The sequence below is a fragment of the Acomys minous genome (genome assembly GCF_964271855.1).
Source record: "Acomys minous genome assembly, chromosome: 8".
In the NCBI taxonomy this organism is placed as follows: Eukaryota; Metazoa; Chordata; class Mammalia; order Rodentia; family Muridae; genus Acomys; species Acomys minous.
In genome coordinates, this window is record NC_140489.1 from 15625890 (window position 1) to 15870913 (window position 245024).

General features: G+C 47.1%; 8 protein-coding genes, 3 long non-coding RNA genes and 1 pseudogene across 14 annotated transcripts in view; 7 read left to right on the forward strand and 5 right to left on the reverse strand.

Annotated features, from left to right (window-relative positions):
- LOC311603732 (serine protease inhibitor A3C-like) overlaps positions 1 to 4213 on the reverse strand; it is a 7519-nt gene extending 3306 nt beyond the window's left edge. The window contains exons 1-2 of the mRNA XM_084792826.1: positions 4057 to 4213; positions 1541 to 2190 (exon numbers count right to left, since the gene is read on the reverse strand). Of these exons, the coding sequence (XP_084648952.1) occupies positions 1541 to 2190; positions 4057 to 4085 (679 nt within the window). The 5' untranslated portion in view covers positions 4086 to 4213. The remainder of the gene's footprint in view (positions 1 to 1540; positions 2191 to 4056) is intronic.
- A 25916-nt stretch (positions 4214 to 30129) lies between these two features.
- LOC311603736 lies at positions 30130 to 35290 on the reverse strand. Its single transcript, XR_014781228.1, has 3 exons — positions 35142 to 35290; positions 30877 to 30969; positions 30130 to 30558 (listed from the first exon to the last, which is right to left on the reverse strand). It is a non-coding gene; the product is annotated as an uncharacterized lncRNA (long non-coding RNA).
- Positions 35291 to 35812: 522 nt separating this feature from the next.
- LOC311603735 (serine protease inhibitor A3C-like) lies at positions 35813 to 38529 on the reverse strand (annotated as a pseudogene). The gene is made up of 3 exons (XR_014783651.1): positions 38225 to 38529; positions 36108 to 36381; positions 35813 to 35915 (listed from the first exon to the last, which is right to left on the reverse strand). The product of XR_014783651.1 is annotated as a serine protease inhibitor A3C-like (transcript).
- A 16577-nt stretch (positions 38530 to 55106) lies between these two features.
- On the reverse strand, positions 55107 to 63598 carry LOC311603731 (kallistatin-like). Its single transcript, XM_084792825.1, has 5 exons — positions 63478 to 63598; positions 60496 to 61148; positions 57948 to 58224; positions 56145 to 56304; positions 55107 to 55500 (listed from the first exon to the last, which is right to left on the reverse strand). The coding sequence occupies exons 1-5, from the start codon at positions 63555 to 63557 to the stop codon at positions 55303 to 55305; spliced, it is 1368 nt and encodes a 455-aa protein (XP_084648951.1). The 5' UTR covers positions 63558 to 63598; the 3' UTR covers positions 55107 to 55302.
- Positions 63599 to 86641: 23043 nt separating this feature from the next.
- Positions 86642 to 93847, forward strand: LOC311603971. The gene is made up of 3 exons (XR_014781349.1): positions 86642 to 86891; positions 92319 to 92418; positions 93239 to 93847. It is a non-coding gene; the product is annotated as an uncharacterized lncRNA (long non-coding RNA).
- Positions 93848 to 99119: 5272 nt separating this feature from the next.
- On the forward strand, positions 99120 to 111847 carry SERPINA12 (serpin family A member 12). Its single transcript, XM_084793334.1, has 5 exons — positions 99120 to 99316; positions 105937 to 106587; positions 108440 to 108710; positions 110053 to 110200; positions 111640 to 111847. Exons 2-5 carry the CDS (start codon positions 105954 to 105956, stop codon positions 111829 to 111831), a joined length of 1245 nt encoding a protein of 414 aa, XP_084649460.1. The 5' UTR covers positions 99120 to 99316; positions 105937 to 105953; the 3' UTR covers positions 111832 to 111847.
- A 13502-nt stretch (positions 111848 to 125349) lies between these two features.
- On the forward strand, positions 125350 to 144490 carry SERPINA9 (serpin family A member 9). Its single transcript, XM_084792469.1, has 5 exons — positions 125350 to 125773; positions 130827 to 131473; positions 138890 to 139163; positions 140764 to 140911; positions 142002 to 144490. Exons 2-5 carry the CDS (start codon positions 130843 to 130845, stop codon positions 142200 to 142202), a joined length of 1254 nt encoding a protein of 417 aa, XP_084648595.1. The 5' UTR covers positions 125350 to 125773; positions 130827 to 130842; the 3' UTR covers positions 142203 to 144490.
- Positions 144491 to 148090: 3600 nt separating this feature from the next.
- SERPINA11 (serpin family A member 11) lies at positions 148091 to 161724 on the forward strand. Of its 2 annotated transcripts, none has more exons than XM_084792467.1 (5): positions 148091 to 148163; positions 153956 to 154601; positions 155616 to 155889; positions 159256 to 159403; positions 161431 to 161724. In XM_084792467.1, exons 2-5 carry the CDS (start codon positions 153956 to 153958, stop codon positions 161632 to 161634), a joined length of 1272 nt encoding a protein of 423 aa, XP_084648593.1. In that variant the 5' UTR covers positions 148091 to 148163; the 3' UTR covers positions 161635 to 161724. The 2 variants fall into 2 exon arrangements, with proteins under 2 accessions (XP_084648593.1, XP_084648592.1); XM_084792466.1 differs by lacking the exon at positions 148091 to 148163 and adding an exon at positions 150147 to 150439.
- Positions 161725 to 170768: 9044 nt separating this feature from the next.
- Positions 170769 to 174147, reverse strand: LOC311603507. Its single transcript, XR_014781108.1, has 4 exons — positions 173958 to 174147; positions 173399 to 173447; positions 171523 to 171726; positions 170769 to 170929 (listed from the first exon to the last, which is right to left on the reverse strand). It is a non-coding gene; the product is annotated as an uncharacterized lncRNA (long non-coding RNA).
- A 6846-nt stretch (positions 174148 to 180993) lies between these two features.
- On the forward strand, positions 180994 to 190629 carry SERPINA1 (serpin family A member 1). Of its 2 annotated transcripts, none has more exons than XM_084792470.1 (5): positions 180994 to 181178; positions 185947 to 186563; positions 188019 to 188289; positions 189388 to 189535; positions 190342 to 190629. In XM_084792470.1, the coding sequence occupies exons 2-5, from the start codon at positions 185951 to 185953 to the stop codon at positions 190528 to 190530; spliced, it is 1221 nt and encodes a 406-aa protein (XP_084648596.1). In that variant the 5' UTR covers positions 180994 to 181178; positions 185947 to 185950; the 3' UTR covers positions 190531 to 190629. The 2 variants fall into 2 exon arrangements, with proteins under 2 accessions (XP_084648596.1, XP_084648597.1); XM_084792471.1 differs by lacking the exon at positions 180994 to 181178 and adding an exon at positions 182131 to 182285.
- Positions 190630 to 201612: 10983 nt separating this feature from the next.
- On the forward strand, positions 201613 to 208950 carry LOC311602776 (alpha-1-antitrypsin-related protein-like). The gene is made up of 5 exons (XM_084791300.1): positions 201613 to 201654; positions 203962 to 204611; positions 206046 to 206316; positions 207706 to 207853; positions 208682 to 208950. Exons 2-5 carry the CDS (start codon positions 203966 to 203968, stop codon positions 208874 to 208876), a joined length of 1260 nt encoding a protein of 419 aa, XP_084647426.1. The 5' UTR covers positions 201613 to 201654; positions 203962 to 203965; the 3' UTR covers positions 208877 to 208950.
- A 5126-nt stretch (positions 208951 to 214076) lies between these two features.
- On the forward strand, positions 214077 to 220555 carry LOC311603485 (alpha-1-antitrypsin 1-6-like). The gene is made up of 6 exons (XM_084792426.1): positions 214077 to 214248; positions 214895 to 214989; positions 215543 to 216159; positions 217471 to 217741; positions 218534 to 218651; positions 219451 to 220555. The coding sequence occupies exons 2-6, from the start codon at positions 214943 to 214945 to the stop codon at positions 219640 to 219642; spliced, it is 1245 nt and encodes a 414-aa protein (XP_084648552.1). The 5' UTR covers positions 214077 to 214248; positions 214895 to 214942; the 3' UTR covers positions 219643 to 220555.
- Positions 220556 to 245024: the final 24469 nt, after the last annotated feature.

Below are 245024 nucleotides of genomic sequence, written 5' to 3' on the forward strand. Positions count from 1 at the left end.
CCCCTTAATCCTAGGGAAACCATCTTTAGAAGGCAAAGGCATAGGGGACAGGTTTTAGGGGAAACAGGACAAGAAAAACTGAGTTCTCGGACAAGATGATCAGTCATAATGCTCTAGATGGCTGGCTAAGATGTGGGAAATGAGTCCTTATCTGTCTCACGGACTATCACCATTCCATCCAGATTCCTAGTTTATGTCCCCACTACCAACGCACACTATGGGAAATAAATAGTTGTGAACCAATGTCCTGGGCTCAGTATCCAGCATCCTAAAGATGCATCCTAACTCATAGTCAGGCAGCTCTGGACCTTGGGTCCTGGGGTGATTTGAAGGAGCTATGCCCAGCAATCTAGTCTTTCAGGCCGTCACACTGCTTCCGCCATTCCCAGCCCTAAGTGGCACTGGGGATTATCAGGTACTCTTCCTGTGTCCTACTGTCCTCATCTCTGTACATGAATACTTGCAATTTTTGCCTACAGTATCAGAACCTGCCCTCCCTTTGCCCTGAGATATCTTTTATACAGCTCCTGGGTCATCCCAAGACTTGTTACATCATGGCGTCTGTTACAAATCCATTTCTTGGCTATGCCTTGCTCCCTGGTCTCTACAAGGCAGGGTGTGTGAGTGCAGGACCTGTGGATTTTCCCCCAACACCCTTACCCATAACATCTCCAGCTTTGTCTCCAACAATCCTTCACCAAACACTCATTAAATTCTCTGATTCAGGAATGTATCTTGGGAATGCTGGCCTTTCTGGCTGTGTGCCTAAGAATTTTACAAAAGCAAAAGCCCACAAGGCCGCCAGACACTAAACACAGAGCACTGTCTGGCTGACACCTCTCTCTCACTAATGGCTTTCCCCCAGTCCCTGATTTTCCTTGCCCAGGACAAGCTCATTAGAGAAAAGGCTCAGCGTGGAATCCAGCATAGGAACTGCCATCAGGCTCTTCACTTGCTCTGGGCCGTGCTGTGTTTCCCCTTAAGACTAGTGTCCCAAGGCTCCTTAAGGACAAGCAGTGCCCAGCCCACTTGAGCCATCCTTGTGACAGAAGCTCTCCACCAGTAGTGGATACTTCCTACAGAGGTGTATTACAAATGCCTAAAGTCTGTCTACTGTCATACTACATTGAATATGCCTGATCTCCTCTGGTCTATAGAGTTAAGCTGGGTTGGGCATGGTTAGTCTTTGGATGGGAGAAATACTAGAGGGATCTCATCACTGGAGGAGGTAGCCATGGCTCCTGCCCAACAGAGAGGACTGGGCATAGGAGCTATGACATTCATCTAGCCAGTAAGTTTGAGTCACAGCCCATATCAGCTCTCTTAGACCAAGAGAACTGATTTTCTTTTGAGTATGTACCAAGAACCACAACTATTTTCCAGAAACAACCCAGAGGAGAAATAAAATTTGTGAGTAATAAGAGGTTGGGCATCCATGTCTCCAAGACTGTGATCGTCTGCTTTTTAGAAGTCAGCCTGTCAACACAGGTACTCAACCAACATCTTTTCTCTCCACTCCCCAACCAGAGCCCTTTCTCACCTATAAAGTAGATGTAATTCACCAGTACCATGGATATCCTGTCATCCAGATCTGAGATCATTTCTTTGATCTTCCCCTGGGTCTGTTTCCTCACGTAGTCATTGATGAGCTTTTTGGTCTCTTGAGGCTCCTGGAAGTTGGCCACGAAGGTTTCAGCCTGGTACAGAGCTCTTGCCTTCTCCTTGAACTCTGCCAGGATCTGCAGGTTCTTTTCAATAAACATGGCACTGCCTGTGCTGATCTGCACCTGGTCCCCTGGCTGGCTGAGCATGTGTTGGAGGTGCCCAAAGCCCTGGCGGATGTCTGCCTCAGGGGTATCTGTGGAACTGCGCTTTAAACTTTCTAGGATCTCTGTAAGGGTGTTGCCCTTTGCTCCCAGGGACAGGACACTCAATGCCTTTAAGATACTGTGTGGGGAGAAGATGATATTTTCACGTGGATTCTTGAGAACCAGCTCCCTAAAGATTTTGAAAATGAAGTCCGTATCATTGGGGGAAGATGTTAGACTGTCCACTAGTGTCCCATTGAGTTGCTCATCATGGAATACAGTGCTCCTCCTCAGTGTAGCATCTGGGTAGCAGAGTAGAGTAGGCAAGATCCCAGCTATCAAGATCCCCACAGTTACAAGGAGGGCCATCTTCTCTGTTGTCCTGTTTGACAGAAAAAATAGTTTGAGTCTGGGAGAATAAGGTTGTGCCCTTATCTCCTAGGTCTCTCACCTGACCTGTTTTGTGCTCCTGCCCTGCTGCTCCCTTTCTGATTGGTAACAATCCATGGAAGGTGCTCTGGGCACTCAGGTGGCAGTACCACATCATATATATAATCCTATCACCACTGTAGGGAGTGCTGTTGCAGTAGCCAATTCTTCTATTTGTCTGTTTTCCTAATAGAAAATCAGGATCCAGAGATGTGAAAAGGCATTCCAGGGTCACAGAATGATGAAGAAAAACACCTGGAGATGGGCACAAGCCTTGTGTGATCTTAATGGCCCCTCTCCTTTCCTGGCTTGGCATAAAGCCTCATTAGAAGACAAGGAATCCTCATCCTTTGTTCTTGGGCTCCAACTCCCCTTCACCAACCTCTAGTCAGGACTCAGGGAAGGAACCTTAGACCCATTTGGTCATCCACACTGCCCCTAATTCCTGATGACATGCCTAAGTACTCTCAGGGCCCTGGGCTGGGTCTAGAGCATGTTTCTGAGAGTGTAGAGGACAACTGTGTGGAACTAGAAACATCTGACTGAGTGCTGATGCACTGGCACCCCAGAGAACAGGAATTAGAAGGACCAATAGAAAGAGGTTCTTTCAACCGTGCCAGGATACCAGATGGCCTCAGGCTAGGAAGGTCACCTGATGGAAAGAAATTGAATGTGTCTGAGTCTCTGATATCTGAACCTGATTTAATTTTTGCAGTCAGGGTTGTGGTGTGGTGGCAAGCTAATATCTAGACCTCTCAGCAGCCTGTTGAGTGACCCAGGTAACATAATTTTTCAAATGTGTGTGGCTCATCACTGGTGTGAGAGTGGATGTGGGGATGTCTGGATCCATCACCTCCACACACTCAAGTGTTGGTGACCAGAATAGAAAACATGTAATGGAGGTAAACACAACCTCCCAGATTTAGCATCTGTCAACTCTGCAACGAAAGAAGACAGCAGAGAAATGGGAAGGCGAGGAAGAAGACCAGGAGGGAGAAAGGACAAGGTGGACAAAGAAGGAGTGGGAAATGGGAAGGAAAAGAGGCAGTTGGATAGGAGGGGAGAAGGATGGGACTAAGTACAATGAGGGGGCAAGGGGAAAAGGTGGGAGTGAGTGGGGAGAGGAGAGAAGACTAGAAGAATGCAGGAAGAGAATGGCGGGTCAGAGCATAGAGGGGCTGGAGCTGAACCACATGTCCCCAGGGCAGGGACATGCCTGCAGAGGAGCCACGAGCTTCAGCAACTATTTCTTTGGAAAACCATTGAGTAATATTGTGATTCAAAATGATTTACAGAGAAGGCAGGCTAGGCTGTTTGGGTAGGAGACCTAGCTCAGTGGCTGAGCTGTGGTCTTGTTCTCTTCCCTCGGAGAGACTGTATTCCTTTTTACTGGGCATGGAATTCACAAGGGAAGTGACATCCCAGTTCCCAAGTCATGTTGTCTCTGAGATGAGCATGGCATGCCTGCCACCTTCCTTAATCAGACACTGTACCACACCTGTGTCCTGCTGGCTCCTACAGCAGCACCCAGGCTAGGCAAGGGCTCAGTACTTCCTGCCTGTGGAGGATGAGAAGAATGAAGTTCCATTCATTCTCTAGGATCATTGTCCCTGGTACCTGCATCTTCCATAGGCATAAAGACCCAGACTGAAGAGTAGAAATTCATGCACTGCAGAAATGTCCCCTGATTCCAACTTAGTGTCCCAAGATCAACTCCTCATACTTCCCCAAACTATGACTTCATTTCCTAGCCATGACCACACAGTCCTGGGCAGGCTCCTTCCTCTGTCCCCAGAGAGAAAGTTATCAGGGACATTACCTGCACAGCAACATGTAAGCAGGCAGCATATGTGTTAGGTGAGTCCAGATATGTGGAGTTGCTCCCTCTCGGGTGTGTCCTTCTCCACAGTGCACACTGATGCCTATTTATCCCCCAGGGACTCCTCCTCCTTCTTAGGAAATGCTGGCCCACACCATCTGCACTGTGTTCAGATTGGAAATGTACAAAACTTGGGGACAAGGACTTAGAGGCTTTAGCTAGCAGAACCACTCCCTTACATGGGAACTCCTAACTGTTCTAAAAGAAGCCCACTGAATGTCACCTCCACTTCCCTCAATCCGCTCTGATGTGCGATTATTCTCTGGTTCATGGGCTGTAGAAAATTGATTGACTGGCAAATTAAGGTCTTGAAAGACCATGACTGGAAGTATTGGATGAGAAAGACATCTGAGGAAGGAGTATGTGGATAGATCTCTCCAAATGGGAAAAGGATGTGATGATGTTTGTGCCCCATATAAACACTCCTCAAACACTGATTTCAGATGAGGAGTTCAGCAGTTAAGTAAATTGGATGATCTGTTCTGTGGACAGTCGGTGTCTTTCCCTGGCCATCTCTGCCATTGCCCAGTGGATCTATGAACAAAGTGGCTGTGCAGACAGAGATGGAGGTTATCTATGGGCTCAGCAAGGTTGGTCTGGCTACAGCTGCCACATGAATGCCAGATATGCCAGCAGCAAAGACCAACTCTGACACCTAGACATGACACCCTTCTCTGGGGGAGACAAGGCAGCAATCTAGAGGCTGATTGACTACACTAAATTGACCACTTCGTCTCAATATGAAATTGCCTTTCCTGTACATAATGCTTCTGCCATAATCACCATCCCTGGATATACAGAATGTCTTGTCTATAGCCATGGAATTCCACATAGTATTGCTTCTGACTAAGGAAGTCACTTCGCAGCCATCAAAGTACAACAGTGGGCCTATGATCATAGAATTACCTAGTCTTACCATGTTCCCTACCATCCTGAAGCATCTGTCCTGATTAAACAATAGAACAGCCATTTAAAGAAACAATTACAGTGCCAAATAGGTGACAGCAGCCTAGAGGGCTTGGGCAGGGTTCTTCAGTATGTGCTTTGAATCAGCATCCACTATATTGTATTTTTCTCCCATAGCCAGAATATACAGGTCCTGGCATCAAGGTGTAAAAAGCAGATGGTTCCACTCACTATTACCCATAGTGACCCACTAGGAAAAAATTGCTTCCTGGTCCTGTGACCTTAACTTCTAATAGCCTAGAAATTTTGGTTCCAGAGCAGGGAGTGATTGTGCCAGGAGATAGAGCAAATATTCCTTGAACTGGAAGCTTTTAATTCTCCCTGGCCATCCTGGCCTCTTGATGCCCTCGAGCAAATAAGCAATGAAAGGAATAACAGTGTTAGCAGGAGTGATTGTTGCACATTACCAAAGGGGACCTTGGATTGCATTTCCACAATGGAAGTTATAAAGATTATATCGGGAGTACAAGAGATCCTTTAGGGTGCTACCATCTGGCGTGATTAAAGTCAAAGGGAAACTACAACAGCCTAACCCAGGCAGGATGACAAGGGCACAGACCCTTCAGGAATGAAAGTATGGGTCACTCCTCCAGGAAAAGAGCCAGGACCTGCTGAGAGGGGGCCAAGTGCAGCATGAGTAGTAGAGGAAGGGAGTGATAAATACCAGCTAAGACCACCTGACCAGCCACAGAAATGAGAATTCTAATAGACATGAGTGTTCTGTCATTTTTTGTTAAGGATGCATTTCTACAGGTATTCGTCATGTAAAGTAAAATCAGTTAAGAGAATACAGCGTTAATTCAGTAATGTTTGAGATACTAAAAGAATGTTCCTCAAGGATCATTGCCACCTATTCTACCATGTGTACTGTTTTTCATTGTAAAAGGAAAATGACATCACGTTAGGCATAATTATGACCTGCTTATATATGTTATGGGTTTATAATTGTATGTGGTATAGTTAGTTTTACTGTTTTAAGCATATGACCTGGGTGGGGGTTGTTTTCATTTGGAAATTAAGCATGAGTTAAGGAGAGATGATCATGTGCCAAACTGACACATGGTGGACCTTTGAGTGCTATTCTTGGTTGCCAACTTGACTACATCTGGAATTAGCAAAACCCCAAGCAGCTGAGTTTACACCCTCTTACTTAAGAAGTGGGATTCCTTCTTACTTAATTCGAAGTGAAATGACACACCACAGCTTCTGCTGGCAGTCTATATATAGGACACGGAAGAGAAAGGTTCCCTGTCTTTGATTACTGCTCTTGCTGACAAGTCCCTATTTTCATCAGAATTAGATCATAATTCTGGAATTCTGGAGACAACTGAAGCATCCAGCCTCATGAGCTCCACAACTACTACACTCTTGGACATGCAAGGAGTAGGTATCCATGCTTGGAATACTTGGACCATAGCCTGTAAGCTATTCTAATAGTTTCCCTTTCTCTATATAGATTCACTCTATAACTTTTGTCCCTCTACAGAACTCTAACAAATGAAGCTTAATAACCCATTGTTTAATAAATTCAGTGATGGATGGGTATTACTAGAATCTAAGTAATAGCCCAAGATGATCTAGATCTATAAAGCAATGTTCCAAATCTTCGTGGTCAGGAGGTCTTCACCAATGTGTTAGTAGACTCCTTGCTGTAGTGGGGGTCTTCTGTGAGAGCATCAGTGTCACTTTATCAGCACCACTTATCTGTTTCATCTCACTGAAGATGTAGGCAGCAAGTGTCACAGGCTTGAGTTATGAAAAGATGGTTGCATCTTTCCTTTGTACCTGCTTGGGTTTGGTCCAGTTTTCTTTCAGAAAATAGAATCTTGCTGCAGAGTGAAGTCTTAAGATTTGAATGTGAGATGACCCCCAGAGGTTCAGGGCATTGAATTTTTGCCCTCCAGCTGGGGACACTGCATTGGGAGCCCACTGACCAACTTTGACCCAAAGCTGTGAACTAGAGGGTGATAGTGGGATGGCATTCTTGCTAAGAACTCTGTTTCCATAGAACAAGCTGATCCCCCACAACCACCACAATTTATACTGGCCCTGTCAGCTTGCCTGTCCTGCCAAGAAACCAAGAGCCAACGTATAAACCCTCTACCATGAAGTATCCACTGTCTGGAATAGGGACCCAGTGACAAGGAAACAAGTAATATACCCAGGCTGCCCCACACTCCTGGTCTCTGTCTCAGCCTCCTGAGTGCTAGGATTACATGCGTGTCCAGCCTCAGTGGCTGCAGTTCTTTCACAGGCCTCACTTATCTTATCCTCATCTTCTTCCCCCCTCTCATCTCCCACTTCTCACCTCTTCTCTCTTTCCTTTCTCCCTTCCTCTCTTTCTCCCCCTCTTTGAAATTCTTGGCAGGCCAGACTGGTGTATGAGTTTGTGTCCTTGCTGCTGAATACAAACACCATGAAGAAAGAGCTTTTATTTTGAATCTTTGTTTCTTGGCAGGACAAGCAGGGCAGCAGGTCCACTCTATGTAGGATGGCAGGACCAGTTTTGACCTGTGCTACTGGTGAGGGATCTTCTGCTTAGCCCTTAACAGGCTAGAAAAAATTTTCTATCAAAAGCCATGAGAGGTCTGGGGGTTTGCCTTGGGGTAGGATACATGCACAGACAGCACAAGACCCTAGGTTCAGTTCCCACATCCCCAGGAGAAAAGAAACAAAAGTCATGAGAGTGAACTTGGACATGGAACCCCTAGCACTTGTCAAGTCTTTAGTCAAAAGTGTGACTCAGGAGAAGCCCTGAGCCAGAACCACCCAGCTTGGCTCCTCATGGGGGCCTGGCTCTGTCAGTTCATCCATGTTTGCACTACTCAAGCTGTGCTTTGGGGCAATTTATTCTTCACCAGCAGATGAGTGAGACTACCAGACTCCATCTTAGTCCTTAGGACAAGGGCGAGAATAAGGACAGGCATGTCAGAGATGACATGTAATCACACACCATGGAACTGCCACACTGTGGATTACCCTCCAGGTAGCTGTCCTCTTGGTCCCCTTCTTACTTTTAGGCCACCCTGACTACCATGGTTGCTCTGCTCTTCATGCCTAAGGCCATGTGGCTTCCTTACCAGTAACTCCTGATGTGGGCTGTTGATGGTATCCTACCACAGTAGGTGTCAAGTCCCAAGGCCACAAGCCATTTAGCCCTGAGCCAGAGCATCTGGATTGTGTCCCTCCTCTCCACCAACTCAGCCTTGTCCCTCATGACCCATAGCCAGCCTTGCCTTGAGGACACAGTATTATCAGAGCAGAGGGGCCACTGTTGATGTCACCTCACTCCAGCCCTGAGACTGCACTCGTGCTCTTGTGTCTCTTTAAGAACACTACAGGGTTCTGATGTTAGGGTTGGGGCCGCGCTGACTTTCAGCTCAATTATGATCCTTCCTACCACCTTATTCCCTGGATCATGCAGCTCCTGTGTGCTTCAGAAGCCTCTGTGACTAGTGCTTTGCTCTGAGAATTTGATAGTGTGGCCTACTGTGCATCTCTCTGTAATGACCCTTCATGCTGGGGATGTGATAAACAGAACCCCTTACCAGCTTTCTAGATAGTTCCCAATATCCATCCCCAAATGGTCTGGTGAACGTCTGTGAACCTGTGCCAAAGCACTCTAAAATTCCTTTGTTTTCTTTAATTGTAACAAATCTAGAATATACAATCATTTGGTTTCGAAAAAAAACCAATTTTGCTTCTGTAGAGTTTTGCTTTTCCTGCCATATCAACCCCCCAGTAATGGCTGGCCAAAAGAGATATGTATCTAGCCCCAACAATTTTTTTCATTCATTACTCCTTGGTTCCAGCAAAGAGGAAAAAGAGTCTTTTCAAACTGTTATCTTACTTCCTGAGAAACCTATAAGGGGCCAGCACTCTGCCATGATCTCTCCTCCTAAGTCATGCTGCTGATCATTATATTGTATTAATTGTGATGTCTTAATTCTTTGATAAACCTTTTACTCAAAAAAGCTGTCCATTTCAACATCCTCTAGAGCCCCAAATCCTAGTCCTTTCAGTCTCCATACCTTCCTATCCCCAGCGTGCTACAAAGCAGAATTGTCCCTGCAGAGCATGAGGTCCCAACCTGAGCTGAAGGAATGAAGGAAGGATGGTCCCTGGCAACCGCAGCACTCTAGGCCAACACAGGTTGGCTTCCTGGACTTTGCCATCCTCACTCCTTCACCTCTACTTGGGCTGGGAATGTTCTCTCTGTGCCCAGAATACCTCACTCCACTCCAGTGCTGATTCCCACAGTCCTCTTGACCCTTGTATGCTCCTGTGTCTATGACCTCTGAGCTGCCACCCTTTTGTCAACACTTGTCTCCACACTATCCCAAAGAATGGAGCTTTGTGGTCACAGGCCCATTAGACGTTCTCTACTGCTTCTAAGTGACCTGAAAACAGCCTGATCTCCACATCCCTAGGTGCTATGGCCCTAACTCTGTGCAGCTATTTCTCTCCCCAGCACTGCCTAGAGAAGAGATGTCCCTGTAGAGCCTGGGATCCCAACATGAATTAAAAGGAGAAATGCCCCTCTTTATGGGGAGGGTTGTAGAAGAGTCTTTGTTATAGTGAGTCCGCTCTCAACCATATACTCTAGTCCTGACTCTGTATAGCTTATGAGATCAACATGTTCAGGGTGAGAGGTCTCTGAGGCCTCAACTCCCTCATTAAATCCTCTGAGTTGCCAACACTTCAGGGGACCAGGCATGGCAGAGAAGATTCTGAGTCCACTTTGACTGGATGTACTCTCTGATGAGCAAGGAAGGCACTCTTTGTGTTTGGCAGTGCATCACATAGCAGGCTATCTCCTGGAGTCTTCCTCATAGAAGCAGCTCTCTTCTGACTCACCCAGGTCCATCCTCACCCCCAACACACTGAGCTGAGGTTCCATGGCTCACCCTCCTTTCTGTGAGGTATTATACGGCCAACCAAGTTGCTGCTTTTTGCTCATCCCTGCTTCTTCAGAATCAAAGAGCTTAGGTCTGGGCTATGGCTTATGCAGACTGTATAGCCTAGAAGGCTCTTCCTCTAACCCCTGCCTCTCTCCCCCCTGCATGACCCCTAATTCTCATGGCTTACTGCTGATCTAAAAAAACTGCTTCTGAGTTTTAAATTCTTTTTCCCAAAAGGGAAGTTAACCAGACACCCAGAAATTGGGAGCTACAGGTGACACAACTGGATATTCAGTCACTAAAGGAAGAGATGTCTTTCCCTCCTGTCTAGGGAACCACATTTTGGCTGCAGGACTGCTTCTCAACCCCATGGCATCTCCCCGTGCTCTCTGAAACCTGTAAGAGGAAGCTTTGTCCCTGGGCCTCAGCATTCCTTAAGACCCCATCACTATATCTGTGGCATAAATAAATAATTCTTCCAGTTTCAAACCCAATGGGCAAGAAGCCTCAGGGTTCCAACCTGACACCTCACAAAAGGCACCTCAAATGTCATGGCACATGCTCAAGATGAGCCATGCTCCCTGTGTCTGAAGTCCCTAGCTCTCTCCAGGTCCTGCATTTCATGAGATCACTGGCATGTAGGCAGAACACAGACTGACATGTGGCAGGGAGGCAGCTGATAACCTGGAGAGCAGGAGATGTCCATGGGCTGCAGCACAGAAGATTCACTTGGGCTTTGGTGTGTGGCATGCCAGGTGAACAGTTACAAGCTGGCTAGGCACATTTCCAATGGAGCAATTTTAGTAACCAAAGTCTCTCTGGGACTGAGTGCTCTGAGCCTAGGAGAGTCACCATGGGCACTGAGAGGGAAAACAGCACTGTAGGGATGTTTGAGTTGTGGTGTCCCCATGGCTATGAGTGGTGGGGTGGCAGGTGAGTTGATTGCATAGCTCTGCCTGTTAGGCACAGCAAATACCACATGTCCATCTAGATCTCAGGGAAAAACCTTAAGTCCCTTACCATCAATAACCTTTTGCTAGGCTTGAGCCTGGAAGGTGAGATTTGTTATTGACTTCCTTGTTTCATTTATTTATATTTGTGTAAATGCAGGCTGTGATTGGAGAGTATACATATGCAGGTGTGTGTGCATGCACATATTGGTGTCATGGCTGTCCCAGGAGGCTAAGAATGAGTGTCTTGGGGGAGCAGCTGCTATGTGTGCAGAAGCCCTGCACAACAATGCTTCCCCAGTGAGTAGAGACTGATGGAACCTTAGAGATGAAAGGTGAGCACCCCTCCCCTGCCAATAGCAAGTCGATGTCTCTGCTGATGTGCAGGCTATGAATGAAGGACAGCAAGAGGTTCAGGAGCATTGTCACACTGCAATGTCAGGTACTAGAGATATCAGAAAAAATCTGGCCCTTGTTCCCAAGTGGCCAGAACAGTCATTTCCTTATCCATATTTTCCTTCTTGTTCCCCACACAGATCCCCGATAGCCTCTGTACTTTCATTTTCACCACACCTTATCTGTTTCTATTCACCTACACCAAGTCCCTCTGTCTGGAAGTCCCCTATCTATTCCCAATTTGCTGTCTACTCAAGTGTCATTCCTTCTTCAAGACCAGTTCCATGCTGCCCTTTGGCAAAATCTTTAGTTTGTCTGTATGAGATGCTTTTCTGAACACTGCACAATCATGTGGCCACCAAATTCAATGTTGTCTAGGAAATTCTCAGAAAACACTGATGTGTCATGTGCAAAAGAGCTCCCACATGCTGCTCCCCCTGACACTAGAACCGGGCACAGTGGTGGCTTTGTCTCTGTTTGCTGAGTGAGCTTTCAGAAGCACTGAACCTTGGTCTCATACATGATCTTTAGACAGGAGTCCCCTCTGACCTCCAAAAGGCTTGGTCAATAGTGAGAGACACAATTTGCCAAGGAAGACTACACATTATGTAAGGGGAAGGCATGAGAGTGTGGGATGAGCCATAAATCTCTCTGATTACAGAAAGTCAAGCACAAGCACAGACAAGATGGCTGGATCTGGCCATAGCCATGTGCACACTTTTCCAACTCCCCTTTACCAACCTCTAGTCAGGACTCAGAGAAAGAACCTTGGATCCGTTCCATCGTCCATGACTCCGCCATTTCTTCCGGGCTGAATCTAGGATATGTGTCTGGGAGTGTGGATGTCAATTGGGTGGAAGCATTGGAGATACTTGCTGATGCTCTGAAATCCCTGAGAACAGGTATTAGAAAGACCAAGGGGGACAGGTTCTTTCACCTGCCAGGATACCACATGGAATCAGGTTACAAAGACCTCCTGATGGGAAGACATTGAATGTTGTCTTGAGTCTCTGATACCCAGACAAGAAATCATTTTGTCTTCAGGGTGCCTGTGTAGGAGTCAGCAAATAGGTACACCTCTGTGTGCAGACAGTTGAGTAGTCCTGTGTGCTTCAGAGGCCTCTGTGATTAGTGCTTTGCTCTGAGAATTTGACAGTGTGACCTACTGTGCATCTCTCTGTAATGACCCTTCATGCTGGGGATGTGATAAACAGAACCTTTTACCAGCTTTCTAGATAGTTCTCAATATCCATCCCCAAATGGTATGGTGAATGTCTGTGAACCTGAGCCAAAGCACTCTAAAGTTCCTTTGTTTTCTTTAATTGTAACAAATCTAGAACATACAGTCATTTGGTTTCTAGAAACAAATCAATTTTGTTTCTGTAGAATTTTGCTTTTCCTGCCGTATCAACCCCCCAATAATGGCTGGCCAAAAGAGATGTGTATCTAACCCTAACAATTCTTTTCATTCACTACTCCTTGTTTTAAGCAATGAGGAAAAACGAGTCTTTTCAATCTGTTATCTTTCTTCCTGAGAAACCTGTAAGGGGCCAGCACTCTGCCATGATCTCTCCTCCTAAGCCATGCTGCTGATTACTATATTATATTAATTGTAATGTCTTAATTCTTTCATAAATCTCATATTCAAAAAAGCTGTCCATTTCAACATCCTGTAGAGCCCCAAATCCTAGTCCTTTCAGTCTCCATACCTTCCTATCCCCAGCGTGCTACAAAGCAGAGTTGTGCCTGCAGAGCATGAGGTCCCAACCTGAGCTGAAGGAATGAAGGAAGGATGGTCCCTGGCAACCGCAGCACTCTAGGCCAACACAGGTTGGCTTCCTGGACTTTGCCATCCTCACTCCTTCACCTCTACCTGGGCTGGGAATGTTCTCTCTGTGCCCAGAATACCTCACTCCACTCAAGTACTGATTCCCACAGTCCCCTTGACCCTCATATGCTCCTGTGTCTATGACCTCTGAGCTGCCCCCATATGTCCACACTTGTCTCCACACTATCCCAAAGAATGGGGTTATGTGGTTACATGCCCATTAGAAGCTTTTTGCTGCTTCTAAGTGACCTAAAAACAGCCTGATCTCCACATCCCTAGGTGCTATGGCCCTAACTCTGTGCAGTTATTCCTCTTCCGAGCACTCCCTAGAGAAAAGATACCCTGTAGAGCCTGGGATCCCAATATGAACTGAAAGAAGCAATGTCCTTCTTTGTGTGTGTGTGTGTGTGTGTGTGTGTGTGTGTGTGTGTGTGTGTGTGTGTTGGGGGCTTTGTAGTAGAGTCTTTGTTGTGATGAGTCCGCTCCTATCCAAATACTCTGGTCCTGACTCTGTGTAGCTTCTGAGATCAGAATGTTCAGGGTGGTAGGTCCCCGTGGCCTCAACTCCCTCATTAAATCCTCTGAGGTGGCAACACTTCAGGGGAACAGGCATGGCAAAGAAGATTCTGACTCCACTTTGACTGGATGCAATCTCTGATGAGCAAGAAAGGCACTTTTTGTGTTTGGCTATGCATCACACAGCAGGGTATCTCCTGGAGTCTTCCTCATGGAAGCATCTCTTCTGACTCACCCAACTCCATCCTCATCCCCAGTACTCTGAGCTGAGGTTCCATGACTCACCCTCCTTTCTGTGAGGTATTATATGGCCAACCAAGTTGCTGTTTCTTGTTCATCCCTGCTTCCTCAGAATCAAAGAGCTTACGTCTGGCCTAGGACTTTTTCAGACTGTGTAACCTAGAAGTCTCTTCTTCTCATCCCGGCCTCTCTCCCTTTCCCCATGTACCCTAATTCTCATGGCTTACTGCTGATCTAGAAAAACTGCTTCTGAGTCTTAAATCCTTTTTCCCCAAAGAGAAATTGACCAGGTATCCAGCAATTGGGAGCTGCAGGTGACACATCTGGCTATTCAGTAACTAAAGGCAGAGACATATTTCCCTCCTGTCTGGGGAACCACATTTTGGCTACAGGACTGATCATCAATCCAATGGTCTCTCGCTATGCTCTCTGAAACCTGTAAGAGGAAGATTTGTCCCTGGGCCCCAACATTCTTCAAGACCCCATCACTATGTCTGTGGCATAAATAATTCTATCAGTTTCAAACTCAGTGGGCAAGCAGCCTCAGTTTCCAACCTGAGACTCACAAAAGACACCTCAAAAGTCATGGCATGTGCTCAAGATGTGCCATGCACCATGGGTCTGAAGTCCCTAGTTCTCTCAGGGTCTCACATTTTATCAGATCACTGGCAGACATGCAGATCACAGACTGGCATGTCTGTGGGGGTCCTGATGACCTGGAGAGCAGGAGATGTCCATGGGCTGCAGCACAGAAGATTCACTTGGGCTTTGGTGTGTGGCATGCCAGGTGAACAGTTACAAGCTGGCTAGGCACATTTCCAATGGAGCAATTTCAGTAACCAAAGTCTCTCTGGGACTGAGGGCTCTGATGCCTAGGAGAGTCACCATGGGTACAGAGAGGGAAGACAGTACTGCAGGGATGTTTGAGTTGTAGTGTCTCCATGGCTATGACTGGTGGGGTGTCATGTGAGTTGATTGCATAGCTCTGCCTGTTAGGCACAGCAAATACCACATGTCCATCTAGATCTCAGGGAAAAACCTTAAGTCCCTTACCATCACTACTCTTTTGGTAGGCTTGAGCCAGGAAGATGAGATTTGTTATTGACTTCCTTGTTTCATTTATTTATATTTGTGCAAATGCAGGTTGTGATTGGACAGAATACATATGCAGATGTGTGTGCATGTACATATTGGTGTCTTAGCTGTCCAGGAAGCTAAGAATGAGTGTCTTTGGGAAGCAGCTGCTATGTGTGCAGAAGCCCTGCACAACAATGCTTCCCCAGTGAATAGAGACTGATGGAACTTTAAAGATGAAAGGTGAGCACTCCCTCCCCTGCCAGTAGCAGGTCAATGTCTCTGCTGATGTGCAGGCTATGAATGAAGGACAGCAAGAGGTTCAGGAGCATTGTCACACTGCAATGTCAGGTACAAGAGACATCAGAAAAAAATCTGGTCCTGTGTCCAAGGCCCTTGTTCCCAACTGGCCAGGACAGACACTTCCTTTTCCACATTTTCCTTCTTGATCCTCACACAGGTCCTGGGCAATCTCTGTACTTTCCTCTTCACCACAACCTATCTGTTTCTATTTACCTACATTAGGTCCTTCTGTCTGGAAGTCCCCTATCTATTCCCAATGTGCTGTCTACTAAAGTGTCATTCCTTCTTCAAGGCCAGTTCCATGTCGCCCTTTGGCAAAACCTTTAGTTCTCCTTTCTGAGATGCTTTTCTGAACATTCTAGGATCATGTGGCCACTGAGTTCTATACCAACTAAGAAGTTCTAAGACAACACTGACATGTGATGTGCAATAGAGGTTCCACAAACTGCTCCCCCTGACACTAGAACTGTGTAGAGGGTGGCTTTGTCTCCGTTTGCTGAGTGAGCTTTCAGAAGCATTGAACCTTGGTCTCATACATGACCTTTAGACAGGAGTCCCCTCTGACCTCCAAAAGGCAAGAGACACAATTTGCCAAGGAAGGCTAGATATTGTGTAAGGGGAAGGCATGAGGGTGTGGGATGAGCCATAAATCTCTCTCATTACACATAGTCAAACTTATTCAGCACAGGCACAGACAAGATGTCTGGATCTGGCCATAGCCATGTGCATACTTTTCCAACTCCCCTTTACCAACCTCTAGTCAGGACTCAGAGAAAGAACCTTAGGTCAGTTCTATCATCCACGCCTCCCCTATCTCTCCGGGGCTGAATCTAGGACATGTTTCTGGGAGTGTGGATGTCAACTGAGTGGAAGCATTGGAGACATTTGCTGATACTCCCATACCCCTGAGAACAGGTACTAAAAGGGCCAACGGGGACAGGTTCTTTCAAACCTGCCAGGGTATCACATGGCCTCAGGTTAGAAGGACCTCCCAATAGGAAGACATTTAATGTTGTCTTGAGTCTCTAATACCCAGACAAGAAATCATTTTGGGGGGATCCAAGATGACGGCGAGCAGTGTGGACCATGTTTAGAAGCTCCAGTAAATGTTTCAGAGAATTGCACAGAATTCTTAACCAGGAACACCAAGCTCCCCACCCCACTACAGCAGGAATAATCCTCAATTCAAAAGAACCAAAATACAGAAGAAATGCATACACCTGCACACTGGAGGAGCCCGGATTCTCTTGGACCAGAGCAGCAGCTGTAGTGGCAGTGGCAGCAGTGGCAGTGGCAGCGGCTGAGGAAACAAATAAAATTCATAATCAAGTGCAGGAAGACACAGCCAAACAGGTGGAAGACATAAAAGAGACCTGTAGAGAGGCACTGGAAAAATTTCAGGAAAATACCAACAACCAGATGAAGGAAATCAATAAAACTCTTCAATTTCTGAAGGCCTATAAAGAGTCAATGGAAGAAACTCAGGAATATACAAACAATCAGATGAAAGAAATCAATAAAACAGTTCAAGATCTGAAGATGAAAATGGATTCAATTATAAACACACAGACAGAAGAAAAATGGGAATGTGAGAGCTCAGAGAGGAAGGTGAGCAACACAGAGGCGAGCCTTTCTCACAGAATCCAAGAGATAGAGGAATGAATCTCAGGTCTAGAAAACACAATTGTATCCTGCAGCAACCATTAAAGAAAATGCTAAAGCTGAAAAAACATTGATACAAAACATCCAAGAAATCAAGGACATCATGAAAAGAAGAAATCTGAGGATAATAGGCATTGAAGAAAGAGAAGATACCCGACTCCAAGGCCCAGAAAATATTCTCAACAAAATCATAGAAGAAACTTCTCTAATCTGAAGAAAGAGATGCCTATAAACATACAAGAGGCCTACAGAACACCAAATAGAATAGACCACAAAAGGAAAACTTCGCATCACATAATAATCAAAACACAAAATATAGAAAACAAAGAAAAATATTAAAAGCTGCAAGGGAAAAGGGACAAATAATATTTAATAGCAAATCTATCAGAATTATACCCTACTTCTCAGCAGAGACCATAAAAGCCAAAAGGGCCTGGACAGAGGTCCTGCAAACCCTAAGAGACCACAGATGCCAGGCCAGATTACTTTACCCAGCAAAACTATCAATAACCATTGATGGAGAAAACAAAATATTCCATGACAAAAACAAATTCAAACAGTACCTATCCACAAACCCAGCTTTACAGAAGGTACTAGAAGGAAAACTCCACCCCCAAAGGGACAAGCTACAACCAAAACTACACAGGAAATAGATAACAGCACCACTGCAAAAACATAACCACACAAGTGCTCTACTGGAACCAATGTCAAAATTAAGACTCTTAACAGTCACTGGTCATTAATATCTCTCAACATCAATAGTCTCAATTGTCCAATAAAAAGGGACAGACGAATTGAATGGATGCATAAACAAGAACCAACATTCTTCTGCACTCAAGAAACACATCTCACACATAAAGAGTAAAAGGCTGAAAAAAATATTCCAACCAAATGGTCACAAGAAGCAAGCAGGCATAGTCATTTTAATATCTAACTAAATACACTTTCAACCAAAATTAATCAAAAGGAATGAGGAAGGACACTTCATACTCATCAAAGGTAAAGTCAACCAAGATGACAACACAATTCTGAATATCTATGCTCCCAATACAAGGGCACCTACATTTGTAAAAGATCTATTAATGAAGCTTAAACCACATATTGATCCCCACACAATAATAGTGGGAGACTTCAACATCCCACTCTCACTGAAGGATAGGTCATTGAAACAGAAACTAAACTGAGGAATAACATCGTTAACTGATACCATCAGTCAAATGTGTCTAACAGATATCTACAGAACCTTTCACCCAAATAAAAAGGAATATACCTTCTTCTCTGCACCCCATAGAACCTTCTCCAAAATTGATCACATCATAGGTCCCAAGGCAAGCCTCAACAGATACAAGAGGATTGAAATCATACCTTGTATCCTATGAGATCACTATGGTCTTAGGCTGCACTTCAACAACAACAGAAATAACAAAGGCTTACACATACATGGATACTAAACAACTCTCTACATAATGACACCTGGGTCAGGGAAGAAATAAAGAAAGAAATTAAGGACTTCCTGAAATTCAATGAAAATGAAGAAACAACATGCCCAAATTTGTGGGATACATTGAAAGCAGTGCTAAGAGGAAAATTCATAGCCCTAAGTGCCTTTAAAAAGAAATTGGAAACATTGCACATAAGCAACTTGAAGACACAGCTGGAAGCCCTAGGGAAAAAAAGAAGCAGAGACACCTAAGAGGAGTAGACTACTGGAAATAATCAAACTCAGGGCTGAAATTAATAAATTAGAAACTATGAAAACAGTCCAAAGAATCAACAAAACCAAGAGCTGGTTCTTTGTGAAAATCAACAAGATAGACAAAACATTAACGAAACTAACTAAAATGCAGAGAGACAGTACCCAAATCAACAAAATCAGAAATGAAAAGGGAGACATAACAACAGACACTGAAGAAATACAAAGAATCATAAGATCCTACCTCAAAGGCATATATGCCACAAAATTGGAAAATCTAAGGGAAATGGATGATTTTTCTTGATCAATTCCTCTTGCCAAAATTGAGTGAAGAACAAATAAACAAGCTAAATAGTCCAATTTATTTGGACTAGAAGCAATCATTGATAGTCTCCCAACCAAAAAATGCCCAGGGCCAGATGGTTTCAGTGCAGAATTCTACCAGACCTTCAAGGATGTGCTAATACCAATACTCTACAAGCTACTCCAAAAGATAGAAATGGATGGAACATTACCAAATTCATCCTATGAGGCCATAGTCACATTGATACCTAAACTTCACAAAGACCCAACAAAAAAAGAGAATTTCAGACCAATTTCTCTTATGAACATTGATGCAAAAATACTAAATAAAACACTTGCAAAACAAATACAAGAACACATCAAAGATATCATTCACCATGACCAGGTAGGCTTCATTCCAGGCATGCAGGGATGGTTTAATATATGGAAATCTAACAATGTAACCCACCATATAAATAAACTGAAAATAAAAAAAAAACCACATGATCATCTCCTTAGATGCAGAAAAAGCATTTGATAAAATCCAACACCCATTCATGTGTAAAGTGTTGGAGAGATCAGGGATACAAGGCACTTTCCTCAACATAATAAATGCTATATGCAGTAAGCCAACAGCCAAAATCAAGTTAAATGGTGAGATACTTAAGGAAATTCCTCTAAAATCGGGAACAAGGCAAGGCTGCCCAATTTCTCCATATCTCTTCAATATAGTACTGGAAATTCTAGTGAGGGAAATAAGAAAACAAAAGGAGATCAAGGGGATCCAAGTGGGAAAGAAGGAAGTCAAATTATCCCTATTTGCAGATGATATGAGAGTGTACATAAGTGACCCCCAAAATTCCACCAGAGAACTCCTACAGCTGATAAACACCTTCAGCAAATTGGCTAGATACAAAATTAACTAAAAAAAAGTCAGTAGCCTTCCTATATACAAATGACAATCATGCAGAGGAAGAAATTAGGAAAACTACACCCTCCACATCAGTCACAAGCAATATAAAATTTTTCGGAGTTACTCTAACCAAGCAAGTGAAGACTTTGTTTGAAAAAAATTTCAAAACTCTTCAGAAAGAGATTGAAGATGACATCAGAAGATGGAATGATCTTCCTTGCTCGTGGATCAGGAGAATTAACAGAGTAAAAATGACTATCTTACCAAAAACAATTTACAGATTCAATGCAATCCCTATCAAAATACCTACACAATTTTTTAAAGACATTGAAAGTTCAATTCTGAACTTCATATGGAAAAACAAAAAACCCAGAATAGCTAAAAACAATCCTGTAAAATAAAAGATCCTCTGGAGGAATCTCTATACATGATCTCAAGCTGTACTATAAAGCAACAGTAATTAAAACAGCATGGTACTGGCACAGCAATAGGGTGGTTGATCAGTGGAATTGAATCAAAGACCCAGATATGAATCCACACACATATGGTCACTTGATTTTTGACAAAGAAGCCAAATCTATTCAATGGAAAAAAGATAGCATCTTCAACAAATGGTGCTGGTCTAACTGGATGTCTATGTGTAAAAAAAATGCAATTGGGCCCATATTTGTCACCATGCACAAAACTCAAATCCAAGTGGATCAAAGACCTCAACATAAAACCAGAAACACTATTTCAGTTACAAGAAAAAGTGAGGAAGAGCCTGGAACACATTGGCACAGGAGAAAACTTCCTGAACAGAACACCAACAGCACAGGCCTTAAGGTCAACAATTAATAAATGGGACCTCATGAGGATGAGAAGCTTCTGTAAGGCTGGAGACACTGTCAACAGAACAAAGCGACAGCCTAAAAGCTGGGAAAAGATCTTCACCAACCCTACATCTGACTAAGGTCTAATATCCAAAATATATAAAGAACTCAAGAAATTAAACACCACCAAACAAAATAACCCAATTGAGAAATGGGGCTAAGAACTAAACAGAATTCTCAACAACGGAATATCTAATGGCTGAGAAACACTTAAAGAATTGCTCAACCTCCTTAGTCATCAGGGATGTGCAAATCAAAACAATTCTGAGATTCCATCTTACACCTATCAGAATGGCAAAGATCAAAAATTCAAGTAACACCACATGCTGGTGAGGATGTGGAGAGAGAGAGGAACACTCCTTCACTGGTGATGGGAATGCAAACTAGTACAGCCACTTTGGAAATCTATCTGGCACTCTATCAGAAAACCGGGAATAGAGCTTCCTCAAGACCCAGCTTTTCCACTCCTTGGAATATACCCAGAAGGTGCCCTAGCACACAACTAGAAGATTTGCTCAACCATGTTCATAGCAGCCTTATTCATAATAACCAGAACATGGAAGCAGCCTAAGTATTCCTCAGTAGACGAATAGATAGAGAAACTGTGGTACATTTACACTATGAAACACTACTTAGCTATTAAAAGGAAGAAATCCCCGAAATTTGTGGACAAATGGATTGAACTAGAAATGATCATAATGAATGAGTTAACCCAGAAGCAGAAAGACTCAAATGGTGTATACTCACTTATTTTGAGACACTAGCCCAAGGGGCATGTCCCATGAATGTCTTCACTTATCAGAAAAGTGGGACAGAGGGGAGGACATCCTATTGGGACTCTAGGTGAGAGAAGCATGGGAGAATGGGGAAATAGAAGGATCGAGAGGGTCTTAGAAACGTACAAGAAGAACATTATGATGGGCAGATCTGGGCCAGCGGTCCTACTCAAATTATGGCACCAACCAAGGACAATACATGCAGTAAAGTATAAAACCCTACCCAGATCTACCCAATGGACAGGACATTCTTCACAACTGAGTAGAGTGGGGTCTGACTTTCACATGAACTCCGGTGCCCCATATTTGACCACATCCCCTGGATGGGGAGTCCTGGTGGCACTCAGAGGAAGGATAGCAGGCTACCAAGAAGAGACTTGATATACTATGAGCATATACAGGGGGAAGAGGTCCCCCTCAGTCACAGTCATAGGGGACGGGAGTAAGGGGAAAATGGGAGGGAGGGAGGAATGTGAGGATGCAAGGGATGGGATACCAATGAGATGTGATATGAATAAATTAATAAAATATATTTTAAAAAAGAAATCATTTTATCTTCAGGGTGCCTGTGTAGGCATCGGCAAATGGGTGCACCTCTCTGGGTAGACTGTTGAGTAGTCTTGTTTACATTATTAATAATTGTCTGGTTTAATAGTAGCATGTGGGTGTTGTCAGGGATAGTCCAGAGGACCATCTCTTCCCATACCCCTGGCATGTTGATCGCACTTGAACATGTGTGTTAGTGGCAAAGATGACCACCCAGCTTTAGCATCTGTGCTCTCTATAGAGGACATCATAGGAAACAGTAGATGCTAGAGGAATGGGAAGTGGAAGAAATATAAAGAGGTGTGCAGACAAGATGAGTAAAGGGTGAAGGTGGAGTGAAAAGGTGGAAGGGAGAGAGGGCAGAATAATAGCGAATGGGAGGGATGGGTTCAATGATGGAGCCGAGAAGATGTGGAGGGGAGAGAAGACTAGAAGAATGTAGGAGGAGACTAGACAGAGCAGGGGAGGGAGGTGTTGTGGTTGAGCCCCATGTCTCCAGGGCAGCGGCATGCCTGCAGAGGAGCCAAGAGCCTCAGCTGCCTTCACCCTCTCTCAGACTGATGGAGCCATTTCTTTGGAAAAACATTCAGCAAGATTTGAGTTCAAAGTGATTTACACAGAAGACAGGTGATACTGTTTGTTTAGAAGGCCTGACTCATAGGCTGGGATCTCCTTGTCTTTTTTTTTTTTTCATTACTAAAATAGGATGGAGCCCTTCATCTTGGACATAGGATTTATGACGAAAGTGGCATCCCACCCCTCAAGGCATATCCTCTCTGATGTGAGCCTGACAGCCATGCCATCTCTCCCAAGAGACTCTAGCCATCCTGTCTCCTGCTGGCTGCTACAGCAGCACCCAGGCTCAATACTTTCTGCCTGTGGGGGATGAGGAGAAGCAGGCTCCTTTCACTGTCCAGGAGCATCTCCCGTGCTCCCACATCTGACATACACATGAAGTACCAGATGAAGACAAGTTTTTTATTCACTCAGAAATGACCCTGTTTCCAACCTAGTACCCCAAAACAACTCTTCACCCATGCCCAAATCAAATCTTCAGAACATAGCCTTTGCCACCCAGTTCTGGGAAGTCTCCTTCTTCTGCCCACAGATATAAGTTATCAGGGAGCATCCCTTGCATAGCCAGTCCTAGCTGACAGTGATTGCAGAGGCTTGATGTTCATGGTTGCTGTCTTCCTGGTGTCTTGCTCTCCCCAGTGCACAATGGTGCCTGTGTATCCCAGGGGAACCACTCCATCATCTTAGGAAATGCTGGTCCAAACAATCTGTGCTCTCTGCCAAGACTTAGAATGGACAAACAGAGTGATGTGTGGTAACGGTGATTTAGAGGCTCTGGCTAGCAGAACCACTCCCTGATGGGAAAACCTCTAGCTGTGTTCTAAATGCCAAGCTCACTGGATGTTCTGGTTGTGGCTTCAGTTCACTGGGGAACAGGGTAGTAGTCTAGTGTCTCAAGCTCTCCAGTGGAGTTGGTGTGACAGATGTTGCTACAGAACCCAAGGCTGTGACCTCTACTCAAGGGAGGGCCTCCTGGAACTGGTCTGATACTTTTGTCTGGAGTAACTGATTTCAGTGCTCATTGTTTCGGAGCATCCTGACTGTTTTTTTTTTTTTTTAAGTTTTCTCTTTCTGTCTTTGTTTTTACTTTTTTTCATCAGTGAACATTGTAGATGTAAATGTGTTGCTAGGTGACTCTTAACTTGAAACTGCTGCTAAGGGTCATTCAGACAAGTTTACCACTAAGTTTTGTTTTACTTGTTACAAAAAACATGGCTAGGAATTAGTCACCAGTAAATAGTTTATATTATGACTTAGAAATAAAATGTTTCAGTATACTCCAGATAGGGACAGAAGAGCTAAGAAAAAAAACTGTCCTGACTCACAAGTGATTGACATCATGGGAGGACACTGACCTTTGATAAAGAGGGCACATGCACTGATACCAAACTAATGACTTATAAATGATTGTTCAAGATTGATCACAGCATCATTACACTGCATCCTGTATTTTGAATTGTATGGCAGAAAGTCTGTAAAATACACTCAGATTCAATCACTCCCCTGGGTTTGTCTCTGTTTGTCATCCACTTGTCTTCCTCCCCCCCACCACCTGATGTGGCGAGAAAACGCCTGACCCCAAAGACCTACACCAGAGTGAGATGGTTCATGGCAGTTGACGCCCAACTTGGGTCTCAAAGTAAAATAAGCTTTCTCTCCTCTTTTTAAAATATTTTTTCAGGCAAAGATAAGGACCTTGCCAAAGAGTACTGCAAACTCCTCAACAAAAGGAAAGGCTGAGCTAAGAGGTGAGCAGGTGAGAATCATGAGACAGTCACAGTCCAAAATCAGGAGTGTGTTCATGCCAGTATAGAGTCATATGTTAAAATACAGAGACATTAAAACCTCAAAAAAGGGTTTAACAAATCTTATGAGTTTTATTACTTAAAGAAACAGTAGATAAGATGCTTCCCCCTCTGAGAGATAAAACATGTTATTAAAACAACTTACATAAAAAATGCCAATACTCTCTGCGAAAAACTAACCAGACCAACTAAAATAATGAGGACTGTACAAAATTACATTAAAACATGTGTAGACGCTCCAGCTGGCATTAGGTCCAGGGTATAGCCTATGCTGTGACTTTATTTAAAACATTTTTCATGCTTTCAAAACTTAAAAAGAAGTGACAAATAAAAAAATTACATACTTCTCTTATAGTCAACAGGGTCACATTAGTCGTGACTGTGGCAAAAAAAAAAAAAAATCAGACATCCTATTAAAACAACAACATCAACAACAACAATCCTCTGCAGTTGTATCCTCAGTTTGAAAAAAAAACAAACATTAAAAACATAAGTGTAAATCAAAGTTTCACAAAGATGGGACTCCCTTACAGATAAACAGACAAAAAACAAAAGACAAACTCTCAGCCCCAAGGTAAAAAGAGGGCATAAAGAGAAAAAGCAAAGTAACTTAAATCCTCTTGATCCTAAATTAAACACCTTAGATCTTCCAAGAACAACACCAGAAAACACAGGGTTAGATATTACAGTAAACAAGAATTATCTACTTTCTTTTTATGAGAGAGTATGATTGGCAAAAGAATTATAATTAAACCTTAAAAAAACTGTACAATTACACACGTGGCTGACGTGTACAAGTCAGCACGTGGCTAAGATTTTGTTACTTCCATATGTTCAACCGCCTAATCCAATTTTAAAACAAGACAAAGACAAAGAGGTGTTTGGGTCTACTAAAGTAGTAGCATAGACTCAAAAAAAAAAAAAAATCAAGCAAAGATCCCTAATAACCATAAAGGTAAAAAAAAAATACGTGCAAAACATATTAAATTATATGCAGATAACATTTCATAGATAAATAAAGAGCCTGGTTTGATTAATCAGTGGCCCCTAACACACACACACACAAAAAAAATACAGACATTAAAACAACTTGTTAAAGAATAATCAGATAAAAGACATATAAAAAATCAAATCGTCTGTAAAATACTCCCGTATTTGTTATTTTTTTTTTAAGTAAAGGTTTTTTTTTTCAAGATTTAAGAGCTGTAAATAAAACTATACATGATATGGAAGCCCTTCAAGCTGGTTGCCCTCCTCCTGTAACTATTCCCAATGGTCATTATATTATTGTTGTAGAGCTAAAATATTGCTTATTCACTATTAAATCACATCCTAAAGAGTCTCATAAATTTACATTTAAGATACCTTCAGTTAACTTTCAGAGTTCTTATCAAAGATATCAATAAAAAGTTCTGCCTCAAAAAATTTGTCAAAAATTTGTGAACCAAACATTAAAATTGTTAAAAGTAAATATAAAAAGACTTTTATTTTACATTATGTAAATGATATTCTTATAACAAAAAAGACAAAAAAATTAACTAATTCCATTCTTAAAGATATGATTAAGTCTTTAATCAATGTAGATTGGTTATTACCCCTGACAAAATACAACATATTAGGCCAATCAGTTACTTAAGAAAACTATCTATGACAACTGTATTATCTCACAAAAGTTACAACTTATGATTGATAAGTTAAAAATGCTTAACGATTTTCAAAAATTATTTAAAAATATAGTTAGATTATACCCTGTACAAAAATCACTACTAAACAATTACATCATTTGTTTAAAACTCTAAAAGGAGATCCAGATCCAAGATCTCCCAGACAGTTAACTCAAAATGCCTCAACAACTAAAATTAATAAAACAAAAGATACAGGATGCCAAAGTAAAACTAATTAATTTTACTAAGCCTTGGTCTCTCATTATATTAAAAACTAGCTGTACGCCTACTGTCTGCCTCTGGTAGGATGAGATTTTAAAGTAGATTTATTTGACTTATACACAAATAAAAATGATTTCTTCCTATACATATATGTGTAGCTAATTAATTATGAAAAAGATTAAAATCTTGAGAGTTATTTTAAAAATACAAAAAATAATTATTCCTAAAAAAAACAGTTAGATACTCTTTTACAAACATAACAGTTAAAAAAAACTGCTCTATCATATTTTATGGGTCAAATAAAATTTCATGTCCCTCAAAATCCTATATTAAAATTTGTAAAAAAAGACAAACATTATTTTTCCTTCAAAAATAACAAAAGATCCTATAACAACAGCCCTTTTGGTTTTTACTGATAGACACTCAAATAAAACTTCAACAATAGATGTTAAAGATAGACAACTCGCCCCACTTATAAAAAGGTCTGACTCCCATACAAAAACACTGGGCACCTCCCCAATCTACTACTATCTTTTAACTGACACCTGGAAAGGGCTGGATATTTTAATCACCTCAAAAAAAGATATACTTGTGTGTTTCCACAAAATATAAAATCACCCATCTAGATCCCAAACTAGCTTGTCTGACTTTTCAATCAAAAGACCTTTGTCAAAAAATAAATCTCAAACAAACAAACAAACAAACAAAAACTTCAGACAACAATATTATATATAAAAAATAAAATCCTTCCATATACATTGTTCTAAATATATTCTTACTAAGTGTATAAATCCTTCTTTTGACATATTCCATTCTGTCACCATACTTTTTTAAAAAACCAAAGTATGTTGTGCTGCCAGTGGATCTTGCAAAAGATCCATGGTTTAGTAATGAAGCTCTACAAATTTTAAAAAGAGTCAATAAACTCATGAGGCCTAAAAGATTTGTTACAGTTCTTGTCTTAAAAAATTCGTTCCTTGATAGCTATTCTTACAACTTTTACAATGTCAACTGTTACATTAACTTCAAAAATACAAACTACTCATTCTGTCAATAACTTAAACAAAAATGTTTCCCAGGCCCTCACTAAACAACAAATTATAAATAAAAAGTTAAAAACAAAGATTAATACTCTAAAAGATATGGTATTGACACTCAAAATAAAAGTAAAAAATATCAAAGTTCGGTTATCTACCCGATGCCATACAAGGTTTAAATATTAAATCATTACAAACAGGACTTGCCAACTTAAATCTGGACAATTGACTATATCGGTTAATTTAACTGCTGTGGTGTTTTTACTTTTGTTTTGTCCATCTTACTGTATTCTTAAACTTATTTTCATGTCTATTTCCACAGCCAAACAAAAAATTTACAAACTACAATTAAAATAAACAACCCCTCCTTTGGAGTCTGTGCGACAAATGCTCCTATAGAACCCAAGGCTGTGACCCCTTCTCAAGGGAGATCTTCCTGGAAACAGGGCTGATGCTTCTGCCAGGAGTAACTGATTACAGCACTCCTTCTTTTGGGACATCTTGACTGCTTTTCTGAGTGTTTGCTTTTCTGCCTTTCTTTTTACTTTTCTTATCAAAGAACTTTTTAGATGTAACTGTGTTGCTAGGTGACCCTTAACTTGAAACTGCAGCCAAGGGTCATTCAGACAAGTTTATCAATAAGTTTCATTTTACTTGTTAATAAAAACATGGCTAGGAATTAGTCACCAGTGAATAGTTTATATTATGACTTACAAATAAAATGTTTCAGTAAACTCCAGATAGTTAGGGAAGAGCTAAGAAAAAAACCGGTCCTGATCACAAATGTTTGACATAATGAGAGAACATTGACCTTTGATAAAGAGGACACATGCACTGATACCAATCGAATGGCTTATAAGTCATTGTTCAAGACTGATGACAGTCTAGTCAAAAGACAGGGCACAGGTAGGGATTCAGGTGAGATTTGTTCTGGACTGTCTATGTCACTTCAATAAATATTACAACTCTCCGTCCATGTTCCTCGAGTACTTTATGGAAACTCCAGGAATAATCACGTGCCTCAATGCTGACAGGTCTTGGTCTGCAAGTATATAACTGACCTGTCTGGCAGGGGTGGGCATGTTCTAAACAGAGGCTTGCTCTCCATTCCTTGGCTTCACACCACCACAGGGGAAGCTGCCTGTGTCTGTCAGTAGAGGGAATCTGAATGGAGTCTGTGTGTGCAGAGACTGACTGGCTGATGGAATGTCCGTGCTGTAGAGAGACTGGAGCACAGCTGGTCCACCCAGAAGCTAGTTCCCTCATGAGGGACTAAGTCCTGTCTCTATTGAACACCTGTGTGTTGCCTCCCTCTGTCAGGACTAACATTGTGACAATAGCATCTATGAAGTCAACAGGCAACTAGCTTCAATCCAAACCCTAAGGTCGCCAGCAGATGGCATCTTGAGCCTGTGGAGAAGCTTCTCCCTCCTGAATGTACCTGCCTCCTCAATTTGAGATACTCTTCTTTTTGCAACGCTATAATAGTTTTGTGAAACTTCTTTCTCTTTGGACATTATATTTGGCACAGGGTGAGTGTTCAGAGCGAGGCCCACAACAGTCTCTTACTTGCTCTCAGCACTCTCTGGAGTCGGTTTCTCCTCCTGCCCTCCTTTCTGCTCCAGGATGCCATGAAGACTTCGTCTAGTGACTGACACATCCTGAGCCTCTAGGAAGCACAGACTGCTGTCCTCTCCTGCTGTTCCTATCTGCACTGCACGTGTGGACTCCTGCTGGCTGCTCATTCCTGAGACAGACATGACTGAGATCCTGCTCTTGTCATCAGGGAGACCCATGACTACTGAAAACATGTTATAATGGCTTATCCATGCTGGTTCTGGTGTCTTTAACACTATTGTGTGTGGTTAAATATCAACTTTATGACCGAAAATGACCATTGTATAGGACTCGGACTCAGATGCAGAAGAGCAGGCGTGTACTTTGATGTAGAGGATAAGCCTTAGGAATTGCATCCCTGGTCCTTCCCCAGCTGGCTTGGGGCCAGGGATAGAGGGAAAGTGATCTGGCAGACTAAGCGTAGAGAGCGGTCTGTGAGCCAGGTGTTCTTCTCCAGCTGTCTTGCTGACTTTCCTGCACCCTGTTATTCCTGTTTTTCCTGCCAGCAGCCCCCCACATAGTCAGCCTGAATTCCAGAAGGCTCAGTTCTTTCACCTGGGGACATGCAGATTTGCTATGAGAGTTCTATATTAAATTTTTTATTCACCTTCTGCTTTCTGCATCCTGAGGAGCTCGTGTTGAAGGCCTAGGGAAAGACCAAATGCCCTTTGAAAAAATCAGGCTAATACAAAACTGAAAGGAGCATTACCACCCTTACCCACCAGAAGATTAATCTATTTTTAACATATCACACCCACACACCCACACACCCACCCACACCCACACATGCACACTCTAATACACATATATACATTCACACATATTATATATATAACTATAAATATCACATCTATATGATATGTATACGTGTATAAATGTTGCCCGTCTCTCTCTCTCTGTATACATACATATACCTATGTATGTGTGTATATATATATATATACATATATACAGCAATATATATATACATATATATACACATGTGTGTGACTCTCTGTGTGTGTGTGTGTGTGTGTGTGTGTGTGTGTGTGTGTGTGTGTGTATCCTCTATCTCTTCATCCCTCTAAAATATATTGAAGAAATTTCTACATATCCTTGTTTTCAAAGAACTTGTCCAATCTGGGCAGTGATGGTGGATATCTTTAATAACCACAATTTGGTTGTATTTGGCACTTTTAGGATTAAGATTTTTGTTTGTTTGCTTTGTTTTCGGGGGTAATTTTTGTTCAAAGTTCTATAGAAAGTTCACGTTAGTCTCGTATGATCTCAGTTCTTTTAATGTCCTGAGCAGTCTGTCTTCTTAAGCTGATCTATGGCTGGTGTTTTGTCAGCCTAGGCTGAACATTACAGTCAGCATAAGGGTTTCCACTGTTTATGCAGAACTGGGCAGTGGAAGAAACACGGAACAGTTCTTTTTTTTTTTCCAATGTGTGTTGTTACACAATACAGTTGGATTTGTTTTTCTCCATGTCATCTTCTTGGAAATGATTTGACCAATTTACTCTTTTTCTTGTCGTATTTTCCTTTGACAATCCACCCTTTTCTTCAGATGTTTCATTTGTCCAGTGGTCTCCAGGTTCCTTAGTTAGAAGCTTTTATTCTCCTGGAAAGATAAAAACAAAACCCTGGCCCAACACTAACTTTGAGTGGTTCATTTTTGGTGGCTTATAACTTTCCTAGGGCATAGATGATTTTTGGCCAAAGAAAAACATTATTTCTCTATTGAAAAAATTTAAAAGTACTTTTGGCAATTTGAAATTAAAATGTCAAGTGGCTTTTAAAATTAAATCTCTGCAGCTGTAGTTTGCATGCGGATTCCATTCTAGAGTTTGGGGAGTGCGTTTTGCACCTCCGGGATGTTTGTCCCAGGGGGGGGGGATGGGCCCCCTGTTTGGACTGCAGCCTTTGGGGCCCCACTCACCTACAGTTCTCAAAGTCCAGCAATCTGTTTCTCTATTTATATCCCTGGTCTTCTCGGAGTAGATCAGATACGCGGCTTATTGGTCGGCGCCATCTTGGAAGAATGGGAGGAAACAGGGGAAGGGCTAACAATCAAGACGTAATATGAATAAATTAATTAAAAAATGGTAAAAAAAATTTAAAAAAGAAAATTAAGGACAGATAGGAACATATCTCAGTGTAATTGTGAAGGTCTGAGGAGGAGAAATGCCAAATTTTGTGAATAACTGAACTCTGAATGTCAGTAATGCATTCAGAGTGGTGAGTGTGTTGGGTTCACTATGACTTTTAGTGAAATACATATAATATTCCATGATTTTTCAAATGACAATTTACATCTAAGATGTAATAAGACATTGGAAGAACTATCTTGATGGCTTATATTTTCACCTTTAACAAAGTGCTTATAATTCAGCGAGGTTCCAGAAGTTATTATCAATCTTGATTATGTTTTAGCAATAATTGAGTTATTGCCAATTAAGAATTTTCTTTCATAATTGTAAACCATAAAACAGAAAAGGAACAGAATGCATTCTTGCTTAGCCCTTCCTTTACTGAATTCCATTTTACACAGCCCAAATTAAATTATTGCTAAAGCAAGCAAATACCACTCCTGGCACCTTCTACTTCATCTTTACTTACTGAAATAAAACATGTTAAGAAAAGATTTTCCTCAACATAAAAATACTCAATAAAATTGTAATGAAATAATGCACATAAAAAATTAAATCTCTGTAATTCCTACATGCCTGCCTGTCTCCCAAGTGTTGGGATCAAAGGCATGTGCCTTCCAAGTCTTAAAGGTGTGAGCCAAAACCTGGATCTAAGTTTTTCCCCTCCTGGAACTTGCTCTCAAATATCTGCATGCTTCTGTCTCCTGAGTGTTGGGATTAAAGGCGTATGTCACTCAAGTCCTAGGATTAAAGGTGTGAACCACCACTACCCTGTTATTTGTAACACTACAATTTAGAAAGCAACTACCTTATAGGGCTCTGTGTGTCTCTGCTAGGATTAGAGGCATGGACTATCACTGCCTTGCTCAAATGTTTTTATCTTAGTTCCAATTACTCCACCTCTTTGTGATTCAGAAAGCAGGTTTGATTTGTATTAACCCTTTAAAGTTACTTACGACATTTCAAATCTCTTAACTGTGCTTGTATTACCAAACAATAAAACTATTCCTTTTATTTAAGAAGACAAGTGTGCATTGAATGACTACACTGCCTGATGAACTATCACCTCTCTTCATTTAGGAGATCTCTCTGTTCGAATCTAATCTTTATCAATGTTGATGGTATCCATAGCTTTTCTTCTCCTGTGGAAACAAAGGCAAATCCCCTTCCCCAATGTAACACACATCCTGGTTTCCATTCTGAGGTCAACACATGTTTGAAATACATAAGCTGACTTAATCAATCTTTTTTTTCTATTTCCCAATGTCTCCCTGCAGCTACTGTTCCTTTTTCATTATCATTTATAAAATGTAATATTAGTAAGGCACTGCGTATTCTATCTTTGAGGGTCTTTACTACCCCTTTCTGTTTATTAAGCTTATCTTTTAAAGTTGGAATATATCTTTCTATAACTGCTTGTCTTGTAAGATTGTGTGGTATGATTGTAATATTGTATTATTATAATATTGTATATTGTAATGTTCTTTTTTGCTAGAGACATATGCTGAAACATTGTCAGTCTTAATTTGTAGAGGTATCCCCATAATAGCCATAATTTATAATAACTGTGCAATTATACTGCCCAGGAGGAAAAGACTAAAAAGCCCAGGGCCAAAAGCTTGTTAACTAGAATGCCTAAAATCCAAAGGACAAGGATCTGAGGAGCTCAAAAACTCAAGAGCTTAAGAGGTAAAGAGCTAAAAGCCAAAGTCCTCCTCCTACTCAGGCTATCTTAAATACATCTCAATTTAAAGTCCTTCCTACTCTTTAATCCTTGTCTGCTGTTTTCTTGCTCCACTTCTTAATCTAGGCACATCTTTCTTAAACTCTGTGTACAGAAAGCTCTTGGATTAAAAGTATATTCTAGAGCTAGCCAAACCACATTTTATTCACCCATTTACAATGAAGAGAAAGCTCCTGGATCAAAGGTGTGTGTGTTAGGGCTCAACCATGCTGAAGAAAAGACAGTATTTTACACTTCGCAATCCCAGGGATCACAATGGGATAAAAAAAAATCCTGCAACAGCACCTCACTCCTTTGTCCAGTATAATAACAGTGTCTGGCTAGAGCAAACTGTGCTCATCTATCCACCAGTTGATGGACACTTGACTTGCAAGACCTTAACTGACTATGAAGAGTCATGGTGGACACTGACTGCAGCTCCTGTCAAGTCCTTTGTTTCTGTTCCTCTGAGTACAAACCTCCAGTGGACTTGTGTATCACCTTTTCCATAGACACTGTGCCATTCTCCATTTCTCCTCCTGCATAAGAAGTCTTTCAATTCCAACCCTCCTAAGCTGTGCCAAGTATACATCTCCTGGAGCAACAAGAGCTCTTCATATGCTTGAGTTTTTAGAAGTGGGTGAAGGGAATCTCGGGAAATATGGTGGATGTGGCGCCCTGGACCTCAGTGGTTATTATAATTATCATCACTACTACTACCTATCCCATAATGTCACATAGTAGATGTTCTCTGATTATTGTATGTGGGAATGAGCGGTTGACACTTACCACTGGCAAGTAATTTGGCCAAAGTCAAAAGGTGATTATGTGTCCAACTAGGATTAGATCTGGGCTCCATATGGCAGAAGCAAGGAAGGACTAAACACATGGTGTTTTGAGGCACCGATAGCACTCTATTGCATAGCCACTACCCATTGTTAAATCTGTATAAAATGGACATTCAGCACATGGAAAGCCATGCAGAAAGTTCCCAGGCATTTAATCTCAGTTCACTGCAGTGTTTCCCGGCACCTACATTCTCCCTCTATAGCCTCTTACCTCTATTATTGTAAACTAGGTCTCTCCCTTTACTGGGTATATCAACAAGGAAACATTTGATGGACAAGAGGTGGAAGAATGTTCAACACCCAAGAAATAAGGAGAAGTAAGCCCTGATATCTGAGTTCTAGACTCCCAGAAGTGATGGTCTCAGACTTGACTACAAGTTCCAGACCCAGTCATAGACAGCAGGAACAGCAGGAATGTATGCAGGCTCTTTAGAGACCTAAGCTAGAAACCACAAGAGATGTAGGGACATATCTGGAGTGCATGTGATATCCAGCTCAGGCCATTGACTGACAGTTAGTCACGTTGAATTTGTTGGGAAACTTGGCTTCTTTCAATGATGAGCCAGCCCCTTCTCTCACTCCATGGTCCTCATGGGTTGGTAAATCAGTGCTAACTGGAGAAGGTGTGTGAAAATCTCTGCTGACCACAGGTCCTCATGTTTGCTCTTAGGAGCCTTGAGACTCAAGTATGCCTCAATCTCTACTTGCTGGCCTCAGTCTCTTCCTTTGTTTCCTCATTTATGAAAGGGACTGATCATAGTCTGTAGGTCAGAGGGCAAAACATAAGTCACAGGGAGTAATTGACAATCCCTCCTGCCCTGTTGTCATGGGATGCACGTATGCCAACAGGAGCTGAGCAAACATAGTCTGGCCACTTTCTGTGCAGGTTTACATTTAATGATCCCTTGTTCCTACCTCTGCATTTTGGGTGATGAAATCAGAGGTGTCCATCTGGCATATGATGTAGGTCAGCGGGAAACAAACATCAGGCACTCCCAGGCTGTGTACCTGGGAATGTAGTATGATGCTTTTAAGGCATCTTCTCTCCTATTCTTAGGCTTTTCATCAGAAATGCCATAGATCCCTTCATATTCCCTTTAGTGCTACTATTCTATGTGCTGGTCAAGATGTGCTGGCCCAGCTCTGTAGTGGAGAAGCTGAGGCTGGACAAGCTTTGTCCCTGCAGTGGATTGTGGGTGTCCCTGCAGTGCAGCAGAGGCTGGTACCCATGGTGGTCCAGACCCCATCACAGACACTTCCCCACCATGGCCTTCCGGGTGAGGTTCACTCCAGGTCAGAGAGGAGGGGCTGGCTGCATGCTGTCAGCAGGAGGATCTGGGCTATAATCTATCTCACCCAGGCATGAGGAATCTCAGAAAGACAGGAATTTCCCACCACATTTACCTTTCCTTATGTAGCCACATGGCTTCCATAATTCACACTCAGGTACCCAAGATTAACCAACCAGTGCTCTTTGGCTTACCTGAGAGAGGCTCAGGTTCTTGGCTCCTGTGATCCCAGACAGATCAGCCTTTGGGGAGAAGACTTCCCTGATGCCCAGGTCAGGAAGGATGTCTTCCAGTTTGCACTCTTTCGAGATGTAGAACTTGGGCAGGTAGAGCTCATCGAATCTCCTGAGAGTAAAAAAGAGAAATGAATCACTGCAATCTTCCCAACTTATGTCGGAGGGGCATGCTTTAACAGACAGCCATCTCACAGGACAGAAGCTCTCATTCCATTTGTATTCAAAACAAAGGGCTTTGCTCTTCCTAATGCACTAATTATCATTCTCCTGTCATGTCCACCCTCAGACATCAACTAATGTCCCCTCTATTTGAAATTGCACAGTGGATAATACTCCAGCTTTCCTCATCTGGACACTCCCCTTTGTAACCTCACCTCTTCCCATCTCCTCACTTTTTATAATGAGTCTTGTATTACCCTCCCCCTACCTCTCTCTTCTTCAATGTACAAGGAAGCCCATGAGGATAAGAAGGTTTCTGTTTTGATCTCGGATACACTTTGAGGGTCTATGTCAGAGCTTCCCACATAGTAGGTCCTCAAGTCACCATTCCATGAATGGTAAGCGACTACCTGATAAATGGCTGAGATGGCCACACAGCAGAGCTGACTCTCAACATTGATAGCTCACCACACTTCCCTCTGCCTTCCAAAGACGCATTCAAGATTTCTTGTAATTTATAGCCTTTTAGGGACAGGGGCAACCTTAGCTCCTGTTTTGAGCGGATCTCATTTTCTGAAAAACAAACAGAACAGTAAATTCAAGCACCAAAACATCCAAGACAGCAGAGGGAGATTGGATCCAATTCTTCCTGTCCCCTGCTGACTCCATTGGATACTTGTGAGATTCTGAACTACTAAAACAGTGGACCTCAGGTCCACAGCAGGACAGGAATCCAGGCCAGCTGTGGGTCCTGGAGACACACACCTGGGCTTCAGAGATCCTGTCCATTTCCTTAGGGTCTCTAGATTTAAGCTGGCTTCCACCTGCTGCATCTTGCCCTGGTCAGGGAGGATGAACACAGCCTTGGTATTGCCTCTGAAGTTCAGCTCCACCACAGAGCAGGACAGCTCCTCATTCTGGAAGTAGGGTGTGGTCAGGTCCTCAATTTTCATCATGGGCACAACCACAGATCTCTTCTTATCCAACTGGAATTCAGATATGATAGTGTCACGAGGGTCAAAGGCTCTCTTCCATTTGCCTGAAAATGAAGCAAATTATCAGGTTATAACAGCACTAGAAGGACTCAACCCCACCCCTTTTATGCTCAGCTTCTGAGTTGTCACAGTAATCAACCCAATTTAGTCACCAAGAGTGTCCCTTAGGGTAGCATATGCTGAATTGGAACTAAACCTTGGTAGTTTGTCAACCTGTTAGAGATGAAAAATGTCTCCTGGCTTGGTTTGAAAACAGAAATCTAAAAACTGCAGCCTGGCTACTTGAGCTCCTGATAGAGTCAGGGATCTGGGGGTTTTGTATGTCAGAAAGAGAAAAAGTGGAGCCTGGTGAGGGTTGGGGACCCCTTAATTCTTGGGAAACCATCTTTAGAAGACAAAGCCTTGTGAAACAGGTTTTAGAGGAAACAGGAAAAAAAAAAACCCTGAGTTCTCCCTTCCATGAACAGTTATAATGCCATAGATTGTTGGCTAAGATGTGGGAAATGAGTCCTCACCTGTCTCATGGACTGGCCATCTTCATCCCAGATTCTTTGTTTATGTCCCCACTACCAGCGCACATTAAGGCACATAGCTGTGAACCAATGTCTTAGGCTTCGGATCCAGTAACTTAAAATTCCATCCTAACTCACAGCCAGGCTGCTTTGGGCCTTGGGTCCTGGAGTGATTTAGGCCAGTCACGCCCTGTCTATTCCTTCTGGCCATCAGTCCTCTTCCACCATCCCCAGCCCTCAGCAGCACCGGGGATATCAGGTACTCTTTCTGTGTCCTACTGTCCTCATTTTCTGTCTATGGACACCTGCAATTTTTGCCTACAGCATCAGAACCTGCCCTCCCTCTGCTCTGAGATATCTTTTATACAGCTCCAGAGTCATCCCAAGACTTGTTACATCATGAATTCTGTTAGGAATTAATTTCTGGGATATTCCTTGCTCCCTGGTCTCTATCAGGCAGGGTGTTGTGGGCAGAGGATTTATGGATTTTCCCCCAAGCACCCTTACCCGTAACGTCTCAAGCTTGTCTCCACCCAACCTTCACCAAAGACTCATCAGATTCCCGGAATCAGGAATGGGTCTTGGGAATGCTGAACTTTCAGGCTGCGGGTCTCAGAATTTTACAAAAGCAAAATTCTACAAAGCAGCCAGACACTAAACACAGAGCACTGCCTGGCTGACACTTCTCTCTCACTAATGACTTTTCCTCAGTCCCTGATTTTCCTTGCACATTACACAAAGGGCTCAGCGCAGAATCCGGCATAGGAACTGGCATCAGGGCTCTTCACTTGCTCTGGGCCATGCTGTGTTTCCCCTTAAGATTAGTGTCCCAAGGCTCCTTAAGGACAAGCAGTGCCCAGTCCACTTGAACCATCCTTGTGACAGAAGCTCTCTACCAGTAGTGGATACTTCCTACAGGGATGTATTAGAAATGTCTGCAGTCTGTCTACTGCCATACCACCCTGAATGTGCCTGATCTCCTCTGATCTATGGAGCTAAGCTGGGTTGGGCCTGGTTAGTAATTGGATGGGAGAAATGCTGGAGGGACCCAGTCACTGCAGGGAGTTGCCATGGCTTCTGCCCAACAGAAAGGACTGGACATGTGAGGTATGACATTTAGCTAGCTGGTAATTTTGAGTAACAGCCCATATCAGCCATCTTAGACCGAGAGCACTGGTTTTCTTTTGAGTATGAACCAAGAACCACACTATTTTCTAGAAACAACCCAGAGGAGAAGTAAGACTTGTGAGTAATAAGAGGTTGGGCATCCATGTCTCCAAGACTGTGATCACCTGCTTTCTAGAAGTCAGCCTGTCAACACAGGTACCCAACCAACATCCTTTCTCTCCACTCCCCAACCAGTGCCCTTTCTCACCTTTAAAGTAGATGTAATTCACCAGCACCATGGATATCCTGTCATCCAGATCTGAGATCATTTCATTGATTTCTCCCCTGGGTCTGTTTCCTCACATAGTCATTGATGAGCTTTTTGGCCTCTTGAGGCTGCTGGAAGTCGGCCATGAAGGCTTCAGCCTGGTACAGAGCCCTTGCCTTCTCCTTGAACTCTACCATGATCTGCAGATGCTTTTCAATAAACATGGCACTGCCTGTGCTGATCTGCACCTGGTCCCCTGGCTGGCTGAGCATGTGTAGGAGGTGCCCCATGCCCTGATTGATGTCTACTTCTGCTGGCAGTCTATATAAAGGACATGGGAGAGAAAGGCTCCCTGTCTTTGATTCCTGCTCTTGCTGACAAGTCCCTATCTTTACTGGAAATAGATCATAATTCACACATCCAGCCTCATGAGTTACACAACTACTAAAGTCTTGGACCTGCTGTTAGTAGGTATCCATGCTTGAACTACCTGGACCATAGCTTGTAAGCCATTCTAGTAAGTTCCCTTTCTCTATGTAGATCGACTCTATAACTTTCATACCTCTACAGAACCCTAACAAATGAAGCTTAATAGCCTATTGATTTAATAAATTAAGTGATGAATGGGTATTTATAGGAACTAAGTAATGGCCCAAGATAATCTAGGTCTATAAAGCAATGTACCAAATCGACAAGGTCAGGAGGTCTTCATTAATGAGTTAGTACACTCTTCACTACAGTGAGGGTCTTCTGTGAGAACATCATTATCACTTCATCAGCACCACTTATCCATTTCATCTCACTGAGAAGATGTAGGCAACAAGTGTCACAAGCTTGAGTTATGAAAAGATGGTTGCATCTTTCCCTTGTCCCTGCTTGGGTTTGGTCCAGTTTTCTTTGAGAAAACAGAATCTTGCTGCAGAGTGAAGTGTTATAGTTTGAATGTGACATGACCCCCAGAGGTTCAAGGGGTTGAATTTTTGTCCTTTTAGTTGGGGACATTGCTTTGGGAGCTCAGTGGACAACCTTGAGCCAAATCCGTGAACTAGAGGGTGATAGCTGGATGGCATTCTTGCCAAGAGCTCTGTTTCCTGTTTCTTCACATAGAGCAAGCTGAACTCCCACTGCCACCACAATTTAAACTGGCCCCGTCAGCCTGCCTGTTCCTGCCATGAAACCAAGAGCCAAGGTATAAACACTCTACTATCAAGTGTCTTCTCTTTGGAATTGGGACCCAGTGACAAGGAGACAAGTAATATACCCAGGCTGCCCCACACTCCTGGTCTCTATCTCAGCCTCCTGAGTGCTAGGATTACATGCGTGTCCAGCCTCAGTGGCTGCAGTTCTTTCACAGGCCTCACCTATCTTATCTTCATCTTCTTCCCCCTCTGCTCTCCCCCTTCTCATCCTCTTCTCTCTTTCTCTCTGCCCTTTCCTGTCTTTCTCCTCCTCGTAGAAGTTCTTGACAGGGCAGCCTGTTGTATTAATCTGTTTCCTTACTACTGGGTAAAAACACCAAGGAAAAGTAACATGAAAAAAGAGGGTTTATTTTTGATCTTAGCTTCTTGGCAGGACAGGCAGGGCAGCAGATCCATTTCTCTGTAGGATGACAGGATGAGTTTTGACCTGTGGTGTTGGTGAGGGCTCCTCAGCTTAGTCTTTAATAGGCTAAGAGAGATTTCCTATCAAAAGCCATGAGAGGTCTGGGGGTTTAACTTAGTGGTAGGATGCATGCACAGACAGCACAAGACCCTGGGTTCAGTTCCCAGCACCCAAAGTGAAAAGAAGCAAAAGTCATGAAAGTGAACGTGGACATGGAACCTCCAGCACCTTTCAAGTCTTCAGTGGACTGTGTGACTCATGAAAGGCCCTGGGCTAGAACCACACAGCCTGGTTCCTCATGGGTGCCTGGCTCTGGGAGTTCATCCATGTTTTCCCTATTCAAGTTGTGATTTAAGGTAATTTATTCTTCATCAGCAGATGAGTGAGAAGATCAGTCTCCCTCTTAGTCCTTAGGACTAAGAGCGAGAATAAGGACAGGCATGTCAGAGATGAAGTGTAATCATACCGTGGAACTGCCACACTGTGGATTCTTCCCTAGGTAGTAGTCCCCTCACTGCCTTTCTTCCCTTCAGGCCACTCTGACTGGTTGCTCTGCTCTTCATGACTAAGGTCCTGTTGCATGCTGACCAGCAACTGCTGTTGTGGCCTCTGTTGATGACATTCTACTGTGTCAAGTCCCAAGGCCACATGCCAGTTAGCCCTGAGCCAGGCCATGTCTGAGCCAGAGGAAGTGGATGGTGTCCCTCCTCTCTACCAACACAGCCCTGTCCTGATGACCCATATCCAGCCTGGCCTTGAGGACACAGTATACTCAGAGCAGAGGGACCACTGTTGAGGTCACCTCACTCCAGCCCCAAGACATCACCCATGCTCTTGTGTCTCTTTAAGGACACCACAGGATTCTGACCTTAGGGGTGGATCCTTGTGCCCACTGAAAGTTCAGTTATGATCCTTCCTGCCACTTTATTGCCTGGATCTTGCAGCTCCTGTGTGCTTCAGAGGCCTCTGTGACTAGAGCTCTGCTCTGAGATTTTGACAGAGGAGCCTACTGTGCATCTCTCTGTAATGACCCTTCATGCTGGGTGTGTGATAAACAGAGCCCCTTACCAGCCCTCTAGCTAGTTCCCAATATCCATCCCCAAATGGTCTGACCCTGAGTCTCTGTTAGCCTGGGCTACACCACTCTAAAGCCCCCCATTTTTGTTCAATTCTAATAAATCTGGAAGAAATAATCATTTGGTTTTGAGAGCTAAAACAATTTTCTCTGGTAGATCTTGCTTTCCTGGCCCTATCAACTCTCCAAAAATGGCTGGCCAAAAAAGATGTGTATAGCCTCAACAAAATTTTTTTAACTCACTACTCCTTGGTTCTAGCAATGATGAAAAACAGTCTCTTCAATCTCCTTATTTCCTTACTTCCCAAGAAACCTATAGGGAGCAGGACTCTGCCATGATCTCTCCTCCTAAGCCATGCTGCTAATTACTAGTATATTAATTGTCATGTTTTAACTCTTTGATAAATCTCTTACTCAAAAGGGCCATCCATTTCAGCATCCCTCTTGGTACCACAACCTTTGATGCTCTGCACCCTCCCATCCCCAGAATGCTACAAAGCAGAATTTTTCCTGCAGAGCATGAAGTCCCAATATGAGCTGAAGGAATGAAGGAAGGACGGTCCCTGGAAACTGCAGTGCTCTAGGCCAGCCCAGGCTAGCCTCCCGGACTTTGCCATCCTCACTCCTTCACCTCTACATGGAGCAGGATTGTTCTACCTGTGTCCAGAATACCTCACTCCACTCCAGTGCTGATTCCCACAGTCCTCTGGACCCTCATATGCTCCTGTGTCTATGACCTCTGACCTGCCCCCATATGTCCACACGTGTCTCCACATTATCCCAAAGAATGGAATTATGGGGTCCCGGGCCCATTAGAAGCTCTACTGCCTTTCAAGTAACCTAAAACCACCCTGATATCCACATCCCCAAGTGATGTTACCTGAACTCTCTGCAACTGTCCCTCTCCCCAGCACTCCCTAGAGAGAAGATGCCCCTGTAGACCCTGGGATCCCAATATGAACTGATGGAAGAAATAGTCCCCTTTGTGGGGGCTTTGTAGACAAGTACTCTCCCATCCAAATACTAACCAGGCCCAATCCTATGTAGCTTCTGAGATCAGAGGAGATCAGCATGTTAAGGGTAGGGGTTCCCTGTGGCCTCAACCCTCTTATTAAACCTGCTGAGTTAGCAACTCTTCAGTGGAAGAGGCATGACAGAAAAGATTCTGTCTCCACTTTGACTGGATGCAATTTCTGATGAGCAAGGAAGGCACTCTTTGTGTTTGGCTGTGCATCACATAGCAGGGTATCTCCTGGAGTCTTCCTCATGGAAGCAGCTCTTTTCTTACTCACCCAAGCCCATCCCCACCCCAACTACACTGAACTTCTTTGCCTGAGGTTCCATGACTTACCCTCCATTCCTTAAGTTAATATATGGGCTCCTGGCCATCCAAGCTGCTGCTTCTTGCTCATCCTTGCTCCCTTAAAATGGAATCAGAAGGTTCAGAATCAAAGATCTTAGGTCTGGGCTAGGACTTTTTCAGAATGCGCTAACCTAGAAAGAGCTCTCTCCTCTCTCTCTCTCTCTCTCTCTCTCTCTCTCTCTCTCTCTCTCTCTCTCTCTTTCTCTCTCCTCATAGCTTACTAGAAAGTCTGCTTGTGAGTCTTAAATCCTTTTCCCCAAAGAGACATTTGGCACCAGGCACCATGCCACCAGGAGCTGCAGGCAGCACATCTGTTATACTGGATACACAGGAACTAATCCTAGGACTCCTTTCCCTCCTGTCTGGGGAACCACATTTTGGGTGCAGGGCTGCTCACCAACACCATGGCATCTCCCCATGCTCTCTGAAGCTTGTAAGAGGGGGTTTTGTCCCTGGGCCCGAACATTCTTCAGAGACTCAACCACTATGTCTGTGGCATAAATAATGAATCTTCCAGATTCAAACCCAAAGGGCAAACAGCCTCAGTTTCTAGCAGGAGACCTCACAAAAGGCACCTCAAAAAGTCATGACAGATGCTCAAGTTAGAATGTACCCCATGTCTGAAGTCCCTAGCTCACTCGGGGTCCTGTATGTTGTCAGATCACTGGCATGCTGGGACAGCACAGCACTGATATGTGGTGGGGCCTGATGACCTGCAGATATGGAGATGTTCATGTAGCTGCAGCACAGAAGATTCACTTGGGCTTTGGTGTGTGGCATGCCAGGTGAACAGTTACAAAGCTGGCTAGGCACATTTCCACAGCAAGGAGACATGTTTTGAAGTGACCAATGGAGCAATTTCAGGAACCAAAGTCTCTCTGGGACTGAGGGCTCTGATGCCTAGGAGAGTCATCATGGGCACTGAGAGGGAAGACAGCACTGCAGGGATGGTTGAGCTGTGGTGTCCCCATGGCTATGAGTGGTAGGGTGGCAGGTGAGCTGATTGCATAGCTCTGCCTGTTAGGTACAGTGAGAATCATGTGTCCATCTAGATCTCAGGGAAGAACCCTAGGGCCCTTACTATCAACACCCCATTCCTAGGCATGAGCCAGGAAGAGCTTTTTATTCTCTACCTTGTTTCATGTATTTATATTTGTGTAAATGCAGGTTGTGACTGGAGAGTATACATATGCTGGTGTGAGTGTGAGCACATATTGGTGTCATGGCTGTCCCAGGAGGCTAAAAATGAGTGTCTTGGGGGAGCAGCTGCTATGTGTGCAGAAGCCTTGCACATTTGCAGGCTATGAATGAAGGTCAGGAAGAGGTTCAGGAGCATTGTCACACTGTAATGTCAGATATGACAGTCCTGTGTCCAAAGCCTTTGTTCCCAAGTGGCCAGGACAGCCACTTCTTTTTCCACATTTTTCTTCATGCTCCCCACACAGGTCCCGGCTACCTGCTGTTCTTTCCCTTTCACCACACCGTGTCTGTTGCTGCTTGTCTCCAGCTGGCCCCTCAGTCTGGAAGTCCCCTATCTGTTCCCAATTTGTGTCTACTGAAGCGTCACTCCTTCAACACCAATTCCATGCTGTCCTTTGGCAAAACCTTCAATTCGTCTCTCTGAGATGCTTTTTTGAACATCCCAGAATCATGTGGCAACTGCGTTCAGTATCATCTAGGAAGTGCTAAGACAGCACTGACATGTGATGTGTGATATAGGTCTCACATAGTGCTCTGCCACTACTAGGCCCATGCACAGGGGTGGCTTTGTCTCTGTTTGCTGAGTGAGCTTTCAGAAGCACTGAACCTTGGTCTCACATATCACCTTTAGCTAGAACTCCTCTCTGATATATGACAGACTGGGCAAACAGGGAGAGACACAACTTGCCAAGGAAGACTAGACTACTTCTATATGTTGGTCATTGGTGGGTCAATACAAATGTCTCCCTCTCATCTGAGTGTCTCATGAGGCTATGGCTTTGTGGTCTGGAAAGTGATGGGATGTACAGTTGTTCAAATATCATCAACTCATTCATCATGTGACGTTTCCAGTCTATAATCACCCACAGGTTACCCTATTGTATGGGCATTTCCCATATACAATTGAAATCAGGTGCCCTGGCTTCAGAATGGAATTTCCTCTTGCATGGAATATATCACAGTTCTAAAGAATCTGTGCCTCTGCACACACACACACACACACACACACACACACACATATATATACACACATGTGTGTGTACTCATACAGCAGACTATTCCATCACAATTTAAAATGGAATTTTATGTCTCATAATAACATTAATGAACCTGAAAGTCATTGTGCTAAATGAAACTAGAGACACAAGAAGAGAAATTCTACAAGATCCTCTGTACATATAAAATTCATAGGAGTTATGACCATTCAAACAAAGTATATGATGGTGGTCCAAGCAAAAATTTCATGGGGTGTTGAGCAAAATGATGGTTTAAAAAAAAACACAAAAGCCCATTGACATGGTGGTTGCTTCCTGGAAATCTACTGTATCTTGATGATTATGAGCAATGATCATAGTGAGTTGCAAGCTTCAAAATTGCTGTGTGGCAATCACCAGTGTTCTTACAACAGATAAGTATGTGAGGTAAACATGTTTATTAGTTTAAGATATATATAATGTAATAAAATATATTATTATATATTATATAAATAAAACTATATGTTAATATATATTAATTATTATTATAAAATAAAATAACATAATGTGTAAAAAAAAAAAAAAGAATCTGTGCCTCTGAGTAAATGACCTGAGGTGCTGGTCCATTTGTCCTGGAGGTGTCATCCCAGTCTGGATAAAGATAACTTCCTAGTACCCCCTCATTGGCCACATCTTGTTATAACATCTCCAGAAAAAAAGACTCAACTAGACCTTTGGCTGTTAGCCACAGTCCTGGACAATGAGATCAGCTATGAGATTTTGAAAAAGATAAACAGCTATAACATCGACACCTTTGATGTTTGCACTCACTGCTTATGCCAACCTTCCCTACATGTCACTCGACTTGGAGCTCTTCTTCAAGAGAATATGGACATGTCTAAATTACTGTATCAACTCTCCCTTTCTAATTGTGGAGATCCCCCTTCTGAGCTGACCAGATTTGTTGCACAAAATGCAACCCCTTTACTTTTCTTCAACATTTATTCAGTATTATGATTGGGATACTTGTGTTGATGATCCATTTGATTATGCTAGGACACATTTCTCAGGTTAGGAAAAACAAGAGTCCCTTAGACTTTCTGAGTGTTAGGTCCAAAAACAAAAGAAAACAAAAACCTCTTAGGACAAGTGACTTAACATGTAGCTGTGGTGCCTATTAGTATACCAAAGTGCATCTTACTAAAAGAAATCTACAGAGTCAATGCAATTCCCATCAAGATTTCAATACAATTTTTTACAGACCTTGAGAAAATTCTCAACTTAATACAGAAAAACAAAAACCCTAGGATAGCTAAAATCAAGGGTGGAAAGATGGCTCAGAGGTTATGATTACTGTTTGCTCATCCAATGGTACGGAGTTCAATTCCCAGCAACCACATGGTGGTTCACAACCATCTACGCTGAGATCTGATGCCCTCTTCTGGCATGCAGGTGTACATGCAGATAGAGCACTCATATACATAAAACAAACAAACAAACAAGCTTCTGGAGAAATCATCATCCTTGATTTCAAGCTATACTACAGAACACCAGTAATAAAAACTACTGGTAGTGGCATAGAAACAGACAGGTTGATCAATAGAATCAAATAGAAGACATACCTACAGACGCTTGATTTTTGACAAAGAAGTTAAAACCATACAATGGAAAAAAAGATAGCATCTTGAACAAACAGTGCTGATCTAGCTGGAGGTCTGCATGCAGAAGAATGCAAATTGATCCAATATTTATTACCCAGCACAAAACTCAAATCAAAGGAATAAAAGACATCAATATAAAATAAGATACACTATAGCTAATAGAAGAGAAAAAGGAGGATAGCTTTCAACTCAGTGGCACAGGAAACAACTTCCTGAACAGAAAGTTCAGGCACCAAAATCAACAATTAAAATGTTTAGTCTACTACTTTCTTTCCCTGCCCTGGACTTTTCCAGATGCTCCTGGCTGTACTCTCCCTTAGACCTACAATAAACTCCTTCTTATCAACCATAGCTTGGAGAGGTCATGTCTTCATTTTATTCATCTAATGCTCAAAACCCAGGAGGGACATACATGAACTTCCTTCCAAAGGGCTTGGCCTTTCCTAACGGAACTGAGAGGCTGATTCAACTCTCCTTCAGCACCTATGGATTGTTTGTTTCTGCTGGCTTTGGCCACCTACAACATCTGACTCCAAATACAGCCAGTTCTTCCCTCCATCTGATCTATTTGTCTCTCCTCACATACTCAGTAAGTGTTATCTTTGTCTCTCTGCCTCTTGCAGCCTGCTATACTCTCCAGGATGCCCACCACATGGTCCTCTCTCTACTAAGACACTTACCCCCTTCTCTCTACTGGAACCTTTCCTTTCCCCAAAAGGCTCACCCAGCCTACCTCTTCAGCTATTTCTCCTCCACCTGCTCTAGCCACTTGCCTCTGCTCTTCCACTGGGTAAGTGTCACTGGAGCTGCCTGCTTTGTCTCTGTTAGATTACTACAAAAGCCCATTGCTGTGCCAGGATGCTCCTTTCTCCCTACTGAGCCTCTGCCATGTGGAAAGGGACACCTCTCCTCTGGGATGTGGGACACTTCTCTCTGACAAGTCTCTCAGTCCAGTTGCAGACACTCCAGATTCCTCACCTCCTCCTGGCCCTATACAACACTTTCTCCCTCCTCAGACTCAGAGATTTTATTAAAGCCTTGCCGTGCTACTGCAAACACCTTGGCTTCAGTACAGCTCAATGGCCAAAGAATGACACACTCAAATTCAAATTCATTCAAATGGTAACAACTTTTGCCACTGCATGAACAAATGATCCAAAATCTCTTATACCTAAACTTTCTCTGCGCTATGCTACCAAAAGTCTCTTAATTCTAGGTCTTTTCTACTGTCTACTCTTAAAAATCTTTTACTTTTATCATTTCTTTGTCCTCTGTTCTCAAAAAAAATTCTCTAAAAACTACTATGTAAACTCTGTCTCAGGATTTGTAAGTTTGTTGGGTATGATTAAAAATCTAAAACAAAATGTTGGTAGTTAAAATATATATACATGGCGGTTCAACTCTTGTTTAGGAAAGCAATTGTTTTAAACTAGCAACCATGTGGCTCCCACGACCTTGGATAATGACTGCATCAAGATGAAAGCAATCATGTGGTTGGTAGCCATTTTTACTAAAGTTAAAAAAAAGAGTACATGGCCTGGTGGTGCATACCAGTAATCCCAGCACTCAGAGAAGCAGAGACTGGCAGATCATTATGAATGTGAGGCCATCTTTGTCTACAAAGTGAGTCTAGGACAGCCAGGGCTGTCACACAGAGAAACCCTGCCTCAAAAAGCAAAAACAAACAAACAAAAACTACATGGCATGTAAGTTAACCACCACCTTGGTTAAGAAGACCACATGGGGCTGGAGAGATGGCTCAGAGGTTAAGAGCACTGTCTGTTCTTCCAAAGGTCCTGAGTTCAATTCCCAGCAACCACATGGTGGCTCACAACCATCTACAATGAGATTTGGTTCCCTCTTCTGGCAGACAGGCACTCATGCGAGCAGAATGTGTGTAAACAATATATAAATAAATATTAAAAAAAAAAAGAAGACCACATGGTTCAAGCCAATTAAGGCAACACTCACAAAGCTTAGTCTCATTGAGCCCTCTGCTTAGCATTGTATCTCCCTTCTAGACTAAGGAGGCAACAGCAGGTCTCCAGAGTGTTTTGCACAGGGATGAGTTATTGTAGAAAGATGAACTCCTAAGGTTATAAAGATATACTCAACTTAACAGAAACTGACCTAGGGATGTGTGTCTAACTACTTACATCTCTTCTAACTGCTCAATACCAAGATTCTAGAGAATTTTAGGTAAGAAACAACATGTTTGATAAGTAAGGCATGTCTGAGAAATGGGCTGATAAATTCCTAAGCTCTATTGTTCAGGTTAACAGAGGCTGACTTGACGATGTATGCCTGGCCTCTATGTCTTCGCTTTGTTAAACCTTAGCATTTGGATAAACTGAGTCATACAAGAAACTATAATGGCAAACTATGAAAGGATAAAAAGGTAAATTTCCAAGTACCTCTGTGGACTGTTTATGGCTTAAATTTTATTTTGACACTAAAGGATCTTCAATTGAATCTTCAACTCGAATCTCTAAGGCTCAAACTTAACAGGGATAAAAACCTTGATCTTATAAAAGCTACTGACTTGTTGTAAACTGTTAGAGATAGGCATCTGTGTCCAAACTCTCTCTAGATATCCAACCCTAAGAACAGAGGAAAAAAATATTAAATGCTTTTAACTCAGAAGCATTTTGGGGGTCCCCAGTTTTGCTGTTACTCAAAAGTATGAGTCTGTTGTATTTTTTACAGTGAAGGCCTCAGTGAAGCTTACAAACACTGGTAGTGTTAATATCTCTAAAATTTTTATTTCTTCTGTAAACTTAAGACATTCTTGCATGCTCAGAGAATCTTGACTTCGATCTGCCTGTCCCAGGTAGGATAAGCACACCTGTCAATCAGCAGCTGGAGCTTCCCCACTTCCTGCCTATTCCTGAGGGTGCGACCTCCCTCTCTCCCCTTTCCCCTTCAGCTGAGACTCCTCACTTCCCTGCCATTATCAGAAGCCTGGTCCTGCAAGTTGCAAGTGTAGAGCCAAGATAAAGACACTCGGAGGCCTGGATGAAAGGACAAAAGGACCTAGCTCTGTGTCTTTGCTCAGGAGTGGACATGTCAAGGCCAGTCTGGGGCTGAGGCCAGGGCCTGGAGATAGTTAAGGTGTTGGTTCCCAGGACATGTCTTTTTCCCCTCTCATTACTGTAATGTTCTTGAGATACCTTGTGTTCCCTTGTACAACATGATTCGGTTAGCTCTCCTCTGACTCAGCCCCGTTGTGTGATAGTTTTGCTGGCTCCATAGCCTTTGTCTCCTGAACATAGTGTATAAGATGCTGTGCTTCCTTTAAAAAAATAAGCTTACTTGACTGAAAGCAGAGCTTGTGCAAGACCCAGTTCCAATCTTTGCCTTCTCTCTCTTCTACCGTTTGATCCCCATGTTCCTCTCTCTCAGAACCCTGTCCCTGAAGAATGAGCTGCTGGTCCACGCCACTGCCCCAGCCTGCATTGTGTCATCCTGTATGGTTTCCAGACAACATTCCAGCCTCAGGCAAAGTGGCCCGGGACACAGGTTCTCATAAGGTTACCGAGTCACTGCTTTCTGAACCCACTTCAATCTCTGCTGTCTAGCCTTGTGAGCACTCCAGGAATCAGAGTGCCAGGTTACTCTAGACTGACACGACAGAGACAGGGAACAGGACACGGCAGAACACCATCCCTTTTCTAGACTCAACTCCATCATTTTCCTGCAGCCAGTTTCCCATGGACCCAGGGAAAAGGGCTTTGAACCACTTCCCTCAGGCCTGTGTGCTTGCTAGATAACAATCCCATCAGTCTGATAATGGCTACAACGGGAAAGTCCCACATCAGTGGAGACACAGAGGTCATTGTGTCCACCTTGTATGTCCTAAGAACCCAAATGGGGCCCAGCAGGCAGAAGGCGATGTCCCAGATAAGGCATCAGATTAGGCCCCAGTCTGGGGCTAGGGCCAAGGCATGACAGGAGCTAAGGTTTTGGGTCCCTGGACTTGGCTTTTCCCCTGAAGAGACTGGTGTTATCAGTCCAATTACTGAAATGTTCTTGAGATTGCCTGTGTTCCCTTGTGCAACATTATTTGGTAAGCCTCAGTGTCTCGGGAGCTGACAGTGTCCTTTACTCAAGACAGATTTGCATCCAGGACTTCAGTGGGTGTGTGGGGTTGTCTTTGTCTCACTTGATACCAGGGCTCGCTCGCTCGCTCGCTCACTCACTCACTCACTCACTCACTCACTCTTCCTAACATTGTAGATGGTTTCCAAGACCTGGTATAGAGTGCTGGCTCAGGCCTTATGACGTTTACAAGGTTCTCATGCCATGGGCTTTTAGTTGCTTGCAAAAGGTGGAGCTGGCAGATCCACATGTGGGTCATGTATGACGTACATAAACTGATCATGATAGACATTAGCCCAGGGAGCACCGGCCAGCCCTCAGGACACTCCCCTGTCCCTCTCCCTGACTTCCCAAGGTATATCCTCTTCTAGGTCAAATGTTGATGTATCAATCCCCAAGGGCATCAAGTAGCCTCATCTGCAAAGCAGGTCCTCACTGCAGATGTAATTAGTTAAAATAAATTCACTTTGGACCAGGGTGGTGCTTTAATCCAAAATGATTTCTCACTCCCCACCTCCCCACCTCTCTCTCTTTTTGTGGTGTGTGTGTGTGTGTGTTGATTAGTGTGTCTGTGTTTGGTGTGTGTGCTTGAATCTGTGCACATGCATGTGTATTTATTGTATGTGCTTGTGCATGAGTGCATGTGTGTGCTTTTCCATGTGTGTGTGTGTGCATGTGTGTGTGCATGTGTGTGTGTGTGTGTATGGATGTGTGTGTGCATGTATGTATGTGTGCAGCCACAGGATACCATCAAGAGCCACCTATTCTAGGAACACATCAAATAACTAAGCCTGGCTGAGCAGTGACTCTCTGTGACCCGCCTGTCTCTACCTCCCTAGTGCTTGCATTATATGTATGCATCAACATGGGCGGGACTCAGGCTTTGGGTCTCGGGTTTGTAACAAGCAGCTTAGCCTGCTAGATTCAATTGGGTCTTTGATATGATCAGCATTTTTCAATGCTCCAGAGCAAAGGGTGTTTTGAAACCTGAGTGACTGGACTCAGTATTTGTCCAATCCTAGGCCAAAGGACAGTGATGCAACCACAGCTGAGTCAGCTTCCATTCCTTACCTGCTCTAGTCATTCATTTCTTTTTACTGCCTGGGCCAACACCATACAGTTTACCTGAGGCCAGTGGAGCTGTGGGAATTTGGGGGTTACCAGGCTCTGCCTCTAAGATGTCCCATCTGATAGAGACTAGACTGACACGGGGACAGAAGTGATGCTCAGCCTAGCCATGCATGCTGACAGGATGACAGTCTGGCCTGTGGAGGGAGGTTATGGACAACCATGGTAGCATGTGGGTTCTCAGGTAAGTGCCTGCAAGGGAGAAGCTTAGAGATGAGAAGCTGTAGTAGGAGCGGACAATGAAAAGACCTGTCCTTAAAATCACACAGTACAGGCGAGGCAGCCAGCATCAGGTCAGACAGGCCGTGACTGTTCGTAGGGCACTTAGATTTTCATCGGGTTTGCAATAGGGAGTCACTGACTGTCTTAGAGAGAGGTGGACCTAAGCACAGCATCAGCTTAAGGAGGCATCAATCTCCTCGTGACTTGCTCCTTGCTGACTTGAGGGTGAGGTGCATTCATCTCCCCTCCATCACACCTTGCTTGTTGCCATAGCAAGCCTAAACTGCCCACAGCTTGCCTTCCACCACCCACCCACCTGCAGCCTGCCTCTTACCTACCCACCTGCAGCTTGCCTCCCACTCACCCACCTGCAGCTTGCCTTCCACTCACCCACCTGCAAGTTGCCTTCCACACACCCACCTGCAGCTTGCCTTCCACACACCCACCTGCAGCCTGCCTTCCACTCACCCACCTGAAGTTTGCCTCCTACCCACCCACCTGCAAGTTGTCTTCCACCCACCCACCTGCAGCCTGCCTTTCACCCATCCACCTGCAGCTTGCCTTTCACCCATCCACCTGCAGCTTGCCTTTCACCCATCCACCTGCAGCTTGCCTTTCACCCATCCACCTGCAGCTTGCCTTCCACCTACCCACATGCAGCTTGCCTTCCACCTACCCACCTGCAGCTTGCCTTCCACCCACCCACCCACATGTGTCTGTAGGGTTGAGAGGGGGCATGATCAGGCTCTGGCCTAAGTTTAGCTTTCAAAGAGATATTGAAAACCAGAATCCAACTTGTCACCTGGCAGAGCGGAAGTGGACCCAAGCTCAGCCATGCAGTTCTGTGATCTGTAGGGCCTTTGAGCACTTATGTGTCCTCGTGAATATAATGTAGAGCAGGGGCATTGAGCTCTGGAATGATCCCTCTTAGCAATGACCCCCGATTGACCCTCCTCTGCCAGTGTTCTCCTGAGGCTATCTTGGGTCCTATTCAAATCTGTGTTTTAGAGGCCTGAGTGGGGAACAGCCTCCTCCTTGGTTCTACCACTCTACTTTCCCAGGACTTCCTGTTGTGAGCTATTGGTGGCTCTCTATCTTGGTTTCCTGGCAACCAACCTGTTCCTGGGCTTGTGGCTTTGTCACATGTTCTAGGTGACATGTCTCTTTGTGGCCATGACTATGCCACATAGTCCCTGATATGCTCTCTTGAATAGGTGCTGTCTTGGTTAGGGTTTCTATTGCTTTGAAGAGATACCATGACCATAGCAACTCTTATACAGGAAAGCACTTAACTGGGGCTGGATTACAGTTCATAAGTTTGGTCCATTATTGTCATGATGGAAAGCATGGCAGTGTGCACGCAGACATGGTGCTGGAGGAGGTGAGAGTTCTACATCCAGACTGGCAGGCAGCAGGAAGAGAATCAGACACACTACAAATGGCTTTAGCTCTGAGACTTCAAAGCCCAACTCTAGTGACACACCTTCTCCTATAATGCCATGCCCACTTTAACAAGGCAATGCCTCCCAATAGTGACAGTCCCCACGAGCCTTTGGGACCATTTTCATTCAAACTACCACAAATATCAGCTGGACGGTACTCTCCAGCTTGGTATCCTGGGTCACCAGTGACCACTCTGTTTTTGTTACATGGAGATTGTTGTGTGCCAGAGAGAAGGGTTGGGCAGCCTGTGTCCTGCTCTCCAGCCATGGACAGAATTTTCAGAACCACCTCTATGTACTCTGGACACCGAGAGGCCCCTCAGAGTGGGTGTGGTCAGTTGCCTCCAGTTTGATGTCTAGGAAAACTTCATGAGTTGGCCACAACGTAGCAGCTCTCATTTCTAACCAGAAAAAAACTTCCTCAGCTTGGCCTACAGAGAGAAAGGAGAGAGTTGTAGAGTTGAGTGTTGGTCTAGAACCTTCTGGAAGCTCAGCCAAGAACTTCAATGACTGATAATAGAAAAAGAAGGGCCAAGAAAATGTCCCCAGATTTAGAACTTCCCTTATCCTGGGATCCTGTATCCATATATGAATGGCAGCATGTCCAAAAAGAAGGACATGGGGTTGGTCTGGGTGGGGACAAAACAAAGCTTGGGGGTGATGTGGGCAGTGCAGGGTATCTGGGCTGTGGATCTCATGGAAAGAGTAACAGGGCTGGCATGTGCATAGCCCCATATTAAGCATTCTCACATATAGTAAGTGTGAGTCCACAAGGCAGAGGCACTTATATTTGTCCCATCTCATAACTGAGGATACCAAAGTGCAGCGAAGTAAACCCAGAGCCCATGACTTATGGCGTTGCATGTGCAGCAAGTGGGAGCAAAATGAGCCATGTAGCTTGTAGATAAAAGGTGAGCAGCTGATAGCAAAGCATTATGGGAATTCTTGTCTGGCCACCAAAGTATAGAGTGATCTGAATCTAGAAAAGAATGAGAAAGAGTCCCTCCAGCTGCACAGTGCCCAGCACTCACTGTCCTGGAACCCCACATTGAAGTCAGAGGCCACACTGAAGCTCAGCCTGATGCTGACTCAGTAGCCCTTACAAGTCCCATGGTGTTGCCTTGACAAGGCATCAGTTGGAAACCAGAGGTTTGCTACAAAGCCAGCCTGCCTCCTCCATGGGTAGGGTTTTGTTCTCCCAGATGCTAGAATCCACGCTGTATCTGAAATCATCTGACCTAGGGCATGAGGGCATACATATTACTGGTGGAGAAACTGAGCCCCAAGAAGTGCAGGGACCCCTCTGAAATCTCAGATCACCTCAGCAGCAGGGACAATATATAAAAACCACTATTCTTGGCTCTGGTCCCATGTCCCTACAGCATGCTGTTGGCCACAGCTGTTTGTTCTGGGAGTGGCACTAGTCATATCTCAGGCCATGGGCAGCCTGCCCCTCTGAGCCTTCCTTACTAGATATTATGGTGTGAATCTGATACCTCTACAGCTGTGCTTTGAACACATTTCCCAGCTGCTGTTACTTTGTAGAAAGCTGTGAACTCTCTGAGAGTTGAGGCTTGTTTATTGAAATGAGTCTTTAGATGTGGACTTTGGAGGACTGGATCCCACCCTCAGTTCTGAGCTCACTGTCTGTTTTCTGGTCCACTGTGACATGAACAACCTCCTCCATCTATGACTGCCACCTCCACACCCACCACGAAGTGAGCTTGTTGCCAGGTCTTCCTGCTGTAAGGCACAGAAGCCCTCTGAGACAGTGAGCTAATGCAAATCTGTCCTTCCTTAAACCATTGCTGGCATGCATGTCACAATGAGGCAAAAGGGACAAAAACACCAGGCTAGTGTCCTGATGGCTCTGGCCGTTTCTCTTGGGAGTCTCCCTGTCAGAGCTTTTTCTGCCCCTCTTCTAGAACTAAAAAACACTAACTCTGCTGGGCAAACTGATTTCCATTCTCTACATACCTGGGGAACCATATGGGTCTTGAGCACCTCACACTCTCCTCTGGAACCAGGTTTGCTACAGAGTCAAGTCTGAAGGTACAGACAAAGGACGCGTTCGCAAATGTCTTCTTCGTGTGAGGCATAATGCACATACCAGAGACTCAGAGCTTTCATTTGGTTTAATCTGTGTGAACTTCCTCCCAACAAGGCCTCTCCCACTTTCCAGTCCATCTAGCCCGTCTCCTTCTTGTACCACTGGCTCCTTTTTAAGTCATGGACCCTTCCCTGTCCCCAGTCACGGGTTCAGAGCCTCAGCCACATCCTCCTGCTGCCAGCAGACCAGCTAGTGCTGGGCAGCTATGCTGTGGGGTTGACCACCTTCCCCATGAAGAGGATACTCTGCGTGCTCCTGGAATACATCACCACAAAGAAGGGCCGGTTGAATGAAACGAGAGGTATCTCTCGCTGGGCAGAAAAAAAGGTGGCAAAGGCAGCAGTGGATGCTGCAGCCTCTGTGCCAACTTCATTCACATCCAGGGTGGCCTTGTGGAAAACCTGAGAGAGAGAGAGAGAGAGAGAGAGAGAGAGAGAGAGAGAGAGAGAGAGAGAGAGAGAGAGAGATATCACAGAATTCACAGCCTCTCCAGATGTACAGTAATGATAGTTGCTCCTCCTCATCCCCAAAATTGGTCTATGTATTAGTGTCACCTCCTAGGTCAGTTGCATTGTGGCCATTTTAGGATAAGGGAAATTAAACCAAAGACCATGCAATATCACAAGGCAAGGAGCAAGACAGATGTTCATATTCCTCTCTTAGGACTACCCACGTATATGTACTCCCCACATTTATGTCATGGATCTCTGCCTCTCCCATATAAACACCCCATACAGGTTCCAGCCCACTCCCTTTGCTGCTTCTACAGTTCACTTTCTATGACTATGGTCCACTCAGGTGCCAGGATCCTTGCTGGACCTAGAGGTACCTGAGGGCATGGGTTGGTCACAGATATGTCATCTTGACACTGAGACTGTGTCCAGCGACTGGCAAGCCGGTGTGTAGATACTGATACCTGTGAAAGACTGAGCACACTCAGGCTCTAGAGACTGTGGTAGCGGGAAGACATCTATTGGCCACATCCTTAGCAGGGGCAGGAGTCTCCCACAGAGGTCTGTACAACCTATGACCCTTTATTGCTTACTTTGGATAATTGCAATTTCTCCTCTTTGTTGATATGCGAGAAATCAGCACGAGGTGTGAACAGGTCCTGGAAGCCCAGGTCAGGCAAAATCTCATCCAATGCATAGGAATTTGAAATGGAGAACTTGGGGAACTGCAACCTGATCTTTCTGTAAAAGTACCTGAAGAGGCACAGGGAGGAGACATATTAGTTTGTGTTTGTGTATGTGTGTGCACATATGCACAGGTTGAGTGTATGCATATGTGTGGTGCATGTGCACATGTGTGGCAATCTCAGGGCCGACTTCAGGTGACTGGGACAGGGTGTCTTATTGCTCTGGAACTTTGGAACTTTGCTGAGTGAGTTAGGCTGGCTGACATACCAACCCTAGCGATCCACCTGCCTCCTGAGAGGACAGGCCCCACCCCCACCCCCACCCCCACCCCCGGCTTTTTAATAATGTGAGCTCTGGGATACAGAGTCAGGTCCTAGTGCTTGCATAGTAAGTGCTATATTGTCTGAGCCATAGCCCTAGCTCACGACACTAGATTCTTGAAGCAGTTGTGCCCTGGTTAGTCTGAGACTTCCTTAGAAAAATTGCCTTTGTCCACTTCATGAATGTTTAGCTTCCAGAAACACACGTGAGTCAGACAACACCTCAGCTGGATGCCGATAGTGGTTACAGGCCCCAGATATCTGCTTAGCTATTGGAAAATTATTTGTATTGAAAAATGATCACTCTATTTCACCCCATTTTTTCCTTTCTCTACCTCCTGCACTTAGTGTCTCTTGTATGCATATAATTTTGGGGCCGACCACTTGGTATTGGACAACCAGTTAGGGGCCCCTCTTTAGGGGAGTTCTACTTCTTCTCCGAGCATCCCTGAGTTGCCTGTCATCCATCTGGAGGAGTACTTGGATGCTCCTCCTCTGCAGAGGCTGCATTCTGGAGCTGTACAGATACCCTGTGGGACAAGTGCCAGCCCCTCCATGTGGCCAGCTGCCTTTCCCTCCTCTGAGGCCTTATGAATCACATCTGCTCTTGATTAAATGACCTTAGTGGGTTGATTCCCTGTCTAAACTCATGTGAACTCCTGCCTGAATCAGGCCCCTGGCTGGTCTTCATCTTCTATATGACTGGAAACATTTCTACTCAGAGCTTGAAGCAGTTGATCTGAGCCTGCCTCAGAAGGAAACAGTTGCCTTTATTTCCCCTGAGTTCGGCTACCAGAAGCTCCTCTGTCAGAGTACGAGGTAAACCTCAGAGCCCAGACCTGGCAAAATCCCTTCCGATGCATAGGTATTTGAAATTGAGAATTTGGAAAAGTGCAACAAAACATTTCTGTAAAATTACCTGAGCAGGGAGTGGGGAAGGGCACATTAGATTCCCCTAGGCCCCACTCTCTCTGTATAGAACATTGTATTGGTGGATAGAATTTTCTTTGCCCTTCTCTGTTGGTTCAGACAGTCATATAGATGGAGAAGGGGTTCTCTATATTCCTTGCACAAGGGTTGACCCTCAGAGGCAAAGTCACTCTACCCAAGACCTGTACAAGAAAAGGACCTAAGAATCCTACCTCTACTCCTAACTCCAATGAGAATAGGACCCCGTACTCAGTCATCATCAAACCCCTATCCAGATCTAGCCAAGGGACGAAACACCAGAGGAGAACTCACTGTCTAAGAGGACTCATGGAAGTCTCAGAGCCATGGCCAGTGCCTTCACAGAGTATTGGTAACTCCAATCACTGACCCCTGGGTTTCATGAGAAGGGCCAGTTTGAAAGTGGTGCTGTAATTGGACACCATGTGCCCACCTTATTACCTATTCTGAAGCAACCGGTTCCACCTTATTAGCATGTCTGGGGACAGCACCTGCTCCACCTCCTGCATCTTGCCCCGGTGCGGAAGGATGAAAAATGCCACAGCATCATTGCCTTTGTAATCCATTCGCAGCACCACGCAGGGCACACGCCTGTCTTCAAGGTACCAGTGTTCCTGCAGGTTTTGCACCATCATGGGCACCTTCACAACTGTGCTGTCATCTACATAGAAGTCATGGTCAAAGGTTCTAGCGGAATGAAAGGGTTTCTTCCATAGACCTGAGAATAAGAGGAGACAGAGACGCCAAATATTACTGCAGGCATGGCACCTGCAGCCCAGAGCCATGGTAGAGCCACTGAAGTTCCTTCCTTGTTGTCATTGTGCCCCATTCAAGTCATCTAAGAGAAATGGTTGGTTTCATTTGGCACCTCGATCCAACTGAGAATAATCTAGGGCAGTGGTTCTCAAACCTGTGGGTCACGAACACTTTGGCAGACGTCTAGCTCCAAAAATATTTACATTATGATTCATAACAGAAGCAAAATTACAGTTAGCAACCAAATAATGTTATGACTGTGGGTCACCACAACATGAGGAACTGTATTAAAGGGTCACAGCACTGGGAAGGTGGAGAACTGCTGCTCCAAAAAGTCAGCACACCACAGGGCATGTTTGTAAGGGCGTTTTCAAACCAAAGGCATCATGAGGGCTCTGGCCTAATGAATGGTTTAGACATTAATGGATTCAAACCCCTTTGGGTCTCACTGTGAAGGAGAATAGATAAAGGACACTGGGGACATGTCCTCAGGGGATGCCTTGCTCTGGTCCCCATTTGTCCCTATTCTGCTCTGCTTTTTGACTGCTGTGAGAGGGAGCATCTCTGTCGTGCTCTCTATACCATGATGCTCCGAGACCATGACCAATGAAAACCTTGCCTCCGCCAAAGATGTTCATGACAAGCACTCTAGTCCAGCAACAAGATGTTGAGAGACAGAGAAGAACAAGTGTGGACCTCGGGAATGTCTTCACCTGTCCACGGTCTTATTGCTTGTGCAGACCTGCAGGGCAGCACGGGGCTCAGTCCACTCCCCAACCTCAGGTTATAACAGCATCCCTTGTCAGGGCAGAGCGGACGTCCCTCCTGTCATCAGGAAAGGAGGGGTTGGGGTTCATACCCCCAACGCAGAGACAAGAACCGATGGGGGTATGGTACAAAAAGACAATTTCATATGGCAGATTGTGCTTTCTCAGTGACTGGGAGGCAAGCTTACCAAGCCGACCTGGAGAATGAGGAGGCAGGTTGAGAAGGAGGTCACTAGTGCTATCAGAAGCGTGAAGTGCTATGTGAGGGGGTGTGACCATGGAGATGCACACACATGGCCAACACTTGGTCATTTCTTCCAGCCACATCCAGCTGCAGGAGCAGAGGTGGATTAACTGGGCCTCTGAGTGTAGAGAGGCGTGCAGCTTTGGCGGGTCATTTTACCAGGAAGTGTGAAATGCTAGTTATAAGTGTCTGCAAGCAAATGGTTGTTGCGACAGCCACTGAAATCTAAACTGTGGGAAGGAGGGGAGTGGGAGCATGGGGAAAGAGTGAGGAGGTGGTAGACGGGCAGACGGATTGAGATCTGCAGGGCAGTGCACAGGAGGAGCCTAAGGCAGTGGTTATCAACCTGTGGGTCATGGCACCACAGCACCACACATCAGACATCCTGTGTATCAGATATTTGCATTCTGATCCATAATAGTGGCAAAATTACAGTTACGTAGTAGCCATAGAATAATTTAAGATTGCAGTCAGCAAACTATGAAGAACTGTTATAAAGGCTCACAGCCTTTCATTCAGGAAGGTTGAAAACCACTCAGCTAGAGAGACGGCTCAGCAGTTAAGAACACCTGTTGCTTTACCAGAGGACTGGGGTTCAATTTCCAACACCCACTTGGTGGCTCCCAACCAGATGTAACTCCACCTCCAGATGTTCCGGTGCTTCTGGCTGTGGCCAGCATCTGCACTTACCTGCAGACACCCACACAGAGACGCACAACTGAACATCACAAAGTGAATCTTTAAAGTGAAGTTGTTTTGTTGTGCATGCTGCATGTGATCCACAGGTGTGATGGCTACTTTGCCAGGTCATTGTCTGGGGCGGTTTCCCCTTTGCCGTCTGTGAATCCTGAATCACAGCCAGTTCCAAGCTGAGATTTGGAGCTGTCAAGATGACCTATGGGGCAGAAACACTGCCGCCAAGTCTCATGACTGAGATTGATGAGGACACATCATGAGGACACACATGATGAAAGGAGAGAACCAACTCTCACACGGTGTCCTCTGAGCTCCACGTGTGTCCATGGCATGCACTCTGCTCCTCCAAACTAAACACTGAAAGCTGAGTTTGAAAAATGGACTGAGCTCCATTGAGCTCTGGAGCTTTTTAACAGAAGATGGGGCTGTGGAAAGAGCTAACGGTCCCTGTGTCCTCCAGCCCACCCTCGTCTACCTCCCTGCAGGAGTGTTTGCTCCTCAGTGGCCCAACACCTTTTTGGCTCACCTCGGAAGAAGATATAGTTCACCAGCACCATCCTTATGTCAGGGCTCAGGGCTCGGACCAAATCCCGGATCTTCCCATGAGTTTTCTCCTTGACGTAGTTGTTGATGAGCTGGATCGTAGCCTCTGTGTCTCCAAAGTTAGTGCGTAAGACTTTGCTGTTATAGGAGGCCTCAGTGGCATTGGCGAACTCAGGGAGGAGCTGCAGGTCTTGGCTTAGGATCAGCGCATTGCCGACATAGACGTGCAGCTCAGTGGCTGGGCGACCTATCATGTGCTGCACAAACCTGAAGCCCTCGTGGATTTGGGGCAATGACAGCGTCGTGAGGTTGAAGCCCAGGCCTTCAAGGATCTGAGTCTGTGTGTCCCCACCAGCCCCCATGGACAGCATGGCCAAGGCGATGGAGATGCTGAGGGGGGAGAATAAAACATTCTGCCCAGAGTTTGGGGCCGCTATCAGGTGGTAGAGGCGGAAGGCAAAGTCGGCATTGCTGGGGGCGATCGCGTAGCCTGAGATGTTCCACTGTGAGAACTCTCTAGAGGTTCCATTGGATGGGTTGTCAGGCTCCTGGGCTGGCTGGCTAGGAGGAAGCACCAAGAGTCCAGCCAGAAGAAAGAGCAGCCAGTGAGTGTGAGGCATGCTGGGTCTCTCAGATCTGTGGAGAAAATGACACTTCACCTGCAACCCAGCAGCAGATAGGAGCCCTGCTTACAGCAGTAGGCAAGGCCCAGAGGTGGGGACATCCAATCACTAGGTAGAGCGTTTTAGGCGCTACTATCTATGCTTGTGGGAGTGGCCCTCTAAATGACTGCTATAACAGTTGAGATTGTTTGCTTACTTGTTTATAGAACCATCCAGGGACTGGTTTATGCTAGTCAGAGCTGTCCATCCCCTCTTCTCCTGGTCTAGGCTTAGCCTCGAACTAAGTACTGAACCCAGAGGTTTTTCTGTCGGGTATCTTAGGACATGCGGCATATGATCCCTTGTACATGTGATACAAGTCTTTCCAATGAGAAAAGGTTAAATGTCTCCAGTGTGTTCAGGAACTAGCCCACTGCTCCTGTCACTTCCTATTAAAGACCCTCTGCCTTCCCCTGTCTCCTCATAGCATTTATTGGCTTTTCACACACTCGGGACATAGGCATGTGCTCAGTTCTGGCAGTGGAAAGCAGGCAAATGCCAGTACTGTCCATGGGTGTGGTGACAAGTTTACCATGTGGTGACACAGCTTTAGATTCATGAAGCACACCCCAGTTCCCACATCTCATTTTATTTGCCTCCTCCAGGAGCTTGCCTGGGTTCCATGTCTTTCGAGACAGAGAGATGAAAGGGAGGGTCCAAACCTGACTTGCAAAAGCTACCAACTAGCAAGAGTCCAGCAAGAGCAAGGCCTCCTCCTCTCTGCCAGGCACCGCTTTCTCCATGCCACCCTTTCCCCGTGCCTTTATCCCAGTCCTCTGTGGACAGGACAATGAAGGTGTGAGCACGGCCTTTGTCACACGTACCCCCATGCTGCCCAGTCTCTAGTGCGCTCTCCTCCACTTTCTTGTGCTTCTCCCCCAGGTGGAGGCAGGAAGAGCTGGTCTTTCGATCCTTGCTCCAGTGCAGAAGAGGAAAGCAGAGCCAATGAAGGACTTTGCCTACATTTACAATAGCGAGACTGATGCTCTTCTCACAATGGACGTGTGCTGCCCGAGACAGGCTGTTCAATGCTCTACACTGAATCTCCCCACCCTTCTTCCATCCCATAGCCCTACTAATTTTAGGCTCTTGGCCAAAAGCCCCGCCATCACCATGCACATCTCTCTGGACTTCTACGCCTCTCCCCTCTTCCCATCCCACATCCTGAGAGTTTCTCTTTGGACCACTCATCCCCTACACACAGGGATCCTTGTCTTCATGTTTCTCCCTCAGAGCGGGGATGAGAAACTTCCTACTGATGGCCACATGGTGCCATCCGTGCCTTCGCAAAGCAATCTCTTCTGCCTTGACTCTCTGCCCTGGACACTGGGAAGCAACTGTGGGCAAAGCAAGAATATTTGACAAAACTCTGTGCACGGGCTCTGCTGGGAGCTGAACCCATGTCCTCTGCAAGAGCAGTTAGTGCTCTTGACTCTCGAGCTGTCTCTCTAGCCCTTCTGCTTTTTCTTTAATGGTACATTTGTCAGTACAGTGTGAGGACACAGGGTGATGGGTGTAATAAAAGACTCACCTGAATTCCCACTTCTTATTTTCAGACACCACCTCACTAAACTGTCTAGGCCAGAACTAACTCCTTAACACCAGAAGCAATCAAAGACGGCTTCCTGCCTAAGTCTCCTGAGTAGCAGAGATTACAGTCTTGGGTCACCCCCCTCAGTGACATAGTTCAGAGATGTATAATTCTTACATTTTATATTCAACTTCTCTTTTCAAATGAGAACTTTGGTGCTGCCTTTCTACATCGTGGATTCTTCACTTAGAGACTGGGATCTAACTGACACTTGAACTGTTCTTTGCTGACCTTGGACACAACAGTAGCTCTGCCTGGTTTTTCCTCATGGGAGGGAAGATTTAATAACACAACTGGCTCCTACACTCTTCCTTCCCTACATAGCTTCCTAAACCCGGTACTACATACTTTCCTGTGGTTTTACGTGAATTACCCAGAACACCCTCTGTCATGTCAACAGCGCCTGGCTGGAGCATTGGAAGACCTAGAACTGGCAGACGCTGCCCCTGAGCTGTCTGAGTGGAGGCTTTATGGCCTTGAGTGACAGCAGCCCGGCAAAAGATCAGAGGCATTGAGGGCAAGTACACCAGGGCTTCTATCTAGTCTGAGCATTTCTACCAAGTAGGGAGGGTGACCGGATGTCCAGCTGTCCCCAGACTTGCCTGACTTTAGCTTTGACATTCAGTGACCCAGGCAGAGCTTTGGTCTTAGGCAAACAGTACAGCAAGTCACCCTCTTTTGACATCATTTCCCTTCTCCCTGAGTTACTCACGGTATAATCCGTCCTGGAGTGGCTCTGGGTGGCTGTCTGAGCTGCAGAGTGATTTGTAGGAGCTTAGGAAGCGAGAACATTCTGACCTCCTCCAGATCAACTAATGATTAACAACAAGACCCTGGAAAAGCACAGATTCCTCACTGGAAGTGAGCCAGTCACCGCTAGGACAACACCCATCTACCCTCCCAGAGGAATTTGCCATGGCTCGCCTCTTGTGTTTGCCTGATGTGTCGGGTTTGCCTAGGAAAGACATTGAGAGGGTCTGGTCTCCACCTGGCTTCCCCTGTGCTTTGTGAATCCCACCCCTTTTCCCAGGTTTAGCTGGTTGACCCCCATCTCAAAAATAAAGGGTCACACTGGACCAAGGGCAGTGAACATTCATTCCCTCAGGGCCCAAGTGAAAAGTCCTCAGAATGTCACTGTGAGAAATGGAGGGCATGCTCCACTGGAGAGAGCTGGTTCTCGTAGCATGGATGTATTGAATAAGGGTGACAGCCTTCCCAGGGCCTTCAGGCTCCAGCCGTAAACTGTCATTTCTGAGGCTAGAACTCCTGAGATGTGGGACCCCAATGACAGCACATCTAGTACAGGGGTTGAGTCAGCCGGGGTTGAGGGGGAACCTGCCTCCTGGTCCAGGAACCCAAATCTGTAATTCTGGCATTAGACTCCGTCTCTTCAGGATCTGGTGAACATCTGCATGAGGCAGAGCCTTCTGTGACAGCTGTTGCTCAGGCCATTTGGGGAACAGACATGAAGGAATGTCACCCTCAGCGTCTCCAGATGACCTTGGTCATTCACTCATGCTTCACACTTTCTGGATGTGCTCCCTCCCTCCCTCCCTCCCTCCCTCCTTACCTCCCTTCCTCTACACTCCATGTCCACACTGTCAGCGCACACTGGCTGCCCTTTGGTCCCTGGCACTTGCCCATGGTGTGCTAGGATAGGAAAGAGATTGGGGTTTGGATTCAGTTTCTGACACCTTTGAGTTATAGGACTTCATTTAAGCAAACCACTCTACCTGTCTTGATCCTCAGTTTCCTTGGTTGTAATTTAGGCACATTTAGCTCATTGGTAAATTGTCTTAAGGGCATGTAAGTGTTCCCATGTCCATGTCCTGGTCCAAATAGGTTCATGGGGTATCTTTTCCACCTGGCCCCAGTTTTGGAGAAGACCCAGGACAGAATCCCTCCCTACCACACACATACACACACACACACACACACACACACACACACACACACACACACATACATACACTGAGAATCCCGCCCCTCCCCCTCCTACCCCCACATACACACACTGGTTAAGTTACTATTTCACTTTGGTTTCCCCTGTGAGTAGCCATTGTTGGCAGATCTCTGGGATGTCATGAGGGCTCAGGAAACCCTCACTCTTCAAGTGCTGCCTAGCATTAAGTCTTTGAGAGCAGAGTGAGTGGGAGTCACACCATCATCTACTTACTCAAAGCAGATGATATTTTTTTTTTTACCCACAAATGTGCAAACATTGCCAATACAGCATCTCATATTCTTTGGGTGTGATCCCTTTAAGCAATTTCAAGAGACTTCTGGGCGTTTCTGATGCAGCCATTAGATCTGACTGCTTTGGGGACCTTTCTCGCTCTACTCCAACCCTCTTGGTTTTTTGAGATGGAATCTTGATAGGTAGTCCTCCTGTCTGGCATGAGACCATGTAGCCCAGGCTAGACTAGTACTCTTGGAAATCCTGTTTCAGCCTCCAGAGTATTGGTAGCATAGTCGTGTTCCACACTGCCTAGGTGAGGGGGATTCTTGAGCCCCAACCTCTTCCCTTTGTCCAGTTAGTTCAGGGTAAGCAGATGGGGATCAGGTTAAGAACTCAACCTTGGAGTGGGGTGCTTCTTGCACTCTCAGGTGACCCTAGAATTTGTCCTGGGGCTTGAGGTGAAAAGGAAGATTTGAAACTTGGAAAACTCACCTGGCCCTCGGCTCTTCTTAGTTTGAAATCTATTGATTGATTGATTGATTTGTGGGGGCGGAGGCGGTCAAAGGACAGCTCTGTGGAATCAGTTATCTCTCCACCTTTATGAGGGCTCCAGAGATCAAACTTAGGTTTCCAAACTTGCAGGACAAGCACCTCCACCTGGTGAGCTGTCCGTCAAGAGCATTTACTCTTCTGACAATGCCAAAGCCACCTTAACCAGACACCTCTTCTTAGAGAGGGATAGAAGCTGCCACGTCTGGGCTCAGTGAGAGACAGAGCCCTGGTCATGCTCATCCTCTGTAAGCAGAGCCTTCTCTTTAGGGCCAGGGAGGGAAAGCCTCTGCCACAGGCTGCTGCATTTCTGAGTATTGGGTGAAGTACTATGTTCTGCTTGGCAGGAACAGCGAGTTGAGCAAGTACTTTCCTGAAATGGAAGCCTGCCCATGCTGTGTAGAAGGCACACAACACGGGAGTTACAGACAGGCCTCTGGAGCAGGAAGGCTCTAGCAAGCAGCTCCCAAGGAAGAGCCCTGTGACCTTCAGAGGGGAAATGAGCAGCCAAATGCAAGGACTTGCCTGAAGTGGCCTCTTATAGCTGCTCTCCTTGAGACAAGGTCATGGCCTGCATGTCCCAACCCTGGAACCCCCGGGGCATACAGACATCACTGCATCCACCCTCAGCTCTGCTCTAATTCTGTTAGGATATTTGCACATACTCTTCCCTTCCCTGGAACTCTGGTCTCTATCCCAGGCTTCTTCTGCTTGGCAGTTCTCTCTCTTTTTGTCAGCAGAACGATGGTCAGGGATTCCCTGTTCTGGGGAGCAATTCAGAAGGAGGAGAAACAGTGACATTGAGTGATGAGTGGCAGCTGTGGCCAGCCCCAGAAAAGCCGTCCATAGCCTCCACAGCTGATCCTCAAGCTGTCTCCCCAGGGGTGCAGTTGTTTCCAGTCCCACAGGCTGCTCCTACAGGCTTAAGGCATTCTGGTCACTTGATCATCCCAGAGTGTCCCTAGGATTGTACAACCACAAGGAGTGCAACCAGCACACGTTCCAGCACCTTTTGCAGAGCACAAAACGACATCCTGTGTCAGGCTGAATTTGTCTTGTTTTGTCCTTAGCTCACATTTGTTGACCAAACCCACCCTCAAGTCAGTGGCACTGGATAAAACCTGCCCGCTCATGCCCTGAGCCCTGCTGGTGAGAGACCTGGAAAGAGGTCAGTCAGCTCCTGGACTGGGTGACGTTTGGTTACAAAGTATTAGCTGTCCTATCCACTAGTGAATAGGATTTTTCTCCCTAGGCATCCTTATAGCTTATCTGAGCAACATGAGGCAAACAGCTCATGTTGAGTGAACTTTCTGGCTCCTACATTCTATCATCTTCCTTCTTGGATGCCAATGGCTTTATTTTGAAAAGAAAGAAAAAGCAAGCAAGCCTGAGCTCCCTATGGCTCCGTGCCGTGAGGATGCCCAGGCTGTCCAAGAGGAAACAGAAGGTTACATAGAACTTTAGATTAAGCTCTTGAGGAGCATGAGATACAGGAGCGCAGCCCTCATGCTCCTGCTTGGTAAAGTGTGAGTGAGCTGAGTGCAAGGTAAAATGTGAGTGAGCTGAGTGCACGGTAAGGTGTGAGTGAGCTGAGTGCATGGTATATGCAGCCTTAGGTGAAGCAGAAGACCCACCCTGAGGAGCCCTCCTGTCACCCTGACCCACTGGCTCCTCTGTAGACGGGGTTGTTTCCAGCCACTAGGGTCTGGGGTGTTTTGTTCCATATCAACCAACTTTGCAAAGATCCAAGATGGTTTTGTTAGGCTGCTCTGCCCTTTTTATTTATTTAGGAACTGCAAATTTACCTGACAGATGCCACACAGTCCAACATCACACCTGGACAAATAATGGTCCCACTGACAAGGAAGGAGGTAATGGTACCCTAAGAGAGCAAGGGGCCAGATGCCTACACATTAGTCATCAGCTGATGCCCACATGCGGCAGGTGCTACCTGAGGCTCTGACCTGGTGTGCTGAGCAGGTGAAGACTCCTTCCCATCACAGGACTCGAATTCTCCTTGGGGTAGGAGAATGCAACCAAAACTTCAGAAAGCGGAGATAAAATGACTACAGCAGAAGTCACCAAAATCCACTATGAGGATGTGACATTCAAGGTCCTGCTTAAAGGACAAGTTCAAGGCATATAGCCAAGTGTAGCTAATGCTCCTCGCTGAAGGAAGAGCACAGCTGGGGCAGCCTGGCTGAGCATCTGAGGGAGGACAGAGAGACTAGAGAAGACACAGCACCACTTCACTAGGAGGCACAGCTCTCGTTGCCATGGAAACCATCTGACAAAGAAAACCACCTCTTCTCACACTGCAGCACTGTGAAAGACTGATGGGAGATAAGCCAGACTAGGAGAGGAGAAAGCAGGTGACCAGCCTCTCATGGGTGTGTAAGTGGGAAGCCAGGGAGCAGATAAGCTGGCTATTTGACATCATCTGCAATAATGGATGTCACTCCAGAGGTGACAGGGTCACCTGAAGTGCCTGAAGGTACTTTGATATGTTAGGTTTGAAAGGCAAGGAAGCATACCAAGGAATGGCAGTGTGGCTCATATGGCAAGCCCCATGTGCAGTGGCAAAGCCCTGTTGGCAGGCAGGGCTCACACACTCTTTGTGGAAGGCACAATGTTCTCTCAACCAAGCAGGATGGAGCCACCTGACAGCCTCGCTGACCTTGTCAGAGCAGCCCAGCATAAGGGGTCCTGGCAGCTCTGTGTATGGTCCTCACTAGGGAGACTCATCAGCACCAGGAAGCTGAACAGGATCCTGGCAGTGGGAAGGTGGATGCTCCACAGCCTCCCAGTCTGAGAACCAGGTTCTGATGATTCATGGGAAAGTGTCAGGGGCCTGGGTTACAAATTTGCCATAGATCTCTCTCTCTCTCTCTCTCTCTCTCTCTCTCTCTCTCTCTCTCTCTCTCTCTCATCTCTCTCTCTCTCTCATCTCTCTCTCTCTCCTCTCTCTCTCTCTCTCTCTCTCTCTCTCTCTCTCTCTCTCTCTGTGCCTCTCTCCTCTGCCCCTCTCTCACTGCCCCTGTCTCTCCCGCCCCCATCTCTCTGTCTCCCTTCCTTCCTCCATAAAATCAACTTTTGAAACCTTGAAAGAGACCTTCAAGATCAGGCCTGTTGATGTGACATCTTTCCTAGGAGGAGACAGCGGAAGGGTCACTGGCGCCTCCCCCGAGATTCTGGCCCCGCTTCCCTGCACTTCCAGCCAGATGTACGCATCTGCTCTTGCTTCATGGTCTCCTGTGGTGTTGGAGTTCATGGCCATAGAAAGCTAACTGAAGGGGACACTTCCTCTATGCAACTATGGGGAAATCATTATCCATGCACGTGGCTGCTTTGTGACTCCTCAGAGAGTGTCCCCACAAGGCCATTTCAGAACCAGGTTGTTACAAGGACAATAAGGCATCCACAGAAGCATGTGGAACACCCTATTGTATGCTCTCTGGGGCTGTGCTCATGTGATGCAAAGTGGGTCTTGAACGCTATTGCACTGGGTTGGACAGAAAGGCTTTTGGGCTGGTCTCTTCTTTGTTTGCTTGTTTGTTTAGAAACTACAAGATCACTGTCGTCGGGTCTCTTACACCAGCAGGTAGGGCTGGAATAGGAGGGGTCTCGGGCCCACTGTTTCCTCTCCCTGGGGGCTGTGGGATGGTGAGTGTTGGTGACCCAGCGTCCTCCTATGACACCCAGAGGAAAAATACACTGAGTCTGGAGACTCGTCAGAGCAACGTCTCAACTTTATTATGGCGGGTTTCTCTTATGTAGAGTAGAGGGAATGGGCAGGGCATAAGGTGTCAGGAAATATGATGTCTCCCAGGACATAAAGTGGCCTGATACTGTGGCACCAATTGGTTTGTGTTACGTGGCTGTTGGCAGCCAAGGCTCACACCAGAAAGTGCCCGGATGGGCCATGCTGAGTCATTCCTATGCGGAAGTATTTACCAGAGACTGTTCCTGAAACTCGAGCCAGGCTCAGTTCTGTCCCCAAGGCCTGAGAGGGCTGACAGATTCAGCCATGGGGCCCAACAGCTCACCTGACAGATGCCATATTAAACATCTCACCTGGACAATGTTTCCACTTCCAGAGGAGGAGGGAGAGGCACGGGACCCATACTTAAGCATCAGTTATCAGCAGTCACCTACGCACAGCAGGCGCTCCTGATCATGTATGCTGAGCAGGCAAAGGCCACAACCTGTCATGGAAACTGCATGCTCCTGGCCACCTTAGATGTGACCCTGCTCTTGCTGGAAGGTACAGATGCCAGTAAGTCCACTGTAGTGCACCCAATCCGGAGGTGACTCCAGAAGCAATCCCAATTTTAACCCAATGGTTAAAAGTTAGCCATACCAGTGTCTAATCTTGGGCCCCCAATTTCAATGGCTTGGCCACAATCTATGCCAGACAGCGCTGGTGTGGATGGCTTTGGCTAGAAGAACATCAAGTTCTTCTCTCCAAGGTCTGTACCCAGTGTCGGGGGAAGGACAAACGTAATCACGGCAGATTAAGTGATTATTAACAAAGGAGGTAGTCGGTGGACTTGCGCTATCTAAACCAAAGATTCACCCACTAACTAGCCACACCAGAAACCGCGGTGGGGAGGCCAAGCGCACCGAGGGCGTGTTTACAAGCTGCAATGGATATAGCAGTGTCAGGTGCTTCTGAGCCAGGTGCTTCCGGGAGACCATGGTCAAAAAAGCTCATCCGCACTATTCATGTGGGTAATGGAAGCTTCAAAGCTCCCTCCTCTCGCTGTGTGTAAGGAAGGCTACAACTTCCCACGCAGGACCACACAAGACCCCAAACCTCTGTTCTCCTCTGACTTGACTCTTCTACTAAGCACACAGATGAACTTCATCTTCTTAGTTCCCCATCCACTTGCAAGTCCATCTGTCCTCTGGACACCAATCTGCAGGAGAAGGATGGCAGAGCACAAGCCTGAAAGAGGACGGCGGCCAGCAGAGGGCAGCAGTGTGCTCCTGCGGTCTCTGCTCTCCCTTACCTTTCTGACAATTCTCAAAATTCTAGGAAGCTGCTGGGGCTGAGTGGGGCCTCAGAGCCATGAGCAGGCAACAGAGGTGACCTTCATCCCCTGGGGACTTTCCTGGCTTCTAAAACTGTGGGGCGACCTTCCTGGCATCTCATAAGGAAACACCAGTGATGCTTTGGAATGTTCTGGAATGCTGAAGATAGTTACCTCTTAAGGCAAAAATGGTTCAGTTCAGATGTTGTCAAAGCCCAGGTTGAGGGATCTGTGTTCATGATGGGTAAACTGAGGGCACAGAGGGCAGCTTTATTGGGTGCTGTTTCCCAGTATGGCCTCAGGGGTGGCTGCAGGGGGGAGAGCAGTGCTTTATGGGTTATCTGCACACCCTACTGTAAGCAGGAAGCCTTGTTCAGGAGCTGAGCTTAGCTTCCTGCCATGGGCTGCCTTTTGTTGCAGTCCTACTGTGTGGCCGCCACAGGATCTGAGAAAAGGAGGGCTGTGGAATACCCTGGGCTGAAAGAGAAACAGGAAATTTGGCCAAATAGATGAAACAAAGTAGGATGGATACAACACGCCTATTCCCAGGAGATGTGACTTCTCTAACCACCATCCACCCCTCATCCTACAGGAGACTCTGAGGAGCCAGGATACAAGGTCTGTGGGCTTGGGGTAGATACATCCACAAATGTTCACATACATCCAGTGTCCAGATGTAGCTGGCAGCAGCCTAGAACTGGTTGTATCATAAAGGTTTAAATAAGTTAGGAGTAAACCCAGGAAAGAGCCTGTGGCTGGGAAGCCAAGGGCTTGAGGGGAGCCTGCTACCATTGCTTTGCTTAAGGGCCATGTGGTCAAACTTCCCTCCAGACAGCATGTTTGTGGCCACAGATAGCACAGGGCAGTCTTCATCAGAGAGCCTTCTTACTGCAGCAGAAGCAGCTGATGTGGAAACACCGCCGACGGTGATTATGGGCAGTAACTAGGGTCCATCACCCACTCCCAGCCTCAGGGGATATTGAGGAAGAGAAGGGGTAAAGAATGCAGGAGCACGAGGATGAAGGGACAGGCAGGAAAAAGTGTGTCCTCCTGATACAGCACAGCCATCGCGTTCCTAAGTCACATGGTTGCCTGCCCAAGAGAAGCCTCTATAAGATCGGCCCCTTTAACCCTTTCCTGAGGGACGATTGGCAATGACCCTTCTTAGGAGAAGGGGTGCTATTTTGTCCAGAGATGTAGCCACTGATAAGTTGCCCTTGGTTCCAGAAAAAAAAAACTTCTCACCCTTGCTCAGCAAGAAACTCTAATTAAGCCAGGCAAGGTGGCACACACATTTAATCCCAGCACTTGGGAGATAAAGGGATCTCTGAGTTTGAGGTAAGCTTGGTCTACAAAGCAAGTTACAGAACAGCCAGGACCACACACAGAAACCCTGTTTGGAAATAGACAGACAGACAAACAAACTCTGTTTAACCTCAGAAGGTCATCAATCACAGAAGAAACTAGGAAAGCACAGGTGAGGGACTAACTGAGAAGAGAGCCATCCAGAGAGGGGAACAGGGAGGGATAAAACTACAACTCCTGCCGGGCGTGGTGTCGCATGCCTTTAATCCCAGCACTCGGGAGGCAGAGGCAGGCAGATTGAGCCATCCAGAGAGGGGAACAGGGAGGGATAAAACTACAACTCCTGCCGGGCGTGGTGTCGCATGCCTTTAATCCCAGCACTCGGGAGGCAGAGGCAGGCAGATTGCTGTGAGTTCGAGGCCAGCCTGGTCTACAGAGCAAATCCAGGACAGCCAAGGCTACACAGAGAAACCCTGTCTCGAAAAACCAAAAAAAAAAAAAAAAAAAAAAAAAAAACCTACAACTCCTTGTGTAAATGTATGAAACCATCAAACAACTGAAAACACACACAGCTGTCAATGGCACTGCTAATTTGATGAATGGCTCCTGCTCCCTGGGCATTATTTCTAGTCCTATCAAAATTATATGTTGATGCTCAAAGGCTGAGTTACCTTTGTATTGGCAAAGAAAGAGGTGAAGGACAGTAGCAGGGACCCTTAGCTGGCAGGCGGTGACACTGGAGGCATGTGGCCTGTTTCCCCCACAAAGCCTGAGCTCTGAATCTTAGCACCCACTTTCCCGGGGAGGGAGTGGGGTGCCATAGACTGCCGTCTGAATGGAACAAAGCTCTTGGGTGACAGCAGCACATTCATCTCCTCAGATAGCGCCCAGGGTCACCCATTCCTTCACTTTCATTCCCAGAGGTATTGAAAAAATTGACAGGAGGAAATACTGGCCCACACCATGGTCTTGCCTAGATTGACTCCGTGACTGCCCCATCTAACCCTACTCCCAGTCTCAGAGATCTAGACCAGGTTAGCCCTTTTCTGTGGTCCCATTTTTAGCTTTACTGTGTGTCCCAGCCCTATCTCTTACTTGTCTTGGACCACACGCTTGTAGAGAGTGCAGGCTCTGAAGCTTCTGAGTATGTGTACATGCATGGATGTACACACACACAAACACACACACACACACACACACACACACATATATACACATGTGTACATGAGCATGTATGTATAACTGGGTCTTTCCTTCAGTCTACGGGACTGCTTGGGACAGGCTGGCTGGAGAAGAATGGATCAACTCTCGCTCACCTGAAGACCACTGTGGTGGTGTTTACTCTTCTGAGCAGCTGCTTGGATGGCTGTCGGGGCTCTGACTGCTCCAGGGTTGACTAGTAATGCTTGCCATAGCTTCAGAACTGAGGGTGGGAAACCCAGCTGCTTTTCAGCTCCTGGAAGGGATGGTCAGAATACTGGAAGGAAAAGACTGGAGAGGGGGCATCCTTCTAATACACCACAAGTCTCTAAATTGTTTTGTTGTCAAAACCAGGCCAGGGTGCTTTGGGAGTGTCAGAAAACAGTAAAGTGTGTGTCAGAAAGCCTGGCTGGGAGAGCAGCTTCTGGGTTTAGTCTCCTTGTGCAATATGTTGCCAAGTAACAAGAAAGAACTGTGTGGAGGAGGCAGCGCTCCAGTCCATCTGAGTCATTTGAAGCTACACTGCTGGATTCTGACTTGGGCCTCTGTCACTCTCAGCTTGGCTGCATCCCAGCACCGATTCTGGCTTTGGGATGCTCAGCTGTGATGTGAGAGTGCCAGTCCAGCACTGTGGATGTGTGTCCTGAGTGGAGATGCCTCTGTGTGTGTGTGTGTGTGTGTGTGTGTGTGTGTGTGTGTATGCTGTGTGTGTATATGTGTGTATGCTGTGTGTGTGTATGTGTGTATATGCAAATGATACATAGAAGAGGACCACCCAGGATAGAGAAGGAGAGCTGTCAGACCTGGGAATGGAGAGAGAAAGCACAAAACCTGAGCATGTTTTCAGTCATCCCATAGGCCTGGTTTAATGTGACTACGGGCTATAGCCCGTCACAGCTACGGCCAGGAAACTGATTTCTCTCACACCCAGGCTTCTCAGACCCAGATGCTTCAAGGTTCAAGAGGTCAGAGAAATGCTGAGAACCCTTCTGCATCTGCTGGCTAGGATGGCCATGGTGGGAACTAGGGTGGGGGATGGTAAGGGTTGGCGGACTTCTCTCAGCCTGTCACAAAGACCAGCATCACTGAGTTTCCGTTTGCTCTCTGGGTCTCTGATGCTGAGAGACCACTGGGGTTGTCAGCCTCAGCTGGGGCTGCCCCTGTTACTGGGTCTGTTACATTCTTCACTAGATAAAGACTGGCTGTGTTTGGGTTTAACTTTTCTAGAGAAAAACACTGCAATAGAGTTTCTGTGACTTTACAGCCTCAAACCAGTAGCTTGTATTTCCAGACAGAAGGGGCCCTCATGTCAGAGGGCCAGTTCTCTGGACCAGGGTGTTAGTGGTCCATGCCCAAGCAGGTAGCCCTACAGCCCTGAGCTTTGCATGTCAGGATTATTGTGCCCTTAACTAACCCTTGGTGGCTCTCACAACTTCACCTCCTTACAACTTCTTGGTCACAGCTGCACAGGTTCTGCCCTCAGCTGCTCTACTGGACTCTTCAGCTGCCTTCCCGCTGCTGCTGGGTGGGTGGAGGGCTAAACCCCCCCCAGAATCCCTTGCTGTCTATGCAGCAGCTCAGATCATTGCAGCAGTGATAAGTACTGCAAGCAGACAATAAAAGATGCCTAGAGAAGCCTTTATATGGGACCCGATGCTACTACACTGGGCAACAGCCACAGAAGAGAAACTTCTCATATTGACCCTAAAGTATTGAAACCAGTCTGCACATTTAGTGAGAAAAGGGGTGGGACTGGCTGGAGCATAACTTTCAGTTCAATGACACCCTGCTTTTTGTAGGGTGCCAACCTCAGTCTTCTCATTTGCACCAATCACAGGCTTTTTGTCTAGTCAGTGGGAGGGGAAGCACAACTTCCCCCATCCCCAATGAGAGCAGCTGCAGGATGGGAAGGGTCTGTCAGCTGTCAATCAAATGGCTGACTGGCTTACTTTCGATATTTTTGCTCCTTTAAAACATCAAAGGAGTGCTTATAATATACATCGAACCAAAATTATCGTTCTCAACAGTGCTTAGCAATAATGGGAAGTGGGCATGGGAGTGCTCACGGGCAGTCTCACCACTACAAAGCCAAGACAGAGAATACAGAGTTCCGGGACAGCCTGGGCTAGATAACAAAACCCTGCCTCAAAGAACAACAGCTACAAAATAGTCCTTGATTCCTGGCAAGATCCTAGCCCTCAGCCCTTGGGAAACTGAATCTCCTGCATTCTTCCTGGGCCGAATTCCCATCTTCTGCTCCACATGAATCATCAAGTCTGACTAGATCAGCAGAAGTTCCTGTGTTGGGTCTTCAGGGGCCCTTATGAGCTGTTTCCATCCACCTAGATCTCATGGAAAGCTCTTAGCCCTCCCCATATACTCCAGAGAGCCACTCACACAGCAAATGAGCAGCTGACTGAGTCCAGCTCTGTGGGGATCTTTGTTTTGCCATCTGCTGCTTCTCTCTCCCTGCTACTTGTTGCAATATTTAGTTTTAGGGGACCTAAGATGGTTGTTCATCCTAGAAGAATGGAAGTGGTAGACAAGAGGAGACAGCGGACAGGGTGAAAAAGAAGTGGCTGGCCGACTCCATCTAAGATCTGGCAGGGAAGGGAGAGAGAAACGGAGGAAGGAACGAGAGAGAGAGGGAGAGAGAGACAGAAACAGAGAGAAAGAAAGGACAGAGACAGAGAGACAGAAGAAGAAAGAGAGAGAGACAGACACAAAGAGAGACACACAGAGAAGCAAAGACCTATAAAGCAATGGTCACCTAGAGAAAAAGTACAGAAACAATCAACTTAATTTGGAGAGAGAAAAAGCTCACAGTGGGCATCAGGGGGGAGGGGCCCCAGACCTGGAAATCCACTCCCATAGGCTTCAGGCCTTCTCCTTTCCTCCCCCTCCTTTTTTCTGGTCTCATCTAACACTCAGAGGACAGGGAAACAATCCAGGGAGGAAGGAACAGCGCCTCCTGGGGGCCGTTCTTATGCCCCAGGTCTGCACAAGGTCCACTGCGCCCCACCCCCACCCCCACCCCCACCCCCTCTTCAATCTTTGGTGTGTGCTTGGCAAACTCACTCCTTGGAACCCCTAAGCAGGGCTTCCCTGGCTCATCTCCAGCGCACAGACATTTTTCTGTAACTATTAGAAACAAAGTAAAGCTGCCCATCTCTCCAGCAAGTACCTATTGAGCATCCACTCCTGCCAGGCACTGGGTTGGGGCTTGGAAGACAAGGAGAGTCTGTCCTTGCAGGGGTGATGCTAATGTGTGTGGGAGCCAGACAGCAGGCAGCTGCTAGGTGACAAGAGCTAGGGAGGCACCTAGCAGGACTAGGGTGGGGAAAGGATTAGTGATTGTTACAAGGTCATAGAGGGAGGTCCCTGGAGCTGGCATTTGGGTTGAGGCAGAGGTGCAGAGGTGGGAGCCTCCGGGCAGTTGTTAGTCAAGGGTTTGTGGTCCAGGCAGGGTTCCTCCACAGTGGGTGCAGCTCCCAGTCTTCCTTAGAGACCAGCTAGTGAACTCACCAGAGCTGGAATGTGCATATGGATTCCACTTTCCCCACCATATTCCCCCTTAACCACAGACAGCTCCACGTTGCTTCACTGGGCTCCATGCAGACTTAGGCTTGAACGAAGAGCTGTGCTGTAAAAGCAAAGAAGACTGAACGCCGGCAATTAAGGTGTAGGACAGTGTCACGTGACTTCTCCTGGGGAGATGTGAACAGATGTATAGTCACCTCAGATAGAGCACTAGCAACAGACCAAAGAAAGGATCCTATTTAAATCCCTGAGTCTTATGAGATAAGCCCCTCCTCTCTAAGGAGGGATGTTTTAACTCTGAGTAAGTGATTACACAAGAGATGAGGATGGAGAGGAGATGGCTCCTTGGAAAGAATAGAATACTGAAATGTGATTAAAGTGAGGGCAAGGACTTGACAGATCTTAGGGATGAGGTGTGTGCCACTCCCCAGAATGGATATGTTGAAGTCTCAAACCCCCAGCCCCTTAGGATGGGATCCTATTTGAAAATAGGGTCTTTGCAGGTGGTAAAAATATTATGACTGGTGTCAGTGCAGAAAAGAGACTTTGACCCAGAGAAGACAGGTGGAGGAGGGGTTGGAGTGACGAGAGATGACAAGCTACCAGCAGTAGCTGAGTAAAGACAAGAAGGAACCTCCCCAGAATCTCAGGGGAGAGCAGCCATGGCAATGGCCTGATGGTCACTTCCACCAGCCAGAACAATGAGAGGTTGATGACTCGCTGCAGCCCCTACCTCTGTGCTTTTTGGGGGTGCCTTGCAGCCTCACAGCACAGGTAAAAGGAGTTTGGGATAGGTGAACTTGGTATTAACAGAGGGCTTAGACAGGAGAGTCACTCGATCTGGCAAAGCCTACTTATTGGGTGAGTGTGGAGGGCCTGGCCCAAACAAGCCCAGTAATGGGCTGGCCCAGAAAGTTGGTGACATCAGGCCCTTCTGGGATTGTTAGGATGACTGTCAAGGATCTAGGTGGAGTGTCCCAGGAACAGTCAAAGCATCACTGAAATCATGAGCACAGGCAGAGTGGCCCATAAGGAATGGAAGCTAGGAAAGACACTTTGGGCTACCTGGGACTTGGAGCTATCTGTGTGGAAGCTAGGCAAGCAGTTCCCACATGACTGCCTTCCTCTCAACCATCAGCACTCAGATCATATCTCTCCTCAGACTCAGAAACACTTTGCCATACACCCCTGTGGAGGGTGGCTTCCCTAAGTGTCCCCTGTCCCTTTGCCCTGTTATTAGGGTGTTGATGTAAGAATATCCCCAACAGGTTCATGAGTCTGAACACTCAGTCACCATCTGGTGGCTCTGTTTTGGAACATTCTGGAATCCTTGGGAATTGGTGCTTGGTTAAAGGAAGTGGATCTCTTGGGGTGGCAGTGGGGGCCAAATCCTTGAGCTGAGTGTTCCAGTCCTGCTTCCTGGCTCTCTGAGATGTAAGAGGCCTTGCTTTGCTCCTGCCATAGCCATGGACCACTCCTGCCAACAAGCCTTCCTCACCACGATGGGCCGTACCCAGAGTAAACACTTTCTCCCTTAAGTTGCTTCTTGTCAAGTATTTGGTGGCAGTGTTGAGAAAAGTGCCTGCTATGCCTGTCTTTTCTCTGAGTATTTCCCACCGTGTTACCCATGTGCTTACTGGCTCCTTGTTGGTCTGTTGCTATAGGTCCATGGAACCCTTATTGCTCGCTGCTGAACCTCAGGACACAGAATGCTATCATGTAGATGGTGCACAGTGTTTGCTGGATAAGGAGCAGTAATGATAGCTGTGTGAGATGTAAAGTTATGAACCACACTAAGACTGGCTCCTCAAGATATCCCCATTGGTGCAGTAGTGGCACCTTAATCGTGGGGGTAACCAACAGTTGTCTAGTCAGACCTAAGGTCTGCTCAGTAGGAAGGAATTCACAGAAGGTAATGTGAATTATCCAACTATCTACACTGGAGAAGCCATAGACCCTCGAGGAGAACCTACCGCTGCCATTATTTTAAAGCAGTCTGATTTCTAGCTGTATTTAAATGCTTATCTACAAACCCAGAGAAGTGTAACTCTCACCTCATAGCAAAGATGCTTTTTCCCCAGCAGCAGTAGATGTGGACTCTTACAGAGATCCAAAACTGTTCAAAACACAGAGAACAGGATCTTGGGGTCCCCAATCCCAGGTGGTACATACACACACAATTCCACCCTTATACCTAAGGCCCCAAGAACACTGTGGAGAGAGTGATAAGGATTGTGAGGTCCAGAGGATGAGGATGTCTGCTGTGACACAGTCTTCTACACAGGACAGGGATGCTGCATCCACGAAGCCCAATGATATGAAGTACACCAACACAGATGGGAAGTCTCACAAGATCTCCATCCCTAAAGGGAGAGCTACAGACAACCAATAGCTGCCAAGAGGGAGAGTAAGTGTTACCAGGGACAATCTTATAGGTTGCCCAATCTAAAGTTGTGTGTGTGTGTGTGTGTGTGTGTGTGTGTGTGTGTGTGTGTATGAATAATATTTAAAAAGAGATCATGAATTTCAAAGGGAGTAGGGAGTGGGGGGCATGAAGGAGTTAAAGGGGTGTGAAGGGATTGGAAACCATGTGAATATAGTACTAAGGCATATAAAAATATAAAAATTAAATAATGTTTATTAAAAATATAATTTATGTTATTAATTTTAATTATAAATTACATATTTATATTAATAAAATTAATTTCATTTATTTATGAAAATAAACATTTTAATGAAAAGGTCAGCAGATGTCCCCGCTGGATTCTAAGGAAGCAGATGCAGAGATGGAGTTTGGGGTGCATGAATCTCTTCAGAGAAGCATGTGCCTGTGAAAGGAAGTGAGCGGATGAGGGTGCAGCAGCTGGGAAAATTGTCACACACCCACAAAGTGTCACCTTTCCCTGAGAAAGAGGCTATTGCCAGGCAACATCCTTTGTTGGAATGAAATGGACTGATCATTAATCTATGTCTCATGCAGTCACAAGATACCTAGGGACATCCCTAGGGAGCCAAGGGCTGGAAGCTGTCGCCTGGCTTCTCTCCATGACTGAGGGAGCATCCATTTTCCAACCAGAGATTCCTAGGGCCACTGTAGTGAGAATTTTGGTTTCATTAAAAAGATAGAAATGTTATGCGATTATGTTTTTGTTTTAATCCCAGGTGTTTCAGAATGTCCACAGCAGCTGACTGTAATTTGTCTTGTGCTCTGGCACAGGCACGACTTTTCCAGCTGTAGATGGTTTATATTTGGGATTCTGAGGACTCTGCAGAGCATACATCAATACGAGAGCCCCAAGAGGGACTGTGGCTACTGCTTCTCCTGCTGCTATGGTCCCTGCTGCTGTTGCTGCTGTTGCTCTTGCTGGTTGTTGGCTGCTGTTTGATGATTGCTGGTTGCTGGTCAGAAATATCCTGGTTATATGTCCATATTTGCCCCAAGAAACTCAGGGCCCCTAACCAGCAGGAAGTAGTCTAACTATATTGATGCCCCCTTTCCCCTTTAACCATCTTTCCCCCTACCTACTGTTGGGATGAGGGTTGGAAGGGGCAGGAATGGTGTGAGGAGGTAGGAAAAAGAACCCAATAAAGCAGCCAAAAATACAGCTACAGGTTATGGGGCTGGTGGCATTGAAATCAGGAAGGTCAGCAAATACAAACAGCATGTGATGTGTGTCCAAGGAAGCTTGCAGGTGTGTAGGGGAGGAAGGCACAGTCTCCTACCCCCAAAGAAACAGGGGACATTCTGGGTGGGGTGCAACTGTAGTAAAGAATTCCATTCATGGGGAATTGGGAGGAGGGAACGTGCAAGAGCCAGGATGTGCAGCCTAGTGATGAGAGAGGAGGGTCAGAGTTAAGTGGTGGCCCAGATGTTTAGGGGGGGGTGGGGGGGGGATGAGGGGGTGGGGGGGTGGGGGTGGGGAAGGGTGGGGGTGCCCAGATCTACACGAGAAGAGGCCCCTGATGAAGGCTTGGAGCAGCTCACCTGCAGACAGGTCCAGGGCAGTCACTGCAGACAGAGCTGAGTATCTGCCCATCCGCACATAGGGTGGGGCTATCCACCTACCTGCAGGTGGGGTTAGTGGCAGTCCATCAGCAGACAGGGCCCAGAGCAGCTCCAGAAGAAATGGGGACAGAGGTGGGTCATCTGCAGGCTGACTTTGATGAGAAAACAAGCCTTCCCCCAGCAGGTCTGGACATTATCATTTGGATTCAGCAGGGGGTCAAGTAACGCAGGGGCTGCCTAGGGAGCTGGGCTGAGGGTGGGGCTGCTGCAGGTGTCGGCTTATGCAAGCGCTCCATGTTTAAAGTCCCATGTAAAGAGAGGAAAGGCAGAGTTCAAGAGAGTGAGCGTGGGAGGCATCTCTTTAGAAACCACTGAAAGGACAGAAAGAAAGGAAACAAGATCAAACCTGCCCAAGAGGGGACACAAAAATCCGCCTTCTAATGCAACCCTGCAGAGGGAAACAGGAGTTTCACCTTCAGAAGCAGCTCCTGCTGGCTGTCACTGTCCCCCTCCAGGTGGAAGGCAGAGTGGTGGCACATTTTGCTCCTAAGGTTAGAGATGGAGGCAGCGCTCCTCATCCTGGAGTTCACACAGCCAGGGATCCATCTGTCCCTGGTGACATGCCTCTGCTGAGCTGCAGGGCTCCCTCTAGTGCCTGGTGACATTCCAGGCCCCAGAAGGACTTCTGCCCTGCAGTTCTCCATGGTCACTCTGGACAGTTTTTCTCCACCCTCCTGCCTCCCTTAGGGTCCAAGGCTAAAACATCTAAGTCCCTCATGACTCCCAGTGTCTTAGAACCTTGTTGTGATTTCTTCACTTCAGCAAGAGTTCACTTGAAAAGCCAGCCTGGCGTATCTTGTAGTTCCCTCACTCAGTCTGAGGCAAGAGAATGAAGATTCCAGGCCAGCCTGAGCTGTAGAATTAGACCCCATCAATTAAAAGTACGTGTACTTAAGGAGCTATTATTTTCTTTTTTCGATTTGTTGAATTTCTAGGGTTAGAGGACCTACGTATTAAGCCAGCACACTAGAGAGCATAAGTAGTTCTGTCACTGGATCTCAGATACAAGAAGGCCATTGTACTTCCTCTGGAGAGATGTGCATTGAATTGCCTTGGTTAGTTAGTACAGTGTCTACAGTGCCAGGCACAGGGGAATTAGTCAGCAAAAACTTGGAAGTGTTTGGGTGGTTGAATGAATGGATGGATGGATGGATTGTAGTGAAGGGTTAGAAAATAAACATTTTATGTACCTGAGCGCCCATTTAATGTGCTGTCCTCCTCTGGGATGCTCTACTGTTTCTCCTCATCCAACTGTCAAAGGTGACCCTCAAACCCTTTGTTGTTAGTCAGGGATAGATGACCAAGAATAGGCCAAAGCTACAGTCTCTAAAGATTGAAAAATGTTCAAAATTTAGAATGTGGAAAGGATGTAGAGTGTAGTACTTAATCTTTTGACCACATGATAATGAGATTAAATAATTATTTGGGTAAAAATTTGTTTAGTTGTTACCATCAGTATCATCATCACAAGCATTGCAGCTATGCCCACCATCATGACTACTATTATACCACTACTAGGAGTAATATAATTGTCCAATCATCATCATCATCATCATCATCATCATCATCATCATCATCAAAACCGTCATCACTATTTCTATTATCAATACAGTGATCATCACCATCACCACATCACTAGCATCCTCACCTCCATATCTTCATTATCATGACTGTAACCATCACCATCATGACCACTTTTATCACCATAACTACCATCGTAGCCATCACTGCCATCACCACCACACTCTTCATCCTCACCAATACTATAATCTTCTCCACCACTGCCATCAAATCATTTCCATCTCTGTCAGATTAATATTCCAATTATGACCATTATCACCACCATCACCACTGTCACTATCACCACCATCTCCTCCTTCACTACTATTTTTGCTACCATAACTATCAACACGTCAGCTATCATTATCATCATCACTGTCACCATCAACACCAATATCTTCATTACTCACTATAACTACTGTATCCTTTGTTACTACCTTTGTCACCACCATAGCCATCATCAACCGTTTCTACTATCATAGCCACCATCATCACCTCTATTATCCTTAATGCCACCTAGAGGAGGCTAAAAAGTAATTTCTCCGGTGGAAAAGAAACAAATACTACAAACTCAAAGCCCAATGCTTGTTGGCGATGAAGAGCAAGGACACGTCCCTTCCAGGGTGGAAAGACAGAAAAGGCTGAGCAAGAGAGTACCTCAAAGAACCAGAATCAGAATGGTGACATGGCCATTCAATGTTTATTATTGTTGCTATTGAACACATTTGTATTTTTCTTCATATGAGGCACGATAGTTTTATGAAAGCAATAACAATTACTTATTAATTTATTTAATGGGTATGTATTAAGTGCCTCTTTGTGTAAGGTTCAAGGGTTGCAAGCAAGAAAAAAACAATAAAAAAAACAAGAAAAAAACCTCCGAAATGTTCACAAAAATTTCTAGGAGTTTACAAGCAAATGTCATTTTGCTATTATCAGTAAAAGCAAAAATACTTCAAGCTCTCTTTCTATGGATGGTGTAAGTATATATGTGTATTGCCTGTGTGTGCATGCATGAACAGGGTGTAAGTGTATGTGAGTGTGCATGTGTGTGGAGGCTGGCACTTGGAGTTGTGTCTTCCACTACCAAATTCCTCTCTTACCCTTTGAGGTAGGATCTCTTACCGCACCAGAAACTCACTACCTGGCTGCCCAGTAGCTCCAGGGACCTATGTGCCTCTTTGCCCTGCCCCCACCCCACTGCCAGAGGTACAGCTGTGGCCACCACACAGAGCATTTGCTGGGATCTGAACTCTGGTTCTCATACTAGTGCTGCATTGCCATCTCTTCAGCTCCTGGACTCTATACATTAGACCTGGCATTTGCACAGTTATTCCCAACGATGCCCATGTGGATGAGTTAAGTCTGTTTTTAGAGATGATGGAAGTCTGGAGAGGCTAAACATTCCTTCTAGCCCCTCGGGGCTCTGCAGGCATTTGAGCAGCTGGTCCTGATCTTCACTCTGCTGCACTGTCTGAGATGAAAGCACAGTGGGTGGGGAACACTGACCTCCATGTACTTCCTCCAGAGCAACGCTTTCAGACTTCCTTCCTCCCATGATTAAGTGGAATGACAGTGCTGCTTCTTGCCAGCGTCCTCTGGTCTCTGATGAGAACACCACAGGCTTCCCAGAAGCAGGCTGAGTTCTGGTGGCCCTGGGTCTTTTCCACCAGAACCATGGCAACCTCAAATGTCCTTGCAGGGCCCCAACCCTGCCTGTCTTCAGGCCTTCTTTCTTTTTGGCCTGTTCCTGGAGGGCACCATGGGGAGGGGTCATAGATGAGACACTCTCTGGGTATCAGTGAAGCCCCAAGTGCTTGATAGGACAGTCCTGGCCATCCTCCTGCCTGATGCAGGAGGGTAGCCAGTGAGGTAAAGAGTTAGCTCTCTATAGGCAGCAAAGGGGGGGAAAGGCTCCCAATAAAACTACAAGCTGCCTATTTAACATGAGCACAAATATGGTGTAACACAATTAACAGTAGACAAGACAGCAGCCAAGGTTGGAGCTCAGTAACACCTGCAAGGCTGTCCACTAGGGAAGCCAGAGCCACAACAGCTAATGGACAGCAGAGGAACCAAGGTCAATCCTAGCAAAGCAACTGACAGATGCACAGAGGAGGCTTCCTCCATGATTCCCTCCCATGCCCACCTGTGTTTTTGTCTTGAAGAAGAAGGAGGAGGAGGAAGAAGAGGAGGAGGAGGAGGAGAAGCAGCTTGATAGCCACCATCTTAGGTTGACTTTTGGTGACCAGTGATTGGCTATGAGTGATCCCACCACTCCCAAAGCTCTGCAGGGCTAGAAGCCAGCTGGCATCACATCACTGGGAACAGCTCCTGCCGCTGAATCAGCAGTTTCACACTGGAGCAGGAAGCCTGGGGGAGGTTTTCTTCTAAGGTCTGCAGAGCGTTCATCCCCAGGAGGAGAAGCAGAAGTTTCCATTGCTTGGGAGAGCTTGGAGAGGTTGGAAAGATAACTCAATATGCAGAAGGTACAAGGAAAAAGTAGACTCAGCGTAGAGGTGGGAAGGCGCTCCTGATGGTCATGTAGCTACACCAGATTGGTGGTAACTCATGTGACCTGCCCAGACTCCAGTATTAGCTCCTTGAGACCGTAGACTGTGGAATGAACACAGAGAGTGACAGTTAAAGAGGGATGTAACCACAAAAGGAGCTACAGGCACATACTTTCAGAGACACACAGGTGAAGCTTGGAGCCGCTTGAGAAACAGTGATAAGTTCATAGTGTGCTTCCTGTTGGGACAACCACCCCCAGGACACAAAACTATGGTAGTCTTGTCCCAGAACCCAGGTGCCCATAGTGGCATGAGGAAGTGGCATACACTCACATTTGTATTGCAAGCTCCTGGCAGTTATGTCCCCAAAGGGCGAGCTCATTGCTCCTTCTGTCTGCAGAAGTGTGGCTTTTCTCTCTTATTCCCCCTTCCCTCCCACATTTCAGCTTATGGTTTCTGTTTGTTTGCTTTCAGGGGGAGGTTGAGACTGGAGCCCTGGCTGTCCTCGAACTTGCTGGGCAGAACAGGCTGGCTTTGAACTCATTATGATCTGCCGGCCTCTGCCTCCTGAGTCCTAGGATTAAAGATATGGGCCAACATGCCTGGCTTCCCATTACATTTGGGGTGTGTGTGTGTGTGTGTGTGTGTGTGTGTGTGTGTGTGTGTGTGTATGTGTGTGTGTGTGTGCGCGCGCGCGCGCGTGTGTGTGCGTGCGTGCATGTATGTAATATCTGGCCTGTCATAGTTTCATTCTTGTTGTCCCTATCTATCTATCTATCTATCTATCTATCTATCTATGTTTTTTGAGACCTAGTCTCACTATGTAGCCCAGGCTGGCCTGCAGCTTGATTTATAGACCAATCTGGCAGGGTGCTCACAGAAGTCCTGCCTCCACCTCCATGCCCAGCCTCATGGTCCTTTTTATCTGTCCTCGAATGGTAAGTTGAGGACAGTAAAGTTAAAGATATGGAGTAAAAACCATAAGACATGCCCCATGGAGGATGGTAGATGGGAGATGACACTTGCAGGTGTCTTTGGAACCCTTTGTCGTGCACTTCCAAGTCACATGCTTTGAGGTTGGTACGGAGTGTCAGGTGCCATTGTCCTGCCTTGCCTGCTGGCACACCTTCTTGTTGTGATGCAGTGTCCATGCCAAGCAAGCTCCTCAGATCTAACCAGTGGCTCCTCGCTGGGATTTTCCACATCCTGGACCAGGAGAAAAGCTATGCCCTTCTGCTGGCTTACCAGGCTGGAGAAAGATGCCACCTATGCCCTCTGGAACGGTTCTTGTATCACACTGGCTTTGCTGCCCTGGTGGAAGGCCAGCTGTGGGTAGAGGAAGCCAGTTTTATAAGGAAAGACTAATGCTAGACACCCTCTTGAGGCTGGCTGTGGAGGATGGAGGGTTCCAGAAGCATCACATCCCAGTTCTGAGGCCCCTCTGAAGTCTCCCATTACTACATGTAATATGCAGCCTCGCTACTGCCTGCTGGCATCTAGGGGACTTTCTCTCATCTTCCCAGTTTTGACTAAAACATCATCTGCATATCAAAGACGAAGGAAGCAGTAACTTTCCAGGGCTGTGCTAGCTAATGGGAGCAGAGCTGCTGTTCCAACTAGTTCTATCTGACGTCACATTTTCCTGGCACTGAGCTCATGTCAGAACATCAGTCTATGACCAAGGATGAAGATCCCCAGTGCTGAAAGGATGAGCACTTCAGAAGTGATGTGGGCAGAGGTGAGACTGAGATGCCATCTCTCTGAGCTGACACGGGGACCTGTAGATGAAGAAAAAACATCTAGAAGCCTCCAGAGAACATGTCGGGAGAGCATTGGAGACAAGCCCCAGCCTGTAGCATGTAGAGCCCTCCCACCCTGCTTAGCAAGGAGTCAGAATTACAGACATATATCCAGCACAGAACATGGTGTGGTATGGGAGGGGATATTTCTGTCCTGACTGAGCTTGGAGCACCCTTGATGTGAGCATGGTTTCCTAGGGAGCAGAGCCACCAAGCTCCTCAGAAGAGCCAGAGCTGACTCAATGCAGCCATAGTTACAGAACAGGAGAGAAGTCGAAATCTAGAGCGGCTGAGACCACACGACACCTTCCTTGAAGCTCATTCATGGGCGATATGGAGTCAGTGATGGCTTTGGAGCAGAAGAATAACTTCAAGGATAGAGGTGAGAATGCATGGGAACACCTGGTGGACCCTTCCCAAGCGAGGTCATGTGGAAAGTCGGCCTCCTCCACAGGCTTTGCTTGGCTCTTCAGGAAGCCTCCCTAGCACTCTTCGAAAGCCGGGGCTTCGACACATGCTGTTCGCAGCCTTCCTTCCATAAATGAGAACTGAGTCTAGCAAAAAGGTGGTGACAGCCCTTTCTCTAGCCACCATATCTCTCTCTGTCTCTCTGTCTCTCTCTCTGTCTCTCTCTGTCTCTCTCTGTGTCTCTCTCTCTGTCTCTCTCTCTGTCTCTCTCTCTGTCTCTCTCTGTCTCTCTCTGTCTCTCTCTCTCTCTCTCTCTCTCTCTCTCTCTCTCTCTCTCTCACATACACACACACACACACACACACACACACACACACACACACACACCACCACCACCACCACCACCACCACCAGGATTTCCTCACTCCTGTGTTAACCCATTAGTCTCCAGATATATTTATCCTGGGAACAGACAGACTCTGAGAATGTCTGGCCCTACCTACAGTCCCCAAGCCTGGACACCTGCAGAGACTCAAGTTGTAGGGACCCCACTCAGGCCTCCAATGCCCAGATCATGCTAACTTTCAGGAATCCAAGCCCACTGGACCTTGCCAGCCTGCTCTTTTCCCATGGATTCCAAACACTACACCCCCTCCCTTTCTGTCATCTCTGACATGTGAGTCACTGCTGGCAGGACCTGGCTGAGGCTACCCACCTCTTGCTCTGGCATCCAGATCTCCCCACGTGCCTGGGCCAAGCTACCTCCCAGTCCTGGCATGCTGCAGGCTGCCATAGTGTGTTGGGCGGAGGCAGCCATGAATGGGTGGTGTGGAGGATTGGGATGGTGATATAGTCACATGTGTGTGAACACTCAGCTTTCCAGACTCCAGCCTTTTGGAGTTGCTGCCCCGAAACAAGCCACTCCACCATCAGAGTTCTCCTGAAACGGTCGTTAAAAGTCTATGTGACAATGGTTATGACAAAAAACAACAACAACAACAAAAACAAACAAACAAACAAAAAACCAAGCAGCCGGCTCAGTGCCTGTGAAGCACTTCAGTCTAGGCCTGTAACCCCAGCATTCTCTAATTCCAGTACTCTGGGCAGCAGAAGTTCAGGGTTATCCTGGGCATTCTTAGCTGTAGGCTAGCCTGGGCTACCTGAGACCCTGCCTCCTCAACAGTCCTGCACTTTGACAGCCACACAGTTGAGCAGAACACTGTTAGTTTCCTAATATCTTTGCTGTAGAGAGCACCTGTGACATAAGGGTATTAGAGCTGCCTAGTTCACTCTGCAGGGACTTGAATGTCGTGCTAGCTGAAGACACACACTTTCATGGGAGTCTTCAGATATCTACCCATGGTGACAAAATAGGGACAAGGGTTGGCCTCCATCTTCCTGCCACCTGTCCCTTTTTCTGTCTGACTCTACTTGGTCCTGCACGCACTCATGTTGTTTGTTTAAAGTATTTTTGGGGAGAATGTCATACAAAGTGAATTGGCCTGATACCCACTTGGGGCTATCCTGTGCTGCTCCTCCCTCTCCTGTGTGCTTTCTCAGCAGCCTCCTCGTTAGTCTCGAGCAAACAGACAAGGATGTTCATGTTAGACTGTGACTTAAGCTACAGTGCCAGGACTGAGTTAACTACACCTCAAAACCAGGATGCTGTGAAAGGAAACATCTTAAACCCATCCATAGAAAGTGAAAAGCCCCATGTGTTAGCCTCGGCAAGCTAACAAACATCTCCCTCTGTGTGTGGCCAAGAGCAGCCTGGTCCTCTCTGTCAGTATCCTCTTCCTCTGCTTGTGAGCTGAAGCCCCAGTTAAAAGCTTTTGCTGTTCTGTTTATAAATTTAGACCTGCTCTCACTTCTTTTTTTTTTCCTGGTCCACCTGGAGGATGCTGGCTTTAGTTAGAGTGCCACAGACTGCACTGAGCACCCATCATGTCATGTCATGGGCTCCACTGAGCACTTGGTGCTTCTTTGTCTTCCCTGGAGAATAGACCCAGCTTCAGGCAGTTCAGAACCATCTGGAACTCCTGCTCCAGGGAATCAGATGCCCCACTCTGACCTCCAATGGCACTGCACACATGCATGAACACAAACCTACACAAAAATAAAAATAAACCAAGTATTTTTTTAAAGCCCTGGTGGGAACAAATGCAAGTGATTGTACCTAGCCTTTCAGACCGTGTGTGTGTGTGTGTCTGTGTGTGTGTGTGTGTGTGTGTGTGCGCGCGCATGTATGTGTGTGTGTTTGTGTGAGACTGTGTCTGTGTGTTTGTCTGTGTGGGTGTGTCTGTGTGTGTGTGTGTCTGTGTATATGTCTATGTGTATCTGTGTATATGCAATCTGTGTGTCTGTGTGTCTGTGTGTGTGCATCTGTGTGTATGTGAGTGTGTGTGCCTGTGTGTATGTGTCTGTGTGTAGGGGTGCGTGTGTGTGTGTGTGTGTGTGTGTGTGTGTGTCTGTGTGTGGGTGTGTGTACATATGTGTGTGTGGAGGTGGTGGTGGTAGTCATTCACACTGTCCCTTGCAAAGCCACTAGCTTCATAGCTGGGATTTCTCAAGGCTTTCCTCAGTTTTCTCAGTGAAGAAATCAAGATCCAGAGGGATGCAATCCCTAGGAGAGGAGTGTACAGCTGGAACAGCAATGGCAGGGCACGTGCAACACTCTGTCCCCCACCCCCACCCCCGTCCCTCCCTGCTCCCTGTGTTCTTCCTCCATGCCTCTAATCCATGGTGCCTTGGGTTTTCTTTCTGATGTTATTCATTTGCATTTAGTTTGCAAGGCATATGGTTTCTCTCCAAGAGTTCCCTCCACTTTCTCTTGGACTCTCACGGCAGCCAGTCCCCTGCAGAAGGACTGTCTGGTATCAGTAAGCAGACAGAGGCAGCTCCCAGCACATCTGCACAGAGGTGACCTACTTTTCAGTGCCAGCTTGGCTTGCTCCGGCCTGCTACCCCTGCCTCGGGGAGAAAGCATGGAGGGAGGGATAAAGTCTTCTTCTCCACCCGTGTAGAGTTGTTCTTCTTTTGTGCTATTCTTTACTTTTTCTTTTTTCTTTTTGGACTAGGGTGGGTGGCTGGGAGATTTTGATAAAGAATCCCAATATATAGCCCAGGTTGGACTCACGCTCACTATGTAGTCCAGGATAGCCTTGAATTCATAATCCTCCTGCCTCTGCCTCCAGGGTACTGGGGGGGGAGGGGCTACAGGACTGTGCCACCACACCCTACTTAAGAGTCCTTCCTGTATAGTGACTGGCCCTGGTTTCAGGGTTTCTTACTGGGGGCGTGGAGCATCCCCGTGGAATGTGTATCTCTGATGCTTCTTCCTCTAGCCAGAGGTCCACAGAGATAAGGTTTTCCGTCCATCCCTTCCCTGTAGCGCAGAAGGTCAGGGGTCACTGAGCTAGAAGATAGTGCTACTCAAATTATATGCAGACCTCAGCCTGCCTTCTTGCTGTTTCCAGCACACATGCCATTGGGTAGAATGTGATCTACCCTCTCTGTGTCTACTAAATAGATACACGTACTCTAGCTGCAGGAGTGTGTGGACAGGGTGAAGTTTGCCACTTGGGTGAGTAGAGCTAGCTCTCTACCTTGATCTCATCATTACTATTGTAATTAATTATCACTATTACTGTGATTATTACTAATTATTTTTAATTTGCTTCCTTCAGATGAGTCATGACCTTTGACAGGATTGCTAACTATTTGTTGAAGGGGACAATAAAGTTACTTCAATTATATATCCCATGAAAAAAATGGAAACAGTGAGACACTAGCGAGGTGTGGTAACCTGGGGGAGGCAGCTCAACACAATCAGCATAGGAGTCAACCTGCTTTGACTGTGGGACTTCAAGCCACCTCAATGTCACAAGACATCCCTGAGAAGAGTGCCTGAGTGGCTGGCAGGGAAGCCCTAAGCCCACTGTTTGTACTTATGAGCATCATGGATTCCCCTATGTAGGAACCTGGCCTGGTTCTGCTCCTCTTGCCTTCTCCTGCAGGCTCTTTCCCGGCCTTGCTCCCATCCCTATGTACCCTAGTTTGCAGGTACATAGAATGCTTTTTGAGGCCTCTGGGGTACCTTCCTTCCTGTGGATTGACAAGGACACTACTTTCATCAGTCATCTTGCTGGGACTGCCACAGCACAGTGGGAACATTTCAGACTTCATAGTGAAGCAGGTGCCACCTCCTCTGCTTGCCTAAATGACTGCAGCATCACCCCCTGGAGGGCCTGAGGGGATCTGACTTGAATTCAGGTGTGACAGCAGCCATGGCGCCTTCTTTTGCTAGGTCTATGGCCTCCCAGAGGAGGTGGCCTTGGTTCTTTTCCTCTGCCCGACACATGTCTGGTTGACCAGAACATTAAATCTTGAATACACATGTAAGCTCTCATTCTGCCGCTTTGGAAGGAAAGGAGAGATTAGGAACACGGACAGCTACTGCAGAGAGTGGCATGTGGTGCCTGCCTGCTGCCCCTGCCAGGCTGTGCACCCACCCAGACAAGGCTGTAGATGGGCCTGGTGCCTGGGGCTTAACAGCAATGGCTTTACGTGGATGTATGAGGGCAGTCAGGACTTACTCAGCATCTCTCAAACTTTCTCTTCTAATACTTAAAAAATTATTTATTTTTTTTAAAAAACGTTTTCTTGGTTCTTAGAGAATTTTGCATCATGCACCCAAATCGCACTCATCTCCCCTCCCCTCGTACCCACCCTCCACCCTTGCAAACACACACACACACACACACACACACACACACACACACACACACACACACAGCACCGCCATTTCTTTTTTATGTGTATGCGCTCTTTGTCTATCCATGCACCCTATATGTGCCTGGTGCTTACAGAGGCCAGAAGAGGGTGGGTGTTAGATCCATGGAATTTGAGTTCCTGACAAGTGTTGGTGCTGGGGACCAAACTCAGGTCCTTTGCATGAACAGCAGGTTCTCAACCACTGAGCCATCTCTCTATCCCCACCCCACATTTACTTACTAAATTTTATATTCTGGTAGTCCTAGAAGAATACCCCTCAGTAGCCACACAAAAGGCAAAACTATTAAACAGATTTCTCTCTAAGTAACCTCAAATTTCTAATCTATATAATGAAGCAAGAGCCAAACCCTCATGGAGTACTAAGGATTAAGTGTGTGTGTGTGGGTGTGTGTGTGTGTGTGTGTGTGTGTGTGTGTGTGTGTGTGTGTGTGTGTGTGTACATGCACAAGTGGATTAATAATGCTGAACTCCAACTGGTGGTCTTATCTCAAAGATTGGTAAGTAAGACATTAAATTAGTTATTTTTTTACTTTAATTTTAACCTTTTTTGTATGCTGTTATTTCCCAGAATTTTGTTCTTACATGCTCTCCTTTTCTCTTATCCCAGAATCTTGTCCTTGCTAGAGCACCAGTAGCACAGGCTTGGATTGTATTATTCTAAGTGAAAATGGTTGACACCATGACCTCCCAGAGATGGGCTGTTAAAGGTAAGTTAATGCAGGTGCCTTTTGCGCATTGTAAAGGTCAGTAAACCAGAGTTAGGGGTAGTTTTCTCAATCACGTGCCACGTATGGCCTTCAATGCTTGGTCCCTAGATTCCAGGGCCAGGACCTCCCAGAGTTTGGGTGTGGGGCCAGCCAAGCTGCAGACTCTCAGCCTGCACCTGGGAGATGGGGCTTGGGCCAGGTAAATATCTGTGTAAACACCCACTCCTGTTCTCAGAAAGGAATGTGGGGTGATGATTCAGCTCAAAGACATCACATGGATGGAGTCATGGAACTTGCGCTGGTTCCTGGACAGCATGCTCGTGTCTTTCTCTGTGAGGCTTACTGAGTACCAAGTACTTGGACTAGCATGCCAGACCCCTTTAATCGCCCTACAGAGTGTGGGGCTCCACAAGCTTGGTGGATGGAAGAGAAAAGCTGGCCTGAGCTTCTTTGAAGAGTGAGGAACTCTCAGCCTTGTTGCTAAAGGAAGCAGCACCCATAGGGCCACCCAGCCAGGCTGACCATGGGAGGGTGGGCCATGGGCAGGTTGGACAATTGGGCAGAATTTTAAAGTACCAAGGAGCTCACTAGAAACTAGAGGCCCTTGGACCAAAACAGAAATGAGAAATGCTAAGGGCCATGGGGAATGGTGTGGCCTATGGGGAAGTTGAAGGAAAGGAGAGCCTGGAGCTCATGGTGTGTGTGTGTGTGTGTGTGTGTGTGTGTGTGTGTGTGTGTGTGTGTGTGTGTGTGTTTCTAGCAGGAGTCTGAGCTGCTTCTCAAAATGCTGTGGCCCAACCTTCTCTTCATGGTCCTTCAGAGCCCGTGAACCATTAAGGGTTCAGAAGCAGACCTGCCTTGGAGTCCTGAGTCGGCCAAAGACTGGGTTAGGAAACGTTTCTGCTCATGGGTCCCCTGCACAGAACTCACAATCAAGGTGAAACTGGAGCACGTGCATCAGCAAGCATGTCTACTGACAGCGCACCGGAGACTGTCTTGTTCTGCGGAGGCCGGGCGAAGGGCAACAAGAGAGCAATGTTCTCTAGGGCAGCAATATCCAGAGTGGCCCCTGGCAACCCTTCACTGCATGCTGCCTACATTCTTCCCAGACAGGCTGTGTGGACGCTGGGGCTTCTCGCTGCTGATGCGAGAATGTGGCGTTCTGTCTCGTGTGCCCCTTTCAGTTGGTTACTTGCTGTTGCTTGTGTTTGAAACGCCACAGAAGCATAGTCCATCTGCCCTCTCCACAGTGTCTGGCCTCTGTGGCCTCCTTACAGTTCTTTCCCACTCTTAACATTAGAAAAAGATTTCCTTCTCCTCCCCTTTTTAAACAAAATCTCCAGGCCTTTATTTGTGAAATGATTTATTTACTCCCCAGTGATGTTTGTCTTTTCTCCATGGCTTTGAAATGCATCTGGATGTGACTTTTTGTTTTGTTTTGTTTTAATGCTGCTAGGGATCAAACTCAGGGTCTCATGCCACGTTGTCAAGTACTTGACCACTGAACTGTAGGCTCACTCCTCATAGATGGCTTCTAAGTAACTACTGCTTTGCTACTGAGCCACAGCCCTGACCCGACAACTGAGCCACAGCCCTGACCTGACCACTGAGCCCTGACCCAATGTGATTTGCTTTCCTACTAAGAAAGAAAGAAAGAATGAAAGAAAGAAAGAAAGGACAGATTTATATTTCACTCCTTTTTTTCTATCTACTTATATTTTATTTAGAAAGATTTTCAACATTTTTACTAAAACCTCAGGATAATCCAGAGTCTTGTTGGAAATTGCTTTTTGAAAAAGATTTATTTGAAACTCTGTGTATGTGTTCATGTCACACACACACACACACACACACACACACACACACACACACACACGAGTGCCAGTGCCTGAGGGGCCAGAAGAGAGGGTGAACCCCACCCCACCTCCAGAACTGGTGTTACAGGAAGTTACGAGCTAAGCAATATGGATGCAGGGAATTGAATTTGGGTTCTCTGCAGGAGCAGTGCATGTCTTAATTCTTGAGCCATTCTTTAGCTCTGAAGATTTCTTTTAAACTTTTCTTTGGGAAAAAATATTCATTTGAATCACTAGATTTAAGTCATTAACTGACTCAGCTCAGTTGGAGCCTAAATACATGAATCAAGTGAACACCTTTATTAAGTTGATTCTAACCCAGGCGGCTTTGTTTGTTCTCCTGCGGCTTGCTGTCGACAGTGTCATCTACATCATGGTTTCGTGGTCACTGGCGCCATGACTGCCCATCTTCAGTGTCAGCTGGGGGGTCCTGTGGGCAACAAGGATTGGGGTCACCCTAGAAAGCGGAACCTTTGATCTGGGTCAGTGGCTGAGAGTCTCTCTCCCCGCAGTCCCATTACTAGACATCTGAGTCATGTCTATGTTGGGGTTAATACAGGAACTTGGGGTGGCTGCTGTACGTGTTCTTATGAACCCCACGCCCTCCTTGCATGTGCCTGAGGGAACAGTGTATGGGTCAGAGGGGGCAAGGCCTTGGCTTGAATGGCTTCTACCTAGCAATTTCACAAATGCTAGTGATGCCCCCACCACGCCCGGGTGTCCCCTGTGCCCACGCCTGCTGTATTAATTCTGAGCTCAGTGTGTGATGGTTCTGCATTTCATTTTGCACCTCATTGATAACTGGCTCGGTGGTCTGTTGGTCATCTGACTATCTTCTGCCATTCAGTAGTTACTTGTTGTCTGCTTCTGCCATCCTCTTCTTCTTATAGTTTACATGAAGGATGAGACCTTTCTCATAGGCTGCAGTGTAAGTTCACCTCCCCTGCCTGGCTCACCTCTGACCTCTCTCAGGTGGTTTTGAACAGAGTTGTTTATGTATGTGTTTGTGTAGTGTACGCACAAGTGTGCACGTGTGTGGTTTTTGAGTCAGGATCTCTCAGCCAACCTGAAGCTCGCTGATTGCCTAGACTGGCTGGCTAGAACTCTGAGAGGATCCACCTGTGTTGTCTCATTAGTAGGATTATAGACACATGCTGACACACCTAGTTCTGGCGTGATGCTGGGGATCTGAACACGTCCTCACATTTACACTGCATTTAACTCATAGGGCCATTTTCCTGTCCCAGAACAATGGTTTTCAGGTCAAGGCAGGTCCACTTAGGAGGTCACCGTGTGCTGTCTGGAAGATTCTGCTTAGCTCAAGACCATAAATACAGTCTCCTATGTCTTCTGATAGAAGCCTGAGTGTCTTGACGTTGCAAGGGTTTGGGTGACACTGCTGGCTGCCATCAGCCTCGTGAGGGTCCATGTGATGGGACCTGGAATTCTTCCTTTGGTTTCTGTTTATAAAGAGGACCAGGGTCATGCTCACCCTTCCCCATGTGGATACTGAGTCCCCAGCACTGTCACTGCAGGGACCCACCCTTCCTCACATCAAGGTACATGGTGTCTTAGCTGAGATGCAGTTGGCTTCTTCTGTGTTTGCTCCCATGTTCTCTAGTCTTTTCTGTTGGCTGGTCTGGGTCTTTCTGTCTTGTTTCAACAGCTATATAGTTTGCTGCTGCTGCTGCTGCTGCTGCATGTGTGTGTGTGTGTGTGTGTGTGTGTGTGTGTGTGTGTGTGTGCGCGTGCGCGCGTGTCTGTCTGTGGAGTTCACATATATGTAAGCATGCAAATGGAGGCAAGAAGGCAACCTCAGCTGTGCCATCCACTTTGTGATTCATAGACAGGATCCCATGTAGCCCAGGTTGGCTATAAACTCCCTGTGAAGCTGAGGATGATATAGCTTCCTGTATCTACTTGCTTCTGCCTCCATTTCCTGAGTGCTCAGATCATAAGGCACGCCACCACACTTAGCTCATGCAGTCTTGAGGATTGTACGCAGGGATTAATGTCTGCGAGGCAAGAACTCTACCTCCTGAATCACACCCCTTGCTCTGTCTTGTTTTTATGAGACATGGTCTCCCATTGGCCTGGCACTTTTTGAGTGGCTAGGTTGGCTGTTCCCACATGCTCCAATGATCTGCCAATCTCTACATCCTCAACTCTCGGATTACAAGCATGTGCTACTATCCCTAACATTTTTTTAAAGACATGAATTCCAGGGCTTGAACTCAGGTCCTGAAGTTTGTACAGCAAACACTTTGCCAACTCTGCCATCTACTCCAGACCTGGGATTTTTAATAATGTCCTAGATGGCTCCAGGAGCATCAGAAGGAGCTTCCTTACAGAGAGAAAAGAGTGTCTACACTGCCTGTGTATGTGTTATGGCCTCCAAGAGAATGTCAGGCTTATGCCATCCCTGCTCACTCCAGATCTCCAGAGGGATGTTTGGAAAACAACTTCACCTAAAGTTCTAAGGGCATCACGTGACCAGATAAGAGTGGGGCCTCTGCATGGTTACAGATATGTCTGGCCACAACCAGAGCTCATGACCCCACCCTTGTAGGGGCTGCAGAGTGCTCCCTGCACGCAACTAAGAAACCACAAGGTCAAAAATGCATTTTCAAGTTCCGTAATCCTCAGGTCGTCCCCTCATTTTTCTGTAGGCTGCAAGACTTCCGATGAGCTGGCTACCCTGGCTCCAAGTTTTCACCCAGAGAACTCCTAGTGATCCTTCAGAACCCAGCTAAAGAGTGCCCCAGCTTTGAAGTAGACCTGGGCACTCCAGGTGGGATCGGGCACCTCCTCCACACTCCAGTCTCTCAGAGTATCTTCATCTTGGCCCTTACAAACCCAGCATGCACCCCTGTGTTTGTGTTCTCCTCTGCTCTCTTCAGATCAGAGTTTTGAATCCAGGACTAGAATGTTAAGCGTTCTGAGATCCCTAGGTGTCTACCTAGGAGGAGGGGAGAGACGGAGGATTCTTTGTGATCCCCTCACCCCTGCACAAAACAGTCCTGTAAGGCCAGTGATTCTGAGCTATCCATCAGTTTATAGCAATATCCCCAGATGAATCATTCCCATCTTCCTAGCCACCGATGGACATCAAGTCTAAACCTTGGGCCATGCTATAGACATTGGTGGTGGCAGCCTAATTCCAGGTCATGGTCTCCTGATGGAAGAGGTAGTTTTTTTCCACTGCTGAGGCCTCTGAGAACTTCCTGACTTTAGCCATCCCCAATGCAGGCCAAACCTCAGCGGGCCTTCCCACCCGAGACTCTTCCTGTGTGTCTTCTGTGGGAGTTTGGCCTAGAGCATAGAGAGTGTCTGGAGAAGACGGGCAGGTGTGGCCATGGGACTCACACAGGCCTCACCCTATCATTAGTGGGCAGGGTTCTTCCCTCCCAAAGCCATAATACATGCATATGCAGCTTCTGGGTCAGCCCCATTTCAGTAGCACTCAGTGTTCACCTCTGTAGCCCCTGATAAGATGGGACCACCAGCCCCTGCCACATCTGCAGCATGAACACTTTACATGCACATATTCCAGAAAATATCCCAGGCGGGCCTAGCCTCCCAGGGGTGGGGCTTGGGGTAGCTCAGGAATCCTTCTGATGCTGAGGGTTCAGGGACCCACACTCCCACAGCCTCAATGACCAGAGTCATGACTACATCATGATCGAAGATGAGCAGCTGCTCCATAAATCCTTCCCTGGGTTACCGACTGCTCAGCCCCACTTTGGAGATGACGCTCACATCTTCCAGGATCACAGAAGCTACTGTGGGAAAGGAATACCCAGGTGAGTCTGTTGTGTATGGCAGCTCATCAGCAGAATTGGAAACTGACCTGTGGGCCCATTGCTCTTCCAAACCAGGACCATTGGTTTTAGAAGGTGCTGACATCATCCTCCTGACTTTGTGGAAGTGAGAAAAGTAGAAAGAAGACTTTATTTTCTTAATTTTATATATTGGTTTGACTTTATATTAAATGTTTGGGATTTAACTCCCAAGGAATATCCAATCTGGGAAATGCAGACAAGCAAATGAGGGAGCAAAATCCAAGCATATTCACAACAAATATGGGACAGAGACACACAGAGTCATTCTCTTAAATGGCTCCAGACTTTGGCACATGTGCTTGTGTCAGACGTTTGTGTCGCTGCTGTGACAGGACACCTAACAGAACCAACTGAAGGAAGGGAGTGTTTGGTTTTGGTTCACAGCCCGAGGGGACAGTCCATGGTGTGGCGCCCTCATGACAACACGACGCAGCCCGCTCTCAAGGAAACAGAAAGATGAATGCTGGTGCTCAACTCAATTTCTCCTTTTTATTCAGTCTAAAGAATCGAGCCCACTAAAGCCTATTGCCCACATTTAGGCTGTGTCTTCTCACCTGTATTAACCTAATGCAAGTACGTTGCACAGATATATGTCCACGATGATTGTAAGTCCCATGAAGTCAGTGGCTAAGGCTACCATTGAGGGGTTTGGTTTCTCTTACCCCAACAGGAATGGTTACATCTGGTTATTTGCTCACCCATACTCAGACCATTCCTCCTGAGGAGCTTCACAGGCACCACAGAATCTGAGTTGACTACTAGCATGAAAAAATAGCAAAATAAAACAAGAGTGGAGGCAAAGGAATGACTCCCCCCCACCAACCACACAGCTCTCAACCTTTGCAAAGGTTGAGACTCTTCAAGGTCAATACCAAAGGCGAGTCTGCCTGTTGACTCTCTCAAATCTCCAAGCAGTGATTGGGAAACTAAAACGTTGCAAAAGCCATGAGGGGCCAGTGTTAAGGCAGCTCCTGCCCACTGGGCGTGGTCTGCACATATCACACTGTGTCTAGGCTCCAGGGATGAGGAGGATCCTTCAAGTGAAGTGGTGTGGCCACTGCTCCTGGAAGCTCATTGACTGCCCCTCAGCCGGCTGCTTCAATTGGCTACACTCTGCCTCTTCAGGGGGCCCTGGAGGTATAAATAACAGAGCAAGCCAGGCAGGTCCGTTTGGCCCTGTGGACGGAGCCTGGATGCACTGTAAGTATGCAACTCTTTCTGGAAAGATTTGGAGTTTCTAGTGTGTTCCTTTGGGGCCTACTCCAGAGCTGCAAGGTTGAAGGGTATCGTACCTTCCAGCCCACATGCACTGGAAGAAGATGCCAGAGGGTTGCTACTGTGTGGAGGGGAGGAGTGCAGGGCAGACACAGTGCAAGCTTGGTTCATTTCCAGGAATACCTACTTCTGAGAAAATTTTAGAAGAAAACTGGGGCCAAGGGGGCCTGGGGATATCAGGGAGATCTTCTTCAGAGGCAAGGTAGTCCTCCTACCCAGAGTCCACCCTGACCTCTGACTGGCTCCACTTAGCTTTGGTGGCTCTGTTTGCCTCCAGCTGAGCCAGCTGAGCTAGGAAGCTTCCATCAACTTACAAGTTCATGGAGAAAAAGAGACGCACTGCCCCCTCGCCTGCTTAGTGTCTCTCTCTCTCTCTCTCTCTCTCTCTCTCTCTCTCTCTCTCTCTCTCTCTCTCTGTGTGTGTGTGTGTGTGTGTGTGTGTGTGTGTGTGTGTGTGTGTGTGTGTGTGTGTGTTTTAATATGTAGCCCAAGCTGGCCTAGAACTGTCTACCCTTCTGCCTTGGCCTCCTGAGTGTTGGGATTACAGGGTATATCTTTCCACTCAGCACTCAAAAACTAGGTCTTAAAAGAATGAGAAGAAAATTCTACAGGTCAAATTAACACTTGGGGTCATTCCAGCCCTGCTCTCCAGGAAAGACTAAGTGCATTACAGAGAGCATTGAAACGGACTCTTGTGGGGCTTCTCTCCAGCAGCTGGAAAAGATACTTTTCTTTTAATTCTAAACTTGCATGGGAAAATAACAATGCCATCTTGATTGCCTCTAGTTTTATCTTAAAACAATATCAGTCCCTTAAATTGGGTGAACCTAAAGCATGTCCAAGATGTCTTACTGGTCCTCTTTTGAGTTACTTTGGTGCATCTTTGGGAGGGATCTTTCAAATCTCTCAGCTCCAGGTAGAGCACTGGACAGATCCAAGTGTTGCATACTGAGAAACTCCAGGAAAGATCTCAGGAAAGCTGAGGCCTCAGAGGGTGCAGGCTCCTGTGGGCAGGGGAAGAAAGGTGTTTGGTGTCGGCAGCCAACCTGGGATGCCCCCACAGAGCAGGAACTCTGTGATTGCTTAAAGCTCACGATGAGTGAGAACTTATCAGAAGTAGCCATGTGAGTTGCTCTCACTGATTGGAGAAGGGCTAGCTGGTCAGCAGCTTCAACAGGGAGGAAAGAGGCACAGCCTTAGGAGAGAGTTGGGTGAGGTGGGGGTCCCTATTCCAAAATGAGTGGTTCCAAAGTCTAGGTTGTCTGTTGCTCACATGTTCTGCTTATGACCGGCTTCTCCAGACAGCTGCTACTAACCAGAGAAGTGAATTGCAAACCCACCAGTACCATAGTTGATCTCTGTGCCCACAGGCACCACACACATAGATCTGACCTTCCATGGGCCAGCTAATCTTTGAAGACAACACTTACACCAGCAGTCAATGCACAGACTATTTTTTCTCCTTGTATTGCTTAAACCAGCCAGGGTGATGATGGCTGCCAGAGAATATGCATATTATGTAGGAATTGTCTGCAATGTAGAGATGATTTGAAGTAGACCATATCATTTTACGCACAAGAACTGAAACCCACCAGGATACTAAAAGAAGGGTTATATATTCTTTTATACATTCATTACATATGCACACACACACACACACACACACACACACACACACACACACATTCGCATGCATGCACACACACTTACTTAGATAAGCTCTCCCCCAATGTAGCTCGGCCTGGCCTCGAGTTTGCAGTTCCTTGCCTCTCAGCCTTCCAAGAGTTAGGATTGAAAGTATACATCAGCAGGAGAAAATCTGTATATCTGCCATCGCACTTCTTTGTGGCTTTGTCAATAGAGAAGGAAGCAGTGCCCATGGCCCAGCTTGAGAGCCTTTCAGCAAGGCCTGGCATCATGTACAGGCTTGAAGCTAGCAATGTAACTTGTCCCAGTAGATTCTCCCCAGCTAGGGATAAATGGGGGGAGGAGTGAATTTATGGATTTCTCAAATAATGTGGGATGCAAATGATCAGCAAGTCTAAATATTGTTGTTGGCTTTCCCTTGTGTGTCCCACACGTTTCTTCAGTGTCAATCTTCTTTTTCTTGTTTTTATTTTTATATATGTGATTTTTTTTTTTGAGTAATGAACACACTCTTAAATACACACAGCCACAGAAAGGAGAACCACATACAGATTCCAGCATACAACCCAGTAAACTGTTACTCAATTCAAGAGAGCTAGCCCATCTATTTATTGGGAAATAACCAGTTGCCCTACTATTTTAATTGCCAGAATTAGAAAAGAAATAGCCTGCTTAGGTATCTCACCCATCTGACAAATTGGGGTCAGTTTAGGGCCTGTGGAGATGAGTGGAAAACATGGGACTAGCATGGGCTGCTTGGAAGAAAAAGGTCAAGGGCAGGGCTGGGCAGGAAACCTGAAGGGATCATAGTGGCAGTGTCACGGGCTTGTAGAGGTGGGAGGTGTGGTCAGTGTGTAGCTATGTCCTGAGGGGTGGGGCACCTGCTGGGCAGTAGCATCTTGTGGGGAAGAAACCAAATTCTGACCCCGCCTCCAGCACTGTTTAGCACATGAAGATGCTGATGCCCCAAGGGTTATCACAGCGTATGAAGAGAGAAGCTCAGCACCCAGGCGTGCGATTCCCTAGCCAGTCCTCACTGCTGTAACCTGGCACTGTAGAGAGCCCCCATTGGGGCTGGAAGTGGAGCTCCACAAAGAGCTAGCCTGGGAGTGGGAATAGCAGAGAGTGTTTCTGGAGCCGAGTCAACAATTGCCTTCCCCCGGCTGGCCCAGGCTCTGGCCTGCCTGCAGTGACTTGCACCTGGCTCCTGCAGGCTTGTGTGTGGCCCTGACTCCCATTGCTGAGAACGTTCTGTCGGTTGTATGAGTGTCTTGGCTTATCTTTTCCACTCCTCAGCATTGGGAAATGACACAGGGTGGCAGTCCACTTTGAGCAACACAAGCTTCTATTTTAATCCAGGGTGCCTGTGTCAGCAGCCCAGCCCACAGAACACTGAGCTCCAGTCCCATTTGCTCCCTTCCTTCTTTTTTTTCTGATTTTTTTTGAGACAGAGGTTTTTCTGTGTAGCCTTGGCTGTCCTGGAATTCATTCTATAGACCAAGCTAGCCTCAAACTCAGAGATCTGTCTGCCTCCGGAGTGCTGGGATTAAGGGTGTGCGCCACCGTCACCCAGCTGAGTCTTATTTTCTTTAATTTATCCAAAGCATCTTTACAGACTAAATTGTTTCTCTTCGATAATCTATTTCTGCCCAGACCCTCACAATAGCAAATTAGTTTTTAATCATAACCAAATGGGATTCCTGAGAATGTAAATTGTCTTAAAAACCTGGACCCAGGGGAAACAGGATAGTACCAACACATGCCAACACACAGCTCTGAGGTTCACCTGCAGTGGACCGCTGGAGTCACGGGCCCCTCTCTGTGCTTGCCCTCACTGAGTCAGGACTCCCAAGGCACACAGTAGGGGAGATGAGATTGCTTCCTTCTGATTCTCCCTTAGAGACTGGACAGAAATCTAGTCCCTGAGATCCATGTAAGTCCTCCATAGAGGGTGGGCAAGTAAAGTAAGAATGGATGCTTGGATAACTCATAATTGTGCTTCTTGCTGTTATCACAACATACCTGCACCAAGGAAAGGGATATTCTGACTCACAGTTGCAGTCCACCATGGCAGGAAAGGTATGGGGAGTGTATGGTTGGTGGAGCCTTCTAAGATCTTATGGGATAAGAAAGCAGAGAACAAGTGGATGTGGTGGTGCACACCTTAATGCCAGCACTCAGGAGGCAGAGGCAGGTGGATCTCTGAGTTCTATACAAGCCTGGTTTACAGGGTGACTTCCAGGACAGCCAGAAATACACAGAGAAATCCTGTCTCCAGAGAGAGAGAGAGAGAGAGAGAGAGAGAGAGAGAGAGAGAGAGAGAGAGAGAGAGAGAAGAAGAAGAAGAAGAAGAAGAAGAAGAAGAAGAAGAAGAAGAAGAGGAGGAGGAGGAGGAGGAGGAGGAGGAGGAGGAGGAGGAGGAGGAGGAGGGAAGAAGGAAGAAAAAGAAAGGAAGAAGGAAGGAAAGAAGGAAGGAAGGATGGATGGAAGGAAGCATAGAGTTGTATCAGGGGCAGAGATGGCCGTGAAGTCCACCCATTAGTAGCAACATCAAGTCCAGGGTTTCACAATCTTCCCAAATACGGAACCAACTAAGGACCAGGTACTCAAAACAGGAGCTCAAGGGGAGCAGTCCAGATTTAAGACATAACAATCGGTGCCCATAGAATTTCCCAATACTGTGTGTGCCACAAACTCTTCAAAGACCTCTCTGATGGGCTGCAGGCCATCAAATCCACAGTACTACATCCACAGACTACAGGAAGACCTGGGGGCTATGACACTCTGCATCCATGTGCTGTGCCAGCATCTGGTCATTTGCTCAGTCACCTGGACCCATACCTGGTACCAGATCCTAGGACCTAGTTGCTTCAGACCCTATTGACCAGTTGGCACTATCAGACACTGTGGCACTAGCAGATCCTATTGATGCCCAGTGTTACTAGCAGATGTGCAGTGACACTAGCAGATCCTGTGGATGACCAGTGGCACTAGCAAACACTGTTGATGGCCAGTGGCACTAGCAGACACTGTTGATGGCCAGTGGCACTAGCAAATACTGTTGATGACCAGTGGCATTGTGCAGGTCCTGGTTCCTCTCCCTGACTATAAAAATCTCTGCTGGTTGACAGGAGCCAATTGTCTCAGGAAGTTGTAAGTCACATCCTGAATCCCAGGGACAGACCACAGCCACTCACTCTCTAATTATGCCCAAAGGGTCAGAACCTCTTAAGATCCTGCTTTGGGACCAGATCAAGGCTGGCTGGCACCTGGTTGACATCCTTTTTCTGTCCCCTCCCCTTTTGTAGTGGTCCCTTGCTTACCCATAGGCTTTCTCTAAGACAGCTATCAGCTGAGTCCTGAGAGTGTTTACTGTTAAGTGGTTTACCTTTTCCCATGGGCCATGGACTCCGGAAAATGGATATTAATGGGAAAGCATTGTGGCAAGTCAGACATCTACACAGAGGCCTGCTTTTGTTTACATATGAAGAGCCCAAAAAAATCACTGCTGAAGACTGAGGTTTTTCTCTGGACGGTACTCATTTCATGCAGGCCAGAGGGTCCTCTACAGAGAGCTTGATCTCTAAGAATTCTCCAGAAAACCAAAGTGAGCTCAAGCCAGCCAACCCCAACATGGAAATCTATTGTCTTGGTTTGGGAAATGGTGGCATGTGGGTACCAGGTAAAGATTGATTCAGGATCTCAAGATGTCATTAAATGTGACTCTCCACTTATCTCTCCATCCCTGTGTCTGTTCTCTCAATCTACCTGTGGGAGACATGGCTAGGTTCAGGTTTGGGGCCTTGTCATTAGAGCATTCATTCTTTGTGGGACTCTGTGTCTCCCCAGGAAAGTCACTGACTGTCCTGAGTCAAGTCCCACTCTCACTCATGAAATAGTTGTAGCAAAAGCATGAAGTATTGTTCTGGCCTGTTCCCAGTCACGTGCCACACTGCAATATATTGTTACTGTGGAGAGTAGAGTGTCTTCAAAGACAATGAGACACTTCTATCTTAAGATAAAGAGGGCCTGAGTGGATGGGTCCATGGGTAAAGCACTTGCCATGGTAGCATTGAATCCTCAGAACCCACATAAAGCCAGGAACTATAGCAAATGTCTTTAATCTCCATGTCCTATGGCAAAATGCCAGGCAGAGATGGGAGAAGGCCCAGAAGCTCCTGAGACAGTGAGTCTGGCCTGTGCAACAATGAAGAGCAAGAGGTCTCAGACAAGGTAGACAGCAAAAACTGACACCCCAGGTTGTACTCTCCTAGCCGCATGTGTGGGTACACACACACACACACACACACACACACACACACACACACACACACATGTGCACATGTTCATGCCCATCATATATACATTTATACACACACAGATAAGAGAGAAGGGCTCAAAAGCAAGAGCAGAGGGCTAGCAAGGTGGCTTAGGCAACAAAGGCACTTGCCATGAGGCTTGATCGGAGTATAAGCCCCAGGACCACATGATGGGAGAAGGGAACTAACTCCTTCAAAATGTCCTTTGATCTTCGCATGTGTGCTGTGTGGTGTGTGTGCTGTGTGTGTGTGTGTGTGTGTGTGTGTGTGTGTGTGTGTGTGTGTGTGTGTGTGTGTTCTCATGTGCATGTGTGCTCAGAACAGTAAAGAAAGACATGTAAAAAAAATTTAAAGCAAGGTGTTCTATGTTCAGTCCTCTCACTTAGGGAACAGGTGCAATGCTTTCTAGTCTCCGAGGAGATGACAAAGATTAGACGCCATCAAGAATCTTAAAGCACTCAGCAATGGCTTTCAGCACCCCACAGCCACTGTCTTCTCCCACGCTCTCCCTGGTGGCTAAGGCAGGAGCCAATGGGCTTCTCTTCTCCTCACAGTAACCTCAAACCTTCTGCTCAACAGGATAATCTACAAGGACAATGAACCTCATGCTGGGCCTGGGCCTGTTCCTGGCAGGTCTCCTCACTGTGAAAGGCCTCCTGCAGGTTAGAGATGACCTAGAAATGTATGACTCCCCAAGCAAGGTCCAAAAGTGGAGGGGCAAGAAGGAAGCCCGAGAGCTGGCTCGACACAACATGCAGTTTGGCTTCAAGCTGCTCCAGAAGTTGGCCAGAAACACTCCTCGGCAGAACATCTTCTTGTCTCCACTGAGCATCTCTACTGCCTTCTCCATGCTGTCTCTGGGGGCCCAGGACTCCACACTGGAAGAAATCAAGGAAGGTTTCAACTTCAAGGAGATGGAGGACAGGGACCTGCACATGGGCTTCCACTACATCCTTCAAAAGTTCAAACAGAAGACGCAGGACGTAGAGATGGACCTAGGCAACGCCTTGTTTATGGACCAGAAGCTGAGGCCCCAGCAGAGGTTCCTGCAACTGACTAAGAGTGTGTATGATGCGGACCTGGTGAAGACCAACTTCCAGGACTTTGAAAACGCTCAGAGGGATATCAACAGATACATCAGTCAGAAAACCCACAACAGAATCAACAACCTGGTCAAAAACATCGACCCAGGCACGGTGATGCTTCTTGCAAACTATGTTTACTTTCGAGGTAAGGCCAGGGGCACACTGGTATGGGGACAGTAGAGGGACTTCCCTTGCTCTGTGAGTCTAAACCCCCATGTCACAAACAGGCCAGGACTCTGCCCTCTCCATCAAAGGGTTTCGGTGACTCAGACTGGAAATGATGGGGAAGTAGGCACTGCAAAGTCTAGATTATTCCACAAGTGTGCTCTCTTTGTGCCTGATTGCCCTCATTTGCTTTGATTTAGAATTTGGAGTTTCTGCTTCTGAGAGAGAGAGGGAGGGGAGGGAGGGAGGTGGGGAGGGAGGGAGAGGGGAGAGAGAGAGATGAAAATTGGAGAAAGAGAGAGAGATTATTTACTCCAAGTTCCAAAGCTAGTAATTAAGAACGGGAAGCCACTTCTCCAGGGCCTACTGCTATGCACCCTGCTTCATGAGGAGTCACCCTGGTTGGGGGAGGGTAGAGTAGTGATGATGGTGGTGGTGGTGGACATTTCGGTTGGTACCCTCATTCCTTTATCAGTCTTCAGAATTCGCTAAGGGCAAAGGAAAGATTTAGAATGAATATAGATGAATGCTTTCCAACATCTGTTCTCACGCAGCACATACATACACAGGGTTTGGAAATGTGAACAAAAGGAAGAAAAAGAGAAAGGAAAAGCCAAGGTTAACATCCTTCATCTCCAGCAAAGGCATCACTTGCCTCACCAACATGGTCCCAAATAGGGACTCCACATTCCATGGGAAGACTGGTGACTACTGAGAGCAAGGAAAGTGATGACCTTGGTAGCCTGAAAGCACAGTCTTCCCAAACCAGAGAGGGATAAGGAAGCATCTGGGATAGCCAAGAGTCTACATTAGGGGCAGCAGTCACCACAGTGCTGATGTGACCCTGACGAGCATTCATTCAACACACACTCTAGGCACAACTGACTAGCTCTGCAGCCTCATCCTGCTAAGTGAGCAGGCAGCCCCTTGACTCACCTGCTAATATCCCCACTCTACCAACTAAGGACTGAGATCCAGGGAGATTAAGATACTTGTTCAAGGCCATCCTTTCAGACAAGTGCTGCCAGGATGTGGACTTAGGGAGCTGGCCCTCAAAGCGCTGAGAACAGAGGGTTAGAAATGATGCAGCTGTAAGTTTGTATGCAATGTCATGGCACTCTCTTAGTAAATACAGAGGGATCCTGAGGGCGAGGAGACAGCTCCGGTGGCGAAATGCCCTGTTTTGCAAGCACGAGGACCTGAGTTCAGATTCCCAGCGTATATACTAAGATCCAGGCGAGCTGATACACACCTATAACCCTAACCCTAGCCCTCAGGGTTAGGGGACAAAGACAGGAGCTCTCTGGACAGTCAGTCTAGCCTGTCAGTGAGAGTCTGCAACACACACACACACACACACACACACACACACACACACACACACACACAAATAGACAGACAGACAGACAGACAGACAGGAAGATACAGACAGAGCTCTGCAGCAGGGTCCCACAGCACACTGTCCCTAAGGTTTTGTCACAGCAACCTGAGAGTGGCTTCAGAATACTGAATTAAGCATTTTCACTCTCACAAAATCAAACAGCCTCAGGAACTGCAATCCAGCCCTCGGTTGAAATATAAACCATCTCAGCTTCAGGGGCAGCTGGCCCTAGGGTAATGTATCGTGCCACTCCAGGCCTGCGACATTAGTCCCAGGGTCTTCTTAACCGGGTCCCAGGGCCTGTGTCCATTCCACAGAGGTGGTCTAGGCATAGAGGAGATCTCTTCCCTCTGAAGCTGTGTGGATGATGGCGGCCAGGGATCAGCTGGGTACGGGCCTCCCTCCTTTGCCTCCAGACACTTGTGCCATTTTGTCCGTCTTTACTCCTAAGGCAGGTGGCAGCATGAATTTGATCCGAAACAAACCAAAGAGGAAGATTTCTTCGTAGCGGAAGGCAAGACTGTGAAGGTGCCCATGATGTTCAAAGGGGGCATGTATGACATGGCCTATGACAAGGAGCTCTCCTGCACCATCCTGGAAATGCCCTACCGAGGAAACATCACAGCCACCTTCGTCCTTCCTGACAAGGGCAAACTGGAGCAAGTAGAGCAGGGCTTGCAGGCAGACATCTTTGCCAAATGGAAAAGCATGCTCTCAAAAAGGTGATGTCAGAGCCTGGTCCACAGAGATTCTTGCTCCTTCCCCTCTTGCTCACACTCTCTTTGTTTCTTCTAGCCTTAGTACATGGCCCGGCCCTCTTTGGGGCTCTGTAAATGTGGGCAGGAAACTGGGAACAAATCAAGGAGTTGGTGAGACACTGGCTCTTTGAGGTTGATACACTGGAGCTATGGGAGGGTTGAGGATGGAGTCTTGCTGGATGGTGGTACCCAAGGAGAGCATCACAGAGGAGGTGGCATTTAAGGAACAGCTTCGAGGCTATAGGAAAGGAAACTTTAAGAATGGACACTTGGGTATCAAAGGGACAAGTGGATTCCCTCAGCTGAGATGTGTCTTGTCACCCAGCCCCTTCTGGGCCTGAAGTAGCATCCATCTCTTTTATAGAAGAGCCCCCCCCCCCAGCTCTCCTCAGGGTAGTGGACTTGTCCACAACTGCTAATGGGAACTTTTCCTTTTATCAGAACACACACAAAGAGCTGATATCCCTACTTGCCAAACTCACTTTGGCTGACAGGTAGATGTGATGTCATTTTGAAGTGCAGATGGGAGTCGAGCCTAAACATCGTCAGCTTCCTTTATTGGCCAATAGAGAGGCAGAGGAGGAAGAGGAGGAGATGAGATGGAAGGCCTAGGAGAGGCTGAAGGGCCACCCTCTCTTCCAAGAGAAGGGAGCACATAAACAGATGCATGCCCAGCCCCGCCCACCTACACGCCTGATTTCCCAGCCTGTAGAACATACCAGAATTCAGGCTCCAGGGGCCTCCATCCTGGCTTGTATACTCAGGGCAGGGCCTTCACACAGTTTGAAGCGTGGTGCCCAGAGTTCCAGAGCGAAAGCTCAGGTTTTCCTTGGCAGAAACAGAAAGCTTCCTCTTGGGGAGGCACACAGCTGCTGGGGTTTTGGAATAGCTACCTTTCCATCAACAAGCTCCGAGGCTCCATGGCTACCCTCGCTGTATGAGTGGACTGGAGACCATCCATCGTGGGGCAGCCTGAGGCTTTTTTTTTTAAGTTTAAAATTATTACTCATAAATTCTATATAGAGAGTGAATGATGTTGAAACATTTTTTAAAATTTGGTCTAAATAGTGCCTCTTCATGTTCCCAGTGGATGAGTTCTCTGGGGGTAGGCTGAGCAGGAAACAGGGTGTAGCCAGATAGTATGAGGCGTCTTAAATCCCACAGTTGAGCCTTCCTCATTCCAAGGACAGAAAGACCCATGAGCCTCAATGCTGAGAGGGTAAAGGTCTCATTCGCCATATTTCCAGGAACCCACCCTGGATGATCAGTGTCTTTCTCTTCACCACTGTCCCTCTCTATTCCACAGAGTGGTAGATGTGTGGGTGCCCCGGTTCCACATCTCTGGTACTTACAACATGAAGAAGGTTCTTTCCCACCTCGGCATCAGCAAAATCTTTGAGGAGCATGGTGACCTCAAGAGAATCTCATCTCATCGCAGCCTGAAAGTGGGAGAGGTAAGCTCACCTGGCTGGACCACTGTCCCCTCCTACTAGGGAGTCCTTAGCCAGAGCCACTATCAGAGCAGCCAGCCCTGTGATCTCAGGCAAACCACCACTGAGCCTCTGGTTCCAGTCCTTATAGCTAGAATTGCCACTCACGTAGTTTTTTACTGAAAGATGGCTCAATGCATTGCATATTGATCAAGTGCTGGTACATTTATCAGACCCATAACCAGTCTGGATCTATCCTGAGCCTTCTCTCTAGGTCTCACAGCCTTCTAGAAGGAAGGAGTAAAGTACACCATGGAGACAGGCAGAGAGAGGCTGTGTGGTCTGTAGAAAGGTAGCAACCTGCTTTTTAGGGTAGGAAAAGAGAACCAGGTGGACAGCGTCTTCAGACTTAGCAGGCACAGTTTAAGACTCTCAGTTAAATTTAAAATTCAAAGACATAATGTACAATTGTTTTGTAGCATAATTATGTCCATTGTGTCCAGAATATTGCATAGGGCCTATTCAAAAGTAAACACAATCATAGCTTATCATGAATGAAAATTTAACTATATATTTTATAGTTAGCAACCCAGCTTTGGAGTTAAAGAGGCATAGAAGGGCAAGATTCCAGAAACAGAAACAAAAGGTGTGTATTAGGTTCTGTTCTGCTGCTGCAATAAAGCACTATGGCCAAAACCAACATACAGAAGCATTTACTATGGTCTGTGGTTCCAGAGAGACAGTCCTTAAAAGGAAAGGCATGGCAACAGGCTGCTAGAGCAGTGGCTGGCTTGTTGCATTTTATCTACAGACAGAAAGTACGGAGTGAAGACATGAAATGGGGTGAGAGGTTAAACTCTCAAAGCCCACCCATGGTGGCGTGTTTCTTCCAGCAAGGCTGCACCTCCTAAACCTCTCCAAAGAGCGCCACGAGCTGGGGAAGAAGTGCTCAAACACATGAGCCTATGAGGACATTTCTTATTCAAACCTCTACTTAAGGGGAGTGTCCATCTGAGGGAGGAGTGTGGCCAATGTGGGAGGTGAGGGAATTGGCTGGTGTTACATGTAGTAAAGGGAGGGGGTTTAGAGAGGGAACTGTGGTGGGGGATTGTGGGAGGGATCCTGTCCTCTGAGCAGGAGAGGCAGGTGCTCACTACCTGCCAGTCTGAGCTAAGTAAGACTTCACAGCCCCTTTCTGCCTTCTCACTGTTGGGGGAGCCCCTGAAATTCAGGGAAGATCGCCAGCCTCAGAGAGCTTCCCCATTTGGTCTCACTTCCACTGTAGCATCATCCTCACGACTAAGCTGAGCAACCCTGGCCAAATTGTCTCCCTGTCTGGACTTCCCAACCTCGGCCCTGCATAGCCAGCCCCACCCCACACCCCGCACCCCACACCCTGCACCCTGCACCCCAACCCCCCCACCCCTGGCTCGGCAGCCACTGATTGTGTCTTGGTTCTGCAGGCTGTACACAAGGCTGAGCTGAAGATGGATGAGAAGGGCTCAGAAGGGGCTGCAGGCTCTGGAGCCCAGACGCTGCCCATGGAGACCCCACGGAAGATGAAGATAGACAGGCCCTTCCTGATGATGATTTATGAGCGTTTTCTGCCTTCCATGATGTTCTTGGCAAGGATTTATGATCCCAGTGGGAAATAAAGGGGAATTTCCGTCAGCTTCAGACTTTACCCATTTCGTAGGGCTGGAGGCATTTCACCTGCTTGACATGGAGGAGAAGCCTCCGGGTGCATTGGAACCTAATCCCCCAGAGTCACAATGGCCCACTGCTACCTGAACCATCAGCCCAGCTGGCTCTCGGGGGTTTGCACGCTGTATCCACCTGTACTCCCTTCCCTAGCGATGTGCTTTCCTGGACTAAATGCTGACCACTGCCCCTAGTATGCCCTCACCTCCATCACCCCAACAGACAGATGTGTTTGTGATTTGATAAAAGCTGCCTCCCCTCACTTCTTTGGTAGCTCTCATGTGCACACTCTGTGGAAGATGTGAGGCCCAGGAGGCGTTACTAGGAAAGTCACATGTCTTGTCGGGGAGCCCCTGCTCCCCTTTCTGCAGTGAGGATTACACTATTCTTTGGTGAAGCTTTGACAAAATCAGCACCAATCCCCAGCAGAATGTGTTCTCCCTTGTAAATCCAAGGCTGGGAACTCAGGCATATGTGCTAAATGGCTTTCCTTCCAGAGTGTGTAGGTGGGGGTTTCCAGCCCAGCCAGCCCTCCAGGAGCACAGGGGAAGTGGCCCAGCATTAGAAGAGTCTGTGACCCACTACCAGCGTTGTTGATTTATTTCAGGCAGAAGAGGAAGATTCTGAGGTTCCTAAGGCAGGTTCTACTATTGAATCTTTGGGAAATGAGGGTCTCTACCTGCCTCAGAAAACTGGCCCTACGGAGTCGGCTTGTGACCACTAGGGGGCACCAAGGGCCAGGCCAATGGTGTGGGGCTGGACAGAGATGCTATTCTCCCTCCGGCCTTAACCTGCTGTGTTGGGAGAGGGGCATTCAGATTGGATGGGTACCTTTAAAGCCGCAGTTGCCACTTCTCACATAGCAGTTTTCTGAACACTGTGCCCTTCGTGTTTTGGTCACTAAAGCTCAATGGGCGTCAAAATGAGGACATGAGGCTTAGAGAGGTGAGGTGGCTTCCCGTGGTATTGCTCTGCATCTCTGCTCCAGCCAATGAGAGGTCTGCAAGCCCCTCTTTCCCCATCCTGCCCCCTGTATGGCGCGCTAGGGCTGTGGAGAGGTCTGAGGAGGACCTAAGGCCCTAAGGCTGTGAGCAGAAAGTTGTAGAGTTAGCAGCTCCTGGGGGACAGGGGCGGTGGGGGGGGGCGGGAGGCACGCATGCGCATGATGGTGGGAGGGGCGATTCAGTGGACAGGCTGAGCTCACAATGAGCTCTTTCCTACAGCATGCTGTGAAAGTCAAGGTGCTGGGGCTGTAGCACCGCTAACTTAGCCACTGACCAGCTGGGTGTCCTGGCTACAGCCAAGGCCAATGCCTGTACTGACAGTAATGCTAGATGCTTCCAGGGACCAGACTGACTGCATGGGTTCCATGGAGTTCTCCAGTAGGACCCGGGATTGCCTTCTTCAATCATCTCCTCCGGCCATGGAGATGACCAGTGGCTTCCTGAGAACATCATATCTAAATATCAACCCCCCCAGCACTCCCATGGGAATGCCTCCTCCTCCCTAGGGAATTCCTACTCTCCCTCTACTGCTGAGCTCATTATAGCCTCTTCATGAGCTTCCAGCCTCTTTTTCAGCATCACCCAGGCAGCCTTCCTCCCAGGAAATAGCTCACTTCCGTGCTTGTGGGTCTGACTTGTTCCCCTGCCTTCCTGTGAGTGCCATGCAGGAGCTCTCAGAGCTGCACGCGGTGTGGCTGAGGCACATGGGCGCCACGGAGTCCCTGTCAAGTCGAGAAAATAGCCACCCTCATCTATTGTCCTCATTCAACTTTAAGCTCATGTTTACGGTCTTCGTGAACCATAAGAAAGGCGGACAGTGACACTTAGGTGAGTGTCACAGGAGAGTCTGATCCTATTTGGGGACCCCAGAAAAGTTTCCCCAGGGATATAACATTTGGAGACCATCACCACCACAGCTGCTAATTCCAATCATAGGGCCCAGTGCTTGGCCAGCATGCATGAGGACCTGCATACATGAATTCCATTTCAAAAAAGAAAGAAAAGAAGTTAAAACTACTATGTTTTCCCAGCATATTTAATAAGACACAAAATGTCAATTTGTCTTGCAAACAGAAATTGGACATAAGGTCTAACTTTGAAAAATGATTGTGACTTATTTTAAATATTTTTCAGTATGGCTTCTGACCTTCACAAACCTCAATTCACTCTTCACTATGAAAATCATATTAATTTTTTTTTCCCAAAGGGAGTTAGGGTCGGAGAAGAGGGAGCCACTCAGGCATCAAGAACAGCGTATGCAAAGGCCTTGCAGTAGGCAGCATCGATGGGGAACTAAAATGGCATTCAAGTGGCCAGAGCAATAAAGTAAGGCAGGAAGAGTGGGGCCATGAGGCTGGAACAGTAGGCAGAGTCTTGCTCCCCACACGGAAGAACAATGCTAGCAAACTTGTGGCCCCAAGGGTGACACTCTAGCAGACAACCACACGTTCTTGCATTCAAGTGCCCAGACTAGTGCATGCAACAAAGTGTGTGTGCTCAGTATGTGGTGTTGAAAGGAGACTTCCGTGCAGCCACTCCCCCTTTGCATAGAGCTGGCCATCCCCCCAACCCCCCACCCACCTACCCCCAGTCTCCCTGTTCTCTGGGAGAGAAGGGCTACTGGCATGGCAGGTCTGTCCCCGGGGAAGTCACCTGCCTACTTCTTCATTGCAGCTGCTGACCCACCTCTTTGTGTCTACTCAAGACATAGGACCCTGCCTGGGTGCTGCTCACTCCCACTACTGCCTTGCAGAGCTTGACTCATCTTTCCAGGAAAAGCCAGCTCCTCCATCTCCAGGGTTTCCCAGCCCACCTGGTTGTGGACTTGCTGACCTCATGAATGAATGAGCAAGCACATCCGTGGGACTGACTCTGATGTAACCAACACCTCTTAGTGACTCATGGAAGCCTATACTATGTGGGCGTGCTCATAGCGCCTCAAACTCACCAAGCTCCGTGGCGGAGCCATTCAACAAGGAAACTCAAGCTCAAGAAAACCATGTAACCTGCCTAAAACCCACAGCTAGAGCATCCTTACCGTCCACTCTTCACCAGTCCATCCATTCATCTTCCCGCCCACCCAATCACCCATCTTCTGACCCATCCATTCATCTACCTACACACCAACCTCTCTACCCCACTGACCCATCTATTTATCATTCTCTGTTCATCCATCCATCCACTTATCTATCTACCCACCCATTCATCTTGGTATCTCTCTACCCATCTACCTAGTCATTTCACTGACCTATCCATCCTTTGACCCAACCATCCATCCACCCATCCATGTACTCAAGAACCTATCCATCCTACTGACTCCATCTATTCACCTACCCAAGCCATTGACTAATCTACCCATAGAAGTACTTATTCATTCATCCATCTGTCCATCCATCTACCTACCCTTCATCCTCCCACTGGTCCATCCATCTACCTGTCCACTTTGTGTTATGGATTGATCTAGGGACTTGAATTATACCAGGTAACAAACTTTACAAAGATCTTCACATTCATGAAAGCTTTAGGCTATTTAGGGAGGCAGAAAATAAGCAAGGTATAGCAATAAAGGAGGTGTTGGTGGTATATGTGTATGGTGATGGTAGAGGGGGTCAGGATCCAACCCTCTGAGCAGGGGATGCTCACTACCTAAACAGCCAAATGATTCCATGTTGGAAAGTCTGTTGCACTGCTGAACCTCAGTGCTGCCCACACACTGGTGTGATGCCTACATACCGCTGATGTGGACAGAGATGCATCCTTAGAATGTACATGCCTAACACCAAAATCCCAATGAGAGGAGCCCCTTTGGTGTGATCCAACATGCCTTTCTTTGGGTGCAGGAAGCCTTGGCACAGCTTTTGAGCATCTCTTCAGGCACACACAGCGGTTAGGCCAGAAATCTCGCTTCCTGTCTGTGCCAGTTCAGACCAGCTTCACCTGCCTCTTGCTGAGGTCCTTTCCATGGGATGCATCAGGAGTGGCAGGCTGATGTGTTGGCAGGGAAGGCCACCAGGGGCAAGTCCCAGTGTTCTGCCCTGCTTTTTTTCCAGACACTCTCTATGTGGCTTGGGCTTGGGCTCCCACTCTTCATTTGCACAGCTACAGGGCTGGCACCAGAAGACACCCCTCCCCCACAGGGCTGGCATCAGAAGACACCCCTCCCCCACCCCGCGGCTGACAAAACAGCCATTCTTCCGTGCATAAATTGAATGAGCAGGCACCAAATGGGCACTTCCTATGAACCAAGACAGCAAAACCAGAAGTGGGGGAACCAGCCCAGGCACAAGCTGGGAAGAGGTTACCACATGCCCTTAATCCCATTATCCCCTAATGTCCCAGTCAGGCCCAAGGAGAGAGCTCCCTGCCCTGCCAGTCACCACAATGGTTCTCAGCTTTTACAATAGGGATGCAAAAAGAAGGCGGCTTTTGTTATTCAGGAAGCCTGCACTCTATTCACACTCTGTTTCCCAACTTTCACTCATCTCTGACCTACACACACACACACACACACACACACACACACACACACACACACACACAATTATGGCCGAACCATCTCCTCGTTTGTGTTAGGGGCACTTCCTGACTTACGATGGCCTTCAGTCCATACCAGTGAGCCCACCTCAAGTTGGAACTATCTGACATCTTGTCATCTGAGAACCACATCTCAGGAACCAGCACTCCACAGAGTGTAGGTTGTTCCCGCCCTTGCAGAGGTGATGGAGAACCATGGCACAGACCACACATCGCTAGCCTAGGAAAAAGAACACGAGTTGGAATTTGACATCTTTTTTTCTTTGCCACCTCACAGAGATCAAAACATCCTAAATTGAACCGACTGTTTTATTTGGTCAACTTTTGTCTTTAAAACAGTTCATATTGAAAAATAAAATTGGGGCTGGCAAAGCAGAAAAATATAACCTCACAATCTTACATAAAAAACTAAGTCAACTTACCGCAGGCAGAAGGTAATTACACCCTACAGTGATAGTGTAAGCCCAGCCCTGGGAGGAAGGAAGGCATGTGTGTCTCCGTGGTGGGCCATCACACTAGACAATGCACATGCTAGGATTACAGCTTCTCCCTATGCTGGAGCAGAGAAAGGCTGAGCCTGAACCACTGTGTGTGTTTGGAGGGTTGTTCATACTTTACTCACAACTAAATTAACACCCCTGTATGCCCTGGCTTTTGTTTCGTTGATTTCTATAAAACTGTACCTCTGCTCCTGAGAGTGGAGAGAAGTGGGAAAGTCTCTCTTTCTATTCAGCCAAACTGGAAAGTAACCTGCTTCCTTTATCAATCGCTGCTTCCTAATTCCTTCTAAAAAACCAACAGGCTGTTTGCGAACCTTGTTCTTAGCAGAACCAGGGTCAGAGCCTGGGTAAGAAGTTAGATTCAGCCACCCATCCTCAGTCTGCCAATTAAATAAACAATGATGAAAAGCAGAAAAAGGAGATTTATTCAATGTGTGCCACATTGTGACAGAGAGATCTAGTGGCACTCCCAAGTCCATCTTTGGGATTCTGACAGGAGGCTCCAGCTCAAATATATAGCCAGAGGTGTGTGTAGCTGTGCAGTCCTGGGGCAGGTGTGGCCCTGCCCATCACTGACCCTCATTGTCTGGCTTCCAGTCTGTCCTGTGACATGCTCTGACAAGGTTTTCAGAACTGTCAAATCACTTTGCTAGGAGACAAGCCCCTCCTCCAGCAGGTACCAGGCTTCAGCCTTTTCCTTCTCCCAATTCCTGGGGAACTGCAGTGGCTTGGGGTCCACTGCTTCAATAGTCTCATAGGACAAAGGAAAGGGGGCCAGGAATCTGCATAGAATACATTCATTTATGCCAGGAGACTTACAGAGTGACCACAGAATATATGCAGATTAAATCCCACCCAAATGAGTCAGCACTGTGGGTCTAGCCTGGGAAAGCTCTTGGGAAATTAGTAAATCCAGGATGGCCCTAAGTTGAGCCTTCATGATTGAGGACATCACAGACAACATAGGACTTTACCATAGAGCTCCATAGGCAGAAAATGTTGGAATTTAAGGGGAGGGAAAAGGTGAGGATGGGGGGGGGGCAGTGCAGAGTGGGAACATCCCTTAGCCTGGCTGGCATCACAGGCTAGTAGAGTCTGAAGGGCAAAGCCTCAGCCTGCCCAGGGAGAGCAGATCCAGTTCTTATAAAGATCCCTGTGAGGGGACTAAGGAGGGAGACATGTCTTGCCGAGGTCAGGTGGCGTCACCAAACTAGACTAAGAGACACCGTGTTTGCTTGTATTTCTGGCTGAGGTAGGTGTCTGGGGAGTCTCAAGGACATGTCTAGAAGAACAGCAGGCCTGGTTAGTTTGTCAAGGATTGTGGTAGCCTGTCCTGCCTGTAGCCCTTACCCATTTAGGGATTTGCTACCTGGAAGAGCCTGTTAGGGCTATGTATGTGGTGTTCAGAGTCCCCTACTTACACGAGCTGACAGAAACAACAGGAGATTCTTAGATCTGGAGGTCAAAGATGGGCCCTACGCTTGGGCCTTTGGCCAAGGTGGAAACATTTTTTCACTTATGTACCTTACTGTTCAGCTTCATTTGATTAACTTTTATTTTTATATTTAATCTTTGGAAGTACTAGGGATTGAACCCAGCAAGTACTCTCCTACTGAGCTGCATCCTTGGATACAAGTTTTGGGTATACAGAAAGTGATGATGCTAAGGTACGGTTTCCAGTAGCTTCCTCCGATGCCATCATATTCCATAACTGTGGGACACTAGTCACAACAAAGCAGTAAACATTGATGCTATGCCACTAAGTGAATTGTGATCATTATTTGAATTTCACCAATGTCATCATTTACACTCTTCTTTCTGCTCCAGAATCCCATCCAGTGTGTTTTGTAATGGGTGACACCACAAGGGTGTCTCTGGGTCCTTCAAGGGGCTGAAGGTGGCTGGGATGCCCCAGAGCCACGTGGAATGAAGCTGAACTCACAGATGGGTCATCTGCTAGGGACGCTCCACAAGACATGCGACATCCTGGGTCTGAGAGGTGGGGACCTCAGAGTCTACCATCAGGGGCCTTTATGAAGAACCAAGTGACACCCTGGTCCCCTATCCATGGAACGTCTGCTTAGTTTCAGTGGCCAACAGGACTGTTCCAAGGTCTCTTGCCCTGACACAGAGAGAGCTGGTTGTTTTGTTTGCACGGAGTCCTGTACAAAGCCTGTGAGGCCCCTTCAGGATGAAGGTTATCTCGGGACAGAAATCTCCTGTGTTCCATCACATAGAAAAGACAACAGAGAGAATTCCTTGGGACCTGGTGGGGGTCTGTTGAGACCAAAATTCATCTTCATCTCATCCTCAGTTTCTCACCAATTATTAGAAGTGAGATGGCTGCTGGGAAGGCTAAGGAATGACTCACATTGGAGTAAGAGATGACCAGAAGCTACAGGAGCACCTCCCACTGGGCAGCTCCACAGTGGGGGGCAGTGGCCTAACTACATATAGGCTTCTGACCATGAGACGTGAGGCTTCTAGTTGTGTGGTGTTCAGGTTCAGCCTTGAGGCATCAATCGGCTTCCCTATTGTAAGAAAAGAGAGGTGAAATAGACAGCCATTAAACAGAAGTGTATAAAAATGTAGGCAATCAACAATTTCTACTGTGTTTATTCATTTGTGTATGTGTGTGTGCATGCATGATTGCGTACATGATTGTGTGTGTGTGTGTGTGTGTGTGTGTGTGTGTGTGTGTTGGGCACACATATGCCATAATGCACATGTTGAAGTATGAAGACAATTTGCAGGAATCAGTTCTCTCCTACCATATAGGCCCCAGGGATTGAATATAGGTCACCAAGCTTGCCAGCTAGCATCCCTACCTGTCATGTCACCAGCCCATAGGCATATTTGATTACTTGTTTACTTTTCTATGTTCATTTTGTATTCTTTGAGACAAGGTATCTCTATTATGCGGCCCTGGCTGTCCTGAAACTTGTTATGTAGACCAGGCTGGCCTGGAACTTAAGAGAAGTCCACCTGCCTCAGCCTCGCGATTGCTGGGATTAAAGGTGTGCACCACCATGGCTGGCTGTTACAGCCATGTTTTAAAAAGGGATATGAACCAGGCATGTCAGTTTATGGTTATAATCCCAGTATTTGTGTGGTTGAAGGGTCTCTAGTTCAAGGCTAGCCTGGACTACATTAGCAATAGCCTACCTCAAAAATCCAAGTGAACAAGCATCTTTATAAAACCAGAAATGAAGTGGACACATCAAAGAATATAAGGAACATAACAGACTCAGTAGTTCAGAACAGACGACTCTAGATACCTGCTCCCTCCACATCCCATGGAGGAAGCTACACTGGGAACAAATCATGGTGATGACCCTAGGGTAGGCCTGTGAGAACCTGCCCCTTTTCCTTCACGTCTATACTGTGATTAGGTTTAGGAATTGTGGAAGAGGTAAGCCTTTGTTTTATACATGGCCCCGAGACCCCAAGACCTGATACCTCAGTACTGGAGATGAGCTTGGACGAACTTCTTTCTGGGTCAAGGACTGAAGCTGGGGCAGGGGTGGGCATGTTGGGAGGCACCTTCCCTCATGACTCTCAGGTCTTTCCTAGGAAACTGATTCTGGGCTTCTGGGTGGGGCCTGGGGACTTGTATCCTGATCAGAACCATGATTAGCCAAACTTGGGAAATCCTGAACCCTTCAAGTTGCTTTCCTGTCACACGTCAGTTGTAACACTGGACAGAAGTCACTGGGTGTGGTCACCCAGGGTTGACCGCCAGGGTTCCCTTCATCTCTCCCCCGACCCTCCTACTCCATCTACGCCTTCATATCTCTTTGATTCATCTTCCTCTCTCCCCTTCTTCTCTAGAATATGTTAATTACAGCTTTGCGTTGGGGAAACCCACACAATGTCTAGACATTGTAGCCAGGAAGACAGACATATAAGGAAGCGAAAAGCCAAGGTTTGCTTCGGGTGTTGATAGGGGAGGGGCAGACTGTATGACTCAGAAAGACTGTTGTGGGAGAGCCTGAGTTGTAGCTAGTGAATGGAAAGGCTGTCAGGGGAGGGGAGGGAAAGAGTGGGCTAATCATAGAGTCATGGGCCTGCTTTGTATTGATTCCACATACTGTATTTTTTAAAAGCGTGGGTCACCAGAGCATACAGTTTTCTACCGAACCATACAGTTTCCTTCACCCATTTCTCTATTCTCTGTGTCCTCTCCCTTTCATGCCCAGGATTCCAATAACACACGTTAGCAATTCCTATTTTCTGACAAGATCACCATGGCACTTGGATTGCTTGTTTGTTTAGCTAGCTAACTGTTCTTCACTTTGGTCTGGACCTGCTGGTGTGTTTTCTGTCTTTCAAAAAGTTGCATTTTATTTTTACTTAAGGGTATATGTGTGTCTCTCTGGGTGTTTGTGCCCATGTGTGTCTCTTCCAAGAAAGCCAGAAGAGGATATCAAATTCCCTGGAGCTGGAGGTACAGACTGCTATGAGCTGCCCTGTACTCCTGGAAACTGAACTCTGGCTCTTTGCAAGAATAGCCAGCGCTCTTAACTGTTGAGCCCTTTCTCCAGCCCATCTAGTTACTTGTTTTCAAGCTCCTTGATCTTTTCTCCTACTGTTTTAGATCCACAGTATACATTTCTGTTCTCAGATATCAGATTTATCCTCTTAAGAGGTTCAAGGTGATTTTGTTTTACATTTTCTCTCATTATAGTAACGTATTCCTTGTTTAAGTATATGTTAACAGTGAATGGAGCTAGAGGAAAATTCAGCCTGAGTGAAGTAACCCAGGCCCCAATAGACCAGTAATATGGTATCTATTCACCTATATGTGGACGTTAAAGTTTTGATAATCAGAGTATAATTTCTGCAACCACGGAGATTATGTAATGGAGTAAGGGACCAGGGGGAGGAGGAAGAGACTTCCCAAGGAAGGGGAAACAGACTATATAATTATGGACAGACAGAGGTGAGGGTGATGGGTGGACAGTGGAGTAGGAGGATGAAATGAATAGGAGGGGCAAAGAGGAGAGTAAGGTAGGAACAGGTAAAACAAAGGGCCATTGGAGGGATCATATGGACACCTGCTACAGTCGAAGTTTCTTAAAATGTGTGTGTGTGTGTACGTGTGTGTGTGCACGCATGCAAGCATATAAGACAGGAATCTAAAAGGAATCATCAAGTAACAGGGGAAACAAAGGCCCAACAAGACATCTCTTGTCACCAGATGAAACCTCCAAGAATGGATTACCTCTAATTGAGTTGTTAGCCAAAGGGGCCACATGGAAATCTCCAAGCAACCAAGGCTATTGTGAAGGCTTTGGGTCACTCTCCACAAACCGTTGGCAAAGCTCTTTTGCTGAAGACAATGCCTACATAACTCATGGAACATGAAGACGTTGAGGCGGTGCTTACCTAGAGACTTCACCCCTATTGATTCGTGCTCATGGTACCAGAAGGTACTAGCAGAGGAGAAAGGTAAGCACCAACCCAGCTACAGACCCTTTAATCTATAATGGTGGCCACTCTGCAAGATACGCTGGTGCAATAGTGGCACAAAAGTCATGGGAGTCGCCAACCAATATCTGATTGGATTTAAGGCCCCCTCCAGAAGGTGTAACCCATACCTAACACTGCTCAGGTAGCCAAGAGCTAAGACTAGATGGAACATGGACCTAAGGGAAAACCAAAAACTCCTGTTCTGCTAAATGAACATACAAATAAAACAACTCCTAATGTCATTCTGCTATCCTCATAGATCAGTGTCTTGTTCAGCCATCATCAAAGAAGCCTCCACGTACAATAGGCAAGCACAAATACAGAGAGTGAAAGACTTTGGAACACTCGGTCCTAAATATGATGTCTTTATCAAATCCCTCCCCTTGGGGGCTCAAGGAACTCTGCAGAAGAAGAAGGAATGAATGTAGGAGCCAATGAGGATGAAAGACACCAGGGAAACAAGGTCTGTGAGGCACAACAGCATTGGAACACATATGACTCACAGAGACTGTCACAGCATGCACAGGCCTGAGCCAGGCAGGATTCCAGAACTGAAAAAGTACACACAGCTCCCATCCCTAATTCAGAAGCTCTCTCCAATTTGACAACGAACTGGCAAAGGAAAAATTAATTGTCTCCAATGGAGTCTCACTGGTATACAGACCACACTTATGGGCAGTCCCCATGCTCAGCGATTATTGGCCAACACAAAATAAACTCAACAATGTATTTCTAAGCCTTTGGGGAGGAAGGGGATCGGTAGGTTGGTTAGCTATTGGTTTTGTTGTTGTAGTTTGGTCTTATAATGCTTTTTCTTGGCTCTCTGCTCCCTTACAGATCTTTTATTTATATACCATGTTTTTCAGTGTTGTTTCTTTATGGAATTCCTCTGTGTGTTAATGTGTGTCTCTCTATCTGTTTGTGTTTCTTATGTTTCCTTTGGCTCTTCTTCTGTTTGTTTTGTTCTGTTCTTGTTTTTTTTTTTAATCTTATTTTTGTCATTTTTTGAAGATGCCTGTTTGTTTTCTAATGGTAGAGGAAAAAAGAGTGAGAATTTGGGTGATTGGGGGGAAGATCTGGGATGAGTTAGAGGAGAGGAGACTATAATCAAAATGGATTGTTAAAAAATTCTATTTTTAAGGGGAAAAAATGAAAGTATACTTTAACAGACTGCTTAAAATCCTGTCTGTGAATGCCTTACTATTGATCATGACTGGCTCTCTTCCTGTTGCCTCATTTTTCTTTCGCAGCCATTGAACATTTCCTCATTGTGAACCAGAGGTCTGTGGAGAAGCACAGCATATTCAAGTGCTTGACCTGAGGTGACTAGAACATTGTGACTGTGGAGAAATGGAATGCTGTGGCTCAAGAGCCAAGGCTATCTCCAGCTATCTCCGGTCCCTTTTAATGGGTGATTATTGCTAGCAGCTGCATCCTGCTAGCCAGACCTCAGCCCTCCACCAACCCCAAAACAAGACTGTGGCAAATACCTGAATCTTGCAAAAGAGAGTTCCCCACCTTACAGACAGTGGAAGCTCCCACGAAGCATATGAACTGATTTGTTTTTTTCTTTTGCTGTAACAGGAACATGTAAGCATTTCCACGGTGGAGTGTGTCATTCGAGGCCACTTGCATCTGTCTTTTCTGGCCATAGCTAAGAATAAGTGATTTTCATATTTCCTCCAAAGCAGTCGTTATTATTTTATGCAACATTGTTCTTTGAGTGTATAGAAATTTGGAGTTGGGCGTTAGACATTATAGCATTATTTTGCTGTCTAGATTTTGTGATCTTCCTTTGCAGTCTGCTGATCTCACATTTAAGCACAACTAAGGTACTTAAAAGAGCTTCTTGGCCCCAGCAATGGCTGTTTTGAGCTCTGGGATTAGTCTAATATGATTCTAAACCAAAATTAATTCAGTTCCAATGACAAAATGTGACATCTCTCAGCTTCCCATGGGTCTCCCCTTTGGATGGTCTTAAATTGACTATGTGATTTTTCCCCAGTGTCTCAGTGGCTCCATACATTTTTACTTCTTTGGGGGTGGGAATTAGGGGGATTTGTTTATACCAATTCATAAGTCCAATCTTAGTCCCTCTGTTTGGGATAAAAGTGTAACTCAAATTTCATACATGCATTTCCTGTGACACTTGAGCTTTGATGGCGCCAAAGAGTTTTCATCACCCTGACTTGGAGTTCTTCCCGCCCATTTCCAGTCAGCACCACTCCTCAGAGGCAAGCTGCTCATTGAGTTTAATTTTAGCTCAGTCACCCATTCAGCAGGCACTCACAGAACACATTAAGTGTTGGCCAAACAGTGGGTCTGCAGGGAGGACAAGACAGTCAAGAGCCCTGAATCATGCAGCGTTCAATACCACATAGATGTGAAATCACAGCAGTAGTAATTGTTTTGCCAACAGGCCGACGGTGGCACGGAAACACCTACAGGGAGCCATTTTTCTCACATGGGTCATCAAAGACAGCTTCCGTGAGGTGATGGTGTGACTTGGGATCTAAACAAAGAATGTGTTCATTGGAAGGAAAATTGGAAGAAAGATACTCCAGGAGCAGGGTCCAAGCAAAATCAAAGTGATTATCCTAAAACGGGACAGAATAGCATTTAAGGAGTCAAGATTGAGGGACTCTTAGATGTGTGATGATGTGGAAGAGACCCTGTTGTGCCAGCTGAGTGACAGGTCTCCCAGCATTGCGAGGGAGGTGAGACTTTTTTGGGAGCCAGCATAGCTCAACAAAAGTTACAGCAAAATCTTTACCTGCAGCTGCATCAGTGCCACCACCATCCACCAGTCTCCCTGAGAGTCAACTGTGCGTAGACGCTTCCTCATTCTTGGCGTCTTAACTTGAGGTGTACTGACAAGACTGGTGATGGATGACACTTGAAATGAGGAAGAGGTAGTGGTAGTGCAAGGATGGTTCCGAAGCTCAGGTAGCCTGGTGGATGGGGTACCACTGATGCAGATGCTGATGCTCGCCTGTGACTCTCATCAGGAAGCAGATTGGCAAAGTTGATTCCAGTTTGGTCTACTGTGCTGGAACTGGCTTGTAGCATCAGGAGGCGCTGGCAGGGAGGCAGTTAGCCATGTAAGAGTTCAGAGGGAAGGGACCTGGCTAGAGATGAAAAGTGTTCTGTCATTTGCATCTCTTCACAAGGAAGCTGTGGGTGTGGTGAGAGCTGTGAGGGAGAGGTGAGAGCTGCCAGCCAGCAGATGAAGCCTGCTGGCTTATAAGGATCACTGGAGGACTGGACCCCGTGAAGAGGAGGAGGAGAAAGAGGAGGAGGAGCAGATGTTTGCACAAAATCCAGCTGCCTAAGGGCTGGCTGGAGCAGGAGCTGAGGTCGCCTTTGTTGTCCTACTGGGAAAGCAGGTAAGGTGAACACTCAGACACAGTCACTGGCTGTAAATCTGGGTCTGGTTTCTGTGGTTATAGAAGGCAGACTATGAGTTAAAAATGAGGGTGCAGGGTCAGGGACACTTGAGGATGGACAAGATGGCACCAAAAACGGATGAAAAGAGAAAGGTTGGTTATGGTTGTGGGTTCTTTCTTGTGGTTGTAGGAGCTTGTTTAAAGGATGGTGGGGAGAAGGAGGCAGGTACAGAAGATGGAGTTGGGTTTTCCAGGATGGCGACAAGGAGAGTAGCAGTTGGAGGAATGGAGATGAAGGCAAAAGTATCCACTCCCATAGGAGGCTGAAGAAGCTCATTGGCTGAGGGTCAGTCTTTGATGGGAGGTAGGAAAGATGGCTGGCTGAGGGTGATCATGTATATTTTCAAGTGTGTGTGTGTGTGTGTGTGTGTGTGTGTGTGTGTATGTGTGTGTGTGTGTGTGTGTGTGTGTGTGTGTGTGTGTGCACATGGTGGCTGCATGTGTCCTGTGTCTAGTTGCGTGCCCATTGGAAAGATGTCTTCCTACAGTCAGTAGGAAAGTACGTTGGCCAGCAGTGGCAGTGGAGCCAGCTTCCCCAGGTACGCTGGGCAAAGAGGAGGCACATGAATGGGATCTGCTAGCCCGAGAGCCACCAGGCTAGGACACCTTACAAAAGCAGGAGCTGCAGGTGGGGAAGGGTATGCGTTGGATGGAATACTCTATACGCAGGCTGGGTCTGGAAGCACATGAAGCTGGGAATTGTGGTCAGCTATAGGATGACAGAATAGCTGGGCACCTGCAGGCAAGACTGGGCACAGTAGGAAAAGAGAATTACATGACAGGAGCTTGAGTGTCTCTTCTGAGCTCCATGAAGGCTGTGAGGAACTGGGAGTGACATGCCGGCCCTGCCTATAGTGTGGTGAGTGACAGGGGTGGCAGGCATTTGGGTAATAGCTCTGAGAGACAATAGAGGGTGGGATAAAAGCCAGGCTAATGGGAGGGATAGGCCTAGATGGGACAAGCCCAGGAAAGACGGGGTCCCTGTCACCTCCACAGGTGGAGCCCACTGGCAGGAAGTGCACATATACTGGAGGTACAACAGGGCAGTGGGTTTGGCAGGGCTAGGAGAGAGGCAAGAGTTGAGACAGCCATGGGAGTACCAGAGCTGTCTTCTGGAAGGCTGGGGAGGAAATAAGGCTGGAGTTGGAAGCTGGCAGAGTGAGCTCTGGCTAGAACTGTTTTCAGAGACTATGATGCCTGGGTGGAGGAGGCTTGAGGAACCCCCACCTTTTCAAGAAGGACCCCTATGGGACTCCTTTTCTCTGACCTCTGACATGATGCAGCAGCTTGCCGAAATGCCGGGGCCCTCACAGCCTCATCCCATATAGCCAGGCAATATTCTCGTTAGCTTCATTCCTTCTCCACTGGTTATGAATAGTGAGGGACGTTCTGCACCTTCTTCCTTCCAAGCACAAAGCAAGAAGCACCTGCTTCAAGCGCCTGCGCATTGCGCACCATACGCATTGGTTGAGCGCTATGCAGACATCATCTCACTTTCCATCAGAGCCACCCTTAGTGTTATATGATGGGGAGGTGAATCAGGCAAGGGAGTGGGGAGACGGGTGGGTGGTAACTCACAGTAGATGGCTATTGCTGTCTAGTATGGGCAAAAAGATAGACACAGCACTGAGCATCATCAGGGCTGAAGGTAGCAGGGGAGGTCAACCCTAGGAGGGCGTTTGCTTGTACTCCCAAGAGGCTGTGAAGGCAGAGATGGAGGGGATTCTGGGAAATGTTCCATTGAAGGATACACAGTCAGAGAGATGGGAGAGGGAAAAGGGGGGAAAGGGAGGGGAGAGAGACAGGGCAGGGGAGAGAAAGGGGGGAGAGAGAAAAGGAAAGGAAAGGGAGGGGGAGAGGGAGAGGAGAGGGAGAAGGAGAGGGAGGGAGAGGGGAAGAGGGACGGGGGTGGGGGGGAGGAGAGACATAAGGAAAGAGGGGAGGGGGAGAAGGAGGGAGAGGAGGAGGGAGAGAGGGAGACGAGTCCAGGGCTTTCAGGACAATGCAGGAGAGAAGGAGGGGAAGAGAGAAAAGGGGGCATGGTAGAGTTCCATTTGCAGCTTGGCTGGCACCCCGTAATGTGGTCTCTTGGACAGAGCTCTGTGTGGTCGTCTTGGGGTCAGCATAGAGCAGACTGACAAGAAGTCAGGAAGTGAGGATTGTGAGTGTCCTTCCAGAGATAGCCCTACTTCTCAGCAGGCTACAAGCTGAAGTAAAGGTTGCTATTAGGCTTCTGCATGCTGACCCTCCTAAGTTTAATCACACTAGATGCTGTGGGAAGCGTTCGACCATCCTGTGAGGCCACATATGACCCAGACAAGTAACCTGTGGCTCTGGACAAAGGGCCTCCTGTCTTCTCCCTTCCCCACATCTGATGAAATAATTGTTTCAGTTGTTGGCTAAATCTTGTTTTGTGAGCGAAGTCTTTCCTTCTCAGTCAGAAATGAAATGTAAAGGGGGCCTCATGACAAGAGTAAGTGGCAGTAAGTGACCAGAAGCAAACTTTGACAGAGGGTAGGGGACTTGCGATGGCGTGATGTAGGAAAGGCTGTCTAATATAGAGAGGAGGTTCAAAAATAAGGAGAGTGTTCTAGAAAGGACTTCAAAGCTTCTGACTTGCAGGAACGTGGCTTTTCTCTTTTCCCCCTCTGACCCGGCCCAGGTCCTACACTGCCTTTTAGTCCACTGTGTTCATCCTTCACAGAATCTCAGAAGCAAGCCCCAGGGCCAGAGCACCTCCATAAAAGTGTCTTACAGCAGAAATCTTACAGATGGTGGGGTCTGTTTGTTTGTTTGTTTGTTTGTTTGCATGCGGGTGGTTTGGGAACTGGGTGTTCTAGAATGATCGCTGCACAAAATCGCCCTACGTGCAACTGTCCAAGTCAGTTAATGTGGTAATAATGGTGAAAGTCACTTATTGAGCCCCTACTGTGCAGCTGTCAATTGGTCAACCCTGTAAGGTTGACTCTTGTTTACAAAAACAAAACTGAGGACCGGGGTTAGGACAGGTTCCTTGCCTGTGATGAATCTCAGAGCTGATGTAGTTGACCCAGCCCTGTTCTGCTGGAGTCTCTTACTGCCCCTGAGCCACGTGGTCTTGAAAGAGAAGATGACAACAGATCCAGTTTTGTATATCTTGTGTGTGTGTGTGTGTGTGTGTGTGTGTGTGTGTGTGTGTGTGTGCGCGCGCATATGTTTCTATTCATATCGGAGGGCACTCTCTGGGATCACCTCACGAATGCTGCCTTTCACCTTGTTTTTGAGGCAGCGTCTGTTGCTGGTGGAAAGTCCAGTAGGATGGCTGGCCAGCAAGCCCCAGGGTTCTGTGGATCTCTGCCTCTCCAGGTTCTGGGGATTGAACTCGGGACCTCAGGTTTGCAAGGCAAACACTTTACTGACGAGTTACCTCCCCAGGCCCTGGTTTTGCAGGTCTTAATTGGCTTTATTTCTAATGACAGAATCAGGCAGCAGTCCTAGACCAGAAGCCATTCAGAGGTCTCCAGCTACCAGTCATGGAGGTAGCTACCTGTCCTCTCAGCACTTGGGAGGAGGAGTCAGGAAGGTCACGTGTTCATGCCGGGCTGGGCTACACTGAGAGAGCCAGAAAGCAAACAAGAAAATAAGATAAAGTTCCACATGGACATGTTTAATTCACAGTGACAGCAGGAGACCTGTAGAAAATGCAAGTGAGCCGGGGAACAGTCTAACTGGCTGTGACCACCTTCTCTGACCCTGTTTTGAAAGGTTGGCCGTCTGTGATTGGCTAGCACTCCTGTTTGTTAACACTGATAGATTTCGGTCTGTGTACATAGCAAGTTGGGTTACAGATCGCCCTGTATGGAAAAACATTTAGGCCAAACAATTCCCTTTGACACTCTGGTCCTGACTCTTCCTGTTCCAAGGTCTTTCTAGTTGAGGCTTGAGGAAGTGGGCAGCCCCGCTGGATCCAGATGCTCAAAAACCGCCAGGGAGCTCATGGTTCCAAGAACAACTGTCTGTTCTGCAGTCCCCTTTCCTTCCATTCCTTCCTCTCTGCTCTCTTTTTTTCTTCCCTCCCCTTCCTTACTTTGAGACAGAATCTGGCTATGTAGCTCAGGCTGGCCTGGAGCTCATAGCAAGCTTTCCATGTTAGCTACCCAACCTCAGTACTGAGGTCCCAGGCATACCCTGTCATATCTGCCTGCCTCTCTTTTAGACAGAGTCTCACTGTGTAGCCTTGACTGGCCTGGATCTTGCTGTGTAGACCAGGCTGGCCTCAGCCTCTCAGAGATCTGCCTGCTTCTGCTTCTACCTCCTGAATTCTGGAACTACAAGCTGGTTTTCTGTCTTGTGTGGGTACAGTCTCATGTAGCCTAGGCGGGACTCGAACCCCTATGTAGTAGAGGATACACTTGAATTTCTGATCTTGCTACTGCTGCCTCCCAGTAGTGTCTGTGTTGCAGGCGTTTGCCACCTAGTTTTGTGGTGATATGGAACCCCAATGCTTAGCACACACTAGTGAACGTTCTACCAACTGAACTACAGCTCCAGGCTCTGGTTTATGTGTTTTCAGAGGTGTGTATACAATGGAAAAAGCGTGTGGCTGGGGACAGATGGGGCGGGCAGGCGGTGATCCCATCCACACAGAAATATTTAGAGGCCTCTCTGAAAGGGCTGAGAGTCACTTCTGAATTTGAGAGTGGGGGATTTGAGCCCTTGTGTTTGCAAAGCAACACTCTTTCACTTTCCCCGTGGTTTAAGGAATCGATGGAGGAATCGGAAATAGTAAAACGTTGGGCTGGAACCCTGACTGGCATCCCAGCTACCGTACAGCGGCACCTATGACTGTGCCAACTTACACAGCCACACCCTCACGAGGCTTTATTGCCCTCTGTAGGGTCAGAACATACAGGGCTCTGACTTGGCAGGATTTCGGTGAGGCTCGAACGGAGTGGGAGGTCCCCACCTGGGCCCTCAGCTCACCTCCCCACAATGGGTCCCTTCTGTTTTACAGACTTCCTTCCTTCCAAATGGGCCCTTCCGTTTACCGAGCTCTCCTATTGGTTGGCTTCTGTGCGCCAATCTTCTGCAAGTTGCCATCCAATCCTTTCATCAGAGAGTCCTTCCACCCTCCCACTACGAAGAACAACCCAGCCTTCCAGGTGTCTCCCAGCAACACCAGGTTCGCCTTCTTCCTGTACCAGAGGCTGGCTCAGGATAACCCAGGTCAGAATGTCCTTTTTTCTCCTGTGAGTATCTCTACCTCCTTAGCCATGCTGTCCCTGGGGGCCCGCTCGGCCACCAAGACGCAAATCCTCCGGAGCCTTGGCTTCAACCTCACACACGCGCTGGAGCCTACCATCCACCTGGGCTTCGAGCAACTGGTCCGCTCGCTGAACGCGCGCCACAGAGATCGGGACTTGCGCATGGGCAGTGTCCTCTTCATCAGGAAGGAGCTGCAGCTGCAGGCTAGTTTTCTGGACAAGGTCAAGAGGCTTTATGGAACAAAGGTCTTTTCTGAAGACTTCTCAAACACTGTCAGCGCTCAGGCCCGGATCAACCGTTATGTGGAGAAGGAGACCAAGGGCAAGGTGGTGGACGTAATCCAAGACCTTGACTCTCAGGCAGCCATGGTCCTGGTGAACCACATCTTCTTCAAAGGTGAGGCCGATTTTTCTCTTTTCCTCATTTCTCTTTTTTCCCTTTCCTTCCATTTGTATTCACTTGAGTATTTGTTTGTTTGTTTGTTTTTCTTGAGTCGGGGTTTTATGTATTCCAAAATGGTCTCCATCATGCTATGCAGCTGAGGGTGACCTTGAACTTTCCATTCTCCTGCCTCCACCTCCATAGTGCTGGGATTATAGGTGTGTTCGCGACACCCTGTTGATGCAGTGGGGACTGAACCTAGGGCTTTTTTTTGCAAGCCACACAAATCTGCTACCAACAGACACACAACCCCAGCCCACCCTGATTGACATTTCTTTTCTCTTTGATATTGTGTAGTCAAGGGAACAGGTGCATAAGACAAGCCCTAGCAGCAGGGTGTGTCTGAGTTCCCATCAGCTGTGCAGGTAGCTGCCTGTACACTCTTGGCTGTCTTTTGTTCCTTCTCTCTAGCCTCCACTCATTAATTAACATGGGGCCTCATTCATCTCTGTTTTGCATGAAGCAAGGGACTGTCCCAAACGGCTAGCTGACACTGCGTTCAGTGAAGAAGGCCCCTTGTTGCCTCCCAAAATGCACTCTGTATCTCTTTAGGAGAAAAAAAGCCTGCAATTTGCCACCAGCTGCCGTCTTACTACTGCTTAGAAACTTCACAGCAGTGACACAGGGGTCCCTGACTGGCCATTTTAAAAAGCCATCCCAATGATGAGAACAGTTCCAAAGGTTTGGAGGTGTGGACAAGCTGGTTTGTCACTCGTGTCTATCTGGAGCCTCACTGTTCATGAGGACACTGTTACACGAGTGGAGTTTCATGGCCCTGAGTTCAGGTTGTACCTCTGTCCCTCCCTTTTTCCACAGTCCTAAGTGTGATGCTATAGGCGATCTGCCAAGGACTAAGTGCCAACTCGGTGCCAGTCTATGGTGCTTGGCTGGGAGACCAGCAGGCGCACACAGCCTCACAGGACCATGCCTGAGGCTGAGTCTTCAGAGCTGTCTGTGCCACTGTGCCATGGTTCCTCCCGCCTTTCCTTTGTGCTTCCTCCCCTCCCTCCATCCTCCTATTTACCCAACCTCCAGCTCACCCAGCCAGCACTTCATCCACACGTCCATTTTTCTATTAACCAATCCAACCTGCCCATTAATCTAGCCCCTCACCCGCACATCCTCCAAACACAGGAAAGAGGAAAAGAAAATTGGTCGGCTTTCTTTCATTGGTGAGTTACCTTCGTCTGCTATGTATTAGCCTTTTGGCTTTATTTCTAATGAAAGGCCGTGCACACAGTGTAAGACCATTTTTAAGTGTCCACGTCAGTGTCTTTGGTTGCTGGCATCTTCACCAAAGCTGTGCTGGGTTGCAAGGACAGACAAGCTGGTGGCTGTCACTCCTATCTGTCTAGAGTGGTGATTCTCAACCTCTGGGTTGCCACCCTCTTGGGGAGGGTGTCAAATGACCTTTTCACAGAGTTTGCACATTAGATCTCCTGCAAATCAGCTGTTGACATTACAATTAGTAGCAGCGGTGGCAAAATTAAAGCAATGAAAGAAGAACAAAATGATTTTATGACAGGGAATCACCACGGCACCAGGAACTGTATCAAAGGTCGCAGCTGAGAATCACTGTTGTTCAGACAAGGACAGCATATTAAAAGGACACTGTTCCAAAGCTGAGTGAGAATCGGCTTGGAAGACAGATCTCAATTGCTTTCTGTAATTCCACAGCACATTGCCCCGCCTCCCCCCTTAGAAGGAAGACCCCACCCCACCCTAGGAAAGGAGCTGCCCTGGATTCCTGTTCTTCCCCCTAGAGACTGTCTCTGCGACCTGCCTGTTTTAGACATTACTAACAAAGTAAATGACACCGACTCCAGGCCATGTCACCCCAGGCTTCTGTGTCTGTTCAAGTTTCATCCATGTTGTCTAACATTTAACAGCACCCCACTCGCTCGTTCTCTCTTTTCTGTACTTTTCCTTTCTTTCCCAGCCTCTGTTCTTATTGCTAGTTTGATGCTGTGAATAGAAGCCAGGACCTTGCTGCTGTGAGGCATGGACCCAAACGCACGAGCTAGCCCCCAGCCCTCATTCACTATCATTGACAAACGCTGTTATGTGGACGATGCAGCAGTCTGCAGAGCTATGTGTCAGGTTACGGGCCACTGTGATGACCTAACTATGAACGTCAGTCAACTCGCATTTGTGTGGATGCCGCTTTTGACCCTTCTGAATGTGCACCCAGGAAAGAGACTGCAGGGTCATGTGGCAAGTCCATCCTCAACTGCTAAGGAGTTAGGAGCTGTGTCCACAGAGCCCACAGCATTTTTTTTTTCATTTCCACCAACAAGGGCTCAGGGATCCAGTCTTTTTCATGTTCTCACTACCATTTTTTCTTTTCTAAATTTCACTCTACTTCTCTCTCTCTCTCTCTCTCTCTCTCTCTCTCTCTCTCTCTCTCTGTGTGTGTGTGTGTGTGTGTGTGTGTGTGTGTGTGTGTGTTGTGTGTGTGTTTCTAATTCAGAAGACATCATACAGGAGTGGTTCTCTTCTTCCATCACCGGGGATTGAACTCAGGTTGTCAACTAGATGCAACTTTATCCACTGAGCCATTTCACCAGCCCCAGTATTTCCTGTTATCTGTCTTTCTAATGACAGCCATGGTGTTGGGCAGTAGTAACTCGTTGTGGGTTTGTTCTGTATTCCCTAATGACTAATGGTGTTTGCCACCTTTCCTTGGGCCTTTTGTCTCTCTAAACAGTGCATATCTCTTGACAGAACAATTGTAAGTTGGTTCTCCCAGTCTCCACTTTTAGCTGCAGAGCAGAATTTATTCATATTGATAGGATGCATGGGTGTCATTTTGCTATATTTTCTCTATATTTTGTGTGTTTTCCTTCCTCAATGTCTCCATATTGGCATCTTTTAGGTTGAAATATTTTCTAGTTTACAATTTCCTAGTTTTTAATTCCCTTTTCTTTCGTTATCACTTTACTTTCCTAGTGGTTAAAGTGGGGATTACAATTAGCATGTAATTGTAATGTAGTATGTGTTAATATCAATCATTATTCCAATAGTTATAAACATTTTTGGTAGCTACATTTGTCCCCATCACTTTGACATCATTGCCACATATTATATTTCTACACATGCATGCTCACCAATATAGATTTTTATGATCAATTTATTTTGTTTCAATTATGTTATGATCAATGTCTGTCTATGTGTATGTGTGCCACATGTGTGTCATACCTGTAGAAGCCAGAAGAGGGTGTCTGATCCTCCAGAACTGGAGTTACATTGAGTTGTGAGCTGCCACGTGGGCGCTGGGAACTGAATCTGGGTCCTCTGTAGGAGCAGTCAGTGCCTTAACAGCTGAGCCATCTCTCCAGCCTTGTAATCACTTTATGAGTTGCCTTTCCAGAGAAGACAGCATAAAAGAGAAACCTTATGCTCTCCTATTTTGGCTTTCTCCTTTATTTAGAGAGTCTCACTCTATAGTCAAGAATTTTCATTCTTGATCAAACTGGACTTGAATTTGCAGCAATCTTCGTGTCTCTGCCGCCAAGTGCTGGAATTTAAGTGTGTACCACCACGTCCACCTCCAAAATACTTACGTTGTCTTTCATGTTTAAAGCATAACTTCCTTTGTTGATGTCTGTTATGAGTTGGTATGAATCCGTGTTACTGCTGCAATCCAGCCTGAGAGGCTCCTGCAGCACTGATAAAAGCTCGCTTGTTTTTGTTTCATCCAGCTGCTGTTCGATCCTCATACTTTCTGGTTAAGAAATCATCTGTTTTTTCCCCTTTTTTATTATTAATTTATTCATATTACATCTCAGTTGTTAGCCCATCCCTTGTATCCTCCCATTCCTCCCTCCCTCCCACTTCCCTCCCATTCCCCTCTCCTATGTCTGTGACTGAGGGGGACCTCCCCCCTGTATATGCTCATAGGGTATCGAGTCTCTTCTTGGTGACCTATTATCCTTCCTCTGAGTGCCACCAGGCGTCCCCATCCAAGGGACATGGTCAAATACGGGGCACCAGAGTTTGTGTGAAAGTCAGATCTCCTTCTCCACTTAACGGTGGAGAATTATCATAATGAGTTCACCCAGAGGCAAGAAGAGTTAAATGGTATATACTCACTTATATCGAGACACTAGTCCAAGGGGTACGTCCCCATGAAAAACTTTACCTACCAGGAAAGTGGGTCAGAGGCGACATCCTATTGAGACTTTAGGTGTGAGAAGCCTGGGAAAATGAGGAAATAGAAGGATCCAGAGGGTCCTGGAAAACTACAGGTGGATCTGGGCCCTGGGGTCCTCCTCAAACTATGGCCCAGCCAAGAAAAATATAGGCAGTAAACTTCGAACCCCTACCCAGACTAGCCGATGGACAAGAAATCATCTGTTAATCTTACTGAGGCCACCTCAAAGGTGACGTTTCTTGTGAAGTCTCTTCTTTGCCTTTTGACTGATTGTGGAAGTTGTTAACTGTGTTGGAAGATTTTTATAAACTACGGTTGGGGAGTTTCTAAATGCTACTTCTTCCCGTAACCACTCCCTTTTTTTTCTTTCTCTCTCCTCCTTTTGGGAGTCCCATGATGGGTGCGTTGCTATGCTTGATGGTGTATCACAGGCGTTTGATGTGTTGTCCCCTTCCCTCCATCTTCTTTCTCAATATTCCTCATATTACAGAGTTAACTGATGCATTTTCTAGCTCCGTGTTACTGTTTTCCATTGGCTCTAATCTTCTGTTGAGTCTCTCTAGTGACATCTTCATTTCTCTTACCATATTTTTCAACTTTAGACTACACATGATGACTTCAAATCATTTCTCTTATTGCTTAGATGCTTGCTTAGATGCTTTCTTTTAGCCCTTTGCATGTCCTTATGCTTTGTGGCCAAATCTGGTTTTCCTTAGGAACACTTTCATTAACCACTCCACACCCCCTGAAGTTTGGGGCATACTTTCCTGTCTCTTTTCATATCCCATTTTTGCTTGTTTTCAAAAAATATTTTATTTATTTTTAGTTATGTATATGCATGTGTGTGTCTTGTGCTAAGTATTTATATACAGCACCGTTATCTACAGAGTCCAGAAGCGGACATCGGCTCCCCTGGAACCTGGCTATAGATGGGTGTAATCTGGGAGCTGAAACGGGGTCCTCTGCAAGAGCAGTGAGTGCTCTTAGCCTCAGAGCCATGTCTTCAGTCCATTTGTATGTTTTCAGCCCAACATCGTAAATAATGTAAATCAATTCTAGACAATAACTTTCCCATCCAGAGGGTTTATCTTTGTAGTTGTTCATTGTGGCAACTGTTTCCTATTTCTTCTGAGTGAATTCTTTAAAGTCACAGATGATTTCTTGGCTGGAACATCTCCCCAATTTTGCATAGGACCGCTGTGTGCATATTTCAACTTGCCATCCACACTTGGCTAGCTAGTGTATAATTCTGACTAACCTTTTATTTTCTCTTTGTGAATGCCAAGGCCAGATGGCAGTGAGAACTCTGAAATGCCCAGATATTTCCCAAGCTGCCTATAGCTTTCCTCATGTCTTGGGCCTGTGTGTGTAAGATATGGTGGAAGTTTCCAAATCTTCTGTAAACATTTGATTCCTTAGACATTTATTTGTTTATATCTCCATGTCTTATCTTTTATCCGCCCTTCAGACAGCCAGGAAGGGAGGACACTTGTCTGTACTTGCATTTGAAATACACCCCCACACCTCTAGGGAGAAGGCATTAGGCACCAAGTGTGCCTCGGGTAGTTGTGTGAGGGGGGTCTTTGGGGAGCCCCCATGCAGGTCACACCATGACAATTTTTTGGGAATGAGATATTGAGCCCCCCTCCAAGTTCTGCTCCTCTCCCTCCATTTGCACTAGTCAGTCTAGAATCCTTCTAGACTAGTGCTGAGCTACAGGACGGGAGCAGAGCCAGTCAGGGCATCACAAGGCTGGCCATTCCCATCAGCATTCAGCCACTTGTCTTGGATGACCTCTCCTTGGGTCACCACAGCTGGCTGGGACCATGTCTTGGGAAGGGTGGATTCGTAGAGACAAATGTTTTGTCAGGTTTGCTGATAAGACCTTCCCCCTGTCCTCTCAGTTTGTCCTCTTAAGCTTTGTGGTTAGTGGATTATTTGTGTCAACTGTTATGTACCGCCCGAGGTGTTTTGGAGTTCTGCCTGCCACTGTCTTGGCAAATGTCCTCGGGGAAATGATATTTGCCTTGGTTGAACGCCAAGTCAGATTAAATACTGACAGCTTTTATAAGTCATCCTTTTGGTATGGCAGAGGCAGGTCAGATAAAGGCAATTCTTTGGGGATGAGCGTGTGGCTATTGATGCTCTGCGGTATGATCTCTTTCTGTAGCCTGAGATAACCTCAAATGCACAACCTGCCAGCCTGGGCCTCCCTAGTTCTGGGATTGCAAGCATGAGCCACTATGCTCAACCTGAGAAGCAGTCCTTCACGGGCTCAGCTGCATCTTGATTTCACTGCTACTGTGGGCTGTCATTTTTCAAGACCACACAGAATGGGGAGTGAGGTGGAGTGCTGGAGAAACTTAGGATGGGTCTAACGTCACAGCTGCTAGCAAGATGCCACTTATTTTCTTTAATATTTTGTTTCTCAGCTAGCTATAAGAATTTGAGTATTTTTCAGAGTTCTAAATGAATTTATTATGACTATTGTTGACATGGGTGTGTGTGTGTGTGTGTGTGTGTGTGTGTATGTGTGTGTAGTATTAGATAAGTGAAGTGTATTTGTATGTGTGCAAGTGCATTTGGTGTGTACACAGTGTATGTTGTATGTATGGGAAAGTACATGTAAGAGTGGAAGTATGTAGTATGTGTGGTACATTTCTGTGTGTGTGCAAGTGCATGTGTGGTTTGTGGGGGTGTGGTATGCAGAGTATATTTGTGTGTGGCAGTTGTGTGTGTGTGGCATGTGTGTGTATATATGTGGTACATATATGTGTGTGGTATATGGGGGTGTTTGTTATGTGTGTGTGTTATGATGCATGTGTTTGTGCCTTGTGTGTGTGCATGTATATGGAATGTATTGTGTGGTATGATGTGGCATGTGTATGGTATGTATATGGCATGTTGTGTGTGTATGTGGTATAGTGTGTGTATAGTGTGTTTTAAATATGTGTGTGGTGTATGTGTGTTGCATATGTATGTGTGGTATTAGTTATATATGTGTGTGGTGTGTGCGGTATGTGTGTGGGGAGTGTTGGGGATTAAGGTCTGAGCCTCACAATGTTAGTCATGGTTGTTTCGTTTTTGTGTTTGTTTTTGTTTGTGGGAGAATTGAGTTTTCAGAGATCCTCATCTCCCCTCTCTGCCTGTCTTTACCTGTCAGGTTGCAGGGATGTAACGCCCACTGACCTAATCCCAGTCTCCTTTCCCCACGCTAGCCAACTGGACACAGCCCTTTAGTGCTGCAAATACAAACAGGAGCTTCCCATTCCTTCTGAGCAAGGGCAGCACTGTGCGTGTCCCCATGATGCACCAGACGGAGTTGTTTGCTTTTGGCGTGGACAGAGAGCTTGGCTGCACTGTGCTGCAGATGGACTACAAGGGCAATGCCATGGCTTTCTTTGTCCTCCCGGACAAGGGCAAGATGTGGCAGCTGGAGAAAAGCCTGTCAGCCAGGAGGCTGAGAAAGTGGAGGCGTACACTCCAGAAAAGGTGAGCACCGCTGTCGTGTGCTAGGAGCTGTCCATCCAAAGATGGGTTGATGGAGGGAGGGCACTGTGTAAATGATTTCACTGACTAAAGCAGGTGTGGGTGCAGTTCTGTGAAGGTGGGGACTCTGGGTGGCCAGCAGGTTGCTAGGTACGTTGTTTGGAAGGGGTTGTGTGTATCATCCAGATCAAGTGGAGTCCGAGATCACTGAGCTGTTCCCTATGCTCGCCTGCCTCAGGTAGGACATGAACACAGAGAGGCTGTGAGTGTGGTGAAGGTGGGGGCACTTCTGATGTAGGCAGTGCCACTGACAAAGGTGGAAGGTGAGAATGAAGAGACGCTGCAGGCTTTCAGGGTTTCCTTTCTTCTCCCACCACACTAATGCTGGATGGAGGAGGAAGACAAGGCAGTGGGGAGGCTACAGGGAGGTAGAACACAGAGGGAGCCTGAGAACACAGGGATGCCCAGGCCAGTGGGGGAGAGAGAGATGCCTGTGGTACTAGATGTCAGGGAGGTCCATCAGATGAGGACTGGGGTACCTCCCCAATGTCTTGTGCTTTCCTTTCTGAGAGAAGCTAAGCATATAAACATAGGCAAAGCACTGCAATTAAGCCTGAGCATCTTTTAAAATGAGAGCAATGTTGCTGAATGTGCCCAGGAGAGTGGCTCATGGTAAATGCTCAGTGTTTGCTCGCGGGTGGGGAAATCATTACAGAAGAAGAAAATATGCCAAACTCTAGGTTTGCACTGTCCAATATGGTAGCCACTGGCCGCAAGTCATCATTCAGATCCAAGTTCGCAAAATGAAATGAAATTAAAGGAGAATGGCGTGGCTCACTGGGTACAGGTTCTTGCTTCCAAGCCAGACAGGTTGAGTGTGAACCTCAAGATTCACAAGTAAGAAGAAGGAGGGGACTGATCCCCAAAATGTTGTCCTCTGATCTTCTCTCTCTGTCTGTGTGTGTGTGTCTCTGTCTCACACACACACACACACACACACACACACACACACACACACACACACACACGTGTGACACCAAACGCCATCTATCAATCATGGTAATGAACAAATTAACTAAAGTAAGAGTTTAGCTCCTTGTTTGCTGTAGACATGTATCAAATTGTTCAGTAGCCACATGCAGCCAGTGGTAGCCATATTGGACAGGGCAGGTATAGGTGTAGTCCCAGCGTGGTAAAACATTCTCTGGGGCTTTGTCCCTCTGGGAGGTTATCAAGGCTCACTCTTCTCAGTCCTGAAGAAGGGCTGGGCAGGGCCAGGTAATGTGCCTGGTCCCTGAGCTACCATCACTTCCTGATGTCCCTCTTGGTTTCTGCTGTGGTTCCCCTGCTGTGCCATCATCTCACCTCTGGCTCTTACTTGATTACAGGGTCCTTATGTTTTATTCTGACTCCCAGGGATGGACTTGCTCATCTGGGAGGGCCATAGACAGAGCGGCCTGGTGCTTTGGGGCTGGGACATGGGGATTTCTCTGGCAAGCCATTAACAGTGCTGGAGAAAGCAGACTCTCCAAAAAAAAATGCCCCAATGGAAGCAGAGATGGAGACACCCTAACCCCGCCTTTTTCCTTTCCGTTATCCATAGGTGGATCAAGGTGTTCATCCCCAAGTTTTCCATTTCTGCTTCCTACAACCTGGAAACCATCCTCCCCCAAATGGGGATCCGAGATGCCTTTACTGCAAATGCTGACTTTTCCGGAATTACAAAGACACATTTCTTGCAGGTTTCCAAAGTGAGTCAGTGGAGATGTTTGTAAGAAAGCCCATGCTGGAAAAGCCAGCCAACAAAGTACTCTCATCTTTCTGAGAAGGTGGCAGGCTGGAGAGGGTGAGGTGTTTAACGGCCAAAGGAAAAGCCAAGACTTATGGCTGCAAGGCCTGGGCCATTACAGCCACTACAAATCTCGCTGGTGGATACCCATAATCCCTCTTCAAGCAAATAGTTTGTGCTTCTTTGAAAAGCAGATCTGTTCCTAGAAAGCAGCATTGTTGCCACATACTAGCAGTGAAAGAGCAAACAGGAACCCAGCATCCCTGCCTTCCCCACTACAGTTGAATTCCCAAGCAGTTGGGTTTTGTTTGTTTTTATTTATTTATTCATCACTTTACAACTTGATCCCAGACCCCTCCCTCCTCTCCTCCTAGCCCTGCCCTCACAATCACCTACCCTGATTCTTTCATCTCCTTCTTCTCAGAGGAGAGGCCCCTAAGATCCCTTACACATATGTAACAGGTGTGCTGCAGGTCACCATGTGGGTCCGCTAGCAACGGGAGTAGGGCTCATCTCTGACTCTGTTGCCTGCCTTTGGGTCCCTTTCTCCTAGCTGGGCTGCCTAGTCTGGCTTCAGTGGGAGAAGAAGTGGGAGAAGATTGACTTAAGGTGCCAGGGTGGGATGGCATCCCAAGCAGATACCATGGCAGGTGCTGCCTGGGTGCGTTTTGTACCTGTAAGCTATGACGTTTGTCCTGGGTTCTAAAACTTCAGATTTTTTGGTCCTCTTGTGAGAAATTGTTGAATTCAATTCCAACATGCTTTAGCAATTGTTGCATCACTTAGCCTGGCAGTGTCATCAGGTGATCCACGTGCCCCAATCCCCTGCAGAACGTCTCTTTGTTTATGGGTTATCTGTCTAGCCTAAGTCCACAGCCAAGTCCAGATTCAGCAGGTTGTTGACCCTTGGCTTAATTTATTAATTTGCTAATGGACTGTGATGGTCAGATATGGTTCTGAGGACATTTTTTGTCATTGGTCTCCGGGGGTTAGCAGTAGGCTCATGTCACAGCTTCTGTGGGAGCCACTGACACATGCTTCCCCTTTTACAGGTTGCTCACAAGGCTGTGCTGGATGTCAGTGAGGAAGGGACAGAAGCCGCAGCAGCCACCACCACCAAGCTTGTAGTCCGCTCAAGGGACACCCCTTCTTCTGTCCTCTCCTTCGACAAGCCCTTCCTGATTGTACTTCTAGAAAAAAGTACAGAGTCTATTCTCTTTCTAGGGAAAGTTGAAAATCCCAGGAAGATGTAAGTGGAAGTGAACTGTGGCCTGCTCTCACGTTGATAATGCGCGAGAAATAAGAAACGTGTTGGAAGACGCTCGCAGGCTGATGTCAAGACCTGTTTCCTTGCTTCAGGTCCACTTGACCCCAACAAGAATGCATTGGCCTCAGGGATAGCTCTCTGGGGGTCCAATCATCAAAGTGACATCAGAGCCCGGTCACCCTGCCAGTGGCTCCCCCACTTGTTTTCCCACATAGCCTTTTTCTGGAGTGGGGCAGGGCAGGCGGGGCTCCATTCTTCAGAGCTCTGGAGATAATGACACACAGAACTCAGTTCCCTTACTCAAATCGCCAGCTTCCAGCACTGCATTCAATAAACCTGACGTATAAACTCAGTGGCAACAGACCCGTCCACCCCCCACCCCCATCACTAGGGCCCTACTCTGAAAGTGATAGATAGCTCAGCTCTGAGTGGCTGGGTTGTCACTTGTGACATTACAGTGGCTACAAGGATCCACTTATTGAGCTCTTCAAGGACAAGGGTCCTGGCATGCTAGGTCTACGTGACAGAGACCATTCAATAGCGAGGAACTGAATCTGTGCATAAAGAGGTTGTGACAAAATAGGGTAAGTGCCACAAAGGCTGTGTAGGGTAGTCAAGACACTCACAGGAGAAGTAAGAGAGTTTTTGCAGGATAAGCCAGCATTAGAGGGACAGTAGGGTGGCCCTGTGGCTGCAGCATTGTGTGTCACAGACACTCAGATAAACCCTGGCACTCAAGTAACTGGAGAGAGGATGGTATAGGAATACACACTGCCCAGGACAGTGACCTAAGCCAGGTAAGTTTTGGGAACAGCCATACCTTAGAGTTTCCCTGAGCATAACAAGTGTCAGCACAGTATGAGTTGTCTGTGAGTTCAAGGCCAGCCTGGTCTACAAAGTGAGTCCAGGACAGCCAAGGCTACACAGAGAAACCCTGTCTGGGGAAGAAAAAAAAAAACCTTCAATGAGGCCATCTTTTCAGGTCTGTGACACAGCCCTCAAGCTCTCAGCCTCTCCCTGGATATGGCTGTTTGTAGTAACAACAGACTGGCATATCCTAAAAGCCACATTGAATGTCCTGGGCCCTGGAGGCAGCAGCAGGTCACCCTCATTCCCCACGGTCCCTTCTGCCCCCAATGCCAGGTGTCCCATGTAGGCTCCTGGCCACTTCATTTCTCAGCAATGACGTGTCCCCTGCAACCTTCAGCAAACCTGGGGCTCCTTTTCTGGAGACCCATCCTAAATGTGTCACCTAGGGACCCCATGTTGGCTTTCCAGTGCTCTGTTACCCAGAAAGAAAGAAACCAGACTTAACCCTGGGGACTGCCGCTGACTTTCAAAAGAAAGTCAAGTGGGGTGCCCTCTGCTGGGCAGGAAGCAAAATACACGTTGGAAGGCTTGAATGCCTTCCATATGAGGTGTGGATAGGAACCACTCACCACCAGGGGCTGGCCCATGACGTCAAGATCATCAATTACAGAACGCCCAGAAAGAGGAAGCCTGACATGAGTGTCTCACCCAAGATGCCTAACAATATTCTAAAGGCAGCTGTAGCTAGTAGAGGCCAGGGTGACAACATTTCCAAAGGGCATCTAAACAAACAAACTACAGATTCCCAGTCCTGAATCCAGAGCTCAAGGCCTCGAGCTGCCCATACAGTTCCAGAGGCAGCTGTACAATGTTTGCAGATGTGATGGTCAGGATGGAGTGTCAGTGGACATAGAGAAGAAGCTGCGAGGGCTTCTGTCAATGAGGTTGGTTGAGGTGGGAAGAGGGGTACCATTCCTTGGTCTGGAATCTGACTAAATACAGAGGAAAAGTCCAGACACAAACATTGCTCTTCCTGACTACGGGATGCAGTGCAACCAGATGCCTCAAGCTCCGGCCACCAAGACCTCTCTGAACTGTACCTTGAACCATGAAGTAGAGCAAGCCTTTCCTTTCTTGAGCTGAATTTGCCAGGTTGTTTTTGTTTGTTTTGTTTTTTGTTTGTTTGTTTTTGGTTTTTGGTTTTTTGGTTTTTTTGGTTACAGCAAGAAGGACAAGGAACTATTACTCTAGCCAAGCTCTATATCTTACACGTACCAAGCATCTCCTCGATGGAACGTCTTTCCTTCTCGGTTTAGCTATTCACTACTCCCACGGTGCATTCTGCTTGGCCAGGGTGCAGAACACCAGCTCGCCTGTGCTAACCAGCCCTCAGGTGGGATGGCTGAGCTGGATCCTTGGCAGCTACCTAAGCACCTTAGAATGTAAATAAAAACAATGGCCATGCAGGAATATTTTAAAGAGTGTTAATAGAGTGTGTGGGCACCTTGCCCAGGGCACCAGCCATTTGGAAATTCTAAGTGGATGTCCCTTCCTCATCACCTACCCAGAGAATCAGTCTGCAAGTATTTAACTGAACTGAGGCCCTACTATGGGTAAAAGCAGCCCCCTGAGGATGGGGTGTGCTCAAGACTCACACCCACACTGCAGAATTTACAGTGAGGTGGGAGGGAGGGAGGGAAGAGTTAACACTCACGGGTTCAGACAAGAGGCTGGGGCTCTTCATGAGTGCCAAGAGCACTCCTATGGGTACCAGGATTGGGAAGATCACCAGGTGCAGAGTTCTGGCTTCCACTTGTGTGCCTGCCCTCTCAGGACACAAACACAGGTAAGAGCGGCTCCTGGTGTCTGACACTGGGACTTTGCATGCAGACAGGTACTCATGCAGGCGAGAGGCAGCAGGGAACAAGCTCAGGACTGAAGACCACAGAGGGGTTTCAGTGCAGGCTTCTCGGGTATATGGAAAGGCAGCCCTGCCCCAACACACACACACACACACACACACACACACACACACACACACACACACACACAGGCTGTGCACCACGTCTGCCTGTTTAATCTCCATGTGCTCCGTTCCCCCTCTTAAGAACCCGTGGCTTCCATGTCACTGGGTTGTCACCTGAGCAAACACACTAAGGGCTGAGGAAGACATCTCAGTGAGCACCGCCCATGCGCACTGTTGCTCTTACCGCAGCTGACGTCCAGAAGCCGGACAGCAAGGATGTTTCTGATAAGCTGAAAGCCGTGGGGAAAGGCAGGTATCTCTGCAGAATATCATCCTGGCTCCTACCCATCACGCACCTCCCCACTTCCCCATCCTGAGAGGCATCCTTGACACCTGACACCCAGCATCCTCCATCCTTCCTGGAGCTCAGAACCGGCTGCAGAAAAATGTGCCCCTTCTGCTCCATGGTGCATGCTTGCTTCCCGGTGTTAACACTCCTCCTCTCCGCCACCCAAAGGAGCCCACATATAATGAATTTGGGGACAGTGGTAACATCACCTTCTGTGTGGTAGCTGTGAAGATTGGTGTGATAACACTCATCGGGCATGTTACACAGGGCCCCACGAGTGGTACAGGCTCCGTGACAGCCCAGGGGTGGCCACTGCTGCTGTTCAAAAGCACAAGCCATGTGTTCAGAAGTGGCCTATAAGTCACATTTCCTTCCTCCTCTGTCACAAGTGGCCATGCCATACTGAAAGAGGCATGACCATGGAAAAGAATGTGAGTCTCTTTTATTACTAATAAAGTTTGTCCTTAGACCATTTTATACATGTATATAACACATTCAGGTTTCTCTCTTACCCTCTCTCATTTTCTTCTTACCCCTGCCAGCCCCCTTTCTTCCTTACAAGCATTGGCCCATATTTACTAGTTTTTGTTTTGTGTCATGTTCCACAGAGTTTAACTAAGGCTGTCTGTGTGACCCTGAGTTTCGAACAAACTCACTATCGGAGCGCTATACTCCCAAGAGTGGGCACACAGCTGGGTAACACGCCACCCTCTGCCCCAGCATCTGTCAGCTGCCTATCGGTTGTGAGAAAGTGAGTTTCTGTGTTGCCGGCACGCATGTAATGGCAGCACACACATGTGCCTGCCCTGTACCAACACAACAGGGAACAAGAACCAGCTATATACTGGTTATTTCCATACCACAAAGGTCTCGCAGACCAAAGGGAAATGACACTTTTTGCAAGGCAGCATGAGAAGAGTCCAGTGATTCATTGTGCTACAAGCATTAACCCAGGAGAAGAACTAACAGCCTGGGCAGGTGGGGAGGGGTGGTCATTGGGGGGGGGGAGATCTCCTTTCTGAAGGAGAGATCTAGGCCGAAACTGAAGAATGAAGAATGAATAGGGCCTGGTGTCTGTCTGAGGAGCAGAAAGGGTGAAGATGGTGCTCCAGGCGGGAGACAGGGCGTGCACAAAAGGAAGCAGAGCTCCTTTGCTTATTGTGATTGTTCGGGATGGTGCAAGAGCGGAGTTTCGGGAGGGGGAGGGGAGGTATGAGGTAGCAGTCCCATGAGCATCTGCGAGAAATGGCTGGCTGGTGGCTGCAAAGGGGGAAATGGGCAAATTCAGACTGGAGAACAGGTAGGCAGTCTGGCCAGGCTTGGGGGGGGGGGGGGGAGTCAGCAAGGAAGCAACAGGTAGCCAGGGCTGGGATCCAGTCCTCAGAAAGAGGAATGCAGACCAGGCCGATGCAAGCAGGGGTGTGTGATTGACGAAAAGCCAGGGCCATGCTGTTGCAGCCAATATGAGGTGCCTGTGTTGGGGGCAAGTCCCTCAGTAGAGCATTCTAGAGAACCAGCAGGAAAGCAGGACTCAGAGCAGCCACTGGGGAAGGGGGGACTGGGGGTGTCATACACAGCCCTTGGTTTAGGAAGTGGTAGGTGAGTGAAGAGAAGAGCAGAGAGTCTCATTATTGGTCACAGCCAATTCTTCTATCATTCTGGCACCAGGAGACTCAGAACATCAAGCTACCAGAGGTCATAAGTGTTGGGCACCTTCTGAACACAAGTGTCTTCTCCACCCACTCTGAGAGCAGCCTTCAAAACAAAGGACAGGAAGCTGCGCCTCTGAAAGAGGAACCACTCTTTCCAGTAGTCCCATGGAGATGGAATAAGGGATAAAGTTTTACTCTCAGAAAATGTGGTGGCAGGGCTTGCCCAATGAGGACAGTCCCTGTAGGCTCAGTTTTCTTAACCAATATATTTTATTACAGCGTATTAGCCGAGCATATGTCACTTATAACCCAACTAACCAAAACAATATGAATAAGAGGATTAAGGAGCACAATAACAAAACCGTAAAGATACCAAATCCAAGGAAAGAGCTCCTGGCATAATCAGCAGAGTTTCTTCTGCTGGAACCTGGAGTAACCAGAACCCAGAACCTCAGCAGGAGCCAGAGCCCCGAAGCCTTCCCTCGAGCAGTTCTCTCTAGGAGCGTCTGGAAGTAGAGTGATGAACAGATGAAACTATCCCAAGTCTCCAAAGGCCCCGCCTCCAGTTCTGGGCTCATTTATATATCTCCTCTCAGAGTCAGTTCACAGGATATTTTCAGCTGGCAACAATCAAGCTTCTGCACGAGGTGGTTTGTCTTCTAGTGGATTAACCTCACCTATTCTCTCAAGACAGTTCCAATCTCACACTTGGGATCCTAAAAAACAGGTTTCTCTCTCCTTTAAGTCCCAGAGTCCTGGTAAGGAGCTCCTGTGAAGGGACACTAGAGCCTAGTCCTAAGTGAGGACACAAGGGCACATGGCCTCTCCTCCCCATAGCTCAGGCGTGACCCCATCTCTCCCACACTGTGTTTTCTGCATCCCACAGGACCCCATGTGCAGACTCCCATCTTCAGTTTCCCTGTTCAAATTCAGGTGGTCAGGCTTGATGCAGGCGCCTTCATCCACTGAGCTGTTTACAGGTTCTATATTTGAAAGGCGCTCTCTCTCTCTCTCTCTCTCTCTCTCTCTCTCTCTCTCTCTCTCTCTCTCTCTGTCTCTCCTCTTCTCTTCTCTTTCTGAAAAGGAAGCTGAGAGAATATTCAAGATGAGGAGGGGAGCAGACCGTTACCAGCTGTCTCCAAGTGCTGCTCCAGGAAGACACTGTGTCAGGTGGGTCAGGAAAAGCGCTGTGACAACCAGAGACTCCCAGTTCCCACTGGAGAGGCAGGCAGCCTCCTGTGCTATGTCATACCTTAAAAATGCCCCCTTGCTGCTGAGATTTACTTGTAAAATTAAAGAACTCTACTTTTTAATTTTGAATTTTTATTAGTCTTGTTGAGATCAAGATACATACTCTAGAAGAAAATTGAGGAATACGGAGGCCTACAAAGGGGTTTCGGGATGCCACTGAGTCGGTGATGTGAAACACAAGGACCTGGGTGCTGGGATCCCCAGCACCCACATAAGATGCTACATGTGGTGCTGTGTGTTTGTAATCTCACTGGGCTCCCTGAAATGCTGGCATAGTCCAATCAGTGACCCAAGGGCCCTAAAGAGATCAGTCTAGAGAACCAGCCAGGAAAGCAGGACTCAGAGCAGCCATTGGGGGTGGGGGGAGGGGGGTCATACATGGCACTTGATTTTAGGAAGTGGAAGGCGAGTGTAGGGGAGTGGAGACAAGAGCGGAGAGGCTTGTTATTGGGCACAGCCAATTCTCCTGTCATACCATCTGCCGGGAGACTCAGAACATGAGGCTACCAGAGGTCATATGTGTTGGGCACCTCCTGCACCCACGTGTATGTATGTCTTCTTCTGACTCACCAAACAAGGTGGGTGGCTTCTGAGAAATGACACCCTCTGGGACTGACCTCTGTCCTCCATGTTAGCATGCGCGTGCGCGCGCGCGCGCACGCGCGCACACACACACACACACACACACACACACACACACACACACACACACAAGAACATAAAAATCACACCTGCTCCAACAGGAAAAGATCATCTCTTAAAAACCCAGCATCCCAACTCACAAGTCTTTTTTTTTATGGTGTGTGTGTGTGTGTGTGTGTGTGTGTAGGCTTCAACCTTTTCCAAACCTACTTTATTTGGGGTTCTTTAATGCTTAAACTTCCCTTCCAACCCACCTACCCTAGATAGGAGAGAAAAGAGGTTAATAATGGGAGAAGTGGATCTTTTTGGACTCAGTTCCTGGGAGTGATTCCTCTGAAGAAGTCGGCAGGATCTCAGCTGACCAGCAATTCAACCAAAGTTGCTACTGGAACCTGGAACAGCAGCCGGAACCTGGAGCCCTGAAGCCTTCACTGGAGCAGTCTCTCTAGGAGAGTCTCAAAATGGAGCGATAAACAGCCAAACAAAACCAAGACCCAAGAAACCCCCACCTCCTGTTTTGAGCTCATAAATGTATCTTCTCTCAGATGTGTTCCAGCTGGCAAAACTCGAGCCCCCGCACGAGGTGGTTTGTTTTCTAGTGGATAAACACCAGCTGTTCTTTCACAAGTCTGTTCCCCATGCCACACTTGGGATCGAAACAAAAACAAGTTTACATTCATTTCATATCCCACACTTGGGATCAAAACAAAAAAGTGTGTACATTCACTACATGTTTGTGTGTATGTGTACACGTGTACACACACACACATGTACACACACACATACACACACACATACACACACACACACACACACACACACACACACACACACACACACACACACACACACTCACAAAGTACAGGTCCTCTGAGAGTCCAGAGAAGGACGTCAGATCTCCTGGAGCCGGAGTTACAGGCAGATGTGAGCCACTTGTGTGTGCTGGGAACCAAACTGAGGTCCTTGCAAGAGCGGTGCATTTTCAGCCTCTGAGCCACAGCTCCGGTCCCTATTTTCTATGTCTTTCAACACTCAGTAAACTTCTCTCCAGCACCTTCCACGCTCTGCACAGACTCTACTGCTTCATATTGTTTAAAGTGTCCATAAAACAATGGGATGATTTGGCATGGTGGCAAAGGCTTGGAGTAACTTGGAAGCAAGTCACTTGGCCATGTGCTTCTCTCTGTGAAGTAGGGATGGCCACACTTTTCTCACTGTCTCACCACTAGGGTTGCTGGATCCTGCAAAGCCCCAGTACACGTGTCAGCATCTCCCACACTCCCTAACGCCCTCACCACCAGTGTCACAACATCATCAGACAGGATGGGACTCTGGAGCACAAGTCACTCGCTTGTTTGTGGCACAAGCAGCCAGGACACACGCACACATCCAAAAAAAAAATTCTTTTTCCGTTGTCCCATTTGCCTCCCTGTCAGTTCCAGGAATCGACCTAACAAATATCGACCAGGTTATGCTGTGTTCTTCAAACATTACCGCCTGTGAGCAGGAGGCAGTGCGGGCTGTAGAGCTGTGCCCACCTGAGTGACATCTCGGTGAGTATGCTCTGTACCCCAAATTAAAGTGGAGCTGTTTCTGTCTGTCTGCCTGTCTGTCTGTCTGCCTGCCTGCCTGCCTGCCTGCCTTCCTGCCTGCTTACCTTTGTCTTGAGAGGCAGAAACGGGGACAATGAGACCCTGAATGACCTTGCTGAACACAGCCTCTGAATCTTGGAAACTGAAGCTTCAGATTTTCAGTCATCTTCTCTGGAAAACCCAGGCCCCCAGGCATCTTGACACATGAACTCCCAATGTCCCTGGCAAGCCAACAAGGAAAGGGCTCGAAGCAAAAAATGGCAACTTTACTAGGAACTTAGTTCTGACAGCTGGCCCATACAAAGAAGCCCAGGTCTGGAACTGAGCCCAGCCAACTCTAAGCCTCAGTTTCCCTATATTCACACCTGAGTAAAGAGTTCTGTGATTTGAGAGTCTCGGGAGCATTGATTTAAACAGACGAGAGCACATTGGCACGGCATTTGAAGAGGACCACGACTCTGCTATCTCAATAGTTCCCAGGTGTCTGAGTCTCAGCTGAGAAGCAGCAGCAATATAGTCATTGTCACAACCTGGGACGCCACCCCCACCACAGCCTCCCCACACATTCGTCAACACCTCTGTCTGAGACCGATGATGCAATGTGCCCGATGTACCAGCACTTCCACAAACACTCAGCAGCGAGGTTATAAGTCAGGAATAGGGTTCAGAATTAGCTCTGAGAACCTGCCTGGGAAGAACTTAAGTACACTACATTTCCAGTGCACCCAGCCCTGGTAGAAATGGGAGAGAATTACTGCAGAGCCCAGGCCTCTGGCTACAGCTCAGTATTTCTTGGAAGACACACCCTTCTGCCAGTCACCTTGGGGTGCCCCAGAGTACAGGAAGATGCTGAGCTCAACTCCCTTACATTTTCTGCTCTTACTTTTCCAATTATTCAGTTATTCTACGTCTTCTAGGTTTTCCATCTAAGGAAAGTCCCAAGCACACAGAACTGCCAGTAAACTGGGCTGGAGGGAGCCTGTGACTTTAGAAGGCACCCCACCAGCAAATGTGTTTCCACACAGCGCCCCCTTGCCTCCTGAGAGCAGGCAGCTCTTGTAATTTGGTGGGCAGGCATTCTGGGCACCAGGGGCAGTAGTCTATCTGCAGTCCTAGACTCCCTCCCTGGCATCACTCCTGCAGTTGACACTGAGCCAAGGGCCGCCACATAGGCAAAACGTACAGAAGGAATTGATCACAGGGTGGATGCTTCCAGGACAAGCAAAACAAGGATCAGCCTGTAGCCGCTGTGTAATTAAAAAAGTGGAAGGGCTGTGTTAGAGGTATGCGGGAAGATATCAGGGTCCAGAAGATTCCAGGCTTCAGGATGGATGGGGGCAATATGTCCTCTGCAGGGCTGTGGGGGTGGGTGGGACACCTGGAAGGGAAAAGAGGGAAGTGGATGAAAAGTGGGGTGAGCCTTGCTTTGTCCCTTTTCTCCTGCATTCAAGCTAAGGTTCTTCCTGCTCCTGCCTCCCTTTGAACCACGACAAGGTGGCCAAAAGCTATTCTGGCACATCTCATGACTTAAACTAGAGCATAAGATGGTTGGCATTTGCCTGTAGGGGGTCTGCCTCTGCACATAGGATGAGGCGTTTAAACGCTTTATATATAGATAGATAGATATAGATATATACATACATATGTACACACACACACACACATACACACACACACACACACACACACACACACATACACACACACATTTGCTCCATTGCACACCTCTTGGCTTGTAGCCACACAAGCATCTACCTAGCCAAACACTGATGGTACCTCAACTATACCCTAAACCAGTGGGTCTCAACCTGTCGCTCACAACCACAGATGGGGGGGGGTCACATATTAGATATCCCACATATAAGGTATTTATATTACAACCCATAACAGTAGCAAATTTACTGTTATGAAGTGGCAACGAAATAATTTTATGAATTGAGGGGGGGAGCACCATGGCGTGAGGAACTATATTAAAGGGTCACAGCATTAGGAAGGTTGAGAACCACTGCCCCTAAATTCTTTGAATCTTGGGACTGTGTTAATTTCTTCTTCTTCTTTTTTTTTCCACTTTTTATTTATTTTTATTTTTTTATTAATTTACTCAGATTACAACTCAATTGTTCTCCTATCACTCGTATCCTCCCGTTTCTCCTACCCTCTCACCCCCGCCCTATTACCCTCCCTTAGGTCCATGTCCGAGGGGGATCTCCTCCCCCACTTTATGGTCGCAGGCTAACAAGTCTCATCTTGGTAGTCTGCCTATTCTTTCTTTGAGTGCCACCAGGGCTCCCTAACAAGGAGAGGTCATCAAATATGGGGCACCAGAGCTCATGTCAGATTTAGGGACTGTGTTAATTTCTTTAACCCACAAGATACTTGGTGCCTGGCACAACTTTAGGGGTGATGGAACCTCGGAAATTATATACAATTGAGAAAACAGGCGAGTCTGGGCCCTGGGGTCCTCCGCAAACTATGGCAACAGTCAAGGAAAATATAGGCAGTAAACCTCGAACCCCAACCCAGACTAGCCTATGGACAGGACATTCTCCACTGTTGAGTAGAGAAGGAGATCTGACTTTCACACAAACTCTGGTGCCCCATATTTGAACATGTCCCTTGGATGGAGATGCCTGGTGGCACTCAGAGGAAGGATAATAGGTCACCAAGGAGAGACTTGATACCCTATGAGCATATACAGGGGGAGGAGGTCCCCCTCAGACACAGACATAGGGGAGGGGAGTAGGGGGGAAGTGGGAAGAAGGGAGGAATGGGAGGATACAAGGGCTGGGCTAACAACTGAGATGTAATATGAATAAATTTAAAAAAATAAAATATAGCTCTGATAATGAAATCATCAAGAAGAAATTTTGGGTTTTCTTCCATGGAATTGATGTTTGCAAGAAACTGAAAAAGGATTAATAAGTAAAATCCATTGCGGTTATTAATATTTTTGTCAGTTTTTGTTTAGACAGATTAAACTGAATAAAATATGAAAAAAAAAAGAGAAAACAACTGGGTCCAGAAGAATGTAGAAAAAAATAAAAATAAAATGCAAGGAGAGGGCAGGGAGAAGAAAGGAGGAAACGGGGAAGGGGAAAAAAGGAATGAGAGAGAGAGAGAGAACAAAAAGAAGAAAAGAGGGAGAGAATTGAGGAATTGAAGAAAAGGAGTGGGAGAAAATGGAAAATAAAAGGGAGAGAGGAAATAAAGGAGAGAAAGAGGGAGGAAGGAATGGATGAATGGAAAGGAAAGGGAAGGAAAGAAGGAAGGAGGAGGGGGGAGAGAGGGAAAGAGGGAGGGAGGGAGGAACAGGAAGGGAGGCTGACTGCAGGACCTATTTTCCTGCTGGAGCCTCAGTTGCCCCCCTCTCCTCTGCAGCGAGGGATTAGGTATGGATGGTAGATTTATTTAAGGTCTGGGAGTGATGGTGTCACCTAACAAAAAGGCTAATATGTTCCCCCACCGTTTTTTCCCCAGATGATGAGGCCAATGTGGCTGTGGCTGCTGGTAACCAAGGCCCTGCTTTCTGTCCATTGTCAGCCATTTTATGCCCATGGAGATAAGAGTCTGGGGGCACCTCAGCCACCCAGCCACCAGCTCCTGGAGCCAGCACCCGCCTATCACAAGGTCACGCCCACCATTACTAATTTTGCTTTGCGGCTATACAAGCAACTAGCAGAGGACGCAGCGGGAAACATCCTCTTCTCCCCCGTGAGCCTGTCCAGCACTGTGGCTCTGCTTTCCCTTGGGGCACATGCTGACACTCAGACTCAAATTCTAGAAAGCCTGGGCTTCAACCTCACAGAGACCCCAGCAGCCGACATCCACGAAGGCTTCCAGAGCCTTCTGCGCACACTTGACCTGCCCAGCCCCAAACTGGAACTGAAACTGGGACATTCCCTGTTCTTAGACAGACAGCTGAAACCTCAGCAGAGCTTTCTGGACAGCGCCAAAGAACTGTATGGAGCGCTGGCTTTCTCAGCCAACTTTACAGATGCAGCTGCCACAGGGCAGCGTATCAATGACCTGGTGAGGAAGCAGACCTACGGGAAGGTGGCCAGCTGCCTCCCAGAGTTCAGCCATGACACCCTTATGGTTCTCTCGAACTACATCTTCTTCAAAGGTGAGACTTCTCGGACATAAACACAACCCTCTCTGTAAGTAACAGTTAGCGACTAAGACAGTTCCCCTACTTTGTGTAGCCCACATCCCCTGGCCTGGGTTTAAGGGACAACTTCCCAGAAAGATAAGTTCAAAATGCTGCATCCCCAGCACTTTGGAGGAGGCAGGAACGTTACAAGTTGATATCAGCCTGGATTATGTAGAGAGACCCTACTTCAAATGGATTCATAAAAGAATGAATGAAGGAACAAATGAATGAATGAATGAATGAATGAAGAGCTGAGGTGTTGGCTCCACGGGTAAGTGATCCTCTGCTCAGCTTCCTGAGTGCTGACATTGCAGGTATGGGCCACCATGCCCAGCTTAAAGTTCTTTGCAGCCACTGAGGCATCAGGTCAGAGAGAATTGACCTCAAATTTCCACATAAGCTGAATTGTGCTGTCCGAATCAGGCTGTCAATCCCAGATCACACTCTTCACAGCTCTGGAAGTCAGGGCGCTCTGATCAATTAATGCCTATTACGTTACTAAGAATGCAGGCTTCTCACTCATTCCTGAGATAGTGTTTTGGGGGGCTCAGTGGTTAGGACCACTTAATGTTCTTCCAGAAGACCTGGGTCCATTTCCTGACAACTGTCTATAACAAGGGATTTGATGCCCTTTTTCTGACCTCCTTGGGTACTGCACATACATGGCATACAGAGTTACAGGTAGGCAAACACTCATACATTATAAATGAAAACAAATGTTTCTCAAAGGATAGAAATTATGCTTTGTACAAGGAAGGAAGGGCCACCCTTCCTTTGTAGATAAATTCCTTTGTAGATAAATTCTCTTAGTGCATCAGAAACATAGGTCACTGGCCCCAAGGACCTGCTCTCAGGCCTCCTGGCTTTGAGCCCTGTTACTCTTTACACACTCCAGAGGAAGTCAACACCCTGGGTGGCCTTGTGGATATCTTCCCAAGTTACTGCCTTGCCCATGTGCTCATGGCTCTGCGGATTTTGTACTCTCAGCCAAGTGGAAGCATCCCTTTGATCGCTACCAGACCCGGAAGCAGGAGAGCTTCTTCCTGGACCAGAGGACACCACTGTACATCCCCATGATGCGGCAGAAGGAAATGCACAGGTTCCTATACGACCAGGAGGCATCGTGCACCGTCCTCCAGATCAAGTACAGCGGCACCGCCCTGCTGCTGCTGGTCCTCCCTGACCCTGGGAAGATGCAGCAGGTAGAGGCTGCCCTCCAGCCAGAGACACTGAGAAGGTGGGGCCAGCGGTTCCTGCCCAGGTGGGTGCTCAGAGGTGCTGCCTGACCAGCTGGGGCAGGTCTGATCAGCTCCAGCCCCAAGAGCCCCTCTGCTGCGTTTGCCTCACTATCTCACTCTCAACATCAGACATCGCCAGTGGTTTCCCCACATCTTTGGGCCTCAGATTCTTTCAAACGTTAAACCAAGGACATGGCAGCTACTGCATGGGAGTGTGGAGGGAGGGACAGATCCGGTACTTAGCTTAGAGTACTTAGACTGGAACTAGAAAATAAGTTCTCTAGGCTGCTCTCTAGCCTGCTGTTTTCAATCTCTTCTGGACCAATCTCCTTTCTCCTTTACTTCCTTCTTTTTCATAGTAATTTAACACCATGACATAGCTAAGTCTGTCGAAAATAAGATAAGAACAATTATTTAAGATGACCAAGATTCCCACAGAACAGTGCATATGTTTAAAATCATGTTCTATTATTTTTAATAATTTATTTTTATTATTAATTTTTACATACACATCTATACTTATTACACCTACATAAAACAAGCTACACACAGCAAAAGAACCACAGAACATTCAGGAATTACATTCATGTTACATTCATAGTGTTTTGGCTGTTCGTGTTTGGCAACCTTGAAGAAAACATTTTTCTGTCTCGGTGAGTCTAATATTCTGAATGTAACTCAATATCTATCATATGTCAGCTCTATCAACTTAAAACATCTATCTAGAGCTAAAGACATCTCAATCTCCAAATAACTAGGCACAATTGTGACACACAACTATTTATTATTTTATTATTATTATTATTATTAAAATATCTTTTAAAAAATAATTAGGTATCAAGAACAAAGCCAGACTTGGTGGGGCAGTCCTATCATCCTAGGTACTCAGGAGGCTGAAGCAGGCAAATCACAAATCAAGGCCTGTCTTAGTTACCGATGTGTTCAAGGGCAATTTGGTAAGACCCCATCTCAAGATTAAATCACAACAAAAATAAAACAGGTGGGTAGGCTGGGCACATAGGTCAGTTGTAGACTACTTGTCTAGCATGCATAAGGTTCTGGCTCAACCAGAAAAAAAAACTGAGAGAAATAAGAAAGGAAGAGATGAGGGGGAAAAGGGAGGAAAGGAGGGAAGGAGAAAGTTGGAAAAGTAGGAAGGGAGGGAGGGAGAAAGGGAAGGAGGGAGGTTCCTTCCAACAACCCTTAATCTAACCCCTGCCATCTTCCTTACAACTGGTTTCTAGTCTCCCAACCTCAATTTTAGCTTTATCTAGTTTCTTTAATCCCCAATTCGCTGGCTAGCTAATGCCTTCTTGGAAGAAATCTGCCTTTATGGAATGTTCTGGAATGGAATCTGGTTGTGAGTTATAGTTCTTTGTGGCAAAACAAGCCAGCCCAAACTTGGATCTCTTCATTGAATGGATTCAGCTGGGCATTTCTCATCCTCTGGGGTCATGTGGCAGGGGGGAAACACAGAAGTCAGTTAGTTCCTTCGCTTGTGTCCCTGGGGCCTAGGCTGGCTTAGTTACTGAAAGAATTAGGAACAAGCAGGCTTCTTTTTATCCACACAAGGCTGGCTTCAGAGAGTACCTCAGTGTAATTGAAATTGCTATGTGGCAGCTCAGGATTCCAAGGGGGAACTGTACAAAAGGATGGGACACGGAAGCCCCCAGTCTTTAAGGCGTGAACACATCCATAGGCACTGTCATTTCTGCCATAGCCCATTGCAGAGCAGACCTAGATCTATGCAGGTGCCATTTTTAGTCCAGCACAACCTGGCAGGTACCATTCTCTTCACGCCTACATATTTTCCTCCCTCGGCACCCTGCCACACTGTAGTACCATTAGTAAAGAACGAATGCTTTATATTTGGGCAGAGATTAAAGAATCCATGGATGGGTGGATGGATGAGAAAGATGTGGTCAAAAGGAAAAGTCAGAGCTAAGCCGTTACCCAAATCTGTAAAGCTCCCGTTAGTCCCTGCTTCCAACTGCATAGTCAGCTCCTTCAGGATGAGCTGCCCCCTATACCTCACTGCAGGAGGGAGGACCTCATAATCTTCTGGACCAGTAGATTTTTCTCTTAGGAAGGATGTCTTAGTCAGGGTAACTATTGCTGTGATGAAACACCTGCACCAAAGACAACTTACAGAGGAATGGGTTTTTGTTGTTGTTGGTTTGGTTTGGTTTGGTTTTGGTTTGTGTTTCCACATCACTGTTCATCATCAAAGGAAGCCAGCATAAGAACCCAAACAGGGCAGGAACCTGGAGGCAGGAGGTGATGCAGAGGCCATGGAGGGGTGCTGTGTACTGGCTTGTTCCATCATGACTTGCTCAGCCTGCTTTCTTATAGAACCCAGGACCAGCAGTGCAGGGATGGCCCCACCCACAGTGGGCTGACCATAACTGTAATCTAAACTGAATTCTCTCCAAGTGAGATGTTCCTAAGGGGATTGGTAATTAACTAGCCAATTTTACAGAGTCCAGGCAATTTGCAATCGAATAAGGAAAAACCATAATCGTAGCAGAAGAGGGGTAGACTTACTCTGAGTTGGAAGAAATTTCTTCTACACTCACCACATGGGACATGACAGTCTGATGATGAGGACAGAAGAATTGGTCTCTGGGTTCAGGACACCTGAACCCTCCCTCTAGATCAGTGGTTCCTAAAGCATTGACCCTTTAATACAGCTTAATGCGATATTTCATGTTGTGGTAACCCCAATCCATAAAATTATTTTTGTTGCTACTTCATAACTGTAATTTTGCAACTGGCTGTTATAAATCGTAATGTAAATATTTTTGAAGATAGAGGCTTGCTAAATGCGCTGTGACCCATAAGTTAAAAACTGCCGCTTAAGATGCTTGCAGCAGCCCTGGCATGGGGTGGGGGGAGGGGGGAGCACTTCTATGCCATTTTCCAGAAAAGCTCGGGCTGGTGGAGGAGGGTGATGGCAGCTTGCACTGGGGACAGTCTGAGGAATGGATTTCAGATACAGTTGGGAAACTGAGGCTAAAGCACCTGCTGATGAATCAGAGGTGAAGGTGGGAAGGCAAGTGGCGTTTTCTCTACCTGCTATCACCTGGGTTCAATGAGTGCAGCCTTGCAAAACTCTGGCTGGTGCCTGGCACCTAGAAAGCTCTCCGCAAACATGGGAAAGATGATTAAGACACACTTGTCGCCAGGAAACGTCACAGATCCAGCCGTGAGTCACTGTGAAGTCTGTGTGGAGGGAGATAGTGGAATAGTACCACAGCAAATCATGTCACAGGAAGCCTGATCATCCCAAGGCTAGGGCGTCCTGCTCTCGCTCACAGCTCAGGCTGCCAACAGCCAGGAGACAGGCAACACCCAACTGAACAGCGCTTTTTCTCTGATTCTCTCTCCAGCCTATTGGATTTGCACCTGCCAAGGTTTTCCATTTCTTCAGACTACAACCTGGAAGAGATCCTGCCCCTCATTGGTCTCAGTCACCTGACTGACAAGGAAGCTGACCTATCAGGAGTCATGGGGCAACTCAACAAAACTGTCTCCAGGGTAAGGCGTGGGGTGTGGACATGGGGAGGAGGGGTGCTTCTCTTCCCTTATAAAGTGCATTGGAAAACCAAGGTCCCCAGTCCTTTTCCTAGACTGACTTTCCAACACACAATCTTTACAGATCCTACTCATGGATAACTCCATTTCCAGCTTCCCTTCCCTAGATCTAGTCAGAGGAGGAACCTAGGGTTCTGAGTAGAACAGGTGCTCACTTGAGGTCATCCACAGAGCCAGAATTATGCCAGGTGAGGGAATAGCACTCTTTAATTTAAAATAATTCCTCTTCGAGCATCAGGAGCTCTCTGTCTGTCTTTGTTACAGCCATAGAAAGTAATAGAGTGTGTGAACATGAGGTGTAGCTGTCAGCATTCTACAGTAACAAGCATCCCCTACATCCCAGTGCATTACCACAGCAGAGGCTTATTGTGAGAATTCCTTCACAGAGGGGATGTTAATAATATCTGCCCATTCTTCATTAGGTGCTACAACAAACCAAAGTACACTTTCACCCTAGGGACATTTCACCCACTAACTTCATTAGGCTTACTTCCAGGGGGTGGGTGAGGGATTACTGGCAGGAGAATGGTGACTCCCCCACCACAAATCAGCTTGTACTGGGAACTCTTCACTCAGCATAGACAGAACCCTTCTCCAGTCAACCTCACTCAGCCAAATACTCTTCCTGAGACCCCAACCCACGTGCAAATAGAATTGTATACAAATGACTGCGAGGTAAAGGGCTGGATGACTCCTCCTTCTGTGAGGGGATGTCAGTGATTAACAAGCCCAATTGTAGACACGAACAAATGGTCTGATAAAGATGGCCGCCACTTTGCTCGGAGGACTGCATTCGACAAGGCCCATCTCTAGCGGACAGTACATCCTAGAAGCAGCTTGCTGTGCAACACTGGCCGCAGATCTGTTCCACGTGACTTCTTCCAGGATTGATGTTAAAGGAAAAAAATCCCTTTCTCAGAGGAGAAGAAGACAAAAAAAAAAAATATGCAGTGGCCCTTAACCCTTCCATCCTCCGCAGGCCTATATAATGGCTGCTCACAGCAGGTCTCGTGTTAGGACCTTGCAAGGGATGGACTCTGTCTTGTATCTGGGAGGGGCCAGCTGAGAGCTAAATGCACAACCAAGGCAGCAGGGATGTGGACTTGTGTCTGGGCATGTGTGCATAAGGTATGCCTGTATGTGCTTTGGGATGTGTGTATGTGTGAGTGTTTGCATGTGAGCTTGTGTGGTGTGCAGTGGTGGACAAGAAGAAAATGAAAGACTTCAAGGAACTTTCTACAGCGACCTTGCCCGCCACAGTTCCTTTTCATAAACACGTTGGGAGGTAAAAGAACTCATCAAGGCCATTTTACCAATTTCTTTTGAAGCCACAGAGTCCTTTCTTTCTAGGAAGTTGTATGAAAATGAGACTTTTGCTGTTCTGTGCTTAGGGCAACATGGGGCTCAATCCCACCCAACTCATTTAGAACCTGCTTTTTTTTTTTTTTTTTTTTTTTTTGGTTTTTTCGAGACAGGGTCTCTCTGTGTTAGCCTTGGCTGTCCTAGACTCGCTTTGTAGACCAGGCTGGCCTCGAACTCACAGCGATCCGCCCGCCTCTGCCTCCCGAGTGCTGGGATTAAAGGCGTGCGCCACCACGCCCGGCCCTTTTTTTGCCCATTTTTAAGATGAGAAGGCAGAGGGAGTTTAGAGACGGTGGGTGGCGCTCAAAGAAGCCGGTGTCCTGTGTACCTGCATGCCGAGAAACGCTCCCAGAGGTGCTGGGTTTGAGTCCGTGTGGCACATGGCTGCTTAGCTGAGCTGAGGCGTCCTCTTGTCAGGCGATTCAGCCTAGGGAGAGAGGGTCAGTACAGAGGAATGGAGGTGACACATAGAAACTGGGGATGTTTCTTAGGCAGGCTGGATCCAAGGGGCCTGAGCAGGCTCTAAACCATCATCCAAGGGTTGTGGAAGGTGGCGTCTGCCCTCAGAACCATGGATGAGTGCTGACTCTGTCTGTCTTCTCTCCTAGGTGTCACACAAAGCCGTAGTGGACATGAATGAGAAAGGAACTGAGGCCGCAGCTGCCTCTGCCCTCCTTTCCCAGCCGCCATCCCTGAATGTGACGTCAGCCCCACAGGCCCATTTTAACAGGCCCTTCCTGCTCCTTCTCTGGGAGGTGACCACCCACAGTCTGCTCTTCATGGGAAAAGTGGTCAACCCAGCTGCTGGGTAACTGCAGTGGGAGGTCACAGGAAGGCCAGCCAAGCCGGCATGGCAGGACCCCTGTGCTGAGGTTCTAATAAATCCCAATTTGGTTGTGCAAAGTGCCATGAGCCATGCTTGCAGCTTCTAGTCAGTCGCTCCATGATCTTTTCAAACCCCCACTTCCACTGCCTATATTTGCTGAATAGCCTTAGGGTAAGGGACACAGGAAAATGCACCAAGGACACGTGGGAATGAACAAGCCAAGTGATGTCTTCCCTCCATGCCACCTTTAAGGGAGGCTGGATCTGGGGCAAAGGCTTCAAGCCATGTGCCATGAAGAAAAAGGATGTGAGAATGGACCAATCTCATCATCATTGATCTAACAATGCTGGAAGTTGAATTCAAGAAGCAGGAGAAGAGGCTCAGAGGCAAGGGGTGGCCCTAAGGCTGGATAGGGCCAAAAGGGTCGGGGTGGGATGTAGGTCTAAATCTCGGTCAGTGGGATGAACATATGGAATGTATTCATACATATATACTCATGCATATATGTATATGTGTGATTTTAAATCTAGGCTCTGTGTATAAAGGCAACATATGCTATTTGTCTTTTGCTCTAGCTAGCTCTCTTAAAACATGAATTAATTCCAGTTCCATGCACTTTTCTGCAAATGTCATTATTTCATTTATCTTTACAGCTGCATAGAACTCCATTGAGATATGCACCACAGCCGTTTGACCCATCCATCTGTTGATGGACATTTAGGCTGGCTCACTTCCCAGATATTTCAAGTAGAGTAGTGATAAATTCAGAGCCTTGGCTAGCATTTTAGGCTATGGTTCTGCACCCTCAGTCAAACATCCTAAACTCAAGTTCTCAATCCAGCTCTGGACTCTGGACAGCCAGAGTGAATATCAATAAAAGGCTTGCGTTACTCGGAGTAATATGATATCTGAGTAGCTTGGGTGGGGAAGTGCCCTGACTTCCATATTATCTGTGGTAAAATTAGTGGGCAATATTAGTGGTTCACTTCATAGTTGAGGGGAAAGGTGTTTCTCATAGAGATCGAAATGCAGTCAGATAACAGGAATTCCAGCTACCTTTTAATGCATGCCTTCCATCTAGAGAGATGCAATGGGAGGGGAAGATGACAATCTCATGTCTACTTGCCCATCAGCAAAGGCTCACACTGCCCCCTGCTGGTTATAGGGTGTCATTGACAACAGACTCTAACCACTTAGCTGGCGCTCTGCCACCTAGGTTAGTTGAACAGAGGAGTCCTGTTCACCAGATACATTACAGAGTACCTCAGTAAATCTGAAATTTAGGCAGACTAAATAACCTTCTTAGGTAAGTGTTCCCCATGAAATATTTGGGACATACCTATACCAAAACGTTTATTCTTGTTCGCTATTCAAATGAGTAAGTCGTCTTAAGTTTTTATGGGGGCATGCCCATGTGGTCAACACTCTTAATGCATCAGAATGGGGTGACATGGGACTGAAGGGCCTGCTGGCACCCTCATCAGGGCAGAAGATATCAGAGGAAGTGACTAACCCCTGCACAGAAGTGAGGGCATTCCTAGACACCACTGCCCACTCTGAGAAGCAAACACCCAGAATGCCAAGAAAACTTTGCAACCTTGGCAGAGAACATCATAAGCACACCTTGTATTCTCTCATCAGTAGGTTATAATTTCCTTCCTGGCTTACAAAGTCAGATGAGACGGTTTTCAACGTGGCAGGGCAGGCAGCTCCTGTGAAGGTCACCAGGGGACAGAGAGTCTCTGAAACCACTACACAGGATGGACTGTCTCCAGGGAGCTCTGTGAGCAGTGGAAGACGGTGGTGCTCCGGAGTTTGTTCCTGTCAATCATTATCAGGAATAATGATGTTTGGGCATTGCAGGTCTTGTACAGGAAGATTATAAGTGTGATAAATCAGAGGAGCAGGGCAAACCCCCCAAGACATGCAATAGATCTCCAGTGTGCTTTAGTTCAGATTAGCCCAGGGCTGCTGCTCCTGCCTTGCCAAAACCAACTTCCACAGCAGTGGGATTTCTTCCATGATGGTGACAGGGCAGAAGACAGAGAAAAGAAGAAGCAAACTCATGGAAGAGCTCCTTTGCAGCAACAGTCTCATTGCCTGGTAATTCTCCTTTATTTCTTGTCATTATGGTGATTTCTTCTAGATGGTTTTCTTTTTTTGACATATATGCACTGTGCACAGTGTTGAATTTCACATAGGAGTATTTTACAAGCACATCAAGTACGTTGACCATATTCACCCGCCCTTTCTCTGCAGTCTTCCCCACCCCCTTACTCTTCTGTTAGTCTCTTCTCTATCTCTAGTTTCCTTTCCTTTCTGCTTTTATTGCACATATAATTTAAAAGACATATTTATATGATTTTATGTACCTACAAAAAATTCTAGGGCCCATAAGAGAAAATATATTTGTCTTTCTGAGTCTGTTTTTTTTTTTCACTTAAAATATTAGTCTCCAGTTGCACCTGTTTTCCAACAAATAACATAATTTCATTGTTCTTTAGAGCTGAATAAAACTCCATTTTGTATGTATAGCATGGTGTCTGCTTACCTGTTGACCAACACCCTGGCTGATCCTATCTCTTGGCTACTGTAAATCATACATTAAATAGACACAGGCACGAGCATCTTGGTATATTGGCTTAGTCTCTCTAGAGCACTGTCAGTGTTTTGAAGATCCTCCATAGTGATGATGCCCATAGCGTTTGGACCAATTTACGTTCTCCCAACATACCCATCAGCATTTGTTGTTGCTTGCTTTCTTAACGGCTGCCATTCTAACTGGGTATCATAGGCCCCGATTCTTTTTGTGATCCCCGATGACATAATCAGCCTGCATCACACACCACGGGGCAACTTCATGTGTAGCTGTGAACTGAGGCAACATTGGCTAGTGAAGTCCCCCTCGTTTTGGTAGAATTTAATCAAACCAGCCACAGCATTTCTGGTCACTGTGTCTGAATTCTCCAGAACTTGACCCTATGTATGAAAACTACTTCGAGGAGGAGACCAAGATGGCGGTGTCTCACGGACACGGAGGCTACTCTGCAGAGGTGCCCCACAGCTGGAACAGAGGGAAGAATTGTGTGATTCTTTCACTTGTTTGTTGCATTGTTATGTTCCACTATTAGCCTGTGGGTTTCAGAGTGCCTGTGTAGACTTTGCTTTGTTAAAAGGAATGTCTCTGCCGAGACCACGCAATATAGGTCGCGCTGAACTCTGAGAACACTGCATTTCCATGGCACTTACTATAGCAATGTGTGTGTGTGTGTGTGTGTGTGTGTGTGTGTGTGTGTGTGTGTGTGTGTGCTGTGATCGTGGCTTTTCCTGTCTGCATCTTTGAGCTCCTTCTGGGTAGGAGAGCTACCTACCAAATACATTATGAATTGTTGCCACTCTAGCAGCTAAGATACAGCATGCACTCGGGTGACTACGGACAGAAGAAACGTATTAAGCATGATGAGTCACAAAGCCTTCGCAGCTGTGGGTGACAGAGGCCCGGCATGTTTTTCTCTTGTGCAGGGATGTTCCCAGCAGGCTGTGCGTGTGAGCTTGTCCTATATACATCACTATAGGTGTTGCAGTAGTGATCAGGGCATGGGCATGGCTAAGCACATATCAGTGGAAGGGGAAGGAAGCAAGGACACAGGAAAACTGAAGAACAGGCTGTGGAGGAGGAAGAGATTGTGTTAATGATCGCAGAGGAGGGGCTGACCTTAAAGAGACACTGTGCAGTCCAAACCTGGATAGAGTTCCAGGCTGATGGACACACGGGAAGTTGGGAAGACCAAAGAGGAGGAATGAAATCGCCCATGGCTGCCTCAAGTTTCAACAATGCAGCAGGGTTTCAGCTGCTGGGACCGAGCAGGCAAGATGAAAGTATACTCTGGAAGGAAACCCACCGAGGCTCCATCAACCTGCCCCACCCACCCACCCACCCACTGACCCACCAAAAGGGAGGCCTGCTGAGAGTCTCTGGCTGCATGAAACTGTGGGCTAGAGTGCGCACTGGCAGCAGGCACACAGAGCTGCACCAAGATGCTGAGGCCAGGGCTTCACAGTCAAGGAGCAGGAGAAGAAAATGCAAATCTGACAGATCAGGAAGCTGTTCCTTCATCCCTGCTATGGAGTGAATATCTATATGCTGGCAACAAAGCCAAAAGGCCTTAGCATGATGACACCAGGAAGTGGGCCTTTGAGAAATGTCTAGATCATGGTGGCGGGGCCCAGTGGATAGACCTGGCCCCTACAACAAGAGACAGAGGATTGCCTCTGCCCTAGATCACTGTGGCGAGGATGACAGGGTGGGGCCCATCTGGTGCCAGATCTGCAAGCACCTTTGTCACCAATTAGCTGGCTGAGGTCCTTTGACCATGCCCTGACAGGCAGACATCATGGGTAGACAGGAAAAAACTCAAATGTTGGTCTGGCATCTTTCATTTCCTCCCAGCCCTTGGTGGCAACAGTAGACAGGCAGAGGCAGCAGGCAGTAGTGCCCAAAGTGTTCCAGTCCGGGCTGGCCTAGTGAACCAGTGCCTTCTGCTCCAGGTAAAAGGCGTATTTCAGTGCCCAATCGTGAGTGTGAATGCTTGGCAGCACTCTCAATTTCCTCTGGTGATTTGGGCCGGCTGTGTCTCCTCCCTGGCTCTTTACAGCCTTTGCCACCTTCTTCAGCGTCAGTTCCATGACTCTTGTCATCTCTCTTTGTCCTGTTGCTCCGTCCACGGCCAGGCAGCTGACGCCCCCACCATGGCCACTTCTCTGCCATCTGGAGATTCTTTCCCTGTGCTACCAGCTCAGGCTGCACTCCTGGAAGCAGGAAGAAAAGCTCACTGCGCAGAGGTCTCTTATTAGGCCAAATGCTGCACCGGGGGTGGGCAGTAAAGGGGCAGCACCCAGAATGTGTGTGAGTGAAGCCCAAGCAGCCTGCACACCCAGCAAGATGAACTGTTTGGGCCAGTCACAGCCTTGGCTTTTAGAAGAAGTCACAACTCTTGATAAGTTGTGCTCGGAACCAATTAAGACCTGCCTCTGAATGCCATTTATAGTCATTATGGAGTTGATTTTTGGACCAGTGGCGATCTTACCTCCTATTACCAGTCACAGCAATCCCAATGGGATGGTACAAGCTCTCTGGTCAAGGCAGAAATGGTTATGAGGCAGGCAAGGGGGTCAGGGGGAGGGGGTGGGGGGTGCAGCAGGGTCTGCACCTTTGCAAGCCAAGGAGATCTGCTTCCTTCGGTCTTTGTAGAGCTGTCTCAAGGACTACGTAGAAGGTTCAGGAAGGTCAGTAAAGCTAGCTGTTAGACTGCCAGTCCTTTGCTCAAGACAGCCAGTGTGACAAGGGACAGTTTAACAGCTGCCAACTAGGAAATCAGGTTGCCTCATTCCAAACATGTCTGCTTATGTACAGAAAAAAAAAACGGACATCAAAAGGAGTGCTGACTCTGTACAAGCAGAGTTGTCATTAGCATTCATAGCAATTTTCACAGACTTTAACAGTGCCCTCGGGAGGGGCGGTCCATTCACCCACTCACCTTTGCCTTGAAACTGCCCAGCGCCAGCACTGTGAGCAATAAACATGTGGTGCCTCAGCTCAGCCATCACACCAAATATGCATTAAAGCAGCCTGTCTGTCCTGTCGGGACTTGGAAGCCAATGCCTGTGACTGGCTGTTTCCTAAAACCACAGAGTGGTAATTGCTCATAACTCTGAGATGCACAACTCAGACTCAGCCGATTTGATAAGTTGAGATGGCCCATTCAGCACAGAGGGAACTCTCTGGGTGTCGTCTCACTGTGCAAGGGGAAAAGACGCCCCCTTGGTCCTCTTTTGCATGGGTCAGATGGAATTCCCTTCAGAGGGTTCCTGCCTTGTGGCCCGGTCACCTCTCCACACCATCTCAGTGGGAATGAGGTATCAGTGGGACCCTGTGACCACAGCATAGGCTGTCTTCACCCTTCCTAGACCATTCTCTGCAGAAAGACAAGGGCTCTCTATAAGCAGACAGACAGACAGACAACACAGCTGACAGAAAATCACTTAGCTTCTAGTCCACAATGAATGCCAGAGCCTGACTCAGCCTCGAGCTAAACAGGGCATTGGTTTATTCTACAGTGACTCATTAAAAGCACAGTTTCTATATCAAATACTGGTTTATTATGAAGCAAAAGGCAAAAATCCGCCTAATTTTTAAAGAAATCCACTCTGCCACCAGGAGGATTTGATGACAGATCAGAACTGCACTGGCCCTGACAGCTCCCACGGGGCAGAGAAGAGGTCTGAGATGGATGGAAGGTCTTCCTTGAAGTCCCGAGTCATAGTTCCACATCCACGGATGACACTGCTCCTGTCTTATACTAGAACATTCCACATTCATCTTACCTTTTAAACACGAGGTAACTTAATCCCAGCACTCAGGCAGGCAGCAGCAGGCAGATCACCGTGAGTTAGAGGCCAGCCTGGTCTACACATAAGTCTAGGACACAGAGAAATCCTGTCCCGAAAAACCAACCAACCAACAAACAAAAATATGTGCTGGCCATCCCCTTAGCCATCTTCTGAGTCTTTCACCAGCACAAGGCATCAGGCTATAGATGTTAGTTTGAGCGCGTTGGTCAAAGATCTTTGGCCATTCCACATTTTTCTTGAATAACTACATGCTTCATATTTACACTTTCATACATGTATCCCATGTATTTTGACCATAGCCACTTTCTGTTCCCCTCTTTCATCCCATTTCACTTCTATGGAACCTTTTTTTCCCAAAGCATCCACTCCAACTTTCATACTTTTTCTTGTATGTCCCATTGGGTTTACCTAGAGCTGCTTATATGAATGAGCGTGCTTGGGTGCAGGTGCTAGTTCCTGAAACATAAGCAACTCCACAACGGCTACATCCCTGAAGAAAAATGATTCCCTGGCAGCCATTAAAGGACAAAATCTCCTCAGTTAGGGGGTGGAGCTTCATGTACCCCGCCCCACCCATGCTGGGGTATTGACAAGCCAATCTTGTGCAGATCACCACAGCTCTTCCAGAGGACCCGGGTTTGATTCCCAGCACACGGTGACTCACGCCCATCTGTAACTTCAGTTGTAGGGAATCTTATGCCCTCTTCTGGTGTCAGGAACATAGTACATGCAGCATGAACGCAGGCAAAACACATATACACATCAAGGGTTTTTTTTTTACCTTTAGGGAAAAACCATATTCCCCCAACTCCAGTGCTTTCCCTCTCTCTCTCTCTCTCTCTCTCTCTCTCTCTCTCTCTCTCTCTCTCTCTCTCTCTCTCACACACACACACACACACACACACACACACACACACACACACACATCACTTGCTGGCTGGGTTTTGGTCAAAGATAACAGAGAGAGCATGGTCTTTGGCCAGATGCTTTGACTTTGATTGGAGCTGAGTAATAAAGTTCCAACTCCTGTCTGGGCACAGTCGGAAGCCCAGGGGCAAGCCCAGCATTCACTAATGAAAGGCAGCTTAGTAAAATAAACAGAGACCTCTAAGTGCCGGCCAGCTGGTTTGTTTGAAGCTATCAGGAAGGCTAGAGTTTGGGAAAAAAAATCTCAAGAGCAAAAATAACTCTGAGGTCAAACACAGAAGCGGTGTGTGTGTGTGTGTGTGTGTGTGTGTGTGTGTGTGTGTGTGTGTGTGTGTGTGTGTGTGTTTTCAAGGGGGTCGGGTGGGCGATGGAGTCAGGGGCAGAGCAGGGGTGGGGCAGAATTTCAGTCTCAGTAGCACATGATCTACCACATAATCAGATAGATCCTGACCAGAGAGCAGGCCTCGTCAGGTGAGAAGACAAGAATCCAGTTGGCCTGCGAGAGGCGTGGTTTACACAAAGGGATGGGACTTGAGACTGGTCCCCTCTGCAGAGAGATCAGAGTTCACTAAAAGGTGACAGGAATGGAGACGTGGCCTCTGCCGGGCCGTCCCTTTGGCTTATGGAAAGCCTGGTACCTTGGTCCTTACTCAGCCAGGCTCTGCAATCTGCTGCTTTCTCTTGCCACGAGACTCCACTTCCGGGCGCTAGTGGCTGACTGTGCTGTTTCAGGGGTCCACAGAGGTCACATCCACCTCTAAGCTAAGCACGCACCTGATGGTCCTGCTGGAGGTGACTGTGATATTGGGGTTGTGAGCTCCACACCTCCAGCAGCAGCTTGCAGAGAAGCCTGTAATGTCTGTGAGGGAGGCTCTGGCCTAAGTAGGTAGGAAGACTTACCTTAAATGTGGGGGCTGTAGCCATGTTCCAAATTGGGAGGCTGTTTGTTATTGTTGTTGTTTTAATGTATATAGGAACTTTGCCCACATGTGTGTTTGTGTACCAGAGACATACATGTGTGTGCTCACAGAGGCCAGAAGAGGGTGTCCAGATCTCTTGGAACTGGAGTCACAGATGGTTGCAAATGCTGATGTGGGCTCTGGGGGACCTATGAACGAGCAGTCAATGCTCTTAACAATGAGCCACCTCCCTAGCTCCGTCAAACTGTTTTTATGAGTACAGCAGTTTGCCTAAGGTAAGATATTTAAGAGAGAGAAGGAGGGGGAGAGGAAGGGGGGAGAACATTGAGTTTATTCAGCAGGAGGTCCAAGGTCCTTCTGACAGATTGCAATATAACAGGGAAATACATGTAAAGGAAGCGGGGTTCACACTGCCCCCAAAGAAACCCAGAAAAGTTACAAAGCTGCCAGGCTTGCTCACCTCTACAGAACCAATCAGGTCTGCCAGAAGAATCTTAACCCTTGTCCATGAGCAGGACTTCAGTGACCGAAGGATCTCTCATTAGACCCTTCCTCATAAGGGTTTCACTGTGCCAACAATGACACTCTGAAGACTTAAGACCTCTGACCCATGAGGCAGAGAGCAGGCAATAAGCCATGGAGGGCATGAGGGTGGCAGGGACCATAGCGAGGAAGGAAGGGAGTCACGGTCTGCATTTCTCCTGCAGGTGGGGCCACTAAGATGTACTGCTGAGAATAAACTGAGGAAGAGGCGGGTTAAGAATGAGCCAAGACAAGCTGCAGTTACACAAATTGTTATAGTCTCTCAGCTCCAGATTCAGTCCTCACTGCTGCATCTGAGAAAGCAGATCTGATTCCTTCGCGTAACCTTTTCCTTTGCCATCTGGCCTGATCCCAAGCTCAGCAGCCAAAGACACACAAGGTTTTCTTTTAAGTCTGAGGAGTCCACATGGCACTTGTGATCCACAGTAAGTCGTGATATTCTGACTTCATTTTATCCAACAGTGTCTCCTAACAGTTTCCCTGCCCCCAAAATGTGGTTTTAGTTTCTTCCCCCCCTGCCCCCACCCCCGACCCCAGCTACAAGGATCTTCCTGTAGGTCCTGAGGAGAGCCTTTCCCTGCCATGTGGCCTTTCAACATGATGTCACCCGTCTGCCTGGCATGTTTTCCCTTCCAGTGTGAAACTTGGCTCACTCCCTCACAGCTGATTTCCCTAATCGTCCTGACTAAACCGGTTTCCCACACACACTCAGACTTTCTATCTCAGCTTCTTCCCAAGATCCCCCATCACAAAACATAACACTTGCGTTGTCTGCTTAGAAAAGTTCCCAGGGATTTTTCTACTGCCTACTGCCACGCTTTACCACGCACCTCCTTCTTCAGGTCACCTGTAATGTCGATCATTCCCCAGAGTAGATCTTTCCTGCCCCCGCCCCTCCTCCTTCAATGTTCCCGGAACTGCACTGCAGACACACAATTCCATGGTCATGCTTCCATCTTTACCCATCATCAGACTCACTCAACCAACACCTACATTTCTCCAAATTTCTCCTTTTTTCATGTGGGCACAAACAAACCCCAATTAAGCCCTCTCTGTGTACTGTGCACGCTCACCTCGTACCCACAGGAGATGGGCGTCAAGAGGGCTCTAATGACTGCTCCCAGTGTAATTTCACAATTACTGAAATCCCATGAGCATCCTCCGCAGTCCTGGCCAGTCATTCTTGACTTCCTTTTTTTTTTTTTTAAGTCTAAATTGTGGAGGAATGCCTTGAGTGGATGTAGCAGTTGTCAATAAAGCGCTGTTTAGCCAATCAGCTAGGCAGAAGGACAGGAAGTGGAAGGCAACACTAAGTAACTATTTCTTACGACCATTCGTTTCCTCCGCCTAAGATAAGGTCTCCTCTCCTGGCCATTCTTAGCCTCTGCCTATGTTGTTATTTCTTGCTACACTGTAACGAGAAAGGAACTTCTTCTAAAGGCTCCCTTCCGGTCCTTTTCTACATTCCCACCAAAAAGTCCCAGCTCCTCCCTCTCTCTCTGTGCAGAGGATGAAGCATCTCTCCTTCCAACCACAGCCAACTAGGTAGTCTTGACCACACCGAGACAACTGTGGCAAGTTCTCCACTCCCACTGCCAGCTCCAGCATAACTTCCCTCTCCACCTGAATATTTTTTTTTCTCTGCTAACAAATACCTTTGCCCTGAAGGGGTTGGTATCAGGTGCTGTGGGATGCAGGGAAGTGAGTAAACACACCCCTTTCCCGGCACACAGAAAAGTGGATCCACCTGACCTGCAGGAATAATACCTTTGAGAATTTGTATCTAAAAAGGATAACGCAGGCGCTGAAGGGATGGATAGCTCGGCAGTCAAAAGCACTGACTGCTCTTCCAGAGGAGCGGGTGTCCTCAGCACCTACGTGGTGGCTCACAACTGTCTGTAACTCCAGTGCCAGGCAATCCAAAGCCCTTCTCAGGCTTCCACGGACACCTGGCACACAAGATGTGCACAGACATATGTGCAGGCAAAACACCCATATACATAAAAACTAAAATACAAACAGTGTGCCAGCTGTACTACATGTGTACGCTAAGGCCTAGCTTCAAGTCTTACATCAGCCACATGAAATCATAAGTCTTAATTTTGACTTGCTAAGAAAAAAAAACCAAAATAATAACTTTAATTAGGCAACTAAGAGGTGTGTTGTTTTAGCTAAATGGCACATTTAGGATTAGGAATATTCTGTGGCTCACATGAGGAGGCTTCAGCAACATCCCAGGGACTTCCTGTCTTCATCCCAGTAGGTTTGGTTCTATTCAGCCACAGCCCCATGGTCTTAGGGCACCTAGCTTCCAGAGTACCGTAACACTGGTGCCCTAGGATGAGTGGCAATAGTTTCTTTGAGGAGGTCACTTTGTCATCTCTACAGTTGACAAACCAGACTGTCATTTAAGGTGGGCTTGTCCTGTGGAGACTGCTCAAATGTGTGTGTCTCTCACGGTTCCTTGGGCTACAAGGGTACCAAGATTATTGCTGGTTGGGCCCAGGAACAAGGCATTTCTATGTTGGTGGTTGTCAGTTACGAAACTTGTTGGCCTCTGGATCAGACATTGGCAGTTTAGGCCAACTTCTCGGTTTTTTGTTTTTTATTTTTCCTGTACTACACATGTCTCTTCTGCCTCTACTGAGGTGCTGGCCATTTCCCCAAGCCCCAGAGGCAGAGTAGGTGTGATTTACAAATTAAGTGTTAACTGCTAAATTCATAAGCATGGTGTGTGTGTGTGTGTGTGTGTGTGTGTGTGTGTGTGTGTGTGAGTGTGTGTATGTTATTGCTCATCTGAAAGATCACAAATTCAGAGATCACCCACTAAAGAAATGACTGCCACTGCTCATATCAGCGGGCAAGCATTTCCTTGCCGTAGAGGGGTGGGGGGCATCCAGAAGCCAGATTGCCATGCCATGTGGACCATATGAAGCTTATGAAGCTTACTGTGATGTTTGCCTGTCCTCCAAGGAGCCCATTTCAAGGTGGTGCTCACCTGTGGAAGAAAGAGAGTAGATATGGTAAATGTTCCTGGCAACTGAATTACTAAGGTGGTGTTCTTGGCAGCCATGGGAAATGTGTCAGCCAAGACATAGGTGAGGGTCACACTTCCCGCACTGATGGGAGACAAGCACTGCAGATAATGGGCCACCTTTCTTCTGGTGGCCTCGCTAAGGCCAAGGTTAGCAGAAGAGTAAAGAGTTGCAGCAGTGTGTGGAGAATGTCAATCTATGAATGAGCTGCTTAGTCTGAAACCTCCTTAGAGTAAGACTTTGTAATCCCAGGGTTCTGAGGCACCCAGAGACTCATAGGCATGTGCGTCCTTACCTGTGTGCACTTCATGTGCTATTACAGGAAGATGTGCAAACAGTGTCTTTGTTGCTTTGTTCACATGTGTCAGTGCAGGGATTTTTTTATTACTCTATGCACCAGTTACTTTTTTCATTCCTGTAAAAGAATACCTGAAAAAAGTAGCTTAGGGAAAGACAAGTTCAAGTTGGCTCACAGTTTGATGGTACCAATCCATAGTGATGGGAAAGTCATGATGGCAGGAGGTTAAGGAAGCAGCCGGGGACGTTGTTTCTAATCAGGAAGCAGAGACTGATGAACACTGATGCGTGGCTTGCTTTCTCCTTGTTGTATATTCCAAGCCCCCAGCACATGGCATGATGCAGGGTGGGTTTTTCCAGCTCAATTAAGCTAATATAGAAACCTCTCACAGGCGTGCTCAGAGCTCAACTACTAGATGATTCTAGAACCCAACAAGTTGAAGGTCAGTGACAACTGTCACAATCTGGGGGCGGAGTCTGGAGAAGCACTTCGGGATGCTGTTTCAGAACTGCCCTCAGAATGGGAGGTTTGCAGCCCTCAGTGAGACAAGTCACAGTATCCATAATGTCCTGCCCCAGGTAGCCGATGACCCACATGCTTAGCAGGGAAGCAAAGTCTCCAAGCAGGGATCTTCCGGATATTGCCTTTGCATCTAAAACATGACCTTAGACATAAAAATACAGCATTCTCCAAGGTCTCTCCACACAAAGAGGGCTAACAGATTAATTCCCAGAAGCCAAGCCATGCTGAATATCCTGGTGATGTTCCTGGGAGAAGCTGCAGGTAGGCAAGCATGAGATCCTAAGTTCTCACACCAGGAAGCAACTGCAGAAGGAATGAGCACAGTGCTAGCAGGGTTAGCTAGGCAGTGCCCCACTTCCTCGGGCTGTGTTCCCAGGTGGGAGTTGGGAGGACCATGGAAAAGACACCATCTGAAGATCATAAAAGAAACAACCACACATTCAAATGCAGCACCCATTAGATTAAATTAGAACGGAGTAAAGGCCTTTCCTATGAAGACATGTTGTTCTTATGAAAACATAAGCAGTGCATGAGAAGATAAAGTTAAATGGCCCTGGCTGGTAAGTCTGCATTCTGGGATAATCACCTCTTTGTCTTTTCCTAGAATCTGTTATACATATACTTCCGTGTGTGTGTGTGTGTGTGTGTGTGTGTGTGTGTGTGTGTGTGTTATTTCCCTTTACAATGTATTGTGAATTTCTCTGCTTTTTCACTTTTTTTTTCTTTTTGTGGTTGATGCTTGAGAAAGGATCTCAATATTATAGCCGGCTGGCCTGGAATTAAGTGTGCAGTTCAAGCTGGTTTCCGCAAAAGCCAAAGAGCAATGAGAGAAAAAGAGGAAAGACCATACCGTAGGGCATCTCTCTGCATTATGCCAACCATTCCTAAGTATGCCAGTTACTCCCATGCACTCATTTGTCCCAACAACCAACCTTACAACCTTCCAACTACAATCTTATTTGTACATAAGGAGAACTGAACCACAAGGCACCAATTGATTTGTCCCACATTAAACTGAATTCTGATGTTTCTGGCTCTGACTATCCCCAAATGCTGAGATGCATCTATTATCCCACCTTCATGGGGTGTTAGGACCATAAATTTTCCCACAGTGCTTTGTGTATGGAAGGAGAACCACCCAAAGTCTTTTAGAGGGCCTGCAATGTGCCTGCCTGTCTTTGCCTTCAATTCCTGCAGTGGCCTCTTGAGGGCGCCACAATGGGAAGAGGACTTCTTTGCTGTGCCCTTGGCTGCCTGAGTACTGACCACACAGCTTCCATTAGCTGGATCTAAGCTGCTCAACAGGCCTCCCTGCTTTCCACTGGTAAGACCTGTGGACAATAGAGATGGGGTAAGGCACGGATGCCCAGAGCACATCTTCTAAGTGTTTGCTCTGTACAGACATTTGGTGGCAGAGATATAGTGACCTATGGAGTTTGTCTGACTTGCCCAATGTTCAGTAATCCCAAGCTCTCCCCAGAACAGATTTACCTTCCTCAACACACAAGTAAAGGAGATGGATTTCCTGGGCCGAGGTTCTCAGTGTTCAGGGCAGACTGACATTGTATTATGTCTGTCCACTGCCTTCCCAAAAGGCAAGCTGGCTTCCACAGGGGAGTGAATTAATGATGCTTAAAGTTTAGTGCGCACTACCTCATAAACAGCCATGTCCACACAAAGACTTATGCTATATGTGAATGCTCTGAGCAGCTACGCTCTAAAAACCCCCCAATGTGTTGGCACACACCTGTTATCCCAGCACTTGGGAGGCAAGAGGCAGGAGGCCCCAAAAACATCCCTCAGTGGGGGAACTCGGCTTAGGCTGGTAATTCCAAAAGCTTCAACAAGAAACAAAAGCAGACCTTTTTATTATGACGCTAAACTCCAGAAGCTAGATGCAAAACCTGCTGTAGTATCAGTCATATCCTGTTCAATAAGAGGCAAACCCAATCTTCAGAGACATTATCATCAGGGGGATTGACAGAGGGACACTAGGGAATCTCTGCATGGATGGATTTCTTTCCTTTTTGGTTCAGAGGAGCGCTTGTCTGCAGGTGCAAAAACTTGGTGAACAGTGAATTCAGCAGTTACTGCCTTCTGCGTGATAAGAACGCATCCGCAAGAACGCAGCACTAAGGTATGAAAGCAAGGAGCGAGCATAGTGCATGTGAGCATAAGCAGTTGAGGTGTAGGGATGAAGGAGGCCCAGGGAGGTTCGCTGGTCAGCTTAGAAGGCCTCTCTGAGCCTCCCCCGCAGTTCGGATATGACAAGCTCCTCTTACAGAGCTCTGTGGGAAGTGAGAGCTTGTGCACACAAATTGGCTAACAGAATAACTGTCGGCCAAGAGTCAGTCAGGAAATGGGCTGATTTGCTGGAAAGAGGCTCGTCAGCTCATAGGCTAGGAGGTCAAGGTGAAAGGCTCCTGCGCCAGCCAGGCTAGGCACAGAAGGGACAGATACCCAGCCGATGATGCCATCCCCTTCGCTGGCAATGGCTCCCATCCTCCTAGCTCAGCTCCCACTCATCTCTTGCCAAGACCTGCTACCAGAAAAGGAGGCAGATTTGGATGTGATAGGGTCTCAGGCCTCGCCATCTGGTCGGCTACCTTCCTGGGCTCTAGTCTTCCCTTCCTCTCAAAGAACAAGGCAATAAAAAGCAGTTTAATTATTAATTTTTAAAACACTTTCATGAGACAAGTTCTTACTATGTGTTCCAGGCTGTTGCCCTGAGAGTTCGGTCCTGCATTGTTCTCGGCTTCACTGTGTGCCTGCCACATATAAACATTTAACATCCCAAATACTCTCCTCTAGCAGGAAAGGCTCCAACCTTAACCACCCAATAGGAGAAACACTGTATTTCTTCAATCAGCTCTGTCCCCAAGTTATCTTGGACAAAGCTGGTCTACACTTAGCACAGTCAGAAAACATGATCTCCTAGCTCAGGTAATGTGTAGTCTTGGAATGCAGCCAAGTCACTCTCCATCAGGTCAGACTGTTTCTTCTGTCCCTTACCAGCCTTGTGGGGTCTCAGGGCTAGTTACTGGACTCCAGCGAGCCTTTCTTGGCTTATCTACAAGGCAGAAATCAGAAAACAATGGGCCTGAGGCTCAGTGTGAGGACCAGCATTCATGCGGTGCTCAGAAGTGCATCTGCCCTGTGCCACATCCTCAGGAATTGTCAACGACCGTGGTCATGTTATAGCAGATATGGACAAAGGCTATGGAAGCAGCCAAGTGGGAGGAAAGGAGGAATCAGTGGGTGTGCCCTGTCTGCAGTCTTTACATTTGTCCTAAAAGGTATACCATAAAAAAAATGGCTGCAGAATGGTCAGCCAGCCAACCCATCACACCATGTTCTCGACGTCAGAACAAGAAGAGCTGTGAGAACAGAGACATAGTGGTGAGGGCAGATTGCATCATTTTCTCAGTTTTCCTACCCCCACAAGGTCCTGCTGGGCTGCAGAGTGGCAAAGCACTTTTCCAGGAACTGACTCCACTGGAGGAAGAATTTTCTAGAACATAATGAAACCTTTCGAGATTTGAGCAATACTAGTTATGCCAGGGAGCATCTATACCCGGACACTCAAGCACACCGCTCCTGCCCTTTTTACTTAGGACTGTTCACCTTGCCGGACTTCCTGCCTTCCCCAAAAAAAAAACTCTCTGTTTTCATAGAAAAGTGTCTTTGATTCTTGACCAAAGAGGAACAGCATCGTGGCTTCTATACCCAGCCCACTTCCTGTGAGCATGCCAGTTAATACCTTTTAGAACAGTGCCTCGTGAGTGTCGATCATGATTTAATACGTGATGCCTCATTTCAGAGTCTATTTGAGGATCTGCGTGGTAAAATGACATCGTGTGGAACTCGGTAAATTTGAGCAAATAGAAATGTTCAAGGTCAACACCAGAAAGTCAACAAGGTCGATCGAACCAGTTCAAGCTGAGGTCTGAGTTGGGCAAGTTCTAAGAATAGAGGTCTGTGTTTGAGCCACCCACACAGGGCTTGCGTTAGTGCATACAAGTCCCAAACACCCACTGTCTGTCCCTCGGCCCCTATAGAGCAAGTCCCACAGTGCCCTGCCCCACAAGTGGTTCACCAAAGATCTTGTACCCACTTCTTATTTGTTTCCTACAGGGGCATCCTCATGTATGTCTGGTGAAAATGCAGATGGGATTTAACCCCAGTATCACTGCCAGAATACAAGGCTTCTAAAATGTAAGCTGGGGTAAAAAAAGAAGTCTCTCTCTCACACACACACACACACACACAGAGAGAGAGAGAGAGAGAGAGAGAGAGAGAGAGAGAGAGAGAGAGAGAAAGAGAGAGAGAGAGAGAGAGAGAGAGAGAGAGAGAGAGAGAGATCACCCAAAGAGTTCCTATTGGGCAAAACATGACAAATTGACCACCAAGAAGGTAACTGGGATAGGTTCGGCCTCTCAAACACTGTAATAGCCACCATGGTCCAGAACTACTTTATTCTTTTTTATGAATATGCATATTTTGCCTGCATGTTTGTGAGCTGCTTGCATGCCTAGTACCTCCAGAGGCCAGAAGAAAGTGTTAGATTTCCTGGATCTAGAGTTACACAGACAGTCGTGATCTACCATGTGGGTGCTGGAAATTGAACCCCAGGTCTTCTGGAAGAGCAGCTGGTGCTCTTGACAGCTGTGCCATCTCTCCAGCCCTTGGTCCAGCGTTTCAAATGAACGAAGGTGAATTACGGAAAGGGCTTTCTATGAAAACTAACCAACCCACGAAGCCACAAATTTCATTAATTTATAAAGGAAATGAAGTTATGGCCATCATGTCCTCCGTGCCTTGGCTTAACGGCATCATTATTTACTCTGCATGGATTAACTTTGTTCTACTCGAGGAAAGATTAGAAATGAAAACTGGAAGCTGTGGGTGGCCTGCAAACAGTTCCAGAAAAAGAGTAATTGTCGCTTCATAGGAAGCCACGAGAAATACCCAGAAAATTAAGCAAAAATAAAAATAAAACGGCAGGGAGTGGGAATTGGGATGTTGGAAGATGCCAGGTGGAAGCAGAAACTAAGCTGACTCAGTTCCCCACCGGAAGATAAATCTGGACCACTCAGTTTGTCACACTGTGAGCCAGGTACATCTCACACTCTGCCACTAGAGTGGCCTCTGTGTGAAGTACCAGCTAACAATGGTCCCATACAAGAGTCATAACAACGGTGAGGAAAGAGCTCATCACCACGTAGGCTCAGAGAGCTGAGAAGCCCTCCACACCCCATGTCTGACTAGCTGACAAGCATTGCCAGCTCAATGCTTGGCCCCTCACACATGTTTAGAAGTAGGGTTAGTACACTAGGCCCTGAGCCTTCCGGGAGGAAATGAGCTCCCTCGGGGCTGGCCCTAAAGCCTTCTGGGTAACCCAAAGCTTGAATGTGAGTTGAACCTGAGCAAAGGAAGCCGTCCCTATAGCCAGGGGCCACATGCAGCAGGTATGCTGCTCTGACCCTGCAACTCGTTCTTAGCCCCATTTCACCCATGCGAAAGCTGAGGCACAAAGAGCTTAAATGGGTTGTCTACAGTCTAACAAAAAGGGTGGTGGCAACAAAGCTAGAGCCTAGTGCTCTACAGTGGGCACCTAGCAGTGTGTATGTGTGTGTGTGTGTGTGTGTGTGTGTATGTGTGTGTATGTGTGTGTGTGTGTGTACACATGTGTGTCCCTGTTCATGTATGCATGTGTGTGTGCTCATGTGTGTGTCTCTGTATGTGCGTGTGCATACCTATGTGTGCACTTGTGCCTGTGACTATGTGAGCCTATATGTATGTGCCTATGTGCATGTGTGTGTCTCTCTGGGTGTATATGTATGTACACTTATGCCTGTACATGTAACTAACTGTGTGTGAGCTCAGGTATGTGTGTCTATGTGCATGTGTGTATCTCTGTGTATATGTTTGTGTGTGTATTTGTTTGTCTCTGTGTGTGGATCTGTCTGTGTGTGTCCATGTGTGCATGTGTGTGTCTCTTTGGCAGGTCATACTCCTCTCAAAATGCTATTCCCAAGTCTCCCATTACTTTCCCTTACATTCTTGAAACAATTAGCCAGCCTTCTCCCAGCCCAGCCCTCCCCCGCCCCCCCCCCCCTTTTTTTTCTGTAGATAGCAAGTTCAGTGCTCAACCACTGCCAGCACACCCTCAAGGTCCCCACATCTAGGCAGAACCCTGTGTAGGCTCTCCTTAGCATCGTCTTATGAGCCTTTTACCTCCTAGATGTAGCCATAGACCATTCTAGAAGTAATCAGTGGACAAGACTTTCCCCACTGTGGCCTGAAAAGTGGCTCTGAGTCTCTCCTCGCCCCAGGCATCCTGTCTTTGTTCCCATACTGGTCCAAAGGTGAAGTGGGGGGCTGGACATAGGGTTCCTATTCAAAATTGGTGGGTTCTCCATCTGAAGCCTCACCTGCTTAAGAGGCTCCGAATTTTAGCCTCATTTCTTTTTCATATGGCCTAGCCCACTCACTATCCTTCCTGACACACTTAGGATATGAACACACACACACACACACACACACACACACACACACACACCACCTGCCACTGCGTGGACACAGCCAGTACAGTAGGTGGCACCCAGTACTGCTTGGACCAGGAAAGGCTAGTCTGATGTGCTCCTGGCACAGGGCGAGGCCCCTTCCTGCCCCAGCTCCTGCCCCTCCCAGACCTAGTGCTGCCATTCCAAAGCCACTCTCATCCCTGGCACACGGACACTGGAAACACTGCCTAGGACACTGCCTTCCTGACACAGCCTTGGGAGCCAAGAATCTGACCCTAAGGAAGAGTGGGAAACAGCAGCCACCAGAGGAGCTGCTTGGCTGCAGGGAGCCTGGCCTGGATTCTCAGGTAGAGCGCTGGGGACCTCCCACCTGCCTACACGGGGAGAGGTGGTGTAGTGTTTTCAGGAGGGAGGGGGTAGTGTTAGCATGGGGGCGGGGGCGGGCAAGTTGAGACATGTACTGCTGCAGTCTTTGTGCAACAGACGGGAGAGGCAACTGGGTCACTTGAGTGCCCATTGTGGGGAGACAGAGGCCCAGAGAGGGGAAGACATGCTTTAAGGGCACAGATAGACCTGTACCCCAACCACAGTCTGGTTTTCCAAACTCTGGATGAACACATAGTGTAGATATCCCTACTCACAAGAAACCAGAAGGAAGGTGGGCACTGGGAAAAGGGAAGAAAAAAGAGGGTGTGGGAGGGAGAACTGAGTGGTCCCCTGTGAGGGAGGGCTACATCCACTGGCTCTCCAGATCCACAGAGGGTACTGAATGAGACAGTGCCTGGAGGGAAGTCCTCAGAATATGCCCCACATACACACCCCCACCCCTACCCGGTGACACCAAGGAGACCCACTGACAGGAACCTCATCCCAAAGAGCTGGCCAGATACCTTAAGCCCTGGCCTACTTATTGCTATAAAATTCTTGCAGCAGCTTTGTGCTGTCAGAGTCCCCATCTTAGAGAGATGGAGAAACTGAGACATGGGAGGTGAAAAGATTTGTCTGATGGGTTGAGGTCTGAACCCAAGCACTATAGAATCCCTTGGACCATCCATTAGGCAGAGCCCTAAGGTGGAATACAGGGGAGCTACTGAGAGGCATGGCCACCATTTATCCACCTAGCACAGGGCCAGCCATGTGATGCTTTCACAGAGGCTAAGTGACTTGGGACACCAGGTACACACCGGACGCTGTGTTCATGAGGGATGCTCCGACTGCATTGCTTTAGCAACAAGAGGGCTGAGCTCTGTCCTGGACAGTGTGGGTGGAAACTCGGTGTTCAGCCAATGGACTTAGTCCCTCTCTGTTTGCTCCTCCGATAACTGTGATGACCTTGGTTAATATTCACTAGCAGACTCCCCCATGGCCCCTCAGTACCCACTATTTAAATACAGACTCAGACAGGGCTCTGTCTCCTCAACCTTGGTCACCACCCAGCCTTGAGACAACGAGTTGTGAGTATATTTTTCCCTGGGGAGACCTTGGAGGGGCCCCTGGGTCCCTACATCTCTCAAGCAGGCAGCAGACCTAAGACCAGGGCACAGGGTAGATAAAGTTAACCACACAAGTGGCACCTGGGCCTCCTGTTGCCATGGGAAGAGCAGTCCCTAAGGTCCCTTCTTGAACCGGGCTGCGCAGTAGAGAGTTAGTACCTTCAGGTGAGAGGAGACTAAGACGAGGAGAGGCCAGGGTGCAGCCACAACCATTTCCATGCAGGCTGTGCCTGCCCTTCTCTGGCCTGTGCTGTGTGGCCCTTTTTAGCTCCGCCATCTCCTGCATTGTCGGGTGTGGACCATCCCCCTTCAGCACGTAAGCAAGGTAAGACTAGAAGGACCATGGGAGCTATGTCTCTCAGGCTGACCTCTCCAGCTGTGCCCAAGGTGCACCTACTGGGGCCTCAGCTTGTCGGCCTCAGGGTGGCTGACTCAGGCACATTGACCTGTGAGTACTCTTTACACTGTGGGAGGGCAGGGAGGAGAGAGGGGGTGAGGGAGAGGGAGAGAGAGAGAAGAGACTGGGCTTACTTCGTGAGTGAGCACCCACCCACCCACCCAAGCTGTCCCATGTCTAAACAAAGCCCTCCTGTAACTCATTTCAGCCCCACAGCCCCACGGAGGAGGCTACTGTGGTTATAACCATTTTACAGACAAGGAAATGGGGGAACAGAGAGAGTAATATAGTTTGTCCCGATCCTACGCATGCCAGAGTTCAAACTGGGCCAGCTGCTCCAGACTCAGTGCTGCTGACCTCACACACTGAGGCATCTTCCCCCTCTGGGCTGTCGCCTTGGATAGCGGTTCATCTCGCTGCCCTAGGGAGCAGAAGAGCATCACCCTCTGCCTACCAGCCTTGCTCTATGGAGGGCTGGAGGGGTCTGCTTTATCGTCATGGTGTTTTGGAGATGAAGGCTGATTAGGTAGGCAATGGCAAGGTGGGCAGAGTCCCGGGATACCACTGAAACTGGTAGAGTAGGGTAAACAGGAGTGATTCTGGGCACTTGGTATATGCCTTTGCACACCAGTTCTCCAAACCAATCACCTTATCTTCATCATGTAACTGATGTTCTGAGAGGCTAAGTAAGTGATGTAAGGTCACACGGGGAGCAATAGGTGGGCCTCAGACCTGTCATTATAGCACTAATGATTTTTTTGTCATTTAGCCACTCTCTTGACATCTATTTCAAGTCTTTTGGCTTCACTTCTGTGCGTAGATGAGAAAGCCTCAGTCCTAGAACAAAACTGTTTTGTTTGCCTAGGCAGTTCGATGGGGTTTATAGGGTGTGGGTTAGCCTGTTTGGACTTCAGTTTTTCTCCCCATAAAATGGAATTAATACTAAAACGGGATAGGAATAAAACACATCTAGTGAGCATAGCCATAAGGACTGGAGCTAATAATCCTGTTTGCGTAGCTCACAGCTGCTAACAGGTGGTGGACGTGGACGTGATGGGGCTTGCACCTGACTCAGGCCTGGCACTGCATAGCAGGATCCCTTCTCTGATCATGGGAACTCTGGCTGCCAACCAGATCTCAGGACAAGCGCCCTCATGCAGCCTGTGGGGGCTTGGGAGGCTCCAGTGTCTGTCTATGCTATTTGAACTTGACTTTGTTCCTGCTACACCCCATTCTTCAAATGATTCCCCTCCTCTATGCCAACAGGAACTGAGGGTTAATGAGGTGGCATCATTTGCCCCAGGCCACTGGCAGTAACGCGGCACACCTGGCCTCCTACAGATGGTGGCCTGCCACAGTGGACTTTCTGGCTCTGCTTGGGTTACTCCTAGTCCATCCATTGTTCCCTTTCTGCTCTTAGCTGGGGTGGTGTAGAATGAAACAAAGGGCAGGCAGCATCACCTCTCTCCTGCCTCCCAAAGGCCCATGCCCACCAGCCTCTGAAGTCAAAGTGTCACCCTGTGTGACATCCAGTGGCTTCTTTTGGCTTCTGTCCCTATGCCTACAAGGTCTTAAGCTTCTTTCTCCGCTCTAGTTGTCCTCCCCTGCTCAGGGACCTGGGGAATCATAGGAGGTCAGCGGGGAGAAAGCGAGACTCGGGACCCTGAGGTTTGAAGGAATGAGATGAGATACAAAGGACAGTTAATATCCATTGTCATCTTTGTATAAGAAATGCCTAGGGCGGCAGTGGAACACTAACGGGCTTTTCCAAAGAGCGTTAGCTGATATGGTAAGCCTGCCCCAAATGTGGGTGCTTCATCCCATTGGATGGGAGAAAGCAAACTGAGCTCTGGTCTTCCTCTATTCAGTTTCCTCACCCTCTGACATGTGAGTCAGCAGCCACTTTGGGCTGCTGCCACCAGCCTGCCCTTCTACCATATCCCCTCAAACCATGACCAAAACAAGCATCTCCCCACCTAAGTTACCTCTCAACTATCTGGCCCAGTCCTAGCATTTCCATGGAACCTATGCACACTGATATGTCAGTTAGTGGTGGGCTCTCTCCAGGCCACAGGCCCCTCCCCATCAAAGGAGGAAATCAGAGGGATGATGGGATGGGGGGGGGGTCGGAAAGACTGAAGAGAGTGTGCTCACCCTAGCAGGGGCCTCTCTCCTCCCCATGCTAGCCTTGCCTCCTTAAAGCTCAGGAGACCCCAAAGAGGAGGAGAGCGCATCATCAGTATCTCTTCCCCCCTCCCCCCCCGAACAGAGATCCTTGGAACTGAGTCCAATGTCTGGGATGGGGAAATAGCTCAGTGAGTACGGGCATTTACCACACAAGTATGAGAGCTGAGTTTGCTCACTGGAACTCAAGTCACAAGCCCAGTATGGAGGCACACTTGTGCAACCCCAGCACTGGGGAGATACACAAGAGCAGCTCTCTGGCGTGTTACCCCGCTAGCCTAGCTGAATTGTCAATCTCCAGGTCAATGAGAAGCTGTTTCACAAGAAAAGTTAGATGACACCTGAGGAACCACCCCTGAGGAGGACCTCTGGCCTCTACATGGTACATCCATGCATACCAGCACTTACACAAACACGTACACACACATACAGAGTCCAGTCTCTGTGCACAGGGCACATCCTCCTCTTAGCTCTCCCAGACCCCCTCCATATAACTGAGGCTGTGCAGTCTGGGCTGTGCTTCCCAAATGTTGTTGGTTGCCTAGTGCCTAGTGATGGTCCTGGCAGGATTTGATTTGTCAGCCTCTGGCCTGAGGTCACTTTGCTGTGTTTTTGTTCCCACCCTGTGAAGGCCCAACCTCTTGACGAAGGTGGGGAATTTCCAGAGGGCTCACCAAAATCCAAACAAGAAGTGACAGGGGCATCAGAAATGGAAATACACAGAACTAAATTTAGTGTCATTTCCAGCCCTAACAACACGCTGCTTTGTTTAGGAAAACATCAGCATGTACTGGGCAACATGTGGGCAGCTCTCTTCAGATTATTTAAGGCAAGGAACAGAAAGCACAGTGGTGGCTAAGGAGACACCCGTGCGTCCTCTGTTACATAGTTGGAAAGATATTTTTCACAGGCCAAGGGCAGGCAAAATGCAGTATTTCTTGTTTTCCACTTTCCCCACTCAGGTTTGCAGATCCCAGACCAAGGGGGAGCTTATGGGAGTCACCACAGCACTGACCTTGTGTCTCTTTCTGTGTCTTCCAGGAAAATGACATCCTCCATCTCACGGGGGGTCCTGCTTCTGGCAGGCCTGTGTTGCCTGGTCCCCAGCTTCCTGGCTGAGGATACTGAGGAGGCAGACACCTTCCAGCAGGAAGAGACCATCGTTTCAAACCTGGCGGACTTTGCCTTCAGCCTGTACCGGGAGCTGTCCCATCAATCCAACACTACCAACATCTTCTTCTCTCCAGTAAGCATCGCCACAGCCTTTGCTATGCTCTCCCTAGGGACCAAGGGAGACACTCACACGCAGATTCTAGAGGGCCTGAAGTTCAACCTCACAGAAACACCCAAGGATGACATCCACAGGCGTTTCCAGAACTTCCTCCAAACCCTCAACAAGCCAGACAATGAGCTGCAGCTGACTATAGGAAATGGCCTGTTCGTCAACAACAGTTTGAAGCTGGTGAAGAAGTTTCTGGAAGAGGTCAAGAACCATTACCACGCAGACGCCTTATCTGTCAACTTCGCAGACTCAGACGAAGCCAAGAAAGAGATTAACAGTTTTGTGGAGAAGGGAACCCAAGGAAAGATAGTTGATTTGGTGAAAGACCTGGACAAAGACACAGTTCTTGCCCTGGTGAATTACATTTTCTTTAAAGGTAAGATGACATAACCAGCATGATATGGTTCCCATGGAAACACCCATATGCATCCTCAAGGACCAGTTTATGAGCTAGCTCTCACTCTGGGCTGTGGCACTGAGTCTCATCACATTCCTTACTCATCAATGGGTAAACTCTGACATCTTTTAAATCATCAATTAAGCTTGGGGATTGGTGTCAGCAAGCAAATTCGATGCCTTCTTTGAAGGATTTATCAGAACTTCTATTGTCCTAATGTACACACACACACACACACACACACACACACACACACACACACACACACACACAAAAGGGAGTCTTAGCATGTGCAATCCTTCCCCAACTTCAGAAGTGACTGCATTGGTTGAATTTAGCTCTGCTCCTTGGAACACCTTTGAACAGCCCTTCCATTGCATGCAAGTATGACCTCTGGAGACATAGGCTTGCACCTTGCCTCCACTACCTTGTTAACCTTGATACTGAACAAGCCATTTTACCTATTTGGGGTGTGACTGTCCATATTACCAGGGACAGAGCTAGCTGACTGCTCTGAGGTGATGAAGGAATTGGTGAGATCACACAGTGCGTAGGACTGTTTGGACATAAGGACCTGACCAACTACCTTTGACCCCCAGGCATGGCCTCAGGCTTGGAAGTGCTTAGTGCATTTGTACCCCAAGAGAAATTACCTCAGGAGGGTCTGAGAGTCAAAGCCAGGAGCCGCTCTGTCCTTCATGACTTCCTTGCCCCACACAGAGTCCTGTGGAGCAGAGTATCAGGCCAGCACAGCTCAAGTCCTAGTACTTCTGAGACAAGAGCACATGTCACCCCCTCTCTTACCCCTTCACCTCTTCCTACCCAACAAGAAGGTGGGATTAGGGTTCCTCATGCCCTTCTCACACTGGTGGCCTTGATGTTGGGTCCCTGAGACCACAGGCCACTCTGACAACATTGGTGATGAGTCTCTGAGACTCTTCTCCATTATGATGTCCTAGTTGGTGGTTCCCTGAGGCCCCTGCCCACTCCAGTGATCTTGACAGTGGCGGTCTTATATAGCAGATGACATCTGCATTCAACCAGTGGATGTAGAAAGGGACTTGAGGTGCCCACAACATTTGTCCTGAGTGATAATTGAACTCCCAGATACCAATGAGCATGGCATCCCTGATAAGAAGCTAGCAAATAGAGTTGCTGTCAAGGTTTCCATTTCCAACCCCAGGTCACCTTTCAGTGAGTATATAACAACTGAGTACAATGTTTTCTAGGCGCAAAGGGGATGGCAGCTGTCAGCATCTGTAATCTGGAGATTTTGTGTCTTCCTCTAGTCTTGAGTTACCCTCGCCAAAGTCCCTGGGCAGCCTGGAAGGGTAGTAGTACCTCCCGCCCCCGTGTACATGAAAGGCCAAGGCCCCAGGTTACCACCTCACTGGCTAAGACCTCCTCTCATGTTCCCCTCCTCCCCCTCTGCAGGCAAGTGGGAGAAGCCATTTGATCCAGAGCACACCAAGGAAGCTGACTTCCATGTGGACAACTCCACCACGGTGAAGGTGCCCATGATGAACCGCCTGGGCATGTTTGATATACGTTATTGCGACACTCTGTCCAGCTGGGTGCTGCTGATGGAATACCTGGGCAACGCCACAGCCATCTTCATCTTGCCCGATGAGGGCAAAATGCAGCATCTGGAGCAAACACTCACCAAGGAGCTCATTTGCCAGTTCCTCCTAAACAGGCACATGAGGTGATTCCCCAGACAGACACCGCCCCCTAAGTGTCCCACAGGACAGAAAGTGCCTACAGAGGGTGGATTCTGTCCCAGGCCCAGGCTAAAATAACCCTTCAACTCAGATAGTGCCAGACAGAGTCTGCGAAGGGACAGTACTCCAGAAGAGAAAGCCCAGGCCCTGCTTTGGTGGGACTTCCATCCCCAAAGGCCACAGTGTATTCTAACCCAGAGCCTGGGGCTGGGACATCATCAGAACTAGCAAATATTATGGCTGAACTAGCCACCAAGGCTAGTCTCAAATTCTGGCCATGGCTGAGGATAGAGATCAGGTGGGAAGTTTATAGGGGAATGCAAGAGAGCCTGCATGGAAGACCTCAAACAAGAAAGGGCAGCAACAGAGGTCTCTAGGCAAGTTAGCAGAAGGCTCTGTTCCTGTGTCACTCCTCCGTGGGACTTATAGGTCTCCAGGAGCCAACAGTCCTACAGTGTGCTCCAAAGGACAGAGGACCTGTGCACTCCCAAGCCAGCTTCTGATCCATGTTGGATGAAGACTTGTGAGCTGCATGGTACTTTTGGTAGGCCTGAGGTTAGGTGTGGGCAGATGCTGTTTCCGGCAGGCCCAGAACCCGCAAAATTTCAGGGAACCAGAAAAGGTTGAGACCAAAATGTATGACAGATCCTAAGGGCCGGTAAGACCCTATAGAACCTTGTCTTGTCCTGGGAGGCAGAGGGGCATGTCATCACTCAGCTACATTGATCCTGCAGCTCCAAGGAGAGTCCCTGGCTTAAGTGGAGGGCTTGGCCAAATGCAGCAGGGCACAGTGAGACACGGTTCTGTGTGAACTCCCTGAATCCACCTGAAGGGCTTCTCGGAGGAAGTGACACTTTGGGGGCTTCCAGGACCTTGAACTTTGAATTCCCATTGATTTCAAGTTCTCTTGGGCGAGATGGGGAGGGGGGGTGGGTGTGAAAGGAAAGTGCCTTGTCCTGCTGCCCATAGAGGTGTGTTCAGCGTGAGAACTAGCCAGAAACCATTCCTCAACTGGGTGGGCCTCAGCTGGAACCCAGACATCCATGAAACTCCTTTAAGTTTAACTCTTTCCTGTCCACCAGGTCAGCCAATCTACACTTCCCCAGACTTTCCATCTCCGGAACCTATAACTTGAAGGCCGTCTTGAGTCCACTGGGCATCACCCAGGTCTTCAGCAATGCAGCTGACCTCTCTGGAATCACAGATGATGCTCCCCTCAAGCTCAACAAGGTGGAATTACCTGACCATGGTGATATCCTGAGGTCCTGGGGGTGGGGGGGGGGGGTCTGTAGGGCATCACAGGGTGTGTGGGTAGCTCACATCCACAGCTGGGGAAGAGGGAAGGAGTGTCATCCAGGCTGAGCTTTCTCTGAGGTCTGTCAGGGTTCACTAGGACTGGGTGAGGTCAGATGGCAGCTGGAAGGGTCTTCTTATGCAGGTGGAATTATGATGCCTTCCCTGAGGTGCTGGTGCGGCCCTTCATCTCATCAGTGTTGGACTCAGTTTATGTATAGTCACATAGAGACTTAGTCTTTTGGGAACCCCCAGGAAGTGTTCTGGAATCATCCATCCCCGATATTTAGAGAAACTTGCGAACTACCCATTTTGAGTTATGAGTTCAACCAAACAGGCCACTGGTTCAGAGAAATAAAATAACAGTCCAGAATAGACGGAACCTTTTTTAAGAGTCTGGACATTGAAGGTCATCTTCAGAACCCTTGTCACAACATGCTCACAGCTACACACTGTAAAGGAGACACTTGCACAGAGGACACAAGGTTCCTTCCTCCCCCTGTAAAGCTGTGGACTGCATCCAAGGCCATGAGAGATGGCATCAGGGAAGGGGGAGCAATGGAGGGGAGTGGACTGACGCTGACAAAAGCTGAAAGATGATGCGGGGCCTTAGGTGACCACCTTGGAAGGGGGCTGGGGGAGGAGCAGGGGGACACAGAGGCAGTGAAATCCTGCTGGATGAGACCCCTGTGGGGTCTAGCAGTCATACCACCTCCAATTGCTCTCTTCTTCTCTCTCCACAGGCTGTGCATAGGGCCATGCTGACTGTTGATGAGAAAGGGACGGAAGCTGCAGGAGCCACAGTTCTAGAAGCCATCCCCATGTCTCTGCCCCCTGATGTGGCCTTTGAAAGGCCTTTCGTTGCTATAATATTTGATAAGCACACCCATACCCCCCTCTTTGTGGGAAAAGTGGTGGATCCCACACAGTAAACACCATCCTCCGAAGCCATCATTCCTTGAGGATTGTGTCCCCTCCCCAGTGACATTAAACACAGGCTGGCCTGTCCCATGCCTGAGTGATACTGCAAATTCTCGACTCTGTGGTTTGTGTGTGTGTGTGTGTGTGTGTGTGTGTGTGTGTGTGTATGTGTGTGTGTCTTTATGCCCTGAGTATGTTGTGGGTTTGAGGTCACAGTGTATCTTCATGCCCGCCTCCATCCATGAAAATAGGTTGTATGCAGAGGCAGCAGCTTGTGCTCTCAAAAGCATCTATCATATCTGGAAACATGGAGAGAACACATGTCTCATGTTCAAAGACCAAGATCCACCAAGTGACCTGGAGTCCCTCCCACTGTAGTGAGGCCATAGTCCATGGTGACCCACGCAGGCATCCAGAGCTGCCAGTTCAGGAGTCAGCTGTCAGCCTCAGCATCTCCAGATTTCATCCAGGCAGGATCACATCTCATTCCACTATGGTACCTCACCATGACAGGGCCCTCCATCTCCCTGGAGTTCCCTGAGAATGGCTAGAGGAGATTGTTGGTGAAGAATATTGTATGAGTTTTCCTCGGGAGATAGTAACAAACATCTACTCAGCCGCAGACCGGGTACCAATGACATCACTGTACTCAAGTCTAGCTTGGTGAACCAATGAGTCTATTGGGGGTAATTTACAGAGCATATATGAGTCAAGTGCAGCTGCATCACAGAAAAGCCCGCCCCCCAGCATGAGTGATAATTCTCCATAGTTACATCCCTGGACTTCCCTGTATAACCTCCAGGCAACTCCACAGAAGAGAGTCTCCTTTTCCCCAACTATTGCTTACTGCTTTCATGTGGTCAGGGAGAGGCTTGTAGGTCAGGGAGGAGCTTATAAATATCATGACTTTTATAGGCTTCCTGAGCTTTGTTCTCTGTTGTCATATATGACCTCCCTTCTCCCTCCAGAAGAAGATGTTTCAGTTCAAAGCAAGTAGCTACATAACAGAGTCCTTCCTCCATGGAGCAGGGACAGGACCCCAACCCGCTCCTTGTCATTTCTGTCCTGCCCAGGGGCTCACACACATCTCTTAGAAGCACCCCTCACCCAGTGAGCAGGGCGAGCATCTCTGAGTCTGATTCTACTTACTCCATGTCACCATCTTCGTTCTTGGTCATGGGACCATGGTCCCACGCCTCTGGATGGGCATCACAGGGGATCCTATGCTATGGGACAGAGCCCACCTCTTATGGTACCCAGGACTTCTCCATCATCACTCTGCCTGACTCTCAACGGATCTTCCCTTCTCTGTCCTCCCCATCGCCTCCCAGGGATAGTCACATTTCCAGAGCTGGGGCAGGAGGCTGTCATGGGAGCCGTCCTAGTCACCAGGCCAGACAGCTCCAATGACTGCAACAGCCAGAAGTTCCATTGGATGAAGCAGAATAGACCCGTTGCCTGACTCTCTCAGGATGCTCCTACTCTGGGGGTACCCTGACCACCCCAAGATAATCTAGGAGCCCTACCAGCTGCTCTCAGAACATGAACATAAAGGCCCAAGATTGAGTCATGGAGCTTCCTTTTTGTGTACGAGGTCGCATCTATGCAATTTCACATTGACTAAATTGAGATAAAATAGTTAAAGAGGGTGGTGGTGGCACCAGCCCTTAATCCCAACACAATAGAGACAAAAGCCAGGTGGATTGCCTAAATTCCAACCTGGCCTGTACAGGCTTGACCCCTTACTGATAAGTCATTTACAAGAGACTGCTTAGGATTTAAAGTGACATTTTTTGGTATGTTCCTTTTTCTTAACAATGGATTGTATATACTTACTGATCTAAAGGATAGATATGCATTAATCTGAGGTTTATGTTTTTTTAAAAAAGGTAATAAAAGTGCTTTAAGTATGTTTTGTTGGTCAAGGTAAGGACATAGGTTGAAAGGGGAAACAGATGTGAAGCTACAGGGCTCCCTCATAGAGAAGGGGTGAGGCAAAACCACCCAAAACAAATGTAAAAAGCCAGGTACAAGATACCTACGGCCTAAGAAATATATTTTGTTGGTCAAGATAATGACCAATGTTAAAAAGGAAACAAACATACAAGCAGCCTACGTAGGTACAAGATACCTACTATCTACATAAACCCTAAGATAAAATGAAAATCTATCTGATGTTTATTTAAAACTTAATGCCTTTTTTTTCTGCTCAGGACAAGCAGCTTGCTTCTAAAATGAGAAACATTTTCTCGGGAAACAGGTTGCAGCCTGGCTTATACATCAAGCACCACAGAGCCTAAAAAAAGGACATTTAGAACTATACAATCTTATTTTGATTCCAATATGATGATTGTATGTTCATTGTTAATGGTGATGTTATATTTTGTCTTTAAAGGAGGTCAAAACAAAACAGACCTGAATAAAAGAGAGACTGCTAACTTTGAAAAGTCTATGTTTACATGAATTCAAACTACAGAACAAACAGTTAACTTATATTGCTAATCCCAATTCATGGGAATCGCTCTAAGACTGGCTGAGACGTGTATATCCTGTATACCTTATACGTTCATAGTTTTAAGACTGTCTAGTGCTTGTGAAAAAAAAAATATGTTTTCAGAATAAAAGAACCGTACACTGACACTGGATCAGACCTGACAGGATTCATTCCTCCAACATGCTGAGATGCTGACATCCTGCATCCTTTATGGTCCAGCCCCAAGTGCTTTGGTTGCTGTTCCTCATCAAGAAAAGAACAGCTTCAAAGAAGGCTCCTGATCCAAATTGGTCCAGCGTTTCAGACTGTCCCACATAGGACTAATATTAAGCTTAAAATGTCTCAACATTTAGAGACTAGACCACAAATGCTGTTCCCAGCTTGTTTAACCATTGTTTTTTTTTTAATTTGGGCCTGCTGCAGGCATTCTCTGCCCCAGATCAGTTTGAAAAAAACTTTAAGAGAAAGATGCCCTTTTCCCTTAAGGGGAGTTGGGTAGGTTTTTGGTTGCTTTCTTGGGCTATAGATATATATTGTCATTAAAAGGTATAGAGATAGGGGTTGTAAAGAAAGAAAGGGAGAGAGAGTATAGAGATATGTAGAAATGATAGTACAAAAAGTAGATTATTGAATCTACTCCTCGACTTAAGGCCTTAATTGTTACTCACAAATAGGGTTTGTAGGGCACGGGCTACATGGCCAATGTTCAGCCATCTTGTCAGAGCCTGGGTTCCTACTTCTCCAGCAGTCTGCCATTCACCAGAAACCAACTGACCTTGTCGTGGGTCGGCAGTTAGACACCTGTTGTGGTTTATTGTGGGGGCTGGTCCTTCTAGACCCCCGAGCTACTTTTTTTCCAGTAAGACTACTGATAAGATCAGACTAAAGGCCACCTGCCTGCGAGTAGCAGTTCCGGGAACTTTTTCCTGACTAACCAGATTTTCACAACTTCTTTTTCTCTCTGGAATTTCTCTCCTGCAATTATAGCAGCTGTGAAGGTAGATACCTGCTAGAGCATTCCAGAGTTAGGTATCCATAGCAACCCTTGCTTACGCAAATACCCATGCCTCTGTGCCTATATAAACTCTGTGAAAATTTTCAATAAACGGGGTTTGATCAGAATCCAGACTTGCCCCCTTCTTCGTGTCTTGTGTTCTGTCCCTATACAGGAAAATTCTCCTCCTGAGCGTTAGCTGAACCCCGGCAGGCCGGAGCAAGGGTTAATTTTGATTCATTGATACAGAATTTTGTGTATTGATGCAAAGCAGGTTTAATTTTGATACATTGAAATGGAATACAAATTTGGTATTGTTCTTCACACATTATATTTCTACTCTAATATGAAGTATTGTACATATACAACTCAATTCATGTTTACAGCCATACCATCCTGAACACGCCTGATCTTGTCTGATCTCGGAAGCTAAGCAGGGTCAGGCCTGGTTAGTACTTGGATGGGAATATATACTTTTTTAATGGTGCATTATCAGTCTTGTAAAATAAACCTGTCTTTTACTCTCCCTTCACAACCCCCCCCCCCCACCACCGCTACCAACTGGCTTATGTGCCTGAGACAGGTCACAGGGAGCTTATCTCAGTGGCAGAGCACCTGCTTTCCATGTACAAAGATGCAGTTTCAATTCTTGACACTAAAAAGTATAGAAATTATGTGGGATGTGTGTGTGTGTGTGTGTGTGTGTGTGTTCAGAAAGTCCTTTTTTCTGTTTGGTCTAGATGGCCACTGTGACTCTCAACTGAATTTTTACAAATACAAACATTGACTTGTTCATCAGAAAAATCCATTGATTTTTTTTTAAACATCTGTGTCTTTCAAAATTTCTCATTCTGCACTTAGCTATGTGTTTCTTTCATTGAACTGTTCTTCTGGACCCTCTTGTGTATCCCTGAGTACTCATGAGAATATTATTTTGAATTGCCTTTTCAAGAATCCCTTAAATTCCTTTGAGAATCTGAGAATCTGGGATAGAGGAATTCCTTTGTCTCACAGGAGATGTCATGCTCTCTAACTTTTCTGTTTTCCTCCTACTTTTGTGTGCATGCCTGCTTCTAAGCAACACCCATCCTCTCCAACTTTGTGGGGTTTGTTTAGAGGTAAGACTCCATTTCCTATGGATGGGGCTAGGCATCCGTGATGCAAATGGTGTGCTAGTTTGAATCCTAGACGCACCCCTCAGTGTGACTTCTGTCCAGTTCATCTATAATTCTATCAGCAATGTTTATGGCTTCATCAAAAACCTTGGTTGTAGGTGTTTTCAGTTGTTTGTTTAGTTTTTTTTTTTTTTTTTTAGTTTTGTGTTTTTTTGTTTTGTACTATGGTGGTGTTGGCACCAATCAACTGTTTGTGGATTCGTTTGTTTCACCTGGATAGAGATGATCAATATACAGGGAGAAGCTCTGCAAGTGCTGTTCTCTAGGGAGTTTGTGTTTTTGTCAATGTTTGGTGGCCGGGAGTGGCACTGGTAGACAGACAGGAGCTGCCCTCTAGTGGTACAGTCCCAAGGATGCCTTGGGCACTAGGAATCTTTAGGAGTTACTGCAAGGCTCATCTGTAAATAGTAAAGGCTAAGCATCTCCCACTCACTAGTGATGAAATATTATAAGGCTTTAGTGCATTGTGCAAGAGTTTGTTCCTATCAGTAAAAGAAGCTTTTCACAACCTACTGGCTGATGTCAGCCAGACTGTTGACAGTCAAGAACTCAGAGGCTGGTTCTCCTGTAAATGACATCTGAGGGCAGTTGCCTTTTGACTTCCCTGGAAATAAGCCTGCCTACCAATTTTTTTGCTACATGTACTGCAGCTAAAATTAAGAACCTTAAAAACGTGAGTCCACACTTAAAATTGAAGGCGGTCATTTTAGCCTCCAGGAATACCCGTCCATTAAACATAAAGATGAAGCAAAGCATAGAAATTCCTCAAAGAAGGAGATAGGCTTGTAGGACATGGGTCATATAATAATTAGATGTAGTTGTCCACTTGACGCAACTTAGAATCATCCCTGAGGAGAGCCTCACTGGGGACTGTCTACATTGCGTTGGCCTGTGGGCATGTCTGTAGGGGATTTTCTTAATAGAATTGAAATGGGAAGACCCAGTCCACTGTGAGCAGCACCATTCCCTATGCCCAGGGCCATGAACTGTGTAAGCGTGGAGAAACCAAGCTGAGCACACGCAAGTAGGTGAGTGCGCGTGCGTTCTCTTCTCTCTGCCCTTGACTGTGGAGCATGATCTGAAGCCCCTGCCTTGACTCCCCGACCCCATTACAGACAGCTGTGTACAGACAACTGTGAGCTAAGGCAATCCCTTTCTTCCCGAAGTTGCTCTTTGTCAGGGTTACCTATCACATCAAACAGAATTAAACTCGGACATGTGGCTTTCCCAGAGTGACAACTCACAAAGTCCGTCACCAGGCTGACTCTCTCTTCCTTGCACCAGCCATTATACCATTCTTCATTCCCTCAGAAGGAACTCCAGAGGGTAGCAGTCAGTGAATGACGCCACCAAAGACTCACAACGTAGGAGGAAATCAAAATGATTGCAGATCCGTGGCCTAATGCTGAGCTGAGCCAACAACAATAAAAATCCTCTGTATAGAGTCGGGTTCCTTCTACTATAAAAACAGGTGAGATGAATAACTTGTAGAAAAAGTGTGAGATCAGGCCCAGGGCTGCACATCTCATCTCTGAAAGCCATGATCCATGGGCACCACTAGGTGATGCTCTTTTCCACCCCTGAAGGTTATGGAGAGCAGGCCTATTTTACCCCACCCCTGAGAGGCTTAGCGCTCCCTCCCTCCCTCCTTCTCTCTCCCTCCCTCCCTCCTTCCTTCTTCTCTCTCTCTCTCTCTCCCCCTCTCCCTCCCTCCCTCCCTCTCTCTTTATGTCTCTCTCTCTCTCTCTCTCTCTCTCTCTCTCTCTCTCTCTCTCTCTCTCTCTCTCTCCCTCCCTCCCTCCCTCCCTCCCTCCCTCTCACTCCCATCTCCCTTCTGAATAGGTTTCTTTTATAGCTTTCCAAAACACTGTCCTTATAGTAAGTAAACCATGTGCCTCTACTGCAGCTTTCCTCAGCCCCTCTGAGACCCAAGGGGTCGATGACAGTAACAGAGTGCTGGGTGGGTGGAATTTAAAGACAGATGGGTGTGGTAATGCTAGCACTTGGGAGATAGAGACAAGAGGGTCAGGAGTTCAAGGCTATCCTCAGCTACCCAGTAGGTTGGAAGCCAGCCGAGTTACACAAGACTGCTTGAAGAAGAAGAAGAAGAAGAAGAAGAAGAAGAAGAAGAAGAAGAAGAAGAAGAAGAAGAAGAAGAAGAAGAAGAAGAAGAAGAAGAAATGCTGAAATTTGTAGGTGATAAGGCAGGTGGAGTCCACCCTGTGACAACTGGAGTGGAGCATCTGTGCCAACACAGCGCTTCCTGATTTGATCTCCACTTTGCCCTAGTTATGAGGCTGCTCATGGAACCAAAAAAAAAAGGGGGGGTGGGGATGCTCCTGCAACATTCCCCAGTGGCAACCCTCTGGAGAGCCTAACTCAGAGTGGCTAAGACATTCATCTCCTGGGCATGGGATACATGAAGCGTATTGCTCAGAGGCAGGGGCACGTGCATTCGGCCTGAGGTCTTCCATCCTCAGTTGCCTTTCTTCAAGTGTCTCCCCCACAGTACAAGAGAGCTGTGCTATTTCCATGGTGTCCTCGATTTTGGTGGCAGAAGTGCTGTGCTCACTCAGAAGTTTGTGACCTACCTAGCTGAGTCACATGACTCAGCAGGTAAAAACAAAACCTGACAATCTGGGTTCTATTCTTGGAATCTGTATAAAGTTAGGAGAGACCCACTCCACAAAGTTGTCCTCTGCAAACCATGCTGTGAGGTGTACATAAACACACACATCACATGCGTGCATACATACCACATACGATAATAACATATAATAACCATTTTAGTAAATTTATAGCCCATATTCAACCATCATCATTTGTATGTTGAATGTTCTCCATGGCATTGGAAAGCCATGAAGTCATAAATATTATCCTAAAGTCCAGCAGAATCTAGTGATGGCTGCAGAAAATGGTGGTGACCCGTCATGGTGTTCTTGGTCCTTTAGCTGGAATTACAAAAGGTAGAAATGCTCAAATGTATTCGATTTTCTTATGCCCAAAACTGACTGGCATACTCGGGTGGCATGTGTGATTCAAACTGACCTTTCTAGAAAGAAAACTAGAACCTGGATTAATAATTGAACAAACTGTAACCTCATGTATGCAAGACTCTAGTAACTTTTTGACTGAGTCTCTGCCTACCACAGCAGTTGAATCTTAACCAATCCCAGGCAGTAGTCTACCAAATTGTATTCAAACAAGGCAAGACGCGAGTGCACCCAGCTAACCTGCTGTCGTTTCTTCTTTCCCGTAATGGACACCGCTCACTTCATGCAGAGAGTGGCCTTAACTTTACTTCCTCTGGTCACTAGGATGCCCAGTCGTAGAGGCTCTTTCACGCTCAAATATACTTTGTTAAACTTAGCTAGTCATAGGACACTTACCCAGCCCTGTACCTGAGTGCAGCCAAAGGATTTTGATGAGGTGTTTGTAAGCAGAGTTCAAGCTGAGTAATTCACAATAAGTGTCCATCTGTGGATGAAGGGAAAGCAAAAAGCACTTGCATTCACCTTCATGTGACTGCAACACAATCCCTGAAGCCACTAAGTTTATACAGGGATGGGACTTTTTTTTTTCTCACAGTTTTGATGGTTTACATCCAAGGTCAGAGGGTGGGAACAGACAGAGAGATACGGAAAACCAGAGAGACTGGTGTCCCACAGCGCCCTTGGTGACTCTCTCCCAATGCCATAAGGACCTCCCACTATGTCCCACCACCAGGACTTTACCAAAGACACCTTTAGGGGATAGTCAACACCCAGATGGAGGACTCTGCTCCTAGTCACCATAGGTCTGTGTACCTCACAAATCAAAGTGAGTTTATTCTGCCCCCCCAAGAGCTACAAAGTCTTAACTATTGCAGCGTCACTCAAAGCTGAAGCCAATCGTCTCATTTGAGACTTAAGACCAACTGAACTGATCCCCAGCAAAGGGGAGACAGAGACAGACAGACAGAGAGACAGAGACAGAGAGACAGAAAGAGGAAATTAGTCCGAAGCAACACCGAAAGCCAGTGGGGCAAGCACTGAATCTTACAAAGTCTGGCATCTGGGTGGCGTGTGGCCCAAGGGCACCATGCCTTGTGGCTTTGCTCTTTGAAGCCCACATGGTTTCTCGCTGTGGCTGGTTTTGCATGCAGCCTACAGCTTTGACTAAGAGCTGTTGTGTGGGAGCTCCTACTTTCCATGGTGCTTTGATCACTCAGCACTGCTATGCACTGTCCCTCACACCCACTGAGGGCACCATCTAAGAACACTGCCCCTTCTGAATAGGGATGAAAGCCTGTGATCTTAACTCCTGCATGTCTGTAAAGCAAGCATCACTCAGAAGACATGAAGATCTGTGACTTTGGAGGGGTCTGCCAGTTTAACCGAATAAAGGAAACCCAGGGCAGTCGTGGTTACACAGAGCACCCCAGTGCTCTTCCACAGTGTGCCCTGGGTGCCCATATGTTCCATCATTGCATCCACGTGCACACCACCTCAACTGCTCTGTCTTAGCACAAGCTCCCTGAAACACTTCTGGGATGCTGGGTGCCCCCAAGTGAGGGTCCCCCTACAGGCAAAGATCCTGCCTTCTCTTCTGTGGGATAGGGAGATGAAAGTGAGGCACACAAAGAAAACTCTGCTCTCAGCAAGGGATGACATAGCCACACCCTCACACCCCCTCACCCTGTGTAAGGGCAACACAATGGGAATCAAATGGGAGCCTGTGTGCTGGGAGTTGGGGTGAGGATGGGGGTACTGTGGGCCTCACTGAGACCCGCTGTAAAGTAGGAACAGAGGCAGGTGCTTCTGGGATCCTATATGGAAACAGAGTCAGAAATGGGAGGTGTGGGGCTGGAGAGATGGCTCAGTGCTTAAGAGCCCTGTGTGCTCTTCCAAAGGTCCTGAGTTCAATTCCCAGCACCCACATGGTGGCTTGCAACCACCTGTACTGAGATCTGGTGCCCTCTTCTGGCGTGCAAGCTCACACGCAGGTAGAACACTGTATAAATAAATAAATAAATCTTAAAAAAAAAAAAGAGGCAGTTTTTCAAAGAAAGGAGACAGTGTTAAAAGAAAGAAAGAAAGAAAGAAATGGAGGTGCATCTTACACATCAAGTCCCCTCCCAATGCCACGCAGAAGTCTGCTAAAATACTCTCTGCATACCTGAGGGTAGACCCTCAGCCAACATCAAACATATAGACCCCCGTTCTATCCCCATGACAAGACTGAGGCCGGGATGCCACCTGGAGGGGTGTTGCGGCATGCTGGTAGAGATCAGTCAGTCAATGGCAGACCACAGGGCCAGCATGCAGTTCAAACCCCTGCCAGAGCCCTGAGCAACGTCCAACAGCAGCCACCCCACCTCCAGTACCCCAGTGCACCATGCAAGCTGAGCAAGGCTTCTAGGTCCTAGGGTGCACACAGACTCCACAGAGCCCAGTGCCAGCCTGAGCCACAGCCGCATCTTAGAGCCCATGTGGTGGTACAGGAGTTAGGGAAATGTGCTCGCCCTGAAGCAGGCCCCCTCCCAGCAAGGACCAAAGCAGTAGCCAAGAGATATTATGTGGGCTGCAATGCGACAGACAGAGGTTGTGTGACCTGGCATAAGTTCCTCAATGGCTCTGTGCCTTGGGGTCCTCCCTCAAGGATGTATCAATAGCCATGTGTAGTGTGTCCATGAAGGCTCTAATATGGCTTTCTCAGAAGTCTCCCTGATGCTGGCCAGGCCCTCTAAAGAATGGTTCTGGCCTTGCCTCCTCATCACCTGTGTATTCTCTCACCAACTCGTCAATGGGGGTCCTTGAGATTACACTAGGGGGGCCCGGATCAAAGACTCTCCCTGTGTGAACATTCTCATCCTGACTAAACCACCCACCGAGAACCCTTTTCCAAGGAATTAACACTGCAATCTTGGGACCAACAGCCCAGCAGGGAGGGACCCAACCTTCTCAGAGAGGGGAGGTGTGGGTCACCAAGGGCAGAAGAGAAGTGTGTGCTACAGGGAACGATGAGCCAGCCTCCAGCATGGCCCTAGGTCCCGCTTCAGCACATGGAGAGATTGCAAGGCTGGGTGTGAGGTGTAGAAAGGAGAAGAGAGAGGCCATAAGCTTCCCAGGGGGCCATCACCGTTGTACACAGGGGACTGTCCTGCATGCCCCATGGCTTGCTTCAGCAGCTCTCTGAGGTGGGGCCACAATAGCCACAGGGCTCCCTTGCATTTCTCATTCGAGATGGGTGGCTCTGGCTGGTTACACTGGGCTAGGTCAGTTCAAGGAAGAACAGCCAGGCCCTCGGGTCACACCATCATGTGAGAAGGCTGCCCCAGGCTCTCCTTCAGCACAGAGGATCCAGGACACATAGGGAGCAAGTCTCTCACGCCCTCTGTCATCCTATAAAGCCCCAGGATAAGAGTATGAGGGACAGCCGGTACTGCACATCTACCCACAAGCCTCCCACTGGCCCCAGCCGACTCTGCTCAGTAAGTCTTTCTCCAGCCTCTTCCTTAGCTGGCGCCTGGGCACAATCAATCAGCCTCCCGAGATGGGTTGTCACCTTCTGCAGAAAGGGGAAGCAGGCTCCAGCCGTAGTTCCTGTGGGCAGAGCCAGGACACAAAAAATGACCACTTTCTGCACACCCAGCACATAGTAGGGACCTGTTGAGCACCGGGCGGGGCTGACCTGGCTCATTGTGGAAGTGTCTCCCCAGCCTGGGCTAGCCCCCAGGCCTTCCTCTGGATGTTCATTTCACGGTAACCCCACTCTTCTTTCCCCGCACTTGCTCTGCCTTGGGGGGCGCTTACTCCCTGATGCTTTTGGAACCCAGGGCTAGCAGCAGACCCAGAATACGGCTTTGGGGTTCAGTGTCTCCCAACTGCCTTAGAAGAGACAGAATCCCTTTCAGCTCCTGGTTTTCACATCTACATTGCAGTGCTCTGCTAAGTCCTTGACCCTCCTGCTCTCTCTCTGCTCCACCCTCCTGCCAATTGCCTTGATCTCCTCCTGGCAACTCTCAGTCCCCAAGGAACAAGTGTGTTCATTAACTCTCCTGATAACCCCTGAACCCTTCTATTCCCTCCCACTCGCTGATTCTTATCTGGGTCATGACCCCCAAATTCTGCCTCTGCTCCATGATCCCAGCTAGAAGTTTACAAAACCCATCTCTTTCCTCCCCCACGAACTGCCCTGAGATCATATCTTGGTGAAAGTTTGGTGTCTCCTCTAATTCTTCTTACTCTCCCCAACTTCCCTGTTTGAAGTGAGATTTTTGGAAACAGTTTAAGTGTTTGTTGTCACAAATGGCTGGCGTCACAGTCTGAATTGGAACCCAGATTTGTTTTCACCTCTTCGTATCCCCCACAATGGCATCTCGCTGGACTCCGGATTCTCCTTGATTTGTCACTGCAGGAGGTCAGGACATGGTCAGGGCCTGCTGAGCTGACAGGGGGATGCCATCCTACATGTTAATGTATCCGCGCCCCCCCCAACTCTTGCTTGTTTCTGTGACCAGCCCTGAGCCTAAGCCCCATGCTCAATGGAGGCGTGCTACGGGGATTGCCTCAGCTGCACACAGAGCACATACCAGCAGCTGGAGCTTAGCCTGACTCAGCTCAGCTTTCCTGGCTGAGTGACCTTGTAGAAGTTGCTGAACACTCTGAGCCTTGCTTCTCCTGCCCTGTCAAGCACCACAGCCAGGGGCCTGGAGCACATAGGTAATGGCTATAAATGTCTCCAGAGCCTAGCGCATCTTATATAGGCTGGTGGTCAAATGGAATCCCCGGGCTCAGAATGTCACAGAACTTGGACAAAAAGTAATTTCATGCTCAAGTGACCTCCAATGTGAAGGCTGTGATAGCTGGGAGAAAAGGGAAATGGCAGAAGTTTGTGCTATCTGGGAAACCTGAGCAAGATGTAGACCAAGGTGTCGTGGCCATTCTGTGTTTCGTGTGTGTGATAGCACGAGATCCTTCCCTTTCTGGCTAGCAGCTTCTCTTGCCCATGAAATCAAGGCCCTTCTCATCCTCACGTGACCTCCTTTTGGGGTAACTTTTTGTAATTCGGCCTTATCTACTGTGCCCTAGATCCTCACCCTTGAAAACATGGGCCTTGGCACTTGCATCTTAAAGTTGCCGCAGACATGAAGGAATCTGTCAGAAGCCTGGGCTCTGCAAACCGACAGCCTACTGGTAGGGTCTAGTTCTGCTGGTAGGGTCTGGTTCTACCACCCCTGTCTGTGCTCTGACTTTGGGTATGGGTTTTCACCTCTCTGACTTTGGCTTTCTCATCAGTAAATGGAAAGAAATAATCACTTCCCCTGTAGGACTTCAAGAGGAAAGCAGTGGAATTGAGTGGGTTACTGCTGTGCTTGCTGAACCTTGGTGGTCCCTGGAGCCACATGGTAACACAGTAGGGGAGACTCAATTCCCACAAGTTGTCCTCTGGGTTTTATTATATTTGATGAGGTGCTCATATGTGCACATACATGTACACACACGCGCGTGCGCACACACACACACACACACACACACACACACACACACACACACACACACACACCATAAAATTTAAGAAAGGAAACCAAAGGAATGAGTTAATGTATCTGAGCTCTGATGATGGTGTTGCTCTCCTCTGGTTCTTTCCAGGGTGAGAATCTAGAACATTCCTAGTCCCGGTTGGGCACACAGCTTTAGGAAACTAGTTGCTTTTACTTGGTGTCAAAGGTTGGGTTTGTCAGTGAGAGGTAACATGGCCCTGACTTGGAGCTTTTGTTCCCTTCTCTGTCTTTCAGGAGAATGCCACTCTCTCCCTCTCACAGCTTCTTCCTCTTGCTAGCAGGCCTATGCTGTCTGCCCCCTGGCTCCCAGACTGAAGGTTATCAAAGCACAGGTGCCTCAGGCCATAACAAGAAGAACCAGAAGCCTCTCCAATGCCAGAACTTTGCCCCCATCATCACCAACATCTCCTTGTTCTTGCTCCAAAATGCAATGCATTGGCCTCCCAAACAAACCAACATTGTGTTCTCCCCAGTGAGCATCATAGCTGCCTTCGCAATGCTTTCCCTGGGAGCTAAGGGCAGCACTCACAAGCAAATCCTGAAGGGGCTGAGGTTCAGTCTCATGAACAAAGCAGAAATGGAGGTCCACAGGTGTTTCCAATATCTCTTCCATACACTCCAGCAGCCAGACCACCAGCTCCAGGTGACCACTGGCAACAGCCTGTTCATCAATAAGCACCTAAGGGTGGCAGACAAGTTCAGAGAGGCGATTAGAGATTTGTATCACTCCGAAGCCATCCCCATTAACTTCAGGGAAACTCAGGAAGCCAAGACACAGATCAACAGTCACGTAATGAAGAGAAGCTATGGACAGATAAAACAAATGGTGGATGACCTACCAATAGACACAGTCCTTGTCCTGATGAACTTTATCTCCTTCAGTGGTAAGGTGGGACTGGCTCAGGGGAGGGCAACCAAGGAGGTCAGAACCCTAGGGCTCAAGCACATGCTCAAAACTATAAAATGATGTTGAGGTGGGCCAGAAAGTGGGCGGGGTAAGAGTTTTATTTAAAAGAGGCAGTAAAGCCGACAAGCTGGGGAGCAGCCGGGTGGGCTCATGACTGGTGATGACCATGGGACAGTTGGGGTATTGCAGACTATGAGATCAGAGAGGAGGGTGAGTGTGGCGTGTGCCATGGGCATCGTGTGACCTTTTACGATAATTAACTCACATCGAGAGCTATGTGCCCATGCCTTGAGAGCATGGATAGATATTACTGGCTTGAGGTGAGACGTGGTGGGGTTTTACACTTATGTGTGTAAGTGCATACCTGCACAGGCCCTAGAACACATATGGAGGTCACATTAGCCATCACCTGTGGGAGTCAGTTCTCTCTCACCTTCTACCAACAAGGTTCCAGTGATTAAATTTACTTCATCAGGCATGGAAGCCTCTGTTGCTCGACTACCCCAGAGCCCTGATATCCAAAAGAGAAGCAAAGCAAAACAAACAAACAAAACATCTAATTTTTCTGTTTGGGACCTAACCATCCCACCTTCATAAGGGAAGCTAACGACTGTTCTCTGGGGATGAAAGATTGAATTGCTACCAAGAGCATCTACTTGACACCAACCCCACCCCAGCCTGACCAGACCTTTGGTAGGGGGTGGAAATCAAGGCCAAAGTCCTTGCTTCCTACAATTGCTTCCTTGGCCCAGCTTCCTTGGCTGCTCAAAACCAGCACATCTGAGGTACCTGCTTTGCTGAGACAAAGTTGGGCCTTGTGCACCCTCCAGCTCCATCACCTGCTGTGTTCCAGTGAGCTCTGTTCTTAAGGCTCTGTCTTCTCTGATTCTCTCAGTGGTAACACACAGCAGAGGAGAAGCTGTTTGGGCATCTGCATGCATGAGTTTTCTCCTGAATACAGATTGTTGGCTGGGGGCAGGAGTCTTCCAGGAGGGAACTTTTAGCTCCCACTGTACACTGAGAATCTCCAGGCAGGGGCCGAGTTGTATTTCAGTGAGGGGAAGGGGCCGAGTGTATGGGAAGTCCTAGGTTCAATTTCTACTCCAAGCAACACATCTTCATGAAGCTAGTGAATATGCCTAATATCCAAGAGAGAAAAGGAAGTGAGGAGAAAGGAAACTGCAAGATGTCCACTAATTAGCCTAATATAAAAGTATTCTATATCTTTTATAGCATCAGGTGGCCATCGCAAAATCCCTTCTGCAGATTTTCGAGGTCACATTCATCCTGCCTTTTATACTTGCTGAAGCTGAGACTAAGGGGGAGGTGTCTCACAAGGGGCCATGGAATCCCTTGCTCTGACACGTAGTTTGACGCCACCTCTGGCTGACAGCCTCTTCTCTCTCCCCAGGAATCCAGAATGGTGAGTTTCAGGATGAACATACTGTGGAAGATAAGTTCCACCTGGATACAGGCAAGGTGGTTTCGGTGCCCATGATCAACCGCCTGGGTAAATTTGACCTGCACAGGGATAAGAGTCTGTCCAGCTGGGTGCTGATCCAGCACTATGTAGGGGATGCCATGGTTTTCTTCATCTTGCCAGACCTGGGGAAAATGCAGCAGCTGATAGAAAGCCTGAGCCCTGAGTACCTCAACAGCATCCAGAAGCACGTTTCCCCAAGGTGATCCCCCAGTGCAAGGACCCATTCAGAACTGTCCTGTCCGCTGAGGTCAGTCACCCCTCAGTACTGACCGCCACCTCAGCTGGGGCAGGTGGACCCCATCCCTGGGTCACAGCTACTAGTAATTTGTGACCTAGAAGCTCTTAAAGCAGTACTGGCCAGGTGTGTATCCTAGAAATGCTCAGTGTGAGCAATAAGGTCCTGGTCTCAGAAGTTGCCTTCTGTCATGACACTGCGCCTTCCATGTGCAATGCTGGGGTTAGTGACAGTCACCAGAACATATGTTATGACAGAACCAATTAACAGGAAGGTGGGCTTTGAGGCAAAGAACACGGTTGGTACAGTTTCCAGGACAGAGTGTGCACAAAGGATGTCAATCTGAGAATGTCCATAGAAGACAGTTGTTCTGGAGGCAGCGAAGAACTGCCACCAGCACATTCAAGGAGGACAATGCAAGGGAAAGGCTAAAGGGACATGGGGAGACACACAGTGTGTTGGCCATAAGGCCCCAAGGCAGGAAGAGACAGTGGGAAAGGTGTTGTGCAGGGCAAGCTTTTTTTGTCCAGAGCACTGGCTGCAGTCTTAATGAAAATTATACAGAGTGCTGAAAGATCAACGTGGGCCTCAAGGCATGGCGTGCTTGGGCCCTGGGCTCTCCTTGAAAAGGCACTTCTTCCAGAGAAAGAGTGTATCCGGGTGTCACGACTTTCACAGTGGACAAACAAGCAGAGCTGGGCTAGAGAGGGAAAGATTAAAGGTGGACACCTGGGAGCATATTTGCAGGAGTCTCTGTTCATTTGTCACCCTTCAGTGTGACTTACTGAGTCCCCAAGAGCCAACAGGCCAGAGTGTGTTCTTCAGCAGTGAGCCCAGGCCCTGTGTCTGCTTCATGGGCCTGAGGCAAGTGTGGGCAGAGGGGCTTCTCTGCTGAGCACAACCTTAAGGTCCCGCACCACAAGTGGGGAGCACAGACAGGACGGGGCAGAGACTAGAAGTAGCCATGAAGCTGAAGGGCAGCCTGTCCCCAGGCCTCCTTCAGCTTACAGGGTCACTCTGTTCTTCGTGTCTGAGTAGATGGCACTCAGTCGCATCAGCCTCTGCCAACTTCCTAGCTATGGAGGAAGAGATAAGCCATGGTCCCCTGAGAGCACCCTGAAGCATTCAGGAGGATGTCGCAGAGGAGGTGGGCACAAGATGATCCCATTAATGCCAACACTTGACCTCCCTGCCAAGTGTACGGGAAGTTACAAGGACAAGTCACCAAGGTAGCCTACCATCCTGCTGTGGGCAGAGACAGTAAATGAGAAAAGAAAGCACTTTCACAATAGGGCAGGTCCCAGAAGAACAGGGATGCCTGTGAAATCCCTATGTTTTCTTCCACTATCACAGGCTTGTCAACTTACAATTCCCCAAATTCATCATTTCTGCAACCTATGACCTGATGAAAGTCATGAGGATGCTGGGCATCACCAAGATCTTCCACAGTCGGGCTGACCTGTCAAAAGTCACAAAGGATGCTCCTATAAGGCTGTCCAAGGTGAGGCCAAGTGTGTGAAGGGCAGAAGGAAATGTAAGGGGCACAACCTGGGCACAAGGCTGGATATGGAGAAAGACACATGAGCCAGGTCCAGGTTGAGCTCAGAGGACTCTCAAGTGGTACCTGGTCAGGATGGGTTTAAAAGCCAGAGCTGGGGAGCATGACTTCTCATGTAGGTGGTACCATGGATTTTCCCTGAGGGGTTTTTCTGGCAATCTTTGTCTACAGTCTTCTACTGTTTGAGCCTTGGTTTGCTCATGCTTATACAGAGAGTCTTAGGCTCACTTACTTCAGAAAATGTTCTAGAATTTTCCAGGAAGTTACAAGTGAACGACGAAGTTTGATTTATGAGTAAGTTAACCAATGTGGCCTATAATAGTTCTAGGAAGAAGTAGCAGGCCCAAAACGAAAGGGGTTGAACATGAGCTTCAGATTTGGGGAGTTTGAGAACTCTAAGGGTCACATTCAGAGTCTTTGACTCAGAAAGTTCGAAAGCATGCACTAGAAAGGGGGCACACATTACAGATGGCACAGACAGGTCCTTCCCTTCTGATGTTTCAGGCTGCACCAAAAGGTGTGAGCCACGGGTGGGAGTGAGGGATGAGAAATGGAGAAAATAAAAAGCTGGCCACGTCAGGAAAGGCTCTGAATGATCATGGAGAAGGTGTCATGGACAAGGTGAAACTGACCAAGGTGAAACGGGTCCCGGGGAGGCACTCCTTGAGTAAGGCTCCCACACGGAGTCTTGCTTCAGCCTAGAGTGGGGACTTCATAGCTTCTGAGCTGCGCCACCTCAACCCCGCCGCCCGCCCCCACCTCTCTCCCTAGGCTGTACATAAGGCTGAGCTGAGAATTGAAGACAGAGACACAGAAGTCCCTGAGGTTGAAGATTTGTACAAGGATTTGTGGCCTGAGGTCCTCACTGTCGTGTTCAACAGGACTTTCCTAGTCATCATCAAAGATGAAACCCTCAATCTTCCTTTTTTCATGGCCAAAGTCGGGGATCCCAGTAATTACACTTGAGCGTCAGTCTCTACTTTCCCCACCCCATTCTCTCCCTAGATGACTTCAAGCATGGGTATTATATGAATCTTTCTGGGGAATCTATTTCTATTCAGCCCAGATAGAGAGCAATGACAAACCAAAATAAAATAAAATAATAAAGATTTTTATATAAGTCCTGTTTGGTGATCAAATAAGTGCATGACTGTACTGGGATTCCTTACAAGAGCATTGTGTGTGTGGTTGTTTCCAGGAGGGTAGCTGACTGTGAGGAAGCTGCATTTCTCAACAGCCTAACACAGCAACATGAGTGAGATATCAGGCAAGTGGTATGACTGAAATTCCTTACACAAGTTACAGGCAGCTACACCCATGAAGAGGTGCCTAGCCTGGCAGTTATTTACTGCTTGTGTCTCGTGGGAAGGGACCTGGCAAATCTTGTATCTCAAGCCTCTGATGTTCCTCTACCGCTGTGAAAAATGTTTCGATCTGGAGGACGCAGCTACACAACACTCCACCCCTTCCTTAACCATTGAGCCATCTCTCCAGAGCTACTCCGCCCCTTTCCTGACTTCTCTTCCTCTATGCTCCCTGAGCCTTGGAAGATATGATCATCATCCTGCATGTACAGCCAAGCACTGGGCTACTGCGTCAAGGCAAAAGTAACCTATCATTAGCAGTTTAACCGGTGGTAAATCTGTACGGTCGTTGACGTCTATGGCAAAAAGAAGCTTTCTTTACCCAGGCTACTAGCAGCAGTAATGGAATAAACACATATGTTTAGAGGGCAAACTGACAGGCATGTCACACATGTTTAACAAAACAATGACGTCAACCTCCCGCTGGGGCCTCTGTTTTTTTGTGTAGGTAGTAAATAAGGGTTCTCTCCTGGGGAACGGACATCAAATACAGTCAACAAATGGTTGGCTCCATCCATGAACCATATCATTAGTCCATCCTTTCTTACTCTTCTGTTGCTGTGAAGAGACACAGTGACCTAGATAACTTGTAGTAGGAAGCATTTAATTGGGGGGGGGGGGCTTGCTCACAGTTCCAGAGGGTGAGTCCATGACCATCATGGCAGGGAGCATGGCAACAGGCAGGCAGGCATGGTGTTGGAGTGGGAGCTGACAAGCAGGAGGCATGGAGCAAGACTGAGCCTGACATGGCTTTCTGAAAGCTCCAAAGCCACCCACCCCGCAAGGACACATTTCCCACAACAACACCACACCTCCTCATCCTTCTTATGTGGTCCACCAACTGGGAACAACACATTCAAACACACGAGCCTCTGGGGGCCATTCTCACTCAAACCACCACACACCAAGAGGCATATTCTGCCTGGCAAGTTCATAGCAAGACCACTGGCAACAGTCTCCCTCAATCTCAACAATACGCAGGACACTGGCCCGCATTACAAATAGCAGCAGGTAGGGAGCACGTTTATAGCCTGGTTCCAGCCTCCTTTCTCCATTCCTGAAACCAACACTTCCCACAGTGGGGGACTCAGGTGTAGTTGTGACACACCTCATCAGCAGTGGCAAAAGCCTGCATTGTGTGAGGTCTTAGTTGCCACCCTGGATAATATCACACAGGGAGGTCGCCTACCACTGCCAATGGCATATTCTTCCAGAAGCCTTACGGCCCTTGAGAGTCTTTTTTTTTTTTTTTTTTTTTTTTTTTTTTTTTTTTTTTACCCATTCTGGGTTTTATTCAAACTGATATACTGCTGTTTTTACTGTTCCTCTGGCAATGGCCTAATGCTGCATGAAACTCCCGGGTTAGCAATATATAGAGGAATCTTTTACAGAGGGTAAGAGGAATCCCTGAAGGTCCACTGTCATCCATCACAAGCCAATGTTAATCCATTTGGGGATTTGGCAGCTAAGGGGCCGCTAAAAAAAAAATGTAAAATCTAGGCTAGAGGTATGACTCAATTGGCAGAGTGTTGCCTAAACATACGCTGTGTTCTTCTCCCCAGAACCAAGCACCCGGACTGGGCACGGTGATGTGTACCTACAGCCACAGCACGCGGGAGATGATGACATCGAGATGAGATGCTCAGAGTCATCTTAAACAGAGAACGTCACAGCCAGCTTGGAGACTCCATTAACACAAAACCATACCTAGTAAGGTTCACTAGTGTGTGAGAATGCTGCTTTTCTTAGTTATTCTATGCAAAGAGCAACATTTGGTACAAATGTGTGCATAGGGAGCATTGCTTCCCCTATGCCTCCATAGTCCACAGTTAGTCACTCACCATGAGTCCCGTCATCATGGGGCACTGCCATAGGGACACCTGCCATTTCCTTCAGCCTAATGGTACCTGTGACCATGCTTTCTCTTGCCATGATCGTCTCAGTGGGATTCTGGGGACAGCCATAGATCTAGTGCAATGGCTGTCACCAGATGGAGCCCCCTTCCAATTTCCAAGGCTCCAATGAAGGGAAGCTATGGCTAGAGAGCCCTAGAACCCAGCAGATCATACCTGCTGCCGAGATCCTCCAGAACACTCCTGTGCGACTACCCACCCAGCTGTACAGGCCTGGAGTGGATGCAGACAAACTCAAATTCCTCCCTGAGTCATGAGGCCCATGACTCAAGTCTAGGATGTGTCCACAAGATGACAGGGATGGGGGAGAGGGAGGGGCGGCAGCTGGTCTGCTATGGCTCACATTTCCGCCATTTCAACAGCCTCAGGAAAAAAAAACCTCTTAGTTTCCAAATTGCCCTTCTTTGGAGGCAAGGAAGTGGACCTGGGGTAGCTACATCCCAGAGAGTCCAGGGTAGGAAAAGGACTGAATCAAATTGGTCAATAAGAGCCTTTCAAAGGTACAGACAACCAAAGACAAATTGGACTTTTTGGAAAAAATTAAAATTTGCACATAGGAAAAAACTATCATTGGAGTAAAAGGACAACACATAGAATGTGGGAAAAAATTCTTCAGATCATGTATCTGGTAATGGATTAATATCTGAAAATATAATTGTAAAATATTATACATCCTTATGCACACACATTCACAGAGACACACTCACACAATTACGCATGCACACACACTCACAAAGACACACACAATTAAACACACACACACACACACACACACACACACACACCTTCTAAACTTCAAATCAGAAACCAAATAAAACCATTAAATCTTGTTTATTTCCCCCAGGGAAATACACAGTGACTTCTCCACACAGGAACGGGTAGTCCACATCAGTCAGGATTAAGGAAACAAGCACACCTTTCATCTCAGCAAACAGATCTCTGAGTTCAGGGCCAGCCTGGTCTACATGGTGAGTTCCAGACCAGCCAGAGACCCTGGATCAAAAAACAAAAAGTGTGGGTGCATGGTTATTTTCCAAAAGTGGATGTGTGGTTATTCACTAAAGCACGGGTGGATGGCCATTCACTGGAGTGTGGGTGGGTGGTTATTCACTGGAGTGCGGATGCACGGTTACTCACTATAGTGTAGGTGCGTGGATTTTCACTGGAGCATGGGTGGGTGGTTATTCATTAAAGCATGGGTGGATGGCCATTCACTGGAGCCTGGGTGGATGGCCATTCACTGGAGCCTGGGTGGATGGCCATTCACTGGAGCCTGGGTGGATGGCCATTCACTGGAGCCTGGGTGGATGGCCATTCACTGGAGCCTGGGTGGATGGCCATTCACTGGAGTGTGGGTGTGTGGTTATTTACTACACACAGGTGACTTTGAGAAAGTTGCATCTCTGAGCATCCTGATATAGCATCATGGGTGAGACATGGCAAAAGCAGTGTGACCGAAGCTCCACGCACAACTTGCTGGCAGCCACCCCAGCAGGTGCACTAGTCACTTGTCATACCAGTCCACATCTGGAGTCTCTTTGAAATCCCTGCCGGTCTGGCTCCCCACACGTTCAGCTTCTGCCACAGCGATGGCACCATTTCTCTAATACCCATTTTCCATTTAAATCCCTCTTACATCACAGTGACCAAACACCTGACTATAGCAACTTCAATAAGCAATAACTTATGCTGCTTCCTCACAGTCTCAGAGCACTTAGCCTATGGTTGTTTGGCCCCTCTACTTGGGCACAACAGCATGGCCACAAAGGCTGTTCTACAATTCACGGTGGGAAGAAAGTAGCGACAAGAGGGATGACAGGGAGAAGCCAGAACAAGAGACAGCCCTAAGGGCACACACCCAGTGACTAGCACCCTCCAGTCAGGTAGCTCTTCTTTGTTCTTGTCACTTGCCCCAAAATGGCATCACATGAATCCATCGACAGATTAGGTGATAAAGAAAGTCAGGCCCCTCTCCCATGATCTAATCAGCACACCATGCACTCCAGCAATGTCATCTCTCCTTTAGTCCAAAAAAAAAAAAGTAAAAATAAGAAGACCTTGACAGATATGTTTAAACTCAAGTTCAGAACAGCATGATGTACACAAGTCACAATATGTCCCTAAGCCACATGTGTATTACTGAATGGATGGACATGAGAAAGGCAGGCCACCATCCACCAGAATACTGCCAATTTGTCTAAAAAGGCAGAGGATCTGTGTCCCCACTGGGTGAGTGTCCCCACTGGGTGAGTGTGCAGCATAATGCACCGCATGACAGACTCCGCAACCTCAAGACCCTTGCAGGCCTGACATACCCTGATCCTGAGGGTTAGAGAGGCAGAAAGTGCTGCCCTTGCTGTCCTGCTTGTGGCTGTGTACTTTCATCTAGGTCTGTGGCCCTGTGTGTGCATCTGGGGGAGTGGGTTCCATGGGGTCCATGGGACAGGTGCACACATGAGGATTTGATTCTCCATCCCCTGAAAGCAAAGCTCCTCTGCCCTAGAGTGGATACCAATGATTCCCTCTCAGCCATGCCAAAGACCTCTTCTGAAACGCTGGACTGTTATCCCCCACTCTGTCCAAGGCAACAGGTTTTGAATGCAGTACAGCACAGCTCCTAGTACCCAAGTGAGGCTTCCCAGGCAATGGGTGAAAACACACTCACTGACTTCGGGCAGGTGAAGGGTATTGAAGACCAAGGCCACGGGCCTGGACAGACCCATGGTCTCCTCTCAGCAACTGAACTAGGCTGCGGTGACCACAGGGCTCCTCCTCTGTCTTCCTCCTAAAGGGTTGGCACTGGACAGTTATGCTTCACTAAGTAGCTCAAGGAAATACAGCCAGGCCCTTGCGTCACAGCGGCACATGGCACACCGTCTCCCAGTCAAGATTACAAGCTGTCCCGGGCTCGCCTCTGGCACCAAACGCCATTGCACACATAGGGACTGAAGTGTCCCCCATACTCTGTGGTGCCTCTAAGTCCCTAGGGTGAGAGCTTAGGGGAAGCCAGCGCTGCACATCCAGCCCGCGAGCTTCTCACTGCCTCAGACGACTCTGCTCAGTAAGTACTTAACCCAGCCTCCTCCTGAACCCATGGGGTGGGCACTGCCAACCTTACTACCTGTCTCCATACCTCGTCCACCCAGAGGGTGACGAGGCACAAATTCAAGCCCAAGGGCACATCCAGAGGGGAACGCAGACCTCTATTGAATAGCCACTATTGAACACTGGGCCAAGGTTTACCTGGTGGCTGCCTAGGCTTGGCCTGGCTCTGGGTCTCTTACATTTCTGTAGTCTCCACCTTGGGCAGAGGGGACGGAGGAGACAATTCCAGCAGTCACGCCCACCACCACTCCCATTCCTACACGCGATATTCTCAGCTCGGGCTTCCTCCTGCACCCAGATCCATGGCCCTCTACCCAAAGCCACAAACCTTAGCCTCTTACTTGTGGGTCCCAATACTCACACAACTCTACACGATACTCTTATAGGAGGAATTGGGCTTTTTTTTTAAACTGCTACCCTTAAAAGGGTGTTTCTCAAGACTCCTAGGCCAGCCCAGGGCCCTGGGCCTCTTCTCTTTGTCCAGGGGCCATCTGCCCTTGATCACCTGGGAAGAACTCCTGATCCACAAGGGAAGACATGCTCACTGACTCCCCAGCTAAGCTGCTGCCCTTCCAACCCCTCATCCCTCTTTCTTATTTGAGTTCACACTCCTGATCCTGACCTCACAGCTCTCAGGCTGGTCCTAAAGGATGGAGTTCGACAAACCTACAAATGTCCCCCAAGATCATGTGCAGGTGTAAGTTCCCATGTCTGTATATCTGTTACTATTTCCCTCCAGGTTTCTGTCTTTAAAACAAGGCCCAGAAATTGATCCTTATTGCAAGGTCACATGGATTCTAGGGACACTGTTCTTGGGCAAACAGAGCAGTTTCCCCTGTAGAGTAGGATCCAGATGGCCCTATTATAGGACCCGGCTCTGCCGTAGCCCCTGCTCATAGAACTTGATTATCTTCTTTAATCTCTCTGGGTTATTATGTCCTCATCAAAAAATGGAGGACTAAAATAAATAAATAAATAAATAAAAAAGAAATGAAAGACTGTGTAGCTCCCTATGGGACTGAGACAAGAAGGCAAAGTATTCTTACATATCAGAGAAGTGCAGACCAGCTAGACATGATCTGTCCCAAGAGTCATCACTGACTCTTTCAATAACGAGGCTAAGGAAAGTGCCTGGCCCAGGCTGAGTGCACAGGTGTAGGACACTGGTTGCTTTTACATGTGTCAGTCTTTGGTTAGTGAGAGTTACCATGGCTCTGACTAGAGGATGTGTCCCTTTCTCTGTCTTGCAGGATGATGACACCTTTTAACACCAATGGACTCCTCTTGCTAGCAGGCCTGTGCTGTCTGCTTCCCAGAACCAAGACTGAGTATCATGATCCAAACATTGATAAATTCCAATGCCGGAAGGTAGCTCTCACCATCAGCAATGTCTCCATCTCTTTGTACAAAGAAATGGCCCAAGAGTCGAGAAATGGAAACATCTTATTTTCCCCACTTAGAATTATTGCTGCCCTTTCCATGCTTTCCATGGGAGACCAAAGCAACGCTAGCCAACACATCCTGGAGGCCCTAAAGCTCAACAAAACAGGCTTGCCCAGCACTGAGATCCACAAGTGTTTCCGGTATCTGCTCTGGCCCATTCTGCATCCTTCACAGTCATCCCTACTGAGAAGTGGTAGCAGCATGTTCATCAACCAGGACATAAACCTGTTAGATGAGCTTCTGGAAGGCGCCAAAAAACTCTACTTCTCTGACGTCATACCCATCAGCTTCACAGACAGCAGGAGCGCCAAGGTCCAGATCAACAATTATATACTGAAGAAAACCAACTGGGAGATATTGGACATAATCAAGAGTCTGCAAAGTAACACATCCCTTGTCCTGGTGAACTACATCATCTGGAACGGTAAGGGTGATGTCCCTTGGCTGAGCTGGCTCCAGGAGACTTATCCAAATAGATGTTTACATTCCAGTGTTCTGCCTCCTTGGCACCCCAAAATGGAGGAGGGCAGGATGAAGGTGTCTTCCTCAGTCGTTCTCCAATAAACAGCTTAACAGTTTCCAACACTCAGTGAGATTGGAGGACGATAGATAAAATCAACCACTTAGCTGGCCTTGGCAGATCGTTCTCCATACAGATGCTCTTTTTAAATCTTGGTGAGTGAGAAAGGAGAATATGTAGTGTCTTCCAGAACAAATTATAGCCCGGTGTGCATAAATAAGGTAGTTCCCATGGGACATATTTAGAAACAGTAAGCTTTGTGGAAGGACTCAGCTTTGGAACCTGAAGACGCCGGCTTAAAATGTGGCCTCTACGATTTCTTACCTGTCTATGCTGGGCAAGCTATTTTATCTGTTTGTGACTGCCCATTTTACAGCGGACAAAGCTAGCTCATTGCTGTGAGGTGATAAAAGACCTGAGGTTACACGGTGCATAGCACTCTGTGGAGCGCATGCACCTGATCAACTAACTCTGACCCCAAGCACGACTTCCTGCTTGGAACTGGTTAGGTCAGTACCCTGAGGGGAGCAGCTGTTTCCTAGGGAATATGGAACTTGAGTAAGGAGTCAAGGCTAAGGCCTGCTCCCCTTCACCTGAGCTCCCTGTCCCCTAGGCTAAGTCCTGCAGAACACAGCCTCTAGCCCACAGCCTTCCCTTCCCCACCAGCCCCTCCTTTCCAATGAGAACAGGGGTCAGGGTCTCTGAGGGTCCTACTCGTTCTGATGACCTTGAGAATAAATCCCCACAGTCCCTACTTACTCTAATGGCCATGATGACCACATTCTTGTACAGAGTTGGGGAGGCCACCCAGGCACCTGCACTGTGTCTGCAGGCTCAGTAAAAAACTCAAGGTACCATAAAGGTTTGCCTGAATATTGACTAAACTATTGTCTACAAAAAAACAAGGAACCTCCGGAAGAAAGGTGTGACTTGGGGACTTCTGATCCCTTGCACTTGTTACCATTTAGCATCTCCAAGGAACTCTTAAATAGACATAACATTGAACACTTTTCCTAAGGTGCACTGCATCTGTCAGAACGTACCCAAATACTACTCACACCCCAACTCCAAGTGACATTCGCAAAGCCCTTGGGTCATATTATTTGTATCTCATGGAACTGGGGCTCCAAGAGGAGGCTCCAGGTTCTTTCCTTCTGTTACTCCAGCACAGACCTAGACCTACCCCTGTCTGACTGTACTCTTCATCCTTTCCAGTCAAAATTATCAACAACTTCAACTGCAAGTTTGTCAAGATGGAAGACTTCCACTTAGGACATAGGAGTTCAATCAAGGTACCGATGGTCAATAGCGTGGATGTGTATCATCTGTTCCGAGTCAACGATCTGTATAGTATGGTGCTGATATACAGCCGCAGCGAAAGCATCCTAATCTACTTCATCATACCTGATAAAGGGAGGATGCACGCAGCAGAAAAGAGACTGACCTACCCACACTTCCGTCGCATGGTGCAAAAATTTAGCCTAAGGTGATCCCCAGTCCCAGGAACGACCCAGAGCCACCCAACCTCTGATCATTAAATGACAAAGACCTTAGAAAACTGGCCAGAAGTTGAGGCCATAGTCACTTTGAGCTCTCAGGCAGACTTGGTTTTCTTTTCCATAATATAGGCCAGGCTCACTGACAGAAACAGTGCTCAAAATAAAGAGGTAAACTCCTTGGGGGACACACTTCATCCTCAATATGCAGAGCCCAGGGCAGGGGCCACAGTTGTCGTGTACATTATGGATGAGCCAAGAGGATGAAGATGGCTCTCGGACCCTGGACACATTAAGGTCTAGAGGTCAAGGTGGACAGTTCATGGGAGTGTTTGGAGGACAGGGGAGGAAGCTTTATGGAAAGCCTCAGACAGGAAAAGAGAGCCCAGGTCATGATTGCAAGAGACTTACTGCCACTCTTCCGTGGGATTTGCATGTCCCACAAGTCTCAGAGTCTATGCTCTGTAAGCAATGCCAGGCTTGGGCAGACCCAAGGTGAACAGCAGGCAAAGGTGCCACTCTGCTACCTGTGAGCAGTTGCCCTCAGGTACTTGACTCTCAGCTACACTGACTCCCACTCTCCTGAGACTCATGTCTTGAGGATATCTCCCTGTCTGAGTAAGAGAGATGACCAAATACTGTAAGCCATAGTGAAACTGGTTTCATGTGAACACTCCAAGTCTGCCTGAAGGGTGTCTAAGAGGAGGTGTTATTTTAGCCCCCTTCAGGACAAAGGTATTGGTTCTTCCACACTGAAGAAAACTCCCTTTCCTGCATCCTAGGATGGTCAAAGTACACATGCCGGAATTGTCACTGTCTGAGACCCATAACCTGGAGTCAGTGATGAACCTACTAGGAATCAACTATGGTTTAAGCAATGATTCCATCCGCTCATCCAAGGTGAGAGTACACACCTGCTGTTCCAGGGTCTGTTTGAGTCGAATAGTAGATGTGCAGCTCAGATACGAAGCCAAGGATGAGGGAAAGGGTGCGGGTCAAGGCGAGACTGGGCCTCTCAAGAGGGCCTTTGGGATTTATCTGGAGGAGGGGTCAGAGGTCAAAGCTGCACCAGGGAGATTCATGTGCTGCTAATAACATAAGTAGCTCTCTCGAATGGCTTCCCTGAACCTCAGTCTTACCGTCGAGTCCTTGGGGTTTACTTTTCCCATATGCATACAGAGAGGCTTGGCCTCAGTGACCCGAGACATTATTCTAGAATATTCCGCCTGTGGCATTTAGAGTAACCACTCAACTACAAAGTCAGAAGTACTAATGAGCTTTCCAAAGATACTGCTGGTTCAGGGAAATTAAAGGCAGTTCAGATAGGGCCACTTACCCTTGGAGTTCCGACACTCAAGGTCAACTTCAGAAACCCTGTCTCCAGAGAGCTCAGGGCCACACACTGGAAAGGGGGCCCTTGTGCAAAGGACATAAAATACAAATGGTCCTCCCACTGTGAATCTGTGAGAGCTGTATCCAAGGCCACAAGAGATGGAGTTAGGGAGTGAGCATGGAAGGGCCAAAACAGGCAAAGGCTGGAGAGAAAGGGAGAAGGGCTTTGGGTCTTTCCCATGGAGAGGGCTGAGGGCAGAACAGTAGCATAAAGGGTGGGCACAAACCATTGGACAGTCACATGAGATCTTACCCTCATCCAGAGTAGGTGTTTCTCCCTTCTGACACGCCTCTGCTTCCCTTTCAGCAGGTGATAAGTAAGGCGGTGCTGACCTTCGATGACAAGGGGGCGATACCTTCTTCATCTTCTTGCTTTGAAAGTTCAACGTGGGCAACTGTGCCTCTTTTTCAGTTAAACAGCCCCTTCCTAATCTTCATTCAGGATTCGGACAATTATGCTCCCCTCTTCTTAGGCAGAGTGGTACATCCCGGAAACTAAGATGCTCTTGAGAATCAACCTCTCTCCTGAGAGCTATGACCCCCTCCATGTTGACATTAAGCATGGGATAGCTTCACTCACGCCTGAGCGCAAGCAGCAAACCCCTCTCCTTGTGGTGTCTTTCTGTCTCTTCCTCTGCTCCCTGAGGTGTGTGGGGACTCCAGGTCAGAGCACATCTCAGTGTTCCCTGTGTCAGTGCTTAGGAAATCCCTTGAAGTCATATCTCCAGCACTAAAGAGAGAAGGCCCTGTCCCCTTCTGGGTGCACTGTGTCATCTCACCTGTTCTGGAGTTTCCTGAGAATGGCTGGAGGACATGGTAGAGCTCTTCTTCCCTAGGGCTGGAGCAAGACTCCAGCCTCTGTCCCTGTCATCCCTTCCCTGCCAGAGGGAACCCAAAGCCTCCAATGAACAGGAAGATCTCCGGGTCTTATACTCTGTCTCCTTAAGTCAATCAAGTCACTGGGTCAAAAGCTATTTACCTTGTTCCTCTTCTCCTTCCTGACCATGAAGTCACAGATGGCACTGAAAGGTCATAGCAAGGATTTGTCACTACAGAAGAAGAACACCTATCCTTTGCCATGGTCCCCCTTCTGTCGCCTGAGATCAACCTGAAGTCATATACACCTGCCCCTGCCCCTGCCCCATCTCCAGGATCTCTGTGTAGTATTTCAAGGACAAGAATAAGTCTAGTAGTGACTCCTAGGAGATCTCAGGATTCACACTTGTCACCAGAGCCAGGCAGTCTGCCCCACCCTCCTCAGCCCTCAGTCTTGCTAACTGTCTGCACCAGCCAAGAACCCCGTCCCCCCCCCCCCAGAAGATGTACCTGCTACCCAGAACGCTTCTGGGCTGTGGGAGCGCAACCCATTCGGGTTCATCTAGAGATCCCCCAGCCCTGATTTCCTGAATAAATGTAAACAGAAAGCATTGGCTTGAATCATAAGGTTGTTATATTTTACATCAAAGTTGTCATAGTCATGTGATCTCACAGGACTTGGTAACTAACACACACCAAGTATCTCTAAAAGTGACACTTCTCCTTGTGGCGATCTGCTAGTGCCTCCAGCCTCTCCCCGACCCCCAGACTCCACCAGATATAACACCATCCTGGTGACTGAACTGCCACTAGATAAAGGGTAGTCAGGACCTGGGTTCTAGTTGAGACTAACACACAACAGCTGTATGGCCTTTGTGACGTCATCACAACTCTGGGCCTCAGTATTTCTCTTGGAGGTAATTAAGTCTGTTTTTGATTTTTACATTTTTTTTCCATCTCAGTGGCCCATGTGCCATTATGAGAGATGGTGTCCTTCTGTTGAGAGCATTCTCTGGAACACACACAGACACACACGCACGCACACACGCATGCATGCATGCACACTCTCACCTCCACAGGGAGGTACTGGAAAACATTCTTTCCTTGAATGTCCATAGTGATGCTTCCCAGATCTGGGGAGAAGTGAGGTGTCACTCTGCAGCTGTACAAGCAGAGTGGTGCTGTCACCTGCCAGTGGTGTGGGGGCTGCTCACCCTGACTCAAGAAGAAGCGGTTTGTTAGGGTTTTGTGGTGGACTAGAGTTCAGCACTTGTCCACTCATTCTGGGCACTGTCTCAAAATGGCTGTCACTGGGGCACTCTGGCCCTGAGCTTGGAACACACTGCTTCCCAGAGCCTTGCATCTGTCACTGGCAGCAGGAATAAATCACCGTCCTCGACTCGAATACAGAACGTGGTCACTGGGTGACAGACTGCAATATTTGAACAGCTTTCCTTCCGTGCCAGAACTGGGGCTCTGAAGAGACAGGTATACATCCTGTTGTGTTTGTGTGCCCTCCAATGCGAGAGGGCTCCAAGTCAGTGTGTGTGTGTGTGTGTGTGTGTGTGTGTGTGTGTGTGTGTGTGTGTGTGTGTTCCCGTCATTGTCTCTCTTTGTGTGTAACTATATCTGTATCAGAGTGCACGTTTCTGTCTGGGAGGCATGTTACGTGGAGCATATGTACATGAGAGGATGTGGCCCCTCTATTTTGCCCAACCTCAAGGCAGAGCCCCCATTGCCCCGAATGGACACCATCAGTTTTCCCTCAGCAACACCAAAGAACCCTTCTGAGGCATTATGCACTTGACCTGCCTGAAGCAAATTAACCTACACAGCACAAATGCCAGGTCCCTATGTGAAACTTTCCAGGCAGGAGCAGAAGCGCACGCACTGACTGGAGGCAGCTGGCACTCCCTGAAGACACCCTGGCTCAGAGACAGCCATAGGCCCTTGACGTTTAGGAACCTCTTGCTTGCCCTACAGCTGCTCCTTATGGTGGACTGGGGCAGCCACAGAACCTCCTTCCCTTCCCTGACTCCAGAAAACTGATACCAAATGCTTCCACTGGATGAAACTAGAGAAGAGCAGGCAGGCCTGCCTCAGGTTGGGCAGCCCATGGCCAGGCTCACAAGCTGTCCTAGGCTCTCCTCCACCAACAGTCCAGTCCCCTGGGCACACAGAACTGAATGTCCCTTTCCCCACTCAATCCAGGAGGCCCCAGAACAACAGCATGAGGGACAGTTGGTGCTGCGCATCCAGCCCATGTGAATCCTTAATAGTAAGTCTTGCCCCAGCCTCCTCCTCTGCCTGACTCCTCAGGAGTCGCCAGCCTACCACCTAGCTCAGAACACTCTCTATGTGAAGGACTCTGAAGCACTCAACTGCAGCTGTGACAGAGCCAGAGAAGGAAAACAGTCTTCCTCTGAGCTCTTGCCACACAGTGGGCCTCCAGGTGAGTGCTGGGCATGTTGACCTGGTAGTCTGCTCCAACTACGGGCACCCTTCCAGACCTAGGCTGACCCTGGGCCTCCTACACTCTGGTCTCTGTTGACAGAGGGTCTGGGGACAGAGTGACCTGCTCCTCTTGTACTTCCTTACCTGTCTCTTAAGCAATAAACACCTCTGGAGTCTGAGCCCAGCCACATACCTTGACTAGGATTGAATGACCCCCTAATGCAACCATTAGTTCTGACTGATCAAAACATAGTTCCTAGAGATCCTTGCAACAGTCCAAGATCTTCATTCTTTTTCTTTCTGGGTTGATCCTTCTGTATCATGAAGCCTTTGATCTGCTGGGAATTCCAGAAAACAAGGGCAAGTGTGTTTATTAGCTCCTCTGATAACCTGGTTGCCCTCTGCCCCCTGCCCCCTGCCCCCTGCCCCCTCCTTCCTCTTTCTTATCTGAGTCCATGACCCCATCTTTCACCTTTGGTGCCTTCCTGGTTCCCTGGCCTGTGTTCACTGCCATGTATCTCAGCTTACATCAGAGCAGATGTTTCTAGTGCAACAGACATGAAAGGCAGCGATGGCTAACCCCACTGTAGGTGAGTTGGGACATGTCCTGCAGTCTTTAGAGACACATTGGAGCAAGGCAGTCAAAGAAGGCACTAGCAAGGCAGGAGAAGATCTGAGAACCAAACAAGAAGGCTGGAAAGGCTGCATCTCAGGAGGAGCTATGGCCAGTTCAGATACTAGGGACTTTAAGGCAGACACTGAAACACACACACACACACACACATACACAAATACACACACACACACACACACACACACACACAAATAAACAAAGGTAGAGACATACCAAGGAGGTACAGCCTTTATAAATAAGACTATCAACTCACCATGAAAGAACAGCCATCATTCATCTATGTGTGCCAAACATCACAACTCCTGACACAGGCTGAACCAAGTGGACAGACCAATGGCAAGTCCATCTGTCCTCACAGTAGGATATTAACCAATAATCAACCAACAACCAGACAGATAATCAATAAGGGAGCTGAGACCAAAAAAAGCCATCTAGAACACTCCACCAACATCACACACACACACACACACACACACACACACACACACACACACACACACACACTGTTCTCCAATGCCTTTGGATTGTTCCCCAAGGCAGGTAGGGTGGGATTGGGGGGGTGCAGACATCAGGAAAATAGAAGGAGGACCATGAGAGGGAAAACAGCCTTTAAGGGAGAGAAGAAGGGAAGATTATAGCACACATGTGGTATGAAAGGGAACTGGGAAATACTGGAGAGAAGAAGGTTGAGAGTGGGGAGGAGAAGGAGAAGAGAAATGGGGTAAAGGGTGTCAACCAAGAGGTGGTAAGTATGAAGGCGCCTCAAGGAAACCTGCCACTTTGTGGGCCATTACAAAGGAGTATATTACATTTCACAGTACAATATTTGAAATTCAAATATAAGTAAAGAAAAATGAGGTGTCATAAAAACAGCCCATGAACAAACAGAAAATGGTGATAAATTTAACAAAGACCATTGGGTTAGTTCTTTGGTTGGTTGGGTGGTTGGTTAGTTGGTTGGTTGGTTGGTTTTTTTGAGACAGGGTTTCTCTGTGTAATAGCCTTGGCTGTCCTAGACTTGCTTTGTAGATCAGTCTGGCCTCAAACTCGCAGAGATCTACCTGCTTGTGCCTCCCAAAGACCATCGTTTTAAAGATTTCCTTCAAATACATTCATCAGTAAACAGGAAGCAGTGAGTAGAAAACCCAATAATATAAGCAAGCAAACTTTTTAAAAAGAAAATAGAAACATAAAGAAAAAGAAAACAGAAATGGACAATGGAAATTTGTAAGATGTCCTAACTTTTTGCAATTAAAAAATACGATAAATCCAATTAATAGCATGCTATTGTCAATTCACCTGTCAGCACAGACACATGACACTGGTGTTCAGTGTCATGAGCAGATGAGAAATTGTCTTGCTATGTGAAGAAAGGGAAATCTGGGCAACATCACCAGGTTGACAACTTGGCAAGATCTATTAAAAGTAAAAGGAAAACTCTCTCACTTTCAACTCAGGAAGCACACCCATAGGAACCTACCACACATCGACCTGTTAACACACAACATGAAAGTAAACCATGATATTCTTTTTCATTGCAGCACCATTCAAAAAGGAAAAAGTCCACATGGAACCCTTTTTTATAACTTAGTGCATCCCTGAAATGAAGCATGATACAGCATCTTTACACGGCTCTGTGTGAGGCTGGGGAGCTGTCTCAGTAAGTAAAGAGATTGCTATGCGAGCATGAGGAGCCTAGTTTGTGTTTCCAGAACCCACGTAAAAGCCACATGTGGTAGAATGCACAGCTCCAGCACTAGCACTCCTACTGAGAGACGGGAAGTGGGAACAGAGAGAATCCAGGAGTTTGATAGCCCCTTAACTTAACAGCAGCCAATAAAAGACAATGTTTCAAAGAAATAGAAAGGAAAAAGAGACACTTAGGGTCGTCCTCTGACTTCCATGCGTCTTCAGCCCCAGACATATGTATCACATATACATGCAAGATTTTCTTTAAAGGTCCTATGGAGGCTAACGTGGAGAGATTACTAAAAGCTAAAGAAAGTCTAGTGGAAAAAAAACAAGAGCCCACATGTTAATTCTCGTGCCAACTATTTACTAAGCATGTATTATGTGCCAGGCACTGGTGTGCCATCTGGAACAAGACAGACCAAAGAATATGTTTATAGGAAGGATGTCACTGAGGGATTTGGACACAAGCGTGCTCAGCTGGAGACGGGGAGTGCCAGGGTAAAGAGCCTGCTCAGATGCAGTGGTCAAAAAGACACTCCTCAGTGGTTGATTTGGCCACTGGTAAGATGGCATCTAAGACCTGAGACAGGTAAAAAAGTGATCTGTGTGGGTGTTGGGAGGACAAGCATACAGGAAGAGGACAGAGGTGTGTTTGCCATGGTTGAGGTTAGCGAACAGGCAGTTTTCTCAGGGCAGTGGAGACTGTGTGGGGGTGGGCAGAGACCGTTTCACTTTCTTCTCTAACATTTAAAAACACAACCATTAATTTAAGAAGTAAATGGAATGAGTGCTGGGGAAATAAAGGAGCAGAGGGGCCAGGATTGTCCAGGAGGAAGGATGCTCCAGGGGCCAGGATGTTATAGCAGGCATGAAGCTCCAGGGCCCAGAGCGCTCCAGGAGGCAGGGTACTCCAGAAGGTCAGGATGCTCCAGGGTCCAGGATACTCCAGAAGGCCGAATGCTCCAGAGGAGAGGATGCTTCAATAGTCAAAGTTCTTCAGGAGGCCAGAATGCTCCAGGAGGTAGGGTGTGTCAGGAGGCCAGGATGCTCCAGGAGCCCAGGATGCTCCAGGGGCAGGATACTCCAAGAGAAGAGGATGCTCCAGAGGAAGGATGTTCCAGAGGCCAGGATACTTCAGGGGTCAGGATGCTCCAGGAGTCAGCATGTTCCAGGAGGCAGTATGCTGCAGGAGGCAGCTCTTTTTTTTTTTTTTTAAAGGAATAGAGCTCTGGCCTGCAGGAAGTAACATTGTCCAGTTACCAGGAGAGGGTCTAGTGGTTTTGGAGAGCTTTGAATTAGTCTTCACTGAAGGACTTCACAAAGCCTTTAAAATGTTCCCACCCAGTGGGGAAAGAGAATGCAATGTTCCCCCAAGTGTCCTGATCATGGAGGGAGCTACTCCAACCCTCCTCCGCCATTGCAATGGAGACACTCACACAATGCTGTGCTTGAAAGGCAAGAGGAAGTGGGATCTGTGAGTTCAAGGTCAGCCTGGTCAACAGAGAGAAAGAATTGTTTTCAATATTATTTTTAAGTGGTGTGTGTGTGTGTGTGTGTGTGTGTGTGTGTGTGTGTGTGTGTGTGTTTTCTCACTCTAGCAGTAATGAAGTGGAGTCAGATGGGGAGGCAAGACTAAAGGTAGCAGACACCAACTTCCTACCCATATGTTCTTCTATCTGCGTGCATGTTCCCTTGTGCTCAAAGACGGTGACATAGATGGCTTCAGAGGACCCTCTGTTCCTCACAGTCCGTGTGGAGAGACACTGATGTGATGGGACAAGAGCTGACATTCTTGGTTAAGAGTGACATCATCACAGTAGATGGTAGCACTATACTGTCCAGGACTGGCTTCCTCCCTCCTGGGCATTAACTACATGGAGGGCAACTGAGGGACAAGAGATGACAGCACCATCTGCAAGACTTGGTGGCCAGGACCCCAACCACCCAACCTCACTTCACCTTGAGCCTGTTAACATTAGCCCAGCCTCCAAGGCAGCAACAGGTCCCAGTCATTACCCTCACAAGATTGTTTTGTTCACCTTGTTGGCTAAGTCACTTCTCCTTCTTACTTGGTTTTCCACATCAATCCTGTTTAATCCTCCATAAACGTACAGGTTTTTATGTTATGGTGCTGGGGAAGGAACAAAGGTCTCCTGCATGCTAGGCTACTTCTCCACCCCTGAGCTACATCCCCAGCCCAATACATAGCATTAATCTCTATGGCTACCTAATGGAATAGACAGAAACTGGAAAACTGAGTGGGAACAAAAGTGCTGTGCAAACACCATGAGTTGTCAGCCCCAGGGGGTGCCACAGGGTACCATCTTGAGCCACTTTAATAACTGTGTCAGGAAGACTGCTTCTAAGAGGACATTTCTTCTTGGTGGGCATTTGCTATTTCTGGTCATCTTTTGAGGGAGACTGCTAGTCAGTGTTCCAGGAAATTAGGCTTTGAATTCCATTAAATCAACCAAGCAATCAACCTTTAAGCCTCTTGTACTAAGTTATGCATTCAATCAGTCATCTTGTACCATATGTCCCTGCAAGCCAGACTTGGGTCACACACTGTGCTCTGTGTGGGATCCATAAAGGCTCAGGGAGTTCATTCTGAATTACAAACTTCTTTGAAGTAAGAGACGAGGGTTTTATAGATTTTTCTGCTGTCCTATTGTCTGTTTAGAGGATTGTCCTTGGGGCAGGGGTCGCTGTGGACAGTGATGTATGTTGTGCACTGTATATGGGTACCTGCTTTGGGTGGTATGCCATGACAATATTTCACAGTATTTTTATACATTTGAGAATATCCATAATAATACATCTCTTGTTGTGCTACATATGAAGAGACAGGTGTTGCTGTGGGTTGGATTATATTTCACATGTTGCAATTCTAACCTCCAGTAACACAGAATGAGGCTATAATTGTGGTAACCAGATCTTCATAGAGGAAAACAAGTGAAAATGGATATAGTGGGCACATTTTAACCTAATCTATATTCTTATAAAAAGGGGGCACATGAAGGTGAAGAATGGGTAAGCCACTTGAACAGAGGTTGGATGCTACATGGGGCTGCTGAGAAGTCATCATGAATATGAACACGAAGCACCTGTCAGCCAAGGCCAGGTCTGGGCATGCATGGCTGAGTAATCAATTCTGTCAATAGCAGTTCTGCCTCTGGAAACGTGCAAGGCAATGGAGTCCAGGTGTTGAGCCACCTGTTTGTGGTATTTCACCTGTGGCCACAACGTCAGAGTAACATAGATTCTTTCATCTAGTCTTCAGAGAAGGAGGAACCTGGGGCTAGCCGTGTCTCCTCAGGTCTTTGTACTTGAACTGGAGTGTTCAGTGGACTCGGTGGCATGGACACTCCTCTTGCAAAGGCGGGTACCTGGAGATGAGCTTGTACTAATCTCTGCCTTGGGGGATCAAGCAATGAAACAGTGTCATTCCCTGGGAGCTCAAGGGAAACTCATGTCCAGAACTGAGGCAATCAATAACCTGGAGGGTTTTTTTTTTTTTAAGATTTATTTATTATTATGTATACAGTGCTCTGCCTGCATGTACACCTGCATGCCAGAAGAGGGCATTAGATCTTATTATAGATGGCTGTGTGTGAGCCACCATGTGGTTGCTGGGAATTGAACTCAGGACCTCTAGGAGGAACAGACAGTGCTTGTAACCTCTGAGCCATCTCTCCAGCTCCCAATAAGCTGGAGTTTTACCATTGCTGACTTTGGACACCCAGTGGAATTCCCCAAATAAGGACATTCAAGAATAAGTGTCCTGGGTTGGGGTTCATTCATGAGCTGTGTCTTGTTGGCTAATACACTTGAACCCCTCTTGGCCGTTCACAAAGGCATGGGGACTCAGAGCTCCTTCTAGGGTTTCGGGGGAGGCTTTTGAACATGGTCCTGCACGTAAAGCTCCAGGTCTGCAGCAGGTGCTCAAGCCCTGGGGCCACCACCCTGAAAGAACATTGAGATAAGGCAGGTGAGGTTGAGTAAACTGGCTCGAAGGCTTGTTAGTTCAATAAATAAGAGCAGGTGAAAGTCAGCAGCACGTGGGTGTCTGTGTGTAGAGATCAGAAGCAACGTTCAGTCACTCTCAGGTGTTTATGCCATTGGCCATCCTGAGAACTGGTTATGGCTTCCCAGCAGTGTCCAGATAAGGCATGGCAGAGAAGAGAGAGTAGTTTCTGGTGTGGAGCATACGCGAGACTCTAATTCTCATTCAGCCTGTGGTAGGGTGGGCCTTGGTGAGGACCAGGTTCTTCCAGCCTGTGCTTCCTCATCGCCACGGTGAGAGCTCTGACCTCTACAAATGTCAAGCCGGAGTCTATGTTCCTGTCCTCCTGCTCGTATGCCCATGGCAGACATCACTAAGCATCATGGCTCTATTTCTTGTCTGGTTAAACAGTTCCAGAATCCCTACCACAATAATCCTCCAGGATGCACCACATAGGATTCAAGATGGCGTCCCAGATGGAGACAGCTTACCAAGTTGTCCTAACGATTCCTAAAGCACTTCCCAGGTGTTGGTTGTCTGGGTCTATTTGTCTTTGCTAGAAATCGACGTCATTAGGCATCTCCCAAGCCCTCCCTCCTGCCCTTACCCCTGCCGTTACCCCCACCCCATGCTCACGCAGTTACATGCAGATGTGTACATGGCAATGTGGAGGCCAGAAAGCCAGGTGTCTTCCTCAATCACTCTGTCTCAGTAAAATTCTCTGCCTGAACCTGTACCTCAAAATTTCAGGTAGACAGGCTACCCAGTGAGCTCCAGGAATCTACCCATTTCTGCCTTCAACCAGTACCAGGGTTACAGGTGTATGTTACAACACCCAGCTTTAACATGGGTGCTGGGGAATCTGAACTCAAGTCCTCATGCTTGTGTGGCAAACACTTTACTGACTAAGCCTCACCCTCACCCTCTCCCAAGGTTTTCATGAGGTGAATATTTAGCCTTTTTATTAGCTAGGCTCCTTCATCAAGACCTACTGTTCTGTCCTCCTCTTTCAACTCATATATCTATTGTACTTTCTAGGACCAGCATCCACATCTTAGTATACCCCACCCCTTATCCCTTTTGTGATACCTGGATATCTAAGCTATTTTGAACAGGACTACAAGCTCACCATACTCACACAGGAGTTGAGTCTCCAGAGTCATCTGTTAATGAGACAAACATCATCCAAACAAAACCTAACTCTGAGGCCTAAAGATAAACCCTTTGAAAAGTGATTAGGGCTAGATAAGGTCATTAGAGCAGAGCTCCCAAGACTGAATTCTTATGGCTTTATAAGACATAGGGGAGAGACCGGACTTGAAGACATAGACACAGACTCCTTGTGGCGTGATATCAGTAGTTGCTTCAGGACATGGACAACAAAGGAATGTGCAGAACTGAGCCAGTGCCAGCAATATGTCCCTGACCCCTCAAATCAGTGAACTAAGTAATTCTCTCTCTCTCTCTCTCTCTCTCTCTCTCTCTCTCTCTCTCTCTCTCTCTCCCTCCCTCCCTCCCTCCCTCCCTCCCCCTCCCTCCCTAAATAACCTAACCTGCCTTGGGCATTTTATTATGATAATGACAAATGCATCTCAGAGTAGGATTTTTACAGATGGTTTCACATGCCCTCTGCCCACCTCCCAGTCATGGTTAGCAGATCACAGCGCTCTCCCACAAAGAGACAGATTCCCAGATGCATCCTCAGCCCACTCTGCCAGGCAGTGGCGTATCAGATGAGAACAGCTGCCCATCTCATCCTTAGAGAAATTTCCCAAATAAACCCCATGGCAAACTATTAAAGCAAGAACAGAGCTGAGCGTGTATATGACTGGCTGACTGGAAGGTGCTCAGATCTAACATGGTGGCTATGAAGACGTTCAGGCACCTGAGAGCCTCCCCAATCCTCAGTGTTCTGTTCCTCTTCCAGCCTTTGAGACAACCCAAAATCTGCTGGTTCCCAGGCAGTTGCTCACTATAGCAAAAAGAACATGAGCCCGGGTGCCACATCATCCAGCTTGGCAAACTTGCCTTGGTTTGTGCTGTTTGCTTTGAACAAGTCACTCAAACTTTCCTCGCCTTACCTGCAAAACACAACTACTGCCTCTTGGGGGGAGGCCCTGGCAGACAAATGAGTCAGAGCGGCTGCTTCCTTGCTCAGAATATTAACCTGCTGCTGCTTGTGCTCCTATGTAGAGGGAGAACATGCTGTTCATGCCTGAAGGCATGCAAAAGGGAGCAAAGATGATGTAGTGGACAAATGCTGCACTAACACACCGGCTGGGAGGCCTTTGAGCCAGGTCACTTGGACTGCATCCCTTGTGCCTGCTTTCTGCCTATGAGGAGCCTGTCCATCCTTCATGTCCAGCTTAGAGCCTCCTGGGGGAGCAGGCTTCATCTTAATGAATGCTAGCTGAATTCTGAGAGTTCAAGGGGAACATGAACAACTCAGGACTCTGATGCAGGGCCAGCGCAGGGAATGGTTAGGAGCCTGGGTCTCTACTTGGCTTGAGTCTCGGTCTCTGTTGTCTCTGTTTCTCTGTCTCTTTGTGTGTGTCTCAGTGTCTCTGTCTCTGACTCTCTTTCACTCCACTTAGCGGCCTAGCTCCTTTACCTACACACACTACTCTCTGTCTTCTTCAAACATACCCAACAACCTCAGAAACCCACCTGCAATGAGTTACCCACGCACTCTCTCTCAACAATAGTAGAAGTCTATCTGCCCCTAACCACAAAGTTCTATTCAACTACATTTCCAGTGTGCTGGGATAGGAAGACCAGAAAGGCTGATCTGACTTGAACTGAACATGTGCAATAAGGCAAACTGTACTTCAAGTGAACTTTCACCTTATTTACCATCTAATGCATATACATAATCGGCCTTACACATGAGTAGAATCAGATGCATGTGGAAAAAAATATGAGCAGGAGGGAATGCATGATCTAATCCATCAGTCAAAATAAAGCACCACCCAAACTATACCCCTGAGTAACCATCCCCACCCTCCCTTAGACTCCACAAAAAGAGACCCCAGGCTACAGCCAGAGGCTCTTGAATACGTCCACTCTTGTGGTGCACTGTGAAACTTAACTGTGTACCCCTCTACAACCTGCACTGTGGTTTCTCTCCAGATAAAGTTAGCCTATTGCTTTGCACACCTGTGTGCGCCAACTTTCAATTCTTTGGACAAGTGAGCAAGAACACAGAAACAGCTGGCCAACAGCCCAACAGCCACGACCAGTTCTTTTATCCAGCCTAGTGTTTCCCTAGTCCAGAGTCATTCGCGCACCCTCACCATGGTCCCAGAGGTGTCTGAGAGTGGACACAGTGGGGACACATGCTCTCAAATGACACCCGGCTTACTGAAAAGAGTGACCTAGTCTGTTTTTCCCTAATCCCTTCTCAACGCTCAGCTACGGTTCAGTTGGTGAAGGGCTTGCCTTCTAAGTATGAGAACCAGAGTTGAACTCCCCCCTGAACCTATGTACAAAAAAAGCTTGCCATCCTAACATCAAACCAATCTGATGGAGTCATGTTCTCAGCCAGGTTGAGGCTCCTATTCCCAGCTGACCCTTAGCTGTTTCACACTGACCAAATAAAAGGAGGGAGGGGTGGAAAGATTCCCAAGGAACAACACTGCTATTGTCCTGCTTTACTCCCCACATACATGCACATGCATGTGCACCTACACACACAAACACACAGAGTGGAGGGAACTGGGCCAGTGCCTGGGAAGAAGGTAGACTCACTTCCTTGTGTTTGAAGCATTGCAGAAATAAAAGGCAGGTATGCTCTGGCTCGCTTGTGGTCTGTCTCTGGGTCTGTAGCACACGGCCTCCATATGGCTTCCGGGCACAAAATGTCCTTTTGAGTACTTGACTTTTTTAGATGTTTTCTTCTTACTTTATTTCCCCCAGCATAAGCAACAAGGAAAAAAACTGCGTATTCAAGGCGGGCAACATCATGCGCATAATCATAGCGAAACACTGACCGTACTCAGCTAGTGAGCCCAGCCTGCCAGCGCCCGTAACAGGTCCCATTGTGCATGTGTGGCAGAAACACTTTGGAAACCTCCACTCAACAATTGCAAGTACACAGTGTAGCATAACCACCTCCAGCTCCAGGTGGCATGACAGAAAGCCAGAAATATCCATCCTGCTCAAGCCAAACAGCACCTACCATTGCTTCTCCCTCCCAGCCTCTGGCAGGCACTATTATCAGGAGTGTGACTATTTGGGTCTCCTGACAAGATGTGTGAACAAATGAAATCACCTGGTGTCCTTTTGAGACACACACAAAGAAAGAAAGAAAGAAAGAAAGAAAGAAAGAAAGAGAAAAGAAAAAAGAAAACATGGCTTTCAGTCTGTGCTAGGACCTTTGAAATCCAAGACCAGGCAGAGCGAAGGAAGACATGGAAACCATGCTAAGCTGAAGCTCGCACAGACAGAATCTTTTCTTCAGATGAGCTGGGGCAATTGAAGCCTCTCTATGAGAAAAAAACACTATAGCTCAAGAACCCTGAGCTTTTAGAAACAGTATGGCTTTGTGTCCTATCCCTAACCTGCTAAGTGAAGAATGAAACTCGGTCAGTGCCAAGAGCCGCCCTGTTGAGGGGGCTCACTAGGCATATGGGCTGTCTAGGAGGTGATCTGGTGTTTGCAAGGTCTTATACCATGATGTACCCCGAAACTACTTCCAGCCTCTGACATGCTGTCAGGAGCCATTGATTTGGGAAAATCCAGGAGGCATGAGAGATCTCTGGAAGTGATCTGATATTTGCAAGGTCTGTATCGTGATGTGCCCCAGAATTGCTTCCAACCTCTGACTACCCTGTCAATTGTGCACTGCTGCATCTCTCTGAAATCTGGCATTAGAGCCGGGCACGGTGGCACGTGCCTTTAATCCCAGCACCCAGGGAGGCAGAGGCAGGTGAATCACTGTGAGTCTAAGGCCAGCTTGGTCTACAAAGTGAGTCCAGGACAGCCAGGACTACATTCATGGCCAGCCCGGTCTACAAAGCGAGTCCAGGATAGCCAAGATTACACAGAGAAACCCTGTCTCGAAAAACCAAAAATAAATACATCTGGCATTGGTGTGAATTGTTATTTTCTGGGTACTGACCAGCTCTAATTGAGACAACTTCCTAGAGGATCTTATTGAAGATGTACTTTTAGTTATCCAGATGAATTAATCCCTGATTATGGAATTCCTGATTTGGCTCAAATAGTTTTAAAAGTTAAAGTTAGTTTATGGCTGCAATAAATACCTTTGTGGACCTCCAGATGCCTCACTAGGATAGCCTACCAGCAGATTTGTGGCTTCAGATAAGCCTCCACCGCAGATGGCACCACGAATCCTGGTATTTGACCATAAATATAGCCAAATTTGTTTAAACTCCATGTGAACCTATGCCTATGTGGAATGAAGTTACCTAGAGATGTCTGAATTTACTCTGTTTCTTAGAATGAAAGACAGACAAAATTATTGTCCTGAGCTCACAACGAACTAAGAGATAGCTGGATAATGTATAGTCAGGTCCGTCCTAACTGATAAGTTGTATACTCTTGTAAGTTTCTGACCCTATTAACCTTAGACCCTGTCAATCTTTGTCATTTTGAACTCACCATGAACTTATGTAATGGATACATAGATAAGAAATGTTTAGATTTAAAACATGTAACCTGTTGTATTTTTAGAATGCATCTGTTTTGTGATTAATTGTACTGTTTTGACTATGAGGTAATTCCCTGTTCTCAGAAGTATAAGTATGGTCTTCTACAATAAACGAAAAGGAGAGAGTGAGAGAAAAGTTGAGGAGAAAAAATGAAGCAGCTCAACTTCAGTTGAAGTTAAGATGCCCGACTTCATCCACCTTTTCTCCTGATCCTCTTCTCTTGAATGTATGTGTGTGAGTGGTTTATTTTCTATCTCCCTCTTACTTCTTATTTCTCTGTAGATTCGCAAATAAGTTAGCAGACTCAGGGCCATCAGCCTTCTATAGCTATCAAGCCTAAGTTTACACCAACTTATTGGAGATCTCCGTAAAGAGGCCTATCTACAGATCAAAGAGCCTCCTTTTAGGACCCCGTGCAGTTTCTAGCCAGAAGCCGCTTTTACAGCCTCAGCCATAGGAAAAAAGGTGGTCAGTTTAAATTCTCCTCAGCCGCGGTACAGCCAGTCCCTAGCGAAGAAACCTTGGGCTCCTTTTCCCTTTCCTTCCTTTTTCTTCTTTCAATCCTGAACGGTTGCCTGAGCCATCAGCTCTGGCCACCCAAGAGATAAAGTGAACAAGAAGGGCACCCGCGATCCAACACCAGAGAGAAACTATCCTGGACCCTCACCAGAGCACCAGCCGGGCATTAACAGGTCAGCACCACTTCAGCAGTCACTGAGCCAAAACTCTCAGAGTCTGACCTTGTGGTTTATTTTTCTTAGGCATTTAAACACAGCAAAACCTTGGGGGAAAGGTTTGCACATGACAATTATTACAATAAAGCTATGTATGCATAGCTACATGGACACTTCCTTCCAAAGTAGCAAAGTACCTGTGACCTCTACAACACAAATGAGTTCTCTTGGCTGAATGAACAGTGCTCAGGACCAGGGCCTAGGGAGAAGGGACTTGGAATGAGCATAAAGGTAGAGTCTATTAATGGAGGATGAAAAATACATGGGACCCTTTTCATAAGGATGGGTTCTATTGACTGAAAGATAAAGCTGATGATTAGGATTTGGGAGGACACATGAAGGTTGGCTCCATAGAATAGCCAAAACAATCACTAGGTTGTCAGCATGCACCCCAGCCTTCCAGGTGAGCAGCATCCGTCACCTCCTTCCCTTAAAGAAAATAGGTCCGCGTATTTTACAAGACTGGTTTCCCAGATGCTTTCTTTAAGCTGTGCCGCCTACATCTTTCAACAAAGTCATAGCCTCTCTGATGTCCCCAGTCTAGTTTTCAGAGCAAGCCCCCTGACCACCTCCCAACCTTGCCAAAAGGATGGAAAGAAATAGCCTTGAGGAGTCCCTGGCACAGACTGCCTGTTGCAGACAGGCAGCAAACACAGGGAGTCCCCTGGCTGGAGTGAATGATTAGGCTTTCAACTGTTTTCTTTTCTATCCCCCTGAGCAGCAGGAGATGGCTGTATTTCCCCAAATTCTCCATTCCTGTTGCTCTTGAGCTGGAAAGATTCAAGTACCTTGCCAGGGGCCTTCGTCTGTTCAACAAATACATGGACCTCTTGGGAATCACTCTGCAAAAACCACACATGACGGTCGCCACAGTGGGTTAACACTCTGTGGCCAGGCTCTTTGTGCTTAACACTGCATGTGGCTTCCCCTTCCTGGCTCGTTCAGGGAGGCACAGTGAGCATCCGTGGTGCTCTGTTAAGTCAAAGGAGGAAAGGAGGACTCACAACTCGAGCGCTGTCCTGCGCCTAGCTGTCCCTCTGAGGGGGCCGATCTGGGGAAATAAAAAGTTGGGCCCTCAATGCCACCACCCGCAGAGGGGACTGTCAGAACTTGGGTGCTCCAATGCTGGGTGTATCTATGCGATCTGATCCCCTGGTGACAGGAAGACCCCTTGTGGTTACTAGACAGTGGTATCATACAAAAACGGCTTGTGTTTGTCCTGTGTCCCACCCCCATCCCCACCCCCACTCCAGAGTTTAGGAAGTTAGGCCACAACAGAATGTGGAGTAGAGTCAAACTCCACTAGGGGGCTTTTTCTGGAACAGGGAGAGGGGGCTGTTAAAAACTGGCTGGCCAAACTACAGGGGAGACCCAGAGAGCAGATCCTGGACCCAGTGGCTAAATGTCCTGGCCTTCAGGTCACATTCTGTGAGTATGGTCTGAGGGTCATTTGGGGCATGAGCAGGAAATGGCTGCATGGAATCTGAGCCGGTGGGAGGAGAATGCTGCCGACCACCAGAGAAACAAGTTAATGAGTGACAGGCGAGGCAGGCTTCAGGGAAAAGGGTGGGAATGGATAGAGAACCTGGAAAAGATATATTCCAGAGGTGGAAATTCCAGGACTTGGTGGCTTGAGATGGGGGTAATAACAAGAAAGCTCTCCTCCTGGGAGGCAGGGCAGTGAACATGGTACAGACGATAGGAGCATAGGAGCATCTCAGGAGGACAAAGAGCTGAGGCTATACAACACACTGCTCCCCCAGAAACCCAGGCTGCCTCTCAGCCAGGAGCAGAGTGAGAAGAGGAAAACAGCCACAGTGTGGAGCCAGAGGTGGTGGCAGGGGTGCAGGCAGAGAAGAGAACAAGCCACGGTGTTCTAGAACTCTCAGAGAGACATAGATGGATGGTACTAGGCAGGATGATGCTCTGGGAAGCCTGGGCCCAGTGCAGCTTGAGAGTCAGTGTAACAGCTGCTGGGGATGGGGTTGGCAGAGCTCCTGCTCTCTCAGCACTGTGAACCTTGGTCTCCAAAGGCAGGGACACAGGGTAGAGGTGGCCATGGATGAGGATGGAGAGAAGAGGGAGACACTTCCGACTCCCAGTTCCTCCCCAGGTCACTTCTCCCTTCCCTCCACTTCCTACTGGAGGAGGCCAGCCAAAGTGTTCTCTTCATGGGAAAAGTGATGAATCCCAGTGGAGTCAAAATAGAAAGTCTACATCTTCCCTGAATTCTGACTTCTGCCCTCATGCCCTGAGCTGTATCAGGGCTATGAGGGTTATGTCCCTTGGAAGATTGGTTCAATAAAACAGCAAGTGTGAATGTTGTGAGGGTGTTCTTGGACAATGGGGCAGGCTGTCTCCCTGGGGGGACTTGGAGACTCTGCTGAGAGCAAGCTGGGAGCATGTTTATGAGACAGAGAGGTCAGGGCCATCCTTCCATCTCTGCTTGCTGGACTCCAGCCGGCCCGGTGGCTCACACAGTGTCAACTAAGCCTCTGTCTCTCCTTCAGCATGCACCTGAGAAGGAAAGGATACAGGAAATGCTTCTGGATCTCTTTGATGAAGGAAGCTACTGGAAATTGAGTTGTGTTAAAGGTCATCTTCAGGCACCATTTGGCAGCCATCGTGGATACAGAGACGTGTGTTAACAATGTAACATACTGTCTTGATCCTCAAATGGGATTCATCTTCTTACCGGCAGTTGTGTCAGATAGAGTTTTCAGAGGAATGGGCAGGCAGCCCAGGGCTGACAGTATGTCTCACTGTGAGAGATGGAAAACAGGTAGCTTCACTGCCAACTGATGCCAATGAGCAACAGTAAACATGCTGCTCAAGTTGATGGAAAATTGTAGGGACTTCAACTGCTCCTTAGGCCACCCACAGACACCATCACAGAACAGCTGGCTGCCTCTCCAATGCCTCACTTACTTCGTGCTCCAATTGGAGGGAATCTTAGTAGTAGGGCTCCTTCCTAACACACAGCTACCGTCTTTCATTCCAATTCACTCCACGCGTGTGATACTCCAGCAACACTTCAGCCCCACCAGGATGCACACCCAGAGAGTATTCCATTGCATCCCCTTTGCACAGGTTAATGCCCACAACCAGGTCCATCCCAGCTCTTTTGTTCTTATCCCTGGGCAAAAACATCCAACTCCATGCTGGAGGCTCAGCTGCAGGAAGCAGATGAAGACCATGTGCACATGCACGATCTCACTATACTCCCGAGTCTCGCCTCCTAGTCATCCTGTGGCTCTGGACAGTAACTCTGCTCAAGTAGGCCCTTCATTTACACTGTCTACCCTTATTCAATCTCTTCCTCACCCTTCCCTCTATAATCACTCTCATCTCCCTAGGACCTCACTTCTTTAACCAAGAACTACCATATATTTTGAACTATAAAACACAGCTGACTATAAGACGCACCCAGTTTTTAGATCAGCAAAACAAGAAAAACAGTAAAAACAGCAATCAGACCATAAGGCACACCCTAATTTCTGTGTCTTATGGTCCAAAAAATACGGTATGCTCTTCCTCCCCTGCCTCCCCTCCTGTGACATCAGGAGCCTGTCATATCCAGACTGAGGCCACTCCTCCATGAATTCCCTTGTTTCATTTTATCTCTCACCCAGACACTGACGCAGCTGTCCTCTTCTCAGACTCTCTAGGCACAAATCTTCCCTGTCACTAAGTTTTTGCCATCGGGATTCAAGTAAGCTCTTAACATAATCTGCCTTCATATTTGAACAGAGAGATTGATAAGTGCTAGACGGGTACCTAGGTACAGGTGATACACAGGCAAGTAGTATTGATGGAGATGATACAAAGATAATAAATAGTCTGTGAATAGATGCATAGAGGATAAAAATTGATAGATAACTGATAATATAGATGAATGATGGATAGGTGCACGGATGGATGGATGGATGGATGGATAGATGGACAGATAGATGATAGGTAGATAGTGATAGACAGACATTTATAAAACTGCTTATTCTCAATAACTCACTACAGGAACAACAGACCTAAGTGTCTCCAACAGAATCCCAAGAGATGGAAGAGAGACTCTCCGGTGTACTATAGAAGAAATAGATACATCAGTCAAAGAAATTGTTAAAGCTAAAAACTTCCTGGCACAAGACATGCAGGAAATCTGGGGTACTATGAAAATTTCTAAGCTATAAATAATAGGAATAGAAGAAGGTGAAGAATCCCAGCTTCAAGGACCAGAAAATATTTTCAACAAAGTTGTAGAAGAAAATTTCCCCAACCTAAAGAAAAAGATGCCTATAAATGTACAAGAAGTGTACAGAACACTAATTAGACTGGACAAGAAAAGAAAATCCTCCCACTACATAATAATCAAAACACCAAATCTATAGAACAAAGAAAGAATATTAAAAGCTGCAAGGGGAAAAGGCCATATAATGTAGAAAGGTAGACCTGTCAGAATTATACCTGACTTCTCATAAGTGACTCTAAAAGTCATAAAGCCCTGGACAGATGTCTTACAAACCACAAGAGACCACAAATGTCGTCCCAGAATACTATACAAAGCAAAACTCTCATTCACTATAGATGGAGAAAACAAGATATTCCCAGACAAAACCAAATTTAAACAAGATCTGGCCACAAATTCAGGCCTAAAGAAAATACTAGAAGGAAAATTCCATCCCAATGAGAGTAATTATAGCCAAGAAAACATAGGAAATAAACAATTCCACACCAGCAAAAGTAAAAGAAGGGAAGCACACACAAACAAACAAACACAACCACACATACACACACCACCACAACAACAACAACAACAGCAGCAGCAGCAGCAACAACAACAACAACAATAGGAATTAACATTTCATTAATGTCTCTCAACATCAATGGTCTCAATTCACCAGTAAAAAGATACAGGCTAACAGAATGGATGCAAAAACAAGATCCATCCTTCTGCTGCATACCTGAAACACACCTCAGCAACAAAGATAAACATTACCTCAGAATAAAAGGCTGGAAAAAGGTTTTCCAAACAAATGGACACAAGAAGCAAACAGGAGTAACTATTTATTAAAAACAGACTTTCAACCAAATTTAATCAAAAGAGATGAGGAAGGACATTTTATACTCTTGAAAGGAAATTCCACTAAGAGGATGTCTCAATCCTGGGCATCTATGCCCCAAAGGAAAGAGCACCCATATTCATAAAAGAAACACTACTAAAGCTTAAATCACATATTGAACATCACACATTAATAATAGGAGACTTCAGCACACCTCTCTCGTGAATGGACAGATCATCAAGACAGAAACTAAGCAGAGAAATAATGAAACTAACTAACATTATTAATCAATTGGCCATAAGAGGTATCTATAGAACATTCCAACCAAACACGAAAGAATATACTTTCTTCTCAACACCTCATGAAACTTTCTCCAAAGTTGACCACATACTCTGCCACAAAGCAAACCTCAACAGATACAAGAAATATGAAATAACACCTTGTATTCTGTCAGACTACCATGCATTAAAGCTGGACTCCAACAGAACGCCTATAAACTCATAGAAACTGAGCAACTCTGTACTCAATGACCACTGAATCAGGGTGGAAATAAAGAAAGAAATTAAAGACTTCTAGAATCCAGTGAAAATGAATGTACAACATACACACTCTTATGGGACACAATGAAAGCAGTGCTAAGAGGAAGGTTCTTAGCACTAAGTGCCTACATCAAGAAATTGGAAAGATCTCATATAAGCAATTTAAAAATACACCTGAAAGCTCTTGAACCAAAAGAAGCAAGCACAAGAAAGATGAGTAGATGGCAAGAAATAATCAAACTCAGGACAAGAACTTCAAGTCTCTGAAGAAAGAAATCAAAGAAGATATCAGAAGATGGAAAGGTCTCCCATGCTCAGGGACTGGTAGGATTAACATAATAAAAATGGCCATCTTACCAAAAGCAATCTACAGATTCATTGCAATTTCCATCAAAATTCCAACACAATTATTTACAGACCTTGAAAAATTCTCAACTTCATATGGAAAAACAAAACCTAGAATAGCTCAAATAAACCTATACAATAAAAGAACTTATGGATGTATCTCCATCCCTGATTTCAAGCTGTACTACAGAGCAACAGTAATTACAACTACACGGCTCTTGCAGACTGGTGGATCAACAGAATGAAACTAAAGACCCAGAAATAAATCCACACACCTATAGACACTTGATTTTTGACAAAGAAGCCAAAACTATATGATGGAAAAATGATACCATCTTTAACAAATGGTGCTGATCTAACTAGATGTCTACATGTACATATTTATCACCCTACACAAAACTCAAGTCCAAGTGGATCAAGGACCTTAACATAAAACCAGAAATACTAAATCTATTAGACGAGAAATTGGGGAAGAGCCTTGAACTCGTTAGCACAGGAGACAACTTCCTGAACAGAACACCAACAGCTCAGGCTAGAAGATCAACAATTAATAAATGGAACTTCTTGAATCTAAAAAGCTTCTGTAAGGCAAAGGACACTGTCAACAGAACAAAATTCAGCCTGAGAGGGTCAGACATTGCTAAAAGGCCCATGGTTAGAGCCATGTAGCCCCAGAGCCCATGGCTCCATGACAGAAGTCGCATAGCCCCAAAAGGCACTGGCTGACACCAGCCAATCCCAGTTGGAGTCACATAACAGGACGTTGCTGGTCCCAGAAAGACTGAGCCTACCAGATGATAATGTGACCATATATCGCCTAATTCCTCTGGACTGTAACTTGAGTGACTGGCCATTCAGCCCCAGCCTATCAGCTTATGCCCCCTATGATTGCGCCTTAGCCCACCCAATCAGATTAGAAGATAGCACACACTCTTAGAAGTCCCCTAGTTCTCTATAAAAAACACCTGTGCACCTTTGGCTGAAGTCACCACCATTTTGTATGGATGGTTGACTCCTGTATACAGGCTGTTTCTGGAGAATAAATTCTGTTTTTACATACTATTTGAGTCTAGGGTCTTCCTTCAGTGATTTTGAGACCCTTACAAGCCTACAGGCTGTGAAAAGATATTCACCAACTCTATGTCTGACAAAGGGTTAATATCCAAAATATATAAAGAACTGAAGAAATTAAACACCAACATAAAAAATAATCCAATTAAAAAATGGGATACAGAGCTAAACAGAACTCTCAACAGAGGAATCAAGAATGACTGAGAAACACTTCAAGAAATGCTCAATGCCATTAGACATCAGAGCAATGCAAATCAAAACAACTTTGAGATTCTGTTTTACACCTATCAGACTGGCTAAAATCAAAACCTCAAATGAGAACACATGATAGTGAGATGTGGAGAAAGAGGAACACTCTTCCATTGCTGGTGGGAGTACAAACTTGTACAACCACTTTGGAAATCAATTGGGGGCTTTCTCAGAAAATTGTAAATAGCTCTACCTCGAGATCCAACTATATCACTCCTGGGCATATAGCCAAAAGATGCTCCATTGTACAACATGTATATTTGCTCAGCTATGTACATAGCAGCTTTATTTGTAATTGCCAGAAACTGGAATGAGCCCAGATGGCCCTCAACCAAAGAATGGATTTAAAAAAAAACTGTGGTGCATTTACACAATGGACTGCTACTCAGGTATTTAAAAACAAGGAAATCATGAAATTTACAGGCAAACGGATAGAACTAGAAAAGAACATCCTGAGTGAGGTAACCCTAACCCAGACCCAGAAAGTCACACACATGGTAAGACTTCAATTACAAGCAAATATTAGCCAGATAGTATAACTATGCTACAATTCAAAGACCCAAAAATGTTAAGAAGGAGGACCCAAAGGAGGTTGGATGAATCTCACTGAGAAGGAGAAATAGAACAGACAGAGGAAATGCTTGAAGAGAAGGGACAGGACAGGAGAGGGAGTGCTGAGGGAAATAGTGGTGGGGATCTGATGTGAGGGGAGAGGTGCAGGAGAACAGAGGGTTTGCAAAGAGAAGAAAAACCATGGCCTGGGGCATCTCTGAGACAGGCTGGAGACCAAGGGCAGGATAGGCTCCTTGGAGGATATGGGGATAACTCTAGCTGAGATCTCTACTAGGGATGGACACAGAAAGTGAAGAGTCCACCCTCTAACCAGACAGGACTCCTAGTAGAGGAAGGAGAACATCAGCCCACCCACAAAAATTGCAACCCGAAATTTACCCTGCCCACAAGATGTGCAGGGATAAAAAAAAGAGCAGAGATTAAGGAAATGTCCAACTAACGCCTGGCCACACCAGGCAAGAGAGCCAACCCCTGACACTATTAATGGCACTCTGCTATGCTTGCAGAGGGGAGCCTAGCATAGCTGGCCTCTGAGAGGCCAGACCCAGCAATGGCACTGGGTGGAGTGCAGAAAGACTTGTGAAAGAGTGGGAAGGACAGAAGGACCAGGAGGGAACAGGAACTCCACATGAAGACCAACAGAGCCGACTAACCTGGGCCAGAGTGTTGCAGAGACTGAAAACCAACCAAGGACCACATATGTACTGGACCTAAGCCCCCTCATATATGTACCCAATGGGCCGCTGGGTCTTCATGGGGATCCCTTAGTAAGGGAAACAGAGGTTGTCTCTGACAAGAACTTTCTTTCATGCTTTTCAATCACTTCCCCTTGGTAGGGCCCCCTCAGCAGACCACCATGGTGGAGGATGCACTCGGTCCTGATGTGGCTTAATGTGCTGGTATAGGAGGAGTAGGGGGGATTATGGGGAAGAGGGGGGAGGTGGACTGAGAAGAGAGGAGAAAGGGGGTATGATTGGGGTGTAAAATGAATAAATTAATTAATTAAATCATTATTAAAAACCTCAGTTTTCAAAAAGAAACTATGCCAAGGAAATTCCATTGAGAATGAATGATCTTTTCAACAAATTAACCTCAGAATGTTTGCTACTCAGATGAAAAGGAAAAAAGGGTTTAGGATGGGGAGGGGGAGGAAAAGGAAGTAAGGAAGAAAGAGAATAAAAAGGAGAGGAAGAGGAGAGAGGAAGGTAGGAAGGAGAGAGAGGAAAAAGAGCTTAAATCTTACCTCACACCCTATTCAAAATTAACTCAATGTGAGTTCACTCAGAAGCAAAAAGAGACAAACGGTATATACTCACTTATATCAAAACACTAGTCCAAGGGATACCTCCCATTAAAAACTTTACTTACCAAGAAAGTGGGTCAGAGGAGAGGACATCCTATTGAGACTTCAGGCGAGAGTAGCATAGAAGAATGGGGAAATAATAGGACCCACAGTGTCCTGATAACCTACAAGAAGAACTTTATGACAGGCAGATCTGGGTCCTGAGGTCCTCCTCAAACTAAGGCACCAGCCAAGGAGAAATAGGCAGTAAACTTCGAACCCCTACCAAGACCTAGCCGATGAACACGATATTCTCGACCGTTGAGTGGAGAGTGAGATCTGATTCTCACATCAACTCTGGTGCCCCTTTTATGACCATGTCCCCTGGATGGGGAGGCCTGGTGGCACTCAGAGGAAGGATAGCAAGTTACCAAGAAGAGACTCGATAATCTTAGAGCATATATAGGGGGTGGAAGTCTCCCTCAATCACAGACATAGGGGAGGGGAGAAGGGGGGAAGTGAGAGGGAGGGAAGAATGGGAGGAAACAGGGGAAGGGCTAACAATCAAGATGTAATATGAATAAATTAATAAAAAATGGTAAAAAAAAACCAAACAAACAAACAAAAAACAAAATTAACTCAATGAATCCATATACCCATAAGAACTAAAGCTATCTAATTTTAAAAATAAACCTCGGGAGAAACTTACATGACCCAAGCTTAGGTCAAGAAATTCTTATTTAAAAAAAAAACAAAAACAAAA

Bases quoted from the DNA above. Each gene is read 5' to 3' on its own strand.
- LOC311603731 (XM_084792825.1), bottom strand. From the start codon at position 63,557: ATGTTCTCGCTTCCTAAGCTCCTACAAATCACTCTGCAGCTCAGACAG. The intron at 56,305-57,947 runs GTAATAAGGTGG...GTGCCTCTTCAG, and splicing joins AACCGGTTGCTTCAGAATAG to GTACTTTTACAGAAAGATCA. The intron at 55,501-56,144 runs GTAAGCAATAAA...TCTCTCTCTCAG, and splicing joins AGAAATTGCAATTATCCAAA to GTTTTCCACAAGGCCACCCT.
- SERPINA12 (XM_084793334.1), top strand. From the start codon at position 105,954: ATGAACCTCATGCTGGGCCTGGGCCTGTTCCTGGCAGGTCTCCTCACT. The intron at 108,711-110,052 runs GTGATGTCAGAG...TCTATTCCACAG, and splicing joins AAAAGCATGCTCTCAAAAAG to AGTGGTAGATGTGTGGGTGC. The intron at 110,201-111,639 runs GTAAGCTCACCT...TTGGTTCTGCAG, and splicing joins GCAGCCTGAAAGTGGGAGAG to GCTGTACACAAGGCTGAGCT.
- SERPINA9 (XM_084792469.1), top strand. From the start codon at position 130,843: ATGGGCCCTTCCGTTTACCGAGCTCTCCTATTGGTTGGCTTCTGTGCG. The intron at 131,474-138,889 runs GTGAGGCCGATT...TCCCCACGCTAG, and splicing joins GAACCACATCTTCTTCAAAG to CCAACTGGACACAGCCCTTT. The intron at 140,912-142,001 runs GTGAGTCAGTGG...CCCCTTTTACAG, and splicing joins ATTTCTTGCAGGTTTCCAAA to GTTGCTCACAAGGCTGTGCT.
- SERPINA11 (XM_084792467.1), top strand. From the start codon at position 153,956: ATGATGAGGCCAATGTGGCTGTGGCTGCTGGTAACCAAGGCCCTGCTT. The intron at 154,602-155,615 runs GTGAGACTTCTC...TTGTACTCTCAG, and splicing joins GAACTACATCTTCTTCAAAG to CCAAGTGGAAGCATCCCTTT. The intron at 159,404-161,430 runs GTAAGGCGTGGG...CTTCTCTCCTAG, and splicing joins TCAACAAAACTGTCTCCAGG to GTGTCACACAAAGCCGTAGT.
- SERPINA1 (XM_084792470.1), top strand. From the start codon at position 185,951: ATGACATCCTCCATCTCACGGGGGGTCCTGCTTCTGGCAGGCCTGTGT. The intron at 188,290-189,387 runs GTGATTCCCCAG...CCTGTCCACCAG, and splicing joins CTCCTAAACAGGCACATGAG to GTCAGCCAATCTACACTTCC. The intron at 189,536-190,341 runs GTGGAATTACCT...CTCTCTCCACAG, and splicing joins CTCCCCTCAAGCTCAACAAG to GCTGTGCATAGGGCCATGCT.
- LOC311602776 (XM_084791300.1), top strand. From the start codon at position 203,966: ATGCCACTCTCTCCCTCTCACAGCTTCTTCCTCTTGCTAGCAGGCCTA. The intron at 204,612-206,045 runs GTAAGGTGGGAC...CTCTCTCCCCAG, and splicing joins GAACTTTATCTCCTTCAGTG to GAATCCAGAATGGTGAGTTT. The intron at 206,317-207,705 runs GTGATCCCCCAG...CCACTATCACAG, and splicing joins CAGAAGCACGTTTCCCCAAG to GCTTGTCAACTTACAATTCC.
- LOC311603485 (XM_084792426.1), top strand. From the start codon at position 214,943: ATGGAGTTCGACAAACCTACAAATGTCCCCCAAGATCATGTGCAGGT. The intron at 214,990-215,542 runs GTAAGTTCCCAT...TCTGTCTTGCAG, and splicing joins CCCCAAGATCATGTGCAGGT to GATGATGACACCTTTTAACA. The intron at 217,742-218,533 runs GTGATCCCCAGT...CCTGCATCCTAG, and splicing joins GTGCAAAAATTTAGCCTAAG to GATGGTCAAAGTACACATGC.